The following is a 232282-nucleotide window of genomic DNA, read 5'->3' on the forward strand; positions in this document are numbered from 1 at the left end:
GTTGTCAATTGATTTGATAACCAAAGTACACATTCAACTTACTGTCAATTCAATCAGAAATATGTCAGATCATAAATTGAAGGCTCTAAACCATAATAGTTAAGCTGGTGTAACACATATAAGTAAGATTAAGTATAGAGGTCCTTGCCTGCCACAGAAAGCAGCCCAGTGAAGTGCAGTCCATCCATTCACATCACGAAAATTTATACTAACTCCAGCAGTAACAGTAGGTTTTAGTGCCCAATCATAACCAAGTGCAGCTGCTAAGTGTAGTACACCTTGCCCCTTCTCATCTAATATGTTTGGCCCCTTACCATCTTCCACTATTTTGTGAAGAAGCCATGAGTACAACTTCTCTTTCATCAATTTCTGAAGGAGCCACTCCTTTTCTTCACGTTGAGACAAATCCTTGTCAGATGAGGGGTCTACAATCTGGTGGCATTCCTCTTCCTCTTTCATTAATATAATTTTAGCAATTAAGTCTCGTTTCTCCCCAACACCTTCAAGATGATGATTAAGAGAACTGAAAGATTTCAGAGAAAGTAACATCTGAAATCGTCGCAGCATTTCAGTTGAAGCAACACCATAGATATGTGAAACATGTATGCCTTTAGCAAATCCTGCTCGGTAGTCAAATTCCCGCACTTCACTACAAGCTAACCTGTTGGAACACGTGACATAAAAAGGGACTTGCCCAACACTGTGAGGTGGAGCATGGCAAAAAAGAATACCATCTGCAATAACCTCAGCCGGAACCTCCACTTCCCCAAACATACATGACCAGTTATATTTTGCTACTTCCTCCTGACTCTTCAAAAATGTTCCAATAATCAAAACCTGTTTCATGATGCAGAAAATGAGCAGTGGAAAAGGTCCATTTTTACTAACTTAGCATCTGTCAAATAAGAATAGACGTTTAAAGGAAGTGAGTGGGCAGGGGCAGGGGAAGGGGGTTGAACGACATTCAAAAATACTTACAATGAGGAGGATAATGTACAAACAATAACAATTAAAGTTAAAGAGAAAGAGAATAAAAGAATGATTAAATGAATGCATTGAGGGTTTCAAGCGATTACATGCTAAGGCTAAGCACACATCAAAATAACAGACAAAAGTAATGTTAATACGATAAAGTTGAACAATGCACAACTAAAAAAAAAAAGGTGAAAAAATTAATCAATTTTTAGTAAGAAAGCTGGTGACAGAAAAGGCTTCAAGAATAAGCAAGAAGTTCATTAAAATCCTAAATTTTGCTAGTTGCTGCAGAAACTAAACTCCAGAAACAACAAAACTTTAATACCTCAGTTTCTAAGTCTGTGTAAGCCCACTTTGGCGAAAAATCAACTATGCTGAAAAGTTGGTCTTGGGAGATAGAGGGGCTCAACGAGGCATCATCAGATACATTTCCACACTCAACAGTGCTCCAGGCAATACCAGATGAGGACTGCATCTGCAGATTATCTACTTCTCCAAGTTCTTTAGTAATCCACCGAGAAAAACTGTCAACTTTCTTCAAGCTTTCTTCTCCATCAAGTAAGGATTTTTTCAGAGAGAAAGCATAGTTGATATTTCCCTCCAAATGCATATCATTCTCAGGATATGATTTCATGACAGAATTAGTATCTGCATTGATGAGCTGCGTTTGAAGGTTTTTATGCACAGGCTGCTCATTTAGAACATCATTATTGGTAAATTCCTCAAGAGCATTGGGTAAATGAAAATCATCAGTCTTTTGCTCAAATAACCTAGTATCATATGCCAATTCGAAATTTGATGACTGATCCATGGGCCATTTAGGCAACTCTAAGGCATTGTCAGCCAAAGGAATCTGAAACAAAAGCACTTGAATTAGAACATCTCTATATTGGAATGAATTGAGTGAAAGGTCCAAATAATATAAACATCAAAAGTACAGAAAGTGCAAACAAATCTGTGAAGGAGTTGGTGATTAAACTGGATTTTGTGACTACTAAGTCTGCTAATTACTTAAAATCAAAGCATTAGTACATAAATCACAAGGAAACTAAACCTGACAGATTCGTTAACCATCAAAACTTTTAATAGCCATGACAAGGTTCAGTACTGTATGCCCAATATAGGATAATGAAAAGAAAACCAACTTCTTGCATAAAACATTTTGCATATCAAGAAGCATCATTAAGACATAAAAAAAATTCAGCATTTTGTCTTACAAATTTCTACATGACTATAGATTATATATAAATACTTGCTTACAAAAAGTAATATACTTTTAAGTGTAAATATGAGCTTCCAAGCCTTAATCTCAGAATTTTGACCATTAGATGCAAACTATATGATTAATAACTAGGGTAGAAATGTAATTGCCATAATTACCTGCCAATTTGATTGTGTTGGCAGAAGATTTCCAAACTCCTTGTCAGCACTGTCAACATCTAATTGCTTGCCTTTCATCATTTGTTGCTGGCTGATGCTCATAGTATCAGGTTGGGCAGAAGCCATTGAAGCATGAGAAGATGCAACTGGATATAGAGGCATATATTGTTCCAAGCCTCCTTCCCAAGATGCCAAATCAAGTGTTTTTTGAGCTTCAGTCATGTAAGTACCATAGTCAATACCCATAGGTCTATCTCCATGAAGATGTGAAACTTCATTTACACCAGGAATCGATGACCGACCTTCAAGATCGCATTTTAAGTGTTTCAAGTCACCATCAGGTTCAAATCCAAAATCATGCAAAAGCTTGATGCATAAAGCAATTAATAGAAGTGCATTGATGAAAACGAAATCATAAAAGACAACATTTACCTGGAAAGGGATGTGAAGAATAAGGATTCAAAAAGCCAGGATCCATCTTGTCCATCATAGTAGCATTCCCTACTTGGGGTGATGTAGGGATTCTAGAACTTGCTTGGTGACTGTCCTCTGCATGGGATCTCATGTAAGTTGCATTCAAGAGTTGTATGCATAATGAGGGAGTAAAAAAAAGGACACTTAAGCAGTACTATAGTCAAAAACCACCATTAAACTACATTAAATTCCTTATAGCTTAAGATGATTAAAAGTCAAAAGTGAGCCCCAATATATTGGCGAAAGCATATGAATATGAAAAAAAAATACCAGAATCAGCATCTTCACATAAGGATGTCAAGGTGCTGGTTGGGCTTGCAGAATCTGTATTTCCAGAAGGTGCTTTTGTATGACTAACAGAATAGCTGGAAGTTGAAGGACTGCTTGTTTGGGAATTTGATACATCACCAGTATCTCTGATGCCTCCAATTGTCCTACTGCCCTGAAGAAAAAGAAAGCCATAGTCTGAAATGAGAAAACTTCAACATGTGGAAAGATCCACTATTGAAACGATGTACACATGCACCAGGAAACATCTATAAACCAAGCCTAGAAATCAAACTGTCAAACAATTCATAACTTTGATCAGAAAACAGTAAGAGTTTTAGAAAAACTGAAAAAAAAAACATATATTTGTGAATGTTCAATCAATTAACATTCAAAATTGTAATGCACAGGCAAACGTCCAAGATCTAAATTTAGAACATTAACTTTTAGGAATTATGGATAGTTAAAAGTTAAGCACCAATACAATTTCATGGGCAAATTCAGAACCTAAAATCATGTAGATAAACTCAACTAGCTTTGAATTAGGGCTTAAATGAGCCAACCTAAATTTTATTAGCTTAAGCTTAGGACCAATGACTGCAACAACCACCTGTTACAGTCAGTTCATGTGCATGTCAAAATCATTCAATCCAAAAACCTAAACACCAACATCAAGATGTTTGGCACAAGCTATGAAAGCCTACTGTTCCAATCGTTACCAATAAGTCTACAACCAACCAAGACTAATGTACAACCCCCCAAAACTGGGTGAACTCTATAAGAAAAAGCAAATGTTTATGATGGCAATAGTAAATTGGAAAAATAGTCCAGAAGCACTAAGAGAAGTGAGCAGTACCTTAACTTCCAAGTAGTGGACAAAAACTATATGCATCAACTCCCTATAAGATTAACAAAATCAACAAAATAAACAAAGCTTAGAGACAAGAATATATATAATTCTAAATTACTTAATAAAACAGGAAAGAAGAAAAGTACTATTATTCAAAAACATGGAAATTTAAACAAATAAGAACCCCATTAAATCATAGACCCAGGAGGATTCGAAATATCACAGAACTCAAGAGTACTGTTCCATTATTTGTGATTATAAATTTTTCTAGATCTAGAATTGCTGATATAAGCAATTCAAGCATTGGTATATATCATCTTACTTTACAGGTCAACATAAGAGAAGATGATATATTACTCATTGTAACAGAGACTCGAAAAAAAAAATGAATCAAACCATATTTCTTACACTGCATGAATTCCTCAACCTTAACAACCAGTAGAGACTTCTCAGGAAGCTAACATGTATTACATGGGCCACGAGGCCCAAATCATAAACAAATTTTTGAACCCTGTTAATTGTTAAGCTACTTTATGCCCTCATTAGCTGGGATGCATAAAAGTACCTTTTCTTTCTGGCATTAGAACACAGTTTCAAAGTGAAATATAAATGTAATTAACTGGAATAAAGAAAAACAATAAAGTAGAGCAAAATACATACAACTTTAGGATTGTGATGACACGCTAAAATGCACACATAGCTAACCACCAACCACTCAAAGTTTAGGAGTTAACGAAAATGTTGCATTCATTGAATTTTCAACAGGGTTTTTATGGTTTGAACAATGTCAACAATATTTAAAGAGCAATATAATATATATATATATAGGGAGAGAGAGAGAGACTGATTGCAAAAACAAAAAGAAAAATAATAGTGTACAAATTAATCCCTACTTACTGTTCAAGCATCCAATAACTGCGCCTTTGAAAGTTTTCATTTTCTTCTCCATGGGCATAGTAGCAGTGCAACACATCAATGCTTCCAACCTAAAATTGCTTTAAAGAAGTTACTCTTAGGCAAAACCTCCAGTCCAGGAGCATGAGTCACTAATTTTGTAAAAAAATTATTGTGGTGAGATCAAATAAAATTTTAAGCACGTATCTCACACATGTACTAATGCATGTCTTCACAAATCACCATAAACCCTATACTCTAGACATGACACCAAGACAATCCAACACACATACTTGCAAGGAATTTCAACTTTTCTTGCAAACATGAAGACTCCCTCAATTGCTAAAATAATATACTAACAAGAACAAGAAAACCTCATCATCTATGGCTGCATTACCTACCTTCAGCTTCTCATGAGCTTCCTTCACAGTCTTTCCATCTTTTTTCTTCCTCCAATTATGTCCATCCTTCCTGAAGTATCTTAAAACCTTTCGATCGAAAAGAAAAAGTGAACCACCTGGCAAGTTTAAATTCATGTCAATCTATTTGGTTGTCTTACCCTTAAATCAACCATATCAAATAATCTTTCACAGTTGACATCAATGTTGCCTGTTTTGCTTAAAGCATTTTCTTTCAGCTTTCATGATTGACTAAAACAAGGTTTTAGGAAGGTAAAGTATATGAAAGCAAAGATAGAAGTACAAGTAAGGAGAACCCAAAACTAAGAATAAAACAACATTAATCGACTTCTAAAAAATAATAATTCATCCCAGCATGCTAAAAGCAGCACTTAGTAATCATAATATAATTATGTATATCCACAATAAACAAATATTGTCAAGAATTTTATCCAACTCCAAATGTTTTTTTAATGTTCATACTTGGAGGCCTGTTTGGAGGCTCTGATGAAATATGAAACTTCTGATAATTACGAAGAATTTCACAAATTTCAGCAGGTCGCAACCATCTATGCTGTGCTTCTAATAATATCTGTTCAATATCTGCAAATCAGAAAACAAAAAATTAATTAACAAAAGACTTATTGGCACAAGCAAACATAAAATAACGGAGGAATAAAACCATGAATCTAGATACATCAAAAGAAATATCCATTCATCAGTGCACACATGTCCGAGGGAGTGAAAAAGGAGAAGCGCCTATTTTACCAAAAAGATTCATTTATATTATCAGTAAATGACATTATTGACCTATATTTCACTCTCACAAAATTAAGAACTCTGATAATGAATGAAAAGAATTATCGAACTCAAATCGTGCACCAGTTCTGTGTAATAGGAAACATATGTCATATTGTTAATTTTTGGTTAGAGGGTTCTCAGTTCCATAAAAGAGATAAAACTGCAAATTGTCCATAACCCAAAAAGCTTCTGTCTGCATAACCTAGTATACAAACATAACTTCCGCTTTCATAGCAGATTATCAAGTATCAATTGCACTGCCAATTGATATGTATTACCTAAAATGATCCAGAACCATAGCACATTCTCATATTCACTCAGTCTATTTGATAGAGTTGCTTAGTATTATCTCTTCAGAGTCTTTTACAGTTACAGTGATCTTACTTCAAAGCAACTTTATTGCTATGAGAAACTTTCCACTCTTCAGCGCAAGCAAAAAAATAAACTAAATCTTCATAGATTCCATCACGAACAATAAAACCCTAATTCCTGTAATTTCCAGAGAAATTAAGTTCTTCAATGCTATCCATTCATCAATTATTCCCACCCGGTCACACTAATTGAATCAAGTTATTATCTCTAGACCTAACTCCATTTTCTCAATCAAAAGCCCCGTAAAGTTTCTGCTAAACCAAACACAATTCCACCACGGATCAATATAAAACTAATGGTAACTAAGCAAAAAAAAATACAAAACTAATAGTAATAACAGATTAATAATAATAAAACTCCACGAAAATTCAACTTAAAAGCGCGTTAAAAGAGTAGACGGATCTAAACCAAAAATGAAAAAAAAAAAAACAATCAAATAAATTTTAGAAAAGGAAAAAAAAAAACGGTGAAAAGGACTAGCAGAAAACTGACCTAATCGGGGAGCCAAACTGTACGAGGCTCGATCCGCCATGAGTAGAACGCGAAAAGATCAATCGATTAGTTTTGTTTGAATTTATTTGTTTGATTGTTGAGATAAGCAAGGAATACACGCAGGCTGAGAGGAGGTTTTTTTTTCTTTTTGACTGTCAATTTTTTTCTCCTTTTTTTTAAGTTTATTTATTATAGTGTGTGTGTGTGTGTGCATGTATTTGTGGAGCTGAGAAGACCTTTCGAAATCGAAAATGTGAAAACGATTTTGGGTCCATTTTCCCTGTGTGAAAGTCGAATGGCCGTGGAAGGTTCAGCTCGTGGAATTGTAGCAACTTAATTTGTGCCAATTGGTGGGCCACATCTGGCAGCGCGTTGAACTTCTTAGCAGGGATCTGAAACTTTTACCGCTTTCACCACTTTTTCCGGTTTTATATTTTCAGCTTTCCAAATTTTAATTTTTTTAAAAAAATATAACAATAAAAGAGCCAAATTCATGCTTGACAGCGAAACGCCAGATCTAATGCCGTTCCAGGGAAGCTTGTATCGATGGATGTTGATTGTTAGACAGGATAATTGAATGTTGATTTAAATATGATACATTAATGCATTTTCTTAAGTCGGTTGTAATAATAAATGAAAGTAAAGTTTTCATATTGACTAATGACACCAAATGGTCTAGCAAGTCGACTGGTTCAAATTCATATTCAAAGTTTTATTGAAAAATAATCATGATCTTGACAAATGCCACAAGAATTAGAGGTCGAAATTTGAAGAGCTCTTACAGATTCAAAATTTTAATACTAAAATTATAAAAAATTATTTGTAAAATGAGAAACCAAAATATTCTAAATTTGAGTTTGGGTAGGCCGGCTAGCCAAATTGATCTCAAAATCCATTTTCCAAACATAGGTCGAAGCAGTCCTAGATGTACTTTTTGGTATACTTTTCCTTTACTCCCATGTTGTTTTCGTTGTGTTCCAAGTTTATATGTATGAGACCTTGGATTACATAAATTGAAGTTTTTTTTTTCCTTTAAATTACTTTTAAATAATGTACTTATCACTGGATTGCTCCTACTGTTCCGATCACTTTCTTCCCACGTTGAGCTAGTCATGAATTTATGATTACTAGAAAAGTCATGTATTGATATAAATTTATGTGATGAATATTCATTTAATTGTGATTGATACAAAAGAGCATAACTGTATAACATTGTACAAGATGAGTTTAGTCAATATTTTCAATTTGCATTTGGATGGTCTTGCCTTCTATAATAAAAATCGAGGTGGGTGGAATATCATTACATGTCAATGAAAATTATCAATATGTCATCATGTAATAAAAATTAACACTTAATATTTTTACTTTTAGTATTATTAGCTCAAAGATTTCATACACTATTAATACATATACTCTATAAATTATATATATATATATATACAGTCAATGAAAAAAAATTATCACCTCATCAATAAGTGAATTTAAAAATGCAAAAAATTTTCAAAATAAATGCATAATTTTTATCAAATCAATAGTTTTTTATTTCTTCTCAATCCCATTTTCACTGTTTCTTCCTTCAAAGATTATGTGGAAAATCCTCTCCCTCAGTCCTCTTAACTTTCTCTCCCCTGTCCTGCCGATCATAACTATGACCTTTACGTTGCTTACAGCTCAACATCTGTTTCCATTTTTTTTTCCCTCTCCCTCTTTCTTTGACCTTTTCTGTCTCTTTCCTCTGGTCATTCAATTGATTCTTTTTGGATGTCCGTAGAAAATCCTCCCCTTTAAATTCAAAATTTTAATTCGATGAAGAAAGATGAGTTAGATGTGGATTTCTTCAATGTCATTAAAAAAAAAAAAAAGGAAAGGAGTTGGTTGAATATGATTTAAAAAGTGGATGAGTTTATTAACGTGGCAGCATGTGTTAGCTGTTTAAGAAAATGCTTCCCTTTTAAAATTAATTCATGAATGTTAAATTAGATCTTTGTTCTGTTTGATTGATTTGAAACCTACGTAATGAAGCTCATATTATTTTTTGTGTGAATTGATGGGGAAAAGGCATGCAATTGTATTACTAGCACAATGAAAATTTAAAAATTTTTTCTAGTAAAATTAAATTTTAGTTATTTAACATAGACATATCTATAATATATATAAAAGTAAAATAACTGATTGAGTTAATTAGTTGACATTTATAATTCTCAATTGAATTAATTTTTGTATACACTTTACATCAAAATTATGTTATTTTTATATTTGAAGGGTTTTTTTACTTTTATTTATTTTAGTAAAAAATACTTAAAAGCAATAATTTATAACTTTTAATATTTAGAGGATAGATTCATTTAATATTTATCAATTGTAATTTAATATTATTTTCTATCTATATCTTCTTATTCTGTATAAACTTGAATCCACAACATTTAGACATCTATTTTATACATGAATATTTAAATTTCAATAAATATATATCAAGTTCCTTGAACAAAATAAAAAAATTAAGAAGATCTACTCATTTCTCAATATACATAGCACACAGTCATCATTGAATAAACAAATCAACTGAATTTGACAACTTTTAGCATTCATTTTATATATGAAAAACATATACTACTAGAAATTAGTAACTATTTTATATTGATTTCTCAATATACATAACACACAGTCATCATTGAATAAACAAATCAATTGAATTTGACAACATTTAGCCATTCATTTTACATATAAAAAGATAAATACTACTAGAAATTAATAACTATTTTATATTGATAAGATCTTTATATTATACTGTTGTATTATATTCTACAACTATTTATCTTAATCTGCCAATAGAATATGTTATATACTCTCTCATTTCTTAATATTTTATTATACATCTAACAATCTTTGATAAGATTATTGTGTTCTTTGGATAAATACTGTTTTATAACCATATATGTAGGTGCAAGTTTCAGGTAATTGAAACTAAAGCAAATAACTATCTTCAATTAATACCAGTTTATTTTTTCCTCTACCAATAAAAATCATTTATTAATGCGGTTCAGTAATACAATAACACAACAACAGAAATCAAAGAAATGAAAACAAATGTATATGGCCAAAAGAAGAGCAAATTGTCATTATAGTTAGACATATCTAACGATTATATAACAGTTTATATTTCATTAACATTTAGTTAAGTACAAGTTCTGCATCTAAAAAGTTGATATACATAATCTAACAAAAATGAAACTTTCAGATCACAAATGTTATTCATTTTGTTTGAAAAATATATTTTTAATGAAAAAAAATTACTGGATGTTTAACAAGATTAGTATATTCTTTGGTTAAATACTATTTCAAAACCATATATTTAGGAACAACTATTAGTTATTGAAACTAAAGTAAATAACTATATTCAATTAATACCAGTTTATCTTTTCCTTTATCAATAAAAACCATGCATTCATACAGTTAACTAATACAATATAACTCTTTCTACAAACACTTTTAAAAGTACCAAATTTAAATCCGTTCCAACATAATCTATATTTCTTATGATTTTTTTGTAGCGTAGCTACGGATACCATTCTAGTATTAATTAAAGGAATAAGATCATTATACCTTCTATCATTGGAATCATAATTACAAGATATTCAAACACAATTTCAATCTTAGTACCAAGCTTGAGTTATAACAAGTTGCAAGTTGTTTAATTGTGTAGTCTCCAATAATGATTTATATAAATGACAATTGCGAATAACTCTAAAGGAGAATGACGTTGTTTATGCTTGTCGTAACGTGCGGATCCGTGAACCCGTCCGTCCGACGCGGGCCAAAATTAAATGGTTAGGGAGTCGCCACCAATCTTTTTTTATCTAGGTGTGATTGGTCACCTATTAATCCGATTCTTAATCGACGAAGTCCTAAATTAATTTTAGATCCGTCGAAAGAACGAGAACTGGTCCACGTTTTTTTAGAGATGGGTTCGGGAGTGCGGTTACGCACGGAGAAGGGTTAGCACCTCCGTGACGCCCATTCTACGAACGGTACCATTTAATCTTAAGTTATCTTAATATAGCCTTTTCTTAGTTCAATCCCTATTTTATTAATTAATTTTTTATTGAATTGCCAGACTGAGCTTTTCACTTGGTCTTACGTATGCATATGATGCAAGCGTAGAATGATGTCGTGACTTGTTTATTTTAAATGATGGAGTCGGTAATCTTTTATTGGAAAATTATTCGAAGACCATCCCAACGCTTTGGTGAAGTCTCGAAATTTTCCTCACCTAGAGATATCCCCGGAAGAACTCGTCTCTACGAGCTCCTCGGGGAAATCCCATCATCGGGATTCCCGCGCCATATGCAAAATAAGAGTGGCGTGCAATGACAGAATAAAATGATGGTATCTACATGCACGCGTTTATTGACGATCTAAAAATTTTGATTATTTGTTATTTTTTATTTTTTATTTATATATATACTTTATTTTTTTTGTCTTCTTTTTAAATCCATGTTTGTTGTTGGTCAATTTTTTTACTTGATCACAAAGCTTATCTAATAAATAATTAATTAATTTTTAAACGATTGGATTAACTTTATTTAGTAATATTTATTTAATTCGAATGTAACAAAATTTCCTTACATATATTATTTCTTAACAATAACTATTTGACTTAATGGGTTTTGAAATCTAGAGTTCAGATTTATCCCGACGCTTCGGTGAAAATCCATCTCTAACTTCGCACCCGAAAATATCCACCGGAAAGAGGCAACTCTTTGCCCCTTTTTGGTGGTAATACTCAAATATTCGTTCCAATTATATTATTTATTATTATTATTTATTTATTTTTCATTTTATTATTATCATTATTATCATTATTATTTATTTTTTTTATATTTTTATATTTTATATTTTTTATTTTTTATTTAAAAAATAATATAATATATATATATTTGCATCATGAATTATTATTATTATTATTATTTGTTTTATTTTTTTTAAGCCTCCAAATATATTTATAATATTAATATTTTTTATTATTTACATATCTTTATTAAAGCTAAGCAAACAATTAAAATAAACTAGATAAGCCCAAATCCACAAGAAATGGGTAAGGCCTCACCTTGCTTGGGCCGGAAGGATGGCCCAAGTTGTCTGGGCTGCGCGGAGGTCTACCAAGCCCGTCTCCTTGGTCCGTCTGGCCTTCTCCTAAACGCACCGTTTTGGGCTCTGGAGACTCCCTCAAACGACGTCGTTTAGACGTCGACCCTTGGAATCCTTCACTTCACTGAAACGGCGCCGTTTAGGCCTACTTTCTCTGGGTATAAAAACCCTTTTTAGCTTTTTTTACCCATTTTTTAATTTCTTTTTCTCTCTCTAATCGCACCCTCTCTAACTTCTCTCTAAAAATCTTTTTCTTCTCTCTTCGCCGGCGCCGGCGTCCTCCCCTCTCTTCTCGAATTTCTCTCTTGCCCGGCGAATCACTTCGCCTTCCGTTGCCGGCGTCAAGCTCTCTCCTTTCTTCTCTCTGCCGGCCGTTCCCTCTCTTTCTCTCTCTACGGCTTCCTCTTCTCAAATCTCACCCCATTTTCTTTTTTGTTGTTATTTTTTTGTTTTTTGGTTCCTTATGGCTAGGCTTCTTTTCTGGTAGATCTAGGATCCTTTGTTCTTTTTGGTCTGTGTCTTTTTAAAGAGCCGGGTTGTCCAAAAATTTGGACGACCCGACCGGGGGGGGGGGGGGGGGGGGGGGGTTCTGGCACCAGGGAGTTGGTGGCCAGAACCCCTGGTGCGTGGTGGTTGGGGACTTGATAGGAAGGGATGGTGAGGGGATGGTTGAAGGGATGGCTGGGCGTACGCCCAGCCATCCCCATTTTTTTTTTTTTTTATTATTATTTTTATTATTATATTTTTTATGTTTATTTTTTTTATTTAGGTGTCTACAGTTGCCCCTCTTTGTACATTCTTGAGAATCAAGGATAATGCAAAGACGTAGACACCACATTTGGCTTATCTCGCAGCCAGTTGGTTTAATCAAATCGATCTGGACTCGACTTATTTCAAAATAAGTTCGATTTAAAGAAAAATGAAATTTCTAGACTTGATCTAGGCTTGACCCATGTTAGAACAAATTTAATTAAAATTCCTCGGTTTAATCTAGGATCGACCTATCTCACAACAGGTTCGATCTAAAAATTGAAATTCCTAGACATAATCTAGGCTCGACCTATCTTACAACAGGTTCGATCTAAAAATTGAAATTCCTAGACTTAATCTAGGCTCGACCTATCTTACAACAGGTTCGATCTAAAAATTGAAATTCCTAGACTTAATCTGAGCTCGACCCATCTTACAACAGGTTCGATCTAAAAATTGAAATTCCAAGACTTAATCTAGGTTCGACCTATCTCACAACAGGTTCGATTTAAAAGTTGAAATTTCTAAACTTAATCTAGGCTCGACCTATCTCACAACAGGTTCGATTTAAAGAAAAATTAAAATTCCTAGACTTAATCTAGGCTCGACCTATCTCACAACAGGTTCTATTTAATTCTTTAATGCTAACTTAATTGGAATAACATGAAATGAAAAGACTCAAATCCTCCCATTGAAGTTTTACAATCTCAACCCTTTAGGTCGAGTGACTTTCTACCTCCGACGCTTGGGACATGAATTAATTTTGATTCTTGTCGAGTGCGTGGCTAGGCATGTATGCATGATTGACATGATTGAATGCTTTTCATGTTTACGATTCATTAAGGTTCCAAGACCTTCCCCTTGCTTCATCCGATTTTTCACTGCAACTTTCGATCTTCTTTGCCTGTTTTCTTTCCTCCTGTAGAATTCAGGTAACTCCAAATTTTCCCTTAAGTACTCTCTCTCTTGACATCTGGCTCTGCCTTTGGTTCATGGCTCTGCCATTCCTTTTTTCATCATTAAGTCTTTTACTGAACAATGAGTGTAACTTCTTGCTTAATTAGTTTATTTCTTTTACCAATTATCATTCATTTCTATGACAATCACTATGTGAATCATGGGATGGTAAATAACGAAAGAGTTGAAACAAAGAGGCGAAGAAAAACTTCATATATGAGGAATCAAATAGTTCAAGGTAAACAGAATTTACATGGCAGACATTAGATCTTTTAAATAATGAACACCCAAACCACTAAGAGAAAACAATCTGATATTCGACTTCAAGAATTGTCCTTGATTGATGCTTTGAGCAATCTGTAGGTTGCAGATTCCTTAACTTCCCCTACTTTGTGAAATTGTGGAGCTCCATTCATGGTGTATTTCTACCTCAATCTTTAGGCTGACATCCCCAAATTCCATTATATCTTCCTGTTTTTCGGCCTCAAGCCGCCATTTTTCGAGTTTTTGGCATGAGCCTCCTCCCTTAGGTACGAGCTGCCCTTTTCGGGTTTTCAGCACGAACCCCCCCCCTTTAGGTACGAGCCACCCTTTTCGGGTTTTCAGCACGAACCCCTTCCGTTTTTTTTTTTTTTGTTAGGCATAATACTTCTTCACCGCATCCGCATTTATTGGATTAGGCAGATCTCCCCCATCCATGTCAGCCAAAATCAAAGCTCCTCCTGAAAAAGCCTTCTTTACCACGTATGGCCCTTCTCAATTCGGCATCCATTTTCCCCGAAAATCAGTTTGATTAGGGAGTATTCTCTTGAGAACCAACTCTCCTTCTCGGAACTGCCTGGGATGAACTTTTTTCTCGTATGCTCGCATCATCCTTCGTTGGTACATCTGACCATGACAAAGAGCCGCCAGCCTTTTCTCCTCAATCAGATTCAACTGTTCGTAGCGGGAGCGGACCCACTCAGCATCTTCCAATTCCGTTTCCATCAACACCCTCAATGATGGGATTTCTACTTCAACAGGTAGAACTGCTTCTGCACCGTATACTAATGAGTACAGAGTTGCCTCGGTGGAGGTACGCACTGAAGTTCGATATGCATGTAAGGCAAAAGGAAGTTTCTCATGCCAGTCTTTATAAACTTCAGTCATCTTTTCGATAATTTTTTTGATGTTTTTGTTGGCCGCCTCTACTGCTCCGTTCATCTTCGGACGGTAAGTTGTCGAGTTATGATGCTTGATCTTGAATTTAGCGCAAACATCCTTCACCATCGCACCATTCAAATTGCTTGCGTTATCTGTAATGATCCTTTCTGGAAGCCCATACCGACATATGATCTCCTTTTGGATGAACCTGCACACCACCTTTTGTGTCACATTGGCATAGGAAGCTGCTTCTACCCATTTCGTGAAATAATCAATGGCCACTAATATGAATCGATGTCCATTAGAGGCTTTTGGCGTAATAAGTCCAATCACGTCCATTCCCCACATTGAAAATGGCCAAGGTGTCGTGAAAACGTGCAATGGGGCTGGTGGAGCATGGATTCTATCGGCGTATACTTGACACTTGTGGCATTTTCGAGCAAAGTTTATGCAGTCTGATTCCAATGTCAATCAATAATAACCAGCTCTCATAATTTGTCTAGCCAACATATGTCCATTAGCATGAGCTCCACAAGTTCCTTCATGGACTTCTTTCATTATTTTGTTGGCTTCCGCAACATCCACACATCTCAAGAGTACTTGATCTCGACTCCTTTTGTAGAGCACTTCTCCGCTAAGGAAGAAACCCATTGCTAATCTTCGAAGAGTTTGCTTGTCATTCTCCGTGACATTCTCAGGATATGCCTGATGCTTGATGTATTGCATGATATCATGATACCACGGCTTACCATCAACCTCTTCTTCAACATTCAAGCAGTGTGCAGAGACTTCACGAACTTCTAAATCAAAAGGGCGTACATCGGCCGCCTCTTTTATTTTGAACATCGCTGCGAGGGTGGCCAAAGCATCAGCAATCTGATTCTCTTCTCGAGGCAAATGGTTGAAGCTGATTTCTTTGAACTGTTTGTTTAATTCTGTAACCAGCTTTTTATATGGAACTAGTTTAGGATCTCTAGTTTCCCATTCACCTTTCATTTGACATATCACTAAAGCCGAATCTCTGTAAACATCTATTGCGTCAGCCTTCATATCAATTGCTGCTTGTAATCCCATTACCAACGCCTCACACTCCGCCATATTGTTAGTACAATTGAAATTCAATCTCGCCGTGGCTGGATAATACTTTCCATTTGGAGAAATCAACACTGCCCCAATTCCGTGCCCCAAAGCATTGGATGCTCCATCAAAATACACCTTCCATGGATTAAGTTCATTGGGACCAACCTCTTCTATATGCAAGACGGCCATCAAATCTTCATCTGGAAAATCGAAACTTACAGATTCATAATCTTCATTAGCTCGATCTGCAAGGAAATCGGCGATGGCGCTCCCTTTGATTGATTTTTGGGATATATACACAATGTCATACTCAGACAATAGCACTTGCCATCGAGCTATTCTTCCGGACAGGCAGGGTTTTTCAAAAATATACTTGATGGGATCTAATTTCGCCACCAACCATGTTGTGTGATACAACATATACTACCGGAGCCTCTGAGCGGTCCATGCTAGTGCACAACACATCTTTTCGAGCGCAGAATATTTGGACTCATACTCCATGAATTTCTTGCTCAAGTAATATACCGCTCGTTCTTTCTTCCCAGTTTCATCATGTTGTCCCAATACGCATCCCATAGAATTCTTGTTCACAGTCAAATACAGAATGAGAGGTTTTTCGACCGTCGGTGGCATCAACACCGGTGGATTTGTGAGATATTCTTTGATTTTATCAAAGGCTATTTGACATTCTTCATTCCACTCTCCTGGGTCTCATTTCTGAAGCAGCTTGAAGATTGGATCACATTTGCAGGTGAGCTGGGATATAAATAGAGCAATGTAATTCAGCCTCCCTAAAAATTCTCTCACTTCTTTTTACGTTTTGGGAGGTGGTAGCTCTTGAATAGCTCATATTTTATCCGGGTCCACTTCAATTCCTTTTTCACTGACTATGAACCCCAAAAATTTTTCAGAGGTTACACCGAAAGTGCATTTTGCAGGATTCAACTTGAGCTGGAACTTCCGCAATCTCTCGAACAGTTTCTTGAGATTGACAGTATGATCCCTTTCTGTATGAGATTTTGCAATCATGTCATTCACGTATACCTCTATCTCTTTATGCATCATATCATGGAACAAAGCTACCATTGCCCTTTGGTAAGTGGCGCCTGCATTCTTTAATCCAAATGGCATTACTTTGTAACAAAACGTTCCCCACATGGTCACGAACGTTGTTTTTTCCATATCTTCGGGTGCCATCTTAATCTTATTGTAACCAGAAAAGCCATCCATGAATGAGAACAAAGCATGTTTTGCCGTGTTGTCCACAAGAGTATCAATATGTGGCAAAGGGAAGCTATCCTTCGGACTCGCTCTGTTCAAATCCCTATAATCGACGCACATTCGAACTTTTCCATCCTTCTTAGGAACTGGAACTATATTAGATACCCATTCAGGGTACTTAGCCACCTCTAAAAATCCAGCATCGAATTGCCTTTTTACTTCCTCTTTAATCTTCAGCAACATCTCTGGCTTCATCATTCTCAACTTCTGTTTAATAGGCTTGCAATCTGGTTCCAAAGGTAACTTGTGAACAACCATGTCAGTATTAAGACTTGGCATGTCCTGATATGACCAAGCAAACACGTCCACATATTCACGGAGCAATTCTTCCAACTTCTGCCGTTCATCGGATGACAGCGAGGTGCCAATCTTAACCTCTTTCTTCTCTTCTCCATTTCCGAGGTTAATCATTTCTGTGAGTTCCTGATGAGGTAAAATCTCCTTTTCTTCCTGTTCCAACATTCTCGACAAATCAGGGGGTAAGCTGTAGTCATCCACCTCCTCTTCTTTTTTCAATTCATCAATGTTCGGAATTATCTCAAAATCGATATTCAAATCGTTGTCTAGATTGTCTTCGTGTTCATTATTTAAAGACCTGCAAACAGGTAAAGTTGGACGGGTGTATGGGCAAGTATTTATTGGCTAAAAGAATAGATGAAAAGAAATATGCAAAAAGATTGATGAATTATGAAACACATTATGCATTGTCATTTATTCAAATGATGAAGGTAACAGAGAGCCCTACTTAAACAGGAAATTAATCTTAACACCCTTGGGCATAGGCATTTAGATAAAATTGTTCATTACATTTTGGAAGACTTAAAGATGATGGGCAGTTCCGTGGCTGTCCAATTGCTTAGCTCCTCTCCTGGTAGTACTGGATACACCACAGGGATCTTCCCATCAGGTTCTTCATCTCTGATCATATGGATTGATAGCTCATCAAATATCCGTAGAACCTGATTGACCTTTGGTGGCGCTTCGGGATGAATGAAACCTGCAGAGCGAAAAGTCTCATATAGGTGTGGGATTGTCCGTTCCCCGAATTCTTCTTCATTTCCCTCAAGTTTAGCCATCCTTTTAATCTTCTTTTGAGCTGTCAGTTTCCTTCTATCTTCTTTGGTAGGCTTGTACCCCAAACCAAACCTTTCTTCGTTCTTCATTGGAGTCAGAGGACGGTTAATTCTTTGTAAATTCTTTCCTAACCCCAAACCAGCACGGCATCCTTTACCCACAGTCTGCTTAACTCCCATTTTAGTGGCTACTGACAAACGAGGGGTCGGTATCACTTTCTTTTCCCCCACATAAGTAGCATTAACAAATTCAAAAGATCTGAAAGAGCATTCTGGGACTTCTTCTGTCGCCTCTACATAGGGAGCAGATGATGGTTGAATAGCCAGTATGTCTTCCTCCGCACATACACTTATCAGTTGGCCTTCAGCTATGAATTTAACTTTTTGATGAAGGGAAGATGGTATGGCTCCAGCCATATGAATCCATGGACGCCCTAACAAGCAATTGTATGACGGGGCAATGTCCATGACTTGAAATTGGACCTCAAAAATGCAAGGGCCAATTTTTATCGGTAGTTCAATTTCTCCTACCACCTCTCTTGTGGTCCTGTCGAAGGCCCTTACAACCATGCGGCTGGTTCTCATATACGACACATCTACTGACAACTTGGTTAAAGTAAAGCGAGGCATGACATTTAAAGCTGAACCATTATCGACCAAGACCCTAGGTACGGCATGGTCCTTCCACTTGATGGTAATGTGCAGCGCTTTGTTACTTCCTCGGCCACCCGATGGTATTTCTTCATCATTAAAGGCAATGAAGTTTCCCACTGTAATGTTCCCCACGATGTGGTCTAACTTTTCCAATGATATATCTTGTGCCACATAAGCTTGGTTCAAGACTTTGAGCAGTGCGTTCCTGTGTGCTTTCGAATTCAACAGTAAAGACAACAACGAGATGCGAGCGGGCATCTTGGTTAATTGTTCTACCACGCTGTATTCACTGTGTTTGATAAACTTGAGAAATTCACCCGCTTCTTTCTCGGTGACAGGATTTTTGACCTCATTATTCGGGGCAACTACGGATTCGTCAACTTGGTCCTTGGAAAAGGTATCTGCTTTCTTTAGGCCTCCCTCTTCCTGTGCTGGTTTCCCTTTTCCAACTCTTTCTGCTACCTCAGGGGAATAACATCGCCCGCTTCGCGTTATACCCCCCACACCAGTTAGGTCTTCAAAAAATGCTTGGGGGGCGGATGAAGCTGTGCCCAAAATATTACACTCATAATTCCATGGGACAGCCTTATCGCTCTTGTAAGGGAATGGGTTGGGGACTTCGATGGTGATACCATTTCTGATCATAGTTGGGGATGTATCATTCATCGGGCTTCTGTTTTCTTCATAGAAGATGGTGAGAGGTTTAGGTTTGTTTGCCCCGAATGAACTTGATGCCACTTCAGCTGGGGTGTCTCCATTTATGGTTCCGACCAAATTCTCTTCAGCTTCTTCATAGAACTCAATTACCGATGAGTCCATCAATTCTTGCAACTTACGACGAAAGCCATCACAATTTTGAATGGAATGCCCAATTGCCCCCATATGAAATTTGCAAGAATAAGCGAGATCATGCCCCAATTCCTTTGTGTCGATGGGTTCTGGAGTGATGACATTTATTTTGGACAACGCCTCAAACACTTTATCCATCGGCGTTTGAATCTCATCAATATCCTTTTTCACCCTTCGAATCATCCCTTCATGTATGGCATTCACAGTCGGTCTTCCATGATTAGGTAACGGGTTCCCATCAACACCCGACCTGTCTTTTTTGGCAAAATTTAAAAGTCCTGCCTTAATGAGCGCTTGAACTTTATGTTTTAAAACAGTACAATTCTCGGTGGAGTGCCCTTGAATTTCAAAATGGTAATCACAATGCGCATTCGGATCATACCATTTCGGGAAAGGTGGTCGGAGTGGTTCTAAAGGGGTTCAAGCAAGGAGTCGATTTTCTATGAGTTGTGGCAGCAATGTAGTGTAAGGGACTGGAATAGGATCAAACTTTGGTCTTTCTGGGATAGTTTTAGGTCCTCTTTGACCATGGCCAGGATTATTGGTTGAAGCTACCGGTCTTGGTGGTGGAGTTTGTGGAAGAACATTGGTTTGAAATGTTGGTTGTGGGACAGGTTAGTACACATATGGATTTTGTGTGATGTTGCCTATGTTTGGATAAAAGGGTTGGTATGGGGGGTACGGGTAATATGGGTTAAAGTTGTGGGCTTGTTGGCTATCATGAGCGACTGCTTGCACATCCCCTTCTTTCTTCCTGGGCGTACTCCCTTTTTTTGAGCTGGCAACTTCATGCCTTTCAATTTTTCCACTTTTGATAGCTCCTTCTATTATTTCTCCCAATAAGACCAAATCTGTAAAGTTTTTCGTGGCATTGTCGATCAAGCGCTCATAGAATGGAGCTCGGAGTGTATTTATGAACAAGACAGTCATCTCCTTATCAGTGAGAGGTGGCTGAACTTGCGCTGCTGTATCTCTCCACCTTTGGGCATATTCCTTGAAGTTCTCGCTTTGCTTCTTTTCCATAGTCTGCAATGACAACCGATCAGGGGCTAATTCAGCCACATGCTTGTATTGAGCTATGAAGGCTCTTGCTAAGTCTTTCCAAGTCTTAATACGGTTTCGATCTAGCTGTACGTACCACCGAGCAGCTGACCCAGTCAAGCTGTCTTGGAAAAAATGGATCAGTAACTTATCATCGTGAGACTGTGCAGCCATCTTCCGACAATACATGGTAATATGTGCCATGGGATATTTTGTTCCGTCATATTTTTCAAATTCCGAAACCTTGAACTTGGCAGGGATCAATACATCCGGCACTAAGCATAGCTCAGTTGCGTCCATAGTACCAAACCTATCAACTCCTTCGATAGCACGAAGACGTTCTTCCAACAGATCGTACTTCTTCTGATCTTTTTCATTTTCTCCCGTTTGTGACGAGTCCTTTCTTAGTTTCTCTTGTTCTTTTGGGTCGTCTAAATCTGGGACGTGTATTGGTTCAGCAGGATTTATTCCAGGATATGCCCCAAATTGCCCGTGAGTCAGTTGATGGCCTAGCGGGGGTTGTGCATTGTAATAGACGGGTGGCATCACTTGAGGGTGGACCCTTTGAGAGGTTTGGGCATGTGGTGGAGTGAACCTTGGGGGATAGGATGGATCATCCCTTTGGTTTCCACTGTCTTGTGCTGGTGGGTTTTCTGACGGAGCTGGCTCTTCGATCGCTCTTTTTCCTTTACTGAGACTAATCATCAATTCCATCATCTTTGCTAACTGTTCTCTCATTTCTTCCTGAGCTCTTTCCATTCTGTCCATTCGCTCTCTTTGTTCTTCTTCCATGATTCTCGCTCGCTGACGCGTATTATGAACACGTTGGTCACTTGGCTTAGGTGGTCGAGCTATTTTGGAACCTTATTATTGATCATAAACATGAATTAGATACGTATTTGATGCATGAATGAACCCATTATCTTTATTTTTTAGATGCAAATATGAAATGATGATTTATGCATGTATGAATGATTATGTACTAAAAGTATTCGTCACATGACAGCCAACAACAAAGTCATCCATTGCATAAGATATTTGTCTTTGATTACAACTCAGAAGCCATCTAGAAATATTCGCCAATCTTATTATAATGGCTATACACCTCATCTAAATACTTGATCAACTGTTGCTCTTGTTTTCCAACCGGAAAGATCTGGCTTCTTAATATGTCCGTCTTCCAAGCCATGCTTCTCGCCTTATAAGCCACCTCCCTCATTTGCCAAACCAAGTAATCCATCTGGTCGTACTTCTCTGTATAAGCTTGTCTGTAAGATTCACCCTATTCTTGGATTCTGGTGCTCTGTTGCTTGAGGGGTTCATATTCCTGTTGATAAGTCGTCATGACCCCTTCGAGCTCTTCATACTCCTGTCTTAGTAATTGGATGGACTCTTGTTGGAATCGCACTTGTCTTCTTAACCCATCATTGTGCGTTTGAAGTTCATTGCCTCGATTTTCTCTCACCTGTATTTCCCTTTGAAGTTCACTGGTTGTGGCAGAAAACTTATCATTCAAACTCTCATACTTCCCTTCCATTTTTCGGACTTTCTTTCTTTGCTCACTTACTTCTCTTTTCATTTTCTCACACTCTTTTTGGAGGTCTTCATATCGTTGCTTCCAATTGGCATTTTCAGCTTTGGACTTCTTTCGAGCCAACTCACTTTCGAGCAAAGCGTCTCGTGGTTCTGGATCAACTGGGCCACGTAGTGCATCTTCTTTCGGATATACCACATCTTTGACTCGTTGGTCATGCCACATCTGATATCCGGTAGTCACTTCGTCGGTGTACCTCCCTTGATCCACTCGGCTGGTTTTCTTCCAAGCTTGCGCAATCTCTTCAATCCTTTTTAGAAAACTCGGCTCTCCATAAGCAAACTCCAAAGTATTAAGTCGGTGTGTCATTGGCACAAACTGCTCTGACCCAAATTGTCTTCTCACCATAATTGGGGCGTAACTGATGGCTCCCCATGGCCCCATTAACGGTACCCAAGGTTCATTTCCGCATTTGTATAAGACAGGGTGATGCGGCATCCACGGGGCTCTCCATGTTACTTTCACACTCATGAGTTCCCGAAGTCTAGAGATCCATTGTTCCTTAGTCCTATTTTCTGGCCATTCACTCTCACAAAATTCTCTGATAGGGGCGGTTTGCGGATGAAATGGCTTTCTGAACTTATCGACCTTGCATTCAAAGTGGCTCACTATCCAGATGGAAAGAAGCTGTGCACATCCCACAAATCGTCCCTCACCTTTTCTTCGACAGTAATTCAGTGATCTGAGAGTTTCCGCTAGAATAGAAGGCGAAGGATTGGCCTTGTTGACGACTTGCTCGAAGAAGTCTATAATTTCGACTTCTATATGTCCCAAAACTTTGGGGAAGATCACTAGCCCATAAATTCCCAAGGCCATCACAAGCTGTCATTGCTCGGTGTCCCGTTGCTTCATGATATAACTAAGTAGAAAACTCCACGGGATACATTCATTGTCCCCTTTTTTCCTTAGGTTCTGATCAACTTTCGCCGAAGTAATACCCATCATCTTGGCTAACTTTCGCCTGTGTTCGGTCTTCTGTCCTCTCCAATATATCTTGTCCGGATTATCGAGATCGATTTGCAGGAGAGCCGAGTATTCTTCGATCGTGGGGACCATATCCACCTTATTGAACACGAAGCATCTATACGACGGATCCCAAAATTGCACAATGGCCTTCAACAAATGTTCATCTATCTGAACCTTGAGGAGTCGAGCTATGTGGCCATATTTCCTATCAAAATTTGCCCGAGTGGTAGCCCCCCACTTATCCCATATGTTGAGCAAATCGGTGAAGTTGTTCTGTTTGAGATCAAGGTGGACCCTATCAGGTAGTGATGAGAAGTGATCATTTGACAAGCAATCTCCTTCACTTTGTTGGGTACTCGCCATATGCTGAGTCACTTGATAAATTCCATCGTAACTTGAGGATGGCCATGACGACTCCATGTATGCAACTGGATCTACTCTGTTAATGGTTGTCAGGTGACAAATACTTTTCTTATTATGATGCAAATATGCATATGACAAAAAATTCAAGTTAGCACTATAAACAAAAATTCCAAAAGATGAATGAAAATAATTAGTAACCTGATACCTTTATTATTCGCGGAGAAGAATTTAGAACAAGGGGATTATGAAAATTCCTTCATGTGTACCTAGTCAAAAGGTATATTCTCACGAGTGAAGCTTTACCTAAGCAAAGGCGACTCTCGGTATTCTAGATGCTGAGTTTGGGTTGAAAATAGAGCTAAAGGTTCCCAAATCGCTCCTCACTGTCGTCCACACGGACTAGTAAGGCACCCCGGTCATCACCCATTACAGGCTTCAAACGGACTAGGTTCGATCTGAGTGGGAGTCTTCACTAGCCCGTGCGGAGGTTATCACCTCACGAGAGCGTAGCTACTTAACTCCCTCCTAATTAAGGACAAAGCCCGGGTGGAAGGCTTATGCATGAATGCAAGATGTGTAGTGTGTGAGAAGGAATATACCGACCTTGGACCAATGATTTCACATTCCCCTTATCCTAAATTTCCCACAATTATTAAAAATAGTGAAGTAATAATAACAAAATAAAAGAATACATTAAACAAAAATATGCAAAATTGACGCTAGGGAAAATAGCAAATTATTTAAGGATTTAAGATAACTTATGATTAATTAATGGCTTGACTCTCGAAGTCCCCAGTGGAGTCGCCATCTGTCGTAACGTGCGGATCCGGGAACCCGTCCGTCCGACGCGAGCCAAAATTAAATGGTTAGGGAGTCGCCACCAATCTTTTTTTATCTAGGTGTGATTGGTCACCTATTAACCCGATTCTTAATCGACGAAGTCCTAAATTAATTTTAGATCCGTCGAAAGAACGAGAACTGGTCCACGTTTTTTTAGAGATGGGTTCGGGAGTGCGGTTACGCACGGAGAAGGGTTAGCACCTCCGTGATGCCCGTTCTACGAACGGTACCATTTAATCTTAAGTTATCTTAATATAGCCTTTTCTTAGTTTAATCCCTATTTTATTAATTAAATTTTTATTGAATTGCCAGACTGAGCTTTTCACTTGGTCTTACGTATGCATATGATGCAAGCGTAGAATGATGTCGTGACTTGTTTATTTTAAATGATGGAGTCGGTAATCTTTTATTGGAAAATTATTCGAAGACCATCCCAACGCTTTGGTGAAGTCTCGAAATTCTCCTCACCTAGAGATATCCCCGGAAGAACTCGTCTCTACGAGCTCCTCGGGGAAATCCCATCATCGGGATTCCCGCGCCATATGCAAAATAAGAGTGGCGTGCAATGACAGAATAAAATGATGGTATCTACATGCACGCGTTTATTGACGATCTAAAAATTTTGATTATTTGTTATTTATTATTTTTTATTTATATATATACTTTATTTTTTTGGTCTTCTTTTTAAATCCATGTTTGTTGTTGGTCAATTTTTTTACTTGATCACAAAGCTTATCTAATAAATAATTAATTAATTTTTAAACGATTGGATTAACTTTATTTAGTAATATTTATTTAATTCGAATGTAACAAAATTTCCTTACATATATTATTTCTTAACAATAACTATTTGACTTAATGGGTTTTGAAATCTAGATTTTAGATTTATCCCGACGCTTCGGTGAAAATCCATCTCTAACTTCGCACCCGAAAATATCCACCGGAAAGAGGTAACTCTTTGCCCCTTTTTGGTGGTAATACTCAAATATTCGTTCCAATTATATTATTTATTATTATTATTTATTTATTTTTCATTTTATTATTATCATTATTATTTATTTTTTTATATTTTTATATTTTTTATTTTTTATTTAAAAAATAATATTATATATATATATTTGCATCATGAATTATTATTATTATTATTTGTTTTATTTTTTTTTTAAGCCTCCAAATATATTTATAATATTAATATTTTTTATTATTTACATATCTTTATTAAAGCTAAGCAAACAATTAAAATAAACTAGATAAGCCCAAATCCACAAGAAATGGGTAAGGCCTCACCTTGCTTGGGCCGGAAGGATGGCCCAAGTTGTCTGGGCTGCGCGGAGGTCTACCAAGCCCGTCTCCTTGGTCCGTCTGGCCTTCTCCTAAACGCACCGTTTTGGGCTCTGGAGACTCCCTCAAACGACGTCGTTTAGACGTCGACCCTTGGAATCCTTCACTTCACTGAAACGGCGCCGTTTAGGCCTACTTTCTCTGGGTATAAAAACCCTTTTTAGCTTTTTTTACCCATTTTCTAATTTCTTTTTCTCTCTCTCACCGCACCCTCTCCAACTTCTCTCTAAAAATCTTTTTCTTCTCTCTTCGCCGGCGCCGGCGTCCTCCCCTCTCTTCTCGAATTTCTCTCTTGCCCGGCGAATCACTTCGCCTTCCGTTGCCGGCGTCAAGCTCTCTCCTTTCTTCTCTCCGCCGGCCGTTCCCTCTCTTTCTCTCTCTACGGCTTCCTCTTCTCAGATCTCACCCCCTTTTCTTTTTTGTTGTTGTTTTTTTGTTTTTTGGTTCCTTGTGGCTAGGCTTCTTTTCTGGTAGATCTAGGATCCTTTGTTCTTTTTGGTCTGTGTCTTTTTAAAGAGCCGGGTTATCCAAAAATTTGGACAACCCGACGGGGGGGGGGGGGGTTCTGGCACTAGGGAGTTGGTGGCCAGAACCCCTGGTGCGTGGTGGTTGGGGACTTGATGGGAAGGGATGGTGAAGGGATGGCTGAACGCCCAGCCATCCCCATTTTTTTTTGATTTTTTATTTATTTTTTTATTATTATTTTTATTATTATATTTTTTATGTTTATTTTTTTTATTTAGGTGTCTACAATGCTTCCAGAGCCTAATGTTAGCTATGGAAGAAGTAATCAGAGTTTTCTCTTTATAAGGAGAAGTTGAAACACAATTAACAATTATGAGGAATAAAATCAACAGCAGAGAACCAATTTTTCGAGCTAAGTGCGATTTATGGACTTTTTACTTCTTACTCGATATACAGGATTTTGATCAATTATTGCTTGAGCCTTGATTAGTAAAAGGAATACCAAGAGTCATCACTCAAAGGAAGAAGAATCTATGGTTGAATTAGTGAAAAAAGATGAATTGATAATTCATAAGATTAAGAGAAATGGACTCACAGGGTTTCACCTCTATTGTCGATTTCGATCTATACTCCAATTAGTCACAGAGTTATTTTTGAGCCAAAATTTTGGTCCAATTCATCATTATCTTTTTAAACACTTTAAAGAAAACTGATGCAAGAGAGTGTTGATCAACATTTTGAATAATGTAAAAGATATAAGTAATCCCTGTCTTAGGAATTCTATCCCTCCTTGATCATGTAATTCTAGATGTCAGGTTTCGATCCCCTTCCCTATTGTACTTATTTTTTATTATTAATAAAACGATTACAGGATAACTAGGCCCTGTGGGAACTTCCAGCATAAAAAAAAAAACCTAGTCGATTGACATGCATATAAGCATTTAGCTCATTGGTTAGTGCATGGTCTTCCTTTTAAAGAGTAAGATTCAAGTCTCCTTTTTTCCAAATTAAAAAAAAAAAAAAAACCCTAGTCGATTGACACTATGAAGTGTTTGTCAAAAATGTAGTAGTTCGGTAGACATGGTAATGTTGATTGACTTTTGGTCTTTTCGATAACAAATTTTTTATTTTTTTAAATTTATTTTTTCTCACTACTAAAATTAAGATTTTCTTTAACGCAATTAAATTTATTGAAAAAATTCCATCAGTAATTTTAACGTAATTTCAAACACATTTCAACAGATTGTCGTAATTACCATTTTCAGTGAAAAAGATATGGTCAACAACTAGTCAAAATATTCATTGACATCAAAATATTACGTATGGCGCCAATATTTTTGACAGATTATTCCATCGGTAATTGGATATTCCAACGAAATAGTCCATTGAAAATTTTGATCACAACTCATTTAAAATTAATAGAATTTGTGATGAAGATCCAAACTTTAAAGCAAGACATTGCTCTGATTCTAGATGAAATAAGCTCAACAATGACAACATATAAGATATGAAAAATTCCATTGCATAATTGTTGTAGTGAGGAGGAACGTCGAAGGAAGATGATTTGTCTAATACTGGAGTGTAACACTCCCAATTTTCAGTGTAAATTAAGTTAACTACGAATGATTTATGAAATATATTGAGTCTTGAGGACTTTGATGATATGTTAAGTATGATAAGTGCATGGAAGTATGTATATTGACATTTAGGCAAAATTTTATGAAAATATGTGATAAATCTTATAGTTTGAGGTTTTGATTTGAATTTGGTGTTATACTTGAGGAAATATGTACATGAGATATGAGTTTAAATGGTTATGAGAATTGTGATTTAAGCAGGATTGATTTTGGGTGTTGAAGTTTGGATTTTTGGAAGTTTGGACAACTAAAAAACTACCTACAGGGAAAACTGTATCGATAATGCATTCCCAAATGTATTGATGCATTATTGGCATGATGAACAACATAAGGCATATGAAAGAAATTGTATTGATACATTCCCTAATGTATCGATACATTCCTGGTGAAATGAACATCTATTGATACATTATCCAAATGTATTGATAAATTTGAAGCAAATAGCACTCAAAAAGCACTCATGGGAAAAAGTATTGATACATTTCCCATATATCTATACATTTTGAGCAGTGAGCATTTCTGTCTCATTTCTTTTGATACATTGGGCAATGTATCGATAGATTTAGACGAAATTTACGCAAATATATCAATACATTTTCACATGTATCGATATTTCACGGGGGAGAAACAAAAATGAAAAAGGTCTCAGGCTATTCGCTCATTTAAATTAGAACCTTAACTCTCATTCTCTCTTTAACGCACTGAAACCCTAAGGCCCTAAACAGATTTTTGAGCATATTTGAGGAGATTTATAGGTTGAGAAATGCTTCCAGAGGTAAGATTACACCATCCAACCGATTAGTTTTCAATTTAATCGATTAATAACTAGGAAATCTAATTTTTCAACTTTGGTGAATCTCCCTTGATTTTATTGGAATTTGGAGCTTAGATTTTTGCAATCTAGCTTCTAAGGTATGAGTTTTGCCAATTATTGAAGGATTTAAGTTTAAATGTTGGATTGTTAAGAATTTAGTTATATTTAGAAAAGCTAGATATTTTCGAACGCTAGGAATTTAATTATGTTTGTGACATTTTAACATGCCTTAAAAGGGAAGTTGAGCTATTTGACTCATTGGCTAGTTAAAAGACGATTGGAGGCTAAAGTTAAGCTTGACTGTGGAGCGTCTCCAATTTATCACTATGAGTGGATTTAGTTTATAATGCATGTGATGCATGACGCATGGAAGATACCCTGCATTAGTGCTAGATTTGGTATGTAAGCCTAGATGAACATGCCTAGACTAGAGAACCAATGTGTGTGTGTTTGTGTATGATTATATATGTTGTGATGTGTGTGCATTAAAGGAAGCCATGTATTGGCCTAAGCTGTGTGAGTCTAGACTAGGAAGTCTAGAGGATACGATGAATGTCTAGAACTAAATCTCCCTAAACAATTAACCCTTTATAAATTATGAGCCTTGATGCCTAAGAGATTTAAGGGCATTTAAAACTATACCGAGCTTATAGATGATCGAAGCTTGTTTAATATGAATTATGATTTGATGTGGATATATGAAATGTCAAAGGCATGATGGCTTTATTTGTGGATTTGTATTTCATTCGAGTGATGAATTCGAGACATTGATTTGATTTGAGATTGAGTGGAGTCCCTTCCCTTTGTGACTTTGTTCTGTGCTTGTAAAAATGGTTAAAATTGGGATGGTGGTATTAGTCCCACTTGTGATTCTCGCCTGCAATGTTTTGATGCCATTCGTTTGAGAAAACTTCGAGTGCTGCCATCCTTTAGGAGATTACTCCGGATGATGATTTTGATTCTTAGCCCGTTGCTTTGGCATGTACTTGATTTATTTCTCTGCCAATGGCTTTACCTTGAGCATGATTTGACTTCGCCAAATGGCAACTGTGCGTGATTTTATGATGTCCAAGGGAGGACAATTCTAAGATTTGATTTGAGTTGCAAATGATTTGCATAGCCTCAAAGAGGCAGAGATAGCTTTGATTTGATATGGCACTCCGGCAACTAGAGTGTGCCTATGAAGAATGATTTGAAATGGCTAAAGGATGAGCCTAGTGATATACACTACTTGTGAGGGCAACTTAAGGGTAACTGATATGCCCCTAACCTTAGAAATGTGTGATAAAATATTTAGTTACATGGATAGTGCTTTGCGCATATATATATTTATTTGCACCTTTTGCAAAGTAGTAGATGACTCACTTATTTTTGTACCATGTGTAAATAAATAAGCCACAGGACTGCATGGCAAAGGTCGTCCAATGACATACCGATTTTGGCATCCAGTAAGTCTCCCATTTTAGTCACTTCCTGAGTTTGTCATGAGCTTTTGCTCTGCTTTCAGTTTAGTTTAATGTGTTTATAGGCACGACATACCAATTGAACTTGTATAAAGGGTTGTTAAGTATGAACCTGTTTGACAGCCAATGTATGATCTTCTGAATATTTATGTACGAATTATATCTTGGGGATAATATTTTATATTTGAATTTAAATTTTATTTATGAATATTTGGTTGTGAAATCCCTTAACTGTGTGTTATGTGATTTGAAGTTATGTGGCTTGCTCGGGTTTCACATACAGACCCTTGAATCCCTTGAATTTGGATCGTAACATTACACTTAGAGTTGTGACGTTACACTGAAAGATGATGACACGTCTTAATTTTAGATTACACATTGTTTGTAAACTTGATAGAATTTTAAACTATTTGTATACTTTATTTTATAATATATTTGTATATTTTGTTTTTATTTAATATAAACTAAATTATAATATTATTATTTTGTATTTATTCTGATCAATCTCATTTTATTGGAATAACAATTAAATTATCAACCAATTTCGTCATACGAGAAAACATCTTTTTGTGTTCTCGATAGATTTATAGACTGAGCACATAGTATTATTGATGATTTTTTTATATTTTTAGGAAAATTTTATGATTTTTGGAATTTTCTTATCTTTTATGTAATTTGCTTTCATATTTTGTGATTTTATAATATTTGTAATTAATGGGTTTTGTAAGATTTTTGTAATTTTTTGGAAATTGTTGTAATTTTGGTTTTGGGGTGTTGTTGTAATTTATTGAATATTCTGTGTTTTTTTTTATAATTTCAATATTTCTGTAATTTTGTACCGATTTGTCTTTTGTCTCTTCTCTTTCCTCTCCATTTCTCTTATATTTAAAAAAACAATTTAAGAAAAAGGCCACCGGTCAATAATTGAGTCGTAACCAATTAATGAGAGGTACAGATATTTTCTAATACTAAGAAAAATCTAAGTCAATAAAAACCAAAAGAAATTTATCCTCCAGAAGCAAAACAATTTTTAGGAGAAATAGTTTAAACCACGAGGAAGACTCTTCATCATGCTTGTTTCCTTCTCTTCGTTATGTCAACTAAACAACATCATCCATAACATTCCAATTATGAAGTAGTTTCATAAAAAAACGAAAAAAAGAAAAGATATCCTTTTGTCAATGGTGATGGCCGATAAGCCTTAAAAAGCTGTTACCAAGTTCACCCAACATCGAGTAATTTAAAAAGGAATTACGACTGGTGATAGTTGTTTGAAATTGGGCAGTCACAAAGTTTGTTTGCCCTTCCATTGCAAAATTGTAAGGCCTTAATTTTGGAGCGTGGACCATCGTGATCGTATATCTTAAAAATGGCAAAAAGATGATCTTATCAACTCGTATAAAGATAAGTTGATGCGTTTCTGACCAATATTTTGAATAAGAAAGACATTCACCCTTCAAACTTATTAAAGCTTTCGTTAACCACTGACCCATTATCAATGAATTTTTCTTTTATTAAAAAAATTGAAAACAAAACGAAAATATTCATTTATTTGGCGGCATTTCTTTTTCTTGACGGCAATTTAGTGACTCGCTTGATTTCTGGCGTACATGACGTCGTAGATGGTTCACGAAAACTTTTCAACTTCAGCCTAGGAATACTCCACCTGGCTACGTCATATGACACGTGTCATAAAAAAGGTGAGCCACGACGATAACAACAGAGAGCAGTCCGGTTAAGAGTCCCGTGTCGCTCTCCTATGTTCTAGGAAAATCAAGTGGCATACGTAAATTTTGAGAAGAATCAAGGGTAAGACCGCCATTATGAAATATAGAGAATGAAAGAATATAAACAACACCACAAAAAATATTGATTTCATCCTCCACCATTAGATTTGCAGGACTCCGATCATAACCGTTGATTATTGAGTAAATGATATTCAATAAATGAACTAAACCAAGTGCTGACCCGTAGGCTATTCTGACCTCAAGAAAGCCGCCACACTCCAGCGATATTCGCGGAGATAGGATTCGGTAGTGCAAAAGGCACACCATATACAAACCTCTCCGAAATCTCATCCTGTCATAAAGTACTTGTTCTCTAAGAGACGACAGATGATTGCACCAATAAACCAGTAATAGTATACCGCGAAGCACCCAATCGTAAAACGTTTCCCTCTCCTTTCCTTCCTTGATCCTTCTCCGGCTACTCTGGTCTTTTATATAACTGCCCTGCCACCACGCTCTTGTCAAGTCTGAACAGATTCACAACCAAAATTTTGGAACAATAAGAAAAAGAAAAAGAGAAAGGAAATGAATCGTTTTTTAGTAAGGTCGGTGATGCAAGGCCTGATCAATGGCCGAAGCTACAGCGGAAGCAGCATCAGCAATGGACACATGTACAGGGCCGCCATAGTTGGGAGAGACGTCTGGTTGAGCGGACAACAAAACGGCATGCCTTTTGGAGGTTTTGAGTGGCGAAGGATGATGAACTCTGCACCCGCTTGGACGGAAAAAGTGCCGTTGGAGAAGGAAGAGAAAAAGGAGAATCCGGCGACGGGAGAGAAGAAGGGGACAGAAATGATGGTGTCAAGTTATTGGGGGATTTCAAGGCCTAAGATCACCAAAGAGGATGGCACCGACTGGCCCTGGAATTGTTTCATGGTAGCATTTTTTCTCTCTAATTTTAAACTTTAAAACTCGTTTTACTTTCGCAAGAAGTGAACAGTTAATTATCCTCGTTTTTTTTTAAAGCTTTTTCCATTTTCTTTAAACTTGATTTATTTTTTCTTCTATGTTTCTTCTCTTATTCGGTTAATTTTGGTAGTAAAATATTCGTTGTTTTTTTTTTATCTCTTCTTGAAAGTTTTAATGCTTTTTTTTCCTTCTTTTTTTCATGGATGCATTCTCTGATTTTGACTTCTGATTTTTCGTTTCCACTTGTACTCTAAGCTGCTAGATTGACTTGTTGCTGTTGATCTTGATCTAAGGTCGTGTTTGGCTGTCATATCAAAACAAAGTGAAAATGCGATTGATCTGTTCTTTATTCGTTTTTTTTTCTTTTAGCTGATAATCTGAAGAATTAAATGAATAAATTCGTTTGATCAATTTCGAGTAATTCATCTTTAAAAGATACTTAAACGCTTCAGAAATGAACTATTTATTTATATTTTGTTGAAGGATTTTACAACGTATTTCAAAAGATTTTTCAAGACTGAGAATTTTAGTTACTCTTAGTTAGTTTAACTTGCTAATTTTTGCGCTGTTTGTTTGTACTCTTTATGTAGCCATGGGAAACTTACAAGGCAGACCTGTCAATTGATTTGAAGAAGCACCATGTGCCAAAGAACTTTGTTGATAAATTTGCTTACAGGACAGTCAAAATCCTTCGGATTCCCACTGATTTGTTCTTCCAGGTTTTTTTTTTTTTTGTTTACCTTCTCTGTTCCATAATTACATTATTTTTTAACTGTTTAACTGCGTTTTAATATATTCTTTATATGTTACGGTTTGTGGATTTGAACTGAACTTTTCATTCATTCTTCTCACATTTGATGTTTATAGGTATGCCGGATTTCAACTGAACTTTTTATTCATTCTTCTCACATTTGATGTTTATATGTATGCCACATGTATTTAGTTCCAAGCTTGTTTTGTTATGTATAAAATTTGCAGGCATTAGTAGACAGATAGGCTTTGTTTTTGTATGATTGTTGTCTTTGCCGTTGTGTATATATATATATAGTCAAGCATTGATGCTTTTCAGGAATAAAATCAAACTCCATAGTGTCTATGTGGCTGTTTTGTGGGTTTCCTGGTTGAAGCTTATTCGCTCATGTAATTATTTTTAGTGTTTGATCTGGCTTTCTTGAAATGCAGAGACGTTATGGGTGTCGTGCTATGATGCTGGAAACGGTGGCAGCTGTTCCTGGTATGGTTGGAGGGATGCTGCTGCATCTGAGGTCTCTCCGTAAGTTCCAGCATAGTGGTGGTTGGATTAAAGCCTTGCTTGAAGAAGCAGAGAATGAGAGGATGCATTTGATGACAATGGTGGAGCTTGTGAAACCCAAGTGGTATGAGAGGCTCCTCGTTCTGACCGTGCAGGGAGTTTTCTTCAATGCCTTCTTTGTTCTTTATGTGCTCTCTCCCAAACTGGCACATAGAATTGTTGGGTATTTGGAGGAGGAAGCTATCCACTCATATACAGAGTATTTGAAGGACATTGAAAGTGGTGCAATAGAAAATGTTCCAGCCCCTGCCATTGCAATTGATTACTGGAGATTGCCTAAAGATGCTAACCTCAAGGATGTTATCACTGTGATTCGTGCTGATGAAGCTCATCATAGGGATGTTAACCATTTCGCTTCCGTACGTATCAGTTGAATCTTCCACCTCTATGCTCATTTTTCTTTAAACAGAATCATTATGCATGCTTCTTGCCACCCATTTTAACATTGGTAAAGTATTCTTTTTGTTTTTTTTTTCTATATAAAACAATTTGAGAAAAAAGTGAGTTCAATTTAGGGAGTTTAGACCTGAAAAAATAACCCATCATTTATGGTCATAATTTTGCATGACTCTTAACGCTAGATAGTGATTAGTATTATGTTCTGCTTCCTAAAGCTGAGCTAAATTCTGGAAAGCTGACTATTGGAAAGACTTCTTAGGTATGGTAAAATTTAAAATTGAGCCTTCATTTACTCTGGACTGGAATGATGGAGTACCAGTATCAATGTTGATCAGTATACAAGACGTTGTAAAATTTTATTTAAGAAATTTGGTAACCTTTTTGGTTTCTTTGATGCTAAGAGCGACATGATTATTAGTTGGAATTTATAAATATAATATCTTTTGAAAATTTAATTTGGCTCCATGGGAAAACGTCGGTTGGCATGGACTGGATCATGTTTCTCTAAAGATTGATTGATAATTGTTGTCTGTATTTGTTTGAACTGCGGTTATTTATTTGTGGCCAAGTCCCAAAAATGTCATATGCCTGAAATGCAGAGCATGTTCATACCTGTTCCTCCCCTCTATTCTTCCATCAGTCTCTTTTGAGCCTCGGAAATTGCAATGTTGTCTGCTTATTGTTGATACATGTTGCAAGTCCAAAGGACTGTTCATTTACATCCCCGAGGTTCATTGATGACGTTAATGCTTTTTATTTTTGGGGTGTGCAGGATATTCATTTTCAAGGAAAGGAATTGAGAGAGGCACCTGCTCCTCTTGGTCATCATTAACTCGATGTTGAATTGTGGATATTCTTTTGGAGATTCCTGCCTGATTGCAAACTGGAATAAGCTTTCTCTTGTATATTGTAAGGACTAGGAATGTAAAAATAATTGAGAAAATCATATTTTCCTTCTACATGTCCAGTTCAATTTCTGATTCTCATAAAAGAAATTCTGACATATCATCAAAATCGCAACGTACTTTTAAGTGACAGAGCACGGTGAAAAAGGTTTGAGACAGATTAAAACTGATTTGAAGGCAATGCATAATGCATATCCCTTGGCTGCCTGGCCGAATCTCCGTAGGCAATATCTCGCTTGGTATGGCCATGTTAAACGCCGCTATATATTGAAAATTCATATGTATTCAGGAACAGAGGGATCAATTGACCACCTCTGTGAAGCTCACAAAAGGATTTTGCACTGTTTTATACTAGTTGAGTAAAACAGTTCAAAATCAATCCCTTTAATTTTGAACTCATCAAACACTTCATTACTACATAAAAAACTCTGATCAAAAAGAGACATGCATAGCCAATAACATTCACATCAACAATACTGCCTTACTACAGCAAAGCTCAACTGTAGTCTGCTGCAATGGTAACAACAATTCTCGTTACAGCAAAGGCTATATTATGCAAACAGAAGTAGCAAGGCATTAAATTAAATAGTTCAATGCAAGAGATTTAATTTTGACTATTATCTTGTTTCATTAATGGGGTTGTACCAGAGAAAAGAGTTCAAAGTAGAGGAGAGGTTAAACCGGATAGCATGTCTTTGTGATTGATCCCATCATTTTGTCAGTTTTTCAAGAATCAAACAATCTCCATATATTGAGACTACACATCCAATAACCAAATATATTTTTTGCCCTAGGACTAAAAAGATGCATGCCAAGCAGAGAAAGGGACACAACAAAACCAAACCAAACCAAACCCGACCCGACTTCCGTCAAGTACCGGCGTTGGGTAATTTCATTCGTTGCAAACTAGCAGTATTTTAAAGAGAATACAATATCAATTGCTTTATTCCCTACATTGGGTTTAAACATAGCATTCATTATCTACTTTGTTCCCCATGGAGAGAAGTTGCTTGAAAAACAGAGTGATCTTTGCACGGCAAATATTGGGAATATTGAAAACTTCATTCCCAATTCACTCAACAATTCTGATCTTCTTTAGACAAAGGATTCTTCTTCGTGGGAATCATTTATCACCCAAAAATATCTTATTTAAGAAGAATTGGATGGATCCCTTAACAAGGCTGATTTCTAACAAATAAATGCTAGGATCTCCCTGCGCATGTACTTTATTTCATCTACAGGCAGAATATATAATTGCTGTCCTGTCACAATGCACTAGAATAAGGTTTCTTCAACTTTCCTTTTGGATCCACTACAAAGTCAGTGTTCAAGTAAATTGGTGATGACCCGTGAGTTTGCTGCTGTTTTAAGGAAAATTTGAATCTTAAAAGCAACGAATTTGTCATCACCCCGATAGAACTCAGACCCATAAGGGCTCCAGCAATTGATGGAGTCAGCATGGTCCCTGTAAGCGGCAGCAACATTCCAGCAGCAATTGGAATCCCAACCTATTATCGTAACCAAAGCAGTTTCAGATATTTGCTGAAGGAAGCAAATCAATCCATAAAATGATAGGCAACGGAAGTGAAAGCAATTATAAATGATTAAAAGCTTTGCCTATAATTTGGAAATTGAGGGGCAGCAACCGATAGTTCACATCAAGTTTTTTACCGCCTTGCTTTGCTTGAGAGAGTGCCACAAGGCATTTTTCCTTCGGTGCTAATCTGCAAACTTCTACTTCTGACATAAATAGCTCTAACAATGACAAAAACTTACAATGTTGTATGCAAAGGCCCACCAAAGATTTTGCTTCACTGTCTTCATCGTTAGCCTGCTTAGCTCCAAAGCATCAAGCAACTGCATGGAGATAATCTGAGTCAATTTACATGATACACATACAGGACAAGGCAAAATGTGAAGGGGAGTTGATTGTAGAAAAGGCAACTGAATTCCATAAAAGAATTTCAGGATGAACTACTCCCTCCATCCCAATTTTTTAAGTCCATGTTTGATTTCGCACAGAGATTAAGAAAGAAAAAAAAAAAACTCTAACTTCACTGTATTTTATATTAAAAATTCAAATTATTTATAACATTGATGTTTAATGGTTTTTAATGCCTAAAAAATGAAAAAATAACAAGAAATATATATATATATAAAAGTGTTTTAGGTGCTCAAAAATTGAAAGATGACATAATTTGTTTTGGGACATCCAAAAAAGAAAAGATAGAAAAATGAAATGAAACGCAGAGAGATATTCAATTCACAACCACACTGTTAGTTTGGTTCCAACTCTTTGTTAATTTGCAACATAAAAATAGCATGGCGTTCCAACCACAAAATGTCTTCTCTTTCCATGCTCCTCTAAATTATACTATTCCTAGTGCTCTTGTACATCTTGTTGTTTGTTTTCTTAACAACCAACAACTGAAGCTCTACTTCCATTTTCTTCATTGAAATGAAGTTTCAAATTTTCAACACTATATATGCTTTAATTAGTTTCACCTTAATCAACCAGAATTGCAATAAAGAACAAGGCAATGCACTGAAATAAATTGCACCAAGTTATATATGCGAAGAGTATTTTTGGCAAATCACATTGTGAAATTCATTTGCAAAACCACAATTAAGAGACCTTTTTTGCATGTATATTTTGTTTACCCTGAATAAAAATCTAAACAATTAACTGAAAAAAGATTGCAAACTGATTCTAAAGTACGCAACTTTAGAATAAATAAATTTACTTTAAGAAAATACCTGTGACAGCCGGTTGCCCATCAATACAATAGAAGATACTTCACTTGCTGCACCAACACCGCCACCCACAGCAACTCCAATATGTGCTGAAGCCAAGGCAGCAGCATCATTGATTCCATCACCAACCATAGCTACAATATTCTGATTCTTCTGAAGTTCACTTACAAACTTCCTCTTGTCAGCTGGTTTGACTTCAGACAGCACCTGGAAACCATGTTCAATAGCTAATCAAGTTCAATTTCATGTTTGAATATTGCATATATGATGTAGATGGTCATAATAAACTTATAAAAATGGGTAAGTACAAGAGAAGTTTTATCATGTAGCAAATAATAGATGGTAAAACAAACAGAACCATAGTCAAAGTTCTGTATGGTGATTTCGGACTAAATCTCTACAAGGATTTTGACATCTGCCAAAAACAGCCATCTTTCTATAATGTTGAATCAGTTCCTAAAGTGAAGTGATGACAGTTCAAACACAGAAGATAGATGTACTTAGTCATATATACAGACAGTTATGACTACCAAAATGCATTTAAATAATCTTTGAATATTTCTTTAAAAATTTCCATTTGAGTAATGGTACATATATTTGTGTCATGTCCCAGAGGATCTCATTCTTAAAGCATGAACTCAGGGCTTTGGGATCTATGGATTTGCTTTAGTTTGCAGACATGGGTCAAGCAGACCTTATTTTGCTTTTCTCTCTTTATTGTTCCTCTTTAGTTGTTTTAAATTTTAATTTTTTAACCAATAACTATTATCAGTTTCTCAAATTATGCTTTCAATTTGTTTCTGGGCCTGACCAATAGCGACAACTGTTTTTCTCCTATAAATCTTTGGATTAGCGGTGTTCTCATTACATACTGCCTGCTCTTTTCTTCCATGCTTGGCAACAAAACCTCTCAGATTGTAAAAGGTTTTTTACCCCTCCTTCAGTCTGCATGGCTTCTTAAGTTGTATCTGCATTGATCTTGATATTCTTCCATCAATTCTCTGTCAACTAATGTTAAGTGTAAACCTCAACCACCTCCCTCCTATATTCGTTTTCTCTTTCCAAACAAAAGAAAGCAAATTTCTTCTGATAGTACATATATTCTCAAGCTTTAGCTCTTTTAAAGGATGCTGGTCCTACGAGAGACTGATTTAGGCTTCATAAGATAGTAGTCTACACAGATCATAACAGTTAATACCTGTCAGAATACATTACCTTGGACAAGTGACTTCTGATCTTTTAAAGCCAGAGCACTTTTTGGGTTTTAGAAGTTCACCATCCCTTAAGTTCCTTTTAAACAGTCTCATAATAGTCACAAATTAAAGCCCTTATAACTCAAGGAGCTCTTATCATCTCTTTTTTCATGCAGAGCTCAACCACAACTAGCAGATAATTCCATACCAAACTCTAACCTATATGAATTAGCTGTTCAATCATGGAAAAAAAACCTATTACCTTCTCCTCCGGGATACCAACAATTGATGCAACATACTCAGCAGTGCTCCTTTTGTCCCCAGAAAGCATGTACACATCAATTCCTTGCCTATGCAAAGAATCCACAATGTGCCTTGCATCTTCTCTGATCTGATCCTCAAAATAAATAAGACCAGCAAGGGTATTATTAACTCCAACATAGACCACAGATTTATTCCTAAGCTCTTCGTCCACTTCCTGAAACAAATTCTCGGCAACTCCATGCCTGCACAAAAGAAACTCCCATGTTATACAGAAAAAACCTAATGATCACTAAATTAGGAGAAGAGTGCTTCCTGTATGTATCAACTCGTGGCTAATTGAGATTACTAAATTGAATTAAATGCTCTTCTCATTTACAAAACAAGGTTGATGGGAAATAATCAAAAGAAATGGGTGACGTTTGTGTATTCCATATGTTATGTCTTAAGATCTACAATCCATTAGTTGGCTTTCTAGGGTTATAAGGGTTTATATAAGCAGTTCATAACCAAACCCCTTATTGTTAAGATTATTCATCCTTCAAGAAATAGACAATATTATGATCACCATTGAACGGTAAGGTCTTATTAGCTTTGCCTATATTTAGGATTACCCCCCACATCATAAAGACTCAAAACAGGACAGGCAATGTGATTCAGAAGGATACACATAGATTTTGGAAAATGATACAGGCACCAATAGATAGCCAATCAATGAAACAATTCAGATCCAGAACTGTTGACACATATGTTAATCATCAATGACAAAACAAAGATGACTTTCTCGCTAATGAAATTGTTTTAGAGCTCATTTAGTAGTATATCATAGTACTTATTATCTATTTTAATGCAAATCATGTCCAAAAATTTTATTTGAAGTGACTGACAGAAACTATGTTCACTGAAAGGTACTAGCATTTATATTTGAAAAACAAAATAAACAAGTTAAGACATAGCAACATTCTCAAATATAAGCATCATACTCATTAATGACAGCTTTTAAGTACAGAATGCATACAAAAATAAAAACAAGGTGTTATCATTTTCAGAAATTCTGAAGCTACAAAAGGAATAGCAGTATATCCTAGATTAGAGTTGCAAAATGCATATGAGCAAACACATGAGTACACTACCTCTGAACCCACTCTAATGTCCCAACAGACACCTTTTTATTATCAACAATAGCTACAACACCAGATCCAGGTTCCTCAATAAAAGTTCCATCCACAACCTGCAAGAATAGCCTTTTGCATGAAAATTACAAACAATGGATAAATGAAAGGCATAATCATTTCCAGGCAGATGCTAGGAGCATTGGCTGTTTCCAGAAAATGGAAAGAACATCACTGTCATTGTAAGTTGGTGGACAGCTTCAAGCATAAACGAAAAACTTGCATCACTGATAGAAAATGACAGGAAAAGTCTGTAATATTGAAAGCTCAAGTTCTTTGTTCTTTAGGTAAATTCTAGCAGTTCTTATTGCATAATTCTGTATCAAACCAAGGAATTGGATGTAAATCTAAACAGAAGCCCGTATTCAAAAAAAATGTACCTTTATATTTGGACATTTTACACCCCGGGCAGCTTCCACGATCGCTTTACCAACTGGGTGAAGAGTATTTGATTCTACAGCAGCAGCTAACTTGAGAACCTCACCTTCTGACAAAATATTCTCTAAATTCTGTCTGCAACAAAGCATGTAGTCTATCAGAATCAAAATGATAATAACCTAACAAAAACTGCATATCATCTTTCATGAAAACATGATTGGTTCAAACCATATCGTATCATCTGACAATGTAAAAAGATATTATAACCGCAGCAACAACCCTCATAACTACCATGAACACTTCTAATGTGACTTCTTTGTCAGTAAAATTCTTGCGACTTTCAACTTCCAACTTAGACATGCACTGGGGATATCTTCTAACCAGCCATTTCACCTCTTCTCGATTTGCTGTCATAGACTGGTCTCTTAGCAATATTACACTTCTAGACTGAGGCGAACTTAGCATAATAAAATGTCCAGATGGTACCTATACCACTAGCTAAGAACAGTACTGGCTTATTTAGGCTACATTTCCTTCACACTTGCTTTTTGATGTTTGCTTTCTCATATTTTACTATAGAGTAAGAGCAAAAGAAAATAGCAAACTCATAATAACATGTACATATAGTTCAAAAGAAAACCAATTTAAATAAAATGGTTCCACATAGAAGTAAAATCATGCTTTTATTATCATAAAAGTTGGTTTTTTAATTTTAAACTCCTGAAAATTACCTATTGCTTTTGTTTCTTTTAATTTGTCCTTTTAGAAGTAATAGCAAAAGTGACAGTCAAATGAAAATTTAAGTTTTTAATGACCTCTTAATATGTTCATCAGACACAATAAACTGGGACATAATCTAAAAATCAAATCTACAGTAACTATATCTTCGGATAATAACAAGGGCAGCTCATAGGTGAAAAACGAAGTCCAAAGTTTACTTAAAGTTAATATGCAATTATATGGACCAAATCACTGATAGTTTCACTCCACCTAAAAACAAAATGCTCATGCTCGTCACCTTGACTTAGCCTGCAGCATTTTCTTTTTTATTAATAAACTCAGAATCATTTAATGTTAAAATAAAGTTTCTGCAACCACTCAACCTTGAATCACTATGATCCATGCCACCTGGAGTTACGACTTTTGTCACAACAGGTCTGCCAATAGTAAGGGTTCCCGTTTTGTCAAACACAATTGCATTCACCATCGAAAATTTCTCTAAAATATTTCCACCACGCAAAAGCAATCCTCTTGTTGCCCCTAACGAAGTTCCAACCTGAAAAATACACAATAGAGTCCATAACACAATATCAACTATAATTTAGACTAAATCACTAGTCTGACATGTGTACTGTGTGAATCAAGAGGTCACCAGCATAGCTGTAGGTGTAGCTAAACCCAGGGCACATGGACAAGCAACAACCTACATCAAGAGATAAAAATTCAGTAGCATGGTACAAGATAAAGTAGGATTTAAGCAGTCCATAACTAATCTAAAAGTAAAGAAAAAATAAAAAGTTATCTAGAAAAGATACCAACATATCTACATTTACATTAGACTAAGAAGTAAGCAACAGCTACAGTTGCATTTAGACGAAGCAATATCAACAAATTCAATATTTTTTTCTGAACATATGATTTCTAAATTATTTCTTTTTTCTTTCTAGTTATTTAATGCATGCAGCAATCAGTATGCATGTAGATTCCCATGGATGATACCAGAACACTGCAGGAAAGCTGTAGGGCAAGTGAAACTGCAGTTCCTTGAGAAAAGGCTGCCGGTAAAATGCGTGCACCAAACAGATTCCAGAACATAAACGTAGCAGCAGATAGAGCCATTACTCCATAAGTGAAGTGCCCAGACACCTGGAGATTCCAAAAAAGCTTTGAGAAAGTTGAATTAAGTGTCCACCGAAAGAAAACTACACATGCCATGGTTCTTTTTCTTTCTCATAATATCCATTGATAATGAACATGGTCTGAGGATGCAACTCTATTCTGTTGAATAATCATTTCAATTCTTGATATTGAAATAGGAAAAAAAAAAAAAGGAGGGAGGGGGGTGGGGGGGGAGGGGGCAAGGAGGGAGGCATTAAAGTTTCATCATCTTGGCATCAACTGCAGGACATCTGTAAAATATCATCAAAGCAACGGAAATTGAACTTTTAAACAATGAAGATCAGAATCGACTGCCTTCACTTACTATAACCATATATAAAGCTAAATGTATGTAGGAATAAGGGTTGAGTTATGGATGTGACATGGATGCAGGAAAAAACAGGTTTCCTGTTCCTGTATCGATTCACATAGACATCATTTCAAAATTTTACCTTAAACATGAGATGCTTTCTGGAATTATTTCTTTAGATTGGAGCTGAAGAGCTGAAGAGATTATGCTCTAGAAAATTATGTTGAGTAGAAGAAAAGGTTGCCAAGTGCAAAAAAGAGACCTAACAGAATTATTCAACTAAGGGGGATCTGAAACCATTTAGTATCTGAGACTGCTGTTGGAGGGCTCCTATTTTCCACCACTAAGCAATCCAGGGTAACCATTTGAAGGATGATTCTAACAACAAAAAGCTCTCTGATAATATTCCAACAAGAATTTGTATCATAAACTACCACTGAGGTATGAAATAAAACCCTACAAAAAGTATAGGGTGCAAAATGAAGAACCTTATCAGCCAACCGCTGTACAGGAGCTTCCCTGCTCTGTGCTTCCTCCACCAAACGAACAATGTCTCCCATTGCAGTCTCACCACCAGGTCTCCGCACTTCCACTGTAAGAGTTCCATTAAGGTTTATGCTTCCAGCTGCAACTTGACTCTAGCACAAATATAAGTTTCACTTTTGGTATAATAAAATGAAAGAAGGCAGCTACTAGCATTACTGTATTAACTTTGGATGATGCAATTCAAAGATGAAAAGTGAATCAGGTAGAAAGGGAAGAAGAAGAGATGGGAGAAGGAGTTCTTTTGTCCATGTAAAAGGAATGAAGATGACAAATAACAATGCATGAATTCTACATTGTTATAGATACCATCTGAATCTTCAAAAAACAAGAAATAGTTAGAACTGGAGCAATACCCCAGGTTCTTTGGTAACTGGCATTGGCTCCCCTGTGAAACTTGACTCATCAATGGTGCTTCTACCTGCTCTGACTATTCCATCAGCTGGAACACGGTCCTAGAACAATAGAACAATATTTGTCAAAGAATTAGCAAAGTCTGCTATAAGGAAAGAGATATCACGAAATTGTTTAGCATTTTGATATTTTCAACAGACTCTAGTTAACACCAAAAATAGGATCCTAATGTTTTAAAAAAAAAAGTAGCGTCATAACTTTTAAATTCTAAAAGTTGGGAAGGAACAACACTCTTTGATGACATCAGCATGAAAGAATAATACAAAAATGAATATTGAACAGGAATTACAAAATTATAAAGTATGTTAAAGATCATCAAGCAGGAAAACAAGAAGATATGAAATGCTGAACTGATTGAAGCACGAGTTTATTTTACTTACTCCAGGTAGTACAACAATTTGGTCTCCAACAGAGAGACTGTTACAAGGAACTTCAATGATTGAATCATCAACCATAAGACGAGCTTTTGAAGGCACAATACTAAGAAGCCCAGTCATATCACTGGTTGCTTTGATTTTTGCTCTCTGTTCAAGGTTCCTTCCTAACAAGACAAATGCTATTAACATGACCGGTTCCTCAAAGAATGCCTTCCAACCCTGCACACCATTATCAGTTAAAGAGAACTGAAGTCTAAACCAAATGCGCCATTCATATGCTCTCTACACCACACCTTAATCATGCATCAGTGAACCAGATTGATCATAAAACTTATTGAAATTATTAGAGCTTAATCAACCATGACTAGTTGAAGGATAAAACTCATAGAAATTCTACAGTTTAGTAAGGACAACCTGCATGCATGAACCAAATATTATATAAAATATGGCCCCAGCCAGAACCTAACTAAAGAGAAGGCTGGCTTATCCAAATAGAAAAACAAAGTATTTGTGAGAATTCCATATACGCAATACTAAGTAGAACAAATTCTGTACCATGGATGCTTGAAAGACATAACTACCCCATCTTTCCACCCTTTTTTTTTTTTTGAAATTCTTTCTGTCTTATTTAAATTGGCAGAAAATGGGCAGTCACATTTCTTTGATAAATGGACACCGATAGAAATCAAAGACCTACATGTACAAAACTCAGCAGCCTTGTTGGTCTTATATCTTGTCAAGTTTCTGGTAATATAAACCCTAGATTCCATTTTTATCCTCTCACTACATCTGCTTGGGAAGTAATCCTGAGCTATGCCATACCAAACACAAATGGAACTATAAAGGCCCTCAATCTATTTGCTTAAAACATGTTTTAGTTCATTTAATTATACAATCACTCAGCAGCTATGGTTGTTAGATGCCAGAGGATGCATTAAAAGAGTGGACTGCGGAAATCAACAACTCCATAATTAAAAGTAGCTGTGTACCAGTGACGGTTAACTAGGAAAATTTTTTAATGTCTTTTCTTCTACTTCTCTTGTAAGTTCCAATATGTGGATGCAATTTGTTTCTTTCATGCTAACTGCTAGCTTATGTATATCATGGAATGTGATCTTTCTGGTATTCTCATCTCATAGAAGCTGTATTTTAGTTCAAATAAAAAACTGAAACAGGGGAGTCAAAGAGAATGAAAAAGAGTGTCACCAGTCGAAGTTAACCCTAAACTGGAACTACTCTAGTATGTAGTTATGATAATCTTAATATCATACTCTCTGACTCTAAATACAAAATTACTCTCAAGGCTGAAACTAATTAAGATGAAAAATGTGAAGCTCGCAAAATTTACTGACAAACAAGAATTTTGTCAGTAGGAAAACAAAAGTCTTAACATCAAAAATTTTGAAGTCTCAAACATCCTATAAACAACTTAGATCCAAAACCAAGTTATTTAATTTATAGCATTTCATTTGTTGATAAGTCTAAACAAACAGAAGATGAATACTCTGATAGACTAGACATGTAAGAATAAGTATCAAGTCTTACCCATTTTGGTATTAACACAGCCAACGAACTAACAGCAAAAGAGGATAAAGCCCCAAGACCAACTAAAGTGTTCATATTTGGAGCTCCCTTCAAAAGGTTTTTTACACCCTCAAGGATAAGTTGACGCCCAGGACCAAGCAGCGTAAACATAGACAATGTCAAATGGAACCCTGTTGAATGAAATGCATGCATCCAAGAAGCCTTAGCTCCTAAAATATGGGCGAGATGGCCAATAAGGCACACAGCACATAAAGCCCAGGAGACAGCAAGCTCACGACCTATAACAATGTAAGCAATTTATCTTGAATTACTTAGGAGACAATCATTAGCACGCTACAACAATCTACTGAAAAGGCCAAAGAATGTGAAAAGATATCTACCACTTTCTTTTAAGCGGTTACGCTTTTCTTCCATCTTTCTCTCAAAAACTTTGAAGAAATTATCTGGACCTGAATCTGAATGAAGGAAATAAGCCAAGCAGTCAATCCATTAATTAAATTAGAAGGAACTTATGGAATAATTTACAGCTCTGTAAAACACAAGTAACATCTGAAAATCAAAAGAAGGGAAGTATAAAAAAACATGATCAGAAAATGGCTAAACTTTGGCATCAAATAAACCACTAGATGAACAACAAAACCAAATAAAACCATTCATTGTTAAATTAACATTTCACTAACATGTAGCACAATCTTTTCTAGCAATCAATCTCAGAGCAAAACCATAACAAGAAAGCCTTTTCCACTGGAGATAGCTACATATATACACTCCACCATAGTGCTCTATTAAGGACCATATCCTTGCTCTATCAAGTATCAGATAGTGCTGGTTACAGTGTAGGCAAATAAATAATTGACCAAAGGTTTACAACACTTGGATGACAATTGTAGGAAATAAATCCTAAAAAATTTCTGTGCGGAAGAATCTTCTGCTAAACCAGAAAGCCTAGATTATTCATTTGATAAGTCTTAAAAGAAAGAACATAAGACGCATTTAGACAAGTAATGTAAGGGACAAACAAGGTAGATGGTACATTGTTCATTCACTGTATGTAATTAAAATATTAACAATATCTAGCAAACCACAAAAAGCAAAACTTTTAAAAGACACACAGCTAAAAACAGAGAAATGATATATTTTTGGTAATCCTGAAAAGCTTAATCTGAGGCTGAAGCAATCCCCTCTTAATATACCAAATTGTTTATTATACAGCCCATTTTTCATGCGTACAGATCACTCACAAAAGGTTCAGAACAGAACCTCAGAAACAAAAGAAGATAGTGAATATTCCTTCACAATCTTCAACAGCAATACAACAACTTTGCTCTAAACTAATACAAAAAAGTATTCTTGTTAATGTCTTACTGAAGAATTACAATGAACATTTCAAGAATGAAAAGACCTCATTTTCCTGATCAACGATAATTACTATAAATGGTCACAACTAATTCTTCAAAAGATTAGAGTTCTTCAGCACCAGAAAATCCTCTCTCCAACCAAATTATCCAAGTGGCTGCTGCAATTGACCTATTGAAAGGAGAAATGGCAACATTAATTATATCTATGACTTCGAAGCCTATATTCTCACATCTAAAACGTGGATGAAAGGCACGAGTTTCAGAGACATACCATAAGGAATTATGGTTGCTCTTCAATGAAACCTTTTGCATTATTATGGTGAGACATCTCCTTCAATGGCTTCCTGACCTGCCACTAAACCCACCAAACTTACATGAAGCATATGAAAACCTGAACATATGTTATGCCTCTCTTATTTAAAGTTAGAGGTGCTTAATGGATCACCAATTAAAAGTCATATTATATGATTTATTCTCAAAGACCAGATACAAATTTTGGTCTAAAATGTACAACATTTCATAATCCTATATGAGAGGAAATAGCTTATACCTCAATCTATTTCCAAAGAGGAACTTCATAACCTATGGTTAAACTTCAATGAGTAAGACTTGGCACCTCCAAAGTTACAAAAGGATAACCAGAAATTTCAGAAAAAAAAAAATAACGACTCCAACAGCCATGTGCATGAAACCAAAACGTAAGAAAGGGATCCTTAAGTACATAGCTCTTCCGCACTTTGGGCTACAGTATAATGTTTACAGCTATGTGACAAAAAGAAGCCTAGATAAGCAGGATCTGAATAAGTCCAATGACCCAATCACTGATTAGTCCTCAACAGCACATTATTATCATGACCAAACAAATGTTCAAAAACTAGCAGCACATTTTTAGCACATCATTATGATGTTATCAATTATCAAACAATTCACCAGTACACACCATAGGTGAAGTTCACTAATCAAGCCAATTATCAAGTAATAGGATATTCAAACAACAAGAAGTTGGACGAGAATGATGATGAAGTCGCTTATTACCTCGAAGGTTAGATTTAAAGCCACAGCTAGTCAAATGTCTTGCTAGTGCCTCTCCTAACTCTTTTTGCCAATTGGGTACATCCATGGCTTCGGAAACTGGCCAGACAATTGCTGTCTCCGTAGTGAGATTGACACTCGCAGAGGACACTTGGGGCTGCACAATAAAGCAATAACACAATGAGACTTATAACTAACTCAATAAACTACAGAAGCAAAAATAGAGACAACTTACTTGACTTTCTAGTATTCTCCTCACACTCGCAGCACAACCTCCGCAAGTCATTCCCTAAAACGCAGAAAATTTGGGGGCAAAATTCAGCAATATGGCAAGAATTTTTTTTTTTTTTTAATTTAAGAACCGAAGATGGAGAGACAGAAAGGGAAATCATACTCCAACATCAAGAATTATGACATCGGAAGACAAGGAAGAGAGCTCATTAGCCCCTCCCGCTCCCAGTTTCGCCTTCGAATCTCCGCCGCCAGTTCCTTCCCCGCCGCCGCCGCCACTCCCATCACCGCCACCAAATACACCGCCTCCACCGGAACCAAACGAGGCGGTGGAACTGGCGACGCACTCGAAGCGGCGGGGTAAGCGTCTCGGAACGGAGGCCGCGCACGAGCTTCTTAGTGTAGAGGAATAGGAGAGGGAGGCGAGAGGGCTAACGAGTAGGCCCTGAGCAAAGAGACGACTCTGGATGCATCGAGCGATGAGAGCCGGGGATTTGTTGCTGGAGAAATGACGATTTAGGGCTTTGGAAATGGAGAAGAGAGTCAATGTCGGCGCTGTAGCTGAAAGCGTTGATTCCATCTCCTAAGATCGGAGTTGCAGCATACAGAAATAAAAAGAGAAAAAGGAGAAGAAACTCTCTATGAATATCTCTGGTCTGAAATGTAATCCAGATATTGAATTTGCATTTATGGCCCCATCTTTACATTCAGATGGGCAGTCTGCGCCATTCAATGTTATTCAATTCTTTGAGGGGGAGCGGGAGTCAGAGTATACGGATAAAAGAGCCGTTTAGTGTTTCTTTTTTAATTATTGAGCTGTGTCTGTGATAGAATCCGTATCGCCCAAAATTAGTCGTCCTCCTTTTTCACTCACACCAACCTTTTTCTTATTTCTTGTGCCTTTTTTTTAATCCACGTTTTTTTCATGTAATTAAAAAAAATAACAAAAAAAACCTTTACTAATAGAAATTTAAGTTTAAAATCTAACATTTAATTATCTTGTTTTTGATTAAAAAGTTTTTGCATTGTTAAAAATAAAATGACTAATTTTTTTAATTAAATTAATATTAATAATACGATAAAAGAATTTAAGTATCAAAAAGAAGCAAAACAAATTAATTAAATATCAAATTTTAATCTAAAAAAGTGGAAATATCAAATTTTAATCTGAGCGAATCTACCCTACTGTAAACCACAAAAGAGTTTTTTATTATTTGCCCTTTGAAATATATATAGACTAGTACTAAACTGCCAGTAAGAATTAAAATAATCAGTGGATATGGTTTACCATATATATATATATAGAGAGAGAGAGAGAGAGAGAGAGTTGAGAATAAAATAAAATAAAAATCTCTTCCCCGTTCCCCATGCCGTGTGAGGTAATTCAGATCCCAGATCTAAACAAAGGTGCACGTACAACCACCTAACCCCGTTCAAATAAATGCAAATAAATAGAATGCGGACATGTGACTCCATCGCTAAATTCTAGAACCCACTTGTCAGAATAATTAATAAGTGAATGATTGGGAACAAGGATTTTCCAGTGGAATTGCTGTGTGAAGGTGTGAAAAAATCACATACATCATCCCTCCAACATTATAATTACAAAAGAGCTTGATTTGACATGCACCGTTTGTAACAGTGAAAAAACACAATACAGGAAAACACAACAGGGAGAAGCATTACAAATCTTCTTAGTGCAGTGATTCCATCTTAAATTTGCAGAAGAGAGTTGGGAAAGCAAGGTTTGAGTTCCTAGATGCAACTTGATCAGGGCCCCTTATCACTATATCGTCCGCCTTCTTGTCAAACCGCCCTTTGCATCCCTTGTTTTGGTTGTCAAAGATTGACCATCATACCATGTAAGTCATGCCCACCTGCATCAGATGTGAATGGGGCACGCTCAAATTTGCAATACCCCTCCTGCAATTCTTTCTCAAGAAAGCATAGAAGTAATTTATAACTAGTTTCTTGATAAACCAAGAATCCTTTCTTGCCCTAATATCTCCATGACCGAGAAGATAAACCACTCCAGATTCCTTGGCCTTGCGTATAAAAGATAACTCCCTCTCTAGACTATGCTCAGCATCAGACTTTGATTGATCTGCAGGGGAATCTGCCCTCACCTCCTCTGAGGTGCTTGCTTCTGAAATGGGATTACTAGTGCCCCTGAAGTCAGCCAACAGAGGAACACCAAGTGAGTAAACACTTCCATTAGGAGCTATGAGAACTCTTGAGAAAGAGTTATCCTCCCCGGAATCTGTATCTTCATCGCCATCACTTTCCAATTGCCGTTCCTGCGCTTCCCGACGAATGAACTTCTCAAGGCTCTCAATCAGTAGCTGCTCAAATGTCTGGTGATTTTCCTTTCGGACATCCTTGTAACCATACCTGAGAAAGTGGTTAATCAGCCAACTGAAGGAATGCCAGAAGGGAGAAGGGTGCAGAAGCACGAAAAAGAGGAAGGAATTGTGTACATGGGAGAAAAAAGTATCAAAGATGCTTGTTCCAAAGAGTTTTTGAGAAGCAATAAATTAGTTCTGCCTTTTTCAATTTTATTGCTGATTTCATTTGGACAACTCCCTGTCCAAGTGTCATTTTTACAATTCTAGTTAGTTTTAATGATAAAATCTTGCACTTCAAAACTTGAACCTGCAGTGATGATAGCTCCCAACTTGCATGAAAAGAACTTGGACTACAAGGCAGGATAATGGGATTAAAGTTTCCAGCCAGAGCATCTTACCTGGCAATACACCGAAAGATATGGTAACCTTTTGGGCAGACTCGCCTGAAAAGGAATCTTTCACTCTGAGGCACCACAGGAACAGGAACGTACTTTATGCAGACAAAGATTATCATGGAGTGGATAGCAGGGAGTGTGGTTAGAAAATGGCCAAATATGGCTGGTACTCCTTTCACCAGCTCATTATAAAGCAAACCAATGCCGGGAGCTCTGATTGTCCCAAGGTTGCAGCCTAATTCTCGCATCAAATCCATTGACAGCTTTTGCTTCACTTCAGTTTCATACTTAAGCTTGCTCCCATAATTCCAGATGTACATAATTAAAAACATTATCACAGCAAAAACCAAAACAATCCAACTTCCATCTGTCACACTCCATAAAACTGAGGAGAAAAAAATTAATTCCAAACCCAGGAAAAAGATCACAAAACTCAGCACAATTATGATGTTTATCTGCCATATGAGAAGCATGACAATGGTGACTAAAATTGTGGTCATCATCATCACACCCAGCTCAGCAATACCTGAAAAAAAAAATCAAAACCAGAAAGATGAGAAAACTTATGTAAGTGAAAGCAAGGAAAACAATACAAAATCTCTTTATAAAAACATATTAATCATTAGATTGATATCAGACAGTCTTAGGCAGCTTGTTCAATCTATTTCCCCAATAAAATAATTGCAAAGCACTTCTTCATATTTTAAATAGAACATAGGTTTATAAGTCACATGACACCAAAAATTTATTCAAAGATAACTGAAGTGATAAGACTGTCAGTAAAAAGAACTGAAATTAAACTATGAAGAAATATTACCATATGCATTTCCGATCTCGTTAATGCTTGAGATAGAGCACACAAAGATCAGGCAAACTACCAGCAGAAACCAGTTTATGACAGGGATATAGATCTGACCCATGAACTTTCTAGATGTATGAATGATTTTAAGACGAGGGAAACAACCAAGAGCAGTTGATTGCTTTATGCATGAAAACGTGGCTGTTGTCATTGCTCGGCTGGCAATCAAGGCAGCAATGTTAGCTATGAGGAAGATTGGCCAAAATGCACCACCTACATGGATTGAGACAGGATTTCTCATTTAGAGGAAGGCCAGCAAGACTATATTCCAAAATGAAAAATAGGTTTTAATTCAATTATTTGATGACCCCATAAGCCATAGATGAAAAAACAAGAAACTTACTTGGAATTGAAGAAAAGAAAGCCTGCTCGGCATCATTAGGATTTCCAATAAGGTATGCTGCTTGACCCAGATAACCCAATAACAGGCAAGGCAAAACGAGAAACACAAATGTAAGCTGCAAACAACCACTATCACACAAATCAAAAGATTTCAAGAATGAGAAGAGAACTACCAGGAATTTCATCAGTAATTATAATGTATAAAAGGACTTATGAAAACCAGAAGATTCAGTAACCAGGTTTCTTGCTCAATTACCTGAACTGATCGCACAGAAAAGTAGCAAAGATCTGCAAACATTGCCTCAGATCCTGGAACATAAACCATCATCAGCAAAGAAAGATCAGATACAATGACCATTAATGTTCTACTCCAAATTCATCAATGCTGAATCAAACACATTGTTTAGCGGAATTTCATGATTACCGTGAAAAATTACATTCCCAGTGCAGCAAAACTAAGCATTAAAGAGGAACATCAAGAGTGGTTGGGGTAATGGGATATAACTTTAAGTAAATCTTCTAAAAAGCTGACATTGCTCCTAGAGCAAGTTTGTGGATTGAAGGAGGAAAATATTGCAATAAGACAATCTTGGAAATTATCTTTATGAATTGAAGGAAGTTAAATTAAAATGACAACACCAATCAACCTTGAAATACAATAATGTTTTATAATGTACGTACCTGTTGCGCTTAAAAGACAACCTCCAAGGGCATACCAAGCCTTAACTGAGTTCCTCTTGAAGAATAAATAGATGTGAACAGGATTAAATGCCCTCAAGACACTGGCATCATACTTGAGAAGATTATAAATTCCAATGCCTGCTAGAGAACAAAACCATATGAACAAAGCAGGGCCTACAGCAAGTCCCACTTTACTTGTTCCAAACTTCTGTACACTGAACAAAATTACAAGAAAGGCAACTGATATCATCACCACTTCATCTGCACACAAAGAAAAGGAAAGAAGGAAGGAGTATAGTTAACCCAACATATGGCTATTAACCGGTAATAGTATTGCAAACCATAAAGGAATAATAAACTCTAAGATGTATAGGGCAGGAGGGCAAAATATAAAAGACAGAGAGATGAGGCTCCATCACAGCACATTGTTTCTGCATCCATGAAGATGTAGGATTCTGCCCAAATTTTAACCTAGAGTTAGCTAAAGTTAAAACCATTGTTACAAATAGCACATGATCAAGACAAGGATGCCGAAGAAACACAGTGAACAATTCTTGACTCAGGATCACTCAATAAGCCATGAGACCTACAATCTAGCCAACTGCAACACCACCCCATACTAAATGCAAAGAACAAGTAAATTTTAAGAGAGACATGAGTTAAATTCTGCAAAAGATTTCTACCCAACAAGGTGAATTGAGAAATGAAAAATGTCCTCTCGGAGAAAAAATACTAGCAAACAACAAAAATAGAGCACGCAAGGCAATAATGTTTTGTAAAGTTGATACCAGCATGGAATACCAGCTTACCTTGTTCAATTGCGGCAACTCCAACCTTCAGGCCACCAACAGCTGACATTACTACATTAGGATAAATAATTAAATAATAAGCATAAGTTATTACCTAGACATTTAATAGGCAAATCCAATTTTCAGAATATACATCTAGAACAGTTATGCTCTATTCAATCGCAGCTTTTATGGATCATTAAAGAAAACAAGCAAGAAGAAAACCATATGGAAACCTGACATTGCTGGCGTAACAACCCCATCAGCTATCACCATAGAAGTGCCAGCAAGCACTAACATCAGAAGAAGTTTCTTCAGAGTCAATGAAGTCTCTAGTCTCTCCTTTATTTTAAGTGATCTCTCGAGTTCAGCAGATGGCACCTTTAGCCTAAAGCTTGATATGCGGGTATCTGATGGTAGCTGATTTGGGAGAAGACTGACCTTAGCGTGTCGGCAGATCAATGAATATAATGCAAAAGTACCACCTTCAAGAGACAAGTCAGAAACGCTATGAAACAATTGAGATGGAATATATATTAAACATATATGAGTAAGACCTGTATAAAAAGCTCATGAATAAAGACTTGCTTGGGAACATCCAGCATACCTTCACCATCATCATTTGCCCAAAGAACAACAAGGACATACTTGATTAGGGGGATCAAGATTAAGGTGTATAAAACAAGTGATAATGCTCCAATAACATCTTCATCTCCATTGATAGGTGCTTTGCTGAACATCACACTGAAGGCATATAATGGACTTGTTCCAACATCACCAAATACAACTCCTAGTGTCTGAAAGGCAAGTATTATTTTCCTTCCTATACCAAAGTCCTGCAATCAAATTTAAGAAGACACATATAAATGTAAGCAGAAAAAAAAAGCACATGGAAGAATTTAAAGCAAATCTTATCTCATATCCAGTACCATGATTATCATAGATAACTATAAGAAAGCTTTTCAGTCAATCCAACATACATCACAAGAAAAGAGTTTATTATTTGCAGCAAGAACAAAGACAACCTTTCAATAAAATAAAGCTCATCAACAACCAGAGAAAAGTAGTCCAATCATTGTAGCACTACATAATGAAAACTCCCAGCTAAAACAATAATTTGTTTAAAAGAAAAAGGGAATGATATTGCAACACTTATATCATAGTTTCTCATTCTTCGATATTGTAATTCACAAAGATTTCCCAGCATTTCCCATAATCTTATGATGGAACCTAGACCTGTTTTACACAAGTTTATGCACTCAAAGCCTACTCTTAAAACTCACAACCAGTTACAGTTATGGTACAAAGTAGCAGTAGAATCAGCATAACAGTACAATAAAGGTGAACTCAACAGGTATGTCAGGAATAACGAAATGCTACCTTGAGCTTATCATGGGCAGCTTTTCTGAGTAACAAAATAAAGCAATCAAAAAATACAAACACTAGGCAGCCCAGACTCCAGAGACGATAGAAGGACAGCTGTTGGAAGGAGATCCCTGAGGGATGAAATCCAAAGTTTGTGAAAGGAAGCACATACTCTTTTGAAAACAAAATCACAGTCGCCTCACCAAGCCCTATTTATTATTATCCATACTTAGTTTACACTCAAACTCAAAGTAAAAAATAAGCCTGAGTTCTATTACAATATTTAAAAACTAAAAATATTCCTGTAACTTACGGCTGTCACAATTTATGGCAAAAATCAGCAAAACTTTTATCACCTTAATATCCATTTAACAACTGAGATCATTTAAATACTCATAATGTCAAAATTTTCATTCATCCAGCACGAACATAAACTGAAAAACTACACTTCTTTCTGCCAAATATAATATTTGAGCTTGACCTAACAAATAACAACTTATTAACTTTCTTAGCAACCAAGCAAATTATTAAAAAAAAAAAAAAGCATGCGCCAATGCGATCAAATTACACGCCAAATCAATTCAAATTTTCAAAATTACAAACAGCTAATAATTTTATTACTTTAGCACAATAAATACCTATCGAATAAGCTAAATTAGAAAATGAAACGACAATGTACCTCGTATTCACTTCTGTGTGTGCCAGGGACTTCGAGAGCTTCGACGTCGAAGGAATCGATGCGTGGCCCGGTGCGAATCAAGCGCTGCTCGGGAGTATCCTCGTCTTCGGAGTCTACTCCAGCTCGATGCGGCGCGTCGTCGTCGTCGTCATCTTCCTCGTCGTCGATCTCGGAGTCGTCTTCGTCTTGGAACACCCAACGAGATTCTAACGAGTCCATCGAAGCTAATCCTACGCCGTTGATCTCTCCTCCTCTCTCCGACGATGATCCTCCGCCGCTACCGGCACTGACCTCCTCCGCCATGAACCAAAAAGTAATTTATAAGAGCTTCAGACAAAATAACTATAAAAAAAATAAGTTTAGAGGATTGAGGATTTGGAGATTTTAGGGTTTCGCATTTTGATTTTTGTTGGATTTGATTTCGTTTTCTTTCTCCTTTTTTTTGGCAAATTTCGGGGTGGTGCTCGAAGTTCACGCGGTAAACGGAAATGGAAAACGCTGTGTTTCAGCATGCGACTATGCGTGATTTTTTTAACTACTTCACTGCTTTAACTATCAAACCAGAAAGAAAAAGAATACAGGAGGAAGTTGAGTTTCACGCGCATAAGGGGCTGTACGCGCCGTTTGAGGATCTGGATTTTGACATACGCGCGGCTTATCACGGACGGGAACGAGATTTGCTTCGTTGAAAGGAAAGAAATGTACCATGTAAAAATATATATTTGTATGAGATTTTATTAAATAACCACGGCCAGACAAAAACATTAAACTCTGTCGATTTTTTTTGTTGTTTTCTTGTAAAATATAAAAATAGACAATAAATAGTAAAAAAACAAAAAATAAATACTAAAAATATTAATAAACATAACTTATTTTTTAATGTTTCAGTTTCATAAATTAAAAAAAAAAAGTCTTTTAAAAAGCTTTGACTTAATTTGTAAATGTATTTATAATACACAACATTTAACGAATACATGAATAATATTTTTTTGTTTTTAAAAACAAAGGAGATAGAATAACTTTATTTATTTATTTATATAAAGAAAATATCTTTTAAAATTAATTAGAGTCTAACTTTAGAATATTTTCAAATATGATAAATAGCTGTTCTTATTGTGTACTCAACCTTTATTTTTTTCTATAGTATCTTGAAATTTCGTTAGGTCTATGTGGTAGAGCAAACTACTAAATATTAAAGAACAAATCCTGTATTAGATTTTGTCTTACCAATTCAGTTTTGTCTTAGGATTTCTACGATATTGTTTCAACTATATATTTTAGGAAAAGACTAAACAAGTAATCTAGTCAACTTTAATAACTAGTCACTTTTAATGAAAAATTACAAGTATAATCCAAAAATAAAAGAATAAATCTAATTTTTTTATTCAATTTTAATAACATATGAGGATACTTTTTTACACTGTAATCTTCTATTGGAAAGACAAACAATTAGACAGTGTAGGAAAAATAATTACAATTAATACCTATGCGAAAATATTCTGTCCATGCATTAGATTCGAATGCACACATACACAACATAAAATGCATAAATGATACTTGATCATACTCTTGAACTTTATCTTTAAATGTGACTAAGGCAGTGTACTTTAATTTCAGTGTAATTAAGCCAAAAATATTACAGAATTAAAAATATATTACTAATGTTGGATTAGTTGGCAAAGGTATAGGTTGAATAAAACTAAATATGTTGACATGAAATGCCAGAGTGGAAAATCAAATTGCCGAAGTAGAAAATTTTCTATTTTTTCTTCTTTCCTTATCGATTTATAGTTTTATTTTTATTTGTTTTTTGTCTTGATTTTATTTAATAATCTAAGTTTTTTCTTTACATTTTTAATATGCAAAAGGTAAGGAAAAATAGAGAAAAAAATTGAAGAAAAGGAAAGAGAAAGTGGAGAAAGAAGAATATAATTATATTTTTTGCCCATGTCATCATTTTTTTATTTTAAATAGATGCCACCTCGAATGCACATTAAATCACTAATGGAGTTAATTGGTTTTTTTTTTTTTTCTGGTATGCTAAATTTCAACCTCAATCAATGTTTAAGTTTATAATTCCACCAAATTTAAAGTACATAACCTTGATTGGGCTAAATTCATAATTTCATAAAAATTTAAATATGAAATCACAAATTGACATTTTAGATATAATACTACTTAAAAGTATGTATTAATTGGGTTGGATTAAGTGCAAAGTATCAAAGATCATAGATTCGTGATCAAACCGGCGTCAATAACCATCAAGCTAGCAAGGAACGGGGGTTGTCATGCACATAACACACCAGTAGAATTAGGCCGCACATGCAGGGCGCAATGAGATGGGTCATGCATTAGTGGGCCACGCACATGTGGACCACGCGAATGAAAGTGATTTAACTCTTATGAGGCTGTCAAGAAAAGTGAAGGCTAAAGTAGTATCGGGTTTAGATTATACGTGTTCTATTAGGCATAGGACACTTTATTTATTTATTTTTCTTTTTATGTTGTTTATTTTACTTGCATTATAAGTAAGTTTAAGTTTAGTAGATTATTTATCACTATAAATAACGTATTTAATAGTCATTGCAAGGAACCAAATTGTCATCATAAAGGTAAAATATATCAATAATCAACATAAATCTATTAAAATGTGAGAAATAATATATTTTATTTCTCACATATTTTCTTCTTTAGTTCATGCTTCCACATCATAATTACAGTTAAGCATGTTTAGTCTTCATACACAAGACTCAATTGTCGCATTAATCTAAGCTAAAGCTCCAAGCCCATGACAGTTATATAAAAACGAACATTAACTTTTGATGAAAGTTGGCATTCAATCAAAACTTTCTCTTTAAAGAGCTTTAGGTATACTAAAGAAAAAAAATGACATCAACTTGTGACAAGACTACGTTAAACCTAAACCGTTTGATCTAAATTTCCATGAGCATTGTAAACAAAGAAACTACATGCATAGGTGTAGAGGAACGTTATGAGTCTGAAGACATTTTGTTCGCACTTGATGACCAACTATCTCACTTGAAGATGCCCATTGATAAAGTAAGTGTGGCACAACCTCGAGCGTGTCAAAGCCAACATTAAACAGTTGTGATCCAATAATGACAATTTTCGTACAGAATTGCATAATGCGATGGATATGTCAATCTGTTAAAGATGTAGGGCTTGATGAGTTGATGACATCAATGCAGCATAATAACTAGTGGCTCGGGGAGCACGTTAGAGATCTTGAAGAGATCATGCATGTGGTAAAAAGAGATCAACAAGTCGTACTATACGGCTTCACAATTGAGCAAAGGCAATTTAGTTAGCAAGGCTTTGAAGAGGACGTACACATATTTGATTTGAGCTTGCTTTCAAAATGAAAGAACCACTTTGTGTTTCACATGGGTGCAATGCATATGTACCATGGGGAATTAGACGACCAAGGTAGGGTTTCGAGGTATGGGACTTAAGTTCTGATCAAGGTAGAACAAGGGGAGATCGAGTTCTTGGTTGAGGCAACAATACGACCAAACAACTTTCAAATATATGTGTAGCGAAGTAAGTTGCGTGGTGGTTAAGCAAATTTGAGGCTTATGGACCAAAGGTCAAAATCAGATGGTGTCGATAGACTGAGCATTAACATTTGCACAGAGTTGGGATGCCAGAGGGAAGGTTACATACATGAGACAATAGTGTATCCCAAAGTTAATAGAGAATCTAAAGGCAAGATGCAAGCCCAGGATCTGCATCGATTGACACAACCTATGTTGGAGGTGTTTATGAGGAACAATTTTAAATAAATCCACAAAATTCATGCTAGTGACAACATACAAGATATACGACACAATTGTGTTGTTCCAAGGGTCAGGATGGGCAATCAAAGCTAATTAGGGATCAGCAGAAGATTTGTGGCAATTTCAGGACATAGCGGAAACACACTACTTGGCAACGAAGGCATTGTTGAAATCAAGTGGGGGATAATGTCATCGCGAATTCATGACCAAACCATCCTCAACAACTATTCTAGTAAGGAATGGGATTGCCAAGCACAAACACATCAGTAGAATTGGGTTGGACACGCAAGGCGCAACAAGATGGGTCATGCACATGTGGGTCAAACGCATGAAAGTAATTTAACTCTCGTGAGGCTGCCAAGAAAAATGACGGCTAAAGTAGTTAAGGGTTTAAACTAAATGTGTTCTATTAAGCATAGAATACTTTCCTTATTTATCTTTCCTTTTATGTTATTTACTTGTACTATGAATAAGTTTAGGTTTAGTAAGTTATTTATCACTATAAATAACCTCTTTAGAGTCATTATAAGGCACCGAATTATCACCATAAAGGAAAAACACACTAATAGTTGATATAAGTTTTAGACCATGAGAAATAATATATCTTATTTATTCCTTATCTTCTTTTTTACTTTATATTTTCGCATCATAATTACAGTTGAACTTTCTTACTTTTCATCCACAAGACTTAAGCACCGCATAGATTTAAGCGAAAGTTCCAAGCTTGTGATATCAAGACCCCCCTCATTTTTTAAAAACAAGCTTGAGCCTCCTCCACTGGTCCATTTTATTATCTTCATAATAAAAAATTATTTATATTAATATTAAAATTTTAAAATATATTTTTAATATTAATTTAAATAAAATATATTATTGATAATTTAATTGAGGTCAAAACCAAGCATAAAAATCTACACTACATATTAAAAGAGACTACAAATTGAGACTATGCCAATTCATCTTTTAACCCACAACAAGTTTTTTTTTTTTTAATAGGATGGCCGCTTTGATGATTATGGGTTTTTTGGAGTTTTTTTGTCTTATCACAATCAAATTTTCCTTTGTCTTGAGAGCGGTTTTGGGTTTTTAATATATTTATGTATTGTTTTGATCTTTTTAATTACCATACTTCAACATTTTTTCCTTTTTCGGTATCTCCACCCTCTTACATTTCTTACTTTCTTCGTTGATTTCATCTTCTTCTCCTCCCTCTCACATTTCTTACTTTCTTCTTCTCCTATTGTTCTGATGCTTTTTTTTTTTGTTTTGTTTCCTTTCCTTGCTCTTTAATTTGCTGAGGTGCTATTCTTTTTTTTGGCATTTTAATTTGCAATTTTTACTTTTTTTCTTGTCTTTTGGTGCTGTTTTTATGTTTTTGATTTTTTGATTTTAATTTTTTAACTTTTTTGACCTTAATTTGGTTTTTACTTTGTAAGTTTTTTTTATATAATTGGATAAAAATGTATTCAAACCATACTATTTAGATAGAGAGATTATGCACCAATTAATAAGTCAAATACTCGAATATATTTTTACTTTATAGGTTAATTTTATTTGTTATTTGTTTTTATTCGATTATTTACTCGGTGTTTTGAATTTTGTATACTTTAATTTGTGTTTTTACTTTATTGGTTTACTCGAATTGTATATATAAGGAATTATTATTTCTTGATTAAAAAATTCGACACTTAACAAAGCAGGGACACCACTCTAATCTATGTTTAAATCAAACCTAGACGAATAGTTCAATCCTTAAATACCTCTTCTACTAATTAATAAAGCTGTTTATTTGATCACAATTGTTCTTCCGTCAATAACCATTGAATTAAAGTTAAATTGACTTATTTGCAGTTTTATTTGATATATGTTCGCAATAAAGTTTATAGTCTCCAAAGTTCAATGACTATGAACTTTAAAATCATGAAAAAAATGTTTTTAATTATCATTCAAAGTTATTTGTACTTACAACTATCTTTCATAACTTGATGATTAATATAATCTATATGCTAATTTTTTTAGACTTAACTATGGAATATTTATTTTATTTTATGTAATTGTAAATATAATACTTAACGCGCGTTACAAAAATTAACGTCGCTTCGAATAGGGACACTTCAGCACCTTATGAATAGTAATAAAAAAAAGTTTTTGCATTTATACAAAAATATACATATTATTAAATGGCGGTGGTGGAATTGTAATTATCCCCAACCGCAAGAGCGTTTACAGTGCAAACCAGCTATAAATATCGAGAGACTGATGCCACGCAAGATTCTTCCGGAAGGTTCTCCCTTTATAATTGTAAGTATTTTTTTTCTCCTTTTATTCGTCTTTGGATTTTTTCAACCACGAAAAACGAACCCTAACCCTAATTGCTCTCAATCTTTCTCCCCAGTCTTCTTAGCTTTTCTTCTCAACCGCGAGCATGTCTCACTTCGGAAGGTCAGGCCCTCCCGACATCACCGACACCTACTCTCTTCTCGTCCTCAACATCACCTTCCGTAAGCTTCTCTCTCGTTAACTTCTCTTCGTCTACGAGTTGGTTTGTACTGCAACTAAAATCCTTGATTTGGCTTGAAATTAATTAGGCACGACCGCTGATGATTTGTTTCCGCTCTTCGACAAGTACGGGAAGGTCGTCGACATCTTTATTCCTAAAGATCGAAGGTTCTTCTTCTTCTCTCTCTATTTATATTTATATATTTATTTTTTTAATTGTTCTGTTCGGTCGTTGGGAATTTATAAGATAGTAATTTTTATTTATGATGGTAGGACTGGGGATTCTCGAGGTTTTGCATTTGTGCGCTACAAGTATGCAGATGAGGCGCAGAAAGCTGTCGAGAGGCTCGATGGTATGCTTCTTTCAAATCTTTATCCTTTTTTTTTTATCCATTACTATGCAGCAGTTTTACGTGTAGAGATTGCGATATTGTTTTCCTTTTTAGGTAACTCAAAGGATTTGTGCGTCTTTGGCGCTATATATATATTGACATTTTCTTTCTTGCAGGGAGAGTTGTTGATGGTCGCGAGATAACAGTTCAGTTTGCAAAATATGGGCCCAATGCAGAGAGGATGTAAGTTTGGTGCTAGTTGTTATTCAATTGCTTTTACACTTGAACAGATTTTGAGCCGAATGAGGGGAAGATGTATGTTGTTGTGTGGTAAATTCCTTGATGAAAATATGGTTTTGGGTCATTAGGGACATAATACTTTCCCATTACTGTAATACTTCCATAATACTTACACGTTACTGTAACTAAGTATTACTACTGTTTTAATTTTATGTTATTTTCAGAAGGAAAACATCTGCTTGTTTGGCTTCAACACGGTAAAGGTCCACTTGCTTAAGTAATTTGTAGTATTGATTAATTGATTAGCTTTTCCATTGAAAGTTTGAAAAATTTGTTTGGTTTGCTCACCTATATGTTGAGGTGCAATCTATGGTTTTTCTTTTTTGTGGATGCACAGTATTGTTTATCTCTTTATCCTCATTTCATTGTCATTTTTCTAGTAATTTTTTGTTTTAAGGTCTCTAATGTCGTACTGAATGACATTTGCTTTTCAAATTTCTCTCACAGTCACAAAGGAAGGATTATTGAATCATTTCCAAGGTCAAGATACAGGTCAAGAAGTCGCAGCCCTCGCAAAAGGTAAGTGTTACACTTTATTCTTTTCTTGCTAAGATAATTTTTTTTATCTCATTTTGGCACTATATGTTGCATTTTCACTTTTGTCTTGTGCCCGCCTTTTCTGAATGAATTATGAGAGATATTGATGCAGGTTAATCATCAGGATTTTTCATGTTTATTATGCTTTCTCCTTACAACTGAAGCATTCTAGATTATATATAGTAGGAACATGATGGTGCTAGGTGTTTGCGTCTTTAAGCTAATTCATTGTAATTGATTTTTATCTGCCTGTTCCTGCATCAAAGTCCTGGATACACTGACTGGCGTTTGTTGCCAATTCTAAACTAGGTTTCGTTTATCTGATGGTGCTAGGTGTTTGCATCTTTAAGCTAAATCATTGTTTCGATTCTTATCTGCCTGTTCCTGCATTAAAGTCCTGGATATGCTGACTGGCATTTGTTGCCAATTCTAAGCTAGGTTTCATATATCTGATTTGATTTCTCATAGGGAAGTCCGGTACTACCCAGTTTGCATGTGATGTGTTTTAAGCATGTTTAAATAGCCAGATATATATGGATTAATTTTATTTCTTTATGGTTTTATTTTGTGGATATCTGATATTTGTTGTGTTTAATATCTGCAGGCATCGGGATGACAATTACAAGGATAGGGATTATAGAAGAAGAAGTCGTAGTAGAAGTTATGACAGGCATGAACGTGATCGATATCGTGGGAAAGACAAAGACTATCGACGCCGAAGCCGGAGCCGTAGTGCTAGTCCTGACTATTCAAAAGGCCGAGGAAGAGGTCGCTATGATGATGATCGGCGTAGTAGTAGTCGATCAATGAGGTTTGTACTTTGTGACTCAGGATGTTCAGTTGCTTTTTTTTTTCCTTTGTTTTAGATGCTTCATTATGATACCTTCATATTTCAGTGCTTCTCCTGCTCGCCGCAGCGTTAGTCCTAGAAAGAGTCCTTCCCCACGCAAGGCATCTCCACCTAGGGGTGGAAGTCCTGATAGACACAGCCGTGATGGGCGGACTCCAAGTCCTCGAAGTGTTTCACCACGAGGCCGTCCTGCTGAATCTCGAAGCCCATCTCCGCGAAACTCAGATGTTGATGTGAGTTTTTACAGTTCTCGTTTTTTCCCAATCCTTTTTCTTTTTAAAAAACCTTTTGTTTTTGGGTAAATTTACCCCTGCAAGCAGTTGTTCTATTTGACTATTTACTTCTGCATATGTATTTTGCAGGAATGATCTTGCGGATTGCATGGAAATTCTTGGAGACTTTAAGTAGCATGTTCCTTGTTGCTATGTTGCTAGTGTTGAGGACATTCACAATATGATGCATTTTCTAGTATCGGTAGGACTGGGTTTTTTGGTGTTTTAATTGACTGTCCTGAACCTTATGTCTTCATTACTCAAGTTGTGTCATGGTTTCTGAACTCATGTAGTTTGTAGCTTGATGTTTCAGTACCCATCAAAGTTTTTGTGATGTAAGTTTGTTATTGTAGCTTGCTTCCCCTCTCCCTCCTTCCCCCCTTTCCTTCTCCTTTTAGATCTTATATGTGGCTCTGATTTTACTTCTTGTTTGTCTTCCCAATTAATTTAATGGGCCGCTTTAGTGAAATGTTTCTTTTCTTTATTTTTTTTGTTATGTTTATTTTCTAAGAATGCTGATTCATCTGAAACCATCTGTTGGGTTTTATAGCAATGTTCGGGGAGAGAGTGCCTTTGGCAAAGGGACATGATGTTACATGATGTTGATGTTGTGGCTGTTGATGCTGTTTGTATCTGTAGATGAATGATCGTGATTGTGATGCTGGTTATAGCAGTATGCTGATTGCAGGGACAGTTTCTTAACTATTTTTAACTGAAAGATATGATGATTGGTAAGATCTGTAGTCAAGTCTTGGTTTCTGGAAAGCCTTGCACCATTCAGCTTTCTGATGTTTCCATCTGATTATCCTCTGGTCTGCTGATTTCTAAATATTGGCACTGAGGTTTAGTTGCTGTGATGGTATAAAAGGACCCAAGATGAAACTTTTTGACCTGTGGAATGCTGCATATGATGGACCTGTGATGCATTGACCTGATGCGGATACTAAATTTAAAAATGTAATGTCTGGTCTGAACCTTGTGACTATGTTAATTGAACAGAATAACTTGTTTCTGTTTAATCATTTGATTGGGGTATTTCATTAATCACGTTTAACCACACCCTGTTGCTTAATGTTTTGAGTTGTAGCAAAATTGCCCGTGACTGTAGCTGTGAAGTGTTGGTTGATGCCAATTGTAAGGTACACGTGGCTCGTGGGTAACCATTGAGTACCAATGAATAACCTGTAGCAGGCTGTTGCTGCCTTTCTTGTTGGGTCACGTTGATAATGGTTCCAGCAGTTGCCTAGCTTTCTTGCTGGTCTGCTATGTGGCTGTTGCTGCCCTTCCTGCAGGGTCGTGTCAGTTTTGGTACTAGCAGGGTTGGTATGCATATGATATGCCGGTGCTGGTCACACGTTAGGGTTACATTCTTTCATCTGTGTTTTTCTTTTATCTGTTATAAAAGAAAGATCTTTTGGGACTATTAAATTGATGACATTGTGATCTAGAACAGATCACTGTTCATTCATTCTTAGACCCTATTTTGTTAACGGGGGCTCCCCTGCATATTACTCATGCTCTGAGCATGCTGAGGTGCTTTGAAAGCATTGAAAAATTTAGGAATGCACTCAACAGTGGTTAAAAATTTTGAAAGGAAATGAGTAAAGAGAAGACTGCAATTGCAGTTTGAGCTGAAACCTCAAGCTGTGTGTTATATGGTGTTCCTTTCGCTGACCTGTCTTACCATTTCTGGGTTTTGCCTTGCTGGTTCTGAAAATTTACAGATGGAAGTGGTGCTGATGTCAAGTTTTGAGCTTGCAGTCGAGTGTTTCTGCATCTAACTGATGATACTGGCGCACTTGTTGCTACTTACATTGTGTTTGTTTTGTTTCATCCAGTGACCGGAAATGGAAATGGTCTCGAGGGGTATTTGTTAGTGACGTCAGTGTAAGGTAAAAGTTCAACTGTCGTGTTAGCAGAGCATGATACATCCTCAGTTAATCGTCCATCCCATTCTTGTTGCATGAAATGGATTAGTGGAATTGGAATAATTCAGGAAATCAAAGTTTCTTGCAAAATCCTAAAAAGCAGAGCACCGATTCATCTTTATAATTATGATACGCGCATGTGTATTTGGTGCTGAATATCAAGTATGCGTAAATATTTTCATTACATGCGAAGCGCTTGCTGTGCTGTTGGGTACCTGATTCCCTCCCCGGCAAGCACTTGCTCGGGTTATTCAGAATCAGATGCTGTTACCAAAAAGCCAAAGTTACCTACAAAATTGTTTGGAGGAATCTATGTTTATGTTTCGTATTCCACTTCATCATTACAAAAAGGTGTTTTTAATCTGACTCCAAAATGTGCTACTCCGGAAAGCAGCAATAGTCTCTCAACAAGTACAACATCCGCAAAGCGTGTCGTCAGTCCAAATCCATATCTTTTTCCTTTCCTATGTTACCAGCAGTCCACAGCTTTATTGTTCGATCATGAGAGACAGTCACAATATACCGGCTATCTGCCATGAACAAAAAATGATGCTCAGGGTACTTAAATAGAATAGTGGAAAGATGTAAAGATTTCTCAATGCCTATGCAGCAAAAAGGGGAGTAGGTCAGACCACTAGATTTTCCATCAATGACGCTAAGTAATCATTACTCATTACTGAAAAAGCCAAGAAAAATCGATGCCCGCCATCTCCCCCCCCCCCCCCCCCCCATTAAAACCCGTTTCCCTTTTTCCGATAAAAAAGCAACGGAAAAACTGAAGATTGATATCACCCCTAGGTACAATGAAGGGATGGAGCTTTAACCTCCCCCCTTCCTTCACCCTGCAGTTTCTTATACTAAGTTCTGACTCCTGCAGGACAGAGGAATAGTGGATAAGAGACGACAAAAAGGTGAAGAAAAGAATGGCCAGCCACAAAAACTTCAACAGCAGCACTGCTCACACGCGGTCATACTCATTCCCCTGTCAATTATACCTAAAGGATCTTAAATCTAATTTATAGCAAAATACATGGAAAGGTCAAAATGCTTTAGCCCATGCTTTCTGATTGTGTTTGGGCAGTTCTGGTGAAGAGAAGAAGGTGTGGCAAAAGCTAAAACCACACAAAAGAAATATTTCAAGAAGAGAGAAAGAGGGAGATGCAAGCTTTACTTATTTTAAGTTCAGAAACGTACCTTCACTAATATCTGAAGCAGTGACTTTAGCTTCATGACCTGGTAAGCTTTTGACAGGCTTAAAATCTCTGCCGGACCAAACCTGGTAAATTGTATAAAAGATTAGATCATAGTATAACAAAAACATATTTCAAATTTGAAGACATTTGCTTTCAGAAAGGAGGTTGCACCTTTGCAGTCATGTCATAAGAAGCAGTGACCAAGTAATATCCCTCTTGAGGCTCAAACTTCACTTGTGATATAAGATTTGAGTGGGCTGGTATGATGTAGAGGGATTTTTTCTTCCTCAAATCCCATATTCGACAGGTATTATCTTCACCTCCTGTAGCTAAATGGTAGCCATTGGGTGAAAAACTCACACCAAGAACCTGAAAAGAGTGTCAGACATTCATGGACTTTTAATTAACAAATATCTATTTCAGGTAAAAGAAAAATCTCTTTCCTGCTCCTAAAAACTTCAATACAATTATCTTAAGAAATTAACAAGGCAATTCAATTCAACACTTTAGTATCTATTTGTCTAATTAAGCCTTAAAACTTAAAAATTGTAGCACCATTGACCTCCCAGTTCCAATGGAATCTGATGGAATATCTAAAACACTTCCATTTGAAGCATTTAGGCCTTATGTGCTAAAAATATTTTCCATATAACTAACCTCAAACTTCTATTGTGAATGTTATAGTCCTTAATAACTGTTTATCAGGTATTTTACTGTACTGATGCTAGTAGAGATGCACCACAATATGCCCCCACATGTAACATTTTGGAACCATCATTGCAACAAAAACTGAAAGAACCATGTAACTATAAAGTCTTACTGGCTTGACATGGCCTTCCAAAGCAAGAACACTTCTACCAGTGCGAAGATCCCAAACACGAGCAAGTGCATCAAGTCCACAGGATGCTGCTAAAGATCCATCTTGGTGGAACGCAATTCCATAGACACTCCTACTATGACCTTCTTGGAGAAGCAACTCTACACCACTGTCTATGTCCCACAGTCTCCATGTTTTATCAAAGCTTGTTGTGCCAAGGTACTTCCCTGAAGGATGGAAGGCTATGCGTGCAAGGCGATCCAAATGGCCCTCAAATGTTGTCAGGAGTGATCCATCAGTGTTCCACAACTTTGCTGTTCGGTCAGCAGAAGCAGTCGCTAAATGATCATGCACAGGAGAAAATGTAACATCAGTTGCACGTTCTGTGTGGCCCTTTAAGGCAGAAACCTTACTTACCCTAGGCATTGACCACAACTTAGCAACTCCACTCAATGAGCTGAAAAACAAAAGAAAACAAAAAATCTAGTTACAATTCTATATTATTGTCACCTTTAGCAGTTTCAAAGCCATAATTTACAGGCACCCTAAAAGGACATATTTAGCACTTTGACAAGTGTAAACTGCTGCCAAACTTATGGCTCGGAAAACTTGTGTCCTTTTAATCACTGAAAAGTGAATTTCTTAAAGAAAATTAAAAAACCAAATCCATAAAGACTAAGCTTTTTGTTTAATGGACTGGGGAGTTGAGTGAGAAGCACACCAGGTGGCAAGAAGTTGTCCATCACGTGAGAAAGAACAACCGGAAAGTGGTCTATCATCCCCAATTTCACTGCAATCAAGAACCAAATTCCCTGCCTGCCTTAGAGCCCAATCAGTTTCAGCATCCATATCTTCATCTGGATCATCCCTTTTTCTCTGTGCACGTTGAACACGCATAGCTGCCTTTACAACAGAGTACTTTGCAATATCAATTCTAGCATCCAAGAGCTCGTTTGGACCCTCAGTATAAAAGGGATATTGAATGTCTTCCTCAACGTCCTCCATTTTAGCAGAAACTGCAGCCTCTTCCTCCTCATGCGCCTTCATCAACTTCTCCAACTGCCCCTCAGAATCCAGCTTTGCCATAATCATTCGCAGCCTATCCCGCCTTTCCATCTCTCTTTCTCCAAAAAGAGTTATGGGTTCACCAAGCCGGCGAAGTCGAGTCCGGACAGCCATGTCATTAGTAGGCACTGCTAGTGCAGCAGCACGTCGTTTCATCAGAAGTTCTTGCATGGCCTTTTCTTGCCGCTCTCTAACCAGTCTACTCTCTTCTGAGATCTCATAATCAACAGCAGCAGTTCGCCCTTCATCCTCATGGTCAGAGTCTGAATCACTAGTTTTCACCTCACCATTTTGAGGTGCAAGTGGTTTAAGGATGGGAGCGCGAATCGGGAGAGGTGCCAATGGATGCACAACAGGGACTGGAGGAATGGCAGGTAGCGGAGCAATAGGTGGTACAACTGCAGGCGGGACCACTGCTGGAACAATAGGCTGAACAGGCTGAAGTAGAGTGTTATTTGCCGTAGGCACTGTGGTTTGGCTGTCGGGAACTGCAACTGAAGGTTCTGCAGATGAAGTTGGTGGACTGTTGTCATCATCAACTTCCATTGTACCTACCCAAGTAAAAATAAAAATAATGAACTTTAGACAGTACAGAAAAAAAAAAAAAACAAACTTCTTTAACATTTACCATCCACACCCCAAAAATAGATTTAAAGAAAGACAAGGAAGCACAGTTTAGATCAATATAAAAGTTGAGTAATTTGAATATAAACTACTTAAAACAAAAAATATACTCCGAAAATTACATCTTTTAGGCCTTGAGAGTTGAAGATTAGATGGTTTAAAGACTAGGATTTTCTTTTATAACGGAATGGGTATCTTTGTTCGAGCTCTGCTACTTGCTGAAAACCGAACATATGATAATTTTATGAGTAAGACATAGCAACGAACAGAAGGTGCGCGGAAAAGCATCCATAAGAAAAGCAGCTAAAATATAAAATTGTTCTATAGCCAGGAAAAAGAAAACAAAATTACAATCAACTGGGAATAACTGAGTTTAATACAGCGAAAAGATTAAGCTGAAGTGAGTTAAGATGTCGCCAACAAAATCAAAATCTAAAACCCTTCAAGCAGCAGTTAATCGGTACGATAACAATGAACAACATTATTGCCATTACCTTGAAAATGTGCAGGAAATCAATCGGGGTGGCAAAAGAAAACGAGAAAAGAGGGAAAGGGGTAGATGGTGCGGAAGGTTCAAGACTGCGAAAGGAGTAATTCTGCCTTCTTCCCTCGCGCTTCACTCCTTCTCCTAAAACTATTTTATGTAAACCCTAAATAAAAAGAAATTCAATAAACTAATAAGCACTCTTTCACATTTTTACAGCTAAAAGTTCCAAAGCCAGAGTTTGAAAGGAAGAGCCGAGAACGACAATTGCATCAATAGATTGCGGCGTGAAACATTTTCATTTTTAAAGCAAAAACAAAAAATAGAATAAAAATTTATTAATTCGGTGATTTTTTATCTTTAATTGATAAAAATATTACATCAGCAATGAATTTAAAATTATTATTTCATTAATAAAAAATTTATTTTAATTTAATTTGTATTAAATATTTGGGCCTTTAGGCAATGTCTGGATGAAGTCTAAAACTTTTCAAGGCCGATGATCGGATTAAGTTGGGTTTACAATTCGATTCAAGCCCATTTCCAACCCGGCCGATGATTACATGTAATAGTCTTTCCCAAAAGCTAGTAAGAGTTCGGGTTAGGTTTTGGCCCACTAATTTGGGGAGCCGGCAAGGCTTGTCCCCATTTTATTTTGCTCTTCGAGGTCTCCCTCTCCCTCTCAATATCTCTCTCCTCGTTCTCTCTCAGTAAATCAAAAGTTAGTTTCATTTCAAGGTTGGAGCTGAAAGTTTGTGGACATGGAAGAGAAACCATCAAGCTCTCATCGCAAGCGCCAATTCTTCGAAGACGAAGACTCCGACAAGCCTCCCGCGTAATCATTTGCTTCAAATCTTTTCATTTTCTTTTTACTTTAAAAATGAAAATCTGTCATACCTCAATACGAAGTAATTCTTTTTCTTGCTTTGTTGATACAACTGTTTTAGCTCGTAGTTCTACTCGTTTTCTCTTTTATGTTCGCTTTTTGTTTCTTACGTTTGCTTTGGAAATTTTAGCTGTAAATATGTTATGGTGCGTATTATTTTATCATCGAATTTTTTAGGGTTTATATAATGTATTGTTAGGATTTTTTTTCCTTCGAATGCAGTCAATTCTCGATACTATTGTTAAATTTGATTTCTTTGAGAAAATTAGGGTTAAAAGATAATCTTTTTAAGAATTATTTCTGTTGTTTGAATTTTAGAATTAAATCAATAGTTTGATTTACAGGCAAAAGAGAGTTAGGTTTCCCAAGGGAAAGAAAGTGAAGCCTGGAGAAGAACCAGTGAACAGAGTTGATGTGGAAGATGGTTCTGGTGACTTGAAAGATCCCCGTCTCGCTGCCAAGGAGCGTGCCAAGCACCGCAGTCAAATTACTACGGAACTGTTCACTGCAGATGGACAGGGCATGCTTAACGATGTCTCCGCTGCTGAAGTTGCATATGAGGTTTGTTTGCTATCTTCTTAATCTGTCCAATTTAGAGACTGACAATATGAACTGGTCATAAAGATATTATCTGTACAGTCTATCTTTTGTGAATTGATGCTAATTTATCATGAGTGGTCTAAAGGCAAGAAGCAGATTATGTGCTGATTTCCTTTACAATCTAGCTTTTGAACAGAGCTTCTTTGCATCTACTTTGTACTGGTCAACGACTGCTGGTTTATCCATGTTATGTGTCTGAGTGTAATAAATGACAAAAAGGCAGTTTTCTTTTTATTCCAAATGCAAAAATGCATTTTCATCATATTTATTTTGTTGAAATCTTGGTATTTAATTGTTGGCTTTAACAATCTTCAGTGCCACTCTGAGATATGATGCACCTGGCATGTGATGCTGTTATTGAGTGAGTTTATAATTTTAGGATGCTTCTTTCCTGAATTGGCAGCATTTTTTGCAGTCAAGATGACTGCCAGATTCCTCAGTTATTGGTTCAGAGGAAAGGATAGCCAATGATGGGGAATTTCTTTTGGCAGGATAATGAGAACTTTGTCGATGATGGTATTCAAATAGAACCTTTCAATCTGAACAAAGAAAGAGAAGAAGGATACTTTGATGCAGATGGAAACTTTGTTGAATATGTCAATGACAACGAAATCAAGGTACAGTATCTGATTGACCTGAAGCTTCTAAGTTATTATATTAAAACTTCTATTGAGTACCACATGGACTTTTTGTAGGATGCATGGCTTGATAGTGTTGAAGCTGATATAAAATATACAGGAAAAACATCCGCAACAACAAACGATGAAGATGATAATGAAGTTGTGACACAGGATCTTTCCTCTCAAGACATTGGGATAATGAAAAGACGTATTGCCAATGTGCTCGAGCCTGGAGAAACGGTAATATTACATGATGATAGATATTCTGTCTAAAAGAAAAAAAAATTTTCTTTTGTAAAAGGAATAATTGTGTTACATATTTGTTCCAAAATTTGCGTTTTGCTTTGATTTTCATGATATGAGTATATTTTGCTTATATTAGATTATGATATTTTTTGCTGGCACATGGATCTTATCCGATTTATTTCTTTTCATTATTTACTTATTTTTGTTGTCATGGTGATCATTTTTGACATCCATATTGATTCTATTGAGGGCACTCATCAATTTTGAGGCTAATTTGGATTTGCTAAAATGCTCACATAGGGCACAAATTCTACTAACTTACTAAGATGTCAAGCTGTGTATATAATTTCTTTTGGATATTTTTTCTTTATTTGATCAAACTTCAAAATCACAATTGCTTTAGAATGTTAGATATAGAGGTTTTTACACTTGTCATTTTCAGTTTTAAGCTCTATCCCCTATGTACCAGATATTAAATTCGTTTCTATTAGGTAATTAAACAGGTCACAAGGGCACAGTTTAAAGCTAATTTTAATTTACCTTGATAGGTTTTGCGAGCTCTGAGAAGGTTGAAAGGAACTTCAAATAACAGAAAGGAGAAAATGTCAGCTGAGACAAAGCATGTATTTGACCAACTAACTGAGGATGCCATGAAGTTGATGGAGAATGGTGACTACAGTTAAGTCTGTTACTTTCTTGGGTTTCTAGTTCACTTAGATTGAGGAGTAACCTTGAATATTCTAGCTTTAATGCCATCACCTTCTCCAATTAAAAGAAAAAAAAAAAAACTTGCAACTACCAATGATCTTAAAGGTGTTCGTCCACTTTGAGGCAAAGTGGCATAAAATGGCTCAGGGCTGTCACCTTCACCTTTTAGAATATTGGATCTTGCTAATAGTCAACTCTCTTGGAAAGGAATTTAGGAAGCAGATCTGTACTTGTTTTAGATTTAGATTTAGCTTAGTTGAGATTTATGGCTTTGTCAGCCTCCAATTGCCCTTTATCACCAATGAAGCAAATCTGTTTGTGTTTCTTTTTTCATCCCCTTTCTTCTGATAATCATAAATGTAGGTAAAGCTTTAGGAATATAAGTGTATGCTTATTGGTTTTAAATTTCATTCTGCAGATGTGTACCATGAGAAGCAGGAGGTTTTCCAGCGCGAGGCAGGTTGGTGCAATGTTTGAGTAGTTCTTTTAATATATTTTATTTGTTGTATTTATATTGATTGTTTCTGAATTATATTCCATTATGCTAAGTATTCCACGTGTAATTTGTAGGGGCAGGTGTGTATTTTGAATAACTTTTATTAAACATGCTTTAAATGTATTGCTTTTTCAGAGGGATATGAGAAGTTAGCTCTGGCCAGGGGGAAGAGCCTAGCTGTGAATGTTGGACTGGAGAATTCTGGTCCTAACTTGGGAATTGACACACTCACAGATATAAATAATCCTGGAGTAACTTCTTCCATACTCCCTGACTCAGCTGTGGGTACTTCAAATTCAAATCTAAACGCTGCTGATGTTTCAAGCAATACAGCTGACAGTTATGATATGTTTGCTGATGATGAGGATGATGAAAATCTTAAACCATCATCTGAGCCTAATTCTAATGCTGTGATTCAAGCATCTTATGAAGCTGTATACACTTCTTCTGAGAGTATGTATTGCCATTGATCTATTGATTGGAATATTATAAAGCTTTTTGGATGAAATAAGAGTGAATTTGTTGCTTGACCTGCTTGTCTAATTTTTGTGTTTGCTCCATTTGCAGCTGGAGATGTGCAAAATGATTATGTCTATGATGAGTCTTCAGGGTACGCTCTTTGATCCTTCCATGCCTCCATATGTTATAGTTTCAAAAGATTATTTGGATATATATGTTTCTGTTTGGGAATTTTTTTCTGTAGGAGCTTATTGTGATTTATGAAGCAGTGATAGATATTTGAAGACGGAATATTTGCTCAATCTCCATGTATATTGGTATTTAATAATATTTGATCTTACTCCTTTAGTCTTTCTGTTCAGGTACTACTACAGTAGCACTTTGGGATATTATTATGACCCATCTACAGGACTATATTGCTCAGCAGCATCAGGGCAATGGTAATTTTATCCGCAATCTCTTTTTGGCTACTGAGTTTTAGCACTTGCATTTCAGCTATGTTGGTTCATTTGTGGTTTTAATCCCTAAGTTTTGACCAGTGGGTTAACTGTCAATTTGATCAGTGTGTTGAGAGCAGGTTTCATAGATGGGTACTAAATTGCAAAAGAAAAATAGCTGAACATGAGCAGTCATTGGAAAAATTATGGTTTTTAATTAGTCTGAAGTAAATGTATAAGATCTGAATCGAAGTTCCATGAACCCCACCCATTTTAGGAATATTTATGATAACAAGTTATGCCAAGGAGAATTAACATATCAAGCACTGTCATCTTTCTAGAATTTCCTATAATGATAGGTAAAAAATGTCTAATGCTTTTCTTTGATTCAAGATCTGGACTATTCTTGTTTATTTGTGTGGACCCTTGTTTTTTGTTGCCTAGCCATAGAGTTGATAGACCTGCTGTTTGGGATTTGTGCACTGCTCATGGAGCATGACATTTGAAGGCTGTGTTGAAGATTTTCACGTGCATGATTGTCTTGATCTTTTAAGGCTTGGGTTTTCCAAGTTGTCTGGATAAATGTTGTGAGCATATGCTGCTTAGAATCTAATACCTCTCTCTCCTCTGGGGATATAGGTATTCTTTTAATGAGGCGACTGGCACATATGATGAAGTCAAGGAGGTTGCATCCAGTACAAATTGAGAGGTAGAGAGTTGCTGCTTCAGTCAAGGATGTTGTACAGGCTATAGAGTAAAGTTTGATGTGTGAAAGTGGAATGAATCTAAGTGGGTTTGCACACAATAGGCTCCTGACTTCTTTCTTGCCTTTTGAAAGCTAATAACAGTTATACAGTCCTTGTTTTTCTACCCAGTAAGATCACTTAGATTTTCTGTGGCGGTGTCATTTTGCAATTTTTGTTTTGTTGTGGTTGTGGTTGAAGTGTTAGAGATGGAAATTCATCATTTGGATTCCAAGCTTTGAGTTGTTCAGCATATGGGAGTTTGTTTTGTTTTTATAGTATGGCACTTAATTCTGCTAAATCACCACATATCCAAGCAGACTCACGTAATACACGCACAGATTCTTTGTTTTAGCCACACGTAAAACACCCACAAAACCAATAACCCATATATATTATTAAACAAAATTCCTCAAATGCCAACGCATAACCGTTGAAACAATGGGCAGTATTGCCCACTTACATCAACTCCTTGGCAACTTCTTCACCTTGTAATCATACAACGAGGGAGAATGGTAGCCGCTGCCACCAGTCCAAAGCAAAGGTGAGATGAAGGTGAGCCAACCATCAATGCCACGGAAATTAGGTTAATATTACGAGAGCAAAATGAGGTCAGCGTGAACGTCAACAAACATGACCAGTTTGGGACCGATGCTGACTATGTAACTAATCTTGTACCTTTGCTGCAATTTCAGCCTAATGCTGCTCCTTTCCTCTTTCATGATTGCAGCAATCTATTAGCTACACCAATATCAGATAAAATATATGATCAAACTTATATATAAATACTTTCACAGAATAAAACTCTTCATTAGCGATATAAATTGTAATAGGTTGGGAACACTAGTTCTCCTGTAACATGCCAAATGAACCGCCGACATTCAAAGTCAATTCATCAATGTCGGTCTGGTTATTCAATCAGTTTCTGGTCTCCAAAAGCTGTTCCACTTCAATCCAGTTCCTCCTACAAAGTCGAATCTTATTACAATTTGGCCAACAAATAACAAAATGATAGAAACTTCTTCCTCTTTATCACATTAAAACAGCCATTTTTCTTGTGAAAATACATACCAATTTTATAATTAGAATGACATTAAAGGATTTGGGTTTCTCTTTACATTACAAAAAAAAGAAAAAAGAAAAAAGAAAAACCACAGAGAAAAATGTGATACGTAGTATAATCAGATAACGAGCTTTTTTCATCCGACGGTAGAGCGTGAATCCTTTCCACCAAGCGTCTGAATTATAGCTTCAAGGAGTTTAATTTCCTTATCACGCTTAGAGATTTCTTCTTGCTTTGCTCGCAACTCTTCCGTGTGCAGTTCGAATACTTCTGCAAACCAAACAAGGTAAAGAAATGAACATATACCATCTTTCTTTTGCCATAGCCTTAGAACTGGCTAAACAACAGGAAACAAGCAGATATAGTTGAAGCAAATTAGCCGAGATTGAGGGCAAGGGCAATGCACACTTGTGGTGTTCTCAAGCTCTTTTGTAACCTCCTGGGCACGCAATTCGGCAGCCTTTTGCGCCGCCTCGGCCTGTCGTTTCTCGGAACGAGCACGCGCAGCTGCTGTGATTGCAGCATCCACCTCTCTTTCCAGCGTCTCCACTCTTTGTTCAAGAACCTACACTCCACACACAAACCCAGACCATAAACAATAAGCTCAATCGAGCGCATAAAAAATCAAGAGTGCTTAATCGATAGATCAACGATTATACTAAACCCGTTACCTAATTAATAGTATGACGATTAAATCAATAAAAAACCCCAGAATCAGGAATTCAATTAAAAGAAGAAAAAAAAAAAAAACAAGGAGTAACCTTAATTGTTCGGGCTTGTTCGGAGGTTAGAGAGGCTTTGGCAAAGGTATCTTCATCGACAAATACAGCTTTCTTGAGAAGCAGTTTTTGCAGAGAATCCAGATTCAAAGCCATCTCCGTTAGATTGGCTATGGCTCCGCCCCATCTCTCCTCGCTCCCTTTGCCCTTCTCCTGCTCCATTATTATTATTATTATTATTTTCTATTCTACAAAATGCTAGTAGTAATCTCAATAAATCAAGCTCTCGGGTAAAAACTTTATTGGGCTTCCCTTTCTTTCAGCATGGGCTTTTAATTTTCTGTTTTCTCTAGAATTAAGCCCACTTCCTTAACAAGTTCGGCTGAATTCAACCAAGTCTCGAGTTATTCTCAAACGTACTTAAATAACAGGCAACAACCAGTCCATTAAATCGTCACCAAATTAGTTCATGTCCCCGGTTTGCTTTTTAACTTAACGACCACACCCTAGTAAGATAAAAAAGTTGAATCATGAGCTTATAGGCACGTGCACGTTAGATACCATTTGGATTTTCAAAATTATTTTTAAAATTTTTAAAGTGATAATAATTAAGTTTCAAAATTTTATTGATCGAAGAAGAACAACAATATCAAATCAAGTTTGATAATATTTCAAAGTAAATTGTAATTTAAAATCACATTGGTTTTTTAATTAGATTTCGTTCATTGACTGTAATGTGGTTGAATTATAATTTTATACCGTGTTGGTTTGTTTCAAAACAAATGTTACTTCAATATCAATTAATTGAACACATTATAAAAAATGTCGATAGACATCTCTTATATCAAACACTACCAAAAAAACTTATTAAGTTACAAATTTGATGAACATAATTAGAATAACTTATTTGTTATGCTTTTAAAAAAAATTGCATCAACTCTAAAGTTAAAAATTTGTCAAATATATAATCATTTCAATTAAATTTTGGTTGATTAGAGAATTTTGTTCATTTTATATACTTATTTCTTTTTAACATTTATCAACAAATTTTTTTAATTTTTAAAATAAAGGGATAAGCATGCATTTGATAGGTGAAGAAATTTACATGTGTTTGATTCATTTAACAACAATAAATCTACAATAATATTATTAATTTAATTGTTTGTATAGCTAAAGTAAACGGAGAAACACGATTATAAATGAAAATAGACATTTGAGATGTATTGTTAGGGAAATGTTTGGACATAAAATCTTTTAACAATTTTTGGGTGTACCCCAAACTTTCCCAAATATGCATATCTAATGGAAGACGTTGAGGGAAAGGATACTAATGCATATATCCAACAGCAGGGAAGTGCCAGCAGAGGCAGCGGTGTATCTCAGTCTCTCTTCTATCCCAAAATCGAGGAGCTTTCGCACGAGAATCTGGCAGTTAGGTTCGTACCAGGGCGGGTATTAGATTGACACTTGGCTTAACAGCACTGGATGGAGGATATGGAAAGAGGGACCGTATCGGGTCTGTGGGACCCAAAAGTCTACTCGCTTTCCGGCTAAGGAATGTAAAAGGGCTTTTTGCTTTCTTTCTTTCTTTCCTCTTTGAAATTTCTATGTTATTTGAAATTTGAATATTTGTAAAATCTTTTGTAGTCCTTAAGAAAGGTTGAAATGCCTCCCATGTCCCCTTTTCCTTTCTTGGGGACAAAGGAAGAGACGGCGCTGGTGGATGGATGGTGGATCACTTAATTCATTTGCCTTGCATCTTCATTGGTTGGGACCAAATAGGTAAATACCATTTAATTAGAATAAAGGTCGCCGTGTTGCCTTTACACAATGCATTGTTTTTATTTTTTTTTCTTTGTGGAATTTGTACATTCCAATTCACTAAATTGATTGCTCATTCCTTAAGTTATTATCTTTTTCTTCTTTCTTTTTTCCAGAATAAGTATACTTTTAATGGACATGTCAATATTCACAAAATTTGCTATTTGATTTAATATTAATTTAGCATTTCTTGATGTGTTAGTACGATTTTAGTCAAAAAAGTATCTATAGAACGCATAAAAGGTTACGAAATAAATATAATATGTTGTTAAAGTTACATTTATTGGGTTTTTAATAAAAAAAGAATTTATAAAGAAACTGCCAAGTAATTAACTAATAAGGGTGTAAACTTTGGATTTCTAAGTTTAGATGCTAAGCCTGACAGTAGACGTTCATAATGTCAAATAAGTTGGAAGGGAAAGAGAATCCTAAGGACATCAAATTAAAAACTTGAAAAAATTCTATGAAAATAGTAGAAAAAAAATGTTGAATTATGATACTCTCTGCTCCATTTGATGCTGTAATTCAGCCATAAAACTAGTTTTAAACAAAAGTTGAAAATTGAATGTGGCATGATTCTTTATTTTGCACGCAGTCAAAGATGAAACGACATCATGCAGCCTTGGATCAATTAATGAATTAAAACATTTCCATTCGGTAGTTAAGTGTTGATTAATTTCTGCCTAACCTAAGCACAGAGGAAAGAGGAAAGAGGAATCAAGAAATCCAAAACCTCAAAAAGAGGAAACGAGAGACGTGGGCGCATGTACTCTTTAAGCCCCATAACACAAAAGGGCGAGTTGGCACAGGTAAAAGGACAAGTCGAAAGAGGGTAATTTGGTCATTTCATTAAACGCACAAAATTCCAATAACTGACCTTTCAAGAAAATAAAAACATGTTAACAGTTAGGAGATGAGTTGGGTTGTTACAGTAGAGAAATTTATCCAAAATAAAAAGAAAAATAGGGATAAAACAAAACAACAGAAAAATCAAAAGCCAAATCCTCTCTTAATTTTAAACAATTTAATAAATAATAAATTACATGCATGCATGATATTTTATTAAAACAATAATTATATATTAATAATAGTTTTTAATAATAATTCCCTTTCTCCACGCGCCACCTGACAGGAGTGGGACCCCAGAAGTCCCGTACCTTCCAAATACAAATGCTCAATTGCGAATGAGAAGCTCAACAGTGGGGGGTGGGTTCCAAATGAAAGGTCCCACATCCAATGCAGAGCGTGTAATTCACGCATAACAGTAAGAGGGTAGGGTAAATAATTTATTGCCTATTTAAGCAGTAGTGATAAAAATGCTGGAGAAGGAGGCCGAGAGTCAGTCATGGTGTTGGTGTCTTGTGCGTCACTCTGCTCTCTGTCTTTGTTTCTTTTGTGAATTAATTTTTATTTTTATTTATAATTATTTATATATAATTATTTAATATATAGTATTATATATTTTCTTGTTAAGGGTGTGAGAGCAAAATATAAATAGCGTTTGTTCTTCTCTAGCCCAGCTTTAATGGCGTGAGAAGGTACGAAGGGAGAGTGTGTATATATATTTCTACGGTTCTTAAAGTAACCGTATGTGATCCCTTCAATCTTTGCATGCTTCACCAACTCTTCACAAAAGAAAACCCAAAACCCAAAATGAAATTATTTTGATATCAATGAAATGCAATTTGGCAAAACAATATTTTCTTCTGTTTGGTTTCCATCATCACTCAAAGAGAACCAACCACCCCCCCTTTATTTTTCCTATTTTCCAAATTCTGAGCAAAAACCCAGATGATAAAAAGTGGTAATCTCTTCTGGGTATTTGTTATTTAAGTCTGTTTCAATTCATATCTGATGTGGGTATTTTGATTGTTTCTTCTTGTTGTTTTGTTTTTTTGTCTATTTTGGTTGGTCGGTTTTCTTTTTTGTCTGTCTTGTTTTTCTTGATGTTGGAAGCAACAGCTGAGATTGGGAAGAAGAAGAACAGAGGAAACATGAAGGATGATGAGGAGCTTGAAATGTTGTTGGATGAGATCCCTCATGCAACATCACATAATCTTCATCATCATCATCATCTGCATCAAAAAATTGATAAAAATCATGTGAATGGGTCATTTCATGGCATGTGTGGTCTTATGTATGATGATGACCCATCAGGTTATTATTATAAGCATACATGTGCTTCCCCTGTAAGCGGTTTCTCTTTACAATCAGATGGTTCTTCCTCAAGTTTGGTTTCTAACAATGGGCTGTCTTTATCTGACAATGGATCACCAACGCCACCTCCACGAGAAGACCTTAAGCCACACTTGCCTAATGGACTACTCGTGGATTCAGCTATTAGGAAAAAGGCCAGTAGTGACGGCTTGATTGCTGAACTGGGTCTTTGTAGAAATCTTAGTAAAGTGTATTTTAGTAATGATCAACAGAATGCGGCTTCTAGTTTTAGAGATTTTTCACTTGAATCCAACGGGATTCAACTTTTTGATCAAATCAATGTTGAGAAGTATGCGGTTTGTGACAAACTGAGGAAGGGGTCTTCTGATTGTGTGGGATTTCAGTCCCCTGTTCCAGCGACTGTTCCAATGAGTTTCGATGTTGGGATGAATATGGCATTTTCTGGATTGCCCCAGCAGGAATATAGGATGAATAATTTATTGGGGTCTCAATTTTATCCTGGTTGTTCGGATGCTTTGTTTTCTCAGCAGGAAATGAATTGTTGGAATGGTGCAATGAGATCTCCTTGGCAGAAAAAGGAGCAGACGTGCAATTATCACCACAGAGGAAATTCTGTATCGAATTTAAGCACTTCTTTGAGTAAGCTTTCTGTGACTGATGCTTTAGTCTATGGACAACGACATGGTCTGAGTTGGAATGACGAAATAGGTGAGCTGAATTTCCCTGGTTCTCCCAGGTTGATTCAAGCAAGCCCTCATGCAAGTGTTGAAAATCTGTTACACCATGGGCTGCCACTAGCCAATGGAATGGCTAGAGCACATTCAAACATTAGAATCCCACATGGAGGTCTTGAGGCTTTTACTAGTGAGGATAGTTTCATTATTCAAGGAGAGGGTTTAAATTATGTGATTAATAAGGGGCTTGATCGTTCAAGAGGGCAAAACAAGGGCTTACTGCATGAGGTTGGTGTGAGTAAGCATCTAGAAAGAAGGCCACAGCTTGATGGTTGGTCTCATATTACAGCAGCTTGTGGAAATACTAAGAATGCTAAGTTATATAATCCCTCCTTGCCACCTAAGTGTAACTCTTTGGCTGAAGCTCGTGGGTACATATACTTAATAGCAAAAGATCAACATGGCTGCAGATTTTTACAGCGGCTATTTGATGAGGGCACCCAGCAGGATGTTCAATTAATATTTAAGGAGATCATTGATCATGTAGTTGAACTTATGATGAATCCTTTTGGGAATTACCTCATGCAGAAGTTATTGGAAGTTTGTAATGAAGAACAGAGGATGCAGATTCTGCTAATGGTTACTGAAGAACCAGGGCAGCTTGTCAAAATATCTCTAAACACTCATGGGTATGTCAGATACACTGCTTTATATGTTTTTGTTGTGTCCACTGGTTTTTACATTGCTTTTCCTTCTTTCAGCACTCGTGTGGTTCAAAAGTTGATTGAGACTCTCAAAACCAGGCAGCAAATTTCACTAGTTATATCAGCCCTTGAGCCTGGCTTTCTAGCTCTCATCAAGGACCTGAATGGAAATCATGTTGTACAGCGTTGCTTGCAATGTCTTAGCAGTGAAGATAACAAGGTAAACCTTCCATCTTCGAAATTGCTGAGCGTTATGACTGGACTCATTTCCATGCCATTCAGTTTTGTCCATTAATTTATAAAGTGTTATATCTTGTAGAAGTTATGGACAATGTTTTCCTTTTTGGGGGTCTACATGTGGATTAACGATCATTATGAAAACATTCAAGCATATGTCAGACAAGTGTGATACCTGATTAGCATTCCTTTAATGACAACATAATTGTGCTTTAGTTTGACAGAAACCAAGAACATCCCTCTACTTCTTCTCAGTGCCAATCCATCACATGGCATGTGGTGGGCATTTTTTGAAACTTCACAACCAAAAAGAACTGCTTTCTGCTTTTATTCTTTACTTCAGTGACTTGATTGGCCAAATTTCTTTAAAATCTTTTAGATTGGAATTAAAATGGATGATTGTACCTTTTTCCAGTTCTTGTGGAATAATTGACAATTCAGCTGCACTGGATGTGGCATTTCAGTTAAACATCAATTCGTGTCTAAATATGATGAGTCCTTGATAATATCGGAGTATCCTTTTTATTTTCCATTTAAAAAGGGGGGAGCGTTCTTTTTAAATGTCTTAACTTCAAGTGAGCAGAAAAGCTAATTCAGCCCTATGATGGCCTTCAGTCTCTTTGAATCTGTGAAAATATGTTTAGACTTGATGGAAAACAATGGAGTGTTTAACCACTTTTTTTGGAGTCAATATGTAATGTGCCGTCTGTTAGCTGTTTCTTGCAGATATTGCAGTTGGTAGCAAACTATGTGATTTCTTATGGTGGCATTTTGTGTAACTGGGTGGTTTTGGTTAAAATTTAGTTGAGATTATATTGCATGTGCACTTATTGAATTTTGTTCATTCAGCATCATTACTTTCCCCTGCAGTATTTGACAATTTTCTTCTTCCAACTACTTTGACAGTTTATTTTTGTTGCTGCTGCAAAGTATTGTGTTGATATTGCAACTCATCAACATGGCTGTTGTGTTTTGCAACGATGCATTAGCCATTCAACAGGGGAATATCGAGAAAACTTGGTTGCAGAAATATCCGCCAATGGGCTTCTACTTGCACAGGATGCATATGGGTAAGTATTAAAATTATATTAGTCTACAATTATCAACCATCACTCAGGACAAAGAACTGTTGTTTTTGGGGAAATACAATTAGTCTATTACTTTAATACCAATTACTTAGCTCTCTGCTTCCAATTTTCTGGGAAAAATGAAAAAGATAAACCCAACTTACACATTTGTGATGTATAGGAAAAGGCATGGGAAGCAGAAAATCATGGCATATGGGATGGTATTAGACCTTCTCTATTTAGCCCTTGTGTTATACTAGACTGTGATGATGGCAAAGCTTTATTTCAAAATGTAAATTAGTGGCTTGTTTTGTTTTGCTAATTCTCATTATTTTTTTAATTCAAGTATGAATTATGCTGAATACGTTCTGGCAATCATCATGTTAGTCTAGTGCTCATATGGTTGTTGGGAAACGACTGTTGTCCTCACTAGGTCCTTTATTGTTGATCAGGTTGAATTGACAGGTCTTTAGGAGTTGTCATCAATTCTTACATGCACCTTGTAGTTTGCTTCATGTATGGGTTCTTATATACATGATCATGCTATAGAGCCAGAAGATCACAAATGTTCATGGATAACTTCCTTTTTTTTTTCCAGCTCAAGAAAACTTGTCCTTTTAGGTCTCATGTGGCCTAAACAGTTTGTTTGGTCTACTGGATTATATCTTTAAAAAAAAAAAAACCCCTTGCCATATTTTGTTTCTGGAATTTAGAAAAAATGGAAAAAGAAATTGTCAAAAGTAGTATATGGAGTTGTGAAAGCTTTGTATCTTCTGGAAATTGTTGAAAGAGTGCTGATTTCTTGCTTTTACCCTTTGTGGAGTGCTTTGTCATGAGACTGGTTAGTTCATTCTCTCTAATTGGGGACCAGTGGCCCCTGAATGAAGTTTGTCATAGATACTTTTTCCTTTCTGCTTTTTGTTAATATTATTTTCACTGCAGATTTCTTTTTTCATTTTGCAGAAATTATGTTGTTCAGTTTATCTTGGAGTTAAAAATCCCTTCTGCCACTTCAGCTTTGATTTCTCAATTTGAAGGGAACTACGTGCACCTCTCAACACAGAAGTTCAGCAGTCATGTGGTCGAAAAATGTCTTTTGGTATCAAATGATGAGAGCTGGTCAAGAATCATTCATGAATTGCTATCTTCAGCTCACTTCGAACAGTTGCTACAAGATCCACATGCAAACTATGTTGTGCAAACTGCTCTACGCGTGTCTGAGGTTCAGGATTCACTTACTTCTATTACTTATGAGACCCCCAACCCCTCAATCAACACCTCTCTTCATCTCTGTGGCTCAAAAAGTATAGATGTTTTTCAATCATAACATTTATTGATGCCTCAATCTGGACTCATGGGTTACTAAGAGAACTACACTTATTATGTGGTAGAGAGTACCTGCTAGATGTACTGCATGCAGGTGATAGCATAAGGAATCACATAAAATGATTAATGTGATGGATCTGGTTGAAAATTTATGCTCCTATGTAGAAGGCAAACTTAATGATCTTGCCTAAGGATTAAATTGCTTAGTTCAAAATCCTCTTCTCATGCAACTTTTTAAATTAAGAGAGCCACTCTAGTCTCCTACTAATTATCCATATTAGAAACAGGGTTAATACTTATTCAGATTTATATTTTTTTTTTGTTGGCTCTTTTCGTCTCTTTATTACTGTTCTGATTTTTGTTTCTATGTTAGGGACATCTGCACAATTCACTCGTTGAAGCAATTGAGTCCCATAAAGCAATTTCGCGCAACAGCCCATATTCCAAGAGAATTTTCTCTCAGAAGCTTCTGAAGAAGTGATGTACATTCTCCCTGTCTCTGAAAGAAGCAGTGTTGTTGTTTTGTGTCTCTCATAGTCTGTTTTCTACCGTCACAAAAATTGTTATCAATGTATGGTAACTGGGTTTAACCATAAAGGCTCATGCCTATAACCAGAGGAAGGGTTTTGTCTTCTCAAAGTGCATGGAAATGCATTTCATGTGCTCAGAAGAATGTAAAAGATAAAGCAATTTGCTTCAAGTTGCTTAAATTTTGGACATGTATTATTTTGTTGTCATGTTGATCTCTATGCATTGAAGATTACCATCCTTATTTTCTTTGCAAGTCTCACTTTATGAAGTTGCACAGTGTATAGAATGTTAGGATTTTGATTCCAGCTGTACAATACAAACGTGGATGCCTTTTTAATATTATATGCAGGAGAATGGATGATGCATTATCTTTTTTGCAACCCAACCCCAACCCCCCCCCCCCCCCCCCCCCTTTTTTGTTTTTTGGCTAGATCTTTGGATTTGGGAAAGAGTCCTTGACATTGAATACTCTTGTCAAAAATTCATTTTAGGAGATGGCAGTTGCTTAATTCCTGAGTACTTTTGCAGTTTGCTTTCCTAAATTTGCTTATGTTATGTTAATAATAATGGAAGGTTGAGAACTCTAGAGGGTCACTTTCTATCTCATGGAGGGAGAATATCAGTCATCAGCAACAACGAAGCTGTTTTCTTGTGTTAATTTGACCACATTCCATACACTTGATGAACGTGTTTATGTTTCTTTCCTTTTTGTTTAAGTGTCCTTAGTTCAACCTTTCCTTCTCTTTTTCCTTTTACTCTCTTTTCAAGAAACTAAACGCTAAGCATGCGAAGAAACTCAAAATTACAAAGAAGCAGATTGCATGTGGCTGTGGTACTGGTGGCTCATGCTTCATTTTCTATTTGCAGTAATGCAGTGATGGATCTCAGTCAGTGATCCATACGTCTGAAGTTCATAATGGTTCCATTTGTTTACCTCCTCTGGGAAACTTCACCAGCATTATTGACAACAGCTTCATTCTAGTGTGCCATGAAATGCAACTATTAACAAGTTGTAGGAAACTTGCTAGGTTTGCAAATTCCTATTTTGGCATTAGGCCTACAGTTTAAGATGATGACAAAATTGTAGATTTTACTAGTTTTTCCGTTTTTCCTTTTGGTACCCAATCAAGAAAAGTAAATTTTACTGGTTGAAAACTCCATTTCCTGTAGTATTGCCTCAATTGAGGTTAGGTGCTTGGGATTGTATTCCTTAATATGCTTCATATATCAGTATCAGCCCCTTGTAACTACAACTCTGGCAAGAGCCTCTTCATCAGTTCCAAGCCCCTTGATAGAGGACTTTGTTAAAGTATTTCTCAGGACAGCTTAGGCATTTGATTGTGGCTGTCAATCGTGCAAGACATTCACCCTTTGGATCTTTCTTTTAGTCCTGTAACATGAAGCAAAAAGAAAGGTCCTGCAAATGAGAATTCAATGTAAAACGACCTAACTTATAAATTCTGCCCTTGTCGCTGCAATTTGTATAAATATGTCAATACTTATTCTTTTTCCCGACCAATTGAGAAAAAACACCCACATACCCGAACGTGCTTCTTATCAGGAAATTGTCCATTCATTCATTGCTCTTTGTACAACGGTTCTACTGATCATTACTCTTTATATGATTGTTCTTCTCATTCATCGCTATGTGTAGTTATATGATTTAGTGAAACACATTTTATAATATAAAGAAACATAATATATTAGTAGTCAAAGTCAAGCATATAAATTTTGCCTCCTATGTTAGAATTCTTGTATGGAGAGGTTCTGATGCATTGGTAGTTGGGTAAAAGTAGATTTGGTAATTCATGTTTTTATATCTTAACTATGTCGTATAAATGCATGATATTAATAGCTGTTGTCGAAAATTGAAGTTGATAAACTACTATAACAAATTTGAGGCTTGATACTTTGTCTCAAGGATAATTTTAGTTTTTTCAGAGTATGAAACTTGATGCAAAAAGATTAAAGTGATTATCGCTCAAGATTCAACATAATTTTCCTAAATAGTTCAGAGATACAAGAGCAATACAAAATTAAAGGAAGAAAGAACCTAGCAACTTAAAGTGGCGATAATACTTCAATTGGGATCATTTTATTATTTATATTAAATATTAAATAAAAAAATTATTTTGAGAAGTTTATTAAAAATATGTAATAAATAAAAAATTTTAAAAAATTTGAGAGCCATGGTCCCAATAAATATACTACCCTCATCTCTTATTAAAAAAAAGATATAATAAATAAAAAATTTTAGAAATTTTGGGGACCCTACCCTTCGCCTTCGTATTGAACTCTTAAATCTTAAGTCTCAAGTCTTAATTATATAACTAATTAATCACATAATTTATAATATAAACTTTACATTATAAAGTATAAACTTGGAAGAATTTTATAGACCATTTCTCTCTCAATCTAATTTATTAGCAATATCAAAGTAAATTTTAAATTATTTTTTCAAAATAAAACTTAGGTAGCGTTTGGTATAAGAGAAGTGGGAGCACATTCCCTGCAATGTGCTCAATTAAGTTATATTGTAATGTTTGTTTTACAACAGACCACGACAACGTAAGATTGCAATTCAAAATCAATGTAATCACATTATATTGCACTTTACAATATTTTCAAAAACATTTTTACCTTCAACTTTATTACTTTGTTAAAAACATTTTGTAATGTTATAATTAAAATAAAATATATAATATAAGAATTAAAAAATAAAATAAAATAAAATAAAATAAAATATAAGAAATTAAAATTTATATAATATAGATAAAAGAAATTAAAATAAAATATATAATATAAAAAATTATATTAAAAAATAAAAATATAAAATACAAAATTATAATAAAAAATAAAAATAAAATATATGATATTAAAAATATATTTAAGAGATGATATTTTATAAAAATTAATAATAAAAAATACAAGTATGTTAAACTTATATTTTAATAAACAAGAATAATTTTGAAAATTAACATTACATTCTCAATAAAGTAATTGTAAATCAAACGCTACAATATTATTTTTTTTGTATTTTAATAATTAGTTTACTTATATACTAAACATTGTAATGTTGTTTTCTCTACAATCATATTACTTGCAATCACATTTTCTGTAATTATCTAATATTGTAAAGTATCAAACGCTACTTTATATTAATCATAAAAATAGATATAATGTGAATAATTTTTAAAAATAAACTATTAATTGAATTGAAAAATTAAAAATTAAACAAAAACGAAAGAATTTCGGTTAAATCAATTAATGAGTAACGGTTAATTGAAGTGAATTAATGACTTGGTCAGGGTACTTTGGTAAGAATAAGGAAGCGTCAAAGGACAGAAGCGCGTTGATATTGCAAACATCAGGTAGATTTTTGACAAGGCACCTGGAATTCAGCCACGTCACACGCATGGCTTCTGCTCTTTTTCTGCTGTTTTCAGAAACATGGTGAAGTGTGTTCTGCAAAATAGAAAAAAATGATACTAGGAACATACTGGGTTTGGGTTTGAGTTTGAGTTTGGCCCAGTTTTTAACAGTTTGTTCTGTTGTTAAATTTTTTTCTTTAAAATTCTAATAACGAAGTTCAGAGCCTTTTATCTGGATCAATTATTTTTCATGAGATCACAATTAATAAAAAAATTGTATCTATTTTAATACTATTGATCACATACTCATAGTTTTAATAAAAAACATATCAACATAACTGTTAATTAAGAAAAATATAAAACTCAATCATTATCCTCTTAAGACCACAACGTTTTCATTTTCTTGTTTTTAGTGCAAGCTATGCCACACGCGCGTCAGCAGTTTCTCCGCAAAATCTCGCGAAATATTCAACACAGCGACGCCCACCCACAATAAATATTAATTCCCTTGCATTAATTTAGTATTAAAAAACTGAAGGGTCGGCGAACAAAAGGAGTTAAAAATTCTTGACGCCACAATAAAAAAAATTAAATTTAAAATTATCAAGCCACGAAGTAACGCTAAACCACGTGAACGCCATCAAAGAAAATTCCTCGCCAAGTGGGCCGGGCCACGTGTCGCGTTCTTGGAAGCCTACATGTACGTGGACCAACGACGTCGCAGAAACTGATCGGATCTCATCGCCCTACTCTCATCCACGAATTCTGATATCTTACCACTTAAAGCATTGCCGTTCTTTTGATCTCCTCGCCACGTGTCATCCTTACCGTCACCTCCCATTACGTTTTAACCTTTTAAAAATTAATAAAATATTATTTAATCCCAATGAGAAGAAAAAACAAACGAAAAAACAATTTTTTTTAAAACAGCTTCGAGTGCCCCCTTTGTTCTCTAGAACCTCCCGGAAATCTCATCTGTCGAGTTTAGGGTAAAAAAAGTTGGTTCGGTTAACTGGTGAATAAATTTGTACTGTGGATTTCGGAGCCTTCGTGTTTTCCGGTAAATTCTGCGTTTCTTGGAAAAAAATTTGTTTTTTCGTTTGGAGTATTTGATTTTCCGTTGAAGATTGTTAGTTTCAGGTGAGACTGTGTTCTGAGATCGTTGCTGTTTTATTTTTTCCTATAAGTTTTTTGGTTGATTTGTTGAGATTTAGCTTGGTTGTTGACATATATATTTTTGTTTGGTTGCTAAAAAATGCAGGAAATGATATGAAATTTTAGATTTATTATTTTTCTTTTACTTTTAAGATTAAAAGATGAAGCAAGTTACTAAAGGTCAAGGTAAATCTTATACTAATATCTTTACAATTTTATCTGATGTTAATGAAATTTGAGTTTTTATATTTCTGAATTTTTCTGGCGTTTGGGTGATGAGAAAAAATGGTTAGGAATTTAGATTTACACATGAAAATAGTCGTTGAATTGAAATACTGTATTACTATATATTTACTGCTATTAAAACTGTGGATTGGGTTTGGTGCTTCGATGTTGAAAAGTAATTTACTTTTTGTGTGATGCCTATTATATATAAAAATTTTAGTTGATTTAATTTCTTAAGTAGTTTTCTAATATGTTATAATTATTTTGTTTTCTGTGTCAGAAAGCTTAACCGGACATAAATTGTCTGCAATAAACATGACAGCGTATCAAAAGATTGAATTTATTTTTAGTGGTGGATAAGGATCTTGGAGGAATGTCTGACTTGTGCATGTATGAGGTCAGTTTCTGAATTTACTTTTGAAGTTTATCAGTTTGTTTCTAGTAGCGAAGTGCTGCAATCTCATTAAAGTTTGTTGGGATGCAATAATTTTTCAGCTTATTGTTTAACCTGAGATTTGGTTTTCCTTTCATCTGTTCACTGGATTTCGCATGTCAATAGAACTTGTAAGTTGTATAGTGCGGAATAGTGCCTTTTTGTTATGATTTTAGTGGAGGAAAACAAATTTATTGAAAATTTAAGGGTGTGATGGATTTCTTGTGAAAAAAAAAGAGGGAATCTTAGTACTTTAGAAGCTAGTGATTCCTTTATTTGTGGGTTCGCTCTTGGACTTTGTTGATGAATTAGGACTTTAGGGTTTAGTGTGCTCATTTTCTTTTGGTGGAGCTAGGTTTAAGTCATAGTTTGAGATTTTCTTTGTTAGTGACAGAGTGGGTATTTTCTGCATTTATGTTAAGTCTTATTGGACATTCTGATAAGCTTCCATGAATCTCCTCCCCCCCCCTCCCTAATTGTTTTATTCTTTTAGTTTAAGTTGTTTTTCATGGATTTAACCCAATCTTGTTAGCAGGCGACTGAAATCATTTTACTAAATAACAATTCCATTGTACTAGTGTCTCCATCTTGGTGCATTTTCTTAAGTAGGATTTTATTCACTTTAAGGCCTTAATGGCATATGGTACTGTTAAATTTGTTTAATAATGCCAATTTTGGTGCAATAAAGCCATTATCTAGTGCAATGGTAAAAATCTTGTGGTTGAAAGCGTGCAAGAGCATGTGCTCAAGCATGAGATGACCGCTTTATCAAAAATTACTTAGGATTAGGATTTATCCTGATGGGATCATTATTGGATGTTGAACATGGCTATTCTTTTGAAGTGTTGCTCTTCCGATTTGCCTTAAGCCTTCTAAGTGACCTTAATGGTTTTGGTCACATTACCATTTTAAGGAATGTGTTGTGCTCTCCCAAATCTAAGGGATATAATTCATATCGTTCCTTTAAAATTTTTCTAGACTTCATGTTCTTTGTTTCTATTTCCTTTGTTGAAGATTGGCTGATGATGACTAAACTTTTGTAATTGATATTACAGCTTGAAGATAATGTTTGGGATGAATTTGGTGCTAGTGATGATCATATAGTGCCTCATACTGTTGATGAATATGGTGCGCAATTTAAAGTTCAAGATGATGTTCGAAAAAAACGAAGACATGATGTGACTGGAGTTACTAGTAATGCTAATAATACGACTAAATATGGTATTTTGGGGGAGAAGGAAAAAGGCTTACATACTTTGATTAAGAACAGAATGTTAGAAAAGGGTTCGTGGTCTCACAGTCCTGATGGCATCTTTCCCACTTCAGGTGATAATGACTCACACAACGAAGCAACAATGGCTTCTGATGATTCAAGGACATCCAGCCACGGTCTCAAAACTGGCAACATAGATTCAGTTGGCAGTGAGTTCTGTGCTGATGAACCTGTCTTGGTTGACAAGTGTGCCACTGAGGACAATAATGTCTACCAGTATCCACTAAATAACATGTCCCAAACTGATGATGATCTCAGCTTTTTTGATAATAACCATGAAGATAAAGAAAACAGCGATCTTTTATATTATGGCTGGGCAGACATTGGGAATTTTGAGGATGTTGACAGGATGTTCAGGTTGTTCTTGAATTCCAATTATTAATTATTTTTCATGTTTTGCTTTACCATATAAAATCTGGCATGTAGATTGATTAGGACCTCCCATGAGAGTATTCGCGTAAGTAACCACATTTATGGACCTGTACCATATATGTATGCATGAAGGTTAACTAAGTACTAATACTAACTGAACCTTTCTTATTGTTCTTGCAGAAGTTGTGATTCAACATTTGGGTTGGGGAGTCTGAGCAATGAAGATGATTTGTGCTGGTTTTCATCCTCACAAGCGACTGAAGGATCTCATGATCCATTGAAGGCTGATGCTAAACTGAATAGTGTACCGGAGGATTGTGCAACTTCTAGGCCTGACAGTGCAGGTCCTTCAACTATTGATTCCAACAAGAAAAGTGTATTTTTAAGTGATAAAATAAGTCCCCTTAATTCAAGCAGTGATAATGCTGGTCTTGCACCCATGTCATCTTTGAATGTATCCAATACAGAATCTGAAAGTAAGGATGACCCGATACCCAATGAACAGGTTAGTTAAATCTTATGATACCTCGCTATTGTTCTTTTTAGTTTCACATCTTATGATCTCTCTCAATTGATCTTTGTAGTTTCACATTTTCTTTGTAAACATCTAGATATCTAGTTTTTGGCATGTGGAACTTGTCATCCTCCAACAACCCTTTAGTCACTTTGTGAATATAAATTTCATGCTGCAATAAAATAAGATCATAGTTAGAAATATAACTATTGTGGTACTTTGAAGGAAAATGCAGCCTACTATCATCATGAATTACGTTGTCTTTACATTGCTTGTTGATAATTGATATAGAGCACTGATCTAGAGTCAGATAACAATCAGTATGATCCACTCTTATGCTGGTTTCAGACTTTAAGATTCTTTGCTATAAGTTTTCATATGGCATATTGTTGCCATTCAAAATCTTCATAATGTTATCTTATTGCATTGCCAAATTACAGATCAGTCCTCACATAAAGCAGTCAAAGCAACTGAGCACATCAGGAGAAAGAAAAGATCAACATCAGGAAAATGGTGGTTCTTTTAACCACTATGGTAACATCAAGGAGTTTGCAGATGTGAAGCACCCCTTTACTAATTCATCCTGTCAACTCTTTTCCCCATCAGGCCTTCAGCGGCACAAACAAAACATTGGAGCTGATTCTGTGAGTTACCTACAGACAAATATTCCTTTTATGCATTTCAGCTACAGCAGTCCTTCGGATCAAATTTCAATGTGTCCAACTGTATCCAGTACCAAATCCGAAAATAATGGCCATCCTTCTTCAACAAATGAGTCATCTTATGCATCAAATCAGGTACAGTCTATAGAGAGCTCTCGTGGTCCTTCATTTGAGGCTCCTGCCAGTCTAACAAATGAGAAGAGGGGAAAGTTATATCACCACCAAGATACCCAAGTGCCACTCAATAGGAATGTCAAACGTGCAAAAATAGAAAGTCAGATGGCATTTTGTGATCCAGTTACTGTTAAAAAGCAGGTCCGTCAGTCTGAACAGGATGAAGGTCATAGTGAAGTTGAAGGAGTTAGTGTAGGAAAGCCAGCAGAATTAGATTCTTCAAATGCACAGGAGAGCTCTTGTGTAAGGTCTATGTTGGATGAAGTCTCACTAGAAGCTACTAGTTTTCGGCAGCTTCAACAAGTCATGGAAAAGGTATAATAGATGGAAAGATTTTCGATCTGCAGGTTGCATGCGTTTTTTGATGTGCATGTGACTTTTTGTTAATCAGTATACATGGTATTGATCAAGTTGAAACTGCTTGAAATTTCAGTTGGATATCAGGACAAAATTGTGCATACGGGATAGTCTGTATCGTTTGGCTAGGAGCGCTGAACAAAGGCATAATTGTGTGAATACAAAAGGTGGCATTGGAGATGATAAAGATGCAAGTGGTCCACTGGTGGCTGAAGAAACAAACAAGTATGATTTTGTTGCTTGAACCTGAATTTCTTATTACTTTTTACAGTGTCACCCATACTCAATTCTGACCATTTGGTAGTGATACATAATATAGTCAATGGTGGTACAGGATTGTGGACACTTGAAACCTGTGGTGGGTAGAAATGTTTCTCATCCAATTTTTTGGCTTCCTAGAGACTAGGGACAATCCAGTTGTGCTGAAATTATTGTTATAATTATTAAAATAGATAATTTGAATTTTGAATAATACACCTCTAGGTTAAAAAAGGCTCTGGTAGCTAATTGAAAAACCTTGCAACTTAGAAACTTGATCAGTTAGGTTAGGATTTAATAATAGTTTGCAATGTTGAACATATTGATTGAAGCTCTCTTCTTCCCCTACAGTCCTCCTTTGTGCTAATTTTGTGAAGAAATTACAGGGGCAAACTTGCAAGAATCTCTTTGGTTCTAAACTGTGAACTTTGTATTACATCTTGAGTGTTGTGTGTGTGTATTTTTTCATTTTATTTTTTGGCGTCATTAGTAGTTAAATTAATCCCCCAATCAATTCTTTTTCTTTTTAATAATAAATAATGGGTTTTTTTCAGGTGCACTGGATTTATGGATATGGAAACTGACACAAACCCTATAGATAGATCCATAGCACACTTACTATTTCACAGGCCTTCAGATCTATCTGCAAGGCTTAGTACTGATACTGTGTCTTTTAAGTCACATGGCATGGTAAGCATTCTCTTATCGGTTGTCATTCTTCAGGTTGAAGAAAATTCATGTTTTCTAACCTCAAGCTTTAATTCTGTGGATTGGAATGACAGATTCATGGCTCTATCACTAGTCCACCTGTGATGGCTGAAAAACACATTGGCCATGAAGAAACTGGCGCTGCTTTGGATAAAAAGTGCTGACAAGTGACAGCAGATAACTGGGAATTTGTTAACATCAGTACAATCCTTGTAAAATGTAATCTATTAATGATAATGTAAAATGATTGTCATGAGGCCTCAACATAAGATGCAGGTTGGTTCCATGTTTTAGGCTTAATTTATTAGATACGATGTTTTAGTCTTGTGTTGTTATAAATCCTTGTAATGGTTTGTGATAAGCTACTTGTCCACTTATCTGTCACTAATACTTGAAAAAATTTCTATTTGCTTTTCTACAAAATATTCAGTGTTCCCAGGATCAATTTCTGGAATTTCTCTTTCTAATGATGATGAATTTTTTTGCTTTATGGCTATTGCATTGTGTTGCAGGGCTGTTGATCACCTCTAAGCACAGAAACTTGTAGAGGGGCAATTTAATCGTGTACAAAATCCTCGGTAAATTTAAATTTTGTTCAACTATGGAGGTGTTCCTGATACTTGTTAGTTTTAAATACGCTGTTGATGCATGCTTGGATCTTTAGAATACAGCCCCTTTAGAGCACGGATGAGATTGTTTGTGAAATTTATGGTACTTGGTACATGCCTAGGTTCTAGCTGATACTCTGCCATTAAAAAGCATCAATGGCAGTTCTTCAGTCATAACATTTGCAATGTCTATATGTCAAATAGCATTTTGAGATTGTAAGGCCCCGTGATATTAGGAGAACCACTCCACATTAGCTCTGCAAGTTGCTGGATGGCTTTTTCCGTTAAATGAGTAGAGTCGAAGAACACATATTCACTAGCGTTTCCGCATAGTTGATACTCTTTTACAGGTTTCCTTCCCCCACAGCTGGGTATTCCTCTGTATGGACCAGTTCCGCAGCATGCCGTACTCCCTTCCTTGAAACCTTCATAACATAAACACACTTTCAGAAAATTAGGATAACTGTTTGGTTTTTTCCTGGCCTGGGCAACCATTTCGGGAAGGCATGCCGTGTAAAGCAGAATGTGGGAATCTACCCAGAATAGAGGCTTTTACATTGAGTAGGGAAAATGAGTAAGGCGTACCATATTTGGTGGGATTATGTATTCTTTCACTCCAAGAAGTGTATAAATCGTGAGTTGCGTACTTGAATCCTTCAAGTTGGCTCTCCAGCTCCTGCAGGGCATTGGAAAATGCTGCGTTGTGTAGTTCAATAAGTGCCGTAGCGTTTTCATTGCAGGGACCTCTTGTCCCTGCTTCCAACGCTCCTATGGCTGGTGTACAATCAAGTGCCCCTGCGTTTACAAAGCCAAATTTCCTTCCTCCTTTCTTATATATTTCCTAAACCGTTAACATTTAACTACAACTTAGTGAACTATGGAAGAGGTAGAAAGAAATTGACAAGCTGATGGTCCTTACTTTGATTTCAACAGTTAAGTTGCCAATCACCATCCCCACGTATTCTTCTCTGGAATAAGACTCAAGTACTGTTGAGTTTGTTCCGAAATGCACCATGTAATCATTGACGCCCATGCTTATTAGGTAAACAGCTTTGGAGATCAATTTCTTGGCTTCCGCATCACCTAGCATCTGCCGCCAGAGTTTCTCAATCTCCTCGAAATAGCTTACCTGAGTTCTCAAGTTAATACCCTGGTGAAGATAGAAAGGTCAGACTTAAACCATGAACAAACATGCTAGGCATAAAAGAGGAGACATAGAGCAAATAAGCCCAAGACAAATTACGTATCCTTGGGCAGTTTCAATTAGAGCACCAGATCCTCCAAATGCAAAATTCACCCCACCAATAAATTTATTACTACCAGGTTGCAAATATGGTGGAATTAATGGTAAATTTGCGTACTCAGCTGCAACAAAGCCGTGCATTAAGAGTCAGTTGTGTTGTGCTGTGTTTAAAGTTGCCAATGAAAACAATTTGAGGTGCCTTAAATTACCAATAAAGTCTGGAATTATACGTCTGTCAGAGAATCTGCCGGTAGGGTACTTGAAGAAGGTTTCACCATACGGCCAGTAATTTGCCTGGGCGCTGGGCGGTATGTCGACGTAGTTGTTGTTGCCAGCATCAAATAGTGAATCTCCAAAGATGAATAAGGGGACATGGTTTTTCGCTGGCAGGCCGCGGCAACCAATCAGGTTCACCAAGCAAGCATAGAGAACAAGATAAGGAGTACCAAATCTATGATCCATTTGTTAAAATAGGTGCACTTATTATTAGCTCGATTACGTGTGATATATATGAAATGTATTTGTGGTTGGTCTCACCATCTATTAAAAATAATATCGCAGCTGAAAAATATGGCATGCGTCTAGAAGTTCAACTGCGGCGCCTGTTGAATGCATTAGTAGTCATTTGCACTGATAACAAATTTCATAAGCCGGAATAAACAGATCTCATTGAGTGACTCTATGGCACCTCCTGTTAATAATACTTGAATGATAACTGGAATTTTATTATTCTTGACTTGGTTTACTTTTTTTCCTAAACTTTGATGATCTTGAAATACTACAGTTTTCTATTTATAAATCTTTTATCATTGAAAAAATTGCAAGATTTGCATTTTATAGTATTAAGTTTGTTGGAAACTTGAGCAACAAGATGCTTGTCCACTAATTCCACATATGATTGTGCTCTCATATGATATCAGTCAATGTGTTTTCTGTGATTCTAGATGCTTGCAACATTTCGTACCCTTGTATTTTATTTTAGTGAATTTCGAGGCTTTGATTGAACTAAAGCCTATTTCTGCCACGTCAATAGCAAGGAAACTCCCTGTCAACAGCTGCCTTAGCAGGGCATCAACAAGAGCAACAAATTACACAACAATTACAATGTAAAGTCTTCCAACTTGTCTGTTACATGAGGGCAAAAATTGTTTCTCTAAGTCCCCATGAATTGCACAGTCACTAGCTATTTTAGGTTTTAACTTTTTTTATCTTTAACTTATAAAAAAGGTTATAATTTGGATGAGGGAATTTTAATTATAGAGACATTGATTAAATTAATAATTACCCTATACGCTGATACAAATATAACATCAGATTAAGGATTACAAGGAAAAACTCATTAAAAAATAAAAGCAGAGCTGTAGGGATCAAACATGGTGAGCTCGCAAAAAGTTGATCATGAAAGTGGGCAGTGGGCGGGCATGTGGAACGCACATGACGACCGCCACTGGCACGGCACAACAGTGATAGAAGTCTCCAATGACCAGCACGTAGCAAGCTTTCGGATTCTAGGTGTTGAAGGATGCATAAAAAACGACAAACTCATGGGCCCGCCCATCCTCTCACAGATCGATGAGATGATAGCGGTCAGTTTTCATGGCTAAAGCAGGATATTTGGACAAGAAAGTCAAGACAAAGATTTCGCAAGTTCATGCATTCCGCTGTGCTCAATCCTTTACTGAATAAATTATATTAAAATGGGCTCCTGTTGTCATTATTGAAGACACAACTTGCGTCTTTTACTAACTTTTCCAATGTTCCTTGTTCCAGAGTTGGCAAGAGCATGGCTCCCAGATATGTTATTTGTCCAAACGGATCGGAGGAAAGAAATTCCATCAGAAGCAGCAATGGAATCGTTAATTCTTTCTACGGCGGTGGAATTATGAAATGGTCATAAAGATTTGATGTCTTGGCTTCAAATAGCGTTTTGAGATTGTAAGGCCATACGAAGTCAGTAGTTCCACTCCACATCAGCTCTGCAAATTGCTGGTAAGCCTTTTCCGAGGGATGGTAGGAGTCGAAGAATAAATATTCACTGGGATTCTCACATAAATGAAACTCTGTTATCCCTCTCTTCCCTCCACAGCTGTAAACTCCTCCGTACAGACCAGAGCCGCAACATGCCGTTGTTGCATCCTTGAAACCTTCACAACATAAACCCACATCAATTGTCATCTAATATACACACATGCTCGATTTCATGCCATGCCAACAAGTGTAATGGCCTAACATGTATAAAACATACCATATTTTGAAGGGTTGTTCAATCTTTCACTAACAGATTTATAGAAATTATAATAGGCATATTTGAACCCTTCAAGCTGGGTTTCCAGCTTCTGGAGGGTTTTGGGAAGTTCTTTATTGTGCAGTTTTGCTATTGCTGTGAATTCATCAATGCAAGGACCCCCTGCTTTTGCTTTCATGTATGGTAAACAACCCAGCGGCATCATATTAGGAAACCCAAACTTTCTCCCTCCTTTCTTGTATATTTCCTGAATCAATTTAAAAACAGATTTTAAGAAACTGCCAATCGAAGGAAAAGTGAATGGAGAAATATAATTTTCTGGGGTTTAAATATAAATTACTTTGAGAGCAACAGTCAGGTTGCCAAGCACCATGGAAGCATACTCTTCATCTGAGGCACTTGAGTTTCGGGTCAAGTAATCATTGCCACCTACGCTAATTAAGTAAACAGCTCTGGACAACAATTTCTTGGCTTCTTCATCTCCTAGTTCTTGTCTCAATGATTTCTCAACTTTCTTGAAATATCTTATTTGAGTTTCTAGGTCTACAACCTGGAAAAAAAAAAGCAGCATATTGATATATAAAGCTAGGCTTCATTGCAAATGACAGAAAAAAAGTAAAATAACTCTGTTTGTGGGGAGGCGGGAGTGTTTGTGTAATTTGAACTTACATAAATCTAAACTAAACAACCTCAATTAATCATAAAGAAAAGATGATAATGATAAGCAAACATCACATACAAATCCTTGATGAGATTCAACAAGAGCACCGGCTCCTCCAGACGCAAAGTTGACACCATCTGTAAATTTATGATTGCCAGGCTGTAAATAGGTTGGAATTATTGGTAACCCAGCAAATTGAGCTGTAACAAAATTGTAAGAGTCAGAGTCAATGAATTTGCGATGGAAACTTGAAACTTGTTGAAGAAAACGACGTCTTTACCTAGAAAATCTGGAATCAGACGCCCATCCGAAAATCTCCCAGTAGGGTACTTGAAGAATGTCTCACCATATGGCCTGAAATTTGCCTGAAAATCAAAAGTTGTGTTGATATAGTTGTTGTTTCCGGGATCAAAAAGCGAATCACCAAAGACGAACAAAGCAACATGGTTTGCAGGCAGATTGGTGTGGCAGCTAATCAGGTTGAGAAAGGTTACAAAGGAAAGCAAGAAACATACATGGGCTCTTAAGTTTGCCATGTTGAAAAGAAAACGCTATGCTTTTACGTTATTCTCTTAACTTATCTGAATGGATTTATATATTATTCTCTTTCTGTATATATACGAAATACAGAAAGGAGGACCATCTCAAGTTCTCAACTTTGGTGCTAGGCGGCTAGGAAGTGTCGGTTCACCCCATTTTCGAATTATAGACAAAACTAGATAAATACTCGAGTCTAGACGTAAATATTCAAAAAAATATTTTTATGATAAATTGGAACTTCCATTTGCGAATATAATAATTATTATTTAATTTAATTCATTAAATAAAACTATCATTATTATTTTATTATAATGTTTGATTGACAAAAATAACTTTACAATAAGAAAAAAAATAAGTATTAAAAAAATAAAAATACGTTCTATTACAATTTATAATTTTCAATTTAAAATATTTATTTTTGATAAGTTATTAATTAAAATATTAATAAGCTTTCATTAAAATTTTAATATGATTATTTATTTTATTTTATTTTTATAAATATAAAAAATATTAATAATTTGGTTATTTAAATTCTTAAATTAAAATATTAATAAGATAATTTATTTTATTTTTTTTCTTTATTTTAGAATATTAAAATATTAAAAAATTTATAATTAAAAATTTAATTTAATTTTTTAATTTGAAATATTAATTTTTATAATTCATAGTTAAAACATTAGTTTTTTATTTTTATTTTATTTTTTTCTTTTTTATCAATTATCCACCGAAGATGTAACTGATGCAATGGAGCGTCAATCTGACATTCTTGTGATTGGATCTAGTCATGGAGCACCTAATACTTTTTAATTAGGATATTAATACCTTCACCGTGTCTAGCCGTATTTTTGAACCCAAATTTAATTTTGCAAACTAGAATCTATCATTTTTAATGATTCTAAGTCAAGTTTAGGATCTTATTAGAAATAATAGATTCAAATAGGTGCAAATCACTCATAGACAGAAAGGATTGGTGACGACTTTTATTTTTTGTAGACAGATCGGATTTCTAGACCTACATGTTGTGATAACAATAGTTTTTAATATTAAATTTTAGTTATATATATTATTTTTTGTTTATAAATTAATTATAATTAATTTAATACTTACTAAAATTCATTTATTGTTCTAAATATGATTTAAACTTTAATTTTAAATTTTATGAGTTAATTTTATTTATTAATTTAATTTTTATTAATCATATGCATAAAAATTGATTTTTAATTTATTTTTATTTTAGGTTTAGGTTTGGGTTTTGTACGAGTATTAACAATCAAATTCAAATAGTAAGGGTTGATTTTTAATTACGTTCGGGTAAGTTGTTTAAAGATTCTAGAAAACAGTGACGGATCCAAGATTTTGTATGAAGAATGGTTAAAGAGTAATTAAATAAGGTTATAGATGGGGTCAATAATTCGATTCAGAATAAAAAATTAATCACTTTTGAGATAAAATTTAATTATAACATAAAATTTCATTAACAATCTAAACATAAGTTTTCCAATTCACTAATATAAATAGATATAAAGCTGAAAAAAAAAATTGACATTAGATTTTCATATTAGATATTGTGAGTTGTGCTCAACGTATTTTCATGCTTTCAAATTCATCGATGACTAAATCCCTATCAATGGTCCTAGCAAACTTTTTCTTAATATAAAGGATAAGTGTACTAACAAGTGAGGGTGAGCAAATGAGTGGATTGAGTGATTTGGTCTATTAGACCTAAAAACTAAATGGATTAAACATTTTTAGAAAATCGATCAAACTCGACCAAACTAACCAAATATAGAATTGATTCGGTCGATTTGATTTTGGATTAATAAACCAAAATTTTATCACTTTTTTTTTTTATAAATTACAATATTAAAACTTATAAACTTCATCTTAATTATAAAATACACAAATTATGTATAAATTAAATATATGTATATATAATATATTACTATATTATATATATGAAATTAATAACACAACTTATATGTTATAATATTTTAATTTTTATATCAAAGTTTTTATAAATAATAACTAATTATAAATAATATGCTATAAAAACTAAGGCAATAACTAATAAAATTATTAAGTGTAATTATATAAACAAAGTCTATCATAAGTTACAATAATGCTTATGTATACATTAAATATATGTATATATATAATATATTACTTTATTATGTATATATGAAATTAATGACACTACATATATATTATAATTTTTATATCAAAATTTGTATAAATAATAACTAATTATAAACAATATGTTATAAAAACTAAGATGATAACTAATAAAGTTATCAAATAAACCCTAAACTATTTAAGAATATTCAAATAAGCTTTTATTCTTTTGTTGCGTTCAATCAAGCTCTCGTACTTTTATTTTCGATCAAAAAAACCGTTATGAATAACTAATGATTGACTAATTAGCAATAGTAAAAATACCTTTTATTTTATATCCACATAGTAGTGACATGGCATGTGGAAGGTGAAAAATGTTACATGATTATGTTATTCTATCAAATTAGCGTGTCATGCCATCATCAATTATAATATGTCAGTATATCACATTATAATTAATTATAATATTTTAATATACCACATCAGCGTCATATGATATAAAATAACAAATGACATTTTAACTAAGTAAATAATTAATCATAAAGATTTTTTTGACTCAAAATAAAAGTATAAAGATTTATTTAGCTCAAAATAAAAATACAAAGGTTTGATTGAATGGAATAAAAATATAAGGGCTTATTTGAATTTTCTTAAATAGTTTAAGGGCTTTTTTGTATATTATGCCTCATATAAATAAAGTTGATTATAAGTTGTAGTAATGCTCATGTATAAATTAAATATATGTATACATATAATATTTATACAATTATATATATTTATAACATTTTATATTACGAAATATTACTAACATGTAATAATTATAACATATTAATATGTAAGATGTTTACTATCATATATTATAATATTAACATATAAGTTATCATTTAAAATATATAACTTATAATTCCATATTAATATAGATTTAGAAATAAATAACTATATATAACTAAAATTAAATTACTATGATTATGATTTGTATACGTACATATAATAAATTAATATATTTTAAGTATATTATTAATTAAATTTACTATCATTTTTTCTTAAGATATATAAAAATATTATATATATTAATATATATAAAACATTAGTTTGGTTTTCTGAGTGGATTGGTTTAAAAATTTTAAAATCGAGAACCGACCAAAAAATCAATTGGATCAAATATTTTATATTAATTAATTCAATGGATTAATTAGACTGAATTGTTTTACCCAAATCACATTTAATTTGGATGGATAATTGGTTTGGTTGGTTTTGTTCACTCCTACTAACAAGAAAATCATCTTCCATCTTATTACGCAACCTCATCTTTACAATTTTCATGATTCAAAATGCATGTTTTAAAGTTATTGTAGAAACTGTAAGAGTTAAAATAAGAGGAACTAAACGATTTAGGAGCGGATATATAAATATTTTTCTATCTTTTACATTAACTAGAATAGCTCTCGGAGAGATAAAACATTTTGCAAACATGGATCTTACTTAATATCAAGTTCTAAATACTCCCATTCATATTTCATATGTAATTTTAGAAAGATGGAAGGGTTTTAAAAAAGAACGAACGGTTTCTGTTTGAAAAAAAAAAAAAAGAAAGGAAATGAAAAATAGTTCAAAATGCTCCAATTCACATTTCATATGCAATTTTAAAAAGATAACTGGTTTTAAAAAAGAATGAAGGGTTTCTATCAAAAAAAAAAAAAGAAAAAAAGAAAGGAAAAAAGAAAAAAAGGAAGATAAAGGGTTTAAAAAAAATGAAGGGTTTTAAAAAAGAATAAAGGGTTTCTATAAAAAAGGAAAAAAAAAGGGAAAGTAAAATAGTTCAAAATGCTCCAATTCATATTTTATATGTAATTTTAAAAAGATGAAGGGTTTTAAAAAAAAAGAGAGGGTTCAATCAAAAAGGAAAAAGAAAAAAGAAAAGAAAAAAAGAAAAAAAAAGAATTGATATTTCATATGCAAGTTAAGTTAAGTCAAATCAAATGATTCATAAGAGGATATATAATTGATTTTTCTGTCTTTTACATTAACTGGTATAGCTACGGGAGAGTTGAAACACTTTGGAAACATGAATCTTATCTAATATCAAGCTCAAAATGCTCCAATTCATATTTAATATGCAATTTTAAAAAGATGAAAGGTTTTAAAAATGAATGAAGGGTTTCTATCAGAAAAAAAAGATAAAAGAAAAAAAGGAAAGGAAAAAAAAGGAATTCATATTTCATATGTAATTTTAAAAAGAAAAGGGTTTTAAAAAATAATGAAGGGTTTCTATTAAAAAAAAAGGAAAAATGAAAAAAATGGGAAGATGAAGGGTTTAAAAAAATGAAGGGTTTTACAAAAGAATGAAAATCCTCTATCAAGAAAAGAAAAAGAAAAAGAAAAATAGTTTAAAATGCTCCAATTCATATTTCATACACAATTTTAAAAAGGTAAATGCTTTTAAAAAAGAATGAAGGGTTTCTATCAGAAAAACAGAAAAAAAGGAAAGGAAAAAACAAAAAAGGAAGATGAAGGGTTTAAAAAAATGAAGGGTTTTTATCAAAAAAAAAAGGAAAAAAATAATTTAAAATGCTCTAATTGATATTTAATATCTAATTTAAAAAAGAATGAATGGTTTCTATCAAAAAAAGAAAAAAGAAAAAAAAAGAATTCATATTTCATATGTAGTTTTAAAAAGATGAAAGGCTGAAAGGGATTGAACACAAGCCTTTAAACTTTGACTTAGATGATTTACCACTTTTTTAAAACAATTTTTTTTATTTATTTAGGATGTCAAAACTATATATTTTTAATTTTATATACATAAAAATAAAAAAATAAAAAACTGATGGGTGGTGGCTGCTGCCTCTCTCCCTCTGCCCCCACTAGAATTTTTGTTGCACATCACTTTAGGATGGCAGGTTGTGTTGAAAGGTGTGTTCCATAAACTTGTGACATATGCAGTTATGCACTAATCATGTAGTTAAATACATGAATAGGTTTTATAATTTTTTTTATATATTTGAAAAAAAAGAGATTTGAATTTTATTTTTTTTGAGAGAAAAATTATACACTAATCAAAATGAATCAAATGCTCTGTGTTCCATAATCTTATCTTATTGATGATTTTTTTTAAAAAAAAAATTAAAATCTTTTGTGACAGCAAATCCTTTGGCAGTTTAATTGTTCCATCTAAAGTAATTTGATGCTAATAAAGTAACATTTAAATTCTTATGTTGTCTATGCTTACCAAAGAAAAGCAATATAAGATTTGTTAAATCATATTGCATGTGGCTCACAACGTTAATAAATATTTTATAATTAGGTACTTTGCATTATTTGATCCAATTAAGTAGGATGTTGGGTAGTAAAAATACTACCTGCCACTAGTTCGAGTAGTGATCATAAGATAAGATACTCACCACTTGAAATTCAATAATAGATAATAATTTTTAATATTAAATTTTAATTTTATGTATTATTTTTATTTATGAAATTATTTTTAAATAACAGAATACTTACTAAAATTTATTAATTATTCTAAATATAATTTTAAACTTTAATTTAATTTTAATTCATAATGTAATTTTTATTAACAATATGCATAAAATTAATTTTAAATTCAAAGTTTATTTTTTAATATAAATAATCAAGTTGGGGTATTAAGTATTGATTTTAATCGACTGAAATGGATATGTCAAAATTAGTGGTACCTAGCAGCAGTGATTCCTAATGGCTTACGCAATAATGATTTGTTTATTCAATTATCACCTAATGCTTCATATCTCATAAATGATTTTCATGTTTATTGAGCTTTAAGTTGATCGAGTCTTATATTATATCCTTTTTCAGGTCGCCTCTCTCCCAAAATCCACAAAGATAACAATTCTTTATTCTGCCCTTGCAGTCTGTATAGGTTACGTGGTTCTCTCTTCAGCAAATATGTAAGTGTATAATTATATGAATTAATTTTTGTAATCTTCAACCACATTTTTATACACTACTCTTGTTTAATCTATAGGTTGGGTTATCAAATTTGACTAGGAAAAAACAAATAAACTAAGGAAAAAATATTTTATTCTTTACTCATGTTTTAAAATAAATGAATGGCAAGCATTAATTTTAAGTGAATTTCGTAAAATATTTTGAAATTCATCTAGTCTACGTACACTCTGTTTTCCCTTTTTTGACTAGAACCTTTCGCTAAAGTTTAACAGTTGGTTTACTGAATGAAGAACCTTTGTCTTTCAAGACTCATTGACTGCTTTTGCAAAGAACCACTGCCATCACTTCTGACTTGGAGCGTTCAGCAGTAACATGTCGGAAACTTAGGTGAACTCATTGAAATAAATGATATGTTGAGCTAATATAAGAGGAAACTAAACTTATTTATTAGTTGAAATTTGAGAACAAAACCAAGAAAAATTGAGGACGTGCACATCCATTCCGTTTATTTAATGCATTTATTTTAGATAAAAATGCTAATTAGAGTCATATACTTCTATGCTTCAAATAATTGTTTGATATTGTAAGGCGATATGACATCGGAACCTCCGCTCCACATTTCCTGTGCAAATTGTTGGAAGGCCTTTTCTGAGGGATGATAGGAGTCAAAGAAGAAATTTTCACTAGAATTCTCACATAATTCATACTCTTTTATCCCTCTCTTCCCTCCACAACTGTATGTTCCTCTGTATACACCAGAGCCGCAGCATGCCGTTGTGGCATCCTTGAACCCTTCACATCATAGTCAACCCACAAAAATTGTTAGCTGAAAATAATTAAGTGATGCTCTAGTTACCAAAGTGGATGACATACCGTATTTTGAAGGGTTGTTTAGTCTTTCGCTAATAGTTTTGTAGAAATTGTAAACTGAATATTTGAAGCCCGGTAGCTGCTCCTCTAGCTTCTTGAGGGTTTTGGGAAGTTCTCTTTGGTGCAGTTGTGAAATTTTATTGACTTCTTCAAAGCAAGAGCCGTTGCCTCCTGCTTGTGATCTTAGGAACGGTGAGCAACCCAGAGGGGCCATACCTGGAAACCCAAACTTCCTTCCTCCTATCTTGTATATTTCCTATTCCATTATAATATATAGATTGTTAAAGTGCAATTACCAAAAGAGAGAAAAACACATGGTAAATATGAAATTTCTCTGACTTAAGTATAATTACTTTGAGTGCAAGAGTCAGGTTGCCCATCACCATGGCAACATAACCTTCATCAGAAATGCTCGAGTTCCGGCTCAAGTACTCATTGGCTCCTATGCTGATTAAGTAGACAGCTCTGGACAACAATCTCTTGGCTTCTGCATCTCCTACTTCTTGTCTCAGAGATTTCTCAACTTTTTTGAAATAGATTACTTGAGTCTTTAGGTCTATAACCTGGAGTTCACCGAAAAAGCAGGGGTGAAGAGAATGAAGAAGCAAACCGAATGGTCATAAGTACGGATAACATTATATTTGTCATTGAAAAAAACAGAATAAAAATGAAAGGCAGGCGTGTTTGTGTAATTTGAACTAATTTAAATCTCAAACAAGCAAAACATAACATACAAGTCCTTGATGAGTTTCAACAAGAGCACCAGCTCCTCCTGATGCAAAGTTCACCCCATATATGAATCTATGGTTTCCGGATTGTAAAAAGGCTGGAATTAATGGTAACCCTGCATACTCAGCTGCAACATAATTTGTAAGGGAGTCAATGGAGTTGGAATTGACCTTTCTGAAGGAAACAACATTTTCTCACAAGTAATATACTGTTACCTATAAAATCTTGAATTAGACGCCCATCAGAAAATCTCCCAGTAGGGTACCCGAAGAAGGTCCTACCGTAAGGCCAGAAATTTGCCCTATAGTCATTAGTGGTGTTGATATTGTTGTTGTTTCCAGGATCAAATAGTGAATCACCTAAGGTGAACAAAGCAACATGTTCTTTTGGCAGACTCTGGCAGCTGATCATCTGGCTGAGAAATGTTGCATAGGCAAGCAAGCAACATATTTGGACCTTCAAACTTGCCATGTCAAAATTGGCTTGCTTTTTTGTTTATACTCTTAAACCTTTTATCCCCTATCTGTTATTTATAGGGTTTCCTGAGCTGAGTTAAATATGTTTTTGAGGTGGCTTCCATTTCATTCCACCCCTGGATTGAAATATAAACATATTTTTATGACTATTGAGTCAATTTTTAGCAGCTTGCATTGTACCTATGAGAAAGAACTGCTACCCGACGACACTATGCATGATTTTCTTGATTTGGCTAGTCAAGTAAGTAACCTTTTCCAGTCCTTAGTCTTCCCCGTGCCTACGACCAGAATAAAAAATCTACTTCACCATTTTTCTTGCTACTTATGAGTTTCAAGCTCATTATTTTGACCTTTCGATTTCGCGAATTTCTCAAATATCTTGCCGGTCAAGATAAACCGTAATTATTAGTCTTCGGTTACAGTCCACCACGTTTATTTGTATGAAAAATTGATTTAAATACTAAAAATGATATTAAAATTTTCATTTAACACGAATAAATTTAATTTTGTTTACTGTACTAAAAAATATTTTTAATTTGTATCCAAACACGTTCTTATAAACTTAAAAACAACAATTGTTAGATCTAATACTAGTTAGATATTTTTATACATGCGACGTATAATGTGACTTAATAATATGATTATATGATAATTGATCTGATCACGTAATATGTCACATCTGCTATCATATCAATTGTACAAAATCACGTTATCAAGACATATCATATGTAACGTGGACAAAAATTTTGAGATGATATATATATTAAATATGATAATTATTGATTGCTGACTTGGTTTAGATTCTTTTTTATCTGTATAAGCTGACCATGAAAGACAATTTTATATAATTTGGTCTTCTTAATGTTTGTTATAACAGAAAGACGATTTTGGAGTTTAGAACTAGGGGCAACGAGATGCTTGTCCATTAATAATAATTCGACTCCAGTTATTTAATAAGTATAATTTTGAAATTTTTTTCTCAAATACACCAGCAATCACAGCAGTAATCACAAAGGTTGACGATTAGTGGAAGGTGATCAAAGAATATTTTGAGAATGATTTGATCCATTCAATTATTAAAAAATGTACACAAGAGGGTTTTTATATACATAATTTGTAGAAGAATGAGAAAAAGACAAAATGTAACCAATTACAATAATTAACTAACTAATCACAATTTAAAAATTTGTTAATGGTAAACGCTAAATGAAACGGTGCACTTCATACTTCTTCTCTTCTTCCTTCGTGCAGTCTTGATATGCTGCGTTTCATCCTTTATTGCCTGAGCTATTTACAAGCACCTTCAACTCTTGTGTGCAGAGTACCTGCTTCACTTATTCATCTGCTATCTAAGGTATTTCTTCTTCATGATTTCAATTGATGAGACCTAGTTAATACCCCCTTAGGAGGAACCATCAACATTGTGAATGTTCATCTTACATATTAACCTTTGAAATTGTCTAGGTTGTAGGGCCTTTGTAAAAGCATTAGCAACTTGTGATTTTGATGGAATGTAAATTGATTCGATTACACCATTCAAAATCTTTTCTCAGATGAAGTGGTAGGCAATCTTTATGTGCTTTGTCCTCTCATGGAAGATCTACTGATATAGATTGCTGATTGATCATCACAATAAAGTTTCACTGCAGCTTTGTGGTAAGTACCAAAATCAACTAACAAGCCTTTTATGCAAGTAACTTTACAACAGGTGGTTGCCATTGACCTGTACTCTGCATTAGTTGAGCTTCGAGCTACTACCTATTGCTTTTCGGATTTCTAGTTTACCAATGATTCTCCAATAAAGACACAATCGCCAGTGATAGATTTCCTTGAGTCTGGGAAACTTACACAATCACTATCACAATATGTTGAAATTTTCAAGTTACAATCTGTTTTCACTAGAATACCTTGGCTAGGTGCTATCTTGAAGTACTTTAGTACCTTGTAAGCTACCACATAATGTTTATGCCCTACTTTGGCCATGAATTGAGCCAAAGTTTGCACTGCATACGATATGTCCAGCCTTGTGAAAGTCAAGTAAAGAAGTTTCCCAATCAATTGTCTATATCTAGTGGGATTTGCCATCTCATCTTCTTCGCTTGCTTTAGTTAACTTAACATTATAATCAATAGGTGTTGATACAAGCTTAGTTCCAAGTAAGCCATGTTCTTCTAGCAAATCAAGTGCATATTTCCTCTGACAGATTGAAATACCTTGTGGTGATCTTGCTTCTTCAAGGCTTAGGAAATATTTCACAGTGCCTAAGTCTTTAAGTTTAAATTGTGAAATTAGATGATTCTTGATTGCATCTGCAGCTTGAGCAGAGGTGCTCCCTATCAAAATATCACCAACATATGTCAAATGGGCTATGAATTCATCATCTGTGGTGTTCATAGCAAACAATGAGTAGTCAGATAATGATTATTTGAAGCCACAATGAAGGATAGATGCTATCAATTTTTCATTTTATTGTCTTGAGGCTTGCTAGAGCCCATATAAAGATTTATGAAGTCTACATGCTAGTTTTGATCCAGTCAGGTGCTCCCCCTTAATTGTATATCCCTTAGGCAATTCCATGTAAACTTTTTCATGCAGATCTTCATGTAGGAATGCCTTATTTGCATTCAATTGAGATGATATCCAGTTGTTTGCTGCTGCAAGTGTGAAAAAGATTTTGATTGTGGATTGTTTGGCCATAAGACTAAAAGTTTCTTGGTAGTTAAAACTAGTTACTTGACTGTAGCCTTTGGCAACCAATCTTACTTTGTACCTTTCCACTTCTCCCTTTGCATTCAGCTTGGTCTTATAGACCCATTTACAACTAACAGTATGATAATTAGCAAGTAATGGTACTATGCTCCAAGTGCCATTTTCCTCCAATGCTTTAAGTTCAACTACCATTGCATCTCTTTAGTGTGAATGAGTCAATGCTTGATGATAGGATGTAGGGGCCTGTATGCTTGACAATGATATAGTGAATGCTTTGTGTTATGATGACAGATTATATGATGAACGGTATTTAGATATAGGGTATGAAGTGACAGTGGTTATATGAGCTGGTAAATCAATTTCATATGTTTATATGTATTTTGGTATGCTTTTCCTAATTGACTAAGTTGTTTCAATGGTATGTTTTGTTTGTTTCTGACTAGTGTTGTCATTGCTAGGTAAACTACAATTTACAGGTAAATCATGGGAAATTTGATCATTGTCTGATGTAGAAGGCTGTTTTGTGACTGGTAAAGGTTCAACAGGATATAATTCAACTTGGTTTAGGTCAAGTGACTGAAAATTTTCACAATTTGAATCAAGAACATCAAAAGGAACAGCATACGTACCAGGTGTTTGATGAAAAGTAAAATCTTGTTTGTCATACTTTGAAGAATGAAAAAAAAGGTATCTTTATCGAAAAAAACACGTTTAGATATCAAGACTCTTTATGCTTCAAGATCATATACTTTATACCCCGTGACATTACTTGGATAACCTATAAAGATGTATTTGTTAGCCCTGCTTTCAAATTTCTTCCTATGTGATATTTGTGTGGAAGCAAAACACAAACATCCGAATACTTTGAAATGATCAAATGAAGGAAGCCTTTTTAATAGTAGTTCATATGGTGATTTGTTTTGTAAAACCTTGGTTGGCACTTTGTTTATGATGTGTATAATAGTTAAAACTGCATCCCCTAGAAAGCAAGTGGAACATTGGACTAGTGTATTAGTGTTTTTGCCATAGCTAGAATATGTTGGTGTTTTCTCTCAACAACACTATTCTGTTGTGATGTACCTATGCAGGATAGTTCATGAACAATGCTAGTCTTATTGTAGAAATCCATATGAATGATTTGTGATCTGATGGCAAAGAATGAATCATTTAATCCATTGAGGAATATGAAGACCATGTCCTTCTAATACTAGTTAGAATATCTTTTGCAACAATTTTCATTACATTTTCCACACTCACAGTGTGGTCAAGGTTTAAAGTTTCTCAACTCTTCCCAACCTCCCCTAAGTTCTATGAAATAAAAATCAACAGTGCTAGACCCCTAAGTTATGTTTCCCAAGGTATATTGAAGATTATAAATACTAGTGACATCTGGTTGAGTAAAATTTTGCTTAAGAGTATTCCAAATTTTCATAGCTAATTCCACATAAAATACTGTTGATGCTATAGTTTGTGTGATGGAGTCTAGAAGCCATGCCACTAACAGATTGTTACAACGGACCCAAGAAGAGTAAATAAGATCTGTAACCTCTAGTTTTGGTATAGTCCCATTAATAAAGCCTATCTTATTTTTGATTGATAAAGCCAATAAGAAAGATCGACTCCAAGACACGTAGTTGTTTATGATTAATTTGGGGTTAAACACAATTGATCCAGGATGATCAGTGTGGTGCCAAAAATAAAGGGACTAAGGTGGTGGTTTGTGAGACTTGAGTTTTTGATTAAGATGACTTCACCAGTGAAATGAAGAGTGAAATATGAGAAGAGAAAATAATTCAACTTACTATAAAACTAAAGGAAGATGATGTCTGATAAAGGTTGTAGCAAAATAAATAGCTACTGCAAAAACTGTGATTTTTTCCAAATCAATCTCTATAGGAGCCTTATGGTTTCGATACCATGATGAATAGTAAAAGGTGATTAGAGAATATTTTAGGAATGATTTAATTCATTTTATTATTAGAAAATATACAAAAGAGGGCTTTTATATACATAGCATGTACAAGAATGAGAAGAAGACAAAATGTAACTGATTGCATTAATTAACTAACTAAACACAATTTGAAAATTTGTTAACGGTAAACTCTAAATGAAATGGTGCACTTCATGCTTTTTCTCTTCTTCCTTTGTGCAACCTCGATACGGTGCGTTTCATCCTCTATTGCCTGAGCTGTTTACAAGTAGCTTCAACTTTTGTGTGCCGAATATCTACTTCACTTATTTATCTGCCATTTATGGTATTTCTTCTTCATGATTTCAGTTGATGAGACCTGGTTAACAAAGGTCATGATAGATATATATATATTTTAAAAGCAATAAATTTGTTTCATTTCTTAAGAAAAACTTGATGGAGTTGGATCTAAGTGCATTGATGTGTTTGTGTAAAGCATGAATTTCAAAAAAATTTCTTTTATAAAGGAAGCATGCAATCCAATTACACAAGTGAAAAAACACATCATTTATATTGCAAGTAACATAATTACATCTTAAAAAAATAAAAATCTATTAAAGTAAGATAAAATGTACATTTTATTTTGAGAGTCTTATTTTTAGATACCACCACACCAACAATTGAATTTTCAACCAAACAAGCTTACTACTTATTTTTCAAGAGTGCCTTCAACTAGAACCTTGAGTGGACAAGGTGTGAAATGTTTGACTATAAGATAGCACCCTATTTGGTCTCACTTTTCTTTTTAAAAATTAATGGTTATTTTTCTTTTAAAAAATCAGCCAAGAATGGAAGAGAGGAAGAGAGGTGCGGCAAAAATAGAAGAAGGAGGAGAAAAGTGACGGCTAAAACTTTTTTCCAAGAAACATATGTACATTCCTTTTCTTCCAATTTCTTTTTCTTTTATTAAAACTCTTACCTCAAACGTTTAATCAAAATCAAACACCTTTAAATCAATCTTGATCATTTATTTAGAGTTACGGATGTATCAAATATACTCCATAATTATCAAAATTAAAATTAAAAAATAAATTATTTAATTATTTAATTATCATTTAGAGTTTTTGATAAAATAAAACTCATTGTTGAATAATAACTTTTATTTTATTATTATCCATATTTATTTAAAAAGAATTAATAATAAATAAAAGAGTGATAATCAAACATGAAGTCTCTTTTTATCAACATGGATGTCTAGATTCATTTTACAATAATCCTCTTAATATTATCTTAATTTAAGACAACTCTTATCTTTAATTCAAACAAAACATGTTATTTTGTCTAAATTGAGACAAACATGTTTTCTTGTCTAAATTAAAACAAAAAATATTTTTCTTGTCTTAAATTGAGACAAACATGTTTTCTTGTCTAAATTTGAAAAAAATATGTTTCTTGTCTAAATTAAGACAAACATGTAAAAGTTGTCATTTTTGTACATAAATTTAATCAATCAAATAAGACATGCATTCCAACTTAAAAAAGTTCAATTATAGGAAGCTAAGTAGGGAATCTATTTGAACATAGATATTCCAACCTTCAATAAACTTAAAATTATTCTTAATCTCATTAAGATAATTTAAACTTATTAATCATGAAATCACTTCACCATAGATTCATGATTGTACTCTTGGATGAACTATAATTATGAGAAATGATTCAATACTGGATATTCATTATTAGTTGTCTAATTACAAATCTTATACTGTGAACCCTCATAACCATCTAATGACAAAAGGTGAAATTACCATTTTACCCTTTATGTCAATTTTGTCCCTTAGTTTCAAATTTCATCCAATTAGTGATCCAATACTGTAAACCAAATTTTTTGAGTATGAAGATGTGATGAGTAGTTAATTCATCAATCTGTTAAGTTCAAATTAATCACCAATTATCCTAAAATCACTACAAGTGATGGTAATACTACGAACTCCATTATTTGGAAATATGTTCTCAGCTGTTCACCTTAATTATAATCCCAACATATAGAGTCTAGATCAACGCTTTATGATGAACATGTGCATGGTATATCAAAGATTCTAAGAGATAAAACATGAGTTCACTATCCATTAGGATATCGATTCTACTATGAGTAAATGCACAAGGGTGAGATCAAAATTTAAGTAACGATTAAACTTAAATTTGATTCTTACATGATTTTAGTTCATGTTATAGGTCATTATTTGAAATTAACCATTCCGATGATTTGAGACTCATTATTCCCTTGAAATGGATCACATTTGTTTCGTTGGAAGTAATTTAGACACTATAACCTTAACACAATAAACTAACTAGTTTTATTATATATTTGTGAATAATTTTTAGATTCAATTAAAATACATGTTTCCTATGTATGACTCTTTATACAAATGCCTGTTAATATCTCAATACAATCATAGTATCTTAATAACTAGATAATAAATGCTTACTTATTACTTGTTTGGCTTGATTTTTTTTCAGCTTATCTGCCTCTTAAAAGTAGAAGTAAGGCCAAACTGAATTTTTGAGAAGTTTTTTTTTAAAAAAAAATAACTTTTTTTGAAGAACTAAATTTTTAAAAAAATAGCCTAAAGAAAAGCTCCAAGAAGAGCTTTCTTTTATCTTCTTTTAAAAAAATGCCAACTTTTCAAGAAGTGTCTTTCTCTCTCAATCAATTTCCCTTTCCTCTTTTTTTTTTTTTTTTGCAAATCACCATTTTCCAAAGCAAAATCGCGGTTTCCCTCTCCTCTACCTCTCTCTACGAGACTACTAAAAAAAAAACAAAAGACCCAGCAATATAATAGCAAAATCTAATATTTTTTTGTTCTTACAAAGATTAAGAGAAAAGAAGACCTAAAATTCAAACTTGTATTCATGTATTATTTAAGGTTTTCTCTCTTCTTTACAAAAAAATTTTATACTATTATACAAGTTTGAAAGTTGTTCCGTTTTTTTATGGATTTTTTTATTCAAACATTTAAAATCGTATATAAACTCAAAGCAGGCTTGCCCCGCTTTATTTTATTAGCTGATTGAAGATGGTATAAATACCGTTTATAGTAATTTTAACCAAAATTAGAACTTATACAATTTATTTTGTCAAATAGGTTACTAAATAACTTTAGCTTAATTTTAAAAACTATTATTTTTTATAAGAGCTTTATAATAACTTTTAAGCTAAAAAAAATAGATCAAATAGACTCTTAAAATAAACTCTTCGTCTTATGATCAAAATGTACTTTCATTACAAATAAATTAAATGAAATTAAATATGAAAATATACTTGTGTTTTTCAAGACAGCATATTCTCAAATTTCTTACAAAACTACCATTTGGTGGTAGTGAAAGGTCATGATCGAGATTGCTTTTGAATTCAAAAGCACGAGAATTGTTAGATGTTGATTTGTGTTTGGTAGTTTTGTCTTCAATCATATTCAAATGAGTTTTCTTTTAACGTAAATGTTTATTTTTTGAGTGCTTTTCATAAATGGGCCTGAGGCATAATGTATTTTTAAAAACAATCCTCCTTATAATTTTATCTGTTTTTAGCCAAGAGAGAAAAAAATTGGATAAAATTGTTCTTAATGAAATCGACCCAATAGCTAGGCTTCGCGCCTCGACCCGAAACCTATTAACGGGTCAAGTATGTTTAGGTTTGCGCCTCAAACTGACTCATATTTTTTGAGCTTTCCTCACTAGGCTATTCATCTCTGGAGTATTTCTTATCAGAAGAAAAAAGTTTAAGCATTTTGAGCATTTTGAATATTTTGGAGTAGTTTTTGATACACGAAAAAAATCTATGAGCGTTTTGAGCATTTTTAAACATTTTAGAGTGATTTTTTATATATGAAGAAAAACTTTCAAACATTTTGAGCATTCATATTTGTTAATTATATTGTTAAATGGAATATGGTGTATCGTTTGAAGTTATTGATCTTGTTAAATGGAATTCAGTAGTTTTGGTGATTTTGGAAAATTATGTGACTAGTTTTTAAGCATTGCGTGACTAACTTTGAGCATTACGTGACTGATTTTTGATAAGGCATTACGTGACTAGTTTCTGATAAGGCATTACGTGACTAGTTAATAGGCATTGCGTGACTGACTTTGGGTATAGCGTGACTAGTTTCTTATAAGGCTTTGCGTGAATAGTTTCTGATAAAGCATTGCGTGACTAACTTTGGACATTGCGTGACTAGTTTTTTATAAGGCATTGCGTGACTAGTTTCTGATATGGCATTGCATGACTAGTTGATAGGCATTGCGTGACTTGTTGTAAGGCATTGCGTGACTTGTTAGTAAGGTATTGCGTGACTTGTTCGTAAGGCATTATGTGACTTAGGCATTACTTAAAAATTAGTCATGCAATGTATAAAAACTAGTCATGTAATGCCTCTAACCAATCACGTAATAACTAAAAACTAGTCACACGGTGATTAAGTCACGTAATATCTAAAAACCAGTAAACTCAATTTTGGAGTTCTGTGAATAAACCAACAAACTCAAGAACCTAAAACATATATATATATTTTTGCTAGGCCATGGAATTGTGCATTTCATAAAAGATAGGTTACAAAACTCTATAACCCTCCAAAGCAAGAGAAAATATATCCCTATCGGGAGGTCTTGCTCACTCCACTTATACAAAAAACAAAATATACCCTATTTACAAAATATTCTCTGAACAATTTCAACTCAAAATCTTATAAAAAAAAAATAAAATTTATAGCAAACATGCTTAACAATCATCCCAATCCCAGACACAATAAAACCGTGAACCACCATAAAACTCATCAAACATGCTTTAGCTGTTCTTTCTCCCTGAGCAAAATCGCTGTCTGCAAAGAGCAAAATCATTGTTCATCGCCCTTAAGAACCCCAAGATCCACCATCTAAAAAAATAAAACAAAATAAGAAAGAGCTTGATATTATATCTGCGAATTGGATGGCGAAATAGACATATTTGAGTAGAGAAAGAAATCGAGATTTAATTTTAAAATTTTTATCTGGATGGCGGGAGAGAGAAAATTGAAACCATTTTAATTTGTCTGAAATTGTTTAAAGGGTATTATTATCAAGTCATATCAAAAACTGACTCAAAATAGTTAAAATTATAAAAACGGTCATTTTTAAAGTCACTTTTCTATAAAGGTCATTTCTCACAATTTCTTCTTATTTTTTCTCGGCTCCATTTACATAAGCCAACTATCAAGTCGAATTTGTAAAATCTCCATGTTCTTGACATAACTAGTATTTTCTTAACTTCTCTCCACCCATGTGACCATATCTAATATAAGAAAACTAAACTATTTACAATCCAACTTTTTTCATTTATTATTATTATTATTATTATTATTTAATAAACAGTTGAATTTATAGTGCAGGGGGTGCTACCGTTGTCTATTTCATTGATGATTCTTTTCTGTGAAGAACTTGTACCAAAAGGCCTCCCTTCTAGAAGATGGATGTTAGTTGTAGGTGCAACTTTTTGATCCCTTTAGTTGGCTTGAAATGATTTAAATTTCAAGGCAAAGACGTGGGAGAAAGAGGAAGTAGTCTTCATGATTACTATGACGACAAAATTCTGGATTAATGCCATTTAGACGAAAAGAGACATCGAAGAAATTGGTTGGTGGTTTATGCTTAGATTTCTAATTAGACCATTAGTTACTAAGGAATTTAGAAGAGGTGTGGAATGGATCCCCTTATAGAAATAAAATTGAAATTTCATGTTTCATTTCCATTGTGCGATCGTCAAGTACCCGTATGAAGACCGAAAGACTCTTCATGGCACTAAAGGATGGTAAGAGCTGTGAGTAGCTGTACAAATACACAAAAATACCACCAGTAGGGGGATATGGCAGCATCTAACCACTAGCAGAAAATACCCTTTGACCAAAAACAGGGTTTGCCAGTGACGCATCAATTCAGACCACCCAAGGGAAATCAACAACACATGCAAAGATCAACAGCCAGCCCCTAAATAAACACAGCTGAAACGAAAAATAAATATATAAAAAAAAAACCCCAATCAAGAACAAAGAACCCCAAAGAGGACGACCATCCACCCAAGGACCACAATCCATACATCCCCACAGCGAGCACTCATGAGCAACACAAGCATCGGGGGTCTTCAAACCAAAGACCAGCACCCCTGAGTGAGGCAAAACCAACAAGAAGCAACCGGAGCAAAGAGAAAACCAGCATCAAACGAACGAACAAAGCGCTACTCCCAGCCACATTTCAAAGACTCAAAGGGAGTCCTTAGAAACTCCAACCAGCCATGACCCCAACCAAGAGCCTTTGCCGTAACCGACTCAATGCACCGCCCCACCTAAAGACAGACATCATTCCCAGCCGCCCCAAAGCAACTCAGCTCCACCACTCAGCCTGTCAAAATCGGCAGACCAAACTCCCATCCACCTCGCTGAAATCAGGAACACCAACACTAAACAGTCCGAACCATAACGGTTTTGGTGAAATTACTTGAGCCGCTGGACCATATCTGATAGATGATGACTCACGCACGCATATGATTTTATTTGATGACTTAGCTTACTTTATGTGACTATTAATATTATATATTTACCAGTAATTGTTGTCGTACACGTGAACCTAAGTTTTTTATCTAGCCACACCGTGATAGAAGAGTAGAGAAATTGCTTGACTAACTCCAAGTTTAAGGAGGGAAAGAGTCCATTATATATAAATATAAACATTTTACAAATTAAAATTTTATAATATTAATTTATAAATTATTTACTACCAGTAGAATTAAGATTTTTTTTAATAAATGTAAGTCAAGGTAATTAGAATTCTTGTTTATAAATGAAATAAATTTTATTTAATATTTATGATAAAAAATATTTAAAATGATAATTTAGAAGTATAATGAAAAATATATTCATTTCCGTTAATTAAAAGTTTTACTAACATCTATACTTGAATACTTGTTTTTTATATATTTTTAAATAATAATTATATATAAGTATAACTTCTTTTAAAGTTTAATAATTGAAATTTTATAATAATATCTATAAAATATTATTATTCAATACCGGAAAATTATTTTTATTTATATAATAAAAAAATATTTAAAAAGAGAATTTAGAAATAGAATGAACAAATAAATCTCAAGAATATTTTTTAATCAAATCATTTAATACAATTAGAATTTTTTATTAGGCAAATGGCAATTTGGAATTTCTTAATTTGAATTTCAATTCTTATATGATACTATACATGCAATTACAAATATTATTTATATAAAAATTAAAAATATTTAAAACAAATGACAATATAGAAATATCATGAGTAAAAATGTCTTTTAATCAAAAAAATTTGACATTCCCATAATTATTATTTATATTAATAATAAATATTAATATTATTATTATACAGATATTGGGTAAACTTTTTATAGTCTATATTTTCCTTCTTAAATAATTGGATCCTAATTAGGTATTAACATCTAAATACTTATTATCTTAGCACTCAACGGCAAAAGGAAAAAAACAAAAACATGTTGAATTTTATACAGTTATACAAGTATGGTAGTATTAAATCGTTACAAAGCACGGCCAGTAAAAAAATCGTTATGAAGCTTGGGCAATTGGTGTTTGTTTATTTTAAGTACCCCTTTGATCCTTTATCCTACTATATATGATAAAAGATAAATGTTTAATTTAACTGTAATTTCATGAATTTATATATATACATACATAGTAAATTGAAATTTAAACGATGAAGTTCGAAGTTTTGAAAGAATTCATTAATATATATATATATATATATATATATTTTAAACAAGATTTTTATTGAGAAAAATATTAAATAAGTATGTAAAGTAAAATATACAATCAGATCGAATTGGAACGAGAATTTCATTGTGTTTATTCACTACATATACTTTGAATTCAAGGAAGAAATTTGAAGCCATATTTATGTTTCAAATAATGCTTTGATATTATAAGGCCATATGACATCCGAACCTCCACTCCACATTTCCCTTGCAAATTGTTGATAGGCCTTTTCTGAGGGATGATAGGAGTCAAAGAATAATTTTTCACTAGGATGCTCACATAATTCATACTCTTTTATCCCTCTCTTCCCTCCACAGCTATAAATTCCTCGGAACAAACCAGAGCCGCAACATGCCGTCGTGGCATCCTTGAACCCTTCACATCAAGTCATTATAATTATCAACCCACAAAAAATTATGTTAATCAGTATTTGAAATACAAATTAAGGCCTTGATGCCAAAGTGTAAGGTAGGAAGATGGATTGACATACCATATTTTGAAGGGTTGCTTAATCTCTCACCAACAGTTTTATAGAAATTGTAATTTGAATATTTGAAGCCTGGCAGCTGCTTCTCTAACTCGTGAAGGACTTTGGGAAGTTCTTGATCGTGCAGTTGGGCAAGCTTGTTGACTTCATCAAGGCAAGAACCATTGCTTCCTACTCGTGCTTTGATGAATGGCAAACAACCCAAAGGAGCCATATTTGGAAACCCGAACTTCCTTCCTCCTATCTTGTATATTTCCTATACCGTTTTTAATAGATTAATAGTAATTAAGCAACTACCAAAACACACGAAAACGTACGGTTTGATTTAAATTTTCTCTGTTTTAAGTATAATTACTTTGAGTGCAATAGTCAGGTTGCCAATCACCATGGCAACATACTCTACATCAGATGCGGTGGAGTTTCGAGTCAAGTAATCATTGGCTCCTATGCTAATCAAGTAAACAGCTCTGGACAACAATTTCTTGGCATCTGCAACTCCTAGTTCTTGTCTCAGAGATTTCTCTGCTTTCTTGAAATAGCTTACTTGAGTTTTCAGGTCTATAACCTGGAAGTTGTCAAAAAAAAAAAGCAAGGGAGATGAAAAAAATGAAATTAAAAAAAAAAAAAAGTATACAAGGTGTAATATAAACAGAAACAGTCGCATGTACTAAGTAGTAAATATAACAATATATTTTTTAATGTAAAAAGCAAAATAAATATAAAATTACTGTGTCGGTAGGCAGGTGTGTATTTTGTGATTTGAACTGATATAAATCTAAACTAAACAAGCCTATTTAAGCATAAAAAAAAAAAAAAAAAAAAAGCAAGACGAATATGATAAGAAAACATTAACATACAAATCCTTGATTTGTTTCAACTAGAGCACCAGCTCCTCCTGATGCGAAGTTCACCCCATGTATGAATTTACGATCACCAGGTTGTAAATACGCTGGAATTAATGGCAAGCCTGCATACTCAGCTGAAACAAAATTGTAAGAGATAGAGAGTCAGTGGGGTGGAAATTGAGGTTGCCGAATAAAATAACAATCATTTTGGAAGATTGAAAATTACCTATAAAATCCGGAATTAGACGCCCATCAGAAAATCTGCCTGTAGGGTACCTGAAGAAGGTCTCACCATAAGGCCAGAAATTCGCCTGGTAAGCAAAAGTGGTGTTGATGTAATTGTTGTTTCCAGGATCAAATAGTGAATCACCAAAAATGATTAAAGCGACATGGTTTTCCGGCAGGCTGTGGCAGCTTATCAGGCTGAGAAAGGTTGCGTAGGCCAACAAGGAACATAAATGGGCCCTTAACCTTGCCATGGAGAAACTGATTAGCTTTTGTTTACATTCAGCATCTGTTATTTATAATGGTTTTTGTGTTGACTTTGTGACATGAAATATGAAATTTGGTTTTTCCGGTGACTTGTACATTTCATTCCACCCTTTATACTCCTAACAATTTTATATTATCTTATTCTTGAAAAAGTTTAGTCTTTATTGATGATAATTTGTTTAGTTTTCATTTTTCCTTTTGACAGACTCCTTTTTAAACACAATTAATTATTATGAAGACTAAAAAAAAATTGCAGTGCATTAATAATTAGTATGTACTCTAGATAATAATAATTAATCACTTCAGCTCTATCACTTAGATTTGTTTTTTTCGAATTCTTTTGTACTGATCGCTTAAGAAATTTTTCAAAGTAGGACGTATTATTTTAATTAGTCATAATGTCAAGGTTAGAAAGTAAATGCGTGTCAGTTTTGAAATTCTACTTTATTATTGCCCTATTATTTTATTTGCACACATGTATTCTTCCACTCAATAGCCTATTAATTTTATCAAAATAGGATGATTTGTTTTATTTAAATAGAACCTATGATTAAGAATAAAGTCAATGAATTTTAGTTTGAAATTTAATGATAGTCTAAGTCGTCTTTCATGTACCAATTAAATTTGTCATTATTTTTAATCGTTGCTTATATCTTGGCAAATAGCTTTTTTATTTTCACAAATTTCAAAGTTGAGATTTTTTTATTTTTTTATTTTTACAAAAGGATTGACTTGAATCCCTATTTCAAAGTTGAGATTGCTTCAATAAAGAGTGCAAAGCCATCTTTGTTATAAAGAACATAATAAACCTAATTTATGTATTGAATTTGTTACATGTTAAGTGCATTAGAGTTGTTACATGCAAGCATGATGTGTAACAACTCTGGATAATGTTTTTATTTATAGATTTTACTTATAACTTAAATCCATCAACTTAGAGTTAGATAGCGAGAGAGAGAAATTGAGAGCACAACAGATGAATGCGGGAGAGAGAAATCGGTAAAATTAAAGAGAGTTGGATGGTAAGAAAGAAATCGAAAGTGCAACAGACGAATAAAGGAGAGAGAAATTAAGAAGAAAAATTGTGATAAATGATATAATTTGTCTAAAATGGTTTCAAGAGTATTTTTGTCAAGTCATGGCAAAAATTAGATGAAAATAGTTAATTTTATTTTTGGACGAGTTTGGCCTTATGAGATTGACTATTTCTTACAATTTCTTCTTAAATTTTTAACTAGTTATATATTTTTTATGAAAAATCTAGATCCAATTAAAAAATAAAAAGAAAAATCTTTAGTTCCATCTTTTAAGGGAACTCAAGATTTTGTCCAAGTTTAAAGAATTAAGCCTAAATAAGTCAACTAGAATTAATAATGTGTGTTAAGCAAGGATTGCCAGTAGGTTACTAAAAGCTGGTGTTAGGTAGCATTGAGAAACAGATGAAAAATGTGTCATCAAATGAGCAAAAAAATTGTTAAGGTACCCACAGGTCCTTGTATTATGAGATTTTTGTTAATTTAATCATTTACTTTAAAATTGGTCAATTTAGTTTCTATATTTTGAGATTTTATACAATCGAGTCCTTTTTCCTAATATTGTCCAAATTGATGGTTAATATTGCTGACATGGCAATATTGTGGCATGCAATATCAGCATAGTCTGACATGTCAATGCCACATTACCATAATTAACAATCAATTTAGACAGAGTTAAGAAAGTGACTCGATTGTACAAAATCTCAAAATACATGACTAAATTGACCAATTTTAAAGTAAATGATTAAATTGACAAAAATCTCATAATATAGAGACATAAAATACTTTAACCATAAAAAAATATATATATCAAAGAACATCTAGTCGGAGAAGAGTTTCATAAAGGTGAAAATACAACATCATATCACGTCAAAGGTGGATTCATAAGGTACCAAACTAGTTAAAATAATAATAATAATAATGATTTATTATTAAAGATTAAACAGCGCTTTGAGATTGTACGGCCGTGTGATATTGGGAGTTCCATGCCAAATCAGCTCTGCAATCTGCCGGTTGGCCATTTCTGTGGGATGGCCAGAGTCAAAGAAGAGATATTCACTAGCCTTTTCACATAATTGATACTCTTTTATCTGCCTCTTTCCCCCACAGCTTGATTGTCCTCTATATGGACCACTGCCACAACATGCCATATTCCCCACCTTGAAACCTTCACAAAATGTAACTTAGAAATACAAGTTGGGTTTTTTCTTTGCAACAAATATTATAGAGGGGATGGCATGATACTTACCATATTTTGAAGGGTTGTTCATCCTTTCACTTACAGAAGTATAAAGATCATGATTTGCAAATTTGAATCCTTCTAATCTGTTCTCCAGCTTCTGGAGGGCAATGGAAAGTGCTTTATTGTGCAGATGTGCTAGTGTTGTAGCTTTGTCAACGCAAGAACCGGTGCTTCCTGACACAAGCACTTTCATGCCTGGTATACAGCCCAATGGCCCCAAGCTCAAAAACCCAAATTTCCTTCCTCCTTTCTTATGTATTTCCTGACACATTTTAAGTAACATCAGATTGTTATAAACTGATATCAGAGAAAATCTGGGGGTAGAATCAATTTCCTGTATTTAAGTATAATTACTTTGATTGCAACAGTCAGGTTGCCAATCACTATTGCAACATATTCTTCTTCGGAGTAGGATTGAAGCACGCTTGAGTTTTGAGTAATACGGACAAAGTAATCGTTGCTTCCTATGCTAATTATGTAGAGGGCTCTGCCCAGCAATCTCTTGGCTTCTGCATCACCTAGTTCTTGTCGCAACAATTTCTCAACATCCTTGAAATAACTTACTTGAGTATTTAGGTTTATAACCTGGATTTACACCCACACCCCCAACAAGAAAAAAGAAAAGGGAAAGAAAATGAAAACGTACACCGTGGTTAGAAATAAAAGAGAAAAAGCCATAGCAATACACTTTTCATTGTCAATGCTAGAATATAACTAAAATCACTATGTATGAGGGTGGATGTGTTTATGCCTGAAGTGACTTCAATCACAAACAAACAAGCTAATGAACAAACATCACATACAAATCCTTGATGCGTTTCAACGAGAGCACCAGCTCCTGCAGAAGCGAAGTTCACTCCATCCACAAATTTGTTGTTGACAGGTTGGAAGTATGGTGGAATTAAAGGTAACCCTGCATACTCAGCTGCGACATAATTTTGAGAATCAGTAGATTTTGATGAGAAGTGATATAGAAAACAGAACACTTTTTTAAGTGCTTTACCAATGAAATCTGGAAGGAGACGCCCATCAGAAAATCGGCCAGTTGGGTACTTGAAGAAGGTTTCACCATACGGCCAAAAGTTTGCCTGATAATTAACAGTGGTGTTGATATAGTTGTTGTTTCCAGCATCAAAAAGTGAGTCGCCAAAGATGAACAAAGCGACATGGTTTTCTGGCAGAATGTAGCAGCTACTTAAGTTGAGCAAGGTTGCAAAATAAAGCAAGAAACAGATATGGATCCTTGAACTTGCCATGTGAAAACTGGTTTGCTTTATGTTATGCTCTTCCCTTAGTTCTTTCTCTCTTAATTAGAGTTTTTTTTTTTTTTTGTTTTGACTCGACTACAGGAACAATAGAAATAAAATACAATCTAAACTATGGTCTGGGTTGGCTTGAACATGTTGGTCTATGACTCCACGTAATATCTGAATAATAAAACAGTTATTCAAATGTTGAATAAAAGACAATGTATGGCAGTATGAACAGTCTGAGCTCCTCGGATGCTTGATTTCTTCATATAAAATAAAAAAAATGTTTATTTTTTTCCTTTTAAAAGACTTGAATCTTCTAGAAAATAACTTTCAATCTGTAAGTCTGCCTTGTCCCTACGAAAGGGTAGGGAGAGATTACTAAATTTTTATGAAGCTTGACAACAAGTTTCATTCTGTAACCAGTTGGCCCTGTATATCAGAAAAGGTTCAAATGAATGTTCATTGAACTGTAATTTCATGGATTTTCATACCTGCTGGGCAACAGTTTTCAATTTTTATGGAGGTATGGACTCCATTGTGAAGAGCCACTGGCACAGCCTGAACAATGTTAACTTGGGATATGTAAACTACAATCTTACACTCAGGTTATAAGACAAGCTAAATTTACTTTATTATACAACATAATCAGATGATATAAAGTAGAGCACAGTTTTCCTGTGGAAAACTTGCGTTGAGAAATGGAATATGCATCACATCTTTTACTCTCTGAAAACCTCAACATTATATCAAAATGGTCAAACGTTGATTATAACCAGGGGCGATTAAAATAAAGTTGAAGTCACTTTCAACCGAGGGGAGTTGGTGGTAGAGAGAATCTTAGCTTTGATTAAGGGATAATACTATGCACCATATTTTGTCTTTATGTATTTTTCTTTTTCTCATTTACCAATGTTTTCCATCTTTCAACCGCCTGTAATTTTTTTGTTATTTTTAAGGCATCTAACCCTGTAACCTTGGTTCTTAATTAATCTTTCTTGCTGTACCTTGAGTAACCTTAATTTTTACTCTAAACTTATTGCTAAAGCTGTAAATTAGCATTTAACATTTAAAAAGAATTTCTTTTATGATAAGATACTTGTTTCAATCTAACGGCTACCTGTCCTGCACCTGAACTGTCACGCACTATAGTCGCACCACTGGCACAAGACGCAGTCCTTCCCTTCCTTAAAACCTTACACATCATGAAAAGAATATTAAATACATCAGATATGGTAGATACTTCATGCCAATAACAATGGTAGGAAGATGGCTTGATACTTACCATATTTTGAAGGTCAATCCCTCCGTTTTCGAACAAGTTGTGATATCAATATTCGAATTTTCCCGATTGGTTTTTAGATTCTGGTGGCAGGCACTGGGAAGTGCTTTATTATGCAGTTGTGCTCGCTTGGTTCCTTCATCCATGGAAAGAATCTCTGCTACCTAGTGGAATCAAATTCACAAAACCAAACTTCCTTCCTCCTTTCTTGTTTCCTAAGCCATTTTAACAGTATATTGCCAGCAACCAACAAAAAAGAGGGAGGTAAAAAATAATGGTAGAATTAAGATTTTAGTATTTGAGTGTACTATGATTGCAACAGTCATGTTTCCTATGACCATTGCAACTAGTTCTCCTTGCGAATATGATTGAAGCACGCTTTAGTTTCAGAGAAAAGGAAACAGGTCATTATTCGTTCCTACGCTAAGCAAGTAGACAGCTCTGGACAACAATTTGTGGGCTTTCGTATCACCTAGAAAGAAACAAATGTGAATTGAAGAACTAAACATCATGCTAAAATAAAGAAAAAGAAAAAGTTCCGCAAGAGGAATTAGATCACAGTTAAATTTTTTATAAAAAAAATTGGGAGAGAGGGAATTTGTATCATATTCTTTAGGCAGGAATATCATATACCAATTAATGAATCAAATACTCGAGTGTAACAGTTAGTTAACTTGAACTAATTTAAATCTTAACAAATCAAAGCTAGTTATAAACAATTGGTGAAGCTGAGTAAACATCACGTACAAATATCCTTGGTGAGTTTTAACAAGAGCATCTGCTCCTCCAGATGCCAGGTATGAATATATGTTTACCAGGTTGCATATATGCTGGAGTTAATGGTAGCCCAGCGTACTCAGCTGAAACAGAATGTAAGAGTTAGTACTCAGTAGAGTAGTAATTGAAGTTGCTATTCGGAAAACAACATGCAACTGTTTTACCAGCAAAATCAGGAACGTAGGGTCATTGGACAAGGTTTCACCATATGGCCAGAAATTTGCATGATATTTAACAGTGGTGTTGATATAGTTATTGTTTCCTGGATCAAATAGTGAGTCACCAAAGATGAATAAAGCAGCATTGGTTTTAGGCAGGGTGTGGCAGCTAATGGGGACTGAGCAAGGCTGCATAGGAAAGCAAGTCACAGATATAGGCCCTTAAGCTTGCCATGTCAAAACCGGTTTGCTTTCTGTTATGTTTTCCCCTTTTTTGCGTTCACGATAGCACTTACTGGTCTGAGCAATTTAATTTTGTTGCTGATGATAGTTTTGATTGAGAAGTAAAATTTAAAAAGAAAAACATGATATCTTTTGAGAATGATTGCCTATAAATTATATATAATAAAAATGTTTCATATTGTAATAGGTTTATTGAAATTCATTTACCCTATTTGTATTAATTTTTTAAAATATTCATATTTTCATGAATCTTAATGGATATTACTATTCAACTTCTTGCATAATGTATTAAAGTTCAGATTCATAAATTCTTTTAGCGATAATGGTGTGATAAAAAAAATAAAATAATATTAGAATAAATATTTTATGTATAAAAGAACACATGATTCATATTGTGTAACTTTATAACAAAGGTGCAGTTTCCAGTGGTAGATTGCTTAATTTAAGTGAATCTTTTGTTCTTTGATCTTTGACTAGTTGCGGGGGTTGTTAGATATAGCCTTCTCTTTCCGAGACAACCCAAATACTCATTTGAAATGAAATAACATGCATGAAGTTCCTGCAATCTCAGTTAAACTGAAGAAATAAATAAAACAGAGCACATACATCACATTCTGGAACAAAAGCTCAACATTCCTACTATGCAATTCATCAATAAAATTCAAGGTTCCCTAACTAAACAACTGATAGGTGCATGAACTATATTGGGTACATAATTGTGTAAACTCTAAAACACTAACATGTTCCAAGATGCATTACTGGAATACTAACTAGTCAAACTGCTGCCTGAGCTGCATCTCTGTTTCACTTTTCCAAGTCGCATGAGATGACTGGCCCTTCATTCTCTTACTCTTCTCTTTGTCTTTGATAGTAGACCCCTTCTTCTTGGGCTCTTTGTCAGTGTCAGCAAGAGGACGATCTCCGCACACTGGACAGACCATTCCTCTAGCACTGGAGTAAGTCTTTGGTATTCCACATTGTAGGCACATCCTATAAACACAACATATTTTGGCTAAGAAGAAAAACCAACAAACATTATATGGTGCATGCATGGATACTTTTAAAAAGGCCACTCTGCACAGTGTATCACAGAATAAACTCAGAAGTTGATTATCACCTTCCAAATGAACCTACAGCACAGTAAATTTTCTAATTTTCAATGCAGTGTCAGCAATAGCAGGTGAATGTAAGGTATGGGGCACCAGAGAGAGAGAATGGAAAAGAACTGGTATATGAATTAATGCTGAAAACAATCAAGATGTACCTCAAAAGCTCTGCAGCATCTTCAGCATTGGGATTTGTTGCAGATGCGACCCTCTTCGCTCCATCCTGGCTGGTGCTTGTAACTGATGATGTTGGAGGCTTGCTACCCTCAATATCACTTCTTACTCGCTCATGGATTCCAACAAGTTGAGGTTTGGCCTCGACTACAGCACCTTTAAACAATAAAGAAACCCAGTTAATCTCGTACAATGGAACTAATAGTTAGGATGGAGACAGGTTGACAAAACTCTAATTAACAGTACTTTTAAGGCATGGCAACAGAATGATAATGTAAGGTTTGAAAACAAATGACCAGGCAGAGGCAACCTACCTTGGACACGATAGTCAAGAGAAGATAATGGTTTATACATTTCTCAAAAAAAGCTTCACTTAAAGTTACTAATAAATAATAACGATATCTACAGTAGAGGCCACTGAACAGAAGTAAGTTTCCAAAATCCAATAAAACAAACCATGATCATTGTTCCACGCTGATACTACCAAAATGTAAAGTCAGCTCTCATCAAACTTTTGATTGAAGCATAATCCGAAGCCTGCCACAGGCACCAGAGGAAAAAGATCTACAAGGAAAGTTTGCTCTTTTACCATTGAGGTTCCACCTTCTTCTTGCAAACTGCCTTTCCACCATGTTTAGTTAAAATACATTCATTGAAACCTTTATTCATTACCTTCAACAATTACAGTGCAATATTTTCACTTCACATATAAACACAGCAATTGCAAAGCCCATCTGATCTAAGCGATACAAAGAGACAGATTTGTAATGAAACTTGAAATGGAAAACATAAAAGAAGAATACCAGCAGGCATATCCTTCTTATCTTTGAAACCTCTGCGGCCACCGCGCCTTCCTTGCTGATGATCCGAGTCTCTTTCTGAAGCCTGTTCCTCAACGGCATGGTTTAGAAACTCTGGAGGCCCTGAAATCTCCAGAAACCAACAAGACAACAAATACCATTTCAAATCAGATCAACCCTAAATCACCATCATCAATTTCACCTCACTTCAGTAACATATAAGAGCAAAAAAAAAAAATGCCTTTTCACCTACTTTCAGTTGGTGAGAAAAAAAAAGACGAATAAAAGAATACTAAAAGAAAACGAATAAATGTTTTTCAATTTCATTCTTAAATCTCAAACTCTTCTTCGAAAGCTTTACTGTCTGTTGCCAGACAATTTGAAAAAGGGGGCAAAAATACAAAAGAGAGAAATTTAGGGCAAAAAATTTATACTTGGGAGAAGGCGTCGAATGCAGATGGAAGAACGGATCTATGGGAGGGATCGGGGAAATCGAAAACGGAGGAGTCGTATCGCTTAGGAGCGGCGGAATGGTTTTTACATTGGTCGTCATCGTCGTCGGCAGAGGCGCGGTAATGAATTTGGTCATGCTCAGCTGCTGCTGCTTCTTCTTCTTCTTCTTCTTCTTCTTCTTCTTCCGCAGAAGAATAGCCTTGCAGGAGTGACAAGCTCATTGCCCGCTTTCACGTTTAACCTCTTTCTTGTTTCTCTTCAACAGGATATGGGATTTCATTGCTGCAGCGACGCTCTCTTTATTTATTTTGGGTAAATAAAACTATTTTTCCTTACCCCATGGAAAAATTAAAAAGTGTACCTATTACCGGTATAAGTAGTAATTTACCACTAATAATTTAAAAGTACTGTAAATGTTATTCTCCACACAAAGACAAAAAAAGGATAATCCACGAAAGAAAATAAAGACTGGGAAACATATGTGAATCTAGTGTTGAAGAGTTTGACGTTTTAAGACACCAAGTTTGACTTTGACCCGCTTGATGCATTGATCATCATGCCCATTTATGTAAATTGACGGTGGCCAAGAAGTTGCCTTTCACCTGGGGTCTTCCCCTCATTCTCCGGCTTTCCTTCTCTCTGTCTCCTTCTTTCTCCTCGTGAGCGCCGTCTTTAATAAATCTGCCTTTCCCGACCGCGTCCATTTTCTTCGTAAAAACACAGACAAAGATAATTCACACAAGTTTTTTTTCCCAATAGAGGGTTTGAGAAGTTGCTGCCTTTTTCTTTTGTTTCTCGCCGGTGAAGGGTGGGGTGGCCATGGAGAACGTATTTAACAAGCTACGGAATTTGGATGCGTACCCAAAAGTCAATGAGGATTTCTACAGCCGCACACTCTCCGGTGGCATTATCACCCTCGTCTCCTCTCTTGCCATATTCTTCCTCTTCTTCTCCGAATTCAGTAAGTCCTTTCTCGACCCCTTCTCTGTTTGTTTCTGCGGATTTTTGTATATATCTTAATTTTAGAAAATTGGGTTTTTAAATTTTATGAACGCAATACATAATCCGCTGGAAAGGTAAGATCTTTAAGGTAGAGGTTGACCGGAGTATTGGGTGATCACGTCCTTCTAATTTAGTGACAAAATTGTTGCAATATTGTAGATACAGATATCTTAGAAAGTACGTTGTTTTGGCTTTTATATTTGATCTTCTACTTACAGGAGAACCAAAATTGGATGAAAGTTGTTAATGATGTAAGCAGCTGACTGGAAGTTAAGCAACATAGGCTATTATAAAATTAGTACTACATGTTTTTCGCTTTTAGAATAATTTTACTTGTTGAAACAGGGTGATATGTAATTCTTGAATCATGGTTCTAATTATTATTATGGGGATTTTTTCACAGGATTATACCTACATACTGTTACTGAGACAAAGCTATTGGTGGATACTTCAAGAGGAGAAGCCCTACGCATAAATGTAATCATCTCTCTTGCTACTTAATTTTAAAGGAATTACCTAGGCTCATGTTCTAAATTCACTCCTGTAAAAATTAGTGCTATGCAGTATTTCAAGGTTGCGCCTTGATCATGTTTTGTAAATATTTTTAAAGTAACTTTCTGCTTGTTATTGTACTGATATGTAATATTCAAGCTCAAGCTTTGAACAAGCGTTAGAGCCTTTTATGTTAAAACTATAATCTTTATGGTTGTTGTTGTTGTTGACGTTGCTGTTGTCATTGATGTTGCTTTACCCTATTAGTAATCATTCATGCTTTACTTGTTGACACCCCAGTTCTCTTTGGACATGCAGTTTGATGTCACTTTTCCTGCTATTCCATGTACGCTACTCAATCTTGATGCTATGGATATCAGTGGAGAACAACATCTTGACATAGTACGTGCAACACAGCAGATGCTCGGATGAACATTGCTTATTGTTTTGATTTTTTTTTATTACTTTCAATCAGCTTTTCACCTTTGTGTCTGCTTGCATTTGTAAACTTGCAATTTTATGTGCAGAAACATGATATAATTAAGAAACGAATCAATGCTCATGGTGATGTGATAGAATCCAGGCAGGATGGCATTGGAGCACCAAAGGTAGTTGAAAGATAATTCACCAGCTCTTCTTGTTTATTTGAATTTTTTGGACATCCTGCTGTTGAAAGGTAGTTTTGCTTTTGTAAACTGCTGTTAATGAGGCCTATATAAACCATGCACTCAACAGAAATGACATATGTAATTTAGAAGGACATGTTACAACATTGGCATTATGCTGGATAAGAACAATTGAAATTTATAGAGTATTTAGAAGGAAGTCAAGACGGTGGGGTCAATTTTGAATAATTTTTTATGCATTTGGGAATGCTTGTGAGAAGGGTATGGAAAAATTGGCCAGAATGATTAAGAAAGTATCCCTAAATTCTTAATCAGTCATTAAGAAGGAGAAGAAAGATCTAAGGTTGGAGGTGAAAGAAAGATGCCATGCTTCAATTAAAACTTATAGGTAAGCCATGCGATGCAAATGATATGAAATTCTTCTGCAGGCCAAACATAATTGGCTTTTGCCAAACAAATTGCGCCTATAGGCTATATAGCTTTTAAGAAAGTTGGAGATTTCAAAGAAATCTAAAATTTATAGTCTTCCTATAGCCCATGCAAGCTCTTTCTGAGTTGATTAAGTCTTACTTAAGGAAAGTACAATAATTAGCCACCATTTCATTCATGATACTATATGATATTTGTTTCTTTTTCTGTGTCATTTTAATTTCATTTTCAACTCATTTCATTTTTTTTCCTCATGAAAGTATGATTCGTGTTGATTAGCACCTATATTCCCCCATGAAAAGGCATCTGTTAATCCTCAGTGCTATTCAACTTGAGTAGATATGATACGATGCCACAGGGGAAAAAAGTCCACTACTGTCTCTATTTTAGTTGCATTATGTTTCTACTTGTGATAAGATAGGATCTGTTCGCAGGATCATCAGTGGATATTGTTTAATAAGTTTTTAGAATCCAATTTATCTCTTCTGGAGGGCAGTTTTAGAGAAGATCTAACAACAGCATTTTCAGTGGTGAGTGGAAATTTTAAAAGTAATGGTTCATGGTTTCCAGTTGAGAAGATGGTGTTCAGAGCTTTTGGTTTTCTTAAAGCTTCCCGAAAGTTTGTAAATTTTATGAAAAGTAAAAGTAAACACTGCAAGAAATAAAGATAAGGTTTCCAGACTAATTCTGTGGATTAATCTGTTTAACGAGTTAGGGAAGATAGCTTTGTGTTAAGGCTCCATAACCATAGTTGAGTGTTTAATTGGTAATAACTGGAGTTAGAACTTGTCATGGGTACACTTTTGCATCAACCTGGTAGAGATGTCTGATTGCAGTATTCTCTGATTATTGAGATGTCGCAACCCCCTTTTACGTGAAATCCTTGACATATTGGCATTTGATGGATGGTATCACCACTTCATTAAATAGTCTTCATTATGCTTCTTTTTACTTGTTTATGTTGTTACCCCTATTTAGTGTTTTTTGGCTTAATTTTCTTCTTTTTTTTTCCTAGATTGAGAAACCTCTGCAGAGGCATGGTGGCAGGCTTGAACACAATGAGACATATTGTGGGTCATGTTTTGGTGCAGAACAGGTATGTTTGATATTTGGAACCCCTTATGTCACTATGTTTTCAATTTGATATTTGAAGCATGTTGAATAATATCTATTAGGTGCTAATAAGGATATGAACTAGTAAATGGCTGGGAAATTTTTCCTGAAATATTCGAGAAACAATTTATTGCTTTAAAAACTGGGAAATATGTGCATGTGATTATCAGGCTTGGTATAGTTCATTGTGATTAGTGTCTAGTTATCCCTCTAAATTTTTCTCGGCTACAAAAACTTATGCATCTCTCTTTGCTATTGTATGCAAGTTAAAAATCTTGGAGAACAACAACATTCTACATCAAGTATAACCTTGACTCTTTCTGAGAAAAAACTAGTGTTTTGTTAAGAACTGGGTGAATACAGCAAACTATAGTAAGGAAAAGTGTAATTTGGATATGGGCTTTTTCTTAAACCTCTGAGTGCTTAAATGCCTCCTGAGTTAATCTGCTATGCAGTGATATGCAAGTGGCTAAGAGTAAAGAGAGTTCTCAGGTCGGAATTGTTCATGTGTAGGATGGAAGTAATGATTAATGGCTAACTTGGTGGTGGACGGTCCAAATGATCTGGAGTACATTATTTAATTCTGAGGTTGTCAGATCTTGGTTCTCAATTGTTAGCTTGCCATCCATGCATTGCAATTTAAAATGTTGATGGTACAGAGTGGCTAAATCTTCCAAGAAAATTTGAATTGTGATTAAAGTGCTGTAAGAGATTGATTGCCTATACCTTAAGAAAGCATGATGCTTGAAGACATATTAGTGCTTTACAAAATTGATAAAGAAAGATATATAAGTTACAGGACTGAACAGTTTGAAAATTTTTTCTGGAATTGACTGCTGAAATTAGTATGATTTAATGATGTCAAGGATGGTATACAAGCTTAATTGGAATACATATCCTATATGTAACACCTTAGCTAATTATTTGATTGTGTGTATGCCACTAATGAGAGGTCCCTCTGTATGGTGCAGTCAGATGATGATTGTTGTAACTCATGTGAAGAGGTTCGTGAGGCATATCGGCAAAAAGGGTGGGCAATGACTAATGTGGACTTGATTGACCAGGTTTCTTTGCAAGTTCTTTTTCCAGTGTTTTCTTGGCGCTGCTGGATAATTATACGCTGCATGTGCTAAGATTTAATGGGATCTGTATATTCTGTAAAATTTTCATCTCTTGCTCCCTAGCTTGGGAAAACAAATCCTACTTTCTGAATTTATATTATGTCTGTGCTTTTTACATTTTTTTTTTTGGGTTTTCCAGTGTAAAAGAGAAGGCTTTATCCAAAGGGTGAAAGATGAGGATGGTGAAGGATGCAACATTCATGGATCTCTTGAAGTTAATAAGGTTGCTGGAAATTTTCATTTTGCACCAGGGAAAAGCTTTCATCAGACAAATATTTTTCTCAGTGACTTGCTAGCTTTCCAGAAGGATAGTTATAATGTGAGGCTTATATTTGTATTTAAGTTCTCTTTTGTGATGAAAATGTTTTATGTTAATATAGATTTGTGGTTTATATGAATTTCTAATGGTAATGATGTTTGGTATTTTTGGTGTAAAATACAGATAAGTCACAGAATTAATCGGTTAGCTTTTGGTGAATACTTCCCTGGTGTGGTAAATCCTCTTGATGGGTAATTTGTATTTTCTTTTTCATCATGGCTACTCCCGCTTCTTAAAGACTCTTCTATATTCTTTCTGGCATCATCTTCTTTCTTTTCAAACTGAAAATGAAAAAGAATCCAAGTACTGAAAATTTTAATGGTGGTTCCATATTGCTGTTTTAGGGCACAGTGGATACATGAAACCTCAAATGGTATGTACCAGTATTTCATCAAGGTTGGTATTGTAAACTATCTATCAATGTTCCTTGTTCTTAAGCTTTTTTAAGTGACAGATCAATGGTATCTTGTGATTTTAGCTTTCATTTTCATGCCCATGCTGGTCGATTGAAGGAACTAATTTTGATGCACCTAATAATTGCAGACTCTACCTATAACAAATTATAATTGCTCTCTTTTTATTTTCTTTGAAAAAGAACAAATAAATTTAGCAGATTATGTGGACCTCTCTCTCTCTCTCTCTCTCTCTCTCCAAGTTCACAGCATACAGTCATTGTTTTTAGTTGTGCTTGAGTGCCTATGTGTGGACTTGTGAACAGATATCTTGGTTAATTTTGTAGGTGGTCCCCACAATATATACTGACATCAGAGGCCGCACTGTTCACTCTAATCAGGTACTGCTTGACAGTTGACATGTTGAGATTAAAAATCACATTGTTTTATCATATTTATTGGATCATGTTCTGATACATGCCAGCATTCCTATTGCACAGTATTCTGTGACGCAGCATTTCAAGAATTTGGAGGTCATTTATCCTAACTCTCATCCTGGAGTTTTTTTCATCTATGACTTTTCTCCAATAAAGGTAGGTTCCTTCTATGTACACCTTCCAATCTAATCAGATTTTTTTTTTTTTGGGTGTAGTTTCATGATAATATAGGTACTTCTGCTCTCAGTAGAACCCTTTTCTTATTCCCAATATTGCTTTGCATTTCTCTACCTGCTGGATGTTTGGTTTGTTACAAGTTTTATTTCTTCGTCATTGATAATGAGTTTGTTATATTTGAATTGTTATTTGTGAAAAAATAGAAATGTATTGTATCTAGTTTATTCTAAGGCGATCAGTCTTTGAATTTGGACATTCTCTCAGGAGCTCAAATCTTCTTTTCTTTCTTTTCCTCAACCTGCCTTTGACCCTTATCTCCTGATTCCAAAGCAGAAAACTTGAAGTAAACATGATATTTTGCATACATCAGAAAGTCCCATATGCTTTGCCTGCTGATGCTTCAAGGTGGCCATCGTAGAAAGGTTTGGCTCATCAATTACTTTTCAATACATCCATCATCACCATTCACATGTGTAGAATCAAGCCATAAATTGTGGAGCCTATACATTTGAATGATGATAAAGGTGTACTGAAAAGTAATGGGGAGAAGCCGAATCTATTGTTGAATTGCCAAGACATTAACAAGTCCCTATGTAACCAAAATAAAGAAACTGTATAACATTACTTTTCACTTTGCCCTGTGCAGGTCACTTTTAAGGAGGAACATATTTCATTTTTGCACTTTATCACCAACATATGTGCAGTAATTGGAGGTACTATCATTACTAACTCCCTCTATCTTCTTGTGTGTGATAGATTACTCCAAACCCTGTACTATAAGTTGTCTCTCTGGCCTAATAATGTACTATAAGTTGTGACTGAACCTAGTTCTAGTCATTTTCTTCCTGCTTTGACTTGAATAAAGTTAGAGATAGTTTTTATTTTCTTTTTGGATTTACTAATGTATTGGCAAGCTTTACCAGATGGTCATGGTTAGTTTTAAGTGACAGATTGTGGTACTTGCTTGTTTAGGTATCTTTACAGTTGCGGGGATAATTGACTCATTCGTATATCATGGCCAAAGAAGGATGAAGAAGAAGATGGAAATTGGCAAATTTAGATGATTTTTCTGCATTTCTGCCTAGTTTTCCAGGATGCTGCCTTGGCTTCCAGCACAACAGTATTTGGATCATGCTTTCACAGGGATCCACACTGCTTCATGCCAAAGATTATGTGACAAATTGGTCCTCCTATCATTTCTGAAATTGTCAGATTTTTTGACTTCTTTCTAACTCCATCTCCAACCACTAAATTTCTATTTCTACTTTCACTGTGAAAAGAAAGAAAAATGGGTTGAACACTTGTAATTTAATGAGCGTTGATTTTTTATTGAAAGTTTGATGAACTTTGGCGTCATTATGCCAGAGGGTTGAAACTTAAAACTACGCATTAGAAGAATCTATGAACGTCGTAATTGATTTTCCTTTTTGATTCTTATTGACAGAAAATGCTTTTAGAATCTTGGCAGAGATGTCCAACTCTTCTAATACCGTGGGAATGTGTAGTGACTGGGATTTGGTGGGAGTATTTTGTTGATGAACACACCAAAAAGTAGAAAAGGCCTGGTCAATCAGCAGAATGCGGCCTCTTTGTATCAATTAGCTAACTTTGGATCCAATCGGATAAATGCTTTGGCTACCTGGAAAATGTGGCTTAAGGGCAGGGCGTTCGATAGACGTCAGAAATGAACGACCTATGCTATCTTCTCCCTCTGATTGAGCTAGGCAGTGGAAAATCTTCAGTGCACAACTATAACACAGGATGGATGACTCTTGGATAATGTTCTGAATACCAAGCTTAACTGAATGAATTCCAAGTAGCCAAAGGAATACTCTATATTTTAACCTTTAGAAAACAAGAATTATATCAGCTTCTAGAAAGGACAGACAGGAGAATAAAGCGAGTAGATGGTACATTGATATACATGTTTTTTCATGCTGGCAAGAAAATAAGAAAGGGCCAAAAAAAAATTAAAACGACTCGGTTGAATCAAGATCCCAGCAGCTAACACAGACTATGACTACTTTTAAATTCCAGTCTTTTCCAAACTATTCAAAAGGAAAAGAATCTGCCACTCAGTGTTCTCAGCATCATTCCAAGAAGCAAATGTCGTACTCTTTTTCAATCAACTATCACTCAGTGTTCTCAGCATCATTCCAAGAAGCAAATGTCGTAATCTTTTTCAATCATCATTTACTCCCTATAGGAGCTTGTACTTCACCCAGATCGATTGAAATATAGGAAAGCTTCAATCTAATAGCCTCAAACTCAGCATTCTGCCTTTCTTCGGTAGTCAACCAGGATGATAAACAACAATCAATAAAGTCCTGGCCACAACTCAAGGGAGAACTTCCCCTGAAACTGCCCATCCTCCCAAATCTTGCAATCCTGGCTAGATTTGAATCAGAGGGTTCCTCTGCATAAGTCTCTAAAATGTCCTTAATGGCACCACACCAGATAGGTCGAGCTACCTTAAGAAAGTCATGCAAAACCAACACTGGAAGGTTCACACTTCCTAGTTCAGACTCACCATGCCCACCTCTCCCATGATAATCTGCTCCTCCAAGCTTCAAAAGGTCATAAGTATCTGCCAAGTCACTGTACGCTGTTGATCAAATGGCAGCAAAAGCTTTTAAGTGGCAGGCAAAGAAAATGGGCAGAAACATGAGAATAGTGAATAGGTATAGCAACTAATCTTAAATCATTCATCTTTGAGTAAAGCAGAGCTCAACATAAACAACAAATAATAATAATAATAATAATAAATGAAATATAATATAACAAGAAAAAATAAGAAAATGCTACATCCAAGTGTAGAAACAGATTTTGCAATCATAAGGACATAATTGAGCATTTCTGTGAGCATGATTGAATTTTTTTTCTCTAATTGCATGGATTGCCAGGTGGATGTGTAAAAGCATGTGTGTGAGAGACGAGGATATTAACACAGCAAATATAATACCTGCCAATCTTCCATCACTTCTGTAAACCTCCATTCCATGAAGCCCTGCATCTTTTAACCTTCTTATGATGGGAATAGGATTCTTTAGTGCCCAGGGATGAGCCAGCACTGCTAAACCCCCTGTTTCACATATAAGCTGCACTGCTTCTTCTGCAAGAGGCTCGCTTCCCCTAACCAAGGACCAAACAAAAATTCTCATAAATCCTTTCTTTAAAAAATTAAGAAATATGCATGGAGCATTATCAAGGGGGAAAAGATACAAATAAGAAAAGATGATTACGTGGAATAAGCAGGTCCACCATCATATAAATATCTGGCAAAAGCTTGTTTTAGATTCTCTACATAACCTGCTTCAACCATAGCTCGAGCTACATGCAGTCTCCCAGGAGCCACTCCCTTGCCTGCAATCTTAGTAACATGCTCCCACTTAAGAGGTAGCTTGAGTTTATTGAGTTTCAAAACCATGTCCTTTGCACGGAGATAACGTCCATCCCTTATGTTAGCCAAGAACGTTTCCAGCTCCTCATACCTTGTTGGGCCACAGCTGCTGTAATATGCAAGGATGTGCACTGGTTCCTCCATTTCAGAGTTCCTGCTTTTGAATCAAGAAATGAAACATAAGAGGTAGACGTACAGAGAACGAAAAACAACTGGACAGTCTGCTTCTTTCAGAAAGGGCTAACTTTGGCCACATCTCACTAAAATCCAGGATTTGACAAATTTAGCCCCTGAAGCCAGAGGATAAATCGTCTGAAAGTACCAGGAGACAGTCCTGGCTCATGTAAATAACTATTAAAAATATTAAAAGAAAAACTGCATTAACTAATGTTGATTGTATTAATTGAACAAAAACCTTGGTGAGAATATTGTGCTGATCTCAACACCAGGGATTATCTTGATACCAAATCTGCGAGCTGTTTCTATGGCCTCAGGGATCCCAGACATTGTATCATGATCTGTCAGAGCAAGAACTTTCACCTGTTCTGAACACAATGTACTAATTAAATTCCAATTACTTACAATGTATTAAAGAACCTATATGCAAGGGCTGCCAATTTATTCAACGAAACAGTTGAAAGAAACAAAACATGAAAGATTAAATTGGCAGTAAAGAATTAATTTCTAATAGATATCTCCACATAAAGGATCCTTGAATGCCTCCTACAATACTAGTCTGCTCCCTAAAATGAAACTGATTTCCTATTTTGAATTTTGTTATTCCTCAAACTTTACACGCATTTGGGAATTCAAGCTCAATTAAGCAGCTCCGTAGTCTCAGTTGAAGGTCAGTCAAAACGAAACTCACTTAAAACAAAAGAGAAATGTGTGAAAACATTTCAATATGCAAAAAATGACTCACAACAACATCAGACAATTATCAAAAACCTGTCATATTTCAATCCAGAAACCTTTTTCCTGTTTCCTCAGTGAGTGTTTGTGTTTAAAAAGGAAAAAAAAAAGGAGGGTAGAGGGGAAGGGAGCAAGAAAAACAGAAACATATAGAGTGAACAGTTTAAAAAACTACTAGCTTAGTAGCTTCTGTCCTCTGCTGGGTAGCTTTGGCCATTTATGTGCTACCTAGAATCTATTTAGTTCACGGGCGGATTTTGTTGGCTAAATTAGACCCAAGCTCCGACATCCATAACCATGACACCTTCCTGTCAAATGCTAATGTGACAAATTTTGAAAAGATACTTCTTGCTGGAATTCACCTCCAAAACTTTGCACTTTTACCCTTTTTTTTCAACCAACAACCACAAAAATACATAGATATGGACCATCATAGATTTCACAATTACTAGCTAGTACACAGTAGCATTAAATTTGCAAGCAAGAAAAAGGAACAGCACTAGGAAAAATAAAATTAGAAACTTGAACATAAGAGACAGACACAAAAGTACAAGTCTTTAAATGTTCACTCAACGGTACAAGAAGAAGACATAGCCATAGCCTTGGTATCCAGAGCCTATAGGAGTCAAAGAATGAGTTAAACCAATAAAAAACAAAACATGTAACAGAATACATAGAGAAATTTACATACAAAAAGCAAAACATTTCCATCAAATGTTCAAGAAAGACAATACACCTTTATAACAGTAAACGCAATAAATCCACAAAAAGTACGACTTATATTTCAGCTATTCAATCAAAAAATTTTGGATGAAGCATTCATTCAAAAACTCCAACAACAGAGAATATTCAGAAACAAAAAGCAAAACCCATATCTGATATCGTTTTAATATAAATAGGGAAAGAATCTTGACTCACCCCATTGCCATGAGCTCTCTCAACGAGCTTAGAAGGGGACAAGAACCCATCACTATGTTTAGAATGGGAATGCAATTCAAACACCACTTTCTCCATGCCTCTTCCCAGACTCTTCTGCACCCCAAAATCATCCACCACCCACGAAGATAAGGCCGCTGTGGAAGAAGAATTCTGGTGATCCAAATAAACCCATTCAGTCACCGACTTGAAAGCCAGAGTTTGCTCAGCGGTCATCTTCCGCTTGCTACCCCCACGCTTCTTCTTCTTCTTCCTCTTCTTGTCTTTTGCTTTGTTGTTATTATTGCAACTGGAATTGCTATCGCCAAGCCCAACCATGGATGATGAATTCTTTGTTTTTCTTTTGACCCGAGGGAGAGAAAGGATTGGGGGGGGGGGGGGGGGGGGGAGATAGAGAGAGAACAGTAGAAATAGTAAAAGAGAAAAAGAGGATGACTGCAAAAAGAAAGGTACTATTTTCTATTATTTTAGGATAGATAGTAGATTAGACAGATGGAAGTTTTGACGAGAGATTAGATACGTAAAAGGCCAAGACAAAGGCAGAAGCAGGGGCAGGACGCCAGGGCCAGAGCCATAGGGGGGCTACCCTACACTGCCCAATACTGGGCACTGCCCTTGCTTTGTTTTGTGTCACAGCTCGATGTTGTAGGTCACAGGTGTCCTTCTTTCCTTTTGGTCCGAAAGATGTACCTTTGTTTTTCTGACCCTCTTCCTTCTTCCCCCATTACCCATTTCTTCTACTTTATTATTGTTATAATAATGACTCTAATTTTTACTAGTAATTTCTAAAAACTACAAAGCAAATCTATACTTTTCTAGTGAAAGATTTCTATATTGCCTAGATTTTTTTTTATTTTATTCTCTATATTAATTAAAAAACAAAAAATAATTTGGAATTATCCAGCCCCACCTTGAAAGAATTTTAATTTAACCAATATGGAGAGCTCAATTTAATTAATTATTTTTCTCCTTTTATAAAAATAAAAGTACTAAGCCTGGCGGTGGGTCATGCCCTACCTGCACGACATGGACTCTATTCGAGGCATTAAAATCCTAGAGAAATTTGTTTTTTCAATTTTACTTTGTCAAGCCTACCGTACAAATTATAGTAGAATATTAATCGTGCCAATTGTTAAATTTAAATTTTGAGCTTCACATTAAATATTAAAAATAACCTTAATTATCCATAGGACATCCAGAAATTCAATCTATGCGATTAATTTGGTATATTGTATTGTAAGATTATCCTTTTAAGTTTCTAACCTAAACTTTAGGCCTTCTTTTGATAATGAAAATTTTAAGAAAAAAATTATGAATTTGTAATTTTAACTTAGAGATTTTAAATTTAAAATTTATAAAATAAAAATTACTTTTTAAATTTAATATCATAAATTGAGTGATATCACTTCATTAGATGAATCATTAAAAAAAAATCCTCTGTCAAGACTCTAAATGTTGTAAAATATAACTTTGAAAGAAAAAAATTAGAGGGGGGTAATTAGAAGGTAAAAAGATCTTCTATTTTTATTTCTTTTGAAGGGTGTATACCATCAACTATAATACCTCTGTTTATACGTTTACATAGATGGAGGGAGAATATATTTACATAAATAGAAATGATGAACTTAGCAGTTAGGAATGTATATATATGAATGGATCCAAAAGATAGGGATATACTTACATAAATATATACATTAGGTATAAAGAGGTACATTGGATTTGAGAAGATACATTGGATATAATGAAATACAATAGATATTCACATATGTTCATAACACTCCTCCTTGAATGTCCATTATTTTAAGAATATGTTTCATTAAAACCTTACTAAAAAAAATTTTATTAAAAAAAAATCCTAATTGAGGAAAAATAGTACATAATTCTTTTCAAATATACGCTTTAAAATACTATCTCATTAAAAACCTCATAAAGAAAAACCCAATGGGAAAAAAGAGTACCGTACATATCTTACTCCTTTCAATGACTGCATTATTTGAGATCTTTAAAATGTATTCCAATCTTTTATACCAACTTGTCAAATGTTACAGTAGGAAGGGCTTTGGTGAACTAAATTTGCTAGATTGTCACTTGAACGAATCTATTGAATACTAATATCACCATTTTCTTAGAGATCATGAGTGAAGAAGAACTTTGGTGAAATATGTTTTGTCTTATTACCTTTAATGTATCCTTTCTTCAATTGAGTTATGCAAGTAGTATTATACTCATATAGCATCGTTGGATTTTTCTTTTTGATTGATAAGTCACACGATCCTCGAATATGTTGAATGACGGATTTTAAACAAACACATTCACGACTTATCTCATAAATTTTTAAATTTATGCATGGTTAGAAGAAGTAACAACTATAGTTTATTTTACAGAACATCATGGAATAGTCATGCCTCCATATGTGAATAATTAACTTGTTTGACATCAAGCTTTGCCTCATGAATTGCTAAAATTTATACATGGTTGGAAGAAAAAGCAACTATAATTTATTTTTTAGAACGCCATGAAATAGTCGTACCTCCATATGTGAATAAATAACCTATCTGAGATCAAGCTTTGTGTGGATTAAATAAATATCCAACATCTGCAAAACCAATTAAATCTAATTTGGATACTTTTGAGTAATATAAACTTATATTTATAATCTCTTGGAGATATCTAAGTATATGTTTAATTCCATTCTAATGTCTTTGAGTTAGAGCATAATTATATTTTACTAATAAATTTACGGTAAAAGATATATTAGGTCGTGTATTGCTAACAAGATATATTAGTACTCCAATTGTACTAAAATATGGTACTTCAAAACCAAGTAGTTTTTCATCATTCTTTTGAAGTTGAAAGTGATCCTTTTTCACATATAATGTTCTTGCAACTATTGGTGAACTCAATAGATATGCTTTGTTTATATAAAATTATTTTACCACTTTTGCTATATAATTTGATTGATAGACAAAAATTTCATTCGTCAAGTGCTCAATTTGAAAACCTAAACAAAATTTTGTTTGCGAAGGTCTTTCATTTTAAATTCTTTTTTTAAGTAATTCAAAGTTTTTAATAACTTTTTAGTAGTTCCAATAATATTTAAGCCATCAACATAAATAGCAATTATGACAAATTCAAATTCAAATCCAAATCCTTTTATGAAAACATATAGGCATATAGGCTTATTTTTATAGCCTTATTGTAACAAATATTCACTAAAGCGATTATATCACATGCGTTTAAATTATTTTAATTAATACAAAGATTTATTTAATCTAATTGAATAAATTTCTTAAGAATTCAATTTATGTGCTTCAAGCAATTTTAATCTTTCAGGGATTTTCATATAGATATCGTTGTTAAGTGAGTCATATAAATATATTGTAATGACATCCATTAGATGAATTTCAAGTTTCTCATGCATTACTAGACTAATTAAATATTGAAATGTAATTAAATCCACCGCAAGAGAATATGTCTCTTCATAATCAATACTAGACCTTTGAGTAAAACCTTGTACGACAAGCCGTGCTTTGTATCTCACAATTTTATTTTTCTCATTTCTTTTTCGCACAAATACCTATTTATATCCCACTAGTTTTACATCATTTGGTGTTCAAACCATAAGTCCAAAAACTTCACATTTTGCAAGTAAATTTAATTCTACCTTGACTGTGTTTTTCCATATTGACCAATCATTTTAATTTCTATATTCTTTAACAGATTTTGGTTCAAGATCCTCATTTTCATTCCTGATGTTAAGCGTTACATTATATGCAAAATATCATCGAAGTTTATTTTATTTTAGTTCCATTTTTTTCCTGTTATGATATAATTTATTGAGATCTCTTCATTTTTATTGAGCTCAGGCATCTGGATTTCTTCTTGAATTATGTCAGCGATCTCTTATGGAGTTTTTGTTTTATTTTTCTGACCATCTTGAATATTTGCTCATTTTCTTTTTTAAGGATTTTTATCTTTGGAATCGATTGGTCTTCCACGCTTCTGGCATGTTTAAGACTTATTAGCAATAACTGGTTGTCTTTCAGGGATATCATTTCTAATTGAAGCATTTTCAGTTGCTATATGAGATTTAGTTATTCTCTTTAAGTCAGTAAATGCATATAGCAGTTGATTTGTTATATTTTGTAAATTTATTATCTTTTGAACTTCAATTTCACATTAGTTTGTGTGATGATCAAAACTAGATAATGATAATTCATTCAAAGAAAAAAATTTTTCTAGTTGTTTATTTTCTCCTCCTAATGCTGGGAAAATTGTTTCATTAAAATGACAATAAAAAAACTTGCCATGAATAAATCTCCGGTTAACGGTTCTAAATATTTAATTATAGATGAAAATTCATATCCAACATATATTCTTAGCATCCATAAATGACTCATCTTTGTGCATTATGGTGGAGTAATTAAGACATATATCGCACATCCAAATATTTTTTAGATGGGGAATATTTGATTCTTTACCATAAACCAATTGTATAAGGAAAAATTTATGATAATTCAATGGCTTGATGCTTACAAGTTTTGCTACATTCAAAATGGCATGTCCCCAAGCAAAAATGGAGAGTTTAGATTTTATAAGTAATGGCCTTGCGATCAATTTGAGGCATTTAATAAATGATTCTGCTAGACTATTTTGTGTATCAACATAAGCAATAGGATGTTCAACAGTTATTTCAACTCACATGCAATATTCATTAAAGGCTTGATATGTAAATTCACCAGCATTTTCAAGACGAATTGTCTTGATTGCATAGTTAGGAAAATGTGCTCGCAAGCGAATAAATTGTGTAAGTAATCTTGCAAATGCAAAATTGTGAGTTGATAATAAGTACACATGTAACCATCTTGTCAATACATCGATCAAAACCATAAAATATTTAAATAGTCCACATGGTGGATGTATAAGCCAACATATATCACCCTAAATATGTTCCAAAACTAAAAAGATTCAGCCTCAACTTTAACTGGTGATAACCTTATAATTAATTTGCTTTGAAAGTAAGCAGCATATGAGAATTCATTATATTGAAAAATCTTTTGATTTTTCAATAAATGATCACATGAATTTTTAATAATTGTTCATGTTATTATTGATCCGAGATGGCCTAACCAGTCATGCCAAATATTAAAATCATTAGTAAGCTTCTGGTTTACAATAGCATGAGTTTCAATCATTCTAATATTTGTGTAATACAATCTAGAGAACAGAGCGAGTAAATTTTCCAATACACATTTCTTACCCAATATGATAGATGTAATAGGGAGATATTCAATATTTTTTTCATTTATTGTTTCAATATGATATCCATTCAAACAAATATCTTTAAAACTTAACAGATTTTTTTTTTGAGTCTTAGTAGAAAATAATGCTTCTTTGATTATAACTCTTGTTCCTCTGGATAGTGAAATATTAGTTTTTTTTTTAGTCTTTAATAAATCTTGTACTATTAGATATTGTATTAACATTAACGAGAGGAATATCCATATTTTCTGCAATAAAACAAGCTATATAATAGTAAATTTACAAGTTAACATAAATTAACATTATATATAAAATTTAATACATTATATATCATTTACATGTAATGAGAACATAAAGAAATGCATTTTCCTAATAGAGTAATATCAAAGCACACTAACAAACTGATTAATAAATTTCATTTTTTGAAATTTCTGTTACCATCACCAACCATAGCATCACTAATCAGATTATCAATTCGTCCTTCAGAGTGGACAAAAAAATTAGCAACATCCAGATGTGTCACGTTAACTTGGCCATGGTTAATATCATTTTCAACAAAATTTGTTTTGATATTTTTTCCTTTATCTTTTAATGATGTTTGATAAAATTCAACAAGATATTTTGACGTACGATAAGTACATGACCAATGACATTTCATGCCATATCTATAATAAACATTTTTTGTATTCTTTTTATTATGTCCACTTCTATCATTTTTTTTTGTATCTCTCCCATTATTCACCCACTTCTAGTGGTTAAATGCATTCTGGTTGTTAGAATAGTAATTACTAGGACTACGTCGGTTGTAAAAATTATGACAACTTCTTTCATGTCCATGTCCACGACCTTGGTCGTGGTCATAATTATAAAATGATGTCACATTCACTTTAAGGAATGAAGTATAACCAGTTAGACGAGATTCATGATTTTTCATAAGTGATTTGTTATTTTGCTCAGCCATGAGAAGACATGAAATTAGTTTATAATATTTTTTAAAGCCTTTTTTATGGTATTGTTACTGCAGGAGCACATTTGAGGTGTGAAAAGTATCAAATATTTTTTTTAACATATCTTCATTAGTAACATTTTCTCCACATAATTTTAATTGAGAACTAATTCTAAATATTTCTGAATTGTACTTGCTTACGGATTTAAAATCTTGTAATCATAAATACATCCAACCATAACAAGCTTTTGAAAGAATTACTGTTTTCTAGTGATTATATCTATCGTTTAGACTTTCTCAAAGATCAATAAGATCTTTTACTATAAGATACTCAATTTTTAATCCTTCATAGAGATGGTGATGAAGGAAAATCAATACTTTTGCCTTATCCTGATTCGATGTTTCATTTGCCTTTTTGATTGTGTTTCCAAGACTTATAGCATTTAAATGAATTTCAACATCTAGAATTCAGGTAGATAATTTTTGTCAGTAATATTAAGAGCCACAAATTCAAGCTTCATAAGATTTGATATAGTGAAAACTATTAATAGATAAAAAATAAAATATTGTTATCAATAAGTAAAAATAAAAATCAATTGATAATAAAATTTAAAATAAGAAATTGACTAATCATAGATTGAAAATATAATTAAAGTAATAAAGCGACACTTGAATTTAAAAGAAAAATTACCTGAAAGAATGTAGCCTTTTAACTTTGAGATGATGACGGAAACTGAACGATATCAAAACTTAAAGATTAGAATTTCATGTTGATAATGTGTTATAAAATAAAATTTTTTAAAAAAAATTTAGAAAAAAGTAGTAAAAAGGTAAAAAGATCTTCTATTTTTTATTTCGTTTTAAGTGTGTATACCATCAACTATAATGCCTTTATTTTTAGGCTTACATAAATAGAGGGATAATGAATTTATATAAATAAAGATGATGAACTTAGTAGATAGGAATGTATATATACTGAATGGATCTAGAAGATAAAAGAATACTTACGTAAATATGTACATTAGATATGAGGAGGTACATTAAATTTAAAGAAATACATTGGATATAATGAAATACAATGGATATATATATATTTATAACACTAAATAAATTTTATTATCACTATGTCTCTTTTTTTCACATTCAAAGCTTGCTTTTGTGTTTTAATGAGAGTTAACGAGAGTATCTAATTAGTACTAATACAAAAGTAAGTTAATATGTTTTTCTCTTTTTTTTTGTATTGCACATTAATCTTAACAAATAATTATGTAAATTATTTAATTAAAATTGTAATATAATATTATTAGTTAAGTATATTATAATATTTAATTAAAATTATATCAAGCTTAAGAAAAAGCTGAAGCAAGTTTTAAAACCCACAAAATAATGGAAGAGAAAGTTTTTGAGAAATAAAGGATTTGTATTTCTTTGGAATGCATTACAAATTAAGGAAGGGGTATTTATAGGCTAATAACCCCTCTTGTTAGATAAAATTAAGTTATAAAATAAGAATAATGATAAGAGATTTAATTTAAAAAGATTATTCAAATTAAATTAAAATCTTAATCTTAATATAATATAATCTAAATTTAAATATATATAATCAAATTTAAAAATTTAAATCAAATTACATTACGTGGGCTAAACGTATAATCTAATTTGTCTCGACTACATAGCGTGTTTGGGTTGTTATTTATGGGGCTGTTTGGCTTACCTAGACTACCTAGCTTACTTGGCTTGCTATCTATGGACTTGTTTAGTTTGACTAGATTTGTGTGAACTCTTGAATTGTGACATCATTCACCTCTATAACAAATATAATTTAAAGTTTTCTATAAATATACAATTTTTCAATAATATAAGATTTATATGACAATTTTTTCTTCAATATTTATGCATAGACTGCACTAAGAAAGATGCAAATCCTAGCAAAAAGAAACAAGAACGGCAGCGATGAATGAATTACCAGTGGGAGTAATAAATCCAGTCTAACGCGATTGGTTAATTCGCCAAAATTTTCAAAAATATTTACTACTTTTTAAGCACTATTAAATTAAATAATAATGGGTATTATTTATGAACTTGGCCTTTTGCTTTTACTTTTTTTCCTTTCTAAATTAGTTCGTAAAAATTAAAAGTATCATTGGATTTTTGGAGTGGATGCTTTAAAATTTTATAAATTATTTAAATAAATTTTTATTCTTTTATAACTTAATCAAATACTTATATTTTTATTTTGACAAAATAAATCTTTATGACTAACACTAGCTAATTGTCATTAGTTATAACATTATTTGTTATTTTTTAATTATATCACGTTCACGTGAAGATGAAAATATCACGTGATTATGTCATTATATCATATCAGCATGTTATTATCATTCATTATGACATATCAACATATCACTTAATACTACGTGATATAAAATGACAAATGATATTCTGATTAATAATTGTTAGTAATAGTTAGTTATAAGAATCTATTTGACCTAAAATAAAAGTATAAAATCTAGATTAAACGTAATAAAAAAACAAAAATTATATAGTTTAAATTTTTTTTAGATATTATGTCGATAGAATTTGACTAATTACAATATTTCTATTATTCCAAAGTGTTATTATTTAAGTCTTTAAAGTGTTTATTTTAAGTATTCAATATTTACTAAATACTATGCATAATAAATTATAGTTTTTATGAAAATGAAATTACTATTCAGATGCATTTGTTTGTAAAAGGAAAAAAGACTGGTCCTTTTATTGCATAACTAAAAGGTTAAGTAAATTTTTATACCATAATAACGGTAATTAAAAATTTTCTTCTACTAAGATCAAATCTAGAATAAAAACTGTGACGTTTTATTACAACTCAATTCAGTGTAAACAACAAATAGCAGTTTGCAATTTCTATTACTAATTAGATTTAAATGTTTGTTTTTTTCCTAATATAAAGGTGATTAATTTTCGATTGAATTGTCAAACAAGTATAATAAAAATTTGGATAAAATATCCTCGCGTTTTTAAGTTTTAATTGAAATTTTAAACAAGTCTGTTAATTTTTAAAATAGACATTTTACTTTAAAAATGTAAACACCGTTAATAAAGATTATAAAAAAATTAAAATATTTTTTTTATTAATTTAAAAAATATTATTATTATATTTAAAAAAAATAGAGAACATTGACTGGTGCGCCCCAAGAGAAGGGAGCACCGATCGGGAGAGAAGCACAAGATCTCGATGCACCCTTTTTCCTGTGCTCCCCTCTTTTGGGGAGCACCAGATCATTTTTTTAAATAAATAAATAAATAAAATTAATAAAAATTATATAATAGTAATTTTTAAAATAATAAAAGTTAAAATTATCATTTGAGTATTATTAGGTCATAAAATTAATGAAACCCTAACGGTTGATTAACAACTAGATCTATATGTCTAGTGAAAGATATTTTTTTAAAATCGAATATCCGTTTCGAATTCTAATGTATTCGTTTGAAATTTCGATTAAAATTGAAAGTATTTTATTTTAAAAAATTTCACATAATCCTTAATTGAAAGTAAATTTCACTCAGGTCTTTCAAATTTTGAACATAATTCAAATTGAATTCATTAATTTGAGAATTAAATAATCATTCAAAAAACACAAACGCCCTTAACATAAATTAGGCAATTAATAAACTACTCACAACTAAAATACTTTTATTTTCAATAAGTTCACAACATACTTCTTGTTTTTTTGCAGTATTCACTTGTATTTCGATCTTTTTTTTTTTTATGAATAAACTTTTGATATCTTAAATTCCACTTAATCAAAATCTGATATTTCCACCTTTTATTTTCTTCATTTTTAGCTAAATAGAACACAAGCAAGAAGACCCAAGCAATTTTGGGAAGTGGTTGCAGATCAGCAACTTCCTTGAGGATTGGATGGGTAAATCTCCTCTTTTAACTGTAATTTCGACATTTTCTTTTTTTTTTTTAAATAAATGAAGATTATTATGGTTTCATGTGATACCCATATGATTGCTGCAAAAGCTATCATGACAATGCTTTAACGACAAGAGTTACTAGATGCACCAATTTGATTTTTTGACACAAGTTGTCCAATTTCTAAACTATTGGATTCAATCTAAATTATGTGCAAAATATAAGGACTTGAGTGCAATTTACCCTTTAATTAGCCACCGCTGAGCTGAACCCCAAAATGCACCCCGAAACGATCAATTGTGCAGTTCGGTGGGTAATTCCAAACAAACACTGATGCCAAAAGTAGAAGAATCTAAATAATCCCTGCCCTCATCATAAATCCCTTAAAACAAAAGAACTCCACCGAAAATTTCAACGACGCAAAAAGTATTTTATATTTATATTTATCAAACGGCTTAGGGAAAACCTTTTTCCTTGAATTTCCGATCTCCGCAGAGTGGTTATCATTCAGGTACCTGACCTTTCTCATCTCCCAATTTCTTTCCCTGATCTTTAAATTTTACGAAAATTTATTCTCATTTATTTGCTAATGAATTTGTTAAATCTACCAGCACCTAGGGTTTTGGTTTTTTAAGTAGGCTTTTTGATTAGTTAGAAAATAAATTTTGGTTTGATTGGCAATTAGGTGTGGATCTGCCTAGGTTTTTGATTCATTTTGCTAGCTTAAGCAGGGATCTCATTTCGTTCGTGTCAAATTAATTAAATTTAATTGTTAGTTTTTTTTATTACTAGCATATGTGGATTTTAATGTAATGATTTTCTACTGTTCATTTCTGGCGTGAATTATAAATTGTAAATATATGGCATTTGGGTTTTTCATTATAATTGCAATTATGTAATTGCTTTTGATTTATAACACATATGCATCAAGAAGTAATACTCAGAGATACTTGTATTTTTCAAGCCTGGAAAGTTAGTAATTTGTTGAATGATTACAGTTTTCTCTCAACAATTTTTTTTCTTGAATTTGATTCCATTGTCTCATTTTTTGAACGTGAATGTGAAGTGATCTCCTTTAATTGTCATTGAGTGCTTGTTAACTAAAAGTTGCGGTTGCCCAATGGTTAAATGGTTATTCTAATAATTGATATTGAGTAGAGTATGCATTAACTGAAACTGCTCATGCTTCTGCCTTGGCCTTTTGGCTGATAGTTTTCCCCAGTTTTACTAAGATTTATGTTCTGTTTCTACGTTGCCAACCTTATATAAATGGGAACAAGTGAAGTTTATTTTGTGGGCCAAATCCTCTGTCAAAGTGTAAGCATTGCCGAAGTTTTTCATGCAAATCACTTGTTTGCTAATGCAGCTGCTATTAGTTGGGCAAGAAACTAATGTCAGGCATGGAGAATGTCAAGGAGCAAGAACAAGTAGATGTAAACGTCACACAGGAGTCTGGAAAATCCATGCCATCATCTCAAGAGGAGGTTGTGTTCTTATCTTGCTTCACTGTGGGATACTGATTGATTGAAGATCTTAGCAATATACTGGATATATATTTTTTCTCTGGAGCTCTTACAGTTTAAGTGATCTATCTTTTTTGTCTATTTAGGAGGCAGTTATAAAGAAAAAATATGGAGGGATCATGCCCAAGAAACCACCACTCATTTCTAAGGTAATTTCTGTGGGAAAATTGTAATGTTTTTGGTTTCTTGCTTTGTGCATGATTCTTATCTAAGTTTTTCATTTGGATTGTTAGGACCATGAACGTGCCTACTTTGACTCTGCTGATTGGGCACTTGGAAAGGTACTTCAAAGATTCCCTCCTGCCCGACTAATCTTTATGTTTTTATGTTTGTGTTATTTTAGCTTGGCAAGGCTAATGAATCCTGATTAAGCTGAAGTTTCCGATATTTTTTTATGTTCTTGGATACTAACAGCAAGGTGTTGAGAAGCCCAAAGGACCACTTGAAGCCCTCCGGCCCAAATTGCAGGTATTAATTCAACGCTTGTAAATATGTTTACCTTAATATTCCCTTCTTTTGTAATGAGATTTGACTTCCTTGAACTACGTATTTTGGTTGAGATTTGGTGGATAACATATGTTGAGAATTTTGTTCGTGAATATGTATTTTAAGAATTGTAGTAAATTCCTCTGATGAGTGAGAGCAACAGACTAGCTAGTCCTTTGCTAATGCTGCAGGATGAGACTTTATAAAGGAAAGCTTAAATCAATCTAGTCCACTTTTGTAGGATTCTCTAATTGGTCAAAAGTTTAAATCAACATGATCTACTTTATTCAGACTTTTTAATTTGGTCACACATAGGCCTCTCAATTGGATCAAAGTATAGTGAACAGGCTTTACTAGAACTTTTACATGTCTGGAGGAGCAAAAGGTATTGCAATTGTAGATCCACTAAGGCCTTTAACTACTGGAGCAAGGTGGCTTATTTTTGTCAAACGATAAAAGGTTGACAAACAATTGTGTTCCGTTGGGTTGTTATAATTCAATTGCTTTATATTTATGTTGGGAAAAGTAAGATGATGTAAAAACGTCTTATAATCTAGCATTTGCATTAATAGGGCCTAAATTTTAACATACATCAACTACCTTAGATCTTTTATTTTGGTACTATATTGACACAATTCTATAGCTTGTTTCATCTACATAAATAATTTGACATGTATTTCATGCTGAGTATCTGTCTGACGGTTTTTCTGAAGGGCAAAACTTATGGCTTCTGATATAAGATGTATCAAGAATCAAATTGTAGTGAAACTTTTTTGCAGTTCATGTTTGTAATTTCGGACCCTTTACTTTTGGGGAAGAGAGAAAAAAGGGGTTTTGAGGATGACAAATTCATCTCAGTTTAGCTTTCTTCCTGTAAAATATTTTTCTGATGTGTGTTTGTAAAGGCTGCTGAATATTTTCTGATTTGATGCCTCTTTGATTTTCTTGAAGAATTAGCTTCATATTGACATGGTCTAGATTCTAGGATCATAGTGATGAATCATATAGTTCATACATCCTCCTTTTGTTTTCACACATTTATTTAGTTCTCTTATGATGGTTATGATTTTATTATTTCTGCTCTTTGTGTTTTAGCCCACACAACAACAAACACGATATAGGAAGTCTCCTTATGCCCCAGCGGATGGTGAAGGTATGCCTAGTTATTGACATAGCAAACTCCTAGGTATGAATGTTCTTTTTGCATCAACGTTCTCCTGTTTTTTTGCTGTTACATAATCATTTCAATTCATCATGCCATTATGTAGATGGAGGGAGCACTCAACCAGAGGATGGGACTGCCAATGAATGAGAAACTGCCCTTAATCTTCTGATATTGTGAGGACTATTGGTTGTTATTCTAATACCTAGATAGGTAATGAGTAATTTTCAATTGTTCCCGTGAATAAATTTGGTGAAGGTGTTTTGGTATTAGTTAAGTTTGACAAGTTACAACATTTATGCAGTTGAGAATTGTGGGACTGAGCTGTCTGTTGTTCCAAGGTTTTTATGATGTGGAACATTATTCTTCGTGATATGAGTAAACCACTTACAAAACGAAGCTTCCCCGTTTCTTCTCATTGCTTGCTAGTTGCTCCTATCTGTTGGGTTTGCTTCGTTGTCCCATCGAGACTGAACCAGTCGTTACATGTTTACTTGGTAATTAAAGCTAAATCATTTTCCTAGTAATATTCTAAATTAGTCCAATCGCCAGTATTTAGCCACTTGAAAGGTTTAACAAAGTACCTGTCTGCGTGTCACCTCATCCAAATCTTGGCCCTGTTTTTGCAGAAGGCTTTTTCCTAGTAATGTTCTCTTCTAGATTTGTCTCCACCTGACTAAATGAGAGCCTAATGTTGCCAGCTCAGATAAGTGAGGAAGTGATCAAACTGCTTATGAGTACAAGAACTCTATTTCAGGAGTACAGAAAAAGAATAAGTAAGGTCAGATAAGTGAGGAAGTGATCAAACTGCTTATGAGTACAAGAACTCTATTTCAGGAGTACAGAAAAAGAATAAGTAAGGTAAGGAAAAAAATGAATAAAGATCATAAGGGCATATACCCTTTGGTATCTTGTTTATGCATATACACAATCAAGGACATGTGCAGACATGAATCTTAGTTTATGCATGGCGCAAGAAGCTTGCCTTAACAACTACAAATCCAATGCATAATTACAAGGAATTTAAATTAGAAACCATGATGCCGTCTTTATTTGTATAAACAAGTCAATTATTTATGAACCAAATCTGCCATGATTCCTGCTTCATATTCAACCTTTGATAAGCCCGACCAAGATACCGACTACGAGGTCGTTTGTCTTGTCCTTACTGTTGTTAAATTCCCGTATAACAAGGTTTTCCAGAGAGCTGCCTGTTTTAGCTACAAAAGCTTTGTTTATCGCTTTGATATCTATCCCCGACCTGGTAACTACTGTTCGAATCAGAATCTCTCTACCATCCGCATTTTTCATCCTCAGTTGTTTTGCAAAAAACTTCTCGGGATGTTGGATGCACCGTATTACGACCCGAAGTTCCTTCCCAAATTGCCCACATTTGCTTCTCTTAATCGACTTGCCGAATTCATGGCCATACAGCTGCTTGTAGGAGCTTAGTATGGCTCTTACTTGCCCATTGTTCCTTTGACTCAGAACTGAAGTTATTGTCTTTTGATCTATGTTTTTCCCACTTTCCATAGCTTCATACAGAGTCTTGGCATCACACATGGCCAGGCTCATGTCTGCTTTACAACCATAATTGCGGCACGACTTCAGAACAGCCAACAGAATCTAAGCACAGAGAAAAAACAGAACAAAAAAACAATAGTTCTAGTCTTCTAGAGGCCATAACAAATTAACAATGATACAGACAAAAATGAGTCAATTTTGAGATAGCTAGCACCTAAAAGTTACCTCTTTGAATCCACCATTGACTCTCATTGTTAAATCCTTTTCAAGGTCAGAATTATATCGACTTTGGTAGGCATGCTTGATTCGTAGCAGCTCTGAAGATGGTCTGGTGCAAGCCACCTCAATGATGATATTGAGGTTTAGACTCCCTCCGAACAACGAATGCCTTATCATCTGAGCATCACGTTCATGCGGTTCAACCATGCGGAGATAAGCTATCCTCTGCACCAATGGCATGCCTCTATCAGCACAGCTAAATCATCCAAATGCATGCAACTTTTGATGTAACTTGGGAGTTATACTTACAGCAAGGGAGTTATTCCTCTGGACATCTGACATGAGCTGAAGAAGATCCTGGCCATATCGAGCACTGTAAGTCTGGCGGACGAGCTTGAGCATATTTGAGTCTCTATTGACAAAAATTTGAACAAGTTTTTGGTTGCTGATTGCTCCATTGCCTGTTAAATAATTTATATTGAGAACAACATGATAAGAGTCAAGAATTGTAAGATTATAGTAACATAATTTGCGTGTTTGTTGCAACTGCAATAGGGTTCTCTACACAATTTTGTTTTGATCCCGTGACAACTAAAGGTGTTTCCTTACAACCAAACAGCCAGAGGAAAAGCCAAAAAAACCAAAGAAAGGTCGAATACCAGAGAAGTAACAGTGAAGGATGTGGCAATCTTGCTCATACTGTCTGGAGGTTTGAGTGGAACTACTGCCCATCTCAGGAGAGGCTTCCAAGTATGCAAGAGAAGAAGACGCCATGAGACCATTTTTATAGGGCTGATTTGTTTGCGAGGAATAATTAAGTTTGGTTCCGCTTTTGGGTTACAAAGAAAGAAAGCGGGTAGATAACAATAAGCACGTCCAAAGTGGAGGAATAACAGGAAGGAACATATCCTCAATTCCAATATCAACCATACTCCTTTTGCTGCCCTTCACTTTCTCGTGCCAGCTTACTTCCTTTACCGCTGACTTGCGCTTTGTTATGATTAATGGACGCAAAAGTCAGAGTATCTTTTTGTTGTGAACAACTCTCAACGATATCAAATGTTACATGCTGTTTTATCAGTCTTTTTGGGGTGAAAGAAGGCTTCTTTGCTAGGTGCTCATCACACATTGCGGCTCACTCATTGATTCCATACATCCTGAAATGACTTTACTGGTAATGGATTTTTCTCTTGTCTATTTGATAATATCTAAATTTAGAGAAAAATGGATGGAAAGGATTTGTCTTTTTAATCCCCTGCAATTGAGGAGTTACTACTGGGGTTGATTCAATGAATTCATAGAAAAGATGCAGAGCGCATGACACAAAGCACTACAAGTAAATGAGAAATTAGGTAAGAAAAAATTCAGCACCAACTTGGGTCGAAATCATGGTAAAGCTACAACTGCATTTAATTGAAAATATAATATGTCAAAAGGTTAACAAAGCTTTACAGCTAATTGCACAGCACCAAGGGTGAAAGCTTTTTATGATGGAACAACAGGGTAAAAATCTATTCATAAAAAAAAATTTCATAATCATCCTTGGTGCATCCAGCCCTTTCAGCCACCTTATTTAGAACTGCACTGGGAAAAGCTTCACAAAAGAGCACTCTTACAGAGACTGAGAAATTATTTCAGTAATCCATATACAAAATTGTTTATTTCAATTTGTACAATGCGTAAACACGATGGAAGAAGTTCTTAGACGTCAGATATAAGGGGCTTTTCCTTACCCATGGCTGGTATTCAGTCGTTAGACCATCTAAAAGCAGTGCACTGATGCAATTGGCAGGTTCCCAAATCAAGTGGTGTGTCCAGCAACTATCATCAGATATAATTCCAATGGAAATGAAAGCCACATGTAGCCGGGATCAGCATATTTCATGCCTGCATGCTCACATGCAGTTGATGTAGTTGACCAAATGCTTAGCACTTGTGTAATGTGTCTAATCTCATGAACCCAAGTAAACCACAATCATCCTTTCAGCCACTCAGTATCATCCAGCCAAGAAGATGACTATTCAACTCAAAGTTGGCTTGCATCCATTATCATCCTGCATCAAAATAGACAAGCCTTGATCAAAGAACAAAAGGCATTGAGCTGAATAAACAGATTCATGGTTCTTGTAATCATTAGCCTTTATATGTCATTAATATCATTAATACATCAATTACATTCGAAACAATTTACAGTAGCTATAATCTACACCAGACAGGTTAAAGAAAAACAACCAACCAGAAGAAGAGAATATCATGACAGATTTCAGCCCCGGCTGATACCAAAGGGCAGTGAGACAATGCCACCAGGACTCATAATCTAGAAGTATAGAATCCATAAGCTCAACCATTTTCCTCACATTTGCAGTCAAAGCAAAGAGAAACCAATAAGCCTTTGGCAGCAACAAGTTACAACTGTTGGTGTAGAATTTCATGGTTCTTTAGTCAATATAAATAGTGGCTCCATGTAAATAGCACATGGCATTGGTCACTAATAAATGAGTAAACTAAACAAGTCTTTTTGAATTGGCATGCAACATGTCTTCTGAGAATGAGTACTAAAAGATAATGACAATGCAAAACCATTGTCTCCCAAACAGTGCATTTTTGCTGACCACGTCATTGCATACGCTTCGAGGGAGGTTTAGCCAGTATGTTCTTAGCTTCAACACAGAAAGAACAAAGTTACTGATCAATTTTATTATGAAGTCTTAAAAGATCATGATCCCGGCAGTGTATTTCTAATTTATATATATTTGAGAACCTTCTAATTTAAATCTTGAAAACCTCCAAACTTGCGTATTTGACAAGGATATGCAACATCCATTTAAATCGCAAGTATGTTTTGCAACCATTTACTGTTTTTCTTTTTCTTTTTAAAGAAACTAAAACAATTTTTTGAGGTCATCATTTGCAATATTCTAAGATCTTTATCCCTGATTGTTACCAAGTTTCACCAATAACAATAACACAGAAAAAAGAAGGTATCACTTGTCCCCATACAACACAACCAGATAGATGCCATGCAAATATATTCAGATCATGTATCTTTCAATAAGGATTTTCAATATATAACTGCAGCAACATACAATACTTAGCAACTATACCTACTCGTAATCACACTCTCTGGAAACTGAAATTTGGCAATTATTTGTAACTCATGCTGTCATATAACCAGGAAATTCTGCGGTGCACTCTCTTTTGCCTTCTTATATCGAGCTTTATGCTCGAGATACTCTTCAAGCTCCTTCTCCAACTTCTCGATGAACTCGCTTGTATGATCAAGGGATTGTTCGTACTTGTATTTTTCCAAAGCCTGCAATATTTGAATAGGAAAAGAAAATATTATACTGACAACATGTATTGAAATAAAAGAGGGATGAACAATTGAACTCCCTCTAAAGAATCATCTATGAAGAAGCTACAGCATTCCTTTTAACAGAAAACAACTTCATAAAGAGTGAAACCTTTAGATATATTACAATGAGCGCAGAACTATAAAGTGCTTTTCATGGTAGCACAAACAAAGCCCCAACTATTACAAGTCCCAAGCTGCTAGACCAGCCCTAAATTCCAGTCATAAACATTGAAGCATCAAGTTTCTACAAACACATAATGAGCCCAACTAGCCCTTGTTTGGTACATGCAGATAAAATAAGGACCCAATGCATTAGTAGCTTCATGAGCTGATGCAAGTACAGATGAACTAAAACAAGTGAAACACAAAGAATACCACCACTTAATTCTCAAGAAGGGAGATTTCAGAAATTTCTAATATATAAGTAACAAACAGATTATCAACGAAAGGCAAAAAAATTACTTTGCTTTTAGATAGGGTATCTGGTGGAGACATAATTTTTGGCTGCACATAATTCTTTCCTCGATAGAATATTATAGTATTGTTAGGTTTTATGTCAATCACAATGCCTTTGCTAAGTCGAGCAAGTTCTCCAGCATATTCATGAACCTGCCCTGGCTTGCAAGGCTTGCAAGTGACCTTTACAGTTTCATGATTTTTCCAATGGAGATGCATATTGAGAACAACACCGCCAAATACTCCTCGTCTTCCAACTTGAACATAATTCTTTTTCTTCTCACCAGTACGCTTTAGGTAGTGTCTCTCTTCCTCAGTTAAAATTTCAGGATCATATGTTTCGGCAGGGGCCTTGGGAACCTCATATTTTATCAACTTTTCAACCAACCATGCTTCCTTTCTTTGGGCCTGAGGAGAAGTGTTTACAAAGATAGTAGTCAAACTAATACTTTTTGGAAAAAAGTTCAGATTATTAAATAACTCAGATGAACGTGAAGAAAGAGGGCAAGAGGGAGAGAGAGAGGAAAAAGAGGAAAAGCCAAAATGGCCTCCACATGCTATATATCACAATCACAACATTCTCCTATACTAGTGAGATTACCGGAAAAGCCCAAATCCAAAAAAAGGATACAGAATTCTTAATCAAAATATAAACTATAGTTAAAACAAGAAGCTATCTAACCTTTTCAAGTTTATATCTAATCCTAACTTCAGGATTTGGTGAATTCATCTTCTTTTTGGCCTTTAGACGGTAGAAACGAAGTTCATTCAGTTTGGCCCTTTTAGACATTTTGTGTCTTTTGGTTGTCCCCTTCCCATATGTAGAACCAACTCTACCTAGTGCCTTACTAAAAGAAAACCTGATAACATCCTCATCTGTTTTCAGCTCAACTGATGCATTACTCATATTTCTTGCACATAGCCATTTGCAAAGAATGTTCCGATGCCAAAATATGTTTGGCTCCAATAGCAATGAAAAATCAAAAGGAGTGGCAACATGTGGAGCAGGTAATGAAGGCCTCACAGCCTTGTAGCTTCTCTGGTTTGCAAATGTGATACAATTAAGGCATTGTCTAGACAGAAAGGACTCATTTCGAACAAAACAACATAACCTGAGTAAACAATCCCTGCAATTAAAAAAAAAAAAAAACAAAAGAAAGAATATCTGTCATCAAAGTCCTTCAATATGACAGATACAGTTCAAAATTTCTATATCAAGGAAATGTCGTATTATAAACATGGTATTTCTTTTTTGCAGACATCTTTAGAAGCAAAAGCCAAAAAGACTTCTAAAAACAGAAGTTTTATCATAGTCCATCTATAAACCCCAGAAACTATGTCTCTTGTCAATGGCAATAAAGGACATAACTTTACTTAGATATGCACAATTCTTCTCTTTTGTCTCTTAATTGCAGCAAAGCAAAGAAAATTTTCATGTAAATATTAGCATCGAAGTATTGTCCAACTACGAGCCTTCAGAAAATCATCAGAAATGAAAAACTGACAAAAACTTGAGAATCAAAATGTTCTTTTTCCTTCAAATTCATATAGTTTCTGGGCTGTCGAATTGACAGTAATAATTGGTAAAAGAAATTAAACCCCAACAAAGATGAGAAAACTAAGAAGAAAAGGAAAAAACGGAGCAAACCTCTTGATAGTGGACGGAAATTGACGGGTAATTTCTCGAATTGAAGCAATGGATGCCATTTATTTTCCCACAAAATAAAATTTGTATTTTGAAAATTTAGACCAAGCCCTCGCAGACTCAGATGCTTCTCTCATTGTTTTAATAGAGAACGAAGAGAATGAGCTCTGCGCAGATCAAGATTTTGGCCTTTCGGTGTACCACTGCCTTGTTCTACAAAGAAGTGTAAGGCCCAAATAAGCCCACTCGATTATTCAGCGGGAAATATTTAGCGGAACGGAAATGGATGTTTTCTGTTATTGAAAATCAAGACTAATAGTAGTGGGTTAAATAAATTTTACGTTTATCAAATTTTTTATTTTTGGATTTTGTTATAAGAACATATATATATATATACATATATGTGTGTGTGTGTGTAAATATCTATTTTATTATGTATATTTAAGTTTGAATGTAGATTAAATTAGATTAAGATTAAGATTTAATCCATCCAATCTCTTAGTATTGTTTTTATTTTATAACTTCTATCTATATAAGGGGTTATTAGTTTATAAATAGGCTCTTCTTGTAAATACACATTTCAATAAGATATTTTTACTCCTCTAATACTTTTTTTATGGTTATTCTCTTTCTTTTATAGTTGTTTTTTCAGTTTATATTTCATATTAGCATAATTCTCTAATCTCTAAAAGGATTTCAATGGTCATCTCAGAGTCGAAGTTTCAGTTCTTTCAAGTTTTAAAAAGTATTTCAATGGTTGATATTTGAATTTTGGTTTTAGCAAATTTGGTAAGTGACTTAATATCTTTTTGGTGTTTTCATTCTTTGAAAAATAATTTTAATATGAATTTACTATCATGTAATATATATACATATATATATATATATTATATTTTATCCCTTAATTTATGAAATTGGATGTGAATTTCTATTATGTAGTATGTATCATATTTTATCCCTTGATTTATTAAATCAAATTAAGCATGCATAATTATATATTATCTCTTTGCTCCGGTATTGGAATAATTTGCTCAATATATGATTCATTTGCTGAGTTCCGATTATGATTTTACTCAACATATGTAAATTCATCTTTGATACTATGAGATTTTGCATAAAACATTTTTTGAATTGAACATATTAAATTGACTTTGTATGATAATTACCTTTGTATGATATTTATTTTGTAACAAGTGAAAAATATTATACTTCGGGTAATCTGAATATATATTTTGTTTTGGATTTCATGTCTTTTTGTGATTGAGCAAAATAACAAGTTACAAGTAAAAAATTATAAATCTCGTCCATTCTCTGAAGTGAATGTGATATCATTTAATAATTATAGTTGTAAAGGCGGAAGAGGTTGTCATAATTATTGCAATCGTGGTGGTTACATTAATCATTATTCTAATAATAAGAATATATTTAATTACCAGAAGTGGATGAATAATGAAGAGATATATAAAAAAAAAAGACAAAAGTGGACAAGATAAAAAGAATATAGAAAATGTTTGTTATATGTCATTAGTCACATACTTGTTGTACGTCAAAACATCTTGTTGAATTTTATCAAGCATCATTGAAATATAGAGAAAAAAATATCGAAACAAATTTTGTTCAAGATGATAGCCAAGTTGATATAATATATTTGAACTTTTTCAAGCATCGTTAAAAGATAAAAGAAAATATCGAAACAAATTTTGTTAAAGATGATAGCCAGATTTATATAACACATTTGGATGTTAATTTTTTTGCCCACTTTGAAGGACAAATTGATCATATGATTGGTGATAAAAATCTAAGAATGAAATTTCTTAAATAGTTTGTTGATGTGTTCTGGTATAAGTTTATTAGAAAGATTTTTTTATGTGTTTTAATAATAAATTTTGTATTAAATGTTCTCTTATGTCAACTTGTAAGTTTCTTACTATATATCTCATTTTATTGAAGAAATATAAATATTCATCTAATTGGATCAAAGATTAATAATAAAAATATATATTTAATAGATAGTATTACAACGCACATTATATTTAAAGACAAAAAATATTATTCTCACTTAACAATGGAAGAAATTAATTTTAATATAATATCTGGTAGTACAAGATTAATTGAAAGCTCCAGAAGAGCCACTATTTAACTACTCAGAAGAACAAAGTTTATAATAAAAAATGCATTATTTTCTATTAAGTCTAGAAGAAATTTATTAAGTTTTAAAGATATTCATCTAAACGGATATCATATTGAGATAACGAATAAAAGAGGTATTGAATACCTTTATATTATATCTTCTATCTCGAGTAAAAAGTGTGTGTTGGAAAAAATACCCGCTTTATCCTTTGGAATGTACTACGCAAAAATTAAAATGATTGAAACTCTTGTTATAGCAAACTAGAAATTTACTAATAATTTTAATATTTGGCATAATTAGTTAAGCCATCCCGAATCAATAATGATGTAAAAAATTATTAAAATTTCATTTGATTATCCATTGAAAACCCAAATGATTTTTCAATATAATGAATTCTCATGTGTTATTTGCTCTCAAGGTAAATTAATTATAAGACCATCACCAACTAAAATTGAGACTAAATCGCTTACATTTTTGAAACGTATTCAGCACGATATATGTGGACCTATTCATCCACTATGCAGATCATTTCGATATTTATGGTTTTAATCATTCATTTATCAAACATTTTCAATTGATTGTAAGGCCATTGCTTATGAAAATTAAATTCCTCAATTATGCCTAGGAGGCATGCTATTTTGCATGTAGTAGCACTTGTATGCATCACGCAAACAAGTTATCATAAATTCTCCCTTATACAATTGGTTTATGGTCAAAAATCAAATATTTTTCATTTAAAAATTTGTGGACGTGCTCTATATGTCCCAATTGCTCTATCACAATGCACAAAGATGGGTCATCAAAGGAGGTTAGAAATATATGTTAGATTTGAATCTTCATCTATAATTAAATATTTAGAACCCTCAACAAAAGATTTATTCATGATAATATTTGCCGATTGTCATTTTGATGAAATAATTTTTTCAACATTAGGGGAAGAAAATAAGCTGTTAGAAAAAGAAATATCTAGGAATGTATTATCATTTTCTAGTTTTCATCTTCGCACAAATCAGGTGAACAAGAAGTTTAAAAGATAATTAATTTTCAAAATATAACAAATTAGTTGCTAGATGTATTTACTGATTTAAAATGAATGACCAAATCTTATATACTAGCTGCAAATGCTATAATTAGAATCGATGTCTCAGTAGGATAATTTGCTATTGTTAACGAGTCTAAGGCACGCCAGAAGCATGAGAGATCAATTGATTCCAAAGATAAAAATTTTTGAAAAGGGAAAGGAGAAAATATTCAAGATGGTGAAAAAGAGAAAATAAAAACTCTAAAAGAGACCCCTGACATAACTTCAGAAGAAATTCAGGTACCTGAAATCAATGAAAATGAAAAGATCTTTATAAGTTATGTCATGACAGGGAAAAGATAGAACTAGAATGATTTACATGTCGACAATATTTTTGCATATAATGTAACGCTCAATATTATGATAAAAAATGAGGATCTTAAACCTACATCTATTGAAGAATGAAAACATATAAATGATTGGCTAATGTGGAAAGATGCAATCAAAGTAGAATTGAATTCACTTGCAAACATGAAATTTTTGAATGTGTAGTCCATACTCAAATGTAAAACCAGTGGGATATTAATAGGCATTTGCGTGAAAATGAAATCAGAAAAATGAGATTCTGAGATATAAAGTACTGTTTGTCATATAAGATTTTACCCAAAAGCTTGGTTTTATCCAACAACCTAGTATTGATTGTGAAGAGACATATTCTTTTGTAGGTGCTGATGGATGTAGTTACAGCTTATTTATATTGCTTACTTGATTTTGATATCTATATGAAAATCTTTGAAGGATTTAAGTTACCTGAAACATGTACATAATTCTCGAAAAATTTATTCGATCAAATTAAACAAATATGTATATGAATTAAAACAATGCAGACGCGGTGATATAATCGCCTTAGTGAAAATTTATTAAAAGAATGTTATACAAATAATCTTTTATGCCTATGTGTTTTATAGAAAGATTTGGATTTGAATTTGTCATAATTGTTAATTATGTTGATAACCTAAACATTATTTATTGGAACTCCTGAAGAGTTATTAAAAACCATGAATTACTTAAAAAAAATTGAGATTAAAGATCTTGGAAAAACAAAGTTTTGTTTAAGATCTTTAGATTGTACACTTGACAAATAAATTTTTGTCCATCCATCAAATTATATAGCAAAAGTGCTAAAATGATTTTATATAGACAAAACACATCTATTGAGTTTACCAATGGTTGTAAAGTTACTAAATGTGAAAAAAGATCCTTTCCAACCTCATGAGAATGATGAAGAACTTTTTGGTCTTGAAGTACCATATCTTAGTGCAATTGAAGTACTAATGTATCTTGCTAGCAATACACGATCTGATATATCATTTCCTGTAAATTTATTAGCAAGATATAGTTCTTCTCCAATTTGAAGACATTGAAATAGAATTAAACATATATTTCGATATTTCTGAAGAACAATGGATAAGGACTTAAAATTAAATTTAATTGATAATGCAAATGCAGAATATTAATTTGATCCACACAAGACTTGATCCCGAACAGGTTACTTATTTACATGTGGAGGTACGATTATTTTATAGTATTCTGTAAAACAAACTATAGTTACTACTTCTTCAAATCATGAGAAATTTTAGTAATTCATGAGTCAAGTCGTGAATATGTCTAATTAATATTTGTAACTCAACCTATTTGAAAAACCTGTGGCTTGTTAACCTAGAAGGAAATTCAACAATATAGTTAAAGGAAACATACATTAAAGGTGATAGAACAAAACATATTTAATCAAAATTCTTCTTTACTCATGATCTCCAAGAAAAAGATGATATTAGTGTTTAACAAATTCGTTCAAGTGACAATTTAGTAGATTTATTCACCAAAGCCTTTACTACTGCAACATTTGAAAAATTGGTATAAAAGATTGAAATGTATTGTTTTAAAGATCTTAAATAATGCAGTCATTAGAGGGAGTAAAATTCGTACTGTACTCTTTTTCTTCATTAAAGTTTTTCTCACTATGTTTTTCTTGATAAAATTTTTAATGAGGTAGTATTTCAAAAGCATATTCTTGAAAATAATTATGTTCTTTTATTACTTCACTCAGATTTTTTTCTATGATATTTTTTCCTAATTAGAGTTTTAATGAGGAATATCCTTAATAGAATTGATATTTAAAGGAAGTGTTTTGAATATATGTGTGAATATCTATTTTGTTATGTATATCTAGATTTGAATGTAGATAAGATTGGATCAAGATTAAGATTTAATCCATTCATCTAATGTCTTAGTATTATATTTATTTGGTAAATTTTATCTAAATAAGGAGTTATTAGTCTATAAATAAACTACTTATTTCTTTTGTAAATACATACTTCAATGAGATATTCTTCCTCTCTCTAAATAATTTTTTTATAATTATTCTCTTTTTTTTTTATAATTGTTCTTTCAATTTATATTTCATAACACATTCAATATTTTTTTTTTGAAAATTAGGATATAACCTTTTGGGTTTTATCAGTTTAAGAAAAATCAACAAACAAAATAATATTTGATTTCTTTAATTTTATTAACGGTAATTTACTAGTTTTTATTATCAATGTTTCTCAACGAATAAAATCTAAAAGAGTGCATCTTAATTCAAACGAAATAATAATTTGAATCTTGAAATGAAAAACTTTGGTAAAAATTAAATCCTAAATAGGCATTTAACCGCAATAATATAATCTAAGTTGACATTTAATGATTTTTATTTTATTATAATTACATAAAGCTCTTTATTATATAATGGCACGTGATGATTTCCTTCTTATTCTTTTTTAGCTTTTAATAAGAATAATTGCAAATTTTGTGATTTAACACCTTCTTGGAAATGAAAGATATAAGAATCGAATATAGAGGGAGGCTTGGTGACATGCTTGTAAATGAAATGAAACAAACCCATCACGAGACATGTTTCTGCGGCTCAATAATTACAAAAAATCAATTGATTTTCATAAAGAGAAAACAAATTTTTATCTCCTAAAACTTAATTCATACATGAATGAGCTTCTTATTTGTTATTTGCAAGTCAAAATTTCCAAACTCAACATGTTCATACAAATCACGAAGAACAGGAATGGATGAAATGAAAAACATAAAGATAAAACTCTAGTAATTTATTGGAGAAATTTGGAGAGATTGCTACTGCTGCTACAAAAGAGATATGGAAGAAAACCCCGATAGATTCAACGTGGAATGTCACATACTGCAACAAAAATTTCAAAGCTTGATTCTGGTTTGCATGATTGGAATCTCTTGTCGATCTTGCACTCATTTTTTTTCCTGATTAAAAACGATAGATCTTGAGTATTTTGAGGATCCATTCAAAATCTTACCAACCTCTCCCATTACCAACTACTACTACTGACGAGGCATTTGTGGAGAAAGACTCGTCTGTTAACGATTGATCCACAGATAATTCATCTTCATCATCTGATGCAACATATTTTATGTTATCTATCTCTCTTACAAGTTCTGTCATTTCAGGCCGTTTCTCCGGGGTCTTATCACAGCAACGAATAGCAACCTGCAGCAGCTTCAGCATTCCAGGAGCAGCACTTCTCTGCACAGATATCTCCATATCAAATATCTCAGCTGTCCATTCTTCTCTAACAGCTCGGTGAACCCAGCTACAAAGATCCACCCCATTGATGCCTGGAGGAGCTGAGTGAACTGATAGTCTTCCTGTTAATAGTTCCAGCAGAAGGCAGCCGTAACTCCAGACGTCAGACTTCCTTGAAACCCTTTTCGAGTTCTGGTATTCGGGAGACTTGTATGAGACCATACGTTGAGATGCGATGGGAAGGGCTATGAGGGAAGTGAGACCGTAATCGGAAACAAGAACCGTGTCATTCTCGTCAAGGAGAATGTTTGACAATTTCAGGTTGCCGTGGGGAACAGGGCATAGGGAGGAGCTAGGATTGAGGTGAAGATATTCCAGGGCTTGTGCCACTCCTCGAGCAACAGATAATCTAGAGCTCCATCTGAAAGGAATCCGCTCTCTGGTACCTCTCCCTCCTGCATTATCCATCAATTTCAAATATCATTATTTAAAGAGGCCAGAGAGGGAAATATATTCCTTGATCCCATATGATAATTCATGTTTTTCTCAGAACTTGAAGAAATATCATTATTTAAAGAGAAGATATTTAATAGTACAACTATAACCATAAAAATTTGTAATTGGTAATCTCACCATGAAGGCGGTTGAAAAGGTTTCCATTCTTGGCATATCTGTAGACGAACAACTTCTCATCTTTGGAATAGTAGTAAGCAAGTAACGGAAGCAAATTTGGATGCTTTTGATCTGCAATTATTTGTAGCAGCTCCGTGAATTCCTCATTGCTCAGTGGTTTCAAATCCCTCAGTCGTTTTACAACAACACCTGGCCTGCCTTCCAGCGTAGCTTTATAACTATTGCCAAAAAGCCCTTTACCTAAGCCTTCTGCAGAAGCTCTCAGCAGATCGTTTAGGTTAAAGCCTGCGTCATCCCCCATGAATATGAGATTCCCCTTCGCTTCCTCTGCAATGACTCTCTGCTCCTCTGCTTGAATATTGCTCTCATCTTTACTTTCCTTGTAATAACTGGCCCCGGCCTCCAACTCTAAATCCTCGTCATCTTTTTCTTCAAGGCGGTTTCTTTGCATCAGTTTCTTAAGCTTCCTCGATTTCTTACAGTAAAGAATAAGGAGCAAAATCACAGTAGCTAGACCAATAATATCGAAAACAATAAATATAGTTGCAACAGATCTCTTTCTGGATTCTCCTGCTGTATCATTTGCGGTATAATAGCAGGTATCAGGATTTGATGAATCACACATGCCAAGGCTATTGTTAGAGTAGGAAGCGGTGCTCAAGGATTTGAGGGTGTGAGTTCCTGGAATTGGACCGCTGAGATTATTATTGGAGACATTGAACGCTATTAAACTGGCTTGGTCGAATTCTGGGATCGAACCTGTCAAACGGTTATCTTGAAGCTGCAAGGACTCCAAGAAATTAAGAGCAAGCAGTGAACGTGGGATTGGCCCGTTAAACATGTTTTTTGACAGATCAATATCCTTCAACTTCTGATTGGAAGAGAAATCCATTATATTCCCCGACATTGAATTGTTCTTGAAGCTGAGGGTAATCAATTCAGAAAGCACAACAAATGCATCAGCACTTACTTTCCCAGATAAGCCCCCACCTTCCAATAATATTGCAGTGACACGGCCATTGATGCACTGAATGCCATACCAGAATGAGGTATTTTCATAGCACTGAAGCCCATTCCAGTTATCATTTAGGAATGGATCATTAAACACATGCTTGAGAGCATATAGAGCATCCCTTTCCTGTTCATATTGAGCAATAGAACTGCTATACAATGAAAAAAGAATCATAACAAGAAGATTTTTGGGAAACAGAAGCGACCCCATAACTCAGTATCAAGTGAAAATTGTGTTTGTTTTTGCAGTAATGACTCCCAACAGGCAGAAAATTAATGTCTCTGGTTGCTTGATAAAATAAAAAAATATTCTCATGCAATGCCATTACAGCCATCAATGATCTTTTTTGAAGGTAAAAACAAGGACAAACTCTGAGCTGTTTCCTTTTGGATTTTATTGCTGAGAATCCAAAATCCAAAGTGGGCTGGCTTGCATTGTTTTTGGGGATCTCCAGCTACAATGAACCTGAAGAGGACGTTACCTCTTATGATTCTACATACTTGGGAAATTTAATTTATTTCAGGATGTGTGGATGATACATTTGAATGCGCATATTAGTAAACATTAAACACGATGGACGGTTTTGGTTGAAGAGAAGGATAGGATACTTAAATATTGAAATATTTGGAAAACTGTGCTTTAGTCAGAATTAACAGGGTGATACTCGGATCAGGAAAACTCTGGGCACTCCACAAATTCACTATATCAGGATTGCTAAATGGGAATGCTTAAAATGGTAGGATAAACACATGAAAAAATAGATGAATTCTATGTACTTTTATACTTCAAAATTGGAGGTATTTCCTAACTTCACTTGAAGCTGAATTAACCCAAGAACTAGGGGAACAAGGTCTACATATATCCTAAATTTGACTTTAACATCCCTCAAGATCAATATCCCCAAATGGGTGTAATTACCTTATTTCCACCACCAGGTTTCGGATTTTCCAAGAGAACCAACAGGTTTCTTGTGGATATTCTATGTTTAATTTTCTTATAAGCCTTTCCCAAGCTACCTACAATGCTGTTCTTGTTGCTTCCAGCTCATAACAGGTACATTTACCTGAAAATAAAATACATTACCTCCCTCCCCGATAAGTTTCTTTTTTCTTTTTTTTTATTGTGCTTTATTGATCTGAAGAAATTGAAATAAATTAACAAGGTTGAAAGCATAACCAAATGCTTATAAACAGGACCACTATTATCGCAAGAGTAAACAAAATTTTGATAAGGAGGGTAATATCTCTTGTCCCTTTGAATAAAATAATAAATTTTCATTTCATATCAAAAGAAGTTTGAAGGTTATATCCGGTTTCAACAAAAATCCAATCTTAAGCTTAAGAGTACTAAATGACTGATTTTGCTATTTAGAACTGTACACTGCAGAGTAATTAGCTCCTTTTATTTCTTCTATTCTTTTCAAACTTATAATTTTGATGATTATTATCATCAAAACATGAACTCCTGACAGCTTCTCAAACATAATTTTTTTTTTGAAAGTTGGAATAATTCATTAAAGGGAGTAACCAATGGTTAAACTCCAATCAAAAGTACAAAAGAGCTTCAATTTTAAGACCTATGCGCAGTCCCAGTGATGGCATAACCCTCAAAATTACATAATTGGGCAAAGCTAAGGCCACTAACATAGATTTTCCTAAGCAATAAACTCACAATTCCCGCTCCTTAAATGTTGACTTTAATCTCAACCTTTCAATCAGAGCACATCAGCGCCAGGCAACCCCTTTCACCACCTCTCCCTACCTCAGGAACCAATGGAGCACCAGAAACATCCGTCATAGACTATCTTCAACAACAATCAGGCAAGAAAGATTTCATGCAAACAGGCCAACACTACAACAAGCAAAAGAAGCATCCAGTCACACAAAGATGCACCTAAACCATCACAAAAAGAACCACAAAAAATCGCTCATCATTTACTCACTCCTGCCCCCACCTCACTTCTCCTACTTGGAGTGTCCTCCCAGACGTTCACCAGGTCCACCTCTCTGCCTATTCCTGTTTTAGCCAAATTATCAGCTTGTTGATTAGCCTCCCTTAGAATATGCTTAATCTACCACCTTCTCACTCGATTCTTTAGCATTTCGATGTGACGTGTCCATCTCCTTAATCTCCATGGAACAGGTTCTGGTGTCTGGACCCATTTAACTACGTTCCGAGAATCATTCTCAAACATAATTAAGATGAATATTCATTCATATATCCTCACAATGTTTATGGTACTCTTATATTTGTTGAATCTCGTGGTTTAATATTGGCTAAGAGGGAAATCTTGTCTTTGGGTTTCTTACTTTGCAACGTTGCAACTAGATGTGAAGGGTACCTATCATCACACAATGTGTATTGAATTCACTTTAATACATTTAAAAAAGGACAAATTTTATAAATGTTGAGCTAGCGCGTCGTTTCCAAAAACCATGCATGTGATGAAACAGTATCTTGACCATTTCAATTAGAAAATTATTTAAACCATAGAATTAATTAGATTCGAATGGTAAAATATAGGAACATGTAAGATCGAGCAAGACAATTCGACTTTGCCAATTTCATTTTTTGTCAGGCATGTGAGCAGTATTACTTTACCAGCTTGCGCTAAAAAACTATGTAAGAATTAATACAATTGTGTTCTCGACTCCACCAATGTGCAAGGTTATAATTAGTTTATTGCAGAACATATTTTGCGTATTTCACCATCAGTTCCTGTTTTCACTCCAATGTTGCTCATCTTTACCATTGACCGGCCAAATTCTATGTTGAAATTCAACGATCGCAAGCCTCTAACACCCAAGTAGCTTTGAGCAATGGATCTGGTAGAAGCATCAGTCCACAACATTTGATCAGACTCTAGTATTCCTCGGCCATTCCTCAAATTCTCAAAGAAAGATACATCAAATGAATCAACACTATCCGTGTCTAATGCAACACGTCCCGTATCGTCACTACTTGGAGGACAGAGTGTTTGTAGTTGAGAGACAAATTCAGGGTTGATTGATGGGTCAGCGCCATTGCCGACTGCAGTGAAGTTAAATAATCTGTAACTGAAAAATTGGCAAGCTGTAGTTCCTATGGTATGTGCCCCTATTAACAGAAAAGCAATTCAAGGCATTTTAAATATTAGATGTAGTCTGTACAGAGCAAAAAGGGCAGGCCTATGTTCCATGTATTTGGCTATTCAAGTCACTCCATAACTAGAAAAATGAGAAAAGAATGCTTACCGACTAGGGTGACAAGATCCCGGGTGTTTAGACCGAATGCAGCGAACTTTTTCTTTTGTTCTTCTATTGACTCCGAGAAGCCAGGCAAGGTGTCAGTATCAGATGCCAAGGAAACCATTCCATCTCTGCGTCCCGTAGGCACCTCCCACTTTGGTCCATTTGCCTGCATGAAATGTCAGGAAGAATGCTTCAGAGGCTTGAAGAACAACGAAAGATTTGTTCTAGTGATTAATTGCTAGTAAGTTGAGCTTGTTGATTACCAGAACAACAGCATCACGGGCAGCAAGGGCAAGAATATCAGCGCATGAGACAACTCCAGGACACGTGGCTTCAAGTTGTGCCTTGGCATCATCAATAACTTTATATCCTCTCACTCCAAGGTTTGGAGGAGCTTTTTTCTCGGAGTCAGGGCCATCAATGAGAATAGAAGCATCGCAACCATGGACAAAGCAGTCATGGAAATGCATCCTCAGTAAGGCAGGACCAACTGAAGGATCAGACTGAAAGTGGGATTGAACTGCAGAACTAACTATGGATTCAGCCAACGGACATGAGCTTGCATAGAACCCAACACGCGTGCCTTGGCCTTTTACCAATGTGGCAACCATATTAAACAAAACAAACACTAAAAAGAACTTCTGCTTGGAGTAAATGCCCTCCATCCCTGCGAAGTAACAAAGACAAAGAAAAGAGAATGCAGCTAAGAAATTGTGTTTACTGCTTTGGCTAGCTTGTGATCTTGAGGTTGGCCAATCTGACGCATTTATAGGGTCAGAAAATGAAAAGCTGAGAAAAAGTAAGCAAAGCCTGCTACAGGGGAACCACCATTATTGAAAGCCAGAAGAATTCCAAGTTATATTTTACGATGAGATGGTTTTAGCCTTTTGAGTCTGCTGGGGTCCTTTGCCTTTAAAGAACCAACGGAAATGCCCAGTCCTGGTTTTGTGCCACCGTTAGTCTCAAATTTATGCCACATCATTAATAATTGATTGAATTCCCTTAGTTAATTGAAAAACTAAAATTTCATAAAAAAAAAAAGATTTAGATAAAGTTTGAGGCTAATTTCGTAAAAATCAAAGAAAAATTAAATTTGAAAATGAAGATCAATAGATTAATGGAATTCAATGAAAAGATCAATAATATGTAAAAGTTAATTGAAAATATGTCTAGATAAAAAAATATAATTACTAAACAATAAAAACTATCATAATTTTTAATAATAACACTTATTTAAATAAAATACCATAATTTATTTAAATTTTTTTTCAAATTTTGTACATTTGATTCATATAACAAAATCCTTCAATTTATCAGTTAGAATTTTGAATTTTATTTAATTATTTGAAAAAAAAAGAATCTTACAAATTTGACATAAAAAATCATACTTAAGTCTTATCCATTTGTCCAAAAGTGAAGAGTACAAAATTTAAAATGATTAGACAATAAAAAAATAAGACTGTTGCAACACAAAATGAATGATATTTAATTACATTTTGTTGATATTTTCGCTATTTGTTTTCTATATATTTGTGTTAGTTTTTGCTTTCTATTACGTTTTACAAAAAAAAAAATAGTAATAATACCAATCAAATGAAGCTTTAATTAATCATTCCAGAAAAAAAAATGATGGTTTGTCGCATGCATGCAAGATCTTATTCTCCTTTAAATTTCTTGACAAAATGATAAGGATAGTAAAAGTGGGTGGGTTCTTGTATGCTAAATGCTTTGGAATATAAAAAGCGAAAATAATCATGTTACAATTTTCAATGTCCAATTATATTTTATCCAATGTCTGTATAGAGTCTTGATAGATAGGTTGGGCTTCAACATCGACGCCTTTGGTGACGGACAGGCCCACCGCTAGTACATGCAGGCTCCACCCGTGCAAACCAAAACCGGCAGCATACGTGTAGAGTAGTTCAAGAGTCAAGACTTATCCACTCAAAGGCTTGACCGTTGAACAAAAGTCTATGGGAATGAGACTAATAAAGTCGATGGAGTTATTAGGGTTATGCTTATTTTTCGCTTGCAATTGCTGAATTCATTGTCCATTCCAGTACCCAATCGACTTTTCCTCACCTTTCAATCGGCTTTACCCTCTGAAATTAAGCCTTGGATGGGTGTTGAGATAACAGCTTTAGATGATATAATAAATTATATTCTTAATTAGGGTTTAATTAAATTATTTGCTTCAAAGATATGACCAACTAAGTTAGGTTGATTCAGTTTCGACTAATAAATATAGATGATAGCGTGCTCACCTTTTTTTCTCCTCCTTGGGAGAGGGGCCCCAAGGTCTTGGGAGGAGGTACGACTGCTAATGTTGCAGGTGCAATAACAATGGGTGGCGTGTGACCACCGCCAAGCTAGAAGCTGGGTTTCTACGGAGTTATTTCTTTATTTATTTTTCTACGTTGATGGATAGAGATTTTTTGATTGATGAGTTTGATTCATCCATGGCATAAGGGATAAATTTCATCTAACTTTTCTTTATGTATTTTTTTTGGAAAATGTAATCTAACTTCCCTTTAACGAGCAATTAGTGCGCCTTGGAAGTCGGTAGCAACATCAAACAGATATTGGCCCACTTTTTAGTTAAGGATTGCTCATTGGTTCATGATTTTAAATCACTGTGAAGTAGCGAGTAGGTAGGGGGTGATGTGCGGTCCGGAGAAATTCAAGGGACAGCCTCATGACACCTTATAACACCTTTCAAGAGACCTGACTCATAACACCTTTAGGGGCGCTTGCTATGGTGCAAGTAGGTAACATTCCTTGTATTTTAATTGGCTTTGATGTATTTACAGTGTTTGGTTTATTAAAAAGATATAAGAAAGTTTTGTAATTATAAAGTAATTATAGAGAGCAAAGAAAAGATCATTCCCTTCTTTCCTTCATGAAAGTAAAATTATAATTTTTCTCTTCAAATTGAACTCACCATAATTTGGTCCTCTTTCTTTTTCTTTTGTCAAAAACCATTTTTATATCAGTAACCATAGTTTGTTTTTCACCGAGCTTCAGTTTGTATAAAATAATGGCTTTACGAGCAGCATCAAGACCCACCATCAAAATAGGCGTCAAGACCCACCGCTTAAGAACTTTATCAATGTCAATCCCATCTCTATTTTTCTTTTTCTAGCTCAAAGCATTTTGTGGTGTGCTTGGAAGGAGGATATGATCTTTTTACTTTGCATGGCCATAGCTTACTGAGTTATTTTTACTTTGCAAAAGGCAAAATAAAGTAAATCAATAAAAACTCTTTGGATTTCGTTGCCTTTCTTCTTTGTTTGGTGTTTTCATTTCTTTTTTTTTTTATATTTTTATTCACCATTTTAAAAAATAATTTTATATTTTTTTAGTTTAATCAACTTTTATTAAATAAATGTAAATTTAAAAATTTATATTACAAAGAATGTAAGTATTCAATTTTATATTTTCATATATAAAGGTAATTTTTTAAATTTACACTACATTTTTAATAAAATGCTTTTTAAACTAAACACTATAATGAAATCTTTTCAGCAATCCAATACTTTGCAATCATCATTTTCTCATGTTATTGTCGTAACGTGCGGGTCCGGAAACTTGACCGTCAGACGTCGGTGAAAAATTATATATTTGTGGGAGTCGTCACCAATCTTTTCTTATCTAGGTGTGATTGGTCACCTATTAATCCAATTCTAATCGACGAAGTCCTAAATTAATTTCAGGTTCGTCGAAAGAACGAGAACTGGTTCACATTTTTAGAGATGGGTTCGGGAGTGCGGTTACGCATGGATAAGGGTTAGCACCTCCGTGGCGCCCGTTCCACGAACGGTACCATTTAATCTTAAGTTATCTTAATATAACCTTCTCTTAATTTAATCCCTACTTTATTAATTAAGTTTTTATTAAATTGACTGACTGAGTTTTTTATTTGGTTTTACGTATGCACGTGATGCAAGCGTAAAATGATGTCATAACTTGTTTATTTTAAATAATGAGGTCGGTAATTTTTTATTGAAAAATTATTTGAAGACCATCCTAACGCTTTGGTGAAGTCTCGAAATTCTCCTTACCTAGAGATATCCCCGAAAAAACTCGTCTCTACAAGCTTTTCGGGGAAATCTCATCATCGAAACTCCCGCACCATTTGCAAGATAAATGTGACATGCTATGACAGGATAAAATGATGATATCTACATACACGCGTTTATTGATTTAAGTGGTTCATAATTCACCCAACTATGTATTTAAATATTTATTACCTTGTTTATATACTTAGTATTATTTGTTATTAATTATTTATTATTATGATTTTTTTTTAGAGTTTCCTATCTAAATCTATATTCTAGAACTAGCATAGTGAATTAAGATTTCATCTTATGTATTATTTTCCTTCTTTAATCGAATAAACAATTAATTAAATTAATGGTTAACTTAATTCTAATTAATTAACTACACTAACTTAGATTTAAATGTAGATTTTTTTTTCTCAATATATATTATTATTTTAGCAACGATTATTTGAGTTAATGGGTATTAAAGTTTGGAGTTCGGATTTATCCCAACGTTTCGGTAAAAATCTGTCTCGAATTTCGTGTTCAAAAAAATCCCACTTAGAAGAGGCAACTCTTTACTTCTTTTAGGTGAGATTTTTCAAATAATCATTTCATTCATTTTTTATTTAATTATCATTGTTACTATATTTATTATTATTTTTATTTTTTTATTATTATTTTTTTTAAAAAAATAAATCTATTGTGAATTTTTTTATTTATTTACTTATTATATATATATATATATATATATTCTTCTAAACTATGCGTTTTTACCATTATTTTTTTTATTAGTACTATCATTATTATTTTTTGATTTTCTAATATTAAATATAAGCATTCATAATATATGTATACATATATGAATAACTTTCCTTACTATATTTTAAATCATGACAACCAAAAATTGCAATTAATTTAATAAAATAGACTAGTCCAAAATTAATTGGAATGAGCCCAAACCAAGGAAGATGGGTTACCTTTCTGGGCTTGGATTAGCCCAACTCTGTGGCCCGCAGGAGCCCAAGTCTACTACACCAGGCCTGCCTCTTGAGGCCCACAAGGCAGAACTCAAAACGCACCGTTTGGTGCCTGTGGAGTCGCTCAAAATGACGTCGTTTGGGCCTGGACCTTCCAACTTCTGCCACTCCACTAAAACGACACCATTTTGCTCTCTTACCTCTGAGTATAAACCTTTTTACCCTTTTCTATTCATTTTCAAATTTCTTTTTCTCTCTCTAGTCGGCCACTCTCATTGCCTTCTCTCTAAAAAACCTTCCCTCTCCCCGCCGGCGTCGGTGTACTACCCCCTTTTTCTTCTTTCTAACCGGCGGCCCAGATGTTCCTCCCTCTCTCCCTCGAAGCCTTCTTCCATTTCGATCGACGGATCTAGCACTCCCTGCCTCGGTCGGCAGTGACCCAAACGGGTTTACCCTTTCCCCTACCGGTGGTCTGCACTCCAAAGATCTAACCTTCCCTCAAAGCTCACCAATCTCCCTCACTCAAACCAAACCGAATCCCAAATCCTAGTCCCCTGCTTTCTCTCATTTTTTTGTATATCTGTTTTTTTGATTGTTGTTGTTTTTTTTTTTCTTTTTCTGCTTGTGGCTAGGTAGCTTGCTGGTAGATTTATGATTTTTTTTTTGATTTTTTGATTTCCCCCCTTTCTTTGGCTCCCCCCCTGGTTCGATTTTTAATAGCTGGGTTGTCCAAAAATTTAGACAACCCAGCAATGGGGTTCTGGCACCAAGGAGTTGGTGGCCAGAGCCCCATCATTTGGGGTGGTTAGGGGAAGGGATGGCTGGGCGTACGCCTAGCCATTCCTTCTCTTTTTTTTTTTTTGGTTATTTTATATTTTATTTTATTTTATTATAATTTAAGTTTTTTATTTATTTTTTTAGGTGTCTACAGTTATACCAAACGTTGCAAAATTATTTTCATATTAATCATATTCTTAGCAATCACATACCTAATAATCACATTCTCAACAAAATATCAAATTGACCTTATACTATTGTCTTTTAAACCTCTAATTTATAATATATAAGAAATTATCAATGTTGAAAAAAATTTTATTCAAAAAAACAAATATGTTTGTTCATTATATTTTGAATATTTTAATAAGATTTATGCATTTGTGAATAAGAATTCTAATTACATCAATGATCATTTTTATTAAAATAAGGTTTCTCTTAATTTATAATATGAAACAAATTATAGATTAAATTAAAAAATTTAAAGTATTTGAATTTTAAACTTTACACTTTAAAATATTTGTATTTATATGCAATTGTTATTTAAATATAATTAAAAATAAGTACTCACATATATGCAACGCATGTGACAACACATACTAATATATATATAAGTACGATATTCGAAATTTTTTTGATTAACTAAAATATCATATTTTCATTATATATTTTTAATTATCCTTTTAAATATTATTATTAACATTATTAAAATTAATCTAATTTATATATAAAAATTCAAATTGCATCGAATAAATTATTTTTTATTAATATATATGGTTTATTTAGTATATTAAAAAGAATTTTAATTGCATTGAATGACCTTTATTAGAAAATGTTTTATTTAATTTTAATAATATTGAATAATTTATAAATTAGTATTACAAAATTTCAATTATATAAAATTGAAACATTAATTATCTTTTAATTATAATTGTCTTTTATTTATAAATAGTAAACTTTACGTTTTAAGTATTAGTACGATTAAACAGCAAGGTCCAAGAATAAACATTTGAGGTTACTGATGATTCTTATAAACTCCTTCATACATAGACTTGATAACCAAAAGTAAAGCTATTCATGTAATGCATCTAATTATCTATAATTGAACGCATTATAGCTCCTTAAACCGTTTAGCTTAACGTGATCCTCTTGCAACTAAATTATGTGTCTTAAAATTCTTTAACTTAAAGTTGTTTTTTTTTTTTTTTGAAAAGTTGAATTTGTATTAATATCATTGCGTTACAAAAATTCCACATTCTAGAATCCATGCCAAAAACATGATCAGGTAAACAGACAACCTGAACCAGAATCTGACCCAAAACTCAGTAGCAAATCTCGATAGATGTCGACTGATGAATTGCCAACCTGCCACAAAAAGACAGCATAACACCCATACCCACTGAAAAACCAGGACATGATTTGAACAAAAATATCAACAGTCACGTAAGATATTACAGTGACTTAAAACACTACCAGTTTAAAAAACACAAGACTCTCCCAAAAATCAGTGTCGATGAGATTAAGTCATCGTTTCCGCTCATACATCATACGAGAAAGATTAGTTGGATTAGAATTAGTAGTATTTGAGGATGATCTAGAATTGTTTTTATTATTTCCTAGCAAGTGTGTTTATAAGCGTAGCTCTATCCTGTTTTTTCTATGTACTTTGTTTTAATTATTTTCTTGCTGCATTTTATGATGTTCCCTTGTCATCCGTGTTGCAATTAAATATGTAAAGGATTAATTTGGCAGTAATTATTAAATTGAAACCTATATGAAAAAGAAGAATGTTTATATCTTAGAGCTGCTGGATCAATCTCAACCAGGCGTTTCAATTTGCAACAAAACCAACGCAAACCGATTAGAAACAGTGCAATTTTACAAGAGAGTTCAAATTAATTTGTCATTTTCCACCGTTGCCCTCGCACTCAAACGAGAACAGCCACCATAAAGGAAATGATCCGCTTACGCTAAAGAGCACCTTCAGTGTGAAATTCATCAGTTGATTGCAGAACATATCCTACGAATTTCGCCTTGAGAGCCTGTCTTCACTCCAATGTTGCTCATCTTCACGATTGATCTTCCAAATTCAACATTGAAATTCAATGGTCGCAAGCCTCTAACACCCAAGTAGCGTTGGACAATGGTTCTAGTGGACGCATCGGTCCATAACTTTTGATCCGACTCCAATATTCCTCGGCCATTCCTCAAATTTCCAAAGAAAGATGCATCAAATCTGTTAACGCTACCGGTGTCAAGTTCAACACGCCTTGTTCCCTCACCATTCTGTGGGCAAAGTGCTCGTAGCTGAGGGACAAATGCAGGGTGGATTGATTGGTCAGCGCCATTGCCCGTTGTAGTGAAGTTGTATAATCTGTAACTGAATAATTGGCAAGCTGTGGTTCCTAAGGTGTGTCCTCCTATCAACAAAAAGGTAATGCAGGACAAATTAATAAGTCGGTTCAATCACAGAGCAAGAATAAAAGACCTTTTCATGCATTTGGCAATTGATTTTCAAGTGTGTCCAATAATTGGACATAATTTAAGACTTCATATCCGTACTCTCTAAATATACCAAGAACTAGAAAGAAAAGAGATGTGCTTACCAACGAGCGTAACAAGGTCCTGAGTGTTTAGACCAAATGCAGCAAACTTTCGCTTTTGTGAATCTACGGACTCCCTGAAACCAACTAAAGTGATAGTATCCGATGCTGAGGAAACCATCCCATCTCTGCGCCCTGTAGGCACCCGCCAATTCGGTGCGTTTGCCTGAGGGAAATAACAGGGAAAAAATATTTATACAGGTTTGAATAACAAAAGATATGCATGTATCTTGTTTCAATAACTACTCCTACATTAGTCCAGCTTCACTATTACCAGAACTACAGAATCACGGGCAGCAAGGGCAATAATGTCAGCGCATGAGACGACGATAGGACATTCGGCTTCAAGCCGTGCCTTAGCGTCATCAATAACTTCATATCCTCTCACACCAAGGTTTGGAGGAGCTGTTTTCTCAGTGTTAGGCCCATCGATGAGGATGGAAGCATCGCAACCGTTGACAAAACAGTCATCGAAGTGCAACCTTAGCAATGCAGGAGCAACGGAAGGATTGGAGCGGAAATGAGATTGAACTGTAGACCTAACGATGGATTCAGCACGAGGACAACTGCGTGAATAGAACCCAACACGCGTCCCTTGGCCTTGGACCAATGTGGCAGCTATAACAATCATGAGAAACACTAAAAATAAATTCTGTTTGGAACCCATCTCTGTGAAGAAACAATGACAATTTATGAAATATGATGAGTGCAATATCTTATGTGAAAAATGCTTAGGCTAAGAAAATATGTGCTTGTTGATTTGTTTAGCTAAATGTTATGTTGAGGTTGGCTGCCCTGATGAATTTATCGGACTTAGAAAGTCAAAAGCAGAGAAGAGGTAAGCAAAGGCGGCTACAGAGAGAACCACCATTGAAGGGCAGAACAATTCTAAGTTATGGAGGGTGATGAGCTGGGTTGGCAGGCTTACTGGGGTCTTTTCTTTTGTAAGGTGGTGTGAATCAACTATTGAAATTTCACGTGAAGAATAAGTCTGTATAAACTATTGAGTACGGACAAATTTCCTACTCACTATCCTCTAACCTCAACTTGATAAAGTGAAGAATACAAACTGAAAGGGACAGATAAATAAATGGTAAACAAATGGGAAGGCTGGTGCCACGAAAATGGAGGATGTTTAGTATGTAGATACTGATCTCATGATCTCCTTTTACCAAAAAGAAATGGTTTCATTCTGTTACTTTCGGGACAAAATGTTTATATTTGTAAATTTGAGGGAAAGATGATAATGTCGGTTCATAAAGAAAGTATATAAGTAGGACAAAAAATTATTCTCTCGACGCAGGCTTAGGAGGAAGCTTTCTCGTCAATCCTGATCATTAATTAGTCAAACTCTGCAAGCATACCGGCTCTTTAAACTCTTTACGTGTATATATACACTAGTAATTTAAAATGATTACCGGAGGGGGGGGGGGGGGGGGGGGGGGGGGGAGCTGAGGCTTTATTAGGTCCGATTGACACCTTATATAAAAGGTGTGAGTTCGTACTTATTGAAAGCATTTCCTTTTAGGATTAACAAAAAAAAAAAGTTTTTAAGTTAGTTGGTTATTTCCTTAAGAGATGTCAAAATAACCCACGTTTAGCAATTTAATTTAAGTAATCATATGACCAATCCGCATAATTAGTAGTGGTAACTATTATTACAGAGGTACAATTGACTAGAAATTGAGAAGCGGTTGCTTCTGAAATTAGCTTGTGTGCGGCCCAACACGTTGAAAGATGCATCAACAGAGGCTAAGATGACATTTTCAAATGGTTTAATATCGATATAAATAAATAAATTTCTTCTAATTTCATTTTATATACATCAGCATATGAAATACAATTACGTTGTTTTAATTTTGAAAGAGCATTAAAATTAGGGGTGCTTTCGTAGCACTCGTCTTCATTTAACCAAAAACTTCATGATTTTCAATGCCAAAATATGATTAATTATATTCCAGTTGCTAGTCCCTAAACCTTGAAGGTCAACGCCCCAAAATGGCAGAAACAAAAAATTGAAGCCCTCCGACATGCATATGGTTACTGAGGCCTTTTTGAATGAGCCAATGAACCATTCAATCAAACAAAATTTAAAGTGGTGCAACTCCTATTTTGATATTTGAAAGACTGACGATATTCCCTTTTCTTCATGGTAATAGATTAATTATTTTATTTTACTATAGTTTTCCCATTCCTTTCATATGAAAGGGGAGCAAGCTAGTTTAATTTGGTGATTTGCAGTTGTTAGTACACGTAAATGAACAAGCAACTATGCAACATTAAGATTCAAAATCTTCAAATTTGTTGAAATGGAAAAAAAAAAGGCTTAGAAGTTTCAAGGGATGGAGGGCGGTGCTTTTTCTACTTTAAAGCAATAGGTGTATATTTTATTCATAAGCCTAATAAATTTCATACACAAAACAGATGAAGTACTGCATAAAAATTCAATTCACATGCTAATCAAAGTGAAATACTGCATACTAATGTTAGGAATTATTGATAGATTACCAAAAATAGCTAGCAATTGAGAGGTGAGTACCTATTTTTTGTGGGAGTTCAATAATCTTGTGATCAATGACCAGTTCATTTAAATTTTGATCAACGTTTAAATTGGATTCTTTTTACTATTTCAATTTTGTAATTTTAGTTAATTTACTCCAATTTCAATTAATGAATTTACTTTCTATATTTTTATTAAAATTAGATTTAAAAACAATTGATAACAATGTTAAATTTTTACAATTTAATTTTATCACATGATTTTTTTTGTTAATAATGTGACATGTTAATCTGAATTTTTTTTATAACATGATAAATATAGTTAAAAAATACTAAAGTTTTTATAATTTTAAAATTTGTTAATTATTATTTAATTAAAATAAAATATGATATTTTTTAAAGCATATGTGATAACAATTAAAAAGTTAATTCATATCAACATGTCAGATTATCACTAAAATGTCATATCATCTAAATTAAAAAAAAAATCTTAATTTCACCGTTAATTATCCTTAAATCGACTTTTAATAGAAGTTTTAAGATTAAATTCATTAAAATTGAGATAAAGACACTAAAACTGCTATAAGATAATAAAATAAGCAACTCCAAATTTGGACCTTTAATTTCCTTGGTAGTAATTCCTTTGGTACATAAATAAAAGAGAGATGGAATTTTATTACTTTTCAAGAACTGGATTAATCTCAAACAGACATATTACAAGAAAATCTAATGGACCCATTATTCAAAAGATGAAAGTACTAATTAATTCAAATTAATTAAATCAACAGTACAACATCCTATATTAAAAATAGAATTCACTTTGAGGTTGTTATTTTCACTGTTTCCTTCATAAGGACATGAGCATTGATTACGTTACCAGCTTACGCTAAAGAATGAAACAATATCAATGCAATCAAATTTTTAGCTTCTATTGGAAACTTATGATCAGTTAATTGCAGAACAAATTCTGCGAATTTCACCCTCAGCACCCGTCTTCACTCCAATGTTGCTCATCTTCACCATTGATTGTCCAAATTCAACGTTGAAGTTCAATGATCGCAAGCCTCTAACACCCAAGAAGCGTTGAACAATGGTTCTCGTGGAAGCATCAGTCCATAACTTTTGATCAGACTCAAGAATGCCCCGACCATTCCTCAGATTTCCAAAGAAAGACGAGTCAAATCGATTAGCGCTGCCTGTGTCCAACGCAACGCGCCTTGTCCTGTCACCGTCTTGTGGACAGAGTGCTCGGAGTTGGGAGACAAATGCAGGGTTGATTGATGGGTCATCACCATTTCCAGTTGTAGTGAAATTGTATAGTCTGTAGCTGAAGAATTGGCAAGCTGTTGTTCCCAGTGTGTGTCCTCCTATTAGCACAAAACAATGCGAGGCATATTATTAGTGGCAGTACTAATATAGTTGGGTGCAATCATAGAGCAGGAAGGCCAAGCTTATATGTCATGGAATTGACAAATTCCCTATCGGACAAAACTTGGAAAAATATCCTAATTAAGTGCAATGATTGGTGAAAGAAAACTAGCTTACCAACAAGCGTAACAAGATCCTGAGTGTTTAGACCAAATGCAGCAAACTTTTCCTTTTGTGAATCTACAGACTCCCTGAAACCGACCAAAGTGGTAGTATCTGATGCCAAGGAAACCCTCCCATCTCTGCGCCCTGTGGGCACCCGCCAATTTGGTCCGTTTGCCTGAGGGAAAAAAACAACAACAAATTTAGAGATTTGAATAACAAAAGCTATATGCATCTTGTCTTAATAACTACTCCTACATTAATCTAGCTTGAGTTGACTATTACCAGAACTACAGAATCACGGGCAGCAAGGGCAACAATGTCAGCGCATGAGACAACGCCAGGACATTCGGCTTCAAGCTGTGCCTTGGCGTCATCAATAACTTCATATCCTCTCACACCAAGGTTTGGAGGAGCTGTTTTCTCAGTGTTAGGCCCATCGATAAGTATAGAAGCATCGCAACCGTGGACAAAACAGTCATGGAAGTGCATCCTTAGTAATGCAGGACCAACGGAAGGATTAGAGCGGAAATGAGATTGAACTGTCGACCTAACAATGGATTCAGCACGAGGACAAGTGCGTGAATAGAAACCAACGCGGGTGCCTTGGCCTTGCACCAATGTGCCTGCCATGGCAGACAAAAGAAACACGAAAAAATATTTCTGTTTGGTGTAAACCCCTTCCATTGCTGTAAAGAAACAGAGTCAATAACAAAGGAAAGAGAATGTAATACAGAATTCTCCGGAAATAAATCCTTTGGCTAAAAACTTTATGTTTTTCTTTCTTTTGGCTAACTTGTGATCTTATGGTTTGCTAGTGCGATGCATTTATAGGCTCAGAAAGTAAAAACCTGAGAACATGTACGCGAAGCCGGCTGCAGAATAACCACCATTTTGAAGGACAAAATAATTCCATACGTTATACAGATAGGTTTGCACTAGAGATGTTGGTTTTGTTGGGTCAAATTTGTCTCGTAAAGAATTGCTGGGTCGCTTGAAGAATTAGTCTCACCAGTCACCAGTCGATTTCTTAATTATCATTGTTGCTTTTGGCCACCGTGATAAAGTGGAGCTGGATATATCATTATTGGATTACTAAAAAAAAAAAAAAAAGAAGAAAAGAAAAGAAATGCAGAAGCAGAAGCAGAAGGAAAAGACTGTTTCCTTCCTTCCTTGACAAAATTATTCAAAATGTGAGGGATTAAAAATTGGGTTCATAAAAGAATAAATGTACGAACTTTTTTCTTTTTGCAAGTTTTAGTGGAAGCTTCCTCTGTTCCTTGTCAACACCTGAACCTCTTCACTTTATAATAAGCATTTGATTTGATAAATTACTCGTAATATTCCTGAATGCCCCACGTGTTGCAAATATCTGACTATACAGAATGTGATACTCATATCAATTTCTTAGTAGCTAGGAAAATGTTAAATTATATAATTCCAAGCTCAAATTGAAGTTATTGACCGCAGATTCAAAAGTTGTTTCTGATCTCAGCCTTGTGTGCGGCACAACAACACGTCTTTCACATTCCACTTGGCAGGAGCATGAGCAATGCATCACCATTTCAATTCATCAACAAAACAAAATGTTCAAATAGACAAAGCTAGCAACAATACGTTCAACATTGTCATTGGCTTCCTTGCCAAAGCTAGCTGTCTTAAATAAAAGTAAATCATTTTTTTTTGTTCTGAGATTAAAAAAAGTAAATCAAAATATAATAAAACAATCATTTAAGTTGGACCAAGCCGGATTTAGGTCAAGATGAGTTGGTCGCTCGATCCATTGACATCAATCATTAAATTGAAAGGTACCTACAAATATTTGTATTCTTGACATCTGATCCAAGATATGAATGAGATTGTATTTGTTGCAAATTTCCATAAAAAAAATGTTGATTTATTTTACCCTTCACTAGCGCAGTGAGAGGCAAATGACAAAAGAGGAATGTGACAAGAAAGAGAAAGGACAAACGGCGCTGAAAACGAGCTATATATACAGGAGGTTAAAGAGTAAAGTAAACAAAAAAAGGTTTATTACGTTATAACTAACTTGACTAACTTTTAAACAATGATTAAATATATACAAAATGGTGCGTTGCTCATGTATTAACTTATTGCTTTTTAACTGAACCTAATACGCAGCGTTTGGATGGCATTTCTTGTCTTTTATTTATTCTCTACGTTTTGGTGTCTTCTTGTTCCCAAGCCTCCTTCTTCCTTCTTCAGGTCGATAGTCATCAGCCTGGTGCAGGGTTCTTCCATGGAATCTTGAGTTTATTCATTCTGGATACTTCTAATAGTAAATAATATATTTTATTGTCTTTTCCTATGAGTTGGTCGCTTTACATCCATAATATAATGAGCTGTATAATATATATATATATACGCACACAATATGCAGACAAGGATAAAAAGATATTAGCTTTTCAATCTCTATATAGAGTGCAAGAGGGGGAGGATTGTGATTCTACACTTGGTGATTGGAAATTTAGTCAACCTCTGTGTAGTAGACAATATATTAAGATGGTTGTTCAAGATGGAATTGCCTTTTAGGAGTCAAGAGAATGCTGTATGCCGTGATTTTTGTAAAGTCTTGCAACCTTAGTTTCGAATTCCATCATGGTACAATACTTTTCACGATTGTCTTCCAAAACATATGTGTTTGAGAAGGACGACTTGAAAATTAATTCGAAACATCGGAACAAGCAGTTTGTCTCGCAACATAACATAACAAGATCCCCTGATCAATCCAAAAACCCAGCAACAACCCCCAAAGCAGACACAGAGGTAGCAGAACCTTAAACAACAGTAAAGGAAATAACAGCGACAAGGAAAAATCAAAAATAGCCCCGAGGGCAAACCAAAAAACATTCACAACAAACAGAAAGCAAGGAAAAGGCCAGGGGAGGGAGAGTTGTCTTCCTCCTGTCCTGATTCTTGTTTTCCCTTTAGATGAGGGGTTTACCCACTAAAGAAGATTGGTAATGCTGATTTGAAAGAATCAGCTATTGCTGTTGATGATTAATGATGATTGAAGCCAGCTATATACCAAGGGCACAGGGCACCTTCGCATCAACTTTGCAAAAAAGTGAGAGGTGTTTCACGAACCGAGGCTGACTAATATTTATAGACTGAGAACTAAAGTTAATACATTATCTCAAAGTTTCACCTCCTTTCGCATTTGTGTGAGCCCACTCTTAATATTTCTCACAAAAAACCAATGGGCTTGCTTATTTAAAGCATTCATCTCTTTTGAATCTTGGTAATATGGGATATTGAAACATTATGAAATACCACAAGAGCAAATATTGAAGGAACAAAAGGAAAAAATTTAGAACTAAGAAATATTCTCCAAAAATTGAAAAGGATCTGTCAAATAGTGGAAAAGGGATGAAGAAAGGGAAACAAGGACTAAGAGGTCCGGTTTGAAGAGTAATAGAAGAGGAAGGGTGAAGGAAGATAGTCTGATGGATTGTTATGTTGAGATAGAGGGTAGTGCTTCAGTCCCAAACATGGATATAAGGAGAAGAAATTCAGTGCTAAAAAAGGATGTGGAAGAAATTTGGGGGTTGACCCAGAGATTGAGGTTGATTTTTCAAGAGGAAAAGGATGATGTAATTTACATGTTGGTGGAATTGGAATCTGCAGATGAAAGTAGAGAACACCATCCAGATCAGGGCAACCTTTAAGGTGTAGTTGGGTGATGGCTTTTGACTTGGTGAAAATGAATACTAGCGATCCCACGATGTAGGGTTGATTTTTGAGGCAATTTTTGGACTATGAGCACCCTTGGTGATGATTTGTGGTGATGGTAGCTATGTTAAAGTGCAGGATGTTTGATGAGTAATTTTTTGGTTCTTGTGATGTGGCTCCTCCTGGCTTGTGTTTATGGTGTCTTTGCTGGTCTTGAACTGAGTTTTTTAAGGCAGGGTTTTATGATGGTCATGTGTGCGTGATGGACTTTTGATGACTTGAGGCTGGGACTGCTGTAGGGATTTTGAGTTTGGTTATGATGGAGCGAAATTTGTAAGTATATGCCTTTGTAACACTTGAATTAGGAATATGGAGGAATGTGGTCTGGTGTTTATTTTGTATGTTCAAGCAGCCAGTTAGCATTATTTTGAATGATCACTGCCTGAGTTTTTGTATAGGGGCAGCTAGCTACGAGTTTGTTTTTGGGATAGCTAGAAAGGCCTTTGAGTGTTACCACCGACAGCTTTTTAAGCCGAATTCACCTTTCTTAAAATGACTTGACAGTTGATTTATGTATTATCCTACAAGTTTTAGTTAAAAATGATTAGTTGCATGCTACAGTTTGCTAAGCCTTTCTTGAAAGTGGAGTTTGTATAGGGACTTTTGAACGTGTGCATACATTTTGATTTATGCTTGAGAGCAGAGCCTTGAGTGTCATATCACTTTCCATATCTTAAATCATTGACAACCTTGAACCAGATATCATTAGTCAAATAAATTATATTCCATTCAGATACATGTATATAATACAAATTATTCAGACAGTCAAACTTAGACTGTCTGCCTCAATGCCTCTGTGGTCAACCAGAGCGGGAATTGTTATTCATATTTAAGCTTACGCCAATAATGAACAAATAGTTACTTCCATGTTTTAACATGATTCTGAATTATTAATTAGTTTATAGCAGAACAAACTCCGCGAATTTCACCTTCAGTTCCTGTCTTCACTCCAATGTTACTCATCTTCACCATTGACCTTCCGAATTCCACGTTAAAGTTCAGTGCTCGCAACCCTCGCACACCCAAGAATTGTTGGACGATGGGTCTTGTTGAAGCATCAGTCCACAACTTCTGATCAGACTCTAGTATTCCACGGCCATTTCTCAGGTTGGTGAAGAAAGATGTATCGAATCTGTTGCCACTGCCAGTGTCAAGATCAACGCGCCTACTGGCGTCTCCGTTTTCAGGGCAGAGTGATTGTAGTTGAGAGACAAATGTCGAGTCGATTGTGGGGTCAGGGCCGTTGGCGGTGAAGTTGTATAGCCTATACCTGAAGAACTGGCAAGCTGAAGTTCCTATGGTGTGTCCTGCTGTTAGAAGAAACGAAAGGCAAAGGATAAAGGTGGTGCACGTTAGTATTTCAAAATTGAGATATTATGAAAAACTCACAAAACTTTTATCACCTGGTTTTGATCTTATAAATTTAAAACAATACTGTCTCTAATATAGAATTGCTTACCAACAAGGGCAACAAGGTCCTGAGTGTTGAGACCAAAAGCAGCAAACTTTTGTTTCTGTGAATCGATGGACTCCCTGAAACCAGGCAAATTAGAGGTATCAGATGCCAATGAAACCGTCCCATCTCTGCGTCCAGTAGGCACCTGCCAGCTTCGTCCACTTGTCTGCATGGAATATTTTGTATAAAGAATTAACTCAGTGATTATTTATATGATACGGATTAAAACCATAAAGTAACGAAGTGATTGTGGTAGAAGTAAATTAGTAGTACTAGTATCTGTTTTCAATTTTATATTGTACTAGTAACATAACATATCTCACAGTAATAATTACCAGAACCACGGAGTCACGTGCAGCCAGAGCAAGAATATCAGCACATGAGACCACTCCGGGACATGCTGCTTCGAGTTGTGTCTTGGCATCATCAATAACTTCATAGCCTCTTATCAAACGATTTGGACCGGCAGTTTTCTCAGTGTTAGGGCCGTCAATGAGGATAGAGGCATCACAGCCATGGACAAAGCAGTCATGGAAGTGCATCCTCAGCAAGCCTGGGGCAATTGCAGGGTTAGACTGGAAATGGGATCGAACAGTTGACCTAACAATGGATTCAGCACTAGGACATGTACGTGAATAGAACCCAACACGGGTGCCTTGGCCTTCCACCAATGTGGTTGCCGTGGCAAATAGAAGAAACACTAAAATGAAATGTTTAAAACCACAACCCGCCATTTTTGTGATGTAAGCAACTACTACAAAGAAAAGAGGGTTGTAATGCGATCTATAACTCTGGGATTTAATTTGCTAGTGAGAAGTTTGTGTTTGATTGCTTTGGCTAGCTTGTGATCTTGGAGTGCGCTGGTTTGATGCAATTTATAGGCTCAAAAAGTCAAATTCTGAGAAGAAAAGTCAGCAAAGCCGGCTACAAGGAACCACCATCGAGAGTTGGGGTTCAGATTTCGCTGGGGCCATGACGGCCTTTAAAGAACTGTTTCAATCAGCTGGTCGTAATTCACGCGAAGAAGTGGTCCATGTAGAAAGAATTTTTTAATCATTATTTTAGGCACCATGACAAAGTGGAGCGCGCGTGAGATACATACAAATCATTACTGGATTATTACTGGATTAGTGAAGCAAAAAAGTGGCAGTACAAGTTAAAGAATGATGTATAGATTGACCAAAAGAAAAGGATACAATATGGGAAGGTGGGAACATGTAAGAATGCAAGTGAATAAGAGAACATCTCCTTTTCCCCTCTGCTTAAACAGTAATTGTTCGTACGTTTAGCAGATACTAACCAAAAAAAGTTTACGCAGAATGAAACTTAATTCCTTGTATATATATCTTGAAAACAAGACATTAAGTACATTTCGTGCCCAAAAAACAGGTTAACATCCCAATTACAGTGCTAATTTTATCGATTTACATTTCAGCTCCAGCCTTTAGGATATTTAAAAAATTATTAAATCCCCAAACGTTCACTTTGTTTTCTTAATTAATGATTAGCTTTTATCTCACGTGCCTTTCAGGTGATTTGACATGTTGATTACATCAACATGTACAAAAAATTACATTGAAAATTTAAAAATTTATTATCTATAAACGTTTATTAAAAACCAAAAAGAAAAAAAATACATAACTTAATATTATTTATCAAGTACATAAGAAATGATAAACTTTTGGCGAGAGTACAAAAAATAACAGTTCAAAATTTGAAATTAACAATTCACTTGCATAATAATTAAGGGAAATACAATATCAGTGAAAAATATATATATATTTGCATGATAATAAATCATCCTAACAACAATAGCTGTTGCTTTTGAAATTAGGTGGCCAAGTAGAAAGGATAATTATTAATTAATAAAGTCCCACAACTGGCAAAAATTAAATAAAAACAAGTGGTTGCTACTTGGCTTGCTTCTTGTTATATCTTATCATCAGGCTGTTGATCGAGTCCGGTTTCAGTGCTCAAGCTTCCGTAGCAGCCTTGTGTTCTTGCCATTTTCGGCCCTATTAATTGCTGAATTATTGAATAAAATTATTCTAACATCAATTATTTCTGGGTCTTATCCAAAATTATCAAAGGGCTGAAAGATGAGGGGAAGTACCCCTTTTGGCTCATCCTGATGAAGAGACCTTGCTGAGCAATAAAAAAACAAAAAGAAAAGATAGAGACCTGGAGTCGTCCACTCAGGCGCACTGCGCCACACCGACAAAGACGCGGAATAGATGAAGTCATAGTTTGACCTTTATTAAAAAAAATTATTTTAATGTATTATTTTTTTTACAGGTGCAACATTTAGCATGTGAATTTTTTTTATATTTAAAATTAATTTTAACAAAAAATGAAATAATAATAATAATAATAATCATCATCATTTTATCCTAAACCTTCTCCGTTTGTATATTGTGGCAATAGTCCTCCTTTTGATTGTCATCATTCAATCAATACAATGACTTGTCTGCATATATAAAATGTTTGCCAGGGGGAGACAGTCCATCGATCTGGATAACACTTGGAAAAATTTGATTGCATATACATATTTTTTCCTGGAACAACCACTTTTTGACTACTCCGCTCGTCTATCTAGTCGTCCAACCAATACAATATTGGTGGCAAACAAAACGGTTAGGTGCCTGTCTCTTTCTTTCTAATTTCTAGACATTGTTGTTTATATGATTAATTTGTCCGTTAAGCATGCACGTACGTAATTCCACATTTAATTATTAATCGTGACTGCAGGATACAGTAATTGAGCTTGCCATTTGTTAACGACAAATGCAAAGTTAGTAGTTAATAGAGTTCTAAGGAAGATATGAGAAAACAAAAGTCACATATTCCATTAAAATAAAGATGCAATTATACAAATATCATAATACAAAAGAGTAGACAAATCCAGTAATTTTTTTTTTGGATTTGCTTGTTCACATCACTCTTCTCTCTTTGTCAGAAAGAGTGGGACTTATTAGCTTATCAGCTTACGCTAATCAATAAGGAACTATATAATCACTGAAACTTTTCGAACGTCATTATGATCATCTTAAAACGAGTAATTACTTAGTTAATGGCAGAGCAAACTCTTCGAATTTCACCATTAGTACTCGTCTTCACACCAATATTACTCATCTTCACCATGGACCTAGCAAATTCCACGTTGAAGTTCAATGGTCGCAAGCCTCTCTCACCCAAGAAGCGTTGAACAAAAGTTTTTGTCGAGGCATCGGTCCATAACTTTTGATCAGACTCGAGAATTCCCCGACCGTTTCTCAAGTTGGCGAAGTAAGCTGTATCGAACCTGCCACCACTACCGGTGTCCAAATCAATGCGCCTAGAGCCATCACCGTTTTGTGGGCAAAGTGCTTGCAGTTGAGGGACGAACGCTGGGTTGATTGTGGGGTCAGGACCACCGTTGGTGAAGTTGTATAGTCTGTAGCTAAAAAACTGGCAAGCTGAAGTCCCTATGGTGTGTCCTCCTGTAAGAGGGGAAAATAAAAGGTTAAGACCAGAGAAAATGCTAGTATTTCAGATATTAATTGGATAAAACTTTTCAACTGACTTTGAAAATATATAAGCCAAGGAAAATTGCTTACCAACAAGAGCAACAAGGTCTTGAGTGTTGAGACCGAAGGCAGCAAACTTTCGCTTTTGCGAGTCAATGGACTCCCTAAAGCCAGGCAAATTGGAGGTATCTGATGCTAACGAAACCCTCCCATCTCTGCGTCCTGTAGGCACCTGCCAGTTTATTCCTCTTGTCTGCATGGTACATACAATTGAAGCATAATCGGTAATAATTAGTGTACGATAACTATCATAAAGGGCAAAGTTACAGTAATAAAATAGCATCTTTTAATACTATATGATAAAAAAAGGATCATTATATTGATTAAATGTAGTAAGATTACCAGAACGACAGAGTCACGAGCAGCAAGAGATAGAATATCAGCACATGAAACGACCCCAGGGCATGCAGCTTCAAGTTGAGTTTTGGCATCATCAATAACTTCATAGCCTCTCAACAAAAGGTTTGGACCGGCTGTCTTCTCCGTATTAGGACCATCAATAAGGATAGACGCGTCACAGCCCTGGACAAAGCAGTCGTGGAAGTGCATCCTCAGCAAGCCGGGTGCAATGGCAGGATTAGACTGGAAATGTCTTTGAACCGTTGACCTAACAATGGATTCAGCTCGAGGGCATGTTCTTGAATAGAACCCAACTCGGGTGCCCTGGCCCTGCACTAATGCAGTAACCATGGCAAACATGAGAATCATTGCAAGGAACCTCGGGCTGGCGTAAGCACCCTCCATTCTGATCAGCCCGAACAATGGGATTGAGATTATAAGACTTAAGAGAAAATGCAGAATATAGTGTTTCAAATGGCTCTAAGTTCTTTTCCTATGAGAGGAGTGTGTTTGCTACTTTGCTTGTGATTTTGTGGGATGGTGAGCAGGGTTTATTTATAGGCAAAGTTTTTAGTCAACTATAGAATGAGTAAAGAAAGCCGGCTATAAAGAACCGCCATTGATAAGGATAAAGAAAGATTCAGAATAATAAGGGGCGGAGGGATGATGAGTTGGGATACATTAGCAGGGTATGCCTGGAGGAAGCGAGTTGCAAATTGCAAAGGGGAGCGGTGTTCACGTGGAGAAGTGGCCTTTGTCAAAGAATCTTTTTAAGACAATAATAGTATTAATTTTTTTAAAAATATTTTATGGCCGTAAGGAAAGGGGAACATGACAGGATTATTAGGGGGATATCGGATATGGATTAATTTAGATTAGATAAAATTATTGAATGAAAGTGTCAACCACCTGTCTCGAAAGTGACAGACAACCGATAGCTTGTCCGAAGCTTTATTAAGCTTTAGACTGAACCAACTTATTCAAATACATCAAAGAGGCCTCATATCTTGTTTCCATTATCTTTTCATCATTTTTCAATTTTCTCTCCATTATTGTTTATATGTATAATTGATTAATTTGTGTCATATATGTTACCATTGGTAATAGCATGTATTCTCAAAATTAATTTTTTACTGAGCAAAAAAAAAACAATAATAATGAAAATAATTTAATATTACAGAATTCTTAAATAAACAACATCAACTACGTGTTAATTTAGACTTTGAGTCAAAATAATTAATTAGGATCTTGTCAACTTTTTATTTTATATCTTTTTAAAAAAAAATTATCAATGAAGAACTCATGAGCTATACCAATATCTGTCGGTAATCTTGCATTATTGGGAATGCAAACTATATATATTTAATATAATGATTTTATTTAATTGCACATTTCGAGTCAAGAGCAATGGTTGGTTTTTGTTTCTTTTACAGGCATTATGCGATGCTCTTTTTGCAATATATTCACAATGTTACTCATTTTCTTCTTTTTAACTCGTAAATTGTTTATCCAAATACATAATTTTAATAAAACCTATGAATTGAATAAGTGAAAACGATAAGAATACGCAATAGTAATTTTGCTGGCTCATATTGTCATCCAAAATCAAAATCTTTCCGACTTTACAAGTTATTAATTTTGGGTATGTTAAAAGATTAATTAATTAATTATATATATATATATATATATATATATATATATATTTGTCTATGTGTCAGAAATCTGAACTGATGAGTACTTTTTTTCTTACTATTTTACGAAATAATGCTAATTGATTAATTAGAAGGGGTTATTTCATGACCTGTAAAAAAGGGTATTATTTTCTTAATTTATGGCCAGACAATTTTAAGTAGAAAATTAGAAAACAAAAGTAAGAAAAATACCAATATGCTAGCTATTACCTATGACCTTCATGAATAAGCTAATAAACAAAAAAAATACCTTTGAAAAAAGATAGCTAAGTAATAAAATTTGTACAGGGTGTAATTGGACAACGCGTGCTGTTGCTGGTTGGCACGATACAAGTCTCTTTTGTATGGTCAACCTTGACCGTTTGCCCTTAGCTTGCCGAGGTTTTTGTATCAGTCTTTTTTATGCTTAATGAAATAATCCGTTTACTTGAGACAAAAAGGTAATTCTTTTTATGTTGTGGATATTCTCTTCAGTTTATTAACTTAAATTTTTTAAAGTAAAATAATATTTTTTATTTATGAAAAATAAAAAATAACATAAAAATTCATTTCAATTCGATTCAAATATAATTTCCATTTTTATATTACAAATAAAAAACCAAACTAAACTCAGTTTTCAATTTTCTAGATTCTTTTCTTAGCCTACTAATGAGTCAAGAGCTCTTATTAATTAATTTGTTAAATTTAAAATAATAATAATAACTTATACTACGATCATTAGGCTGCAGTTAATTAAAACATCAATTTGCATTATAATTATCCCATGTAAAATATTGTAACTACCTTAGATGGGAAACCATTAACACATGAAAGAGCGTTGGTTTACGTCTAGTCCTTAGCTGCATTTCGTGTTGCAATGTCAAAGTTGAAAATGCTTCTATATTTATTTATTTTTTTATAATCAAAATTGAAACTACTTAGTAGGTTTTTTTTATATATTATAATAATTTTAAGAGATTCGCATGTAACATGGCGGTGAAAAGAAAAATAGTAATGGATAAATAAGCCATTGACATTAACAAAAATGAAAAATAAAGTAGCCGTTGACAATTGAAGAAGGACTATTCTCCGCGTGAAATGCCAGCGAGCAATCCCACGCTAAGTCAGCACACGACAAAAGTGCCCCTGGTCGCTTTGGTCTGCCCATCTTTACTTTTTACAATCATTGGGCCGTTTTTCTTTACTTCTTCACTATTTTTGAACTTTTCTTATTTCTTAATCATTCCCGCGTTTCTCGAGTTGACTTCAATTGCCTATAAATGATTTTCTTACTTGCAAGCAGCAAGATCATCACCATTCACAAGCCAAAATTTAATCGGTTCTAGAGCTACTTTTCTACTTATAAACTCGATTTTCCTTGTACTAGTGTTGTAACAATAACAATGAAGTTAAACAAATCAAAATAATTTCTTTTGGTTTTTTTTTTTTGTCATTGTTGGCATTTCTTTGTTAATAAAATCGAAGCATATTGCAAGGCTGTTGTAATAACCTCTATTTCAAGCACACAAAATAGGGGCTTTTAAGATAACAGCAGAAGAAGAAAGAAAACTATGTGATGAAAGATGAGGAATGATGCAAAGAATATTTTAGGGATAATGGATCCTTCATTTTATTAAAAGTTGTATATATGAGTTTATTTATACAGAGACTTTACAAATGAATCAAAAAAAGATAAAATAGGCCAACTAATTATTTAATTACTCAACTAACTAATGATTAAAAAGCTATTAACAGTTATTTAAAACATAGCTAAAACGGTGCCACTTCTCTTTTAATGAAACGTGTGCTTCGTGCTTCCTATTTTCTTCTCTTCATCTCTTATAGTCGAGATGGTGCGTTTCAGCTTTATTTTCTTTCCTGTTTATAAAGCAGCTTATATTCTTGTATGCTACTGCATTTATTTATTACTGCTTGAATCTTGTTTCTTCATGATCTGACAGATTGACCTTGGTTGATACTCCCCCTCAAGAAGAACCATGAACATTGTGAATGTTCATCTTGTATAACAATCTCTGAAATTATCTAGGTGCAAAGCCTTTGTAAATGCATATGCAACTTGTAGTTCTGATGGTACATAAGCTGGTTCAATTACCCCACTCAAAATCTTTTCTCAAATGAAGTGACAATTGATTTCTATATGTTTTGTCCTCTCATGGAATACTGTATTTCGATTGATACATATGGAGGACTGATTATCACAATGAAGCTTTATCGGATCTTTGTGTTGAATATCAAAATCAACAAGCAAATCTTTAATCCAAATTACCTCACAACAAGTGGTTGTCATGAATCTATACTCTACCTCAGTTGAGCTCCATGCTACCACTTGTTGTTTCTTGGACTTCTAGCTCACGAATAACTCTTCAATGAACATGCAATATCAGTAATAGACTTTTTGCTCTTTGGACACCTTGCCTAGTCACTATCGCAGTATGCTGAAATCCTCAAATCAGATTATGCTTTCATAAAAATTCCCTGACCAAGTGCTGCCTTCAAATATTTTAATACTCTGTAGGCTGCTATATAGTGCTCATGTGCTGGCATGTCCATGAACTGAGCCAAGCTTTGTATTGCATAAGATATGTCTAGCCTTGTGAAAGTCCAGTAAAGAAGTTTTCCCACCAACTGTTTGTATCTTGTAAGATCTGCTAACTTATCTTCTTTGCTTGATTTTCTTAGCTTCACATTATAATCAATGGGTGTTGACACTAGTTTAGCTCCAAGAAATCCATGCTCTTCCAACAAGTCAAGTGTGTACTTCTTTTTATATACTAAAATTCATTGTGGTGACCTTGCTGTCTCAAGACCAAGGAAATATTTCACTGTGCCAAAATCCTTAAGCTTAAACTGTGAGCTCAAGTATTCTTTTATAACAACTGCAGCTTGAGTGGAAGTACTACCAACAAGAATGTCATCAACATATGTTAGCAGAGCTATAAAATCACCATCACTTGTACTCATGGTGAATAAAGAATAATTTGACAGTGATTGCTTGAAGCCATAATGAATAATTGAGGAGGTTAATTTAGCATTCCATTGTCTTGAGGGTTGCTTAAGTCCATACAAAGATTTGTAGAGTTTACATGCTAATTTTGATCCACTAAGATGTTCCCCCTTAACCTTATATTATTTAGGTAGCTCCATGTAGACTTCTTCATTTAGATCTTCATGTAAAAATGCATTACTTACATCTAACTGTTCAGTGTCTAATTGTTTGCAACTGCAAGTGCAAGAAATATTCTTGTTGTAGATTGTTTGGCCACAAGACTAAAGGTCTCTTGATACTCAAAGCCAACTACTTGACTATATCCTTTTGCCACCAACCTTGCCTTGTACCTTTCATTTTCACCCTTTTCATTCAATTTCATTGTGTAAACCCATTTACAACCAACAGTATGACAATCAACAGGTAATGGTACTATGTCCCAAGTGTTATTTTCTTCTAAAGCCTTTAGTTCAATAGCCATTGCTTCTCTCTAATGTGAGTGAGTTACTGCTTGATGATATGATGTAGGGTCTTGTATGTTTGATAAGATGCAATAAATGCCTGATGTGTTGGTGACAAACTGTGTAGAGAAATAAATTTAGATATAGGATGTGAAGTAACAATACTAGTATGAGAAGGTAAATCAAGTTAGTATGCCTCTAAGTATTTTGGTATGTTTTTCACTCTTGTGCTTTTTCTAATTGGTTGAATTGGATTAGGATTATGGTTTGTTTTCAGGTTGATTATTACTGTTGCTATCAGGCAAACTGCTACTAGATGATGAATTTTGAGAAATTTTATCATTTATTGGTTTGAAATTCTATTATGAAGTTGGTGAAGGTTCATTAAGACATAATTCAGCTTGAGGTTGATCAAATGAATGAGAATTGATAGGATTTGAATCAAAAATATCAAAAGGAACATCATGCATATCAGGTGTTTGATGAAATGCAATATCCTATTTACCATGCTTTGTATACTGGAAAGGAAAGTATCCTCATGAAAAACAATATCTATGGATACTATGACTCTTTTAGCTTGAAGATCATATACTCTGTAGCCTTTGACATGGTTTGGATAGCCTATGAAAACACATTTGGTGGCCCTGCTGTCAAACTTTTTTCTATGTTAGGATTGTGTTGAGACAAAATATAGACATCCAAATACCTTCAAGTGACTGAATGAAGGTGGCCTTTTAAAGAGTATTTCATAAGGTAATTTGTTTTGCAAACCTCTAGTTGGTACTCTATTGATTATATGTATGGTAGTTAAGATTGCATCCTCCCAGAATTTAAGTGGCATATTTGACTAAAGTCTCAAGGCTCTTGCCACAGCTAGAATGTGTTGGTGTTTCCTTTCCACAACACCATTTTGTTATGGTGTACCAATACAGGATAATTAATGAACAATCCCATTTTTGTTATAAAAATTAATGAGCTCAAATTCTTTTCCATTGCCTGATCTTAAACATTTTACAAAATTGTCAAATTGATTTTGAACAAGACTAGTAAAAACAGGTATAATTGATGACACTTTTGACTTGGATTTCATTAAGTATATCTAAGTGAAACATGAGAAATCATCCACAATAGTTAAGAAATACTTATGTCCATTCAAAGTAGGATCATAAGGTCCCCATACATCCACGTGAACTATTTCAAAAATTGCTTTGGTGTTTTGAACATGAATTGGAAATGGCAAATCCCTTTTGTTTTGCCATTGGACATACTTCACATAACAAATCATTTGAACAATTAATTTCTGGAAAACTTTGATGTAACACATTAATTCTCTCTATTGGAGCATGCCTCAATCTAAAATGCTATATGTCAGAATCTGTGTACTTTGGCTTGGAGGAATTTACAAAAAAAAATAATAATAAACAGATTTTTACTAAAGTTTTTAAAACAAAAATGAAAGGGATCTTGTTCAACTTGGTTATCCTACCTTAGATAGAGGCTTGAAGACACCCTAACAACCCTAGTCACTCTCTATGATGGAAAATCCTGAATAATACAGTATTTGTTAGTGAAAAAGAGACATGAATCCTTTGATTTGGTTAATTCACCCACTGATATGAGGTTAAAATTGAAGCTAGGAACACAAAGGACATTTTTTAGTGTCAATAGATATGTTATCCTAATAGTTCTTATGTGAGTAACCAAAGCTTTACCATTGTTTAGCAAGTGTACAAAATGGTTATCAACTAGTTCAACAAAGATAAATCCGTCTAAAGAATGACAAATATGATTTGTAGCACCAAAGTCCATGATTCAACTATCTTGTTTAATCACAAGGTTACTAATATGCTTAAAACCATGTGGTAAATTATTTGAAGTGTTGAAACAAGGGTGATTAGATACAGTACTTGCAAAGGCAGAGTTAATCAAGTATGGTTTGTGTTGAGGGCTTTTCGGTGAAAAAATCTTACCATCATTGCAATCCATTCCATTCTCACTGAAGAGTTCCATGAGCTTGTTGACTTGTTGTTTAATTACAGTTGTAGACACTTAAATAAAAAAAATTAAATTAAATTAAATAAAATAAATAAAAAAAATAATAATAAATAAAAAAAATTTTTAAAAAAAATGGGGATGGCTGGGCGTACGCCCAGCCATCCCTTCGCCATCCCATCCCCCACCCACTACGCGGGATGGGGTTCTGGCCACCAACTCCAGGGGTGCCAGAACCCCCTCGCCGGGTTGTCCAATTTTTTGGACAACCCGGCTCTTTAAAAACCCTGCAAAAAGAGAGATCGACAGCAGTTAGCCACAAGGAACCAAAAAAACAACAACAAAAAAAGAAAAAGGGGTGAGATCTGAGAAGAGGAAGCGGTAGAGAGAGAAAAAGAAGGAACGGCCGGCAGAGAGAAGAAAGGAGAGAGCTTGACGCCGGCAACGAAAGGCGAAGTGATTCGCCGGGTAAGAGAGAAATCCGAGAAGAGAGGGGAGGACGCCGGCGCCGGCGAAGAGAGAAGAAAAAGATTTTTAGAGAGAAGGGAGAGGGCGCGGTCTAGAGAGAGAAACAGAAATGAGAAAATGAATAAAAAAAGCTGAAAAGGGATTTTATACCCAGAGGAAGTATGCCTAAACGGCGCCGTTTCAGTGAAGTGAAGGATTCCAAGGGTCGACGCCTAAACGACGTCGTTTGAGGGAGTCTCCAGAGCCCAAAACGGTGCGTTTAGGAGAAGGCCAAGCGGACCAAGGAAGCGGGCCAGGCAGACCTCCGCGCAGCCCAGACCACTTGGGCCATCCTTCCGGCCCAAGCAAGGTGAGGCCTTACCCATTTCTTGTGGATTTGGGCTCATTTAGTTTATTTTAATTATTTGTTTAGCTTTAATAAAGATATGTAAATAATAAAAAATATTAATATTATAAATATATTTGAAGGCTTGCAAAAAATAAAATAAATAATAATAATAATAGTAATTCATGATGCAAATATACATATATATATTATATTATATTTTTAGATAAAAAAATAAAAAATAAAAAATAAAAAATATATAAAATAAAATAAAAAAATAAAAAAATAAAAAAATAAAAAAATAAAAAATAATGATAATAATAAAATGAAAAATAAATAAATATTAATAATAAATAATATAATTGGAAGAAAATATTTGAGTATTACCACCAAAATGGAGGTAAAGAGTTGCCTCTTTCCGGTGGATATTTTCGGGTGCGAAATTAGAGACAGATTTTCACCGAAGCGTCGGGATAAATCTGAACTCTAGATTTCAAAACCCATTAAGTAAAATAGTCATCGTTAGAAAACAATATATGTAGAAAAATTTTGTTAATTCAAATAAATATTACTAAATAAAGTTAATCTAATCGTTTAAAAATTAATTAATTATTTAGATAAGCTTTGTAATCAAGTAAAAAATTGACCAACAACAAACATGGATTTAAATAACCAAAAAATAAAGTATATATATAAATAAAAAAAATAAAATAAAAATAAATAACAAATAATCAAAATTTTTAAATAATCAATAAACGCGTGCATGTAGATACTATCATTTTATACTGTCATTGCATGCCACTCTTATTTTGCAAATGGTGCGGTAATCCCGATGATGGGATTTCCCCGAGGAACTCGTAGAGACGAGTTCTTCCGGGGATATCTCTAGGTGAGGAGAATTTCGAGACTTCACCAAAGCGTTGGGATGGTCTTCGAATAATTTTCCAATAAAAGATTACCGACTCCATCATTTAAAATAAACGAGTCACGACATCATTCTACGCTTGCATCACATGCATACGTAAGACTAAGTGAAAAGCTCAGTCTGGCAATTCAATAAAAAATTTTAATTAATAAAATAGGGATTAAACTAAGAAAAGGCTATATTAAGATAACTTAAGATTAAATGGTACCGTTCGTAGAACGGGCGTCACGGAGGTGCTAATCCTTCTCCGTGCGTAACCGCACTCCCGAACCCATCTCTAAAAAAACGTGGACCAGTTTTCGTTCTTTCGACGGACCTAAAATTAATTTAGGACTTCGTCGATTAAGAATCGGGTTAATAGGTGACCAATCACACCTTAAAAAAAGATTGGTGGCGACTCCCACACCTTGAGATTTTTAATTTTCACCCGCGTCTGGCGGACGGGTTCCCGGACCCGCACGTCACGACAACAGTCAATTAAGACGTAAGACCATTACCAGCTGACTCATCTATATGTTTTGACAACATTACTGAAAATGGATTGTCATTCATACTAGTGGCATTGTTTGCTACAGCCTTCCTTTTTCTGAAATTTGTCTTTATCTTAGTAAATTTAAAATCTTCTGGAAACCCCACCAACCTATAGCATTTCTCCTTAATGTGACCTTTTTTAACACAATGTGTGCACTATAAGTCCTTTCTACCTTTCTTGTTTGTCTCACTAATAGTCAACATAGCAGATGACTCCAATGTAGGTTGTGCTTGAATCATCAAAGCTCTTTGAGTTTCTTCTCTTAAAATAAGGCTATAGACTTTATCTAAGCTTGGTATAGGATCCATGAGAATGATTTGTGACCTTGTGGTAGAGGATGAGTCATTTAGACCATTCAAGAATATAAAGACCATGTTTTTGTGGTATTAATCATTGTATTTCTTAAAACAATTTGCATTACATCTTCCACAATCACAATGTGGTAAAGGTCGAAAATTTCTTAATTTTTTCTAGACTCCTTTGAGCTCAATAATGTAGGCATGAACAATTCTTGACCTTTATGTTATATTGCTCAATGTGTATTGTAGGTTACAAATTTTGGTGTCATCAGCTTGAGCAAGTTTTGCTTAAGCGTGTTCTAAATTTCCATTACAAAGTATATGTAGAATAGTGTTGAAGCTATGAGTTATGTGATGGATTCTAAGAGCCATGCTACTAATAGGTTGTTACATCGAATCTAAGAAGGGTAAATGAGATCTGTGATATCAGGCTTTGGTATTGTACCATTGATAAACCCGATCTTGTTTTTAATTGATAGTGTTAATAGAAATGACCAACTCCTAGTCACATAGTTATTTAAGGTTAGTTTGGGAGTGATCACAACTAATCCTGGGTGATCAGTGTGGTGTAAAAAGTGTAGGGATTATGGATCTGCAGTAGGAGATACTGATGATCTCGAATCAGTAGAAGTTTGTGAAACTTGGGGTCTCGATTCAGTCTACTTTGACTTGATTTTCTATGAGATTGTAAAAATCAACAAAGGGATGAATGATTAAACTTACTAATAAATTAAAAAAGACGATTGATGAAGAAAGACTGTAGTAGAGTGTGCAACTACTATAAAAACGTTGCTCTATTTCCAAATCTAGCTCTGCAGAGCCTTTAATGGCTCTGATACCATGATGAAAGATGAGGAATGATGTAAAGAATATTTTGGGAATAATTGATCCTTCATTTCATGAAAAGTTGTATACATGGGTCTATTTATATAGAGACTTTACAAATGAATCAGAAAATGACAAAGTAGGCTAACTAACTATTTAATTACTTAACTAACTAACAATTGAAAAGCTATCAATGGTAACTTAAAACATAGCTAAAATATGTCGCTTTTCCTTTAATGAAACTATGTGTTTTGTGCTTCCTCTTTTCTTCCCTTCATCTCTTATAGTCAAGATGGTGTGTTTCAACTTTATTTTCTTTTCTATTTACAGAGCAGCTTATATTCTTGTATGCTGCTACATTTATTTGCTACTATTTGAATCTTGTTTTTTCATGATCTTACAAACTGACCTTTGTTGATACCATGAGAGTTTTCTCTTTTATTTTACTTTCAGCTTAATTATAAACTTATGTACATATAATAGACAAAGCTTACACTTGTAAACATATCTAAAACAAGTGTTGAGCTTAAGGTTGTCTAAACACATGTAAGACTATAGTATGTCACCGAGAGAAACAACTAACTTCCTCAAAATACTAGTACAACGAAGTAAACAAGATTATAAAGGAAAGACATGTGGTAAACATCATGCACACATAGTGGAGGATATATTGCAATAGGTTGTTAACTTATATGCCTTACAAAATACCATACAAGTGCAAGTATTTTTCTCAACATTCTATGCATGGCTAAGGCACGAGAGTTGGGTTTTTTTCACGTACATGTCCTTAAGCCGAATCCATTGTCAAGTCAACAGTTTGAGCTCGTCTCTAATCTAATGCATTTGTCGATCCTTCATTGTTAAGAACGCACTTTCATGACTGCTTTGTCCATGGCTATGATGTTTTCATTTTTATTGATGGTCTTAATACTAAGAAAATGGTTGGTCCAAACCATGGATTGAGAAGCTACGAAGTTATCAATGATGCAAAAACTCAGCTTGAAGTTGCATGCCCTTGAGTCGTTTCGTGTGCGAACATCTTTGCATTGGCAACCCATGATTATGTGGTTTTGGTAACTATTGAGTTTTAAACTTCAACTTTTCAAGTTACAGCATATTAAACTTGATTTTCTTTTGATCATTAACCATGATGGTTTTACGTATATTATGCAGGCAAATGGGCCAAATTGGCATGTGCCAATAGGTCATAAAGATTTTAAGGTTTCATTGGCACATCTGATGAGTTTGCCAAGCTTCATGGACTCCATTAATGAGCAAAAGCAAAAGTTTGAGGCATTTGGTCTTAATACTCAATATCTTGTCACCCTTGTCGGTGTGTTAATTTCTTTTCTTCTGATGGTCCAACACAAACAAGTATATATTTATAAAGTGGATAGAAATGAACAAAGTCGTTTATTTAATTTAACCAATAAAAGGGCACACCATTAGGTTTTTTACTTGTCAATTCTTTATATACAGACTATACAATTTCACCACAACTGGAAATGGCGTTGATCCATCAATCAACCTAGCATTTGTTCCTCAACTAAGAGCACTTTGCCCTGAAAATGGTGATCTAACTCGACACGTTGCATTAGACACCAATAGCCTTAACATATTTTATGCATCATCTTCACTAATATAAGGAATAGGCGTGGAATATTGGAGTCTAATCAAAAGTTGTGGACTGATCTTCAACCATAACCTTCGTCCAACGCTTTTTGGGTATGAGAGGCTTGTGAACTTTGAACTTCAATGTTGAGTTTGGAAGGTCAATGGTGAAGATTAGTAACATAGGTGTGAAGACAAGCATGGATGGCGAAATACGCAGAGTCTATTCTGCAATAAACTAATTAAGGATAATAAGCTTAACTAAAATGCTAATGCAACAATTTGTTTTATAATCCACAATCAGCTTAAGCTGTGTAGGTAAAAGAGCTCACACTTCAGCAAGAGGGAAGTAGAGAAAATGTGTTCAAAATTAGTTCAGTTGAATTCTTTGTATGATGAAGTGCCATCTCATCACTTATCTATCCTTTAATGGAATGGTTGATTAATATTTATCTTACATTTCTTATAACATAAATTAATTACTAGGGGATACTAAAAATTACGTATAATTAAAATATTGCATGATCATATATTTATTAGTATTATTATTTTGCCAAAAAACTTTCTTATTTCTTCATAATTATTTTATTCTTGCCGAGAATATATGTAAAGAGGAATTTAAGACGTGAAGATAAAACAAGTAAGAGAAGAAAATAATAGCATGAATGTTCGTTTTCGTTAGTATTAATTAATTACTATAAAGATAATGGAGGGATTTAATAAAGCACGAATATATTTTTGTATAGCAGTGAACCATTGCTTTCTGTTTATGCTTGGCAAATCTTTGATTGCTTTTTAGATTTTCCTTGAAAAAGCAGCTCTTGAGGTCAGGGATACACAGGCCTATGGCTCTTTTTGTTTAGCCACTAACCTATTTTTGTGTATTCTTCTCTTACTAAGCAATGAATTTACAATCATTTCAAAAAAAAAAGAATGTTTTAGTAGTGAATGCATGACCATGCATGTGTTAATTGTTTACAATCACAAGGGAAAGTCTTTGATTCCCTTGTGCCTTAATTTCTTTTGCCATATATTATAATATTTTGCTTCCTACATCGAATATTTTAGATTTAAAAATTAAGAGATAAATATAAATTTATTTATACAATACAATAAAAAATTTCTTTGATTAATTTCTTTAATCTTCACTTCAAAGGTCAAAATGACTTGGTCTTGAGCTTCGTATTTTGCTTCAAGGGTCTTGAACTTCCTTTTCTTCGAGGGTCTTATGACTTGAGCTTGTACTTGGCTTCAGGGGGTTTATGACTTGATCTTAAACTTCTTATTTTGCATCAAGGGTCTTGAACTTCGCTTTAAGGGTCTTATGACTTGAGCTTGTACTTGGCTTCAGAGGTCTTATGACTTGAGCTTTTACTCAGCTTCAAGGGTCTTATGACTTAAGTTTGAACTCTGCTTCAAAGATTTTATGACTTGGTTTTGAACTTCGCTTCAAGGGTCTTAAGATTTGACCTTGAACTCAGTTTCGAGGATCTTATGACTTGAGCTTGAACTCTGCTTCAACGATCTTATGAGTTTAGCTTGTACTCAGCTTCAAGGGTTTTATGACTTGGTCTTGAACTCTGCTTCAAGAACTTATGACTTGGTCTTAAACTCCACTTCAAGGGCCTTATGACTTGAGCTTGAACTCCGCTTCAAGGATCTTATGTCTTAAGCTTGTACTCGGCTTGAGGGGTCTTGTTACTTGAGCTTGTACTTTGTTTTAAGGTCTTATGACTTGAGCTTGTACTCAGTTTCAAGGATCTTATAACTTAGTCTTGAACTCTACTTTGAGGGTCTTATGACTTGGTCTTGAATTTCTCTTCAAAGGTCTTATGACTTAATCTTGAACTCTAATTTAAGGGTATCAAGATCTTATAACTTGATCTTGAACTAAAAAAAAATGATCTTAAACTTTAATTCAAAAATCTTATGAAATGATCTTGAACTTCAATTCAGGGGTCTTATGAATTGGTTTTGAACTCCGCTTCAAAGGTCTTATGACTTGTTCTTGAACCCAACTTAAAGGGTTTTATGACTTGATCTTGAACTCCGATTCAAGGGTATCAAGGTCTTATGACTTGATCTTGAACTTCAATTCAAGGGTCTTATGACTTAGTCTTGTACAAATGATATGAAGACTTCACTTTAAAGGTCTTGATAACTTGATCTTGAAAACAGACAATTTGGAGACTTGGACTTGTAGGTTGGAACTCTAGGAAAGGCTTTGGTGTTTCAAATCTTCCTTATTGGATTTGTTTGTGGAACTTTGGGAAAAGCTTTAGATCTTCAAAATCTTCCTTTTAGAGATCTTGAAAATGAACAATTCGAAGACCTGGACTTGTAAGTTGAAACTTTAGAAAGGCTTTGGTGTTTCAGATTTTCCTTATAGGATTTGTTTGTGGAACTCAATGAGAGGCTTTGGATTTGGAGATCTTGAAAATGAACAATTTGGATCTAAGATTTGTTTATGGAACAATTTGGACTTGTAAGTTGGAACTCTAGAAAGGCTTTGGTGTTTTAGATCTTAGAAAGGTTTTGGATCTTCAGAATCTTCCTTCTGGAGGCTTTGATCTTCGAGATCTATCTTTTTAAAGTCCTTGGACTTGTGGGAGTTCTGGAGGCTTTGATCTTCAGAATCTTCTTTTTTCTCCCTTATTCTCTTTTCTCTATTGTTCTCTTTTCTCTATTGTTCATCAAATGGCTTAGAGGAGCACTATATTTATAATGCTAGATGAAAGGCTTTCATGAGAATTTAGTCTCTTTAAATTATTTTAATTTAATTAGAGATAAATCATGATGGCTCACAAATGAATTTTTTGATTGGCCAAACTCTAAGTCTTTAAGTTATGATTTGACGAATTTGAGTATTATCTCTAAATTATCTTAATTAATTAGAGATAAATCGGATGACCAAATTTAGATTTTATCAATAAATTATCTTGATTTATGTAGAGACAAATTGGATGACCAATAGGTAAATTTTAATTGGTCAAAGTTAAATATTATCTCTAAATTATTTTGATTTATTTAAAGATAAATTAGATGACCAATAGGTGAATTTTTATTCATCAAAATTAGATATAATCTCAAGGGATAAATACATGACACATAGGTGAATTTTAATTGATCCAACTATATATTTTTTAAGATAATTAACCACTTAATTAATTATAGGGCTATCTTCAATGATGTCCTTAAGTACATGTGACGACACATGACTCGTCTTTAAAAATTTTCTTCAATTTACTAATTTCGGACATGTGACATCTTTTAATTAGAAAACAATTTTTCTCCTTCAACACTTTTTTTTCAGCTACAATTAACATTATTTCCCTTTAACTATATGAATTGTTACAAGGAAATAGAGGCAAAAATCCTAACAAAAGGATCAACATCTAATTGCATATATTCACTGCCAGTAATAATCAAAATGAAAACTCCCACACCTAAGACATATATGGCACATTTGGTTTACGGAATGAAATAGAATATGATAGAATAATTATTATATGAGAATAGAATAAGGAATGAATAGAATATAATGGTTATTATGTAGTTTAGTTTATGGAATGGAATAGAGTAGAATTGTTATTATAACTCATTCTGAAGTTTAGAATTGTTATTATAACTCATTCTGATGTTTAGTAGGTAAGAAATAGTCAACAAATAACTGATAAGATGGCAAAACTACCTTTTATTATGATAAACTTTATTTTCATCAAAATAAAAATACTCTTCTTTATAATTCAATGAATTAGACAAAATTACTCATTATGATAATTTAATAACATTTTTCCTATTTTAATCTTTTAATTTTTATTTTCATTAAAATTTTAAAATATTTATAATATATTATCAAATTATTAATATGATTTTTTATTTCAATTTATTTTTATTTTTTCTCTATTTTTATTTTCATTTTTAATCTTTTAATTTCTATTTCATTAAAATTCAAACATTAATAATTTATTAATAAATTATTAATATATATTTTTTACTTTTCTTTGTTTTCATTTTTTATTTGTAAGGTTGTAATTATTTTCAATAAATAGGGACATTTTTGTCTAATAAATTTTTGACAATATTCCATAGTCATGGAATAACTAATACCATGGGGGAGATGGAGAATGGCTAAACTTAGATATGAGGAATAGCGGCTATTCTCAAGTTCAAAAACCAACCAAACTAAGGAATGAAAAAGTGGAAGGAATAAGGGGAGAATGGCTTAGCTATTCCCCCATACCTAACGTGCCAATAATACTTAAAATGCAAGTGCTATTATTAAAAAGCCAAAATCACCAGCATAGTCCTAATGCACTATAATTGGTGCCAAATATCTCATATCCAAGCATCAAAGAATCTAACTCTATCCACTCTCAACTTTGAATCTGTTGATCCCTTTTGAATGCCTCCCACACTCCCGCTGCACTAGGCTTGCCTTCAGTAGTTCCATCCTTAATAATTTTCAACAAGCCAACTTATGGAGATTATCATTGGATAATACCTCTACTTAGGCTATTATTGGCACTATTTTTTTCTCGTAACCATTCTCAAATCAATCAATCGGGAGCAACAACATCGACCCATTCAGGATACAGTGAAAATCTATCAATTCGGTTTTTATTCAAGTCAATACCGTAAGGTTATTGTCATCCATGTCGCTTTCACAAACATAAAATTCTTAACCACTTTAGCATCCTGATTTTTTTTTTTTTTTTTGCTAAATCAAAGATAAAGATCTTATTAAGTATCAAGAATATGATATAATATCTTGGCAAAACCAAGTAACAGGGAACATATAACCCAAAGAAAGGTCTATCTTTGTACAAATTGCCTAACTAGCACATTGCATAAATCCGAATAAACAACTTATAAAGGATCGTAGTGAAAACTATTGGTCACACCCACAAAAAACACCTAAAACATGTTGGCAAAAAATTCAAAGCAGATATCAACTCGAACAAGACTGAGGTGTGATACACTGTCCTTAAGGATAATTTTCGTCCTTTCGAAATATAAAACTCGAATAAAAGGACTATAGCAATTATTCCCCATGATTCAACAAACTCTTCCTAATTACTTTGCATATACATGAACAACAGAAATTAAAATTAAGAAATAACCCAATAGAATGAGCAGGGAAGAGGAAGGTAGGAAAGCTAAAATAGAGAAGAGGAAGAACTGAGAGGTGTGTTTATAATGACTCTAGTGGATGGTATTTATAAGTTGAGGATAAAGGAAAATCAAGAAATAACGTTGCACAAAATATGGAAATTGAACGTTATTAGACTGTTTCAGCGTTATATTATTTCAGTCGGACTGTTTCCAATGTTATAAAAATAAAAATAAGATTGTTTCAAGGTTATAAAAACTTTTTCCCAAGGTAAAAGGAATGAGTCAAAGTAAGGTAAAAATAAAGCTAACTACTAAAGTATAAAATATCACTTGGGCTAAGCCCACATGTATACTCATGCGCAATGAAGAAATTTGTATTTTCTCAAGACTTGACCCGATCTCATGTGCATGCGAGCTCACTTTTTTTTCTTTTTTACAACAAGCCCATGATGGGTTTGCTTATATAAAGCTCTAACTTTTTTTGTACCTAGGTAATATGGGATATTGAAATATTATGAAATACCACTATATGTCCAACAATCTCTCACATATTTCATAAGGTTTCATAATAGGAAGTTTTTTTTAGGTTTAATCTCACTCAAGTATAATGCATTGAGACTGGTGCTTTTTGACCTATGAACCAAGCCTAGAATGAATGAAATATAAATCACAAGTGAAATTTATAACTTATATGAATCAAAAATTCTTTATGTGAAATACAATTTTCATCAATCACATTACACCCTAACAATTTCTGTTGTTCAAAGCGGTTTTGTGTGAATAGGCCATTCGCGTACTTGGTTATTCATAAGTACTCTAAAGAGTTTGCCATTATTCTTATAAGAACGGCCCCACTCCAGGTGATTCCATCAAGTGTATATTGTAATTTAATGCACCACCTATAAAGAATATGAAACTCATTAAGAATTAAACTCAACCTCTCTTGCGTTGCAATTTTACGTCATTCACACATCGTAGAAAGGATAATAATTTTAATAATACATCAATTTATCAACAAATAATCTATTATTACCCATAAGAAGCTAATTCATGGGATCGCCACTCACATAGATTGAGTTACTATTATTGTTGATTTTTCTCAATCAGCTTAAGTCTCATTCCCCTCGATATATCATTAATTAATTTTCTTATCAAGGGTTTAGTTAGAGGATTGGACAAATTCAGCTCTGACTTCATATAGTTAATAGACATAATTCCATCTTTAAGTAACTGCTTTACCACACCATGTCTTAAATAAAATTTTCTATTCTTACCATTGAAAGTTTTATTCTTTGCAATGGCTATTGCCACTTGACAATCACAATGCATGGAAACAAAAGGTGTTGGTTTCATTCCCAACGGAATATCTACTAAGAGGTTTCTTAACCACTCAACCTCATTACCAACCGACTCTAAAGTTACAAATTCTGATTCCATTGTAGATTTTGCAATTATTGTTTGTTTTGCTGATTTCCAAGTTACAGCACTCCCACCAAGGGTAAATACATATCCACTTATGGATTTTGGATCGTCTAAATCTAAAATCCAATTAGCATTATTGTATCCTTCTAATACAGCAAGAAATCTATTATAAAAAATACCATAGTTTATGGTACCTCTCAAATATTTCATTATTCTGCTTAAGGTATTCTAATGATCTTGATTGGGACTTTGTGTATATCTGCTCAGTCTACACACAACATAAGTTATATCAAATCAAGTCAAGTATAATTCATCAAATGCATCAGACTCTAATAATCTAAGCATACTCGGACTGAGCCACACTATCACTTTTATTTTTTAATTTTTTAATTGGGTATTAGCATCATAAAGAGTACTTACAGGTGTAACATTAAAATGTCCAAATCTTTAAGTAGCTTCTCAACATAATGCTCTTGTATTAGTATTAGGCCACTATCACATTTTATGAATTTAACACCCAAAATAACATTAGTTTTTCTCCCTAGAGTTTAGTCTTTGTTCTCAAAGGTTACGCCTACTACCGTTACTACAGGACCTAAACCTAAGATAGTTTCTCTTTAAAACTTATCATGCAAACCAAGGGGTTCAAATCCAATTGTAATTTAAGAGCATGCCATGATAATAAATATTTATGTCAACAACATTTAAATCAATGATTAGCATATGCTTTTAAAAATAGTAAAGATCTTGAAGTATTAATAATGGTCATGAAACAGCCCATGAATGGCTTTCATTAAAACCAAATCTGTTTTGGTGCCAAGGTATGCTTTTAAAATCATGCCATAACTTTAAGATCGTTAATGCCAACTCATGCTTTTTAAATACAATCAACGGGTAATAAAACCATACTTGATTCCCAACAACATAAAACCATGTTTTCATGCTTCCACGAAGTTTCAAAATATGCCACTCGAATGTGTTATAAAACAATGTACGTAAAGAGCTTTACAAAGCATTTGTAATCAATAACCATTTTAAGGAATGATGACTCATTTGCATCCTAACTTTTGCCAAGATTTATCCCGTTCGAGACTATTTATGAATAAAATTCATGGCAATCACAATTTATGCTCAAACTCTACAAGTTATAGACATGATGACCAATATAGCATCAACCAACAACTATTAGTTTTTCCATGGTTCAATATCATAATTTCATTACTTTCATGCCATATGATTTCTTAAAATCAAAATACAAAGGGTATCTTACTTTCAAATCTAGATTTAATAACTAGATGGAATTTTTATAATGGGACCCCCCACTCTCACATATCAATATATGCTAGCGAAAGACATGGTGGCATTCATGAATCAAGTATCATGCTGAATACAAATCTTATTCAAAACAATGTGCATTCTATAAAAACAGCATGTATACTTCATAATCTCAAATGTATTTAGTAACAGATTTAAACGTGGATTCCATAGTCATTCACGGCCTCACACTATGCACACTATCACAACCAATCATCTTGAAGTTTAGAAATGTGTCAAAAGGCTTGTTTCCTTATTTAAAACCAATAAAGATAATATGATCATATATTAAGAAATGAATATGTTGATGGCTATATTTCTTTCCATATATTCATCAAGGCACATGTTTAAGAAGATTCTTTTACATGACAACCCTATCATGTAGTCTACCCATCCAACAACCAATCTATCTTCTCACTTTGTACTTGAATAACTAAAAGAAAAGTGTCAATCCTCAAATGGTGAAAGTGTTATTAGTAAAACCATTCATTTTTAACTAGGTGCTTGGTTTATCAAAAGAAATTACAGAAACCATTTTAGAATCTATAGAAAAGGTGAAAAACTAGACTCTTAGTATTTAACTTGACTAGGTGTATAAGAAGCATGAATAAGTCTATAATTGACAAGATAAGTTGAAAACAAATAAAACTTGACTTTCCATACTCCCAAAAATCTAGGAAGATAACGTTGGTCTCTTTGGGTTTTACTGTACTTGGCAATTGGAGCACTCTTCTTAATTGTAAATAAGGCTCATATTTGTCAAATATTTTCTACGAAAAACTAGAAGGAAGCTCCAACACCCACTAATTTCACAACTTCTAAACAGGAACAATATAATACAACTTAAATGTTCAACTTGGTGCAGAACTGAAATTTCAATCCTTCTTAGGTGTGAAAACCACAAAATCATAACAAGTATTGAGTATATATGGCGAGAATCTTACTAATTGAAAAAGATAGTTTAGTAAATTAGATTACTACTTCATTTTCTATTAATTAGTTGGTAAGCAAAAAAGTCATATATAAATCACTTACTCTCAGTAGACCATTAAAAGAAAATGATGGGTGAAATAGGCTTGACATGATATAGGTATAAAAAATAGATTTTTCATAGAAACGTATTATGTAGGCAAAAAAAATAAATTAAACTTTTTGTAACATAAGAGTGAAATAGTATATTCTCCGACTGAAAATATATATGCAGTTTAACTTCATAACCAATAAGCAATAATCACTTGAAAGCATAACAAGCCCCTAAATAAAGGACATTCAATAACAATAGAGCAAACAAGCATATTGATAGTGAAATTTTTATTTTATTAAACGTTATTTTTAAAGAGCATCGAGGATCTATTTCTACAATTCATCTTGGATGGCACTTTTCAAGTGTAATCATCACTTGTCCTTAGCTCATATGTATATTTGCACGCAATGGGGGAAATTCACATTTTCTCAAAATTTGGCTCAATCTTGTTTGCACACGAGTCCACTTTCTTTACTTCCTCACAACAAGTCTATAATGAATTTACTTTTACAAAATTCTAACTTCTTTTGTACCTAAATAATATGAGATATTGAAACATTATGAAATATTACTATATGTCCAACAAAACAGACTATACAATAGATTGAAAGATATTAAAATACGCAAACCAGAACACCAGCAAACAATTCGCTAGGTATCATACCATACCAATAAGCCATCCTGATAGTGGACAGAATTATTATCCAATACTAGCAATAAGCCACCAGATAGTCCGGTTAAGCAAGTTGCTAAGTTAAGGCTACATTATTTTCATGGCTTAACGAGGTCCGTCATTTCCTCCCAGAATGACAGACAGTCGTGATAGCGAAGTCCCATCATATATATGGTACTTTGATTAAAAAAAGTTAATTGAGACTAGTTTCCTTCTTAATTTTTTAATCATATATATATATATATATATATATATATATATATATATATATATATATATATATTGCCCCCGGGGATTTATTTTTTAATATTGGAAGGACATGGCAAATTATTAAGTCATTGGCAGTTTTTCTTTTCCTTTTTCTTTTTTTCAAGATTTCTCCATTTTGAAAATTAGACGAAACACTAATAACTGTTTATGAGGATGACATTCACTTAAAAAATTATTAGGATAAAAGTTACTAGAAGGCCAGAGGTGTACAGCTGGTTGCAATAGATTGATGAGCTGAATCAGTTTTTTTTTTTTTTCTTTTGGATGTTGCATTATTAGTAGTCATTTTCTCGCTATTTGATAATTACATGGATGCATTTAATTATTTTTTGGGAACATAATATATATATATATTCTATGCAATTTGACTAATCTGTCAAAAAGGATTGTAATTCTAGACAAAGACAATAATAGCACGTAATAGTCATATCAAGGACATGTCTGGCCGTCTCTTTCCTTCTTTTCAGTTATTTGTTCATTCAACATGTGTGTAATACATTGTTTAATATGTTAATATCCACAATGAACAATTATAAAGGTGGCCAATCACAAATGCTTAGTTAATTAGAGATCAATTTGTTCAGGTAACTTTTTAGTGTAGTAGAAGGAAGATGTACGTATAATGTGACAAGATAATTCAAAAGGAAATGGGTTTCTGTCTTCAAATCGTTAAAGAACTTTGGATACTAAGATCTCATATTTAATGTTTGAGAAATGGAAAATAAAAATATGGGATAACACAATCTTTTGTTATGTAAATCAAAATTTGGGAAAGAAAAATGTAATAAAATACCAAAAAAAAGGTAGTATGCTTATAGTCAAATGTTCCATTCTACATCTTCTAGATTGATAGAATATATATAGTGATAATTAAAAAGAAAGACAATCCAATTTCGATTGTCCGCTGTCCACAACATTGCTGCTTTCCAAGTCAACAAGAGTGAGCAATTATTATCACTCTATCAGCTTGCGCCAATAAAGCCAAACATCAAAACATCAAACATCGATATCATTATCAAATCTCAATCATCAATATCAGTTTACTGCAGAACAAACTCTGCGAATTTCTCCATTGGTGCCCGTCTTCACCCCAATGTTACTCATTTTTACCATAGACCTCCCAAATTCGACATTGAAGCTCAGTGGTTGCACGCCTGCCACACCCAAGAACCGTTGAACAATAGTTCTCGTCGAAGGATCAGTCCACAGCTTTTGATCAGATTCAAGTATCCCTCGGCCGTTCCTCAAATTTGTAAAAAAGGATGTGTCGAACCTGCCACCGCTACCGGTGTCGAGATCAACGCGCCTGCTACCGTCACCATTTTGTGGGCAAAGTGATTGTAGTTGAGAGACAAAGGATGGGTTGATCGATGGATCGGGACCATTTGCAGTAAAGTTGTATAGTCTGTAACTAAAGAACTGACAAGCTGAAGTCCCTATGGTGTGACCTCCTATTCAAAAGAAATAGTAAAGATTGGTTTAATGACTTAAATTCAAATACCATTGGACTACAAAGTTTTGAAAATCAAGTGCTTACCGACAAGGGTAACAAGGTCCTGAGTGTTGAGACCAAATGCGGCGAACTTTCGCTTTTGCGAATCAATGGACTCAGTGAAGCCAGGCAAATTGGAGGCATCAGATGCTTGAGAAACCCTCCCATCTCTGCGTCCCGTAGGCACCAACCAGCTCGCTCCGTTTGTCTGCCATATATACGCATGAATCATATAGTTACTGGTTACTTATATACACACACACAAAGTGCTAGTAAATTAAAGTGGTGCTAGCATATTCAAAAAATTGGTATAGTATAATGAAGTGTATCATATATACCAAAACCACGGAATCACGGGCGGCTAGTGCAAGAATATCAGCACATGAGACTACACCAGGGCATACTGCTTCTATTTGAGTCTTGGCGTCATTAATAACTTCATAGCCTCTCAACAAACTGTTTGGAGGAGCCGTTTTCTCAGTGTTAGGGCCATCGATAAGGATTGAGCCATCACAACCCTGGACAAAGCAATCATGGAAATGCATCCTCAGCAAGCCGGGAGCAATGGCAGGGTTAGAACGAAAATGAGATTGGACTGTTGAAGTAACAATAGATTCAGCTCGAGGACATGAAGCGGAATAGAAGCCAACACGAGTGGCCTGGCCATGCACTAATGCGGCAGCCATGGCAAAATAGAGAATCCCTGTAAGGATTCTGGGGCCGCTGTAAGAACCCTTCATTGTACAATAGGTATGGGGGAAGAGAGAAAAAAAGGCTCTAGGTTTTGCTATGGGGAGTGTATTTTCCACTCTGCTTGTGATTTTCGGGGATACCATGAAGAGGTTATTTATAGGCAAAATCTTATTAAACAATTGCGAAATTAGTAAAGAATGCCGGCTGAAAAGAACCAGGCCTGTTGGGCGATGAGCTGGATTCATTTGCAGAAGGGTGGTGGATGATGATCATCTTTGTCGTTTACGTGCACTTGCCAATCAAGTTGATTTGCATGGCTTGCGGTTTCACGTGAAGAATACGTCTTTGGCATAGGTTTTGTTCTTCTTAGTCAAAAAACTTTTAGGTTTCAGCAGTAATAATTTTTTATCTTGTATGGCCGCGAATGATCAAATGCCAATTGATCATTGACTCCAAAACCATTAGATTAAATTAGACCAACTTGTCGAAAGAAATAAAGAAAAAACCGTGATTTTCAAATTTAGGTATTTTTTGTCTCTAAAATTTTCTAGCATGCAAATTATGAAAAAGTGATTAGGGCGTCACTTACTTTCTTGAGTCAAAATTAGAAAACAATAGAAATCTATTGATGTGAAGGTAAGCTTCTCACATTTTTTGGGCAATAATCAAGGCCGACTTTAGGTAGACTCATTGTCTGGCAATAATCAAGGTCGGCTTTACGTAAACCCACTATCTAGTAATAATCATGGTTGGCTTTAGGTAAAGCCATTAAAGCAAGGGCTTTGAGTCTTAAATTTTTATGGATCTCATAATTTTATAATAAATAATATAATTAATTATATTAAAAATATACAAAAATTAAGATAATTAATAAAATATTTACCTATTCTTCCGTCTCTAATAAATATTTATTTTTTCTCATTTCTACATCCTATTGATTCTCTACTATTTATCTCATTTTTTATTAAAAATATGTAAAAGTCAAAATAATTAATAAAATGACATATTCTTTCACTTCTCTAATTAAATGTCTAATAAATTTTAATTTTTTATCATTTTTTAATTCCCACAATGCTATTAATTCTCAACTATTTCTCCTATTTATAATCAACTAATTAGCATAAGATGTATTTAATGGTCTCCAATGGCTATTCTTTTTTCTATATATAAAACTATTTTTTTCAATTTATAATATCTACTTATGAACTTTCTTTTCTAATTTATTCTTTCTTCCTTAACTTCAGTAAAAAAACACATCATTGTCTTAATTTCAACAAAAAAAATCTCATTTAAATATTTCATTTTAGACCTTTAAGCTTATTGAGTCACCCTTGAAAATAATATCTTCTTAATCAATCGTTTTTTATTTAATTTGTTAAATATGAACACCTGTGTTTTTACATGTACATGTTTGATACGACACAGATTAACATTTGATTATGCTGATTAACTAAGAATTAAATGGCATCTTGATTCTTGATTCTAGAAATGATGCAATTACAATATGGAGAACAGTATTATATCCTATTCGATACCTTGACCTTTCTTATTACTATATCATATATGATATACATAAAATTACTCTAAGAAAGAAAAGGGAATTATAAATTAAGCTGTATATTATTAGGAAATTACAAACATCAAATTAATTAATTTATAGCATAACAAACTTTGCGGATTTCACCGTCAGTGCCTGTCTTCACGCCAATGTTACTCATCTTCACCATTGGCCTCACAAATTCCTCGTTAAAATTTAGTGCTTTGTAGCCCTTCACACCCAAAAAACGTTGGACAAAGACTCTTGCTGAAGGATGAGTCCACAATCTTTGATCAGACAAGAGTACTCCTCTGCCATTCCTCAAATTTGTTAAGAAAGATGTATCAAACTTGGTCGGCACTTCCAGTGTCAAGATCAGCAGGGCTAGTGCCATCACCGCTTTGGGGGCAGAGTGCTTGCAGTTGAGGTACAAATGATGGGTCGATTGATGGGTCAGGACCATTTCCGGTGAAGTTGTATAGCCTGTAACTGAAAAATTGACAAAACGTGGAACCTATGGCGTGTCCTCCTGTTAGCAGAAGTGAGAAAACAATGAATATTAGGCAAAAGAAGCCTTTGAACTCTGTTTTTTTTAGTCTTATTAAGATTGAACTCAATGGAGAAAAAAAATAACTTACCAACAAGGGAAACAAGATTTAAATTAGTTCAAGTTAACTAATTAGTACATTCGAATATTTGATCTATTAATTGATGTATAATTTATTATTTAAATAATAAAATTCGAATCATCTTTTCTTCAATTATAAAAAAAAAATTAGTTTGATATTGTAATTGTAATCACCCTTCATATTAAGGTGATCTTGTTATTATCTGTTGTACAGTAGTACTTGTGGTACTTTTGCTTGTGATTTTTGGGAACGCTGGTTAGAGTCCTCAATTTATAGGCAATCTTATTTAAAACCTGAAAATAAATAAAGAAAACCGGAGAAAAATAAACTATCGACCAATCAGAAAAAATAAAAAATTCAGAATTTGCATGACAATCTTACATTTCCTTTTCGTTTTCTTTTCAGTTAAATTATATTTACATAAGATCACATAAATTTTTTTTTTGAAAGAATTCTCACTTTATTGGATAATCATACGTAAGGAACCAACTCCCAATGAATCCTTCAACAAAAGATGTGCCACTTCTAGAGGTGGGCCATCATATGTAACAAAAGAAGAACTTAAGTCAAGGCCTAACTTGGCCACGTAGTCTGCAACTTTATTCCCCTCCCGATAAATATGACGTATACTAACCTCCCACTGTCTACTAAGCAAGGCTTTGATTGCTCTTATCACGTCTGAATTTATGCAGGGATGGGTGGCTCGAGTATTAAGGGCTTTGACTACTGTCTTGTTTTCTACCTGCACTTGAATTCTTCTGTAACCGTGATCCCAAGCCAACTAGAGGCCTTGAAATACTCCCCATAACTCTGCTCGGTATGTGGTGCTTGTTCCTGACTGACATGCATAACCTACAATCCATGAACCATCGGAGTGTCGCAGAACTCCTCAAGCTGAAGCAACCCCCCTTCCACTCCTGTATGCCCCGTCTGAATTCGCTGCTATCCAATCTGCTAGTGGGGGAGCCCAACCTATTAATAATTCTTCTTGTCGACCTGGTCTCCCATTTTGTAAAGGACAAGTTAGCTAGTTATTCCACGTTGCCACCGCCATACTTTTGATAATATTCAGCTGTCCTTCTATGGGTATTATACGACCTTCAAAGACGAATGAATTTCTCCATTTCCAAACATACCAATAGGTTATGCCAAATGTGATGTTCCAAGGGACTTCAAAAGAGGAGGAATTTTTTAGACTAAGATTCACGAAGAGCCATTCAAGGAACATAGCTTGAAAGAATTGATGTGTATGATCTTGAGGCAGTAGAAACTTCCAAATGATTGCTGCGGCTGGACAATCTCTCAGTAGATGAAGGCTGGTTTCCTCCAAAACATGGCATTGCGAACATGAGGCGTCAGATGAAAGACCACGTCTCAGTCTTTCTGCATCTGTCAAAATCCTGTTATGAAGACAATGAAAAAGGAAGACGCGTATTCTCTGAGGACCATTCCATTCCCAGGCCAAACTCCACAATTTACGGTTCTCTGATCTAACGGATTCAGATAAGGACTTTAACGGATTCAGATAAGGACTTCAACGGATTCAGATCACATAATATTTACGAGTAAAGAGAAACCATTATTTGTTTTTTTTCTTAATGGCTCCAATATAAGGATAATGATAGAATGATTAAAATATGTGGATTAGATGAAGCAAATGGCATTGACTCGAAAATGACGTGGGGATGTAATAATTGTCTAAGTTGGCAGCGCCATTTGTATTTTTTTGCCACTGGCTTACTGGATTTTTCTTACTTGTCAGAACTAAATACAATGGACTCGAAAGTGACAGCCCAAGAAATTTGTTGATAGCCTTGGCAACGTGTGATTGTGAACTAAATTAGACCGACTTAATAGTATAATCGAAGGAAAACAATTTAAGATCAATAGAGTTAATTATTAATTAGCATTTTAGACAACCTTAAACGACTATTAGACATCATCAATTATTAATTAATTATTTAAAATGTTCTATATCTTATGCTTGAAGAGTATAGGTAGCTGCAAATCATCAATCTGTCAACTTCCTTTCTATTTAGATTAATCATTTCAATTTTTTGAGTCAGAGGTTGCTTAATTAAGATGTTAAACAGTCATAGCTGATGACTAATGGTATCCATTATATTAGTGTTGTGTTACCATAGTAGCAGGCAATTGCAGCGGACAGATGGCATATTAATTAACAAAAATATAATGAAAACAACAATATATTTTTGGATGCTTAGCTTTGAAAGCCTCTCTTAATATTTATATACGTGAATTCTTCGGAAACCAACTTAAACTTTATTAATTACCGCAAATGGTGTATTAAAGGTCAGTAGTTATCGTATTCTTTTATGGTCCCATGCTATAAAATATCTACTAATGAATTTTCCGAATTAGTGTATATGAAGTATTCTCAAAATTTCAAATTAACAATAATCAAATAAAATTTTAATTCAAACTCAAATTTATATAGTGATAGATTTCATGAATCATATGTATCAATAACAATCTAAACTGGTTTCATTGTTTTTAAAATATTTCACATTGATCGGGCTGATAACATTTTATACTGACATTGCAAAAAAATGCTGATGTGGCATTTACTGACATGTGGGGTGGAGATTTTGTCCATTGATAGCCACGGCAGCAAGTGACATGTTAGCATAAACTGTTAGTCCAATCAATATCATGCCAACATGATAAATGTCAAGTTAACACACAATCAATGTCACATTAGTAAGAAAATATCACATTACTTTAATTAATGTTATGTCAACTTGATCAAAATATCACATTATTATACTTAATGATACTAGGATTTGGATTGAAATTAACAAATTCAAAAAATACAGAGACTTAATCTATACAAATTATTTTACATGAACTAAATTCATATTTTTTTTATAAAGTATGAGAACAAATTGCATAATTTGACCTTGATAAAATGACACTTAATATGATATTTACCACAAGTTGCCACATCTTTATATAAAAAATTTTAATTTATTTATGAAATCTTAATAATTGAGCATAGTATTTACTGGTTTTCAAAAGATAAAAGCTTTGATATGGGAGATAATTAAGAGAGGAGGTTGTCTGCAAAAAATTAAGAGAGGAGGTGGTATATATGCCAGTACCTTAGTGATAAAAGATTTCAACGCTATAAGAATCTTTGACATGTCGGGAGAGAAGTCTATGGGAATCAGAAGAATTAGAAGACTACCCGCCATTTGCGGCGCGATTTTCAATTGGTATAATATGTCTAATTTTTCCCAAGCTTTTACAGGTGGCATCAAGAAAAACATTTGTATGTTAGAATCAATTGGGAATATCCCTGCTAATATCTTTTAAAATTCATGTAATTTCATCTTAATCTTACTGAACACGTGTCGTTTGGCCATTTTTTCAAATTTAAACACATGACATTCAAAGAGAACTCTATATGTTAGAATCAATATATATATATATATATATATATATATATATATATATATATATATATATATATATATATGTTAGATTAGATTTGATTAGATGAAAAGAAAAGGCAGCATATCCATAAACAAGATTTGTTTTTAGATTTAAAGATATAAAAAAAAGTGAGCAGCATATTTCATTGACCACCATGAAGTGCAAGCAATATGCATGCATATTTTAATTTTTATCTTTTTATCTTTTTAATTTCATCTTTCTTGAAAAAGAAGGAAAAAGAGAAAAAGAAAAAGATTCTACGTGCACCAAATATTCACCTAATTACTTTAGTTAGTCTGAAAATGTTGACTTCATCTATGGGCTCAGCTGCCTTGCTTGCATCAATGCAAAAAACGCGTCGAAATGAGACTATACAATCTCATGAAAAGCCTCCGCCATGTGGATTGTGGCCCAAGCTTTACCAAATGCAATTCCCAAATCAATGTCGGAAAGCTTCCTTGAAGACTTGAAGTAGCCGAAAGAGGGCAGTGCCAATTAATATCAGAACGCCAAGAGAAAAGCCCAGCATCTCCAATATTCTTTACGCGTTTTCCGGTTTTCTTCCTCTTTCGAATTTATATATATCGTCCCTACTTTACTAACCACTAGTTATACCATAGACCAAGAGGAGGACAACTACTAGAAATGGCTAAATATTTTTCAATTGGATAGTTAATGAACTATAAAATCACCAAAAGCAAAACGAACTCGAAGCTTCTTAAGTGCCCAAAAGATGTCATTAATTTCCGCTCATTGGCAAAAAGTTAATTCTGGGATGGAAGATAATTGATGCCTTGAGCGTACATCCTGTGGTGGATTGCACTCCAAAATTATTCAGTGCTCCAATTAACTAACCATTTAATTCATGTAATTTGTTCACTTACTCTTGGAAAGCAGGGCCTTTAATAATGAATAATTGGATATAGAGACTCGGGTTCCTTCCTTTACCTCGAAACAGGCTTAGTCAAAGGTACCTTTCATTTCAACCAAATCATTCCATAACTAGAGCGGTGCTAAAGATAATACCACTACTGTATTTCGTTGACGACGACTTTTGTCTCTTCGTAAGAAATACTGCCATGCAACTGACATGCATGCAAATTGATAATATGAAGGCTTGGCATATACCTAGTCTTAACTGATTCGAATTTTGAATCTCTCTCTCTCTCTCAAATCGTAATGTAGCAGCCGGCTTTACTTACTTTTTAAAGTCTCTGGACTGGCTTCATATGCCTATAAGTACTTCTCAATTCCCAACCCAGAATCACAAGCCTTAGCTCTCAATACCCTCTCTCAACTAATTAACCTTTAAAGATTTTGCCAGCCTAAGTAAGATCTTAGAGCTCTGTCTCTTCTTCTCCTTGCTTCTTTACAAACAATGGACGGCAGTTGTTTGAACGGAAGAGTCCTTGTAGTTACTCTATTGCTTTCCATTGCTGCCAGCTTGGTGGAAAGCCAGGGAACGCGAGTCGGGTTCTACTCAAGTACATGTCCTCGAGCTGAGTCCATTGTGAGGTCGACGGTTCAATCTCATTTCAGGTCTGACCCCACTGTTGCTCCTGGATTGCTCCGTATGCACTTCCATGACTGTTTTGTCCAGGGATGCGATGCTTCCATCCTTATTGATGGACCTAACACTGAGAAAACCGCCCCACCAAACCTTTTGTTGAGAGGATACGAAGTCATTGATGACGCCAAGACTCAGCTTGAAGCTGCATGCCCTGGAGTTGTTTCATGCGCTGATATTCTAGCCCTTGCTGCTCGTGATTCTGTAGTTCTGGTAATTATTCTTGTTTGATCTTTTCAGATGAAAGCATTGTACGTAGCTTGATTAGTAATTAACAATGCTTGTTAATATATCACGCAGACCAGTGGAGCTACCTGGGCAGTGCCTACAGGACGCAGAGATGGAAGGGTTTCTCAAGCATCTGATGCCGCAAGTTTGCCAGGCTTCCGTGACTCTGTAGATGTGCACAAGCAAAAATTTGCAGCGAAGGGTCTCAACACTCAAGATCTTGTCGCTCTTGTTGGTAAGCGTTTGCATTCAAAATAAACAGTGAACAACTAAGTTACTGCTAATTCGACTCTATGTAAATTTTACATCCAAATTAACTGATGACTGGACTGCGCTTTTTTGGACTCCAGGAGGACACACGATTGGTACTACAGCCTGCCAATTCTTTAGGTACAGGCTTTACAATTTCACTACAACCGGAAACGGAGCTGATCCTTCCATCAATGCTGCATTTGTTTCTCAGCTTCAAGCACTTTGTCCAGAGAACGGTGATGGATCAAGGAGGATTGGACTGGACACTGGCAGCGCTAACAGATTTGACAATTCTTTCTTCGCAAATTTGAGGGATGGACGGGGAATACTGGAGTCTGATCAAAAATTATGGACTGACGCTTCCACCAGGACTGTTGTCCAACGTTTCTTGGGCATTAGGGGCTTACTTGGATTGACCTTCAACGTTGAATTTGGAAGGTCCATGGTGAAGATGAGCAACATCGAAGTGAAGACAGGCACTGCGGGTGAAATCCGTAAAGTTTGCTCTAGAGTTAATTAACTGAAACATATGGAGTAAATGATTCCTTGTTAACCAGCGTAAGCTGATCCATATAAGATGAAAATAATCTGATAGAGATAGTCGGATAACCAAGTGGCTGATCGAGGGGAAGCACTTGGCTATACTAACTAGAAAAGTTCTTTAATTCACTCTCGTCCTTTTATTGTTTTTTTTCCAAAAACCAATCATTTAGGAAAAGAAATGTCTTGTCTCTGGTTAAGTTGTCACAGTCTAATGAGCGATTTTATACATCAAGAGAGATTGTATAACTATAGCCTAATAATTGCTGATTGCTGAAATTGTTGACCTTTTGTTCTGAAAAGCTAGGGATTTAGTCTACGTTAATTGATTCGATGGATCCACAAACGAGCAAATTCAAGTACTGTCATTGACAAATGCAACGTATGTATTACTGAGCAAAAATTTCCCCGTTGATATTATCCGTTTTTTTAATTGAATTAAGATTTTTTTGTTAATCGGAGAAAAAAAGATTTAAACTTACTTTTTACATAAGAGATTATAAACAAATCAATAAGTCAAGTATTCGAGTGTTTATTTAAATTAAAATTAGTTTGGTAACACTAAAATTACTTGTTAAAGAAAAATTTATGTAAAATATTTCATTGAAAAATTTAATATTTTTTTATTTTTGGATAAATTTTCCAAAATATTTTTAGTTGTTTGGATTATCCTATAAAAATATTGTCCATCATGACCTATTTTCAATAATTTTTTTATCATAATATCATAAAAATATTAACATTCATCAATTATACAATACATCAAGAACATTTTTTTCAATATTAAAAATATTATATATAAATAATGTTTAACTTTTGTATTTATTTATTTCTCATCATATTGTTAATACTAGTTAATTTGTTAAGTCAATAAATCATAGATTAAAGATTGAAGAAAAAAAAGATTTTCATATGTCAAAAACTTATTTCCTATTTTGTATAAATCTTTTTTAACTAACCTTAATTTATTTTGTGTTATATTAAAGATTGTAATATCTTAGGAAAATTAATTATAGTGATAGGATCCCTATGAAATAAAAATAATTCATGATGTTTTGTTGAGAAAAAGAATAATAAATTAAGAGATGAAAAAAAAAAAAAGGAAATAATGATACTTTATTATTTTATTACTTAGTGAGATGGATCATAAGAAAGAGAGGGCGATATGTATCTTTCAAGTGCGAAAGAAATGAGAAAGACAAAAGGAAAATGTTTTACACTCTTCTCAAGCATAAGATATTATAATTTTTTTCGTTAACTCATAAAATATTTTACATTTGTAAAAGGATTCTCCTTTCTAAAGGGGGAAAAAAGATTGAAAACCTTTTTTGATAAAACTTTTTACTGTTACCAAACGAAGCCTAGAAATGCCTTAGAAACACTTTTAAACTGCAAAATTTCCTAGTTTAGATATAACATTTAGTTATGAATGTGGTCGCTTTAAGAAATTTCTTAAGTTAGGTTATTTTGTTAATTAGCAGTAGTTCAAAAGATAAGTGGGCTTGGATCACTGATCTCTTAGACAAGCCCTTTGAGAAATTGGAGATGTACCCGGAAACTATACTACATTGGATTGGGCCTGCTCAGAGTAGTCATCCTTTCTGGATCTATCAACTTTAATTTTCCAACTGGAGAGCTGGTAGACAGAACAGGAAAACCAAAAATGAAAACATAGAAACATCAAAAGCGTCACCCACGTACCTGGGTAGCCACATAAAGGAGTCAGGGTTTGGCCCAAAAAGAAATCTATGATTATGATTTTGAAGGCTTCAAGAAAATCTAAGCTTGAAAGATGCAGCATATATATCACGATTGTCAGTCAGCCGAGCTGACCTCTGAGCCCACGATTATGGGCTTTTTTTTGGTACATCGGTTTTTTGAACCTTTTTCAAACACAAGTGTGTTTTGTTAACCACTCTACTTCGCAAGACTTGATACGGATGCAGGTGACTAATTATCTCTTATTAAGGTTATGACACCCTTTATTGGGTTCTTGGAGTTGTAAGATAATGTGTTGGTCAAGCAGGAAAGGTAGGAACAGATATCATAATAAAGAAAAGCATATCAAACCGGAAACATTTACTAGATAATAGCAAGCCATAACAGTCAAACTTCTAAGGAAGCTTCAAAACTTAAAAGCATGCCAACTTAAGTTCATAATATTGACAGGAACCCGCTTTCTAAATTTACCAGTTACCTCAATAACCAATAATCCTAAACTCTAAGCCATTCCAAATGGACAGGTCAATCAGATCCGGAATCTCAATCAACTAGTCAACTAGATGGTGAACTAAGAACTTCATTAGAAATTAAAAGCAAGAAACTGCACCTATCTACATATCAAAAGGAAAACAATAGATAAAATGAGCCTAGAAATTACTAATAGAGAGGAAACAGATCATGTCCAGGTCTATTCAACCTGACCAAGTCC

The 232282-nt window shown here is 34.3% G+C and overlaps 29 protein-coding genes, 1 long non-coding RNA gene and 1 pseudogene across 47 annotated transcripts in view; 10 read left to right on the forward strand and 21 right to left on the reverse strand.

Moving 5' to 3' along the window:
- LOC18608292 (Calmodulin-binding transcription activator protein with CG-1 and Ankyrin domain) overlaps positions 1-7179 on the reverse strand; it is a 9672-nt gene extending 2493 nt beyond the window's left edge. The window contains exons 1-10 of the mRNA XM_007042898.3: positions 6904-7179; positions 5722-5841; positions 5242-5357; positions 4844-4932; positions 3953-3995; positions 3100-3271; positions 2788-2904; positions 2356-2657; positions 1301-1828; positions 149-837 (exon numbers count right to left, since the gene is read on the reverse strand). Of these exons, the coding sequence (XP_007042960.2) occupies positions 149-837; positions 1301-1828; positions 2356-2657; positions 2788-2904; positions 3100-3271; positions 3953-3995; positions 4844-4932; positions 5242-5357; positions 5722-5841; positions 6904-6943 (2216 nt within the window). The 5' untranslated portion in view covers positions 6944-7179. The remainder of the gene's footprint in view (positions 1-148; positions 838-1300; positions 1829-2355; positions 2658-2787; positions 2905-3099; positions 3272-3952; positions 3996-4843; positions 4933-5241; positions 5358-5721; positions 5842-6903) is intronic.
- A 25159-nt stretch (positions 7180-32338) lies between these two features.
- AOX2 (alternative oxidase 2) lies at positions 32339-35730 on the forward strand. Its single transcript, XM_007042900.3, has 4 exons — positions 32339-33025; positions 33649-33777; positions 34241-34729; positions 35542-35730. Exons 1-4 carry the CDS (start codon positions 32675-32677, stop codon positions 35599-35601), a joined length of 1029 nt encoding a protein of 342 aa, XP_007042962.2. The 5' UTR covers positions 32339-32674; the 3' UTR covers positions 35602-35730.
- Positions 35731-36520: 790 nt separating this feature from the next.
- Positions 36521-49928, reverse strand: PAA1 (P-type ATP-ase 1). The gene is made up of 17 exons (XM_007042901.3): positions 49284-49928; positions 49125-49178; positions 48893-49046; positions 46880-46954; positions 46500-46777; positions 44958-45173; positions 44520-44618; positions 44109-44258; positions 43152-43298; positions 42805-42855; positions 42536-42708; positions 41435-41567; positions 41016-41113; positions 39884-40127; positions 38432-38635; positions 37451-37531; positions 36521-37182 (listed from the first exon to the last, which is right to left on the reverse strand). Exons 1-17 carry the CDS (start codon positions 49698-49700, stop codon positions 36940-36942), a joined length of 2817 nt encoding a protein of 938 aa, XP_007042963.2. The 5' UTR covers positions 49701-49928; the 3' UTR covers positions 36521-36939.
- A 715-nt stretch (positions 49929-50643) lies between these two features.
- KUP7 (K+ uptake permease 7) lies at positions 50644-57267 on the reverse strand. 3 transcript variants are annotated; one of them, XM_088803676.1, is made up of 11 exons: positions 57154-57265; positions 56575-56860; positions 55138-55366; positions 54767-55015; positions 54552-54602; positions 53743-54003; positions 53318-53370; positions 53063-53177; positions 52678-52932; positions 51864-52386; positions 50644-51511 (listed from the first exon to the last, which is right to left on the reverse strand). In XM_088803676.1, exons 1-11 carry the CDS (start codon positions 57177-57179, stop codon positions 50974-50976), a joined length of 2586 nt encoding a protein of 861 aa, XP_088659802.1. In that variant the 5' UTR covers positions 57180-57265; the 3' UTR covers positions 50644-50973. The 3 variants fall into 3 exon arrangements, with proteins under 3 accessions (XP_088659802.1, XP_088659801.1, XP_007042965.2); XM_088803675.1 differs by having other exon boundaries at positions 57174-57190; XM_007042903.3 differs by having other exon boundaries at positions 56575-57267.
- Positions 57268-62634: 5367 nt separating this feature from the next.
- On the forward strand, positions 62635-66629 carry SC35 (serine/arginine-rich splicing factor-like protein, putative). 7 transcript variants are annotated; one of them, XR_001926672.2, is made up of 12 exons: positions 62691-62872; positions 62960-63038; positions 63144-63223; positions 63379-63445; positions 63667-63699; positions 63950-64021; positions 64644-64850; positions 64936-65122; positions 65252-65363; positions 65712-65892; positions 66010-66118; positions 66249-66629. XR_001926672.2 is itself a non-coding variant. In XM_007042908.3 (9 exons), exons 1-9 carry the CDS (start codon positions 62797-62799, stop codon positions 65255-65257), a joined length of 807 nt encoding a protein of 268 aa, XP_007042970.1. In that variant the 5' UTR covers positions 62691-62796; the 3' UTR covers positions 65258-65630. The 7 variants fall into 7 exon arrangements, 2 of the variants coding, with proteins under 2 accessions (XP_007042970.1, XP_017970965.1); XR_016024526.1 differs by lacking the exon at positions 66249-66629 and adding an exon at positions 62635-62672 and having other exon boundaries at positions 62767-62872; positions 65712-66215; XR_016024528.1 differs by lacking the exons at positions 63667-63699; positions 66249-66629 and adding an exon at positions 62635-62672 and having other exon boundaries at positions 62767-62872; positions 65712-66215.
- A 604-nt stretch (positions 66630-67233) lies between these two features.
- LIS (WD-40 repeat family protein / small nuclear ribonucleoprotein Prp4p-like protein) lies at positions 67234-71481 on the reverse strand. Its single transcript, XM_007042910.3, has 6 exons — positions 71283-71481; positions 69821-70715; positions 69103-69556; positions 68454-68651; positions 68284-68365; positions 67234-67619 (listed from the first exon to the last, which is right to left on the reverse strand). The coding sequence occupies exons 2-6, from the start codon at positions 70708-70710 to the stop codon at positions 67525-67527; spliced, it is 1719 nt and encodes a 572-aa protein (XP_007042972.2). The 5' UTR covers positions 70711-70715; positions 71283-71481; the 3' UTR covers positions 67234-67524.
- A 428-nt stretch (positions 71482-71909) lies between these two features.
- On the forward strand, positions 71910-76720 carry LOC18608298 (CD2-binding protein-like protein). The gene is made up of 10 exons (XM_007042911.3): positions 71910-72107; positions 72503-72719; positions 73250-73375; positions 73454-73618; positions 74173-74302; positions 74751-74792; positions 74964-75281; positions 75396-75438; positions 75650-75727; positions 76364-76720. The coding sequence occupies exons 1-10, from the start codon at positions 72034-72036 to the stop codon at positions 76428-76430; spliced, it is 1260 nt and encodes a 419-aa protein (XP_007042973.3). The 5' UTR covers positions 71910-72033; the 3' UTR covers positions 76431-76720.
- Positions 76721-77476: 756 nt separating this feature from the next.
- On the reverse strand, positions 77477-78497 carry LOC18608299 (tropomyosin). The gene is made up of 3 exons (XM_018116182.2): positions 78292-78497; positions 77939-78095; positions 77477-77800 (listed from the first exon to the last, which is right to left on the reverse strand). Exons 1-3 carry the CDS (start codon positions 78469-78471, stop codon positions 77667-77669), a joined length of 471 nt encoding a protein of 156 aa, XP_017971671.1. The 5' UTR covers positions 78472-78497; the 3' UTR covers positions 77477-77666.
- Positions 78498-81408: 2911 nt separating this feature from the next.
- On the forward strand, positions 81409-87033 carry LOC18608300 (uncharacterized). The gene is made up of 5 exons (XM_007042913.3): positions 81409-83611; positions 83684-83846; positions 84770-84933; positions 85894-86152; positions 86630-87033. Exons 1-5 carry the CDS (start codon positions 82017-82019, stop codon positions 86735-86737), a joined length of 2289 nt encoding a protein of 762 aa, XP_007042975.2. The 5' UTR covers positions 81409-82016; the 3' UTR covers positions 86738-87033.
- A 4004-nt stretch (positions 87034-91037) lies between these two features.
- LOC18608301 (dentin sialophosphoprotein-like protein) lies at positions 91038-96712 on the forward strand. 5 transcript variants are annotated; one of them, XM_018116035.2, is made up of 9 exons: positions 91038-91298; positions 91819-91935; positions 93027-93192; positions 93298-93601; positions 93797-94121; positions 94571-95281; positions 95400-95548; positions 96136-96271; positions 96364-96712. In XM_018116035.2, the coding sequence occupies exons 2-9, from the start codon at positions 91912-91914 to the stop codon at positions 96451-96453; spliced, it is 1905 nt and encodes a 634-aa protein (XP_017971524.1). In that variant the 5' UTR covers positions 91038-91298; positions 91819-91911; the 3' UTR covers positions 96454-96712. The 5 variants fall into 5 exon arrangements, with proteins under 5 accessions (XP_017971524.1, XP_007042980.2, XP_088659576.1 ...); XM_007042918.3 differs by having other exon boundaries at positions 93027-93601; XM_088803450.1 differs by having other exon boundaries at positions 91823-91935; positions 93027-93601.
- Positions 96713-96766: 54 nt separating this feature from the next.
- On the reverse strand, positions 96767-98602 carry LOC18608302 (GDSL esterase/lipase 2-like). Its single transcript, XM_018116036.2, has 5 exons — positions 98350-98602; positions 98141-98262; positions 97817-98047; positions 97483-97738; positions 96767-97322 (listed from the first exon to the last, which is right to left on the reverse strand). Exons 1-5 carry the CDS (start codon positions 98600-98602, stop codon positions 97087-97089), a joined length of 1098 nt encoding a protein of 365 aa, XP_017971525.1. The 3' UTR covers positions 96767-97086.
- A 1212-nt stretch (positions 98603-99814) lies between these two features.
- LOC18608303 (GDSL lipase-like) lies at positions 99815-101634 on the reverse strand. The gene is made up of 5 exons (XM_007042924.3): positions 101327-101634; positions 101125-101246; positions 100726-100935; positions 100386-100632; positions 99815-100284 (listed from the first exon to the last, which is right to left on the reverse strand). The coding sequence occupies exons 1-5, from the start codon at positions 101580-101582 to the stop codon at positions 100007-100009; spliced, it is 1113 nt and encodes a 370-aa protein (XP_007042986.2). The 5' UTR covers positions 101583-101634; the 3' UTR covers positions 99815-100006.
- Positions 101635-108046: 6412 nt separating this feature from the next.
- LOC18608304 (GDSL esterase/lipase 1-like) lies at positions 108047-109711 on the reverse strand. Its single transcript, XM_007042925.3, has 5 exons — positions 109437-109711; positions 109227-109348; positions 108846-109055; positions 108496-108748; positions 108047-108414 (listed from the first exon to the last, which is right to left on the reverse strand). Exons 1-5 carry the CDS (start codon positions 109690-109692, stop codon positions 108179-108181), a joined length of 1077 nt encoding a protein of 358 aa, XP_007042987.2. The 5' UTR covers positions 109693-109711; the 3' UTR covers positions 108047-108178.
- Positions 109712-110942: 1231 nt separating this feature from the next.
- LOC108660561 (uncharacterized) lies at positions 110943-113307 on the forward strand. Its single transcript, XR_001926311.2, has 3 exons — positions 110943-111051; positions 111251-111353; positions 112865-113307. It is a non-coding gene; the product is annotated as an uncharacterized LOC108660561 (long non-coding RNA).
- Positions 113308-122148: 8841 nt separating this feature from the next.
- On the reverse strand, positions 122149-123982 carry LOC18608306 (GDSL esterase/lipase 5-like). Its single transcript, XM_018114521.2, has 5 exons — positions 123712-123982; positions 123498-123619; positions 122996-123205; positions 122644-122896; positions 122149-122528 (listed from the first exon to the last, which is right to left on the reverse strand). The coding sequence occupies exons 1-5, from the start codon at positions 123962-123964 to the stop codon at positions 122293-122295; spliced, it is 1074 nt and encodes a 357-aa protein (XP_017970010.1). The 5' UTR covers positions 123965-123982; the 3' UTR covers positions 122149-122292.
- Positions 123983-125833: 1851 nt separating this feature from the next.
- LOC18608307 (GDSL esterase/lipase 2-like) lies at positions 125834-127660 on the reverse strand. Its single transcript, XM_007042928.3, has 5 exons — positions 127258-127660; positions 127058-127179; positions 126609-126839; positions 126261-126516; positions 125834-126179 (listed from the first exon to the last, which is right to left on the reverse strand). The coding sequence occupies exons 1-5, from the start codon at positions 127508-127510 to the stop codon at positions 125944-125946; spliced, it is 1098 nt and encodes a 365-aa protein (XP_007042990.2). The 5' UTR covers positions 127511-127660; the 3' UTR covers positions 125834-125943.
- Positions 127661-130520: 2860 nt separating this feature from the next.
- LOC18608308 (plant/protein) lies at positions 130521-132844 on the reverse strand. The gene is made up of 4 exons (XM_018115517.2): positions 132479-132844; positions 132048-132174; positions 131229-131400; positions 130521-130954 (listed from the first exon to the last, which is right to left on the reverse strand). The coding sequence occupies exons 1-4, from the start codon at positions 132716-132718 to the stop codon at positions 130735-130737; spliced, it is 759 nt and encodes a 252-aa protein (XP_017971006.1). The 5' UTR covers positions 132719-132844; the 3' UTR covers positions 130521-130734.
- Positions 132845-133077: 233 nt separating this feature from the next.
- LOC18608309 (uncharacterized) lies at positions 133078-140028 on the forward strand. The gene is made up of 13 exons (XM_007042930.3): positions 133078-133458; positions 133903-133976; positions 134310-134393; positions 134519-134599; positions 136062-136142; positions 137131-137223; positions 137420-137599; positions 137723-137790; positions 137944-137995; positions 138339-138392; positions 138492-138584; positions 139252-139318; positions 139578-140028. Exons 1-13 carry the CDS (start codon positions 133317-133319, stop codon positions 139667-139669), a joined length of 1161 nt encoding a protein of 386 aa, XP_007042992.2. The 5' UTR covers positions 133078-133316; the 3' UTR covers positions 139670-140028.
- Positions 140029-140422: 394 nt separating this feature from the next.
- LOC18608310 (Polymerase/histidinol phosphatase-like protein) lies at positions 140423-144253 on the reverse strand. 2 transcript variants are annotated; one of them, XM_018115515.2, is made up of 5 exons: positions 143836-144253; positions 142421-142545; positions 141848-142159; positions 141568-141737; positions 140423-141210 (listed from the first exon to the last, which is right to left on the reverse strand). In XM_018115515.2, exons 1-5 carry the CDS (start codon positions 144169-144171, stop codon positions 140795-140797), a joined length of 1359 nt encoding a protein of 452 aa, XP_017971004.1. In that variant the 5' UTR covers positions 144172-144253; the 3' UTR covers positions 140423-140794. The 2 variants fall into 2 exon arrangements, with proteins under 2 accessions (XP_017971004.1, XP_088660179.1); XM_088804053.1 differs by having other exon boundaries at positions 141848-142162; positions 143836-144249.
- A 10014-nt stretch (positions 144254-154267) lies between these two features.
- On the forward strand, positions 154268-157549 carry LOC18608311 (cAMP-regulated phosphoprotein 19-related protein). Of its 2 annotated transcripts, none has more exons than XM_007042933.3 (7): positions 154268-154494; positions 155350-155467; positions 155593-155655; positions 155740-155787; positions 155921-155974; positions 157088-157178; positions 157261-157549. In XM_007042933.3, the coding sequence occupies exons 2-6, from the start codon at positions 155375-155377 to the stop codon at positions 157160-157162; spliced, it is 333 nt and encodes a 110-aa protein (XP_007042995.1). In that variant the 5' UTR covers positions 154268-154494; positions 155350-155374; the 3' UTR covers positions 157163-157178; positions 157261-157549. The 2 variants fall into 2 exon arrangements, with proteins under 2 accessions (XP_007042995.1, XP_017971392.1); XM_018115903.2 differs by having other exon boundaries at positions 154277-154494; positions 157088-157145.
- Positions 157550-157960: 411 nt separating this feature from the next.
- Positions 157961-160048, reverse strand: LOC18608312 (annexin Gh1-like). The gene is made up of 4 exons (XM_018115901.2): positions 159557-160048; positions 159207-159358; positions 158904-159122; positions 157961-158780 (listed from the first exon to the last, which is right to left on the reverse strand). Exons 1-4 carry the CDS (start codon positions 159669-159671, stop codon positions 158265-158267), a joined length of 1002 nt encoding a protein of 333 aa, XP_017971390.1. The 5' UTR covers positions 159672-160048; the 3' UTR covers positions 157961-158264.
- A 224-nt stretch (positions 160049-160272) lies between these two features.
- LOC18608313 (RNA-binding CRS1 / YhbY (CRM) domain protein) lies at positions 160273-164560 on the reverse strand. Of its 3 annotated transcripts, XM_018115900.2 has the most exons (6): positions 164357-164560; positions 163391-163835; positions 162715-163116; positions 162006-162210; positions 161134-161557; positions 160273-160951 (listed from the first exon to the last, which is right to left on the reverse strand). In XM_018115900.2, the coding sequence occupies exons 1-4, from the start codon at positions 164413-164415 to the stop codon at positions 162061-162063; spliced, it is 1056 nt and encodes a 351-aa protein (XP_017971389.1). In that variant the 5' UTR covers positions 164416-164560; the 3' UTR covers positions 160273-160951; positions 161134-161557; positions 162006-162060. The 3 variants fall into 3 exon arrangements, with proteins under 3 accessions (XP_017971389.1, XP_007042997.1, XP_007042998.1); XM_007042935.3 differs by lacking the exon at positions 161134-161557 and having other exon boundaries at positions 164357-164559; XM_007042936.3 differs by lacking the exon at positions 161134-161557 and having other exon boundaries at positions 162002-162210; positions 164357-164559.
- A 6198-nt stretch (positions 164561-170758) lies between these two features.
- Positions 170759-172964, reverse strand: LOC18608314 (pollen receptor-like kinase 5). Its single transcript, XM_018114871.2, has 2 exons — positions 171743-172964; positions 170759-171564 (listed from the first exon to the last, which is right to left on the reverse strand). Exons 1-2 carry the CDS (start codon positions 172962-172964, stop codon positions 170879-170881), a joined length of 1908 nt encoding a protein of 635 aa, XP_017970360.1. The 3' UTR covers positions 170759-170878.
- A 2453-nt stretch (positions 172965-175417) lies between these two features.
- On the reverse strand, positions 175418-176845 carry LOC18608315 (cationic peroxidase 2-like). Of its 2 annotated transcripts, none has more exons than XM_088803682.1 (3): positions 176248-176845; positions 175988-176150; positions 175418-175784 (listed from the first exon to the last, which is right to left on the reverse strand). In XM_088803682.1, exons 1-3 carry the CDS (start codon positions 176647-176649, stop codon positions 175429-175431), a joined length of 921 nt encoding a protein of 306 aa, XP_088659808.1. In that variant the 5' UTR covers positions 176650-176845; the 3' UTR covers positions 175418-175428. The 2 variants fall into 2 exon arrangements, with proteins under 2 accessions (XP_088659808.1, XP_017970168.1); XM_018114679.2 differs by having other exon boundaries at positions 175418-175850; positions 176248-176843.
- A 6745-nt stretch (positions 176846-183590) lies between these two features.
- LOC18608316 (peroxidase N1-like) lies at positions 183591-185141 on the reverse strand. The gene is made up of 3 exons (XM_018115147.2): positions 184656-185141; positions 184385-184547; positions 183591-184198 (listed from the first exon to the last, which is right to left on the reverse strand). Exons 1-3 carry the CDS (start codon positions 185046-185048, stop codon positions 183777-183779), a joined length of 978 nt encoding a protein of 325 aa, XP_017970636.1. The 5' UTR covers positions 185049-185141; the 3' UTR covers positions 183591-183776.
- A 2480-nt stretch (positions 185142-187621) lies between these two features.
- On the reverse strand, positions 187622-189183 carry LOC18608317 (cationic peroxidase 2-like). Its single transcript, XM_018115124.2, has 3 exons — positions 188696-189183; positions 188426-188588; positions 187622-188247 (listed from the first exon to the last, which is right to left on the reverse strand). Exons 1-3 carry the CDS (start codon positions 189095-189097, stop codon positions 187826-187828), a joined length of 987 nt encoding a protein of 328 aa, XP_017970613.1. The 5' UTR covers positions 189098-189183; the 3' UTR covers positions 187622-187825.
- A 3685-nt stretch (positions 189184-192868) lies between these two features.
- On the reverse strand, positions 192869-194452 carry LOC18608318 (peroxidase N1-like). The gene is made up of 3 exons (XM_007042941.3): positions 193955-194452; positions 193623-193785; positions 192869-193473 (listed from the first exon to the last, which is right to left on the reverse strand). The coding sequence occupies exons 1-3, from the start codon at positions 194351-194353 to the stop codon at positions 193058-193060; spliced, it is 978 nt and encodes a 325-aa protein (XP_007043003.2). The 5' UTR covers positions 194354-194452; the 3' UTR covers positions 192869-193057.
- Positions 194453-196441: 1989 nt separating this feature from the next.
- LOC18608319 (peroxidase N1-like) lies at positions 196442-198260 on the reverse strand. Its single transcript, XM_007042943.3, has 3 exons — positions 197528-198260; positions 197216-197378; positions 196442-197098 (listed from the first exon to the last, which is right to left on the reverse strand). The coding sequence occupies exons 1-3, from the start codon at positions 197927-197929 to the stop codon at positions 196683-196685; spliced, it is 981 nt and encodes a 326-aa protein (XP_007043005.2). The 5' UTR covers positions 197930-198260; the 3' UTR covers positions 196442-196682.
- Positions 198261-208768: 10508 nt separating this feature from the next.
- Positions 208769-209881, forward strand: LOC108660796 (cationic peroxidase 2-like; annotated as a pseudogene).
- Positions 209882-220239: 10358 nt separating this feature from the next.
- Positions 220240-221774, reverse strand: LOC18608320 (cationic peroxidase 2-like). Its single transcript, XM_018116268.2, has 3 exons — positions 221288-221774; positions 220995-221157; positions 220240-220908 (listed from the first exon to the last, which is right to left on the reverse strand). The coding sequence occupies exons 1-3, from the start codon at positions 221687-221689 to the stop codon at positions 220493-220495; spliced, it is 981 nt and encodes a 326-aa protein (XP_017971757.1). The 5' UTR covers positions 221690-221774; the 3' UTR covers positions 220240-220492.
- A 6694-nt stretch (positions 221775-228468) lies between these two features.
- Positions 228469-229996, forward strand: LOC18608323 (peroxidase N1-like). Its single transcript, XM_007042947.3, has 3 exons — positions 228469-229044; positions 229132-229294; positions 229410-229996. Exons 1-3 carry the CDS (start codon positions 228643-228645, stop codon positions 229829-229831), a joined length of 987 nt encoding a protein of 328 aa, XP_007043009.3. The 5' UTR covers positions 228469-228642; the 3' UTR covers positions 229832-229996.
- The last annotated feature ends 2286 nt before the right edge of the window (positions 229997-232282 follow it).

Source organism: Theobroma cacao, chromosome 2, assembly GCF_053813885.1.
Source record: "Theobroma cacao isolate CCN51 chromosome 2, ASM5381388v1, whole genome shotgun sequence".
NCBI classification, from domain to species: domain Eukaryota; kingdom Viridiplantae; phylum Streptophyta; class Magnoliopsida; order Malvales; family Malvaceae; genus Theobroma; species Theobroma cacao.

Bases quoted from the DNA above. Each gene is read 5' to 3' on its own strand.
- AOX2 (XM_007042900.3), top strand. From the start codon at position 32,675: ATGAATCGTTTTTTAGTAAGGTCGGTGATGCAAGGCCTGATCAATGGC. The intron at 33,026-33,648 runs GTAGCATTTTTT...CTCTTTATGTAG, and splicing joins GGCCCTGGAATTGTTTCATG to CCATGGGAAACTTACAAGGC. The intron at 34,730-35,541 runs GTACGTATCAGT...TGGGGTGTGCAG, and splicing joins ATGTTAACCATTTCGCTTCC to GATATTCATTTTCAAGGAAA.
- PAA1 (XM_007042901.3), bottom strand. From the start codon at position 49,700: ATGGAATCAACGCTTTCAGCTACAGCGCCGACATTGACTCTCTTCTCC. The intron at 49,179-49,283 runs GTATGATTTCCC...TCTGCGTTTTAG, and splicing joins TCATAATTCTTGATGTTGGA to GGAATGACTTGCGGAGGTTG. The intron at 44,619-44,957 runs GTAAGTAAAATA...CTATTGTTCTAG, and splicing joins AAATTGTTGTACTACCTGGA to GACCGTGTTCCAGCTGATGG.
- KUP7 (XM_088803676.1), bottom strand. From the start codon at position 57,179: ATGCGCGTGAAACTCAACTTCCTCCT. The intron at 56,861-57,153 runs GTATTCTTTTTC...GGAGGAGGTCAG, and splicing joins GTGAAACTCAACTTCCTCCT to TGCCGGTAGCGGCGGAGGAT. The intron at 55,016-55,137 runs GTATGCTGGATG...TGTCTCTTGAAG, and splicing joins GGCAAATGATGATGGTGAAG to GTGGTACTTTTGCATTATAT.
- SC35 (XM_007042908.3), top strand. From the start codon at position 62,797: ATGTCTCACTTCGGAAGGTCAGGCCCTCCCGACATCACCGACACCTAC. The intron at 63,446-63,666 runs GTAAGTTTGGTG...TGTTATTTTCAG, and splicing joins GGGCCCAATGCAGAGAGGAT to AAGGAAAACATCTGCTTGTT. The intron at 64,851-64,935 runs GTTTGTACTTTG...TTCATATTTCAG, and splicing joins AGTAGTAGTCGATCAATGAG to TGCTTCTCCTGCTCGCCGCA.
- LIS (XM_007042910.3), bottom strand. From the start codon at position 70,710: ATGGAAGTTGATGATGACAACAGTCCACCAACTTCATCTGCAGAACCT. The intron at 69,557-69,820 runs GTGTGCTTCTCA...TTTGTTTTTCAG, and splicing joins GGACAACTTCTTGCCACCTG to CTCATTGAGTGGAGTTGCTA. The intron at 67,620-68,283 runs GTACGTTTCTGA...TGTTCATGGCAG, and splicing joins TGCTTCAGATATTAGTGAAG to ATAGCCGGTATATTGTGACT.
- LOC18608298 (XM_007042911.3), top strand. From the start codon at position 72,034: ATGGAAGAGAAACCATCAAGCTCTCATCGCAAGCGCCAATTCTTCGAA. The intron at 73,619-74,172 runs GTAATATTACAT...TTACCTTGATAG, and splicing joins TGCTCGAGCCTGGAGAAACG to GTTTTGCGAGCTCTGAGAAG. The intron at 74,303-74,750 runs GTTAAGTCTGTT...TTCATTCTGCAG, and splicing joins GATGGAGAATGGTGACTACA to ATGTGTACCATGAGAAGCAG.
- LOC18608299 (XM_018116182.2), bottom strand. From the start codon at position 78,471: ATGGAGCAGGAGAAGGGCAAAGGGAGCGAGGAGAGATGGGGCGGAGCC. The intron at 78,096-78,291 runs GTTACTCCTTGT...TGTGGAGTGTAG, and splicing joins AACAAGCCCGAACAATTAAG to GTTCTTGAACAAAGAGTGGA. The intron at 77,801-77,938 runs GTGTGCATTGCC...TTTGGTTTGCAG, and splicing joins AGAGCTTGAGAACACCACAA to AAGTATTCGAACTGCACACG.
- LOC18608300 (XM_007042913.3), top strand. From the start codon at position 82,017: ATGTTGGAAGCAACAGCTGAGATTGGGAAGAAGAAGAACAGAGGAAAC. The intron at 83,612-83,683 runs GTATGTCAGATA...TCCTTCTTTCAG, and splicing joins ATATCTCTAAACACTCATGG to CACTCGTGTGGTTCAAAAGT. The intron at 83,847-84,769 runs GTAAACCTTCCA...CTACTTTGACAG, and splicing joins TTAGCAGTGAAGATAACAAG to TTTATTTTTGTTGCTGCTGC.
- LOC18608301 (XM_007042918.3), top strand. From the start codon at position 91,912: ATGTCTGACTTGTGCATGTATGAG. The intron at 94,122-94,570 runs GTTAGTTAAATC...GCCAAATTACAG, and splicing joins ACCCGATACCCAATGAACAG to ATCAGTCCTCACATAAAGCA. The intron at 96,272-96,363 runs GTAAGCATTCTC...TTGGAATGACAG, and splicing joins CTTTTAAGTCACATGGCATG to ATTCATGGCTCTATCACTAG.
- LOC18608302 (XM_018116036.2), bottom strand. From the start codon at position 98,602: ATGGATCATAGATTTGGTACTCCTTATCTTGTTCTCTATGCTTGCTTG. The intron at 98,263-98,349 runs GTAATTTAAGGC...GCTTTGTTGCAG, and splicing joins TATAATTCCAGACTTTATTG to CTGAGTACGCAAATTTACCA. The intron at 97,739-97,816 runs GTAAGGACCATC...TTAACGGTTTAG, and splicing joins ACTTAACTGTTGAAATCAAA to GAAATATATAAGAAAGGAGG.
- LOC18608303 (XM_007042924.3), bottom strand. From the start codon at position 101,582: ATGGCAAACTTAAGAGCCCATGTATGTTTCTTGCTTTCCTTTGTAACC. The intron at 101,247-101,326 runs GTAAAGACGTCG...ATTTTGTTACAG, and splicing joins TCTGATTCCAGATTTTCTAG to CTCAATTTGCTGGGTTACCA. The intron at 100,633-100,725 runs GTAATTTATATT...AAATTGATTCAG, and splicing joins ACCTGACTGTTGCTCTCAAA to GAAATATACAAGAAAGGAGG.
- LOC18608304 (XM_007042925.3), bottom strand. From the start codon at position 109,692: ATGGCAAGTTTGAAGGTCCAAATATGTTGCTTGCTTGCCTATGCAACA. The intron at 109,056-109,226 runs GTATGTTATGTT...GGTGAACTCCAG, and splicing joins TTGAAACTCATCAAGGACTT to GTTATAGACCTAAAGACTCA. The intron at 108,415-108,495 runs GTATGTCATCCA...TATGATGTGAAG, and splicing joins AAACAACCCTTCAAAATACG to GGTTCAAGGATGCCACAACG.
- LOC18608306 (XM_018114521.2), bottom strand. From the start codon at position 123,964: ATGGCAAGGTTAAGGGCCCATTTATGTTCCTTGTTGGCCTACGCAACC. The intron at 123,206-123,497 runs GTATGTTAATGT...GACAACTTCCAG, and splicing joins TTGAAACAAATCAAGGATTT to GTTATAGACCTGAAAACTCA. The intron at 122,529-122,643 runs GTATGTCAATCC...CTTGATGTGAAG, and splicing joins AAGCAACCCTTCAAAATATG to GGTTCAAGGATGCCACGACG.
- LOC18608307 (XM_007042928.3), bottom strand. From the start codon at position 127,510: ATGGCAAGTTCAAGGATCCATATCTGTTTCTTGCTTTATTTTGCAACC. The intron at 126,517-126,608 runs GTAATTATACTT...AAAATGTGTCAG, and splicing joins ACCTGACTGTTGCAATCAAA to GAAATACATAAGAAAGGAGG. The intron at 126,180-126,260 runs GTAAGTATCATG...CATTTTGTGAAG, and splicing joins GAACAACCCTTCAAAATATG to GTTTCAAGGTGGGGAATATG.
- LOC18608308 (XM_018115517.2), bottom strand. From the start codon at position 132,718: ATGAGCTTGTCACTCCTGCAAGGCTATTCTTCTGCGGAAGAAGAAGAA. The intron at 132,175-132,478 runs GTATAAATTTTT...TGGTTTCTGGAG, and splicing joins CATTCGACGCCTTCTCCCAA to ATTTCAGGGCCTCCAGAGTT. The intron at 131,401-132,047 runs GTATTCTTCTTT...TATTGTTTAAAG, and splicing joins TAAGAAGGATATGCCTGCTG to GTGCTGTAGTCGAGGCCAAA.
- LOC18608309 (XM_007042930.3), top strand. From the start codon at position 133,317: ATGGAGAACGTATTTAACAAGCTACGGAATTTGGATGCGTACCCAAAA. The intron at 133,977-134,309 runs GTAATCATCTCT...TTGGACATGCAG, and splicing joins GAGAAGCCCTACGCATAAAT to TTTGATGTCACTTTTCCTGC. The intron at 137,600-137,722 runs GTGAGGCTTATA...TGTAAAATACAG, and splicing joins TCCAGAAGGATAGTTATAAT to ATAAGTCACAGAATTAATCG.
- LOC18608310 (XM_088804053.1), bottom strand. From the start codon at position 144,171: ATGGTTGGGCTTGGCGATAGCAATTCCAGTTGCAATAATAACAACAAA. The intron at 142,546-143,835 runs GTGAGTCAAGAT...TGTTCAGAACAG, and splicing joins AGAGAGCTCATGGCAATGGG to GTGAAAGTTCTTGCTCTGAC. The intron at 142,163-142,420 runs GTTTTTGTTCAA...TTGATTCAAAAG, and splicing joins AGCACAATATTCTCACCAAG to CAGGAACTCTGAAATGGAGG.
- LOC18608311 (XM_018115903.2), top strand. From the start codon at position 155,375: ATGTCAGGCATGGAGAATGTCAAGGAGCAAGAACAAGTAGATGTAAAC. The intron at 155,468-155,592 runs GTTGTGTTCTTA...TTGTCTATTTAG, and splicing joins TGCCATCATCTCAAGAGGAG to GAGGCAGTTATAAAGAAAAA. The intron at 155,788-155,920 runs GTACTTCAAAGA...GGATACTAACAG, and splicing joins CTGATTGGGCACTTGGAAAG to CAAGGTGTTGAGAAGCCCAA.
- LOC18608312 (XM_018115901.2), bottom strand. From the start codon at position 159,671: ATGGCGTCTTCTTCTCTTGCATACTTGGAAGCCTCTCCTGAGATGGGC. The intron at 159,359-159,556 runs GTATTCGACCTT...ATTATTTAACAG, and splicing joins CCTTCACTGTTACTTCTCTG to GCAATGGAGCAATCAGCAAC. The intron at 158,781-158,903 runs GTAACTTTTAGG...CTCTGTGCTTAG, and splicing joins TCAATGGTGGATTCAAAGAG to ATTCTGTTGGCTGTTCTGAA.
- LOC18608313 (XM_018115900.2), bottom strand. From the start codon at position 164,415: ATGGCATCCATTGCTTCAATTCGAGAAATTACCCGTCAATTTCCGTCC. The intron at 163,836-164,356 runs GTTTGCTCCGTT...TTTTAATTGCAG, and splicing joins TTTCCGTCCACTATCAAGAG to GGATTGTTTACTCAGGTTAT. The intron at 162,211-162,714 runs GTAATTTTTTTG...CAAATATTGCAG, and splicing joins ATACCCTATCTAAAAGCAAA to GCTTTGGAAAAATACAAGTA.
- LOC18608314 (XM_018114871.2), bottom strand. From the start codon at position 172,964: ATGGGGTCGCTTCTGTTTCCCAAAAATCTTCTTGTTATGATTCTTTTT. The intron at 171,565-171,742 runs GTGAGATTACCA...TGGATAATGCAG, and splicing joins CCTTTTCAACCGCCTTCATG to GAGGGAGAGGTACCAGAGAG.
- LOC18608315 (XM_018114679.2), bottom strand. From the start codon at position 176,649: ATGGAGGGCATTTACTCCAAGCAGAAGTTCTTTTTAGTGTTTGTTTTG. The intron at 176,151-176,247 runs GTAATCAACAAG...CATTTCATGCAG, and splicing joins CCCGTGATGCTGTTGTTCTG to GCAAATGGACCAAAGTGGGA. The intron at 175,851-175,987 runs GTAAGCATTCTT...TTCTGTTAATAG, and splicing joins GGATCTTGTCACCCTAGTCG to GGGCACATACCATAGGAACT.
- LOC18608316 (XM_018115147.2), bottom strand. From the start codon at position 185,048: ATGGGTTCCAAACAGAATTTATTTTTAGTGTTTCTCATGATTGTTATA. The intron at 184,548-184,655 runs GTAATAGTGAAG...TATTTCCCTCAG, and splicing joins CCCGTGATTCTGTAGTTCTG to GCAAACGCACCGAATTGGCG. The intron at 184,199-184,384 runs GTAAGCACATCT...TTTTGTTGATAG, and splicing joins GGACCTTGTTACGCTCGTTG to GAGGACACACCTTAGGAACC.
- LOC18608317 (XM_018115124.2), bottom strand. From the start codon at position 189,097: ATGGAAGGGGTTTACACCAAACAGAAATATTTTTTCGTGTTTCTTTTG. The intron at 188,589-188,695 runs GTAATAGTCAAC...TTTTTCCCTCAG, and splicing joins CCCGTGATTCTGTAGTTCTG to GCAAACGGACCAAATTGGCG. The intron at 188,248-188,425 runs GTAAGCTAGTTT...TTGTGCTAATAG, and splicing joins GGATCTTGTTACGCTTGTTG to GAGGACACACACTGGGAACA.
- LOC18608318 (XM_007042941.3), bottom strand. From the start codon at position 194,353: ATGGCGGGTTGTGGTTTTAAACATTTCATTTTAGTGTTTCTTCTATTT. The intron at 193,786-193,954 runs GTAATTATTACT...TATTCCATGCAG, and splicing joins CACGTGACTCCGTGGTTCTG to ACAAGTGGACGAAGCTGGCA. The intron at 193,474-193,622 runs GTAAGCAATTCT...TTCTTCTAACAG, and splicing joins GGACCTTGTTGCCCTTGTTG to CAGGACACACCATAGGAACT.
- LOC18608319 (XM_007042943.3), bottom strand. From the start codon at position 197,929: ATGGAGGGTGCTTACGCCAGCCCGAGGTTCCTTGCAATGATTCTCATG. The intron at 197,379-197,527 runs GTAATCTTACTA...TGTACCATGCAG, and splicing joins CTCGTGACTCTGTCGTTCTG to ACAAGAGGAATAAACTGGCA. The intron at 197,099-197,215 runs GTAAGCAATTTT...CCCCTCTTACAG, and splicing joins AGACCTTGTTGCTCTTGTTG to GAGGACACACCATAGGGACT.
- LOC18608320 (XM_018116268.2), bottom strand. From the start codon at position 221,689: ATGAAGGGTTCTTACAGCGGCCCCAGAATCCTTACAGGGATTCTCTAT. The intron at 221,158-221,287 runs GTATATATGATA...TATATATGGCAG, and splicing joins CCCGTGATTCCGTGGTTTTG to ACAAACGGAGCGAGCTGGTT. The intron at 220,909-220,994 runs GTAAGCACTTGA...TCTTTTGAATAG, and splicing joins GGACCTTGTTACCCTTGTCG to GAGGTCACACCATAGGGACT.
- LOC18608323 (XM_007042947.3), top strand. From the start codon at position 228,643: ATGGACGGCAGTTGTTTGAACGGAAGAGTCCTTGTAGTTACTCTATTG. The intron at 229,045-229,131 runs GTAATTATTCTT...TATATCACGCAG, and splicing joins CTCGTGATTCTGTAGTTCTG to ACCAGTGGAGCTACCTGGGC. The intron at 229,295-229,409 runs GTAAGCGTTTGC...TTTGGACTCCAG, and splicing joins AGATCTTGTCGCTCTTGTTG to GAGGACACACGATTGGTACT.